This window comes from Sciurus carolinensis, chromosome 3 (genome assembly GCF_902686445.1).
Source record: "Sciurus carolinensis chromosome 3, mSciCar1.2, whole genome shotgun sequence".
Taxonomy (NCBI): Eukaryota; Metazoa; Chordata; class Mammalia; order Rodentia; family Sciuridae; genus Sciurus; species Sciurus carolinensis.
In genome coordinates this window covers 19,801,329-20,050,922 of record NC_062215.1, presented here as the reverse complement: position 1 = coordinate 20,050,922, position 249,594 = coordinate 19,801,329, and the positions used below count along the sequence as shown (strand labels likewise).

Sequence of the window (249,594 nt, the reverse complement as noted above, 5' to 3'; positions counted from 1 at the left end):
TCCTACCACTAGTCTCTGAGCAAGCAAGAGTCAGCCCTAAGTCTCTTTCAGTTTCCTGCCAGCAGAGCAGTACTACAGAGCCAGTCTGGGAGAACCACTGGTTCAGGCAACTGGAGCCCAGAAACATCAAGTCAAGAGACCAAGTCCAGGCCAGGTGCAGTGGCACATGCCTGCAATCCTAGGTACTCAAGAGGCTAAAGTAGAAGATCACAAGTTTGAGTCCAATGCAGACAACTTAGCAAGATCCTGTCCCAGAATTTTTAAAAATGTAAAGGGCTGGCAATGTAGCTCAGTGATAGAACACCCCAGGGTTCCATCCCCAGTCCCACAACAACAAATAAGAGACCAGCCAGGCGCAGTGGCACACGCCTATAATCTCAGTCACTCAGAGGCTGAGGCAGGAGGATTGCCAGTTCAAAGCCAGCCTCAGCAATAGCGAGTCGTGAAGCAACTCAGTGAGACCCTGTCTCTAAATAAAATACAAAATAGGGCTGGGGATGTGGCTCTGCCCCTGAGTTCAATCCCCAGTAGCCCCGCCAAAAAAAAAAAAAAAAAAAATCCAAAGTGTTTACTGTAAGTAGAACCAAAAGTCTTTCCATAAATAAGTTCCATAATTCTGTTCTCACGTGGTTTCCAGTTTTTTTGTTTGTTTTTGGTACCGGAGATTTAACCCAGGGGCACTTAACCCATCGAGCTACATCCCCATCCTTTTTTATTTTATTTATTTATTTTTTATTTTGAGACTGTATCACTGAGTTGCTTAGGGCCTTACTAAGTTGCTGAGACTAGTCTCCAGCTTGAGATCCTCCTGCCTTAGTCTCCCAAGTTTCTGGGATTATGGCATCTGGTTTCTCCAGTTATTTAAAGGACCAGTACTTTCCACTTTTGGTGGAAGATTGCAGGGAAATAGTGAATTAATAGGCACTTCAATTTATCTATCTATCTATCTATCTACTTATTTATTTATTTGGTACTAGGGATGAAACCCTGGGGCACTCAACCACTGGGCCACATCCCCAGCCCTTTTTTGTATCTTATTTAGAGACAGGGTCTCGCCAAGTTGCTAGCACCTCACTAAGTTGCTGAGGCTGGCTTACCTCTCGATCCTCCTGTCTGAGCCTCCCAAACTGCTGGGATTACAGATATGTGTCACCGCACCAAGCGGCACTTGAATCTTGAGAATCAAAAAGGTAAAGCTAGATCTCCCTAGACTGGTGGACTACCAACCCCATTAACTATACACCCCACAGGTGAGGACTGTAGCATAGTCCTCATGAACGAACCATGAATGCATAAGTATTTTGTGTAATCCTCACAATCACCCTATGAAGTGGTAGGTATTATTCTTGATCTCATTTAATAAATAAAACTAGGGTGGTTAATTCATCAAGTCACCCAGCTAGTAAATGGCAAAAATGGATTCAAACCCTACTGGCTTCTTTTTCTCTTTTTAAATTGCAGTACTGGAGATTGAACACAGGGGCGCTCTACCACTGAGCTACACTCCCTGCCCTTTTTATTTATTTATTTTGAGACAGTGTCTCACTAAGTTGTTAAGGCTGGCCTTGAACTTGCAATCTTCCTGAGTCACTTAGTCTCTTGAGTCACTGGGGTTACAGGCGTTTGCCTTGGCGCCCAGTTAGCATCTGTTTCTAACCATTGCATTGTACTACCTTTTGTGGTATCTTACAGGCTGTTGTAGAATTTCTGACGTCTTTTTAAATTTTGTTCAGTACTCAGGATTGAACATAAGAGTGCTTAACCATTGAACCACATCCCAAGCCCCACCTTTTCTTTATTATATTTTATTTTGAGACGGTCTCAGCAAGTTGCTGAGGGCCTTGCTAAGTTACTGAGGCTGGTCTCAAACTTATGATTCTCCTGCCTCAGCCTCTGGAGTCACTGGGATTATAGGCAAGCATCACCACACCCAGCTCAGGTCTTTTGAAGCCACGATGAGCCCATGGTTGTCAGAGGATGTGGGGACCTTGAATGCTTGTACAGAAAGGACAGTTTAATACCTGAAATGGGGAGTATAGGCCTCAATTGCAAAAATATCCATCACCCAGGACAGGGAACTGAACCTGCCTTCAGGATGTCTGGGGCCAAAGCCAGAGAGTTAGATTTCATGGGATCAGAAGGATGGGGGCTGGCAGAGTATAGCATGAGGGTAAAGCACTGGCCTAGTAAATTTTCTTCCATTTTTTAAGACTGAAGAGAACCAAGGAACTTGGGGTAAATTAAGACTCCCCCCACCCCAGTACTAAAAAGGGTGGGGAGGGGCGGGAGGAGATAGAGAAAGCAGGTCTGTGGCCTGGGGACACTTTTCTACCCGTAAGCCTGTTTATCTTTAATAAAGCTCTGCATGGGAACACAGGGAGCAATATAACACCCAGACCCCTATGAACAGGTCTATGCAGGACTGATGGGCAGAGAACAGGCAGTCATAAGCCAGGCCCCAGGCTGTCTCAGGGGAAGCAAGGAGGCCACAAGCCTGTCACCACTACAAAGCAGCCAACTTGTCACTATCAGTTGCCAGGATCATCAGGGGGATGACTCAGGGACAGCCAGACTGAACAGTGTTAGCCAGCTGCCTGTTCTCCCAGTGGGGAGGAAGAGGACTTCAGCGAAAACCAGTGTACACCTGGTCCCTGCTCAGCTCCACCTCCTACTTCTGTAACTGTGGGTGCCTTGCCTCAGTCTGTCCTTTACTGCCCCTGCTCCTGATGACCAACCTTTCCTCACTTGGAACATCTGCACGAGTGGCTGATACTGAGTGCCTGCCAATGTAGCGGGACTGCTGTCAGTGAGTGGCCTGCTGGCTCACCTCCAATCCACAAGGGATCCCACGGCCCTCCTCTACAGGATCCAGTTAAGTCGAGTGTGGAGACTCAGGCAGGAGGAAACACCTAGGTAGCCCAGAGTAAAAAAGTTACCTTTGGATAGCAGTACAGTCACCAGCCCAGGTGGATAAATAAATACCCTGGGAGGAAGACGCCTATCTGCCAAGATGCCTTCTTTTTCTAACTGCTGAGTATCAAGCATTATGAGCACAGACAGCACTTCAACACAGACTCCAGGCCAAGTCCCTCCCCCAAGGCTATTTCCAGATCACCATCACCCCACACCACGACAGCCCCTCCCTGTTCTTGGCCAGCAGTAAACTCCAAAGTATGTCAACCAGAGGGCATCGAGGAGGCCAGGTGGAGAGGGAGGGAGGCCTCTGGGAATCAGGGCAGCAGGTGGAGCTGGTAGTGAAAAGTCCCTGTGGTCAGAGGGATTGCAAGCCACAAAAATAACTGTCTCCCGTTTAGAGACAAGAGTGGCTGCTGTTAAAATGTTGGAAAGAAAGCAGAACATCCAAGCCTAGGACAGGAACAGCTTTTTGACTAACCAAATAAGAGAAAATTAGCCATTTAAAGGTAATGTTCCCAGAACACTTCAGGGTCATGTAACCCCAGGGCATCCTTGAACATGAATCAGATGGAGGTCGAGAGCAGGAAGCACATACCCCAAAAGAGTTGTGAAATGAATTTGAAACTTAGGGACCATAACTTTGAAAGTGTGTTGAAATGAGGTAAAGATAAGCACAAAGAGTATCAGGGAGCTCATGGTGGACACAGGCACTGGACAGAGTTGGTGGGTCTGTTAGGCCTTATCCATAGTCTCACCAGTTGCAAATATTCTAGATGTCATCAGTGGAAAGTCAGTTAAAATCCTACATGCAATACAACCTTCAGTAATGCCTGGCTTCAACACTCTCCCTTCCCATTCTCTTGAGGATCTTAAATAAGGAAGGAACTGCCTTCTAGAAAAGTAACAGAAACATTTTAAACTGACACTCTGGTTTACTAATCCCTCACTTATAAGCTTTAATTAGATTCCCTGGGGCCTGGTCACTGCTGTATGAATAGATTAAGTTTCTTGCAAAGCTACAGACCTCCCCAGTCAGGGACTACTACCTCCAAGAGACCCAGCTGGAAATGCCGTCCTCATATCTCATTCTGGTAGTATCACATTCGTGACCTTAGCTGTGGAAGCCAGAGGCAGGCAACACTTCTTCCAACCTTCAGATCCATCACTGAATTATTAACAGAGTGATCATCCTGGTTTTTAGCACTGAAAATTTGGAATCCCAAGAATTCTCTCCAAGTTTATTTTAAAACTAAACTTCCCACATTCCTTCAGTCCTAAGAGAACTGGGACGGTTGGTCACCATAGATTAATGGACAGCACAGAGAATGACTAGAAAATCTCAAAGCGGTATGTATGAATGATGAGGGCTGAATTAAGGCCTGGTGGACATTTGTTCATGAATTAAGCAAGCATTTATTAAAATGGAGACCAGGTCAGGAGCATGTTCCAGCTGCTCAGGAAACTTAGGGAGGAGGATTGCAAGTTCAAGGTCAGTCTGGGCAATTTAATGAGACTCTGTGTCAAAATAAGAAATTGTAGGGGAAAGAGAGGTACTGGGGTCAGAATTAGAATAAGAAATATTCCGTGCTTGTATAATTATGTCTAAATGAATTCTACAGTCATGCATAAATAAAAAGAACCAACAAAAGAAAATAAATTTTTTTAAAAGAACTGGAGATGTAGCTCACTGGTAAAGTGCCCCTGGGTTCAATCCCCAGAGTTGCCAATAAATAAATTAATAAATAAATAAAACCAAAATCCTGGCACAATGGCATATACCTGTTGTCCCAGCTACTCAAGAGGCTGAGACAGCCAGGCACAGTGACTCAGACCTGTAATCCCAGTAGGTAGGGAGGCTGAGGCAGGAGGATCATAATTGCCAGACTCATCAACTTAGCGAGGCCCTAAGCAACTCAGGGAAACCCTGTCTAAATAAAATACAAAAAAGTGCTGGGAATGTGACTCAGTGGTTAAGTACCCCTGGGTTCAATCCCTGGTACCAAAAAAAAAAAAAAAAGAGGCTGAGGCAGGAAAATCCCTTGAGTCCAGGAATTCCACATCAATCTGGGCAATATATTAAGACCCTATCTTAAAAAAAAAAAGCCCACAGCTGAATGATGACAATAAGCTATAAAAACCATATGCCAATAACAGAAGAGGAACACTAACTCGTTGGAGATGAAGAGCAATATTCTTATTTCCCACAGATTTTTACTCTTTATCTAAAAACTATAGCAGATAAGAAAGTTTAGGTTATTCAAAAACAAGTGGATATATTTGGTTCAAGTTTAGAACTATATAAGAATATCAGCAAGGAAACAAACTTATTAATTTTCATACCACAAAAAACAAAATAGTTAACATTCTAAATTAATTTATATAATATATATAATTTTAATTAATATACAACATATTGATAATGTTTGTAACTAATATATAATGTCATTAATATAGGACATAAATAGATAAAAAAAATATTTTGGGGGACTGGGGTTGTGGATCAGTGGTAGGGCACTTGCCTAACATGTGTGAGGCACTGGGTTTGATTCTCAGCACCACATATGAATAAATAAAATAATTTGGCAACTAAAAATATATTTTTTAAAATTATTTTGGTTCTGGGAATTGAACCCAGGAGTACTTTAATACTGAGCTACATCCCCAGTCCCTTTTTTTTTTTTTAATGTCTCACTGAAGTTGCTTAGGGCCTCACTAAATTGCTGACACTGGCTTCATACTTGTGATCCTCCTACCTCAGTCTCCTGAGTCTCTGGGATTCCAGGCACGTGCCACTGTGCTTGGCAATATGAAATATTTAAACAAAACTCTTAAAATGATGGATAGTTTTTTTTTTTTTCTTTTTGTGGGCCTAGGGATTGAACCCAGGACCTCACACACACTAGGCAAGCACTCTACCTCTGAGCTACATCCCCAACCCTTCTTATATTTTATTTTGAGACAAGGTTTTTGTTTAGTTGCCCAGGCTGACCCCAAACTTGCAATCCTCCTATTTCGGCTTCCTGACAACTGAGTTGCTAGAGGCTACAAGAGTGTGCCATTGTGCAGGCTCTGGGTAGTTAAATCCTTAAAAAACTAGACTGAACTGCTGAACACAAATATAGTTTTTACATGTAATCGTACATTTTGTTCTTGTTTTAAAATTATTATTATTATTTGGTACTGGAGATTGAACCCAGGAACACTCTACCTCTGAACTACATCCCAAACCCTATTTATTTATTTATATATTTATTTCTTAAGAATGGATCTTGCTAAGTTGCAGAGGCTGACCTCAAACTTGCAATTCTACCTGGTCTCCCGAGTTGCTGGGTATACAGGTGTGGGTCACCACACCTAGATTTGTAAAAATTAAGTAAAATGTCTCAAAATGTAAATCATACAATTTTAAATGCTCTATGTAATATATAATACAAATTAATATTAAAATATTACCGAGCATTTAATAAACACCAAGCACTATGAAGCACTTTATGTGCATGAGCTCATTTAATTTCCATAACTATGTAGATAGGAACTATTATATTCCAATTTTTACAGAGAAGAAACCAAAGCTGAGAGGCAAGTGAAGGTCAGGGTCTAACAGTCAGTGCCAAGGTGGATTTTAAAGCCTACCTGGAAAGAGAAAACTCAGGAGAGACAAGATAACTGCCAGATATTTGATGAGTTGTCAATTGCAAGAGGGAGAGGACTTAATCTGTGACACTTGAGGAACAGAACCAGGACCACAGAGGCAGGAGGGCAGATTCTAGCTCTTCAGCAGAATTTCCACCTGATCCGTACTGTCTCCAGGGAGAATGAACAGCCATTCATACATGAGTCTCTCCTCCATTGAACCCAGTCAAGAAAATTCTGCATGATGACTTGCCCAAAATGGATAGATCCATTTATTATTCAACAACTTGGATAGCCAAGTTCACATACTCAAGATTATGTACGTTACTCACAGGTGTGCATGTCAAGTGTGTGTTTGTTTGGTACTAGGGAGTGATCCCAGAGGTACTTGACCACTGAGCTACATCCCCAGTCATTTTTATTTTTTATTTTAAGGTAGACTCTCACTAAGTTGGTTAGGGTCTCCTAAACTGCCGAGGCTGGCCTCAAACTTATTATCCTCCTGCCTCAGCCTTCCGGCACTGGGATTAGAGGAATGCACCACCACATCCAGCACCTGTCAAAGTTTTGACTCATAGTCTGCTTACCCTTTACTTAGACAAAACTCTAACCTGTTTAGATGAGTGAATTCCTAAATGAACCCACATTTGAAAGGAGAAAGGAGAAGGCCTGAAAGTAAAAAGCAGTTAGATTGATACTCTCATCCTGATAAGGAAAGAAGAGATAGAAAAATTACGAAAATCAATAAGGTGGTGGAACTGGAGATGTAACTCAGTGGTAGAGCACTAGAAGGGCATGTGTGAGGTCCTGGGTTCAATCCCCCAAACCGGAAAATGACAATAAGGATCATTTGGTTTAGAGGCAAACATGCCTCCAAAGGAAACTGTGGGCAACCTAGCAAAAAAAAAAAAAAAAGGCTGGTGTTCATGGTACATGCCTTTATTCATCAGGAAAAGAATGGTTTTTATATTGTATTTTCCACTTAAGAAAAGAGAAAATTTGGGAACAGTGGCATGTAATACCAGGTATTCAGGAGGCTAAGGCAGGAGGATCATGAGTTCAAGACCAGACTGGGCAGTATAGCAAGAACCTGTCTCAAAAGTGGGGAGTGGGGCCCAGGGGGATTGGGAGAGGAGAAAAGGAAAAAAGAAAGAGAAGGAAAAGAGATAAGAAGATACTTTGCAAATATTCCCATGGAAAATAATGTTTAAATGTTTGAGAGCATGGGACCTAGACAGATAAGCCTGGTTATCTGGAAAACATTTCAAGTTACTTATCTACATGGAAACCCCCCCCCACATACACACACATAAAAATGAAGGGTTAAAACAATGAGGATTATTGCTTTTCCACCACAAGAAGCAGTGACCCTTCTCAGGGCTACTAGCACCTGTTCACGCACTCAGGACAATTACCCCCTCCATACTGTAATTAATGATTCACTTCCTGAACTTCCCCATTGAGTTTCTTATGGACTCTGACAGTGTCTTTGATTTCTGTTTACTGGTATCTATCACAGGATCTGTACATTGTAACTATTCAACAAACACTTGTTGAACAAATGAAAGTATGATGCCAAGGCCAAACATTTTATTCCTCACCTTTCCTTTAACAAGAAAATATTAGAAGATCCTCTACCCCCATTCCCTCTCTCTCTTTCCTAATCACCATGAGCTGCACAGCTTTCCTCTGCCACATACTTCTGTCATGATCTTCTGTCTCATCAAACCATTAAGTCAGTTGACCATGAGCTGAAACCTCTAAAATTGTGAGCGCAAACTTGAACTGAAATATCAGCTCTTCTTGGGTCTTGAGCTTTTCAGTCTTTGCATGAGAATTATATCATTGGCTTTCCTGGACCTCAGGTCTTCAGAACTGGATTGGAATTAAACCATCAGTTCTTCTGGTTTACAGCTTCCTACCTTACTCTGCAGATCTTGGAACTCACCTGACTCCATAATTGCATGAGCCAGTTCCATAAAATAAATAAATAAATAGGCACACGTAAAAAGAAAACATTTGGGCTGGGAGATAGCTCAGTTGGTAGAGTGCTTGCCCCAGCACCGCAAAAAAAGAAAAAAAAAAAAAAGAAAGAAAGAAAACATTAGAAGATTTGCCACATAATCAAAAAAATGTATGCCCCCTAGGACAAATTCATGGGTTCACCATGTTTGCCTGTAGCTCAGGAGTACTGTGACTGTGCCTGTGTGTGTGTGTGTGTGTGTGTGTGTGTGTGTGTGTGTGTTGCTAGGGATCAAACCCAGGCCTTGAACTCTACACTCCAGCTCTAATCTGACTTTAATACTACACAGTTTCCAGAGAGAAGTTGAAAAAGGAGGAAAAAGATGTAATTTCTGCAACCAGAATTTAAAAAAAAATTCTTCTGTGAAATACATAAGTAAAGTTATCAAGATGGTTACACTGAATAGCTTATTGTATCAGGAACCAAATGGCTTGATATAGTTGAATTTCTGATATTTGATCCTTTGGAAAATTTCCCAATGGATACATTATACAAGATGCTATTATCCAAGTAGAAACAAACCAGTGACTACAAGTATTTTGCTTCCTACGAGATCAAATAATAGTCATGGATCATGAACTGGATCTGTAGACAGCTGCACAGAGTAGATTATCAGCGGAAGGTATGGCACTTCCAAGGCCCGATGATCTGCAGTCGGTTGGGCAAAGGGGGCGGTCAGAACTGGCACAGCTGGAAAGTCACCCACAGAATAAAACAAAGTCGCCAAGGGATGTGTTCCTCTAAGACAACTTTTAAATGGCAAAGGAACACAGCCAAGGTCAAGAGAAGGCCAGAAGGAGGGGACAAGAAGGGAAAGAGATCCTCAGATCACCAACTAACAACTGGACCAGTGAGGAAAACATAGGATCAAACAGCCCCAGATCTTGCCTGAAGACTTAAAAATGATCTGTCTTCCTTCCTGTGACCCAAAGTTATCCCTGAGAACTCCCATTCCCTCTCTGTCTCATCCTTCTTTAGGATTCCTGGACTTTGAGAAAGTAACTTCCTGAAACTTTTCTCTCTTGCCCACTTAAATTTCCAGTTTTGAGCTGGATGGAGTGGCACACACCTGTAATCCCAGTGACTCAGGAGACTGAGGCAGGAGGATTGTAAGTAGAAGGCCAGCCTCAGAAAATTTGCGAGGCCCTAAACAACTTAGTAAGACCTTGTCTTAAAAAATTGAAAGGGCTGGCAATGTCACTCAGTGGCAGAGCACCCCTGAGTTCAATCCCCAGTACTGGAAAAAAAAAATTAAATTCTGGAAAACTTTCTACCCCAGTATCCCATTAGCTTGGACCCCAAGGATGGAAATGAACTTCAGAGCACTGGCCATAGGAATAGTATAATACCGATTCCCCAAGGATCAGGAAAAGGATGAAGTAGAGATGGATAGAATAGATTTAGGTCAAGGGACTAAAGGAGAACAGACTACTGCTTTTGCTTCTAAGGCATTACCATAGGCCATACAACTCAAGAGTGTTCCCCACTCAGAAGCAAGGGACAACCTTAAATTGAAGTCAAATGTAGCCCCTGAAAATCTTTAGAGACCTGACCCTCTTGTGAAATATCTATTGAATCAGGTCTGAGAATAATCTAATACTCTGTTCACCCTGGCATCCAATTGTGTTTCATGATCTCCTTACAGTGACTACTACCACCTATAACCCATATGTGTGTGTATGCCTCCAGGTAACTACAGTCATTGGGTGATGTAGTAGCTGTTAACCCACAGGCCCTGGAATACCAAACTGAGTATTATTACATTCCTTTACTCCATTCATTTATAGTTCTGCCATGTGAACAACAAATTCCTATAAATTTATGTGCTTTCTGCCTTGCCCTACTCCAATAGTTCCTCTCCTCTTCCTCGTCCTCCTCCTCCTCCTTCTTGTTCTTTGTACCAGGGAATGAACCCGGGGCACTTAACCACTGAGCCACATCCCCAGCCTTTTTTGTATTTCACTTAGACACAGGATCTCACTGAGTTGCTGAGAGCTTTGCTAAATTGCTGAGGCTGGTTTTGAACTTGCAGTCTTCCTGCCTCAGCCTCCCAACCTGCTGGGATTATAGGCAAGTGCCACTGTACCCAGCCCCAATAGTTCTTTTTTAAAAATTTCTTTAGTTGTACATGGACACAATACCTTTATTTTATTTATCTATTTTTATGTGGTGCCAAGGATCAAACCCAGTGCTCACACATGCCAGGCAAGCACTCTATCACTGAACCCTAACCCCAGCCCCCACAATAGTTCTTTTTTTTTGGGGGGGGGTGCTGGGGATGGAACCCAGGGCCTTGTGCTTACAAGGCAAGCACTCTACCGACTGAGCTATCTCCCCAGCACCCCCACAATAGTTCTTAACCTTTTCTGAATCATGAACCTTTTTGAGATTCTGCTGTGGACCTTTCCCTAGGAAAAAAAAAATACAGGTGGAAGCCGGGCATGGTGGCGCACACCTGTATTCCCAGCAGCTCAGGAAGCTGAGGCAGGAGGATCAGGAGTTCAAAGCCAACCTCAGCGAAAGCAAGGCATTAAGCAACTCAGTGAGACCCTGTCTCTAAATAAAAATACAAAATAGGGCTGGGGACGTGGCCTAGGGGTCTAGTGCCCTGAAATTCAATCCCTGGTACCCCTGCCACACACACAAAAAAAATACACATGAATTTGTAAGCAATTTCAAGACATTCTTTACTTATAATGTTCTCCTTGGGATCCTGACTCAATGGTAACAATTCCTGATAGTAAAAAATGAAGACACTTTTTTTGGGGGGTGTACCTGGAGTTGAACCCAGGGTACTTTGCCACTGAGCCATGTCCCCAGCCCTTTTTTATTTTGAGACAAGATCTCACTAAGTTGGATAGGACCTCACTAAGTTGCTAAGGTTGTCTTTGAACTTGCAATCCTGCCTCAACCTCCTGTGCTGCTGGCATTACAGGCATGTGCCACTGCACCAAGCAACATTTCTTAACAAAAGATTACAAACTTAATTCTAATCCTTCCTTAGTTGTTCTCCATATGCATAAAAGCCTGCAGAGGATTTTGTTGTTGTTGTTGTTGTTGTTATTGTTTTGGCCCTATCTGGGGAAAAAAATGTTGGCCAACCTAATCCCTGAGGTCCAGGCCAGGTGCCTGGCCACCGAGTTCAAGTAGCAGGCTCATCATGACTCTTTTCTGAGACCAAACCAGGCCCCTCCCACACCCACACACTCCCACTAGCCCAGACCCTACCCTATGGCCCTTGGGGTCAGCCAGATGACTCTAGTGTGCATTTTGTTACCTTAAACCAGTGAGTGAAGGATTTCCTTTAGGTCTGCTGGGTCGCACCTTCTTCTCCCTTGTCATCGTTTTCTCAGTCTCTCTCCCTGTCTCTGTCTTTCTCTCGCACGCCCACATACACCCCACCTAATCTCAGAAAAGCATCTCAAGGACTACTGGAGCAGATTTTCTGGAGCCCATCTTCTGGGAAGATTGTGGAGCTCAGTGATGACTGCCACCTGGTCATTGACCAGATTACATTTCCTGGGTCACTCTGACCTCCTCCAAGGCCACAACCACCTGTATTCTCTCACACTGATATCCTATTCCAACCATCTCCGTCTCAACAAAACAAAAACCTCCTTGATTCTGGCACAAACCTAAGGGTTCTTTACACACACACAAGGTTACCTCCAGCTTCCCCCAACCTGTGCCAAAAAGGATTACGGCGCTGCCCCTTCATCTGAGGTTTCATTTCCATGTTTCAGTTACCTGTGGCCCAAAGTATTGTGTGGAAAATTCCAGAAATAAACAATTCATACATTTTAAACAACTTTTATTGCAGTCTATTGTTACAAATTATTCTATTTTGTGATCAGTTATTATTAATATCTCATGTGCCCAATTTATAAGTTAAATTATTGTAGGTATATATAGGAAAAAAACAGTATATATAGGGTTTGATACCATCTGGGGGTTCTGGGGGGGTATTTCCCATGGACAATCAGTGTCTACTGTAGTTATTTCTCACAAAGTCTTACCTGGAACCACAATCAAGGGCCTATGGACTCCAGAGATGGGGAAAGATCTTTCTTGCAGTAGAACAAAGACTTCTCCCATTCCAACTTTTCCAATCATGGGAAAGTCAATCAAAGTGACTTCTTCCACAAATATGAACCTACCTACCATTCCTACAGGTAGAATATTAAGAAAATATTAAGAAAAGCAAAACTCTAAGGAACAAAAACAAACAGAAAAACAGAAAAACAAAAACTCTTAAGATAGACCCCACAGTCTACTCTTTTTTAAAATATTCTTTTAGTTGTAGATGGACACAATACCTTTATTTCATTTATTTATTTTTATGTGGTGCTGAGGATCACATGTGCTAGGCAAGTGCTCTACCACTGAACTACAACCCCAGCCCCTATGTATTTTCAAAGAACACAATTTAATTAAAATGTTGTCATATCCTACCTCTCAGAATGTTGTTACTAACTAGATTTGGGATCTTGGGCAGGTTACTTCCTGTCCCTGGACCTTGGTTTCATCATTCATTCACTCAACAAATATTTATTGAGGAGCTAGTAAGTTCTAGGAACAGTGCTAAGTGCCGAAGACAACAAAGATGAGCAAGATACAGTCCAGCCGAAGAATTTCTCACTCCTCTGTTTATATGTTAATGTAAATATCTCCTCACATTACTGTGTGATTAGGACTCTGATGGAGGCTGGACAAGACACTAGAGGAAAACTGGGAGGGGAACAACCGCATCTGATTAGGGGCATGGGGTTTGTAAAATAAAGGGTTCGACTTCTAGAAGAGTCTGTCATTATAAGATCGTGATGCACTCCAAAAGGACACAGAGGTCATTTGGACATTCTACTTCAGTGAAACACGGGCAACACCAGCCCTCTGTGAGCACAGATAAGGAGTTTACCGTTGGCAGCGTACTGTTCGGCATTACCACCTCTCTTTCAAGTTGGACAGAAGCCAGAGACTGATTTTCAGACATTTTACATTATTCAATTCTAATGATAACCCAAGGAGCACAAATAACACTGTGTATAATCAAGTCTCTTCCGATTCAAGCTCAATGTCAGAAACATAGTATGAACTTGAACAATGCATATATTTAACCAATGGATAAAACAAACACATCATTTGCAGTGGGGGTAGAGAAGGACCAAACCCAGACACATAAGATGAATCCATCATAAGGTTTTCCTCTAAACAAAACCAGAAATACAGTCTCATCGATCGGTTGTTGCCAGGAACTCAATATTCACCCTGAGATGCTATTGACCTAAGTCTGCTAATTGTGGCTTATGATTAACTCAGGCACCAACTAATACTATTTAAATCCTTCAGCAATGACAGGAACAAAAGTTATGAATTCCTGAAAGGTCACTGTGAATCACCCCAAGTTGTTATTTCATATTTCCACATATTTTTTACTTATATTTTCTTTATTTATTACAATTAATATACTTCAATGTTGTAATATTTAAAAAGTGGTAAAGGTCATTATTTTACCTAGAATAAAATTATATTCCCCTATTAAAACATTAATTATTTTCTTAACTTTTCAAGATAAACACACACACACACATACATATATATATATATATATTTAGTGATCAAAAATTCTATGTGTTAGAAGATAACTCAATGATGGATCACTGTGGCATGTACCTGTAATTCCAGAAACTCAGGAGGCTAAGGCAGGAGGATGGTGAGTTCCAGGCCAACCTCAAAAATTTTGTGAGGCCCTAAGCAACCTAGTGAGCCAGTACCAAAAAAAAAAAAAAAAGATACCTCGATAATTGCACAATCTGAATGTAACTGTATGTAAGTGTACATACAGTTTAACCAAGTGTTGAGGTTGGTCTCAAACTTGAAATCCTCTTGCTTCAGCCTCCCAAGTCGCTGGGATTATAGGCATGTGCCACTGTGCCCAGAAATTACACTTTTTTGATTAAAAAAATTTAGTCTGGTGGCATGGTACACACTGGTAATCTCAGCGACTTGGGAGGCTGAGGCAAAAGGATCGCATGTTTGAGGCCAACCTCAGCAACTTAGCAAGTCCCCAAGCAATTTAGCAAGACCCTGTGTCAAAATGAAAAATAAAAAGGACTGAAAATGTGGCTCAGTAGTCAAGTCTCTCTGGGTTCAATCCCCAGTACCAAGAAATAAAAAAATAAAAAGTACAATTGACTTATACATGTGAACCTTATATCTCATAATCTTTCTAAACTCACTTATTAGCTTTGTAACTTTTTAAATATGCCTTAGGATTTTCTATGTACAATCATGTCTTTTGTAAGTAACAAGTTTTATTTCTTCCTTTCATCTTTACATTAGCAAAGCAAAGGCCATCGGAGTGTAAAGCCTTTTTCTACACCTTCAAACGATTCTAGGTAGGCTCTGAAGGAGGGACCATGTCACACAGATGTCAACTTAGATTAGAGAAGATAAGATTAAAATCACTTTGATTCCAACACTTGAGAACACTTGGCTTCAACATGTGACTAAGAGAAAAACACCCCGAGCCATGTGTCGCTCCTGAGACTTGGAGGAAGAATGGCAGAAGGAAGCAGGAAAGTGCCCACAGGTTTGTTTCCAGGGTTCTTTGATTTATCAACTCCTTCTCTGAGCACAGGGTGATTCAACCAGGGAGCACTGTTTCAACCTGTCTGAAACAGTGGATGGTCTTGGTCCATCCAGAAAAACTCACTAGTGGGCTTGTTTCATCACTAATTTACAGATGGGGTGGACGCAAGCAAAGGAGGGAACCCTAACACTTCTCATTTGGGAATCTTCAGAAAAATCATAGATCCACCCTGGTAACCTCTACAAGAGTCGGTCTGAGACCTGCTGAGCTCCAGTGTCCATAGCCAAAGTCTTAGCCTAGAGAGGTAAGAGGCTAGAGAGGCAAAGAAGGACATGGTTAGGAAACCAGAGCTCCAGAACAAACAAACCAAAGGCATTAATAGAAAGTGCTAAAAGGATTTTAAATGCCCTCAAAGTGTTAAAAAGGCTGAATCTTCCCATTTTCAATTAGATTGCTAAATAACTTAAACTATTCTTGGAACTCTGCAGAATTGATTTTAACAAACCAAACAACAAAGAGCAGGAAACTAAAACCACGGCAAAGTGTTTTTGTTTTTGTTTTTGTTTTTGGCAGTACTTTGGACTGAACCCAGGGGTGCTCTACCACTGAGCCATGTCCCCAGTCCCCAGTCTTTTTTTAAATAAAAACTCTATTTTATTTTATTTTTTATGTGGTGCTGAGGATGAAACCCAGTGCCTCATACGTGCTAGGCAAGCACTCTGCCACTGAGCCACATCCCCAGCCCTCCTCAGCCCCTTTTTAGTTTTCATTTTGAGACAGGGTGTCCCTAACTTGCCCAGGCTAGCTTCAAATTTGCAAGCCTCCTGTCTCAGTCTCCCAATTCGCTAAGATTATAGGCATGTACCACCACGTCCAGCTGGGCTCAAAAACTTTAAATGTACCCCTATTTATTCTCTAGTGGGTATAAAGCTATCAAGACACAATCCTTTATTCAAAAAATATAGAATGATTTCTTTTGCAGAGGCACTGGTGGCAAATACAAATTTACCTTAGCATTCAAGATATTCCCAAAAGAATATTCTCAAATTTATACTTGGGGTAAGATTTTCTTTCTTTCTTTTTTTTTTAATTTTTTTTTTTTAGATGTTGATAGACCTTTATTTTATTCATTTATTTGTATGTGGTGTTGAGAATCTAACCCAGTGCCTCACACATGCTAGGCAAGCGCCCTACCACTGAGCCACAACCCCAGCCCGTGGGGTAAGGTTTTCATTTAAACATCAGTTGGGAGGTACACAGGATATGATTATACTATTCTTCCTACCTTTTTTAAAAAATAAATTTTTATGTTGGGCTTGGTGGCACATGCCTATAATCCCAGCAACTCTGGAGGCTGAGACAGGAGAATCATAAGTTTGAAGCCAGTCTTAGCAACTAGCAAGATCCTATCTCAAAAATAAAAAAAAAATGAAAAAGGCTGGGAATGTGGTTCAGTGTTAAAGTGCTCCTGACCAAAAACAGAAAAAAAAAAAAAAAACAACACAGAAGTTCGAAAGTTCAATGAGGATTATATCTTTTTAAGTTTAAAATGTTTAGATTTTGTTATATGGAATGAAATATATAGCTGAATCCTGGATGTATAATTTCAGCCTGGTCAGTTTTATCTTTCCTGTGCTCTTTTTCAATAAGAGAAATACAAAGACTCCGTTAAATATATTAAGCAGTGATCTTTTAACTATAATGTGCACACAAATAACCTAAGGATCTTCTAAAAATGCAGATTCAGATTCAGTAGGTCTGAGTTGGGACCTGAGATGGGATTTTTTTTTTTTTTTGACACAGTGTCTCCCTAAGTTGTTGAGGGTCTCACTAAATTGCTGATTGCTCTCAACCTTGAGATCCTCCTGCCTTAGCCCCTGGAGTCACTGGAATTACAGGTATGTGCAATGGTACCTGACTCTAAGATGGGATAGTTTCAACAAGCCCCCAGGTGATACTGTTGTGGATCCAGAACCCTAGTGAGGAGCATGGCTATAGAACCGTGGTTCTCCATCTTCAGGAACTTGAGAATCACTTGTGGGGCGCCTTAAACCAGGTTGTTGGCTTCCACCCCTGGTCTTCCTGATTTCAAAGTTCTAGGGTAGCAGTATGAAATTCTACATTTCTAATAAGTTCCCCAGTGAGGCTTATGCTGCCTGCCTGGGGCCACACTTTGAGAATCACTGCTGTCAAGAACAGCATATGAAATTGTGAGAATGAAAACCTGGATTTAGTCTTAGCTCTGTCACTAACTGGCCTTATGACTTGAATAGGTAGGAATGCATTTAGTTGCAATGAGCAGAATATCCATTTAACAGTAGCGTAAACAAATAGCACACTGTAGTTTGTTTTTCTCACGTCACAAGTCCAGACATGGGTAGTTCAAGGCTGAGGTACCTCATAGGAAGTCAGCAAGAACATGGGGTCTGCTATAGTTGAATCTTGAATGCCCCACAAAGGTCCATGTGTTAAAAAGTCCATGTGTTAAAGCTCTATTTGGCCTTATGAAGTGGTGGAGCCATTAAGAGGTGGGGCTTGGTTGGAGGTCCTTAGGTAATTGGGTGCATGTCCTTGAAGGAGATTGTGGAACCCTGGCAGCTTCTTGTCTTGCTTCCTGGGAATGAGTGGTTTTTCTCTACCACCCACTCTTACCATAATGTGCTGCCTCACCACAGGCCCAATGAAATGGGGCCAATTGATCAAAGATTGGAATATCAAAACTGTGAGCCACAATAAGCCTTTTCACTTAATAAGTTAATTATCTCAAGTATTTTATTATATGGACAGAAAACTGGTTCACACATTGTTATTCCGTCCACCATCACTAATGTGACTTGTGATCATGGGCACATGATGACTGTTGAAGAAAGTTCTAGACAGAAAAAAGAGAGCAGATCAAAGAAGGAAAGGCATCCAGCTACACTTGCCCATTTGAAAGAGTTTATCTGGGAGTACCACTCCACGATTTCTGTTTTTATCTCATTGGCTAGAACTGTGGCAACAATAGACCAATCATTAGACGGTGACTAGGGAGAAGGGGTTAGATTGACCAGTGTCATCTGCCACAGTGACCTCAGATATAGACATAGATCTTAATATAATATCAAGATGACAGAAGCTCCCAAAAGTAAGTATAAATCTCAGGTCTCTTAGACCCCAGTCTCCTTTTCTACAAAATGTGTGACATGTGCTACTGGTATTTGGGGCAGGACTATTCATCATTGGGTGGGGCCCTCCTGTACATCACAGGACATTTTATCATCTCTACCCTCTAAGTACCAAATGCCAGTACCACCCACCTTCATCAGCATGATAAAATCAAAAGGCCTCTGCTGATTTGTGAATGCCTCCTCATTGGGGTGGGTTATGAGAAGAACTATCTTCTTGGGTTGGAAACCACTGTGCTGGATCATCTGTGGTCCAAAATTGTGCAATTCTCTATAGCCTCTCAAATAAAGGCTAGTTATTTTTTAAAGCCCTAGGTAAACAAGAAGAGCATAGTTACACTCTTCAGCCCAGAGTGGTAGACATTCTTTATCCCCTTCCCTCCTTTCCCCTCCCCCGCTCCTCCCTTCTTCCCTCGCACCTTTCTTTCTCTCTCCTCTCCCTCTCTACCTCTCTCATACTGGGGATTGAACACAGGAACTTAACTACTGACCCACATCCTCAGCCTTTTTATTTTATTATTTTTTTTTTATTTTGAGACAGGGTCTTACTAAATTTCTTAGAGCCTCACTAAGTTGCTGAGGCTGGCAACTTGGATCCTCCTGTCTCAGCCACCTGAGTCACTGGAATTACAGGTATGTGCCACCACACCTGGCTTCCTAATTGTTATTTTAAAACCATTATTCTTTTACCTTGTCGAAAAGCTCTTCTCCCCCTTTGAAGCATGTGCTGTCCAACTCTACCACTCTGCTACTTGTTTCAGTGGTCTACCTACTTCTAAATATTCTGTATTCCTCCATTTTCACCTTTCTTTTCCACATCAAGTCTCACCTTCATCCTAGGTGGCTTGTACATCCATATGGATGGTTCTGGCTGGACAGGCTGTTTCTTGACCTCACCTTTAATACCCTTTATCTCTTCTCTACTTCAGTAACCCCCAATGACCAGATCCCAGCACTTGCCTTAACCTTATATTTGATGGCTCATTCTTGTACCACCACTTCCTACACCTCCATTTCCTTACTCTGTCTCATTCTTTCCAATGTCGATTTCACTCTCCTAAGCTCTCAGCCCTTTCCTAGCTTTATATTCTTCTCCATGCAGCCTGGATGTCCTGACCCATCTCTCCTTTATTCCTCTGATCTTTACCTCATCCTCTTGGTGAAACCCCAGGCCTGGCTCTAGCTGACTCTCTGCCCTCTAACTCCTACGCTTGGCAGCTGAGCGCCGATCAAGACAGTGCATGCCCAAGCAGACAGTTGCCATGACAACACAGTGGTCTCTAACCTGCATCACCCTGTGGGCTGGGAGACCTTCTGGGCTGGCCCTGTCAGCTCTCTCTTCTCTTTCCTACCTTCATCTACCTCCCCTATCCTTCTCACTCTCCTCAGATAACTTCACTCCTACTTGGTGGTGAAAATAGAAGCCATCAGGCAGAAGCCCCCTCAACTTCCTGCCCTCCCCATTCCCACCCTACTGAAACATTTATTTTTATCCACACTCATCCTTTCCTCCCTTTTATTGTGGGGAAAGTTTCCTTCCTGTGGTTAATCTCTCCACCTGAGCCCTGCATCCCAATAGCTTCAGCCTCCTCAGGAACCTTGGCTCTCAAATTCCCTTCTCCATCCTTGCAGTATTTCAACATGGAAGTCTCTCCTATGTTCTAAAATTTCAGGTTCCTCAGATGCTATATTTCCATTTCTGCTGTACAAGTCTCTCCATCTCTCCTTTCCTTTAGAGTAGGGGTGCTTAACCTTTTCAGACCATGCAAAACCTTTGGCAGTTCAGTGGATAATGTGCTTTTAAATTTTTATTTCATGTCAGGTGTGATGTCTAGAATCCCAGTTACTTGGGAGCCTGAGGAAGGACGATGGCAAGTTTGAGGCCTGGGCAACTTAGTGAGGCCTTTTCTTAAAATAAAAAATGAAAAGGAATGGGGAAGCTGAGCATGGTGGCCCACACTTGTAATCCCAGAGGCTTGGGAGGCAGAGGCAGGATGATTGTGAGTTCAAAGCCAGCCTCAGCAACTTAGTGAGGCCCTAAACAACTTAGTGAGACCCTGCCTCTGAAAAGGGCTGGGGATGTGGCTCGGTGGTTGAGTGTCCTTGGGTTCAATCCCCAGTACCAAAAAAAAAAAAAAAAAAAAAAAAAAAATGGAATGGGGATATAGCTCAGTGGTAAAACTTCTCTGGGTTTAATCCCCAATATTCCCAACCTCAAGAGAAAGTGCAAGATCTTGAAGTGGGTCTAAAAACTTCTGTAACTGCAAAGTAGCAATGATTATAAGCAATATTTTGTAGCATCTACATCAACTGTAATATGATATTAAAATAACTAATTTTTACAGGTGGCAAAGACAGAAGTTAAGACTACTGAAATGTGATGCCTACTTTCATAACTGAAGGAAAGGCTAACTTTTAGTTAAGAGGTGAGTAAAAATCAAGATGTAGCAAGGTGTGATGATGCACATCTGTAATCCCAGCTACTCAGGAGGCTCAGGCAGGAGGATCACAAACTCCAGGCCAGCCTGGACAATTTAGTAAAATTCTGTCTCAAAATAAATAAAAAAGACTGGGTATATAGCCCCCTGAGTTCAATCCCCAGTACTGTTAAAAAAAAAAAAATCAAGATATATTTTTCTACTATGCAAGTTCATGGTCCTCCTCCAAAATTACATTCATAGATCTATTGGAGGGGTTGTTATAAACTCAGGTTGTCCCTCATGTTTTGTCTCTTTTGCATGCATCCCCTGGCCCTCTCACCTTCGACCATGTTATGAGGTCCTTGCTGCTATGCCCTTGGACTATCCAGCCTTTGGAGTTGTTAACCAAAATAAATCTCTATTCATTATCAATAACCCAGTCATAGGTATTTTGTTATAGTAACAGAAAAATGAACTAAGTCACCCTGTGAGTCCATTTCTATAAATCTCCTTTTATATAGATACATCTATATATTATATCATCTATATGTATATCATCTATATCTGTACTCTATTGGTTCTGTTTATCTGGAGAAGACAAATACAAGCAGTTCTAGATGCCATATCCAAATGTGACAACAAGCAGCTGAAGAAGAGTGTGTCTCTTCCCAGAAGTATCTTTATTTTTAACCAGTGAGCCCTTCTCCAAAAGTCTTTCTTCACATCTCACTGGCCTGAATTATATCATATGTCCCTTCCCAAATCAGTCCCTAGCAAGGCAATTGTGATAACATACTGATTGTCCTGGATTAATCAGGATTTACTGCTGAACCATTTGGACGAAGTGTGAAATGCAGAAAAAAACCAGGGCTCTGCCTGGCATGGTGGTACATGTTTGTAAAACCAATAGTTTGAAAGACTGAGGCAGGAGGATCACAAGTTCAAGGCTAGCCTGGGAAATTTAGCAAGATCCTGCCTCAGAATGAAAAATAAAAATGACTGGAGGTATAGCTCAGTGGTAGTGTGCCCCTGGGTTAAGTCCCCAGTACTGCAAACACACACACACACACACAACACACACAAACACACACAAACAAAAAACAAAACAGGAACTGGGGTTGCGGCTCAGTGGTAGAGCACTTGCCTAGCATGTGTGAAGCACTGGGTTCGATTCTCAGCACCACATATAAATAAATAAGTAAAATAAAGGTCCATTAACAACTTAAATATATATTTAAAACAACAAAAACAAAAACAAAACAGGACTCTACTGGAAATGAAAAAGATAAGCTATCGGAACTTACTCACACAAACTAGGTGTTCTGCTCCTTCATTTTTTGTTTTTTGCATAGTTTTCCTTCTTACCCCTTAAGTATTAAGTTCTATCAGGTTCCATTCCAGTTCCCTTCCAATCTAGGACCTTCCCACACCATGCATTCTCCCTGGGAGACCCTATTCACACCTACGATTTTAACCTGGGTACACCTGGCTCTCCACCTATGTCTTACTCTTTAGTTGGACCCTTCTAACTCCATCTGGACATCTCTCATGACTTTCAAAGTCAACTCATGCAAACACTGTCCTCCTAAATCCCCTGTGTCAGTCAACGGTCCTACCTTCATCCAGCTTACCAAAATTGAAATCAGCCCAGACTCCCTATCTCCCTCACTCCTACTACCTGTTCAAACTTGAACAGGTACCTCAAACTCTGCAGATTCTTTCACTCAGTAATTGTAGAATCTCCATCCTCTTTGTCCTGAGGAAGGGCCCTTTTCATTTCATACCTGAATTAGCTAAATGACCCAACTGGTGACCTTACCTTTCCTCTTGTGCTCCTGTTCCACCCAAGCCTGCCTGTCTCAGGGATCTTTCTGAAAAGCAAATCTGATTCTGGCCCCACCCCTGGAAGTTCCTTCAGTGGCTTCTTATTCCACAGGGCATATCCAGGACTGGTCCTTGCCAATTTTTCTAGTTCACTACTTGGAACTTTCCATGTTCACCCTAAACTCAGCATGCCATCTCCCACATTTAGCCTGCACACAGCTCCCCAAAACATAGATACATACACACACATCTTTCTCTTCTACATGCACTCAAATAAAAAAATTCAGTTTTATCATGAAATCATACATATGGCTCTGTAACTTCTTTTTGTCCCCTACAATATGTTGGTTGCCTTTCTATGCCAGTGATAGCTCTATTTTTTCTTTCTTTCTCCTTCCCTTCCTCCCTTCCTTGTTTTCTCCTCCTCCTCCTCCTCTTTCTTCTTTTCTCTCTCTCTCTCTCTCTCTCTCTCTCCCACTCTCTCTCCCCCTCTCATAATTGAACCCAGGGTCATAGGCATGCAGGCAACTGCTCTTATTTTTCTTAACAAATGACTATTTCATATTCCTTCACAGAAATTATGTGATATATTTAACTGCACCTTTACTAATGAGCACATGAACATATAGGTTGTTTTTCATCATTATAAACACCAACTGCAGCAAATATCCCTGTATATATATCTATGTATGTCCTCGCATTTAGGTAGGATGGATTCCTCAAGTGGAATTGCTGAATCAGTACAAAAATTAAAAAGGTCTGGGAGGACTGGGGATATAGTTCAGTTCATAGAGTGCTTGCCTCAAGCACAAGGCCCTGGGTTCAATCCCCAGCACTGAAAAAAAAAGAAAGAGAGAGAGAGAGAGAGAGAGAGAGAGAGGAGGGAGGGAGGGAGGGAGGAAGGAAAGAAGGAAGGAAGGAAGGAAGAGAGAAGAAAGAAAAGGAAAGGATAAAGAAAAGTTCTGGGGATATGATAGAGCTCAGTGGTAGAGCACCCCTGGGATCAATCCCCAGTATCACAAAAAAAGAAAAATAGGGGGCTGGAGTTGTGGTTCAGTGTTAAAGCACTAGCCTGACATGTGTGAGGCACAGGGCTAGATTCTCAGCACTGCATATCAATAAATAAATAAAAATAAAGGTTCATCCAACTAAAAATATATATATATATATATATATTAAAAAAGAAAAATAGTATACAGATGTATCCTCTTCAAACTAGATATTATCAGTTTTTTAAATTTGTGCTCATCTAACTTTTTGCCTTAAAGTTGTATTTTTCTGATTATTAGTGAGACTGAACCTCTTTTTGTATTTTTTGCATTTATCATAAACTGTTTATTTCCCTTACCCATTTTTGTTCTGAGAGTTTTCCCTTTATTTCTGAGTGTTTTCTTCTTGTTGATTTGTACCTCCCTCTATTTTCTACACTTGGTCAATTCCTACCAGACTTTCTAGATCTGGGCCAGGTGCCCCATACCTCCCAAAACATCCCAATTCTTTGGTCTCTCCCTGAATCATCCCTCTCCCCTCACCAAGTTCAGTCCTCTATTCTGCACTTAGTGCTAACCTTAATGCATGTTTATTTTCTCTACAAGACCATGAGCACTTTAGTCTGTTATCTCTACTTTCCCAGCTCAAAATAGTGTGGCCCACATAGTGTAGGTGCATAATAAATGAAAGAGGGGGAGTGGGAAGGTTAAGGGGAGGTAATGGGAATGAATTTGATCAAACTACATTATAAGCATGTATGAATATGCCACAGTGAAACCCACCATTCTGTATAATTAATATGCACTAATTTAAAAAAAGAAAAAAAAATGAGCAAATGAGCCACAAACAAGATTACTTTTAGACTTATTTCCTTTTCCTCATTCTTTGAAAAACAGTACAGAAAAAAACAGCTTATTTTGTTCATTTCCTAACTAAAATATGAATTTAGCACAACTCCATTTACATAGAGAACTTGGGCTCTTTGCCTCCATTGTTTTAATTTTTCCTTTCCTTTAATTTTGGAAGTTAAACTCCCTGGGTCACAGGATTCCAGTCTCAAGACTAGCAGCAACTTTAATTAGCTGCTTTTGGTTGATAAACACATTGTTCTTCCTCCCAGTACCTGAGAAACAACTTCACTTCTTCATTTCCGCAAGATATCTGAGCTCCAGACATATTGCGGGTCAGGCGTATGGGAAAGACCAGAAATGATGTTGCATCCAAAAACATATTTTATTCAACCTGAGATGTCCAATAAAGCCTCCGGACATTTAATACACTGGTTAGTTTACAAATGATACTTTTATTATCAAAGGTAGACCAAATCCTCAGACAAAGGAACACCACATTCCAGAACATTATCATAACCTGGATCAGAAAACCTGGAGCCAAGTAAATTAAAGTCAACACTCAACAATCAAGCCATGGGTTAACGAACTTGAGACTCTGGGTCTGAAACCCATGAGAAGGACCATGAACTGGGGATTTCTGGTCAACCTCAATAGAAGTTAGATCTGAAACCAAGTCTGTAGGATCATAAATACTTGGGTTTCAAATAAAATTTATTTAAAGTAACCCCTCATTTTCTTTTTACCCTAAATAAGATCTTTCATCTAAAGCAGCAGCCAAGCTTTGCTTCAGTTCCAATTGCATCTTGTGACAATAATAACAGCAGCTAATGTTTGTTGAGGGTTTACTAGGAGTCAGGCGTGTGCTAAGTGCTCATACATCATCTCATTTAACTGATATTGATTGGTCAGATCTCAGTAGAAATGGAGAAAGCTTGTCCTGCTAATAATTGGGAGGATTTACGGTCAGTTCTGCTAATTCACATAACCCTCTTAGTTTTCAACCCATTTCTATAAGACTAGGAGAGGAGCCTCCAGTTTGTTGCAGGTAGCTTCTTAGAGGAAACTTACACTACAATTTCTCCAACTCAGTAAGTCCACACGTTCTAACCTGCTTCCCTGTATATGAGGATTTGAGGAAAATTTTCCTAGTTCCGGCAGACTAGAAGTTAGGAGTAAGGAACTGTTATTAATCATAAGAAAGGGTGAAATTTAACTCTACTGTATCCCAAGCCTTTATAAACTGCTTACAGCTTATTATTTTACAGGCAGCAAATTGAGCCCTACCAGACTTGCATGGTGAGGAGACCAGTGTGCTCTCATCTCAGAAGTCACCTGGGCAGAGGAGGAGAGGTCCTGGGAAAGCCTCAGAAGATAGCCTGCCTTTAGGAGCCGTTCAGTGGGGGAAGGGAGCCTCAAGGCTCAGGAAGGAGCTGTGACCCCACCCTTCAACTTCAAAGGGAGCATCCAGTCTCTCCCTGAAAAGGCAGCACTACAGGATCCTCTTGCAGGGATGCTTCAGATCTTCATGGTTAGAGCTGAAGGATGAGTCCGGAGGTTAGGTGGGGTGAGGGGAGGCAAACAGCTGAGGCCTGGGAGGGGGCGACCGTCGGGGGAGCCAGAGCCTTCTAAAGAAGCCTAGACAATTCTGAGCAGCGGGGCCTGGAAGGCGGCCGAGTTCACTCTTAAAAAGAGAGAGAAATGAAAACAAAAAGCCTTGTCTGAGCATGACTCTTGGCCGTAGTGCTTTCACCAGCTCCTCTACAGCGGCTCCCAGAGAAAGCTCACCAGACAAGGACAGCCAGACAGACCCAGGGCAAAGAAGAGAGGCCAGAAGCCGGCCCACGATGGAGCAGGGACATGGAATGTTCCTGGGGGTGGTGGAGGCTGCACTGACTCCTCAATAATTGGTTGGGAGACAATTGGCCATCCATATGGAAAAAATAAAGTAGATCCCTATCTCACAGCAGGCCTCCAAATAAATTCCAGATGAACTAAAGACCTACAGGGAACAAGCAAAGCTATTATGGAGATTTGGGAAGAAAACATAGAAGGATAACTGTATAATATTGAGAGAGGGGAAGGGTTCTTTAGAGAAGCTTTTATGCAAAACATAAAGGCAAAGATGAATAATTTTGTGTACATTAAAATTAATATTAAAATTAAAATTATGGGCTGGCACTAAACCTCCGTGTTAGAGTACTTGCTTTGCATATACAAGGCTGTAAATTTAATCCCCAGCACTGAAAAAAAAAAAAAAAAAGAAAGAAATCTTGTCTATGATGAAAGACACGACATGTAACATGTAAAGACAGGCCGTAGACTGAGATCAAAATAAATTTGTAGATTAGCTTAAAATGTCTAAAATAAAAAAACTCCCTGTCCCCCCCCACCAAAAAACAAAACAAAACAAAAACAAAACAGGCAAAGAATATGTGAACTTTTTTTTTTTTTTTTTTTTTTTTTTTTTTTTTTGTGCAGAGAATTGGAAACAGGGCCTTGAGTGCTTGGGTTTACCAAACACAGGCTTTACCACTGAGCTATTCCCCTAGCTCTGGACCAAGGTTATCAAAAGGCAGTCTATAGGAAGAATCCCTAGATGGTCAGTAATAAAAGAAAAGTGAATCAGTTTCACTTGTGATCAAAACTGGAAATTTCAACCATGAAATCCCATCCAGATCCATGGAATTGAAAAAAAAAATTGTCATCTAGTATCCGAAATGTAGATACAGGCATGGGGAATCAGAAGTCTATTGCTAATAAGAACCCCTAGGAGAAAATGTGCAAAACCTAGTACAGCTGAAGCTCACAATCCCCTGTACAGGTATTCACTATCAGACAATTCCTTTGCTTATGGAGGAAGAATAAATCAATTTTACTCATCCGATAAAATCCTATAAAACAGTTAAAAGGAATGAAGCAGGACCGGGATGTAACTCAGTGGTAAAGCACATGCTTAAGCATGTATGAGGCCCTAGGTTCATCCCCAGAACCACACACAAACAAATTAAAAAAAAAAAAAAATGACTGAGTGTGGTGGCACACACCTGTAATCCTGTGATTTAGGAGGCTGAGGCAGGAGGATTACAAGTTCAAGGTCAGCCTGTGTTATTTTAGCAAGATCCTGTAGCAAAAAATAAAAAGGACCGGGGGTATAGTTCAGTGGTAGAGTGCCCCTGGGTTCAATCCCCAGTGCCACCAAAAAAAAAAAAAAAAAAAAAAAAAAAAAAAGGAATGAAATAAATTTATGTGTTTAAACATAGCTAAATCATGAAAACCCTAATGGAGGATTAAAAAAAAAAAAGCAGGCTGCTTTCTCTGATATTATTCTCCGATAGTATTTATATAAAATTTCAAAACAAAAAATAATAAAAATGCAAAACCATACTCATTTGTTTCAACTTTTCTGTCATTTAAAATAAAGCAGAGGGGGCTGGGGTTGTAGTGCAGTGGTAGAGCGCTTGCCTAGTATGTCTGAGGCACTGGCTTCCATCCTCAGCACCACATAAAAATAAGTAAAGGTAGTGTGTCCATCTACAACTAAAAATAAAAAATAAAATGAAACAGAAACCACTAAGATACTACTTCACCATTGTAAGGATAACCATTATCAAAAATAGAGAAAGCGGCAAGTGTTGGTGGAGATGAAACTAGAACCCTTCTGCATTGCTAGTGGGAATGTAAAATTGTGCAGCTGCTGTGGAAATAGTATGACAAATCCTCAAAAACATTAGAATTATCATATGATCCAGCATTCTACTTCTGGGTACGTAGCCAAAAGGACTGAAAGTAGAGACTTGAGCAGATATTTGTTCACCCATATTTAAAGCATCATTCTTAATAGTGAAAAAGGGGAAAGCAACCCAAGTGTTTACTGAGGGATGAATAGATAAAATATGGTAAATGCATACAATGGAATATTATTCAGCCTTAAAAAGGAAAGAAGTTCTGATACAAACTATAAAATGGAGGAATCTTGAAGCATTTTGCTAAGTGAAAGAAGCCAGACCCAAAAGGACAAATACGGTATGGTTCCTTTTAGGTATGTGGAGGAGTCAGATTCATAGAAAGTAGAATGGTGATTGCCAGGGGCGGCAGGGTGGGTGATTGCCAGGGGCAGCATGGAAAGTACAGAGCTTCAGTTTGGGAAGGTGAAGAAGTGCTGAATGAAAACTGGACGATGGCCATGTTTACGCAACAATGTGAATATACTTAATGCCAAAGAACTGTATACTTACAAATGGTTAAAATGGTGAATTTTATGTTGTGTTTATTGAAACAACATTTAAAAAAAGATTTAAAATAAGAAAGTTGGGCTGGGGTTGTGGTTCAGTGGTACAGCGCTTGCCTCGCACGCATGGGGCACTGGGTTCATTCTCAGAACCACATAAATAAATAAAATAAAGGTACTGTGTACAGCTACAACTAACAAAAATTAAAAGAAGGAAGTTGTCTTGAATTCTGTCCCTCGACCTAGCAGAGCCGGCAGAGTAGTTCACCTGCATATATGTGGGTAGTTAACTCCACACACCTGGACAGCAGCATCTGTCTGGCGCTCCTCCCTTCCCCTCCTCCACACCCAGCTGGCGACCCAGCCGGCCCCCACCCCGCCAAGTCTCGCTGCGCAGGCGCGGAACGGTGGACAGAAGGGGGCGTGGCCTCTGTCTGCGCCTGTGCTGAATTCCAGCTGCGACTGCAAAGGGAGAAAATGATGCCCAGGTTCGGCTCCGCGGCCCGCCGGCTGAAGCGGGGCCCACACTGCACACGCGCAGACCGAGTACCCGCGTCAAAAGACGAGGAGAGCGTGCGCTCCCCACGTCCTGCCCTCCAGGCTGCCAGGCATTCGTCTCAGCGGTGACTCCCGCCGGGCCAGGGCTGGCGCGCCCACGTCTGAACAGCGATGCCCCGGGAGATCATCACTCTGCAGCTGGGCCAGTGCGGCAACCAGAGTGAGCAAGCGAGCGCCGGGCCCCGCCAGTCTCTGGTTCTGCCCCTTCGGGCCACACTCAAATGCCTGGCATCCACCAGTCCCTCTTTCCCTTCCATGAACCCCCTGCCCTACTGCGCATGATGACCTAGATCAAGAACTGCGCCTCCAGCCCTGAGCTGTGATGGCTCCCAGGCCCACCGCCTTGGGTCCACCCGCTGAGTGTGACTGCCTCTGAGCCTAACGCTGGGCTCCTCAGGCCTTACGGCTCTAGCAGACCCGGGCGTCTTCCCCCCTCCCCCAGTTGGGTTCGAGTTCTGGAAACAGCTGTGCGCCGAGCATGGTATCAACCCCGAAGGCATCGTGGAGGAGTTCGCCACCGAGGGCACCGATCGCAAGGACGTCTTTTTCTACCAGGTGCCCCCAGCGACTTGGCCAAGGCCCGCAGTGGCCCAGGGGGCCTGAAGGGAAGGGCAGTGGCCTGGTACTGGGAAACCTGCTGGGCAGAATAGCCAGGGCGGCTGATTGAGGAGGGAGGGTCAGCAGAGCCAGAGATGGGAGAACTTGGTTCACCCTAGCTGATTGAGCTCCTCCTGGATTCCTCTGGACAGGCAGATGATGAGCATTACATCCCGCGGGCAGTGCTGCTGGACCTGGAGCCCCGGGTGATCCATTCCATCCTCAACTCTCCATATGCCAAGCTGTATAATCCAGAGAACATCTACCTGTCAGAACATGGAGGAGGAGCTGGCAACAACTGGGCCAGGGGATTCTCTCAGGTGTCCATCCCTGAGACCCTTGATATTCCCACCCTGGGGCAAGGCAGAATCAAATCATCTGGGAATTTGACCAGACTAGATTGACAGTAAATAAGAGACAAATGGATACCCTGACATGACAGAAACTAGGGAATGACTTCTGCAAATTTTGTGCAAATCATTCACAAAGTGCATTTCTGGGTTATGTACGACCCCCCAGGCTCTACTTCAGGGTGGGAACAATGTCCCAGGGTAGAGTTCTCTGTATTGACAAGAGAACCTTCAGCCTAACCCGCCCTTCCCATGTCTACACAGGGTGAGAAAATCCACGAAGATATCTTTGATATCATAGACCGAGAAGCAGATGGAAGTGACAGTCTAGAGGTGAGGGCCTCCCCACTAAAGAGGGCTGGGGGAAAGGTCAGGAGGTGACCTGAACAGGTTAATACAATGGGGATAATTCAATTCAAGATCATTTGGGGGACTGGTGATGTAGTTCTGTGGTAGAACACTTGCCTAGCCTGTGGTAGGCTGTGGTTTGATCCCCAGCAACTGGGGCAGGGAGGTTGGCATCAGATTAGAAGAAAATAAGGTACAGTCTTTGTTCTCAAGGAAGTCATAACCTGGGTGGCATCAGCTCCTTGTGCATGGAATTGATTCAGCCTTTTCAAGTTCTGAACCTTCCAAAGAGCCTTGTTCTGATGGACACAGAGGAAACCTTTAGACACAGGTGTGTTGGAAGTAGGGAATGAGGCAAGTATAAAGTCGCTCCATCTCTCCCCTTGCAGGGCTTTGTGCTGTGCCATTCCATTGCTGGAGGGACAGGTTCTGGTCTAGGCTCCTATCTCCTGGAGCGACTCAATGACAGGTAAACGTGCATTTGAGAAGACATTAGCCCTAGTTCCCTAGGTAAAATCTTTACATGTTTTCACTTTTTTTCTTGTGAGTTGGTGGGTCTGCCACAACCCCCTCTGCTTTGAGTTCATAGGGACAAACCCACCCAGGGAATACCTTGGAAGCAGTAACTGTCAGAAGAGGAGGTTAAGGGGAGGGGATATACAGGGTTTGATACTTGTGTCTTATTTGGGGGGGACATAGTTCTTCTCTTACTCCTTTTGTATAAGACCTCAGTGGCAAATGAGTGGTCATTATTGTTCCTGGAGAAGACCGAGAGTGGCAGTCATGGGGGTCCGTCCAATTCACTGTGCTACCCTCCCTTTTTTCCTCTTCCTTGTCCCCAGGTACCCCAAGAAGCTGGTACAGACATACTCAGTGTTCCCCAGCCAGGATGAGATGAGTGACGTGGTAGTCCAGCCCTACAACTCACTCCTCACGCTTAAGAGGCTGACCCAGAACGCAGACTGCGTGGTGAGCAAAGGAAGAACAAGTTGGGAGCTTTGGCCTATCTCTGTAGACCTGTCACCTACACTTTGCCTTTTCCAAGTTCCTTTCCTTACAGAGAAAAGAGATCAACAAAGTCACACAGTATGTGGGCCAAACTATGCAGTAAGGTCCCAACTTCCAGGTTGCTTTCAGTTCTTTTAGGCAGCAAGACTCTCAACAAAGTGAATACACCTCCACCCCTACCAGTACCCTCATTTTGCCTACTCAGTTCCTACTTGTGCTTGAACTCTTAACTCAAGGATCACTTCCTTAGCAAAACCTTCAGTGCCAAACGTGGTGGCACACCCCTGTAATCCCAGTGGCTCAGGAGGCTGAGACAGGAGGATCTCAAGTTCAAAGCTAGCTTCAGCAATGGCGAGGCACTAAGCAACTCAGTGAGACCCTGTGTCTAAATAAAAAATACAAAATAGGGCTGGGGATGTGGCACACTGGTCAAGTGTTCCTGAGTTCAATCCCCAGTACCAAAAAAAGCAAAAACAAGCAAACAAACAACAACAAAACTCAGCAACTACCCAGTAAAGGTTAGGTTCCTTTGTGTATATTTCAGGTTGTTAACTATATTTGTTTCATTTATTTATTTGGTGCTAAAGATTGAACCCAGGCCATAAGCATGCTAAGCACACACTCACCGTGCTTACACCCTGAGCTTGTTGTTTTATATTTAATGCTTGTCTAGGCTGGGCATGGTGATGCACACCTGTAGTCCCAGCAACTGGGAGGTTAAAGCGGGAGGGTTGCCATTTCAAGGCCAGCCTCGGCAATTTAGTGAGGTCCTGAGCAATTTAGCAAGAACTTGTCTCAAAAAGTAAAAAAATAAAAAGGGCTGGAGATGTGTTTCAATGGTTAAGCACCTCTGGGTTAAATCCCCACTACAAAAAAAAAAAAAAAAAAAAAAAAAAGCCTGTCCCTTTGGACCAAAATCCCAGTGACATCAAAGACCATGCCTGTTTTATTCTCTGTGGTCTCTCTAGAGCCAGGCACTGTGAGTGGCACATGGGTGTATTCACATATTTATTAACTGTACTGTATGGTTCAAAAGTATATCGTGATGCCACAAACACTATTTTCCTTTTAAATTAGAAAAGGTACTTTCTGGTTTTGGAGTTTAGTAGAGATTGAGTTTTATTTCTATATCCCCTCTGCTCCTCAAAAGGTGCCATGATACCCTTCTACCTTCCAGGTGGTGCTGGACAATACAGCCCTTAATCGGATTGCCACAGACCGCCTTCACATCCAGAACCCATCCTTCTCCCAGATCAACCAGCTGGTGAGCCCCCTTCAGAAACACTACTTGTTGGAAGGCCATCTGGGAAGGGAGGTCCCATATGGGCCAAGACCCATGATACACACACCCGTTTCCAGGTGTCCACCATCATGTCGGCCAGCACCACCACCCTGCGCTACCCCGGCTACATGAACAATGACCTCATCGGCCTCATCGCCTCGCTCATTCCCACACCCCGGCTCCACTTCCTCATGACCGGTTACACCCCCCTCACCACAGACCAGTCAGTAAGAGCAGCCCTCAGTGTCCCGGCCAGGGCTGGCCTGGACCCAGAGACACTGACCTTGCCTCTCTGTTCTCCCCTCTGTCCCAAGAGCTGTCCTTTGCTGCCCCGCAAGGCTTTTGCTCAGGGACTGGCAGGAAGCATGCCACTTGCCTGCTGACTTGTCTCCACCTTCCTTCAGCCTTTGGCTCCCGCAGCAACTGGGTGGGATGGGGTTGCTTCTGCTCCTGCGCTGGAGCATGAATCTGCTTAGCAGAGGAGGGCTAATCCTCCTCCTGCCTCAGAGACTCAGGGTAGACCTGAACCTATAGACATGCCCCAGAGATACCACAGCACCCCAAGTCTGATGGGGACATGTGTTGGCTCCTCTTCTGGACTGGACTGTGCCTTGAGTGCCAGCCTGGTCCCTGTGACCCACCTTGCCCTCAGGTGGCCAGCGTGAGGAAGACCACAGTCCTGGATGTCATGAGGCGGCTGCTGCAGCCTAAGAATGTGATGGTGTCCACAGGCCGGGACCGCCAGACCAACCACTGCTACATCGCCATCCTCAACATCATCCAGGGAGAGGTGGACCCTACCCAGGTAGGTGAGGCCCCTTTACCCTATCCCCTGACCTACAGAGTAGAGGAATGGCCCCCACCAGTGCTCCTGTGCCCGCCCCAGGTGCACAAGAGCCTGCAGAGGATCCGTGAACGGAAGTTGGCCAACTTCATCCCCTGGGGCCCAGCCAGCATCCAGGTGGCCCTGTCGAGGAAGTCCCCCTACCTGCCCTCAGCTCACCGGGTCAGCGGGCTTATGATGGCCAACCACACCAGTATCTCCTCAGTGAGTCCAGTCTTGCTGTTACTACTCTGTTTACTATCTACCTTCATCAAATTCTCCCAGTCCATTCCTTTTTTTTTTTCTTTTGGCAGTACATGGGTTTGAACTAACCTATGCCCCCAGTCTTTTATTTTTGAGATAGGGTCTCACCAAGTTCAAGGCCCAGGCTGGCCTTGAATCTGTGATCCTCCTATGTACAACCTCCCAAGTAGCTGGGATTATAGGCGTGTGACACGGCACCCAACTTCCCCAGTCCATTCCTAATCCCCTGTCCTCTACTAGCTCCCATTCTGATGATTTCCTTCTTTTTCAGCTCTTTGAAAGTTCCTGCCAGCAGTATGACAAGCTGTGGAAGCGGGGGGCCTTCCTGGAGCAGTTCCGCAAAGAGGACATCTTCAAGGACAATTTTGATGAGATGGACAGGTCCAGGGAGGTTGTTCAGGAGCTCATTGATGAGTACCATGCAGCGACACGACCAGACTATATATCCTGGGGCACCCAAGAGCAGTGATTTTCCTCTCTGCTCTTCCCCTTGTATAGGAAGCCCAGCTGTCACCATGACTGGTCCCTATGATCCAACTTTACCCTGCTGGACTCCCCAGGAACTGGCCCAATTTCCTCCCTTCCATTCCTGACCCTTGATATGCTCGTTCAGTTCAAATAAAGTAATAAAGCTTGGCAGTGAATATAGTCAGGGTTTGATCTGTGACTATGGGGGATGATGATGAATCTTCAGTTTCCAAGTGAGTGATGGTAGGGTCGGCTTCATTTCCTCTAACTTCTTCCCATCTAGTCCAGGTCTTAGTGTGTCTATTTCCATTGAAACTGGCCATGAATCAGGCTGAAGTCAGCCCAGCTCTCAAGAGTACAGAGGGTTAATGAGGTTGCTGTCTCCTTAGTGCTTAAGCTCCTGCTTCATAGTGGGTCAGTGTTGCTCCAGCCTCCTCCATTCAGCAAAGAGGATGTGGGATCTATGAAAGTAGGGCCTACTGCATTCTGAGCAGGTCAGAAAAGCTGGAACTCTGGATGCCCAGGGCCATCAGAGTCTCAGGAACTCAACCCAGTTCAACCCAACCTGATCAGCAGGACAGAACTTAGGAGTAGGCTATACTCATCCTGAGTTCTTTTTCTGTACTAGAGAAGTGTTTGGGTCTACATCCTGCCCCAAGCTTCTCTCCATTTCAAATCCAAAACAGTAGGCAGAACAAAGATGAACCCAAACAGGATCAGAAGCTGGACATCAGGGTAGGATATGGGCAGAACCAGTCTTAATGACTCACTGCCCTCCAGCCTCAGGGATACCATGGGGCCACCCCTATGCCACTCAATGGAGAAGAGAGGGTGAGTAATTGCCAGCTTCCAGTTCTGTCTTCTTGCCTGCCCCGCCCATCACCATATGGCAGTAAACTGGCTAAGAGGAGGTTAAATCCAGAAGGTCAAGGAGGGTGGAGCTCTGTGGTGTCCAGACTCCTTTCAGTGTCTGGTAAATCCTGGAGTGTGGGTGTCCCCAGGGGTGGAGCTCTGAGCTATGGTGCTCCAACTTGTCCCACTGAAAACACTCCCACAGGAAGGGTTTGTGCAAATAAAGAATTTTTTTTTTTTTTGCTTCTCTTCTACAAATAAATTAAGAAACAAACTAGAAAATTGTCCACACCCATTGCAGACCTTGGGTATGGGGTCTGTGCCCTGTCCCTGCAGGGCCAAAAGGGTCCATAGTCTCCTCAAATCTCAGAGTAGTCCTGGCCCAGGCTGGAGGGAAGAGGGGAGTCATGACCTCTTGGCAAGCTCAGTCCTGCAGCTGCCCCAAGCAGCCAGACTGTCCCTGGGGCTCATCCAGGCCTTGGTGCTGGCTGGGAGGGGAGGTGTCTGACAGGTCTTGGCATGGAGGAGCAGAGCTGCCGCAGGGCCTCTCGGGGGAGGGGTTGGCCAAGTAGGCATTCACCAGCTGCATGATCTCTTCCACCTAAGAGAGGGCAGAGGTCAGTGCCAGGGGCCACTAGGTTCTCTTCTTTTTCTCTTCTTTCATTCAGGCTCTAAGTCTCCAGCTTCTCTACCAGGGTTCTTCATGCTCTGGCATCAGGCAACCTTTCCATCCTCATCATCCCTCTACTGGGGATTGAGCCCAGGGGAGTTTTACCACTGAGTCACACCCCCAGCCCCTATTTTTTTGAGACAGAGCCTCACTAAATTGCTGAGGCTGGCCTCAAACTTATTCTCCGGCCTCAGGCTCCTGAGTCTCTGGGATTACAGGTGTGCTCCCCTATGCCCAGATCAGTCTTGCTTCTTTCTGCTCCTCTACCATGCCAAGTATACTCTCCTCTCTTGGACTCTGCAAGAGCAATTCCCTCTACCTGGAATGCGTTCCCCTAGATCTTCCTATGGCTAACTTATATGTCATCCTCTTTGAGAATCTGGCTCTGACTACCTAATGCTATGGCCTCTACAGTCAGTTCCTATCACATTACTCTTTCCTTTGTAGCATTTAAGCCTATCTTAAATGATCTTTGATTCTGTCTGATTCCTGTACTCCAAGCTCCTAGGAGCTTATCTTTGATCATAGTTGGCTCTCCAGTGCCTAGAGCTGTACCCATGATTGAGGGTCCATAGATGGTTCTTGATTTCCCTTCCCTTCTTCCACAACCCCTTTTCCCACTCACCTGGGGACTCTGCAGGAGAAGCTGACTCTCGCCCACCCTCAATGCTAGGGTTTGGGGGCCCATTAGCTGGCAGGCGGCCACATGACCATAGCTGACACTGTGGATGGGTTCTGTCTCACCAGGGCGGGAGAGGGACATGGCTTTGGCTCCCAGACCCAGGCATAGCTTCTGTGGAGCACCTCCGCCAGGTTCCTGCAGACAGATGGGCAGAGTCAGGGGGGAAGGAGGGGACTCTACAACATTCTTCTTGGTAGGGGGAAACGGTTGTGAGCAAGGCGTTCCCTGACCCCTCTATGATAAACAGTGAAGTATGGAGGGGGCTAAAATCCAGGAGGAGCAAGCCCCGCAGGACTAGTGTCTCCTGGGGTTTGGAAGTAGTAAATGAAGTGACCCACAGTGGGGGCCTATGGCTCTGGGGCAAAGGTGTGGGGCTTGGGCCTCCAGAGTCCCCTTCTCCCTTCTCCCCCTCACCGTGCTCAGCTCCAGAACGTCATACCGAGCAGCGCCGAACCCCGGACACTGCGCCGCCAGAGCCAGGTAGGCAGCCATGGCCTCAGCTCGGCCCATGCCCCGTAACCGCTTCCAGCCGCCCAGCACAGCAGCAGCGGTGCGGGCGCCGCCTCCTCCCTCCCGGGCTGCGCTTCCCGCTGTACGGCAGGCCCCTCCGCGCCGAGCCCGCTCCGCCCGCCTCTTGGCCAGGCTGGGGCTCCAGAGTGCCCCGGCCAGCAGGGCGGCTGAGGGCGGCGGCCTGGGAGTTGGGCGGGGCGGAACTTCGTGCGGCGGGGTGGGGGGCGGCAGCAGGCGGTCTAGGCGCGGCAGGGGCACCCGCGGGGAGAAGTCCCGGTGCAGGCTCTGCAGGCGCAGCGCCGCCAGGGCGCGCAGCGTGTCGTCGGGCGGCGGTGGCCGGCCGCGCAGCAGCAGAGCATGAGCCTGCAAGGGAGGCACGGGCGTCAGTCATGCATGGCGACTATACTGTCGTTAAAACACCTCGGAGTATAGAGCCAAAGATCTTAGGTAAGGGTTCAGGAATGGTCTCCCGTGGGGTTGCCGTAATGATTCATTGGAATGGCCTAGAAAAAGAGATCCGGCGTAGACCGTGTATTCGAAGACGTGATGGCTGGAGATCCTCACCTGCTCAAAAAGGAAAGGCAGTTCATGACTATCGGGGGACAGTCCCTCAGGGTGCAGAGGTCCGTGAAGACGCAGACACAGTCTCCACCCGGAGTCGGGTGAGTCTTCCAGTCCGGCTTCCTCTGCGGCTAAACTGCAGAAGAAAAAAGAGCGCAAGGCAATGGGGAAGCAGGGCCCAGCGGCTTGGGAAAGGGGCAGGACAAATGTGGGGGCGTGGCCATATGTTTGGGGCTGGGCCCCGGAAGAGTGGCCCACAGAGGTGAGCGTAGAAGTCAGATTGCACATAGTTCGGTCTGCGGGTATGGACTCTGTATGTAAATCACAGAACAAGGGGCAAGTGCTCAATAAATGTTTGCTTAGTGATTTAAGCTGAGGAGATGGATTAATACAGAACAGTTCTGGGGCTGGACATTTACTTCTCAAACCTGGTGAGCACATCTGCCACGAGAGTCCCCCCAGCCAGGGCTCGTTCCTGGGCACCGCGCTGTTCATACAACGCAAATACGTTGCGGCTCCGGGCCAAACCCAGACGTCCCACCAGCTCTCGAGCCACCTAGAGGGAAGAGGGTCTTGCCAATATTCTGGGAAATACGTCTCTTAGTCCTGACACCACCATTAACCCACTTATTGAAATAAGGAATCAGAGACTAGCGGTCAACTCAGGATCAAGGAAAACCAGGTACAAGAACCTAGAAGGAAGGGTTAGGGAAACCGGGGGCCTTTGGCCTCACCTCCCCCGCTGTCGTGTGGGAGTCAATGGCCACAGGGCAGGCACCAGCTCCGGGGCAGTGCACGGTGCACAACAGTTCCTGTCGTTGGCTTAGTGCGGAAATCTCTGCCAGTGATGGCACCAGCTCTCGGCCTCGCGTCCGGCCCAGCGCTTTCCGGATGAAGCGCGCATATTCCGCTAGTTCCGAGTCCGGGAGTGCCTGCTCCGTCCTGTGTTAAGAGGAATCCAAGGATCAGTGCTCCAAGGGCTTTCCTCCTTCCCTTACTTCCCCTTCCATCCCTCCCTCTCCCCTTCTTGTAGTAATGGTTTATTTCTTCTAGTCAATTTTCTCCTCTCCAACTCAAGTTCCTTGAAGGCAGACTGTCTCCGGTGCTTCGCATGGAGTTAAATCACTTTCCATTTTCTGGCAGCTCTCTCCCAACTGTCCCCGCCCACTTCCGAAAGTCTCCTGATGTTCCTCCCCGCTGAAATCCAAAACTGGACCACATTGCTGTGCTTTCCTAAACCATGGTGCTGGCCTGCATAACCGAGGAAAAGCAGCCTTTTTATAATTCCTTTGCCCAAAGGGGGTGCCTTATTGTAATTCCTTTGCTCACAAATGGGATATGATCTTGCAATTCGCACAAAGGCAGGGGATAAATCCCTTCTCTTCATCTAGGTTCCTCATCTGTTAACTCCCTTACAAAAGCCTGTAGTTCTCTCCCAGCCCTGTCACTCCTTTGCCTTAGCCTTACATCTTCTCCTCTCCTCTCACCTCTCCAAATGCCCCAGGAGGTGACCCCGTACAGCTCCCCCAGGCCGGAAGGTGCAGCTCATACAGGTGAGGAGCTGCCAGTACCGCAGGGTTGCAGGGTCTTGGGTAGCAGGGAGCCCAGGAGGACCTGCAGGGCCTGAGGTCTGCTTAGCCAGCTGCAGGAAGAGTTCATCCCGGAGTGCAGGCAGGTCCCGGCAGGTTTGGAGCACACCCTGCATCAGGGGCCCAGGGCGGCGTGCCCCCTCCAATGCCTGGAGCGCAAGGAACAGCCGCACCGCCTCCTCTCGCAAGGGTGCGTAGCCTGGACCTGCGGGAGGGTGGGGGCGGAGGGACGGTTTGGAGAGGGGACACAGAGGTGCACCCTGGGAGAAAGGTGCAAACCAAGGGAAGGTCAGAGGAGTATAATGGGAACAGGGGTGGCAAGAAGGGGAGGGTACGAATGACAGGAAGAGTGAAGGGAAAGCAATGGTCCCACAAAGCCAAACTCTCAACCCCTGCCTCCCAAGAATCCTCTCTCTCTACCCTCCTAAACCTGGACTTTGAGTTAATATGATAGAGAGAAAAACTAAGGAAAGTAGGTTTAAACCCCAAATTCTGTAACTGGGAGAAATCCTCTAGCTTTAGCACCCAGATTAGTCACTACACCCTTTTGGGGAGAGGTATAGCTGAATGAGGCAAGCACATTCTCCCTAAGAGGTGTTTTTTTTTTTTTTTTTCTATTATTTGTAAAGGTAATATAACATGATCTTAAGAGTATAATTTAAAAAATAGAAGAGAAAGGATAAAAATCCCTGAAGGAACATCAATGGTCAGAATGAGATCTTTTAGAGAAATGGTCACACAGGACTTTTTTTTCTGTTCTGAATTCCCTCTCTTCCACCCTGGTCAGCTTATAGTTTCACCTTCATCCTTTAAAAAGCATCGTTCTGGGTAGGTCCCTTGAAGATTCTTAGGTCCCTGCCAATTAAGGCATTCAGATTCTTACCTATGATCTACCCCATCCCATCCAAGGAACCTGGGCCACAGGACTACTCACCAGGGGCACTGACTCCATAGGGCAGGGGCAGAAGTGGGGCATACAAGGCTCCACTGGTGTGCCTCAGAATCGGGTTCCGACGGTAGATGAGGGCCACTGCCTCTGGATCCCCGCAACTCTCCTAGAGGCCAGGAAAAGGGTTACCCTGATGGAGAAGGGAGTTCCCGTGCCCAGAAAGCTTCGGGTTCACCATCCTCTAGGCTCTTAGCGGAGTTCTCTCTCTCACCTGTATGTCCCTGAGCAATAGCTGGGTGGGGGTCTCTAGTGGGGCCTTAGAAGAGATCACTTCTCGCAAGGCCACCCCCCAGCGCTCAGCCTCCGCCTGGCGTGGGGAGCAGAGGCGGACGCTGTGTTTCCGGCCAGACACAGTCACTGACCACAGACCTGGTGGAAAGTGAGACCGCGGAGGGCAATCAGGGCCAGTTGTCACTCCTGCCAGGAAGGTAGGAGGGTTCTCAAGAAGTCTCACCGGTCTCCTTGGGCTTGCGCTCTGGGCCAGTCACTGAGCACAGGCTGGTGAGCACGAGACTCCCGAGGCGCCGAGCGCCCTTCCCGCTGCTGCTGAAGTGGTCCAGAGAATCACGAGTGAGCACAAACCAGGCTCTGCGCGGGGGCAGCCATGGCCGTGCCCCTCCTCCGCGGGGCTCGCGGTACAGCCAACCTGGGATAGAAGGAGGGCAAAGGGATCAGCCCGAGGAGATACTATCCATCCTCTGGAGGGTTGCGACAGGGGGGCCTCCAGAGTGCACTGAGGGAGTCCCCACCTTTCACAACGACGTCAGGGTCCTCCTCCGCCAGACTCTTTTCTGGAATGAGGCTCCAAGTCTCCTCCCAGCTCTGGAGCCTGCGTCAGAAATGAAGAGTTGAGTGAGGCTGCTGGACCTCCACTCCGCCTCCAGGGGGCTCCTCAGTAGGGGCTCCCCAGGCTGTGATGGGTGCTTGCTCCTAAGTTGGGCACCCCTCCTCCAGGCTGTGGGAACCGCAGGGCCATTCTGACCTTGCACCAGAAATAGCTGGAACCCCCCCACCTTCCTCCCCACGCCCCCAGCCGGACCGCCCCCCGGGACCCCAGCCAAACCACAGCGTCCGGTGGCGTTGGGCCTCTCCCTTATTGCACAACCCGGTGAGGGAAGACCACAAGGATGCGGTCCCCGAGAACCGGCTGGGGTCTCAAAACTAAGAATGGGGCTGGGGTTGAGGCTCAGTGGTACAGCACTTGCCTAGCATATGTGAGCACTGGGTTCGATCCTTAGCATCACATAATTAATAACATAAAGTTAAAAAACAAAACAACCTATGAATGAAGAGGGGAGATTCACCTGTCGGAGACTGCCCCGCTCCTCGCAGGTGAGTCAACGTCACGTCCAGGGGACTCTGGAAAGATAGGCAAGGAAACTCTCAGTGTCAGAGCCCTCCCTGCCCAATGTCTGTGACTTCTGCTCTAGGATAGTGCTGCTCAGGGGGTCGAGGAAGAAATAAAAGAGTTGGGTAGTGACTGGGCAGAATGAGCTGGAGCCGCTCCGAGATCGCCCCTATACCTGCTGTCTATGCAAACAAGCTCTACAGAAACAGCTAAGAAGTCAAAGCTCCCACATTTTCCCATTACCCTTTCAAGATGAAATGGGTCAGGTGGGGTGGAAGAGTCCTGGACAGGGAGTCAGGAGACCTGGGGTCTAATACGGGCCAGACCACTAACTCACTGTGCCAACTCCCCTCCCACTTCTGTGCTTTAGTCTTCCCATCTTTGAAACACCAGAGGTGGACCAAGTCCCTTCTCTCTCTGGCAGCCTGGAAGTCACTCCTTCCTCCTCATTTTTCCTTCACCCATTTTGCCTTGCTGGCCAGGGGAAGGCAGGTGGTGGGCACAGAGATGAATGCAGGGAGTTCAGAGCTTGGTACATTCGCCCACAGACACTCCTGAGATTCAGAGGAGAGCAGAGACCCTGCCTCTTTGCTGGGGTTCAGGACAGGCAGGCCAGGCTGAAAATAGCACACACTTTCCAGGCCAGGTGTGGTTTGAGATTTTGCCCCTTCTCTCAATCATCACATCCTTACTGGCTCTCCTGGAACTTCAGCTGCAGACTGGGTCTGAGAGAGGCCTCAAACCCAACCCAAAGCCAAGTCACGCAGGAATTGTGCCATGGTCCCACTGCGCCCAGACGGCTAGAGAGCCAGGAGGGAGGAGGAGGGGAAGGGAGACCAGGGACACCTGTCCCTAAGCTGCGAGGAGGAGGGGGTGGAGGTGGAGTATGAGGGAGGCAATGGCTTGGTTGACAGAGCAGACCCTGCCCAGACTGGAAGCTTGGGGACGCCTGAGTCCTGTGCCTTCCCTGGAATACATTCACCTATTTTCTGGAGGGTCTGGGCAGAGCTTTCATCCGCAGCACCAGAGGGACAGGTACTGATCACCCCCTTAGGTTCACCCGGGTAACGCAGTCCCCTGCTTCCCTCCTCTCCCCCCTCTATATTTATCTGCCCTCTGCCTCGCCAGGTGCTGGCGCAGGCCCCAGTAGCACCCCGCCCCACCCGGGCACTGAGCCACAGAGCCTGCTGGGGACCCCCTGAGGGGGATGGGAATCTGACCCAGGCCACAGCACATGCGAGTTTGATTGCCAGGGTATAGTAGCATGGGAAAAGGGCAGTCAGGGATGGAGGGTCTGCCACATCAGTGTTGCCTCAGTTACACGAAGGGGAGATTTGACAAAAACCCAGCATCCAAGAGTTCCCCACTGTCCCCTCAGGGATTTCCCAGGAGCCTCACCAGGGAAGGCCGAAAGTTCTGTCCTGAGTGGCAGGGTAATGACGAGAGATCCTCAAAGGGCCACAGCCCCCAGCTCACAGTCCGTGGGTCCTCACCGCGGACCCCAATCCTAGGATGCCTTCTCCCCCTCGCCCAGGTCCCGGTGGAGGAGCTCCCGCATCTGGCCCCAGCGCTCAACAACTTGGAGCAGAGGGAACCCAGGAGTTCGAGCAGCTCAGCCGGCCTCGCCACATTCTTTGGCGCTGGCGGAGGCGGAAGGAGACGGGATGGGACGCGAGCCCGGCAGGGAAGGGAGAGGCAGAGGCAGGGCCAGGTCGCGCCGCGCCACGCGTGACGCCTCCCTTGCCTCCAGGGCCCCAGCAGGTGGACAGCGCCCAGTGTGTAGCGCTAGCCCACAGGCACATCCCAAGTAGGACTGCTCCTTGAGCTCCTGGGGGCTCTGGCCTCCAGGCAAGAATCTCTCCCACATCCCCAGTTTGCCAAGAGCGCGGCGTTTGGCTGGAGTCTGGAGTGGGATCAGGCATGACCGCCGGTTGTAGCGAGAGTGATTGAGACAAGGCTACAAATCCCCCAAGGGACTTACCCTCCCGCCGCCCGCTGGACTCGGGGTCCGTAGCTCAAAGGTCTCCTCGTCTTCGTCCTCGTCCCCGTCCCCCGCTAAGCTCGCCGTCACCATAGTCCCGGTGCAGAAGAGTGAAGCCTCGACGGCAGCAGAGGAGCCCCCACAACCCCCCCGGGAGAGGCATCCGGGCGAGCAGACGGGGGATGGGGGCCCGGGCAGCCGAGGCCAAGCAGCAGGGGATCGGAGAAACTGGCGGGGCTCCGACCCAAACGGGAGAAAGATGAGGCGGTTGGAGTGGGGAGAGGGGGTCAGGGAGGAAGCAATGTCCAGGGCTAGGGTGCAAGGGGACGCTAGCTAGAGCCTGCAATGGGCTCAATGTCTGGGCCCCTGTAGGGGAGGGGGGAAGGAGTCCAGGGCCTGGGGGGAACAGGGAGCAATGTCCGGAGCAGGGAAGTAGTGTCCGTTGTAGTGTCCAGCCCTGTGGGGGGCAGTGTCCGGTGCAATGTCGAGGTGGGCAGTTGTCCAAGCTCCAGGGAGGGTCGTGTCCGGTAGGGCGTCCGGTGGCCGGGGCCCCCGGCGGCGCGCGCTGCGCTCCCTTCAGCCCCGGGACTGGCGCGCTGGGGGCGCGAGCACAGCTCCCGACCCCGCCTCCCCAGCCCCCTCCCCCTTGGGCCCCCCCTTCCCTCCTCTTTCTCTCCTCCCTTCTTTACAGGGCAGGGTCCACGTTTCGTCACAGCCTCCTCCGCCCAATCCCCGTGCCTGGAGCCGGGCGCGGTCACCAATCACAAGCTGGAAACTGCGGCGGGTTGCATCATGTGCCTTTGGCTGGGTGACAGCGGGGAGGGGCGGGGGAACAGGGAGGGAGGGGGCGGCACGATGTTTAACCACGCCCCAACCTCTGAGGTCGGCGGCGGGGTGCCAGTGACGTCACGGAAGCCCGCCTTCAAGTTCTTGTTTTAACTCTTGGCTCACCAACCAGCAAAATTAAAAACCCTCGAGCTCTGGAGAACGAAGGGCTAGAGTTGAAGGGAAGCCCGATTGCTGCGCTCTGAAACCCTGTCTCCTCTCAGGGTCCCTGGGAAAGGGAAGAGCTTTAACCACCGCGAGGGTGTCCAGACCTGAACCAGAACCAGCTCTAAAGGCGACCTTGCACCCCTGGAGTTAAGAAGTCCAGTTCCTAGATCTGAGTCACCTCATTTTTTAGGTGAAGCAGCCAAGGCAGGGGAGGGGCAGACCTAGGCCGGAAATAAATCGAATTTAGAGTGAACTGCTCACTGAACTCGAGAGTGGTTGGAATTCTGGGGAGTTCTGTGGTCTCCAAATAGAGCGGGGGGGGGGGGCGGGCTTCCAGGGCAAATATTCTGCAGTTCTGAGCAAGAAGGGGTTAACCGAGTCTCTGAGCTGCCGGGGCGGGGCCCGGGCAACAGCAGAAGACAGCGGACGCGCGCGCGCGCGCGTGCGGGCGCGTTGCTGACTCAGCGGCGATTCCCTCAGTCTCCCGCGGAGGGTTTCGGGTCGGCCCCCACGGGTTAGTGTGTGAGACCCTTTGAGGATTCGCAATGGTCTCCAGGCCTTCCCTGGATCCTGGACCCTTGAGGCCAAGGCTTTCCCATTAAGGCTCTTGGAAGGTCGGCTAGCGAGGGCTTGGCGGGAGAGACAGGGCGGGGACTTCAAACCAGCGCCTCCCTTGAGACCTCCTCCCCACGCCACGCCCTTCTCGCCCCTAGACTCGGTTGGAGCGGTGGGTATAGCTTCGCTGACCGGATATTAAACCTAGAGAATTGTCGCACGTGAACACAATTCTGCCTGTTGTGATCGTGCGAAACAAAGACCAAGAATCAATGCCACCGACTGTAAAGGCCATCCAGGTTGTGACTTCGCCTCAAAAGAGAGTGCTCTGTACTGAATTTTCCTAAGCCTGGAGACAACACAACCATAAATTCTCTTCCCTGTCTGGATCCCAGGCCCTTGCCTGCTGGGAAGTTCTTTGTGTTGTCTAACCTTCCTCCTTCTTGGCAAACTCAGTGCATTCCTTCTGAGCCAGTCCCCAGGGGAGATGGGGAACTGTGAGCACCCCCTGCGCCCCTTACCCCACACCCATGATCACTCTTTTTTGGAAATTTGCAAATTGCAATTCCCTCTTAGGTTTTTCTGCAAGGTGAAAAACTCCAACTCAACTTTTTTTTTTTCCAACTCAACTTTTTAAATTACTTTTACTTTCCATTAGAGAACTTTAGAAGGAAATTATATTATGTTAATCTACTGCAAAAGTCCAGCCAAAACGAGAATCTCCTGTCCCCCAGCCCCTACCTCGGTACCACACACAGGCTCACACACAGTTCGGAACAGCCTCAGTTTACACATTCCAGAGGCCGGGAACTCGGTACTTGCTAAGGCAGCCATTACTGGATAGCGCTCTGGTTGTTAGAAAGCTCTTCCTTACGCTATTTCAAGAGGAACCCCTGCCCCTCCTCTTCTGGCAGCTTTCCCACTTCACCTCTGTTGGCAGAGACTTGGTGAAGGTGGAGGGGGTGTCAGTACCTAGAGCTTTAGCAGACTCGGTAGCCCCCCCACCCCGCTATGCCCCAGGCCCTTAAGCACCTCCCCCTCAGAGCCAAGAGCTGGGTAAGGAGGGTGGGGGTGTAACCCGCCGTCTCTGCCCTGCTACAAATCACTTCCAAGTCGGCGATTCAAAAATAGTAACAGTTGTTGGGTTGCATCTCATTTCCATGTTATCAGTTTAATGTAGCAAGGCACAGAAGCAAGCCCTTTAGATCTCTACCCTCGTTCTCAGTGTTTCCCCACCTACACTCCTTTCCCTTACCCTCCCTGGAATTGTTTCCGCATCCCTCCTCCTTCTCTGGATTCGCAGCCCTAATTGTCCCAAGAGAGACTGTGTGTCTCAGTGGGAGCCGAGCAAGAAGAAAGGCGGGGCCGGCGGGGGCAGCGGCCGCGGGGTTGCAGCCTTGGGCTGCAGCCCCCACCCCGTAGCAGCCTCCTCAGGTCCTGGCGGAAGCGCAGGCCCAGAAAAGCGTAGAGCACAGGATTCAGGCCGCAGCGGGCCAGGGCCAATCCGCCAGTCACGAGCAGTGCCAGATCCTTGCGCTTGCTGGCAGGGCAGCTTCGCTCCCGGGCTGCCAGTAGATCGGCGGTATCCAGCAGCAGGGCGAGGCTGTAGGGCAGTTGCAGCACCACGAAGGCTGCCACCAGGGCCACCACGACGCGCAAAGCGCGCCGGCGCTCGGGCCCCCTGGCGGCCAGCAGCGTGCGGCCCAGCAGAGCGTAGCAGGCTGCCATGACGCCCAGTGGCAGCGCGAAGCCCAGGACCACCTGCGCTACAGCGCTTGCTCCTTTCACAGTCTGCGTGAGGCCCTCGGGGAAGATAAGGCGACAGCGTCGCTGACCTTCGCGTTGCCCATCCCGGCTGAAGAGGAGCGCAGGTAGCGCCAGGAGCAGTGACAGCAACCACACTAAGACTGAGACCAAGTGTGCGCGGCTGGGCGTGGAGGGCCGCTGCCCGGTTGGGAGCGCCCGCGCGATGGCCCACGTAGCGGTCGGCACTGATACAGGCTAGGAAGAGGAAACCGGCATGGAAGGAGGCCGAGTAGAGGCCCGAGATGGCACGGCAGGTGGCACTTCCTAGACTCCAGCCCTGGAGAGCCCCTGCTGCAGCAAAGGGCAGGGTCAGGGCCAACAGGAGATCGGCCAGGGCTAACTGGAGCAGGTGGGCGGAGGTGGGCGAGCGGGCAGTGCGTCGGGCCGCTAGATGAGTGGCCAGGACCAGGCCATTGCCCGCCAGACCTAACGCAGCCACCGTCAGGGAGACACTGGGTTGGAAGGCCCTGCTGAAGGCCTGGACATCCGCCTTGTAGCAGAGCTCAGGCATTGGCTCAGCTGAATATGCCGCCTCATCATCCCCGGAGTAGGGGTCCCAGGAAACCTGGGGAAGTCAAAATGGGAGGAGGGATGGTATGAGATACTTTCCTACACCTCCCCGCCGCCCCCCACCCCCCATCCCGCACACCTTCCACGCTGGAAGCTCCGGTGAGACCAGGAATAACAGTACAGAAACTCTTCTAGACTCTTCCTAGCACAATCTGAACAGGTTCTCGATTCCCTTGCCTTGCATCCCTCTTGCCTCTGCTTCTAGCTTCCTGGGTGACCTTGAACAAGCCTTTTGCTCATTCCGAACCTCAGTACTTAATATGTGATGCAGAGACTAGAAGTCCTGTCTAGCCCATCTGGCAATGTTTTCATTGAAGACTCTTCAAAGTATGGAAGATAATGGATGGAAAGCATCTAGCTCTCCATAGATCAAGCATTTGTATTATTAATAAACATCTTGCCTCATGGTGGCACAAGCCTGTAATCCCAGCTACTCTGAGGCTGAAGGCAGGAGGATGGCAAATTAGAGGCCAGTCTGGGCAATTTATTGAGCCCCTGTCTAGTGCCTGGCTTTAATCCCCAGTACAGGGTGGGTGTGGGGGTAGGAACCTTGCAGTTCCCTTTGCAGCGCCCTCGCCTGGAAGGTCGATCAGATGCAGGCTCTGCCTCAGACCTAGACCCTGAACCCAAAGCTTGGTTTGGAACGGATTTCCATCTCTTTTGCCTTCTCTAGCCTCCTCCCCGCCACTACCTTTAGCATAGGCACACTGAACCACTCACATAAAAGGGGCCTCAAAGGTTGGGGTTCAGATTTTTGGGCTCCAGCACAACTCAGGATGGCAGAGACCTGTTGACAGATGGAGCATCCAATCCCTTCCCCTTCCCCACCCTTGGTGTAACCCTTCTCCCCCTCCCTTCCCCCACTCCCACCTGCTCTGTGGGCTCCGTCCCCATCTCTGGCTACAAAGGTTTCTGAGGTGTAGCTACTGGGGGGTAGAGGTTAAATAACTAGTGAGACAGGAAGGAAGGGGCGGGGAGAGGGACCTAGAGAGAGGTGGGGATTAGGGTCTCACTTTTCCCATTCCATCTCCCCTGAAAGGATTTCTCTCTACCCTGCCAGTGGAAAAAGAATGGGTTTGGGAACATCATTATTTGCTAGGTAGCTGTGTGGTCTTAAGTTTTTGACCTCTTGGGGCATAAGGTTTTTCATCTAAAAAGTGAAATAAGGTCAAAATGCTGAATTCACAGTGTTCAGAGGGTGCCCAACACCACGTCTGAAGAATTCATTGCCTTAGGAAAATGTTGTATTCTTTTACTTATCCTTCATCCCATCTCTAGGCACCTCTCTCCCTCCTCCCTTTTGTTGGATTTTTCAGGATCCTCACGGTCCTTGCCTCCTTTTTACCACGTCCTGTCCCTGGGAGCCTCGGGTTATTCGGGGTATTTCCCAGCGACTGGAGGTTTTCTACCCCGCCCTTTCGCAGCGGGGCTGAGGCGCGCGCTTGCGCGGGGTCGGGGAAAAACGCGCGTGCCAGGAGAGACAGGCTGGGGAGGGGGGGAGGTGAGAGGAGAGAAGGTGGAAAGGAGAGAAGAGCAGAAACCCAGGAACGAGAGAGCGAGAGAGAGAGAGAGAGAGAGAGAGAGAGAGAGAGAGAGAGAGAGAGAGAGAGAGAGAGAGAGAGATTGAGAAAGAGATTGAGAGATTGAGGGAAAAAGGAGCGGAGAGGGGAAGGGGTGGGAAATAAGAGTCAGCGGTTTGCTGCGAATCCCAGGAAGAGAGCTTGGAGCCTGAGCCAGAACTGGAGCCCTAGTCGGAGTCGGGTACAGGGAGGCGACCGCCGGGGGCGGTCAGCCCTACAAGATGCGTCTCCGGCTCTTCTGCATTTTGCTCGCCACCGCGGTCTCCGGAACTCGGGGCTGGGGCTACTGTGAGTGTTGGGGTCGGAGGCAGGTGGGATTGGGCCCAGGAATGCAGAGCCTGCAGGGTGGGTCCCACGCCGCATTGCGGCTGGGTGGTCGTCGGTCTATCCCCGCCAGCGCGCGCCTGCTCCGTTCCCATCTTTTCTTGCATCTCCCCCGCGCTCCGCAATGCAGCTCCGAGGCTGCTGCGCGCTCCCGGGGCTGGGGCTGGGCTCAGAGCCGAAGATGGAGTCAGCCCAAATGGGGATTCGGAGCTGGAATCCAAGCAGGAGCCGGTGCCTGGGTTTGAGGTTAGGGTTGGGCATAAATGTGGTACTGGTGACCCAGGCTAAGGTTAAGGTTTTGCCAAAGACTGGAGCTGGACTTTGGAGCTGGCCCAGGGGCTAGAGTTTGTGGTTGGGGCTGGGTTTTGTGGCTGAGGCTAGGTTTTATGACTGAGATCCAAAAAGGAGTTGGTGACCCTGACTGAAGCTAAAACTGGACAAGGATCTAGTTATGATATTAGGACTGGGGTTGGGATCTGGGGTTGCTAGGTTGGGAGCAAGATCTGGATTTGGGGTTGGTGCAGTTTGGGGGAGCTGATAAATAGAATTGATGCTGAGGATTGGGTTGGGTAAATGTCCTACTGATTTAGATTATGGAAGATGCTGAGATTTGAGATTGTGTTTGAGGGGGTGGTTAGTAAGCCAGGGCAAGTACTGGGCTAGAGAGGGTCTAGCCCTCCCTGTTCCTCCATAAGTGTTTCCCTAGGAAAAGGCAACCTCCCCTGAGCTTGCCTGTCTTTAAGGTAGGGCTGGGTCTGCCACTGGGGGGTGCATAGAAGAGAGAGCTTTGGGCACTCTATGGGCCCAGCCTTTGAAAGGGCTTAAGGGCCATGACTAACTAGCAAGTTCATTTCCCCATTCCAGATGGCTGTGATGAAGAACTCGTGGGTCCCTTGTATGCACGCTCCCTGGGTGCCTCCTCCTACTATGGGCTTTTCACCACAGCACGCTTTGCCAGGTTGCACGGTGAGCTCCTTGCACCTGGAGGGAAGGGGACTCTGGAGGGTTCAGGGGAGAAGGGTGGTAAAAGTCCTTTGCCTCTTCTGTAGGCATAAGTGGATGGTCACCCCGGATTGGGGATCCAAATCCCTGGCTCCAGATAGACTTAATGAAGAAGCACCGGATCCGAGCTGTGGCCACACAAGGCTCTTTTAATTCTTGGGACTGGGTCACACGTTACATGCTGCTCTATGGTGACCGTGTGGACAGCTGGACTCCCTTCTACCAGCAAGGGCACAACTCGGTACTCCAGGGGTCCAGACATGCACACTTGGGGGAGCCTCCTCTGCTCTGGGCCCTGGGTGGGGCACTAACCTGAGAGGGAAAGGAGGCAGACAGCTGTGGGCCCAGATGAGGACCCATGATTCCACTCTTGGGACTAAGTGCAGAGGTACTATCAGCTCACTATGTAGGAAAAACACTTGGCTCACAGGGCTTAGCATACTCTAGGGTAAATCCAGGAGAGCTTCCTAAAGGAGGTGGCATTTTGTTTGAGCTTTAAGGATATAATAGGATGGTGGGAGAGGACACTCTGGGCTAGGGAAACTGCACATCTACAAAAGCAGTGAAGGAATATTTGCTTTCCAAAAGTCGAGATTGGCAAGGTGGGAAAGCCATCGTAGGCTGGGAGGCTATGGAGAAACAAAGCAGAGGGTGGGGACCTGGTTACTACTCTCCCCAACCCCCCGCAGACCTTCTTTGGTAATGTGAATGAGTCCGCAGTGGTGCGCCACGACCTGCACTACCACTTCACCGCACGCTACATCCGCATCGTACCCCTGGCGTGGAACCCACGAGGCAAGATCGGCCTGCGACTGGGTCTCTATGGCTGCCCCTACAGTAAGGGTGCGGAGGTAGTGGAGGGGGCCCGGGAGACAGAGTCTCCCTGGCCTCTGGCCCACCTACTGTACTTCACGCAGAGTCGGACATACTCTACTTCGACGGCGACGATGCCATCTCGTACCGCTTCCCAAGGGGAGTCAGCCGAAGTCTGTGGGACGTGTTCGCTTTCAGTTTCAAAACCGAGGAGAAGGACGGGCTATTGCTGCACGCCGAGGGCGCCCAGGGCGACTACGTGACGCTTGAGCTGCAGGGGGCGCACCTGCTGCTGCACATGAGCCTGGGTGAGCTCGGAACTCCGTTGTGCAGCACTCTGGTCACGCCCACGCCAGATCTGCCCCTTCTTTACTGTCTGGAACAAAAGGCCTTTTTCTTAACATTTGGTGCTAGCAAGACTGGAATCAAAGTCAGCAGAACTGGATTCTAGAGTCACTTTACCTTTTGCCAGCTGTGTGACCTTGGAGAAGTCACTTGCTGGAGCCTCAATTTGCTCACTGTAAACACACACAAACGGTTATTATTTTGTACCTCTTATAGCTTTCATAGTATAGCACATGTGTAATGAAATAGAAAAAGCTATCTTACTCTGAGTTTTACAGACAGGAAGAGACCCAGAGAGGTTACATGGCTTACTCTCAGCCACACACAGGCTCCAGGCTTCCCTTCCCGGTTGTTCTGGGCAGGCCCTCTGCTGCTGCTTTGCCTGGGGGCTTGGGGCTTGCTCAGGTTCTCGAGACTATGGTTCTCACTTTGTCCCGCCCCAACCTCAGGCAGCAGCCCCATCCAACCAAGGCCGGGTCACACCACAGTGAGTGCTGGCGGTGTCCTGAACGACCAGCACTGGCATTATGTGCGTGTGGATCGATATGGGCGAGAAGCAAATCTCACCCTGGATGGCTATGTGCAGCGCTTCGTGCTCAATGGTGACTTCGAGAGGCTGAACCTGGACACGGAGGTGAGTGATGAAGAAGGCAACATTTGGTTGGGTAGGGTCCTGGAAGCGTGGGTAAGGGACAGTACTCTCTCAGAAGTAAGACTTTGTCTCCCGAATATGCTAGCAGCTCTTTGCAAAGTTGCTGCTCACCAGAAAGGTTTGTTTTCCTGTCGATGTTGTTGCTGTTAGCATGCAGACTCCTCAACACTCACCCCAGAACTACAAAGATGGGATCTAGAATCCAGATTTTAGGGATCAGGCAAGGTAGGAAAATTGTCGTTTTGGATCCTCCCACGATTCGATGGAGTTCATAAGACCCTGACTCCAATCTGCAGATAAAGAAGCTCAAACAGGTTAATAGACTTGCCCAAGATGTGCAGCCAGTTTTGTGGAGGATTCAGGGCTCAGACCTAAGGCTTGGAAGATCACCGAATTTTAGTACCGACCCAGTGAATATGCGTGTTTCAAATCTTTATAAAGGTGGTCTGGCACTGGGGGAAGCTTAAAGCAAGGCTGCGTGAGACAGGCATGCGCAGCTCCTGTGCCCTGGTAACTTTTTCTCCCACCCTTTCTGCAGATGTTTATTGGGGGTCTGGTGGGCGCCGCGCAGAAGAACCTAGCGTATCGACATAATTTCCGCGGCTGCATGGAAAACGTCATCTTCAACCGGGTCAACATCGCAGACCTGGCCGTGCGGCGTCATTCGCGGATCACCTTCGAGGCCAGTGGGCAGGGGGATACGGGAGGACGGGACACCAAAGATGCTTTGAAAACAAAGTGGTGGCGCGGGAAGAGATCTTGGGAATCGGATAGAAGCCGAGGACTCCTCTCTCCTCGGCCAGATTCCCAAGTTGTGGGTATATCTCGGACTCACAGGAGGTGCCAACACCATGCACCCCGCCCCTAGACAAGAAGTTGTAGTCCAGTCACCTCCTTAAATTAACAGCTGAGGAAAATGGGGCGCAGAGACAGAGTGACTTTCCCAGGGGTCATACAGTTGTGCAACTACTGAGTAAGGACCCGAACCCAAGGTCCTTTTTAAATACTCTCCCTGCGGGTCTCCAACTCGGCGCATACGCATGCGCGGCTGCCGGGAAGCCAAGAGTCTGGAGCCCGACTTGGGGCGCAAAATTGCCTCTCACACTGGAAGGCAGAGAAGAAGCTGTCGTCTTCCAGACCGGGTAGATCAGCGACGGAGAGCAAGCAAGCGAGCGGAGCGCGGAGCGTCCAGCGGACCGACTTGTTTGGGACCCCCTCCACAGATGGATATATTTGGGAGAAGGGTCATGGTTGGAGGTCTTGCCCTCGCCAACACTGAGAAAGTATCGGGGCAGGGTCTTAGATCAGTGTGAAAATTCAGTTACTAGCAGAGGTACAGGCAGGTGCATGGGCTCACGGGTGCTGATGTGACCTTACTTCTTCTAGGGTAAGGTGGCGTTCCGTTGCCTGGATCCGGTTCCGCACCCCATTAACTTTGGAGGTCCTCACAACTTCGTCCAAGTGCCGGGGTTCCCGCGCCGCGGCCGCCTCGCAGTCTCCTTCCGCTTCCGCACCTGGGATCTCACAGGGCTGCTCCTTTTCTCCCGCCTTGGGGACGGACTGGGTCATGTGGAGCTGATGCTCAGCGAAGGGCAGGTCAACGTGTCCATTGCACAGACCGGCCGCAAGAAGCTTCAGTTTGCCGCTGGTGAGGGAGTCTGGGAGAAGCACAAGCAAACTAGAAAAGGGCAGACGAGGTCCAGGAGGGTCGTAGGCCTGGACTGAGGCCTTGCATAATGGAGAGGGGAGAGGCAGTAAAGGGAGCAGAGCAGGAAGTACTGGAAAAAGTGACTGAAGGCAGAACGAGGGGCTAAAGCTTCTGGAAGAAGCGGAAGGTCGAGGGTTCTGGTCTTCTCCGGTATTAGGGGTGTCTCTGAGATTTTATTACTCATGTCTAACTTTGCAGACTCTATGTCAGTTACTGGGGTTATGGAGAGTGAAGAGAGAGATGTCACTTCTCAGTGTGAGAAGTGTAATAGGCTCATAGACTGCTGTTGGGATGAAGAGTGGGTCTGCTGCTTCCCCACTCTAGGTCTTTTTCTCTTATTCTAGTTACTACTTCCCCCACCCATACCATCCTCCTTTCTTGTCCAGGGTATCGCCTGAATGATGGCTTCTGGCATGAGGTGAATTTTGTGGCACAGGAAAACCATGCAGTCATCAGTATTGATGATGTGGAGGGGGCAGAGGTCAGAGTTTCATACCCACTGCTGATCCGTACAGGGACTTCATACTTCTTTGGGGGTAAGTAGAGGCTAACTTGGCCAGACCCCTGTCTCTGGGAAGGAAGGCCCTGTCTAAGTCCACTCACATGAGGCCACTTGGGGAGTTTTGTAGCAATCAAGCCATTTCACCTCTGGGCCCTTGGGGAGTGGAAGGTCGTTGACATAGTCTACACTTTGATTCTAACCCCCTTGCTTTCTTTATGTCTGGCTCCCTCTTAGTATTTCCCTGGGGGAGGGTCTCTGGGGTCTTCCCTGGGGAGGGCCTCACAGGGGTGGTTGCTCCAGGTTGTCCCAAACCAGCCAGTCGATGGGGCTGCCACTCCAACCAGACGGCATTCCATGGCTGCATGGAGCTGCTGAAGGTGGATGGTCAACTGGTCAACCTGACTCTGGTGGAGGGTCGGCGGCTTGGATACTTTGCTGAGGTCCTCTTTGACACATGTGGCATCACCGATAGGTATCCAGAAGCCCCTCTCCCTAATAAGAGGTGACCCCCTCCAAAGTCCTCTTCCATGGTCTCCCAGTGGGAGTGGTCTTTCTCAATAATCTCCCTTCTCCTTGTCTCAGGTCCTTAGTCCCCCAACCTAGGGAAGATTCCTGCTCGACATCTCACCTCCTGTTTTTCTCTTAAAGTGACACATGCTCAAAATGTAAACTATGCCTCTGTTTTTGGTCCTAGGTTTTTAAAATTATTATTATTATTGGTAGGTGGGGTGGGGTGGGATAAGGCATTTCCACTCTTTTGTGGAAGGGGGAACAGTCATGTTTGAGCCCTGAAGACTGAGTAGTGGCCCTGCATCTGGACATACACCTGACCAGTTAGGTGTGGGATGTGTCACTGGGTCCTGGTTCTCAGGGAACTCAAGCACCCAGTAAGGTCCCTTCCCTTGGTATGCTGATCCATTCTCCAGGTGCAGCCCTAACATGTGTGAGCATGATGGACGCTGCTATCAGTCTTGGGATGACTTCATCTGCTACTGTGAACTGACTGGCTACAAGGGGGAGACCTGTCACCAGCGTAAGCCAGATGGGGTGGGCAGGAGAATGTTGCTGGGGATCACAAGGCTGCCGGAGATGGGATTGCCCCCCACACTTTTTTCTTGGCTGTGTGGGGGATTGAACCCAAGCCCTGTGCATGCTTGGCAAGTGCTCTACCACTGAGCTACAGTCAAAGCTGGGGTTGACTTCTCTAGCACTCTAGCCCTAAATTGTCTTTTCTCCACCACACCACTTACCAGCTTTGTATAAGGAATCCTGTGAGGCTTATCGACTCAGTGGGAAAACTTCTGGAAACTTCACCATTGATCCCGACGGCAGTGGCCCCTGAAGCCTTTTGTAGTGTACTGTGATATCCGAGGTAAATGACTCTGAGAAGTGGTGAGGGGGCAGCTGACCAGGTAATAAGGGGGATTGTGGGGGGAACAGGGAAGTACAAAGGGGGTGGGGGCCAGTAAGATTAAACTGTGATGAGGGTAAAGGAGGATAGAGGAGAAGGGAAGGGAGACAGTGGAATTCATAATCTAGGCTTACAGACAGATTCCTGATCCACTCCAGCTGTCTCCTCTCTGGTCTTCAATGTGAAGGACCCAGGGTCTAGCTGGGGCAGAGCTGCTGGCCATTTATTGACTCTGAGTGGCAGAAGTGGTGGTGGAGGCAGGCAGGGAGATGGGTAGAGAATGCCCACGTCCAGCCAAAGCTCTCTGTCCCCGCCCTCTTCCCAGAGAACCGAGCATGGACAGTTGTGCGGCATGACAGGCTGTGGACAACTCGGGTAACAGGTTCTAGCATGGAGCGGCCCTTCCTGGGGGCTGTCCAGTATTGGAATGCATCATGGGAGGAAGTCAGCGCTCTAGCCAACGCTTCCCAGCACTGTGAACAGTGGATCGAGTTCTCCTGCTATAATTCCCGGCTGCTCAACACTGCAGGTTTGGACTGGGATCAAGGAAGGAGGAGCTGGGTGGAGGAGCTAGAGGAGAGACAGGGTGGAAGGGCTGGGAGAAGGAAGCCTGAAATTTCAACTGGAGGAGTTAAGCAAGGTCTGGGCTGATTGGAAGGGCAACTCAAGGAGGCCAGAGGCTCTTGGAGGGCAGGGCCTGGCAGCTGCCTGCACCTCTTCCCCAGGAGGCTACCCCTACAGCTTTTGGATTGGCCGAAACGAGGAGCAGCACTTCTACTGGGGAGGCTCGCAGCCTGGGATCCAGCGCTGTGCCTGTGGACTAGACCGGAGCTGTGTGGACCCTGCCCTGCATTGCAACTGTGATGCTGACCAGCCCCAGTGGTGAGGGGGCAGAGGGACAGAGGTTTCAGGACTTTAGGGGAAGCCTAGCAGTAAGGCTGATCACCACATTCTGTCCCCACAGGAGAACTGACAAAGGGCTGTTGACTTTTGTGGACCATCTGCCTGTCACTCAGGTGGTGGTGGGGGATACGAACCGCTCCAGTTCTGAGGCCCAGTTCTTCCTGAGGCCTCTGCGCTGCTATGGCGACCGTGAGTGGCAGACCCCTTTTAAGAGTCAGCTTTCCAGTTTCCAAAATCTAGGCCACCTAACCCACTGGGGGTCTCTAGGCCATACTGCCAGACGCTCCTGTTGTGATATGACCCTCTTTTCATTGTCCCTCTGCACCTTACTACTCTTTTTGTTCTATTCTCAGTCTTCCCATGACCACTTCTAATGCTCCCCCTTTTCCCTCCCTCCCTCCTTCTTGAGGCTCATTGCCCCTCCACTCCCCAAACTCCCTGACAAAGCCTCTTCCTTCTGGTTTTATAGGAAACTCCTGGAACACCATTTCCTTCCACACGGGGGCTGCCCTTCGCTTTCCCCCAATTCGTGCCAACCACAGTCTGGACGTCTCCTTCTACTTTAGGACCTCGGCTCCCTCAGGAGTTTTCCTAGAGAACATGGGGGGCCATTATTGTCAGTGGCGCCGACCTTATGTGCGGGTGGAACTCAACAGTGAGCAGCAGAGCTTGGGAGGGATGTGGGGTGGATGAAGGAGATCTCTGGGGAAGCTGGGGTAAGAGACCAGGTCAGATGTCCTTCTGACAGGCAGCAAGGAAAGGGGCTTAAATGACTCTGGGTCCTAGATTTAGCTCTGTCTTGATCCCTGGCTGTATGACCTTGGGAACTGGCTTTGCCTCTCTGGGTTTCATGCCCTTTACTTCTGAAGAAAGAGCTAGACTCCTGAGGGTCTTTCCCACCTCTGACTAGCTATGCTTCAAGCCGGGGAGGTAAGGCCAGAAAGCTGGCTATAGTGATTTGCAATTTTGTGAGCGGTCAGAGGTATGAAGTTTCAAGGTTAAAATCTATGGCTACCCAGGCATAGTGGCATACTCCTGTAATCCCAGCTACTCAGGAGGCTAAGGCAGGAAGATTAAAAATTTGAGGTCAGCCTGGGCAAATTAGTAACATCCTGTCTCAAAATAAAAAAGGCTGGGCTATATAGCTCAGTGATACAGCACCCCTGGGTTCAAGTCCCAATATTGAAAACAAAAACAAAAAACCCATGGACAAATTGGGGTGATATTCAGGAGCTCTGAAGAGGTGAGGAAGAGAGGTTGTACTGAGCAAGCAACTTGTGAGGGATCTTGGAGGTTCCAGCCCTTTTCTCCTCACTACTTCCTGTCACATTGTCTAGCATCCCGGGATGTGGTCTTCGCCTTTGATGTGGGGAACGGGGATGAGAACTTGACAGTACACTCAGATGACTTCGAGTTTAATGACGATGAGTGGCACCTGGTCCGGGCTGAAATCAACGTGAAGCAGGCCCGGCTACGAGTGGATCACCGGCCCTGGGTGCTGCGGCCCATGCCACTGCAGACCTACATCTGGCTGGAATATGACCAACCCCTCTATGTTGGTGAGCAGCAACCCAGAGGTAGGGTGAGAGCCTTCTTGACCTTTCCACCTCTCAAGGCACTCTTTGTGTTTCCAGGAACCCCATGACTTAGGTCTCAATCCCCTCTGCTTCAGAGTAAGCCAAGGTCCCACCTTTCCTTCCAGTCCCTGGTATCCTAGTCCATCTTTTTGCCCCCTTTACTCCCTTCATTTCTCAACCACAATACTTACTTCTGTTTCAAGCTCTGCAGTCTTTTTTTTTTGGGGGGGGGGTGGAACCCAGGGCCTTACACATGCTAAGCACAGGCTCTGCCCCTGAGCTACATCCCCATCCTCTCCACTCATTTCTTGACCAGGATCTGCAGAACTTAAGAGGCGTCCCTTCGTGGGCTGCTTGAGGGCCATGCGTCTGAATGGAGTGACTCTGAACCTGGAGGGCCGTGCCAATGCCTCTGAGGGTACTTCTCCCAACTGCACGGGCCGCTGCGCCCACCCCCGGTTCCCCTGTTTCCATGGAGGCCGCTGCGTGGAGCGCTACAGCTATTATACATGTGACTGTGACCTCACAGCTTTTGATGGGCCATATTGCAACCACGGTCAGTGCTGCTGGTGTGGGGGGCACAGGGAGCAACACAGCATAATGGGATGTAGGGAGGGCAGGGAAGAGGGTGCCAAGTCAGCATCTGGGGAAACTAAAGTTGTCACTGGGTTACTGAGCTGATTTGGGGGAGTCAGGCAGTTGAAGATGCTGAGTGACTTCAGAGTCATAAAGGGGAACAAGGAAGGGATGGTAAAGTTAGAAGGTCCTTAAAGCTCAAAAACACCAGCCTGTAACTTCCCCCATCTTCCCACTATCACCAAGGTAACACAGACTCCTCCTTGCATGCATACTGAATTTGGCTGCAGGATGTCCTTTGCCATTTCCTGTTTGACAATTGCTGAATTCCCAAAACATGTCTACTACATGGTTCTTGGTTAAGGTGAGCCTTGACATTCAGCATAGCAAGATTCTGCTCAGATACCCAGACTATGTCCTCCCTAAGGTTGACCCAGGGGGATATGTAGGTAGGTGGGTTACTGATGTGAGGAGTCTGGTGGACAAGGGAGATGCAGGGACTTAGGATCCAACTGAAAACTTCTGGTCTTGGTTTGGAAGTGTGAGTAGTGGTACATTTACTGACTGGACTCAGGGTATCTCAGTTCTAATCCTGGCTCTCCACTTACTCTGTGTCCTTGGGCAAGTCACTACCCATCTCTGAGCTTCAATTTCTCTGTAACATTCAGGGGTCAGATTAAATAATCTCTCAAAAGTTTTTCATGCCTTTAAGATTCCATTTTATGTCAGAGGGCCTTGAGAGAACTTTAAAGTAAATGGAAGGTTATGATAGTGGCAGAAATTGAAGTGAGTCTTAGGGTGTATGGGGGGGGGTGACATATAAACCTTCTGAATGTGGAGTCTGGGGACCCTAACTTGAATTCACTACCTCTGCCTTTAGATATTGGTGGTTTCTTTGAGCCAGGCACCTGGATGCGTTATAACCTACAGTCAGCACTGCGCTCTGCAGCCCGAGAGTTCTCCCACATGCTGAGCCGGCCAGTACCAGGCTACGAGCCTGGCTATATCCCTGGCTATGACACTCCCGGTTATGTGCCTGGCTACCACGGCCCCGGGTACCGCCTGCCTGACTACCCCAGGCCTGGCCGGCCTGTGCCAGGTTACCGGGGGCCTGTCTACAATGTTACGGGGGAGGAGGTCTCCTTCAGCTTCAGCACTGACTCTGCCCCTGCGGTCCTGCTTTACGTCAGCTCCTTCGTGCGGGACTACATGGCTGTGCTCATCAAGGAAGATGGTAAGCCCCCACAGGATCTCTGCCCAAATCCCAGCTTCCCCAATTATGTGCCATTAATTCACATAACAATTGATTCACTAATACAAGGACAGGGGTTGTGAGATCTGAGAGAAGACCCCATATTTCTCCTCTCACTCCACAGGAACTCTGCAACTGCGATATCAACTGGGCACCAGTCCCTATGTTTACCAGCTAACCACCCGGCCAGTTACTGATGGCCAGCCCCACAGTGTCAATATTACCCGGGTCTACCGCAACCTCTTCATACAGGTATGTGCGCAGGGAGGTAGACCCATCCAGTCAACTTATGATCTCAATGTGGCACCTAAGAAAATGTCAAATCTTAACATGTGTCAAGCACATTTCATTGTACAGAGAATTTTCATGTGTGTCACCACAAATGACCCTCACAGCAGCTCCATGAAGTAGATCAAGTTGCCTGGTGTCCTTACCTTCATTTACAACTCAGTAAACAGGCTCATGAAGTATAAAGTGGTTTTCCCAAAGTCAAACCACTAGTAAGTTGCAAAGATAGAGCTCAAAATCAATTTTTTTTAAACACACTGTGTTAGTCAGCTTTTTGTGGTTGTGACTAAAATACCCAGCAAGAACAATTTGGAGGAGAGAAAGTTTATTTGGGGCTCATGGTTTCAGAGGTCTCAGTCTATAGATGACTGACTCTTTGCTCTGGGCCCAAGATGAGGCAGAACGTCGTGGCAGAAGGGTGAGGTGGATGGAGAAGTACTGCTCCATTCATGGTAGCCAGGAAGCAAAGAGAGGAAGAAGGGGGAAAGGAGCCACAGGGAAGATGAACCATTCCAGGGCACCAGTGACCCCTCCTCCAGTCATGCCCACCTGCCTACAGTTACTACCCAATTGGTACAAAGTAGGATGGATTGATTAGGTTACAGCTCTCAATCATTTCACCTCTGAATTTTGCTGCATTAACATAGGAGCTTATGGGGGACACCTCTTATCCAAACCATAACATTCTGCTCCTGGCCCCCCAAAATTCATTTCCATTTCACAATGAAAAATGCATTTAGTCCATCTCCAAGAGTCCTATGGTCTTATTGGTTCCACCATTGCCCAAAAGTCCAAGTCCAAAGTCTCCACTAAGACACAAAGCAAACTCTTGGCTGTGAGCCTGGTAAAAATCAAAAGCAAGTTACATATGTTCAATATACAGTGGCACAGAGCAAACATTCCCATTTCAAAAAGGAGGAATAGGGGCATCAAAAGAAGGCATAGGACCAAAACCAGACTGAAACCCAGGCAAACAGGTCCTATAACTCTGCTTGTAACTCTTCATATAACATCTGGGACACATGGCAGTTTGGAGATGTTCTCTCCAAAGAACTTGGGCAGTCCCATCCTTCGGCCTTGCCAGTTGCGGCACATGTGGGCTTTCTTTTAGCCTGACTCTCTGCAGCATCTTTTCTTGGCAGACAGTTCACATTACTGGCATCTCTGAATTCCTGGGGTCTTCACTCCAGCTTTAGCTTCACCTTCATGCATCACCCTTTCAGGGGCAGTCCACAGGGACTCTGATCCTGCTACCCTTTGCCTGGTCTCCTAGGCCTTCCTCTGAAATCTCAGTGGAAGCCTTCATGACTCCTTAACTCAAGGATCCTGCATTAATGCAGAACCAGCCCTATATGGATGATGTCAAAGTCTGCTAGCAGCTTGTGCAGTACCTAGGTCCTCTGGAAGAATGGTTGCAGTGACTTCAGAGTGATTGGGCTAAACCCAGTGAAACAAATCCCTAGCTCCTCTTGTGCAAGCAGGGTGCCACAATCTCTTCTCAAGGGAATTTTCCCTTACACATCCTTGAGCCTGCAGTGAGTGTGGTCTTGCAAATCCTTTAGATGTACTCAAGCCATCTTTCCTATTGTCTTTGTGCAAAGTACTTAGCATCTCTTTAGGGGCTATAACCTATTCAACAAGTATAAATTTTTGGCCCCAGTTTTACCTGCACTTTCTGGTCAAGTTGTAAGTTTTAACTCTTTTAGCTCTTCTTTTTACTCCCGATTCTCACAGTAAGCCTGGCTAAAAGCTTCCAGCAATATCCATGCCACTGAATAATGCTCTACTGCCTTGAAATTTTCTTCATCAGACTAATTAGTCCATTTTAAATTCAGTCTCACACAAAGTCTCAGGACATAGGCAAAATGTTGAAAAGTTCTTTGCCAGAATGTAACACATATGGCCTCTAGACCAATTCCCAAGAGCCCTCATTTCCCTCTGAAACCTCATGAGCAGAGTTCACATTCCTATTGGCATTCCAATTGATTTTCTGAGCTCCCACCAGAATCACCATTTAGCCCTGCTCTTCTAACATTCTAAGACTTCTCCAGCCTGTATCTCTAAACTTTTCCCAATGCCTCCCACACACCAGCTTCACAGGCTTCTGAACCACATGGTCACAGCAACAACCCCACTTCTCAGTATCAATTTCTGTTTTAGTCAGGTTTATGTTACAACAAAGAACAGTGAGAACAACTTAGAGGAGGGAAAATTCCAGAGGTTTAGTCCTTGGTGGACTAAATCCATTGCTCTGGGTCTAAGGCAGGGTAGGACATCATGGCAGAAGGGTAAGGAATGCTGCTCCACTCATAGCTGTCCAGGAAGCAGAGAGAGGGGAAGGGGCCATGGGGCAGATGAACCCTTCAAAGGCATGCCCCAGTGACCCACCTTCTCCAGTGGTGCCCCACCTACCTACAGTTACCACCTAGTCAGTTCATTCAAACAAGAATGGACAGATTAGGTTACAGCCATCATAACCAAATCATTTCATATCTGAATAACCCTAGGTCATCACAGGAGCTTTTAGGGAAATGCCTCTATCCAAACCATAACAGGTACCAAATCCTACATTAGGGCCCAGGGGTTGCCCACTTCAGATTGAGCAGGGACTCACCTGGCTAGCAGGTCGGGTTTGGATAGAAGAAGAGTTCCCTTGTTGTCTTGGCTGTGCTTGCATTGTCCTCCCTCCCTCACTGTCCCCATCCCTGCTGCAGGTGGACTACTTCCCGCTGACAGAACAGAAGTTCTCCCTGCTGGTAGATAGCCAGCTGGACTCGCCTAAGGCCTTGTATCTAGGACGTGTGATGGGTAAGCTGTGGGTGAGGATGAACTATGGGGGAAGTCCCTGGCAACTCAAGGAGGGTGAGGATCTGGGAATGACAGTGAGGGTGGAAAGAAGGATAAGAGGGAGATAGATGAGAACAGAAGGATGGATGATAAGAGGCTTTTATGTGATCCAAGCCCTTCTCTCTCTGGGGCTTCTCCCTTAGAGACGGGTGTAATTGACCCAGAGATCCAGCGTTACAACACCCCAGGTTTCTCAGGCTGCCTATCTGGTGTCCGATTCAACAATGTGGCTCCACTCAAGACCCACTTCCGAGCCCCTCGGCCCATGACCGCTGAGCTAGCAGAGGCCCTTCGAGTTCAAGGAGAACTATCTGAATCTAACTGTGGAGCAATGCCACGCCTTGTCTCAGAGGTGCCACCTGAGCTTGATCCCTGGTATCTACCCCCAGGTATGTCTCTTGGGCACAGAAGGGAGGGATGACAGGGAAGAGACACACAGGGAGTATCTTCTAACTGGTGCTTTTTCCTCTTTAGACTTCCCGTACTACCATGATGATGGATGGGTTGCCATACTTTTAGGCTGTAAGTAGCACTGACCACTTAATTGCACCTCCCCAAATCACCCTAACTGCCAGCATTCCCTCCCTGTCCCTTTCTCTAGGCTGAGGGGTGGCAAAGGGGCTAGAGGCATGATGGTACAAAGAAGGATGAAATGGGCCATGCTGCAGGTAGCATATGATTGGGCTGGAGAATTTTTAATATTTGAGAATGTCATAGTTTTTTTTAAGTTGTAGATGAACACATTACCTATTTTATTTATTTTTATGTGGTGCTGTTAGAACCCAGTGCCTCACATGTGCTAGGCAAGTACTCTACCACTGAGCCACAATCCCAGCCCCACCATACAGTTGTGTGTGTGTGTGTGTGTTTTGGTACCAGGGATTGAACCCAGCGGCGCTCTATCCACTAAGACCCCTTTACTTGGGGTGGGGGGGTTCCAGGGATTGAACTTGGGTACTTGACCACTGAACCATATCCTTAGCCGTTTTTTTTTTTTTTTTTTTTTTTTTTTTTGGTGGTGCTGGGGATTGAACCCAGGGCCTTGTGCATGCTAGGCAGCACTCTACCAACTGAGCTATATCCCCAGCACTCCCAGCCCTATTTTGTATTTTATTTAGACAGGGTCTCACTGAGTTGCTTAGCACCTCGCTTTTGCTGAGGCTGGCTTTGAACTCACAATCCTCCTGTCTCAGCCTCCTGAGTTGCTGGGATTACAGGCATGCGCCACTGCACCTGGCCCACCATACAGTTTTAATTGAAATGAAATATTAAAATGCAGCCATAGCTAAAGGAAATAGGGGTATAGTAACATCTAGAGAGATCAGAAATTGGAGTAAATAGCAGGGATGTGAAAAGAGAATATCAGAAATAGAAGTTGGCAGAGGATAAACCAAGAACTCAACCTACCCAGCACAGGAACAGCTTGATGTGGTTGCATAGCTGACACAGTTGTAACTGAATGCTTTTGGCCCAAAGAATGTGTGTACGTGTGATGTATAGCTGAACCCCAAAGGTCTTTCCTGAGTTGTTTCTTTTCTTTCATTCAGTTTTGGTGGCCTTCCTGCTGCTGGGGCTGGTGGGAATGTTGGTGCTCTTCTATCTGCAAAATCATCGCTACAAGGGCTCCTACCACACCAATGAGCCCAAGGCCACCCATGATTACCATCCTGGCAGCAAACCTCCCCTACCTACTTCAGGCCCTGCCCAGGCCCCCACCCCCACACCAGCTCCCACCCAAGTTCCAGCCCCTGCCCCTGCCTCTGCCCCTGCCTCTGGCCCAGGCCCCCGGGACCAGAACCTACCCCAGATCTTGGAAGAGTCCAGGTCTGAATGAATCAGGAGAAGGGCTTCAGGGACCAAGTCCAACTCCTCTGGATTCCCCAATTCCTGCCTCTCCCCCACCCTATCAGGGACATTTGGCTCCTCTTAGCTGGCTCTGCTCATCCAGAGGATACCCCTCCTGCCAAGTTTGGTGGACAGAGCTACAGATGGGACCAAAGGGAGTGGCCAAGCCTCACTGCCTAAACCAATGCCCTGCTCATCTGTTTCTTCAGGCCCCTGGCTGTTTGCTTGCTCCAAAAGAGAAGCCTCATGGGGTTGAGATAGGCCCTTCCTGCCATCTCTGTTTCAGCCCCTGCCAGGGATTAACAGCAGAGTGTAGGGGAGATTAATGGCCTCCCTTCCATGTTCATTATCAGCAGGGACAGATGTGTGGAATTGCAGGGCTGCACAGGGCATGGGGGGAGGAGGCTGCTACAACATCCCCTAGCCTCCCCCCTGCCCTGCAGAACGTCTTCCATCTGCTTCCTCTCAGCTGGGGATGAGGGAGGGCTTCACTGCTGTCCCCCACCCCCCTTTTTGTTTTTACACAGAGACCAAGAGGCCTCAGTTTAGCACCTTAGTACCTCCACTGCTTCACATGCTTTAGCCAAAGCCATAAAACCCCCTGCAATCAATGTAGAGAAAATAATGCAGACACCCTGCCTACCCAGTCCTCTGCTCTTCTATCCTTTTCCAAGATATGCAATAGCCTTGGTGCCTGTCCACAGGCTTGGCCCCCTCTCCAATGCATGAGGAGCCCTCTTTCCTCCGCTCAGAGATGCTGCTTTGTTTGCCCAGGAGGTCATATTCTTTATATATATTTTTTGTTGCAAAGTCTCTCTCTAGAGAAACTATATTATTCTAATTTTTTAAATTATCTGTTTATATATAAAAGAAAAATTCAGTCGGCTGTCCTGTCCTGTGCTGTGCTGTGCCCAGTCTGTAGTGAGCGTCTCCTGTGTCAGATGTCTCAAGAGCACGGCTGGCCTCTCATGGGCTGCTCTCTGGCCTCCACTCTGAAGCAGGGCGGAGCCAGCTGTGCCCCTGACTCCGTGCCAGTCTAATAAAGCAGAGTGGCAGAGCCCCAGTGTGTGTGTGTGTGGTGGCTGGCGTCGTGGTTAGGGGATAAATGGGGGATTGTAAGGGAACTAATCAGAGGGCTCAGGAATTTCTAGGCAGAGTTCTCAGAATCTTCGCACCACCTGCCAGGGGCCTGACTGGCTCTTGCATGATGACCTCCCCCTGCTGCTTCCCCCTGCTTTGATCTCCAGGATAGTGGGGATCAGAATGCTGAAGCTTCTGCCCAACCTGTTCCTGTATCACCATCCCTGGGCCGTTCCAGTTCCCAAAGCACACACTACGCAACTTGCCAAGATGGATTCTAACACTTTATTAGATAAGAGGTCACAAGCCACAGGACTTTAAAGTGCGTGAAATTCACTGGCGATAAAGCCACATGTACACCAGCCTTCTCCCCAGTCTCATCACCTCGCTCATTCCATTCTTAGGTGTGGTGGGGAGAGGCTGAGACCCGTCATTAAAGGTAGGGAACAGCAGGGACAAAGGATGGGAATGCTGGAGGAATATAAGTATTAGTGGTCTGCAGCTGGGGAAGAAGGGGATCGACCAGTGCTTCTGCTCACTGAAGGAAGGGTGGGGTCAGTCTAACTCAAATACTGGAAACAAATTTTTGTCACCTATTCCTCACGACCAGCCCCTGAAATTTCAGACAGATCTGTCTCTGGTTTTCCCCAATAATGAGTAATTCAGAGCCCATAGGACAGCTTGAGGGTATCCCCAATACAATGACTACAACAAACCACAGCAGGTGTAGAATCCGGAAACATGGCGAAGGCTGCCCCAACTAAGGGGGAGAGGCTACCATCAGGAGCTGGCTGGGTGTGTGATAAGTGCAGTGCACGCCATTGTGGTGAGTGAGATTATATGAGTGAATGAGTGAGTGTATGTGTGTGTGTGTGTGTGTGTGTGTGTGTGTGTGTGCACATCCCACACAAATCCCTAAGAGGCAACATGGCCAGGGAGAGCCCCACTTCTTCCGTGGGACAACTACAGGGTGGGAGTAAGGGAGTGGGCAGCACAGACAGGGGGAAGAGCAGCTCAGTTCCCCAGGAAGAAGAGGGGATGTTTCCTTCCCCTTCCAACACTCCCTAGGCCAGTCTGTACCTGCCCACAAGTCCTTTCTACCCAGCACAAAGCTCAGCTGGCTCAGCATGCCAGCCACAGACACAGGGCAGTTCTTGCTAGCTCGTCTTGTAAATTTTCTGTGTCAAGCCAGCGCCTCCTGCACCCTGCCCCCCAGAAGATAAGACTGAATTGGGGATTCTTCTACCCTTTCTTCCCCTCTCTTGAGAAGTGGAATTTGGGCATGGCCCCTAGAGACCTTGGCTCAAACTCCACCCCAATCTATAGAACTTCTAAAGGAATAAAGTGCTTTGCTCTGCATGAATCCCAGAGAGAATGGCACCACAGACTGGGACAGGTGGTCTGCCTGCTTCTCCTCAACACTGCAAATACCCTCTGCCAGTCTGCCCTGCTCTGTGCTGCCATCCTAAACTGTGCAATTGTGCCCCTCACCCACCCGTAAACACATGCTACCAGCCCACTTTTCTCCAAATAGCAGGTGCCACAGACAGGAAGTAAATCACACCAACAATCTTCCCCTCTAGTCTAGCCTGGGCCCCTCTACCCTGAGGAGATAAGCAACTCTGGCCTCTCTGAACACAGAAGGCCTAAAAAGAACTACAAATCCAGCAGACCAGAGTGCTCTCTCTTGCCAGGCATGCCCCCCACGCTTGGTCAGTAGAAACACAATGCCTGCCTGCAGCTGCTGAGCCAGAACTCTGGAAGGAGTTGGAATACTGGCGCCTGCGCCCAGGAATCTGAAAACAGTTACCCATTCACCTCCAGAGGATACAAGGCAGGCTTTCTCAAAGTCTGCTGGACCCAAGCTTGGCAGTTTAACTGCTGTCATCAAGCTGGCTCTCCCTTCGTCCATGGGAGGGTGGCACTTAGCCTTCCCTCCTCTAGCCTAGAATCCCTGTGCTTAGAACCCACACCCTTTTGGTTTGGACCCTGCCAGAGGGAAGAGGTAGGAAGGTGACCCGTCTCCCTCTGAACTGTGTGAGATGCTTGTCAGGTTCACTCTAACCCAGAGCACTTGTGAGCTCCAGGGACCAGACTTCACTCAGATATGCCTGGCACCCCATTACATAAGGACCATTGACAGGGAAAGCTAAAAGACAGAGCCTGTTTCAAACTGCCTAAGTTGATTCCTGAGGCCTGCAGCCTGGGAAGCTGAGGAGAAATTGAGCAGTCACTCGCCCCCACCTGTGCCCTCCTCTGAGGCCTGAGGAGCAGTCTCCCACTTCTGCAACTCTCTCCTAGGAGACCAAGGCCTAGCTGCCCAGCTCCCCTCTCTCTGAGCTGGTTTTGCACCCGTGGGACACAGCTGAGGCCTCACTACAGAGGGAGTGGGTGGGGTTTCTCGGCATGGAAGACACACAGTGCAGGAACTCGAGCAGCAGTGGTGTGTGCATGAAAGCGAAGACAGTGCCGCTACCACAGTGCCAGGAGGGCTAAAGGACGTCGGTCTCCCTCTCGATCCCCACGTACTTGAGGGCATCTGCTTGACTGTACCTATCCCAGAGCAGAGAGGAGGAAAGAAAAGATGATGGAAAAGATGGGATTCCCTCGTTTCACTCCCCCTCCCGCTTCCTAATGGCAGTTTTCAACAATGGCGCTCAGACTCTCTCCTTCATCTGATGTACCCACAGTAAGCCCCCCAAATCAATTCCCACAGCTACCTCTTCCCAAGGATCACTGATGACCCTTCTTACCTATAATCAAAGAAGAGCTCTTCACCAGCCTGAATTGCCCTCTTGGCAAAGATACCAATCCGATGATCTCCATTCACCATGACCACTGCAATAGGATAAACCCAAGTCTAGGTTCCAAGTCAATGCAAGTAAACATCAAGAGGATTCTGGGCTGATTTTCTCTAAATTCTCAGTGGAATCAAATGGAATTAGTGAGTAGTCACTGAAAGTAGTTGTCTCTATGCTTTTGAATCTGTTATTCTGGTTAGAGATACTGTCTTTTTTTTTTTTTCGGTACCAGGGATTGAACCGAGGCACTCAGGTATGGAGTCACATCTCAACCCTTTTTATTTTTTATTTCAAAACAAGGTCTCACTAAGTTGCTGAGATTGGCTTTGAACTCCCAATCCTCCTGCCTCAGTCTCCTGAACTGCTGGGATTACAAACACATACCACACTGCATCCAGCTTTTTTTTTTTTTTTTTTTTTTCAGTGCTGGGGATTGAACCAGGTCTTCGTGAGAAGAACTATCTATAAATCACATTTATGGGAAGTGTTTTTTTTTGTAGTCAGTGTAAAAAGCAGATTATAAAACAGAGAGGAGGTGCCTAAAACGATACCAGATATTAATCATGATTATCTTTGGACAAAAAAGTAGCTATGAAAATTGAACACTGAATAGAAATCAGAGTAAACATATCCACCCTAAGCCTCTCTCCCAGTTCACTGAGAACTCACCTTTGGCATAGCAGTTGGGGTTCACCGAATGGTTTGCAAATCGAATTTTGTTTCCTTTCCGGGTTGCATCCACCACAAAATCTGTAAGATGTAAATCAAAGATCATGAGGGCACCAGGAAACTCCACACTTCTTTAGCCTGAATTTAAAATCACGTAACAGGTAACAGAAACAATTTTGTGCAATGGAAATTTGAAGCCTTGTGTGGTTAACAGGATATGTGAAAAGCACCAAGTCTGAGAATTCTGCTTCATGTGGGCACTCTCCCTTTAGGTTCCCCATCTTGATTTGAATTACTAATCTTCTCTCCTCATCTATTTGGTAGGTCCCTCCCTCCTTCCCTCCTTCTTTCCATCTTTTGGTACTGGGAACTGAAACCAGGACCTCGTACATGCTAGGAAAGCACTGAGCTACATCCCCACCTCTTTCTAAATTTTATTTTGAGGCCGATTTCACTAAGTTGCCCAGGCTCAACTTATGATCCCACTGCCTCAGCTTCCTACGTAGCTGGGATTACAGGTATGCACCACAGTGCCCGGGTGTAGGGTGGTTTCTAGGTGGAAGTGCTCAATGTTCCTATTCCAGACAACTCCAAAATGGAGATGCTCCCAAAGCAAGTGAACCATAGCCTGCAGGGTCTCTGAGTTTGACCTGGCTCAATGCATCTGCTGGAAGATTCAGAGGTGATCTGAACTTGGACTAGACCATAGGCGACTTGACAGAATACCTGCATAAGCCAAGCATGACGACACATGCCTGTAATCCCAGCAGCTCAGAAGACTGAGGCAGGATGATTTCAAGTTTGAGGCTAGCCTCAGCAACCTAGCAACTTAGTGAGACCAAGTCTTAAAAAATAAAAAGGTCTGGGGATGTAGCTCAGTGGTAAAGCACCTCTGGGTTCAATACCCAATTACTCTCCTCCCAAAGAAACACCTATACAAGACTACCTTGGGAGGACAGAGAAAGACACCAAGTCATACCATTGTTGAGGTTGAAGAGGAAGCTGGACATGTATTTGTCATAGACTTTCCCTCGTCGATCAGCCTCATCCTGAGAGATGAGCTGGAGAGACAGACAAGGAATAAATAAGGGATGTCAGGCTGTCTGCTTAGGGCATGGCACCCCTGCCCCTAGAAAGGGCTGAGAAAAGGCAATGTCACCTATAGGTGCTCACTGAATATCGTAAGAATTGTAGGACAGAGAGCCCAGCTCATGTTTTTCCCACTGACACTCAGGCTGAATAGCATTCAGGCCAAAGAGAGCCCCCCCGCTGCCCCCCACTCCCTCGTGTGGTCTGAGATGACAAAAATATTGAAGAACAGTGGTTTGTTTCAGGACTGCAAACAGTTCTGCGGGATCCCCCGAGAGGCCACATGAGAACTCGGCTGAGTTATTTAGAGATGAATTCACAGAAGGCTGGCCCACAGAAAATCAGAGTTTCTCATCAGCATCTCCCCGGCAAGAACGTGGGCCAAACCCATAGCACTCACCTCGCCACAATATTCAGAAATGAATTCGTTCTTCTGCACAGACTCCTTAATGAAGGTGCCCCATCCGGCCACATCAGAGGGGGCCAGCAGCAGGTGCTGGGGAAGAGTCAAAGCTCAGATGACAGGGCATGTGTGAGCAAGTGGGTGTGCATGCTGGATGAGCACGTGTGTTATGGGGGCCAGTGGAAAGAACTAGCAACTGTTAAGGGGATCTGAAAACAGAAAAAGGTCTAAGCTATTCTGTTCTGGTGGGGGGAGAAACAAGGAGGGGAGGTGGTGAAAGGAAACAGGGACATGTCTTCCTCTAAGCTGGGGCATTCACTGCTATGTTGGAGGTAAAAATGGACAACTTGAGGGCTAGGGACATAGCTTAGCATTAGACCATTTGCCTAGCATGTACAGGGCCCTTGTTTTTTTTTTTTTTTATTATTGTTCCATTTATATTGTAAACAAATGGAGTACAACTTGTTTCTATGGTTGTACATGAAGTAGAGGTATACCATTTGTATAATCATACATTTACATAGTGTAATGGTATTTGATTCATTCTGTAATTTTTCCCTTCCCCCACCCCTCCCACCTCTCTTTTCTCTCTATACAGTTCTTCCTTCCTCCATTCTTGCCTCCCTCCCATCCCCATTATGTATCATCGTCCAATTATCAGTGAGATCATTCACCCTTTGGTTTTTTGAGATTGGTTTATCTCACTTGGCATGATATTCTCCAATTTCATCCATTTGCCTGCAAATGCAGGGCCCTGGTTTTGATCCCTAGCACCACAAAAGGAAAAAAGAAAAGAAAAAGGACATTAATGGGGACTCTGTTCCTCTGATCAGTTCAAGGGGTCACTTTTTTTTTTTTTTAAGTTGCTGATGGACCTTTATTTTTATTTATTTGTATGGGGTGCTGAGAATCAAACCCAGTGCCTCACACATGCTAGGTGAGTATTCTACCACTGAGCCACAACCCCAGTCCAAGGGGTCACTTTTCTGATTCTTTACTAGGACAGAAATTTATTAATTTGGCAATGTGTGTACATTAGGACTTATCAAGCACTGTCTAAGGAGCCAGGGAAAAAGACTGCCTAAGACTGCTGTGTCTTTCCTACTCCATCACCTGGATCCGCACGAAGGCCTCACCTTCTTGAGACCACGCTGGATGCTACAGTTCTTGCAGGAGACCACCTTGCAGTCCCAGTGCTCTGAGGCCCCACAGGTGAGGCACAGATCAGGATCACATTCTCGCACTGCCAGATAGCAAGGACACTGCTTGGTATTGCATTGGGTCTTACAGCGACAGCCTGGGAAACGATTCTGACCTGGGTGGTGGGACAGGTAAGGTTAGAGAAGAGCAGATCCATGCTGGAGCATTGGTTGAACTCAGAGACAGCAGAGAAGCACATGTGTTCAAGGGTGTTTGGCAAAAGAAGACAGAGGGTCCCTTCCCAGGGATCATACTTTTTTCCTTAGGAAACAAAGTGCCTCCCAACACTCAAGCCTCTGAGTCAAAAAAAGCAGGTGTGACCACTGAGAAGTATCTCCCCATCCTATCCCCACCCCATCCCTGAATTTGGAAGGAAGGTGAAGAGAGTCCCAGAGAAAATGAAATCAGTGCTTTTCACTGGTAAAATCTCATCATCAAAACAAGCATCATTTTGAGAACAAAATGCATCCGTTTTACACCATCCTCCTCCACCCACAGCCCTCCCAAGCATCAACATCTCTCTGCTGCGGCCAGATCAGTATCTTCCCTTTGTTAGGAGATAGTTATAGCGCAACTGCCTGGGCACTACCTTCTGCAAGCTCTGGGGGCTGCCACCAACTGCTCAGCCCCACGTGAGGAATGGCATGGCAGCATAAGACATGAGAGAACCCCTTTTAGATTTTGCTGACATCCAGGCCTGTATCTCCTACCTGATATTAAAACTTCAGCTAATATACAAAAACAGACATAAACAGAATTGTGACCTAAAAATTTCTGAATCAAAAAAAAATTTTTTTTTGAGACAGGGTCTTACTATATAGCCCAGGCAGGCTTTGAACTCCTGAGCTCAAGAGAGCCTTCTCTCTCAGCCTCCCAAATGCTGGGATCATAGGCATGTGCCACAGCAACCTGGCTAAAACATTTTAAAAATAATATCCTGAGAAAAGGAGACTGTGGCTGCTCTTTGAGGAAAAATATTCACTTGTTTCTTAGTTCTCCCCTGGAGAGTAAAGTTGGGAAATTTTTCCCATTTCTATTTGCTGCTTTTAGAATCATGATCCTAAGGGCTTTTCAAAATAACCTTCCCAGGTAAGAACAGTGGTATGGCCTGTTGTCCCAGCTACTTGAGAAGCTGAGGCAGGAGGGTTGCTTGAGTCCGGGAGTTCTTGGCAAGCCTGGGTAATATAGCAAAAACTGTCCCTCCTTCCCTCCCTCCCTCTTTCCCTTCCTTCCTTCTTTCCTTCCTTCCTTCCTTCCAAGAGGTGGGTGCTGGGCTTTACATGTGCTATACAAGTCCTATATCACTGAGCTATATTCCTAGCCCCAAGTCACTGTCTCTTGAAAAAAAGAAAAAAAAAAATCCTTTCCCAGCTTGAGCATTTTACTTTCCTTCTAGAATGTCTAAAGCACAGCAAAGGGAATACCAGAAGGCAGCAAAGGGGATAGGAGAGGAGTGTATCCTGGGCACCCTAAGGCCGACCATTCTGGTGGACTCTAAGGGAAAGCACAGTGCTCTTACAGTCTGGGTTGCACTGGCAGAACTTCTCACAGAAATTCTGAGTCATGATGCAGGGGCAAGTGCTGTCACAGGGACGGTCTGGGTGGTCACAGGGTTGATAGTTGTACACTTGTGTGGAAGAGTTATCTAGAAGAGAGAAGAATCAAACAGGACTCTGCTGTGACTCAGTTCCCTTGCTGCCTTCCCCTCCCACTGCTCTAAGTCAAAGCAGGCTTGTTCCAACCATCACCTCGCACACACTCACAGCACCTGGAGTGAAAAGGCAACACAGATGACCGTAGTGCATGAACTGCAGTGGGGTGACCTGTTTTGTGGGCAGGGCATGGAGATGGTCTAAGATAACAGGGCAGCTATTCTGAACATTCAAAGAGGTCTGGAACCTGGCAAATGTCACACTAGGAAGCTCAGAGACCACAAGGCCCTTAACTCTACTTCATAAGAGGTCTTCTCAGCTGCAGTAAGAAGCTCAGCTGTTCTTAGCTGCTGCACAAAAATCTGCAATCTGCGGAAGCGGCCAGGGTCAACAACAAGTGCAGCTGTAGGTGGGGCAGGGTGATGACCACAGGCTGAGGCCTCAGACTGAACTATTGAAGAACACCCTGGGGGAAGCAGAAGTCATGTTCCCTGGCCCCGTGCTGGGGATGGAACCCAGGGCCTTCTCCATGCTAGGCATGTGTTCTAGCTACCACCGAGCTATGCCTCCAGCCTGGAACTTACCTTTCTTCAGCTGAATTTTCCTGCAGTGTGCGGCCCACAACCTGAAAGAGAGGGGATGGGTCTGGGTCACAGACCTGGGGAGTTCTGTCAATGCAGGCAAATGACAGTGTGACCTGCTCTGAAGGGCTCTGGTAATACTGAAATATCTTCCCAAAATCCCTTTAACAGGAGGCCCTCTGCTTTGGTACACAGAAGCTAGGACTCATCTTAAATCCACTTGGACTATGCTGTAAGATTTAAATTTAACACAACCCTCTTCCAAACAAAAAGAAAAAAAAAAATATATATGTCTATGATAATGTTACTGTTCCTCTCACTCCACTTTCTCTCCACCCACCTCTTGGTGGAGGTGGAGATGCAGGGGAGTTTCAAGACAGGAGGTGGGAAAGCCTTTCAGGAATCTTCTCTGAGTGAAGAAACTGAAAGGGAGGAGCCACAGGGGCTTCAGTATCTAGAACTGGCATCAGCTCCTTCCTTCAGTAAGTGACAGTCATGAGGAAACTGAGCCAGGTAGAGTGCTGAATTAAAAAAAATTTCCAACCCTAAATAAAGACTGTCTACATGATAGTATTGTTAGATAAACAACACGTGCTGAAAATAAAGAAAAGGAATAAACTCTGGTCAGAGTTAAGAAACAGGGAAGGGGGTAACTAATGACCCAACAAGGAAAAATGGCTTCAGGGGATAGCCATGAGCCCCACAGGCCTGAAGTTTAAATGGAAAACCATTTAAACTATCTCAGGTCCAGTCTGCAGCATGTGGGGTCAGGGGACAGGGTTGGTCCAGGCACAGCACTTAGGTAGCACCGAGAATTCTGGCCCTCAGCCATGTGCTGTTGAGCAGATGGGCACACTCGGCCCTGTTCACTGGCCTACAGGGAGGCAGGTGGGAAGCCCAATGGGAGGTCAGAGCACAGAGAACATCCTGCCCATAAAAGGTCCTTCGTCCAACCCTTGCCTGTGCTTTCTTTTCTTCTTCTGTGAGGGGTTCATGAGCTCATCTGTTGGTAGCTTCAGGATAAGTGATTCTTTCACTGCAAACTGAAAGACCTGGAAGAGAAATCCAACAGGGCTCATCACACCTTCTGGAGCTAGGTGGTCAGGTAAGGGATCCAGTCATATGCTGGGTTTGTGAGAGTTCTCGAGAATTTACATACAGATGATTGGGCATCTTTTCAGTTAGGGACAGACAAGAGTTCCATTGGACATGGAGTCCTGGCTCTGAAGTTAATTCTGAATCACTCACCCTAACTGAAATGGAGAGATACTGAGCACAACACTGCCTTCCCTGATCAGCAGCTTTCCGCCAAGCCACAAGGGGACTGCGTCTTACCATTTGTGTCTGCCTCTTTTAGGAAGGGCAACTGCCTGTGCATTGTGTAACTGAGGGTAAGACCTTGGACTAGGCTTAACACTAGCTCCCTCTGTTGGCAGAAAGATGCCAGAGTCTTGACAATTTCAGCAGAACAGGGTTTGAGGAAGGTTCTCCTTTAACCTTCCTTGCTGATAGCACTCATTTTTAGCTTTTTTCTTCTTTTTCTCGGCTACATGTGAAAATTATAAATATCATCCAAAAAATACAGGATTTTTTTTGCATACAAATTTATAGACTTTAAGGTTAAAAACCTGTGCCTCAAGGAAATAGGTATGAGCTTCAAAATGAAAGCACAGGATCCTTTAACCCATGATTATATTAACTGTTCTAAGTAAAGAAGTATGAAAAAAAGGCCACAGAGATATCTCCAGAAGTTAGGGAGCCATGTAAGCAGAGTTCCAGCTCTAGGATTCCCTTCTTGCTGGACAGACTGGCCTGAACACCTGACTCCTGCCTCTATTCTTCACTGTCTTCTTTCTCACCAGTCTTTTCCTGCCTCCAGAGCATTAGTGGCTGCTGTCAACTGCCTTTCCAGTGATGGCATGAGTGAAAAGGCTGAGGCCTAGGCCCAGTTATTGGAGCTGGTGATTAGAAAATCTAGTGATAGGAAATCTGGAGAAATAAAGGATGTGAGGTGGCTGATGGAAGGAGTAGCAGCAGTAGCAGTAGCAGGAGTGTGCCACTAAGAACACCCACAGGGAGACCAGAAGTCCCTTCTAGGAAGGGCATACATGTTTAGAAAGGAGGCTGGGAAGCAGCTCAAAGAAAATAAGACCACCCAGAAGATTTAAACAGTGGCTAGACACAGAAATAAGAATTTGGCAAAGAAAAGAGTAGATCCCCAAGCATTGTTAGGCCTGGCATTTATAGAAGGGCCAAAATTTGGGACCCAGAAGCATAGGCCCATAAAAGAACTGAACCTAAGATAATTTCTCTACAGAGACATGACCTCAGGTGGCAAAAGGACAACAAAGCAATGGATAAAAGAAAGACCCATATTTGTTCTGCTACTGTCAGACATAGTACCTGCTTGCATGTCTTCGTCCCCAGAAGCCTGGCTATGGAACAGAAGTTGTTGAAGTAGGTCCCATGGAAGACGCGAAAAAGAGACTCTTCAGCCCCAGTCCACTCCACAGGCTCCGATGGGGCTTCCACTACACAGAGCTGAGGTGGGGCTGGACTAGCCTTCTGTTTTGTGGGGGTCTGACAGCGAGAGTTAGCCTCTAAGCAAGGAAAAAAGAGAAACAGAAGTGGAATGCAGTTGTCATTAGAAGCTTGTCATAAACTCAGAAGTATTTCATTCTACTTTAAAAGGCAGAAGTGTTAAGAATAAAAATAGTCCCCATCTCCACTGCTTATAGGCACACCTGTGGAAAGAATTAACAATTTTAAAAAGGTAGAAATATTAAGAGTTGGGGTTGGGAAATAGCTCAGTGGTGAAGTGCTTGCCTGGCACATGCCAGACCTTGGTTTTGAACCCCAGCACCAAAACCAAACCAAAATACAAAACCCCAAAGAAGTTTTAAGAGGCAGACAGTGGCCAGGTTTGGTGAAACACATGTGTAATTCCAGCTACTCCAGAGGCTGAGGCATGAGTATCATAATTTTAAGACCAGCCTCGGCAACTTAGTGAGATCCTGTCTCAAAAATAAAAACATAAAAAAAGCTGGGGATGTGGTTCAGTGATAAAGTACTCTTGGGTTCAATCCCTAGTGCCAAACCCCTTCCAAAAAAAAAAGATTTAGGCAGTGATCCTGGGTTTACCAGAGTCACTGCAATGGAAAGAAAATATCTTCATTTCTTTTCATTGTACCTGATGAACTGGAGGCCCAGTCATTTCCTGTGTCCCTGTCACTGTCCCCTTCTTTAGTCTCAGCCACAGCTGAGGCTGAAGTGTTGGAGCAGGAAGCACTGACCACGTGGTGCCTTCGCCGCCGACGCCCAGAGCACTTGGAGCGAGGGTTATGGAGCATCGCGTACTCCTTTGCTCCTTCCTGCAGTGGATACATTACAGGTAAGAAATAGGAACAGGCCCAGAGTTACCATATTGATGCCATCATCATAAAACTTTATCTTCATCAACATCTATGCAATGATACTGTCTTTTTTTTTTCCATCTGTACCATATAAATGTGACCATATTATAATGAGACAACTGCTTAACAAGCATTTTAAGACTTAAAAACTTACACCTTTTTCACAAAAGGATTGTCCTATAATCCTAAAAAAGATATAACCTATGCACCTATGCACCTTCAACTTTCCAGGAAGTCATATCTGAAATTAATTCACATGTTAACTATTTGGAATCTGAGATCACATTCTACTGATGAGGAAATGAGGTTCAGAGAGGGAAAGACACCTGCTTGAAGGTATACAGCTCATTGCTCCAGAGTAAATACAAGAGATAGAATGGGTATCAGCCACCACTCTTCACACTCTACACACTGCTTCTGTTTCAATAATAAATGTTTAATCCTTCAAGTGTACACTATTACTACTTCATTTTGAAACTTCTCCCCAGAAACTCAGAATACCATTTCACTATCTTTTAACTATGCTTTTTTTTTTTTTTTTTTAAAGGCCAAATAACTCAGTTGGGTCATTTCCAACTGGAAGACTTGTTTTCCAAAGCCTTCTGGTTGTTTCTGAAAACTAAATATACCTGTAAAGATAAAGGTTAATAATCACCAGGGATATTTAGAATAATACATGTAGGTCCTAAAGGAAATTCCAAAAAAGATGTTTTGAAATTAGTTGAATCTGATAGCACAAGTCTATACTACAATTTGAAATCCTCAGAATTATTCTTATTCTTTTTTTTTTTTTTTCTTTTTTGGTGGCACTAGGGATTGAACCCAAGGCCTCCAGGGCCTCCAGGGCCTCACATAAGAGTTATGTCCCCAGACCTCATTTATAAAGTTTTTTTTTAACCAAAATGGTTAACAAATAAAATCAAGCTTCCAGAGAAGCAAGTTAAGTAACACTCTGAGAAAATAACAGACAAATCTAGAATATGAGTCATCCTACAAGACAATCAACCTGAAACTTTCAAAAAGAAGAAAAAAGTGGTGGAATTATTTGAGATCAAAAGAACAAAAATATAGCCGGGCAAGGTGGCACATACCTGTAATCCCAGCAACTCAGGAGGCTGAGGCAGGAGAATCACAAGTTTGAGGCCAGCCTCAGCAACTTAGCAAGACCCTGTCTCAAAATAAAAAAAATAAAAAGGCCTGGGGATGTGGCTCAGTGGTTAAGTGCCCCTGGGTTCAATCCCTGGTATCAAAAAACAAAAAACAAAAACACCAGAAATACATAATAACCATATGTAATGACTGATAGGATGGTTCTAGTTTGAAAATAAAAACCCAAACAGAAATTCTTGGGATAGCTGAAAAAAAGGAAATAGACTGCATAGTAGTTGATATTATAAAATTCTTATTAATCTTCTTAAGTGTAATAGCAGGATTATGTAAGAGAATGCATTTATTTTTAGGAGATGCATTTGGAAATATTTAACAAAGAAGCATCACAATATTGTTTCCAAATGGTTCAGCAAAAAGTACACAAACACAAATGCATGGATGGGGCTGGGGGTGTAGCTCAGTGACAGAGCACAAGATGAGCATGTGCAAGGCCCTGGGTTCCATCCCCAGCATCACCGCCCCAAACAAAGACAAAAACAAAATAAAACCCCCAAATATATGAATAAGGTAAGTATGGAAAGCATATTTCAAATCCAGGAAGAAGATATCTTTCAACTTCTTTGCATAACTGAAAATACTATTAATAAAAAGTTGGAGAATACTCTGATTTCTCTTCACTAAATAAATCTTTACTTTTTACTACGGAGAGGAACAACTCAAGTTTCTAGCTAATTTTCTGAGGCCTTGCTGTGACATGGTCATCTTGTTACAATTAAAGACATTATCCTTCAGAAAAAAAACAAGCTGGGGGAAAGTAGTCCTAAACTGTATTTCATTATGTACTTATATCTAACAAGTAATAAAAGAAAAGCTGTGCATATATATATGTATATCTGTAAGTTATGCACACACACACACACACGTACACACACTAGGGCTACTGGCAACATTATTATAGTACACATATGGGGTTCCAGAGTGACAACTGAGAGAAGGAAAACGCCTTTTTGGGCTACATAAATGCTGGCAAGTTGATGTAACTTAGTGCAATTAAAAAAAAGCAAGGAGTAATTTAAAAAGCATGAAGCGTGGAGTTAGACCAGGGCTTGACTCTCATTGCTGCCACACCACTGACTTAATAACGAACTCTGGGCATAATATGTAACTTCTATAACCCATAGTCCCTTCCACCACAGAGAACTGCTGTAAGGGCCTAGCATGGTACTTGGCACATAGAAAGGAATCAACATGTTAGGAAAAAATAAATAAGATAAAGTCAATTTATTTTCTTTATTCTTCTGGTCTTATACACATAGTCTACTTTTCAGATGAATACCAAATAGTCTATTTGGTAATACAAGTATGTGCCACCACAACAGTTGTATAACTTAACTTCAATCACTGGCAGAAATTTTACCAAGGTATTCTATTCTACCTTTTATGTAGAAAGTCAAACATTTAAACAAATCAACTGTTCTATTTTCTTCTAGCTCTCAGTATACTGTGCCTCCCCCCAAGATAAGCAGGATAATTTACACAGTCACAAAAGGTCTGTCCATCAGAGAGGGTCCATCTGGTTGATACAGTAAGACATCAGTGCCTTAATGTGTTCTTCCCCCTATGGTTACATGCATTTAAAGGAAGACAGAAGGGACTGAGATTGTGGCTCAGTGGTAGAGCACTTGTCTAGCATGTGTGAGGCACTGGGTTTGATCCTCAGCACTGCATATAAATAAATAAATTAAATAAAGGTATTGTGTCCATCTACAACTAAAAATATTTTAAAAATAAATAAAGAATGACAGAAAAGAAAATAAAGTGCATACCACCACTCCCTACTCTTTGCTCCAATTTTTTGTTCTGTTTTATCTGTGGTGCTGGGGATCAAACCCTGGACATTCATTATTCTAGGCAAGTGCTCTAATACTGACCTCATACCCAGCCCTCTGTGCTTCAATTCTAACAATAAATTTTAGACTCTGATAACTAAGTAGATGATACTTAGAGCAAGTAAACCTTTAACATTTTTCAAATTTTACTCCATCAGAACAACTGTTTCTAGTGAGCTCCTTAAGAGCAGAAGCCATGTTTTATGACCCCAGGAATGCTGTGTACTGCCTCACTTGGCTTGTGTTCCCAGAAGCAGAAAGCCCAAGGACCATTTCCTGCTCAATTTTAAACAGACTTAACAATGCCAGAACAGTTTAAGAACCTACCAGCAAAAGGAAGCAGTCTGTGCCACATGGTTCTGGTTCAATCTTGATTTCTTTGTTCTTGCGTTTATATACATTAGGAGTGGCATGAAAAGCTGAAAAAGAAAAATTGTAGTGTTTCCAATGGTCTAACAGAACTGAGTTAGGGAGCTATTGTAGGGGTTGGAATTTAACAGTACCCATCAACGTACACAAAATTTAGACATTTTCTATATCAACACAATTTTTTTCGAAGTTAGGAGGTGCTCGGGGACAAAGAGGTTGCTGATTGGTTTGTCCCTATCATTCAAAGCATGTTGCACTGAAACTGAACAAGTGAAAACAACTGTCCTTTTGTGAAACCCTCATCAGATCAGAGGCCAGGAACTTCATATGACAAAACCAGAGCAAACGGAAGGAAGGGAAGGGAAACAGGAGAGCATGTCAAACAGTAGCCACACTCACGGTGAAGGAAGCAGTCGTATTTAAAGCAGCGCCGGCAAAAAAGTGTGTGGAAGGAGTGCAGAGACTGTTCCCGCTGCACAGACTTGGCATTGGGGCCATCAATGTTGGGTGTGCACTGAGGCGGAAGTGCATTGGGGTCTGACATCTCTGTTAGTTCTCGATACCTATTTAAGAAAAGAGAGAGAAGAGTTCCTCCAAGGGAATGTCTCCACTTCGAAAGTGCAGACTGGGTATCAACAGTCACCCAGGCCTGGTCTGCTAAGGAAGGTTGGGTATTTTTATGGGTCTGGTGGATGAGGGGACAGTGAATAACTAAGTGGGTACACCACTATAATTATGAAGGACCAGACATGTGTCTAAAAGTAAGGGGAGGGAAAGATTTGATCAGCAGTGCTGAAGTAACTCCCCCCAAAAATGGCAGAGGAAAAGTTCTCTGTCCAGACTTACTCAAAGCCAGCACGCAGTGATCCTTAATATGTCAAGGGGGCATTTAGAGGTAAGCAAGAAATAACCAGAAGTGCAGGCAAATCGTAATAAATTTACCATAAACAAGTTTTTTATTAACCTAAAAACAGACTTGAATAAACGTTTTGTCCGAGCACTCTGTGTATGGCCTAAGTGGGACAGCTTTCCCTACCTCTCCTTCATGTCATCCGGGACACCATTCTCAGGGAACATTGAGGCAATGGCACTGAAGATCATGTCATTTGGGAACTGTTTCTTGGAAGTCTTTTTATTGCCTGAATTTGAAATGACAAAAAACTCTTGAGTGCTACTATGAGAGCATGCAACAAAGCTCTTTGACCTCTTCCCCCTTTATCCTAGCATTTTGATTAGAACGGGTTTGTTAACCTTAACCACAGACTACATATTGATAACAAAATCCATAGACACTGTTAGAATCTGGAGGTAAAAAGCAGTTTCCAAGAGGAGACCTGAAAATAGAAGAATCCTATAATAATGTTAATGCTGAAGAACAAGATGGATACCATAACTATTTTATAGTAAGAGAGATACTATATCCCCGAATATATAGTATCATTAAGTAATGTACAGTATAATGAAGCAATTAAATATTGGATTAATTTAAATAAACATGTGACACAGAAAAATGCTGATATAATCAATTAAACGAAAAAGAGTTAAAACTTTATACAGAGTATAATCCAAATATGGCATAACATAAACATGTTGATTTACATGAATACATTTTTAAGTCCAGAAGGAAATATTAATCTGGTTATTTCTACAAAGCAGGATTGTTTCCTTCTTTATTACTTTCTAAATTTTCCAAACACATTACCTGCATATTTAGAAATAAATGATGATTTGTAAGTTCTTCTTTCTTCTTCAGTTAGACTAAGAGCCAACTTAAATTATTTGTTAAAGATCATGTTTAACTTTTTTTTTGGGGGGGGTACTGGGGTTTGAACCCAGGGATGCTTAACTACTGAGTCATATATCCAGCTCCTATTATTTTTTATTTTGAGAAAGGGTCTTGCGAAGTTGCTTAGGGCCTTACTAAGTTGCTGAGGCTAGCCTTCAACTTGAGATCCTCCTGCCTCAGCCTCCTGCGCTGCTGGGATTACAGGCGTATGCCACAACAGCTGCCATGTTTAACTTTTAAGTGGACCAATGAGAAGCACCAACAACCTTTAATAAGCAATACACTTTTTCAGGTTTCCCTTCTGCATCCCTGTCACTTTCAAAATGGAATATGGAAACAATGCTATGCACCTTCAATAGCATGTCGTTTTCTCTTTCTTGTTATTGGCAGATCTTCTTTGCTATCATCTTGCTTTCCATCTGAGGTGTCATTGTGGCCTTCCTCCTCCTCATCTGAGTATTGATTCAGGGCATCTACCAACTCCAAGAAAACAGCATCACTAATCAAGACAGATCCAGGGATCATCTCTGAAACACAAGGATTAGAAGGACAAGCAGTGGTTGCTTCACATTCCATTAGTCCTCCTGGGCAGGTTTTCTTGTACTCACTCCTAAGGCATATATGTTACATAGGTGCATTTTCATATGAACAATCAGGGAACTGCAGTCATCCTACTGACTCTCACAACTGCAACAGTTTAGCTAGCTGCCTGAGTAAGGAAACATCTATAAGCTTCATTTATTTGTTTATCTATTTATTTTTTTGCAGTGCTGGGAATTGAACCTAGGGCCTTATACATGGTGGACAAACACTCTACCACTGAGCTACATCCGCTACCCAGGTTTTATTCTTATTGGGATATTTTACTTCCTCAGTCATAGGTCAATTCTATATTTATGGCTCAAAATCTCAAAAAAGTATACCAACAATCACTAACAGGACAGAGAAAGGATAATAAAATGAAAATTCACTTGTTTTGTTGCTGATAGATGGACAATAACTTCTCCAAATCAAAAGAGCATTTTTTCCTAAAATCATACTTTATGGGGTTATTCTACAACTTGAAAGAAAATCTTTCAACACTAGGGGGTGCTGTGGATAAATAATGTATTTGAAAAGCATCACAAGAGGACCCACAATTGTCAAGAGTAGGTGGGGCTATTGGTTTGCAAATCCCTGGGTAGTTTCTCCAGCTCTTCTTACCTTATATACTGACAACCTTTTCTAGAACTACAACCAAGCCCAATGATTTGCTTTTAGAAAATTAAAGATATCTAAGCCTATTTCTTGGCGATTCAGAGGATACTAGAATCAAAGTAGTATGACACAGAAGTTATGCTCATTGCCATTCTGAGAGAATGGGAAATGACGCACAAAATGGCATTGGCTGGACTTATGGAAAACTTCTAAGAAATTTGCCTAATGAACTTTCTTTCCAGCCACTGAGTACTAATAATCCTTTTGTGTCTCATCCCCTTTTAAAATTTAACTGGGATTTTTTTTTTTTTTTTTTTTTTTTAACTGCGGTTTAAACCCAGGGGCACTTTATGTACCATTGCGCCTCATCCCCAATCTTTTTTATTTTGAGACAGGGTCTCATTAAATTGCTTAGGGACTGGCTTGTTGCTGAGTTGGACTTGAAACTGTGATCATCCTGCCCTAGCCTCCTGAGTCACTGGAATTATAGGCCATGTACCACTGCACCCAGCAGAAGAGGCACTATTCAAAAAAAAGTTTTTTTCTAAAGAACCCAGCACCTTCTTCACCATGGACTTTCCCATCATAGTTATTGATCAGCTCTTCAATGAAAGTTTCATCTTCTTCTTTTACTTCATCTCCCATGTACGGAATATTGCACAAAACTGTCTCATCTTCTACCTGAAATTAAACCAAATGTAATTCATTCCATGAGCCACTATGTATCTCCTCTTTTCTATTTAGTGGAATCTTTGCTGAGATTTTTGTTTGTTTGTTTCTGAGTCTCCTGAAAATTCCTTTGATCACAGAGTTTACTGCATTTTGAAGACTAGTCATTTAATTTTGCCAATGAAAGCTCACAAAGAAGGGGAGACAAAAGCCAGTCTGGTTGATATTGACTATGTAACATTTACTTTAATATCAAGAGTGGTATTTCCACTAAGCCTAGAATTTGACAGCATGTTTATTTTTCAGAGTCCTCCACTCATTATCTCATTGTACCCACTATACTTCTTTGTGAAATAGGTATGAGCAACACCTAAAAAACAGTCAGAAGTCTCCAATTCCAATGTTTTTTAAAAATTTTATTTCTTCTTTCATATTTTTATTTCAATGGCTTTCATGAGTAGAAAGACAGATAAATGAAAAGGAAGATCTCCACAGGTATGATTTACAAAAGAACTAAAAAAGAAACTGAGCAATTAAAATTTGGGGGTATGCTATGAAGCATAATGACTTTAGAATAATAAAAAACATTATGGTTACAACTCATGCCAATCATACTCAATCAGAACCTAAAGGCAAATGCAGAATAGGCTTTGGATATATTCTGGCAATAAATAATACTCAAGGAGTGGGGCAAGGCACTCAGCGAACACAGTCATTCTTTTTTTTTTGCAGGTGGTGCTGGAGATTGAACCCTAGGCTTTACACATGCTAAGCACACTCTACCACTGAGCTACAATTCCAGCCCCAACACACATTCTTAAATCCCCAAGTGTCAAATATAATTACTCTGAAGTTTTATTTAAAGAGATTACTCCCTTTTGTAGACCTATATTCTGTTCCAGTCAGCAGTATGGCTATCTGTCATCAGACAGATGATAAGCAATAGCAGTATTTAAAGAGGACTGATTACCAGAATAATAAATAATCCTAGCAGGGTTAGTATAAAGTCCTGGATGAAAGGAATGTGTAACCATGTGCACCTCTGTTATCTTGGTCGCTTTCAAAGAATCTTGCCTTTAGAGGATTCAGACAGAATTGCTTCATCAGCAGGGAGCTGACAACCTGCTTAAGCCTCAAGAATCTGATTTAGACTAAATTTAACTGAATATAATGTAACAAAATTAGGCCAAAGTAGTAAGAGAAAATTGGAGTCTTTCCCAACCTCATTCATTTAAAGAAAAAAAAAAATCAATTCAGAAGTATATTTTAGAAAGCATCAAACCCAACACATTAGAAAAATTTACAATGTATATTTTTTAGAGTAAGTAAATTACAATAATGTGCCACCTGGTATATCCAAACTTCTCCTAAGAGAAGCTTCAGCATATCAATATGAGAAAATTATATAGCTTAAACAACTGCCATGGTATTTTCAATACATACCATAAAGTTCTGCTGGAGAGGGGACCAGGAATACATGATGGGAACCAATGCAACAGTGTTCAGAGACCTCATTAACATATGTTGGCTTGCAAATCCTGGGAAAATGCTCTCTATGGTACACTAAAATACAAGAAATGACATGAAAAGGAACAGGCAAGAACAAAAACCCAAGAAAGAATTACATAGTTTCCTTCCAAAAAGAGCCCAATGTTCTTAGTGTTCTTGTAATATTCTCTCTCTCATTTATTTTTATTTTTAAAATTTGTGTGTGTGTGTTGATGGGAATTGAACCTAGAGTACTAGGCAAGCACTCTACCACTAAGCTACATCCCCAGCCCTTTTTATTTTGGTTTGAGACAGTGTCTCCCTAAGTCACCCAGGTTGGCCTTAAACTTGTGATCCTCCTGCCTCAGCCTCCCGTGTTACTGGAATTACAGGTGTGTGCCATCACACCTGGCCATCTTCTTATAATTCTTACAAATTAATATGCTGAGGGGTTTTTTGGCATCGGCTCCTGTGGAAAGCAGGAACTGTCTCCTATTCATATTTGTATCCTCTACAAAGTCTGGCCCAACACTTGCCATACTCCACTGACACTTATTTCAATTAAAACAGTTGATCTCCTTGGACTGTACACAATAGTAAAGGGCCTCTGAAAGTTCTAGAGGATGAGATGAAGATAAGGAAGTCTTCCTGAGGGCCTAAACTTTAAGACTTAGTTGTATAGGTAATGGGGACAGTACCCAGGGAAACAAAGTGATACCCTGCTATGGGAAAATAATTGCTCATGTTACACTATGTTTTTCTATTTTAAAATATTATCTAGAGAAACTAGAGTTCTCTTTTTAAATTGATAATTCAACTTAACAAATAAATTTACAATTAGGGATCAATATACTTTTGTCCACTATCCAGAGCACTCCTTTCCCAATATCAAAGTACTTTGGAGTTAATGAAGTCATAGAGGTTGCTCTGGAGCTGGACACAGAGTCCAGGAAAGTAGACAATAAATGTCTTTTAAAGCATTTTTAAAAATTTTTTTAGTTGTAGATGGTCACAATACCTTTATTTTACTTACATATTTTTAATGTGGTACTGAGATCAAACCCAGTGCCTCACATAAGCTAAGTGAGTACTCTACCATTGAGCTACAACCCCAGCCCCTAAATGTCTTTTTTTTAATGAAAAAAATCACAATTATTAATTGAGGAGAAAAAAGGTGAAAAGATTATTCTTTACTGATTTACTATCCTAATTGTTCAAGGCAGACTCCAATAGCTGTGTCTATTTTACTTATTTATTTTCTAACAGAAAAATACAGAAAAAAACTTTATGCCCAAGGAAGAGGTGAAGGCCAGGTTCTGACTCCTGGAAGTACCTTTTTGAGAAAAGGATGCCCACTCACAGGCTTCATTGACTGAACAGGTTGGACACGAAGCTTCTTCCATTCTTCATTGAGAATTTGGGTTTTTTCTTGAACCTTTGCAAAATTTGCCACATATAAAGCCTAGCAAAGCCAAGAAAAAGATTAAGATATAAAAACACAAGTGAAAATATTTCAAATCCTTGACATTGAATAAACATAATTAAATCTGCAATCTTTCGCTTGGGAACTGTTTATTTATTTTACTTACTTATTTATTACTGGGGATTGAACCCAGGGTTTTATACATTCTCAGTCTATCTGCTCACTATCCCTTTCTTTTTGAGCCAGGATCTCCCTAAATTGCCCAACCTTTCCAACCTCCTGTCTCAGCCTCCTGAGTAGCTGGGATTATAGGTATGTGCCACCACACCCACTCTGGAACTATTTTTTACCTTTGCACCCATATTTGCCTGAAGTCGTTTAAGTTGGCGAAGTCGCATATATTCAGATTTCACTTTTCTTTTCCAGTAAGTGATACATTTGGAAGTTGGGGGATTTGGTATGTCCATTTTGCTGTAATCTAAGAGAAAGATGAGAATAGCATTTTATTGCCTGGAAATGAAGCATTCCTTAAATTTGAATAAGCATGGTAAATTATGTTTTCAATTCCACTAAACTTATTCATAAAAATATAACATTTAAGGAACTTAAATATATTAGTATAATAAAAAGTATCAATTTTTAAAAGATTTCATATGAGCAATTCCCTGTCCAATTGTCAAAATGCTTAGATTCTGTCCTCTTAAGTGTGACTCATTTTAAATTAAGCTTTCAAGCTAGAGGGTAGCTCAGTGGCAGAGCTCTGTGCTTAGCACATATGAGTCCCTCGGTCAGATCCCTAATACCACATACACACACATACCACATAGTTGTCCCAGAGATATTAGAAATTTAGATTTCTTGGACAAGGGGAAAGCTATTCACCACTTTGACTAACAGAACAAAGTTCATATCCAAGCGCTTTATGGAAAGACCCACCCACCACAAAACTGTTACCTATCAAATTACCTAAATCTACTACATGTCTAGTAATAAAAGGTGAACTTAACAACAACATAATCTCATCTCCAAGTCAGTAGAAGACATACAGCAATTGGTAACACTGAAAGTCACATTTTTAAATATTGGAATAAAGGTTCAAAATTATAAAGGACACACTGTAATATACTTTACCTACTTTGTGGAATACCAGGGGAACTTCTGGATTTTATGATGTGTCTCTGTTCTTCAAAGGAATGGCCAGTCAAAAAGGCAAAACAAGTGTCCAGCTTCGCAAAAGAAAACACAGTGATTTTATTCAATCAGTGTGTGTATTTAGACCTGATACCCTTAAGTAGGATGTTTCCCCAGACCTAGGAAGTCTTCCAGATCTCTGCTATCACTACTTTTAGTCAGGTCTCAATAATATTGATGCTTTTATTATATCCTTCCATTCACATGTATAAATATATTCTAAATATAATGCTTTTCTGGACTCATTTCTAGGATTAGCCAGCAGGCCCAAAAAACATTAAATACATGTAAAAATTCAATAAGATGTACAAAATGAAGTTTTTACTCTAGATTAACTAGGTAAGTTTCTTAGGAGAACTAGTTTACTCATTTTACCTAACATTTTAAATTCCCCAAAAATATTACAAGAAACTATGAAAAGCCAAAATTTGAAATAGAAACTAAAGTTTCAGACTGTTTTTAAAAATTTCCTAAAAGATACTTTTTTCTTTCAGAGTAGAATATCAGATTTTTTCTAAAGAAATATTTAAAAATGACCTATTAGGGCCTATAAAAAATGATTAGCACAAACAAGAAAACAATAAAAGTTAATCTACCACCACACATATGCCATAATCAGACCATGATTATAATATTTCTGAACATGAATTTTTTTTAAAAAATGTTTTTGTTAAACTTGTGTATGTTGCTGGGGATAGAATTCAGGGCCTTCTGCATTACTGAGCTATACCCCCAGCCCCATGCATATGGATTTTCAGAGTATACCTGAATGTTTTATTTGAAGAATCAAATGGAGTCACCGAATATGATATTAAATTTAGAGGAAACTTATAATTTAAAAAAATATTTATATATATATTTTAGTTGTTGATGGACCTTTATTTTTATTCATTTATTTATATGCGGTGCTGAGAATCAAACCCAGTGCCTCACACAGGCTAGGCAAGCTCTCCACCACTGAGCCACAACCCCAGCCCTGAAGATTGTTTTTTGGATTTTGATTGTTTGTTTTTTGAGATGGGGGTCTTACTATATTTCCCAGGCTGGTCTCAAACTTGTTGACTTAAGCAATTCTCCTGCCTCAGCATCCTGAGTAACTGGGACTTTAGGCAAAGAGGCAAAGGTCACTATGCCCAGTTTGGTTTTTGTTTTGTTTTGTTTTTTGTTTTGGTAGTAGCAGGACAAACCCAAGGCCCTGCAGCCCACTCATATGATCCCAGCAACTCAGGAGGCTGAGGCAGGAGGATCACAAATTAGAGGCTACCCTTCTCAAAATAAAAAATAGAAGGGGTTGGGATGCAGCTCAGTGGTAAACCCCCAGTACTGAAATAATAATTAAATAAATAAATAAAGTTAAAGGAAAAAGGAGGAGGAATAGTAAAGAAGCAGAGAGATTTCTGTTTCCTACTAAACTAGACCAAGTGATTCAAGCCCTTAAAAACAGAATATAGTCAGGTATGGAGGGACACGTCTATAATCCCAGCAACTCAGGAGGCTGAGACAGGAGGATTGCCAAGTTTGCGGCCAGCCTGGGCAACGCAGCAAAACCCTATCTCAAAATAAAAAGGGTTGACGATGTAGTTCAATGGTAGAGAATCCCTGGGTTCATTCCCCAATACCACAAAAAAAGAAAAACAAACAGACCAGAATTCCCTTGAGTTAAATATCTCTTTCTGGGGAAGGGAATGAAAGAACAACAACAAAACCTAAGAATCTGAATCCCGGTCAGTGTAGTCAGTGGTGCATGCCTGTAGTCCCAGCTACTGAGGAGGGTGAGGAGGGTGAGGCAGAGGGATCACTTGAGCTCAGAAGTTCCTAATCAGCCTGGGCAACACAGCAACACCCCATCTCTTTAAAAAAAAAAAAGGAAGAAAGAGACTTTGAATTTCAAAGTGGGTTAAAAAAAACTAAGCAAAGTTCTTTTATCACAATTACATGATCTTCCTCTTAAATCTTTTAAATATTTCTCACTCCTATATGAAATAGGGTCAAAACAGGGACTCTCCTTGAATGATAAAACTTTTTAAGATCATAGATCACAACTGCAATCCCAGCTACTTGGGAGGATGAGGTAGGAGACTCACAAGTTCCAGGCTAGCCTGAAACAGTGACACCTTGTTTCAAAATAAAAGGAAGCCAGGAGAGGAGGCGCGCACCAGTAATCCCAGCAGCTTGGGAGGCTGAGGCAGGGGGAATCATAGTTCAAAGTCAGCCTCAGCAATTTAGTGAGGCCCTAAAGCAACTTAGCAAGATCCCATCTCTAAATAAAAATATTTTAAAAAGGGCTGGGAATGTGGCTTAGAGGTTAAGCATCCCTGGGTTAAATCAACAATAAAATAAAAATAAAATTAGAGGGTTCAGAGATGGTACTCAGTGGTGGAGTCCTTACCTAGCATGTACAAGGCTCGAGTTCAATCCTTGGTACCCATATACACAGAAAAAGGTCATACCTCATAATCACATGTAATATTAAGTGATTTGTCATATAACTTCTGCCCTGAAAAACTTACTAGTAGTCTGCTTCAGGAAATGAAAAAATGATTCAAATTAAAATAAAACTACTTCTGTCAGAAACCTTAGGCTAGCTGGGTGTGGTGGCACAGGTCTATAATCTCAGCAACTTGGGAGGCTGAAGCAGGAGGTTCATAAATTTGAGGCCAGCCTCAGCAGTTTAACGAGATTCTGCCTCAAAATAAAAAATAAAAAGGACTGGAGATACAGCTCAGTGGTAATCCCCATTACTGGGGGAAAGAAAAAAAAAGAAAAGAAAGAAGCCTTAGGCTATTTTTACTAAGACCCAAATGACTCAACTGTTATAAACTGTAACTCAGAGACAACACAACCTCTTTTTAAAAATTTTTTTTTTTTTTTTTTTTTGTGCTGGGGATCGAACCCAGGGCCTTGTGCATGCAAGGCAAGCACTCTACTAACTGAGCTATCTCCCCAGCCCTTAAAAAATGTTTTTGAACTATAATCCCTCTCTCATTCCTTTTGGACTCATTTCTCTTTTTGAAACAGTAAACTTAAAGCAGATTGCTCCATTCATTTAAAACTGGAGATCAAATAAGAAAAGAACTTATTCTATCCATAGCTGCTGGGTGTACATATGGATTTCTTAGAGGAAATGGTCACAGGAAAATATCAATATTTTTATTAAAGGAGTTATAACTTAAATGTAATCTCCTATAATCTGTCAAGTCAGATGACAGTAAGCACATCATAATAATCCAACAATTAATGTCACCATTTCTGATTTTTCTCAAGTGTTCTATTTGACCAGAGGAGTATATGCATACACATGAAAAAGGCATTGAGTTTTAACCAATAACATTGTAAAATAAGTCATACTTCCTCCTTTTGCAATTAAAGTGATATTTGACTCTTTTGTGTCCATGAGTCAATATTTATTTCACTTGGCTTTTTAATGGATCTTCAATGTCTCTAAATGTTTATTTGGCAGTTGGTCAGTTCCCACAGGGTATATGAGGAAGATGAAATATTCTGTAGGGAACAGATAGATGGTGTTTAAAATAAACACCTGAAGCACAGTCATAAGATTTCACAGCAGCTGGATCCCAACCAATGACTACAATATAAAAAAAATTTTAAAAATCAGCATTCACTAGAACATATCTGGAGAGAAATAGGGTCAATAAGGTTATCCATCTTGGGGAAAGGGAGCAGCATACACCTAAAAACACTTCATATTTCTTTTAGATCTAGTTTTTAGTTACTTAAACATGCAAAACCACTTATATTCCAGTTAAGTACTTTTGACCTTTCATTATATTCATTTATACATTGAAGACAAAACAGGAGGCTGGGGTTGTGGCTCAGTGGTGAAGTGCTTGCCTGGCATGTGTGAGGCCCTGGGTTTGATTCTCGGAGCTGCATATAAATAAATAAATTAAATAAAGGTCCATTGACAGTCAAAAAATATTTTTAAAAACCTGCCAGGGGCTGGGGAGATAGCTCAGTTGGTAGAGTGCTTGCCTTGTAAGCACAAGGCTCTGGGTTCGATCCCCAGCACCCAAAAAAAAAAAAAAAATGTTATTACTTAAAAACCTGCCAAAACGTATGCTGTTTAGGGACATAAGTCTTTATATAACTAATTCTAATAATGACAGTAAGATAAATAGCCCAACATGGAAAAATTAAACAGATACTTTTCCAAAAAAGTTAGGAATGTCAAGTGCAGAGGCGCAAGGCTACAATTCTAAGTAGCTGGGATTACAGGAAAGTGACACATTTCAGAATTTTAAAGCTCTGCTTCAGCATCAACTTCCCAAATGGCTCACAAATATTCTGTTAGTGGCAGAACTAGGATCCATTATCTCCTGACTTCTGGTCCCAGAAATGTTCTTACTACTTATTTATTCCATAAATATGTACTGTCCAGGCATTAATTTAGGTGCTTTGGGGTACATCAGTGAATAAAACAGACAAACATCCCTGCTTTTGGAGAACTGATTCACACTGTGATACACCACACATAAATCTTGCCTATATTAGTATTGTAGATGGTCCTTTCTTCTGTCTTTGTTTTTAAGTACTTATCTTCTAACATACTGTCTCTGAGTAAGTCTGTCATCTCTTTCATCAATGCTACACGTGGGAATCCCAGGGCTTTTTAAAAACAGGCAAGCTCTCTTAGAATGAGAGCCTTCTCAGACTGGAAACTTCATTCAATACTGAATTTCCTTATCTTAAAATCTCGGGTGGAGTATTTTTCTATTCAGAGGTATCACAGTAGCAACGTGGAAAAGGACTCACACTTTCAGCTCCATCCTTGTGCACACCCAATTATTCGTATAACTTGGCCCTCTTCTTTCATTTCACCCCCGCCAAGCCCTAGGCTTCAGATCTAAGCTATTCGTTTATAATCCTGTATTTTCACCCATCGAAGGTCCATCCTCAATATTCCACTGGCGGCACAAGTTTCACCCTCCTTCCCCTCCCTGTCCCCGAAACAATTTCTCAGTAGTCATTTTTTTACCGAAATAAAAAGTTTGGCCCATATTTTCTAACAGGTATGTCCCAAATACAACAGCTTTTCTTTGCTCCAAGACACTTGCACTTATATCATTTGATACTCGGGAGAAGACTAGGGGTGGGCATAATTGGCGCCAGCCCAAGTCTGGAGGTAAGGAAGCTTCTTAATTCAGGGTTGGGATTGGGATTAGGTAGACGAGGCCAGAGAGGCTCCTGGAAGGCAAAACGTAAGGAAGGGTTCTCTCTGCACTTGCGCTATGCTGAGAGTCACTGCCCACTTACACTTTGCGCCTTAGCCTCACTCACCTCGCTGTAGTTCCGGCCCTGTTTTTTACTGCCATCCCTTCCTCAACATCCCCCAAAGCCATCGCAGGCTCAGCCTAGGTCTCTGGGCTTTCCCGTGCCCAGCCCCAGATCCCCGGTAGTCCACTTAGCTAGGGCCCCCGCAGATGCCACCGCCCACCCGGGCCCTCTCAGCTCTGGGGCTCCCGCCCACCGGCCCACCCATCCTTCCAACGGGATTCCCCGTCTCGGGGCCCGCCCCCGCCGCTCCTCCTCCGGGACACACAGCCTCCCAGCCTCAGACGCAGTCCTCGTCGGGGGCTCTCTCGCTCCGTCGTCCCCCGTCCCCCAGATCTCGGAGCGGGAAGGGGCACCCTGCTACCCGCGGCCAGGCAGGTAGTGTATCCCCTGGGTTCCTCCCAATTCCCAGATAACTTCGCCTTTCCCTCCCTTCTGCCCCGGCGGCGTTGTGCGGAGGCCCGGCCCCACCGCCCGGCCGGGCTTGTTTACTCACTCACCCTCCATCCCGAGCCGCAGGGACCCGCCGCTAGGACGCTTGCGCGCCGCGGCCCCGCCCCCGCGCCACAGCCCCGCCCCGCGCCCCCTCGGGCGCGTGCGCGTTGAGCCGTCCGCGCCGCTTGGGTGGCCCGCCAGGTCGTCGTTCTTTGATCTTCAGCAAAGGGATCCGGAGAAGGAAAACGTCTGTTTGGCGCCAATTTGCCAGGACTTTGGAGGGCGAAGTGGTGGGTGGTGTAGCCCAAGCCTGACTATTTCTAAGGTGGCGCTGTCAGTGGAGAGGAAGGGCTCTGGGGAAACTTTCCAGAGCCACTGAAACCGTCTCGAAGACCTTGTAGAGCCCTGCACCGTATCCCTCATGCTGGGGACTAGCCACATCTCACCTCAGCGTTTGAAGGCAACCTAGAACCCCCTCAAACGGATGTCTCACACCTTCTAATTCTGCAAACTTATGTACGCTAAATTCTTGCTTTATTTACGCCTGATTTCCCTGTTTCTGTCAGTAGTTCGCCCAGTCACTTAAATTTAAAAGTATGGTCTTGTATCAAAGATACTTACTAGTTACAAAGGGAAAATTTATAACTTTACAGGTAAGAAATCTGTCTCACACTACTTTGACCAAGTGATTAAAATTAATATCACTAGTGATAGGCAATTTCTTAGCAATTCCTCTCAATACAGGGTAATGAGAAAAGTACAAAATCACTCCTGTAGTGTTCTTGACAAAAATGCAAAAGCTGAGTTTAATGCAGAAGCATCAGACAGTGCTGGCGATATAGCCCATCAGGTAGAGTGCCTGTCTCTCAAACTCGAGACCCGAGTTCGATTCCCCAGCACTGGTAGATTGCAGAAATTCGAAACAAACAAAAGAAACCAATTCAGAAGCATCAGACAAATTCAGAATGAGGAATAATCTGCAAAATAATTGACCAGTGTCTTCAAAAGTGCCAAGATCATAAAAGTCAAAGGACAAGGAACTGTCCCAGATTGGAAAAACTGAGAACACATGACAATCAAATATCAGGAAAAACTGAGAACACATGACAATCAAATATCATGTGTGATCCTGGATTGAATCCTGGTTCAGAAAAAGGACACGAGAAGGATAATTTGATGAAAGTAGAATTAGGCCTCTAGATTAATAGTTTTTAAAATTAGTTTTAATTCCTCATTTGGATAATTAAGGAAGTTGGATGAAGAATATACAGGATCGTTGTCCCATTTTTCTACCTATTTTGTAAACATGAAAATAATTTCAAAATATAACGTTAAACTGGGTTCCTTGGTGCATTCTTGAAATCCCAGCTACTAGGGAGGCTGAGACAGGAGGATCACAAGGTCAAGGCCAGCCTGGGCAACTTAGGAGACCCTGTCTCAAAATAAGAAATAAAAAGGGCTGGGGATGTAGCTCAGTGGTAGAACACCACTGGATTCAATCCCCAGTACCACACACAAACACAAAACATGTATTTATGCACTATATACACATATATATGCATATATGAAGTTAAAATTTGAAATTAAGGTGGGCACAGCGGTGCCTGTCTGTGTTCCTAGTTACTCAGGAGGCTGAGATAGGAGGATCCCAAGTTTGAGGTTAGCCTCAGCAATTTAGTAGGACCCTGTCTCAAAATAAAAAATTTAAAAAGAACTGAGGGTATAGCTCAGTGGCAGAGAGTCTCTGGGTTCAATCCTAAATATCGAAAAAATTTTAAATAAAATACAAAACAAAATTACCTTGATTTTTGTCTCAAAGTGTATAATTATAAAAATATAATGTTCATTTTTTTCACATAATTTTCATGATAATCTTATGAAGTAGGTAGGTAGGGCAGATTTCAGTTTTACATACTAAGTTACTCTGGCATAAAGGAGTTAAGTGATGTGCCTTACACAATTGAAAATTTGCTCTGTCAGTTCTTATACTCAGGTCTCTAGATTCCAGATATACTATTCTTTTCTTTATATCAAAACCTTTGATTTTGCTATTGTCCCTCTTGCATCTATTTAACTACCAGTCAAAACAATTATTCCTTTATATTGTACTTGTAATTTTCAAATGATGCTCCTTTCCATTACTGCTGCCTAGATAAGTGTTTCTCAAGCTAGGATCACACTGAAATCTAATAACTACTGAGGCCTGCCTCCCACATCCAGAAAGACTGATTAATTATTAATTGGTCTGGGGCATGGTCTGGGTTTCAAGAATTGTATAAACATTCCAAATGATTATAGCATGTAGCCAAGTTTGAGAACCATTGCGCTGCATTAATAATTGTTAGAAGAATGTGGGTTTTCTAAGGATAGATGTCCAGAAATTCTGAGTCAGGAAAGAGATGAGTGAGAGATTTGGGTACCACCAACATATTAGTAATAACTGAAACCACAGGAGTCCACTACATTACCTTAGGAGACTGTGCCAAGAAAGGAGAGCAGAGATACACAGAGAAATTTTGAGATAACAAAGAAAGTATGGTTACAGAAATTTTTTTTTTAATGGACACAATACCCTCATTTTATTGTTTATTTTTTGTGTGGTGCTGAGGATTGATCCCAGTGCCTCACACGTGCTAGGAAAATGCTCTACCACTGAGCCACAACCCCAGCTCAGTTACAGAAATATTTTGAGGTGGAAGCTGAAGGGATTTATGCCAAAGTCAAGGATGAGGGTGGTGTAGCCTATCTCAGGTCCCAGCTCCTGGTTTAGCATTCTCACCTTCCTGGTCCTTCCTAAGGCTTCGTTCTACTTTACACTCACTGCCATGCTGTGAGTGGATATTTCATATCCACCACAATATTTGGCATAGGATTAAACAGAATTTAGTAATCCTCATTCACTGAAGGATTATGAAAACAACTTTTACATCACAGTGAGTGTGGAAGTTTTGGGGTTTTTTGTTTGTTTTTTTTGAGAGTGGTCTCACTATGTTCTCTAGGCTGGCCTCGTACTCCTCGACTCAAGGAATCCTCCTGCCTCAGCCTCTCAAGTGCTAGAACTACAGGCATGGGCCACCACGCCTGGCTAGGTGTGGGGTTCTTGAGGGAAATTTTGTTTGCCAGTTGGTTTCTTCTCATTTTGCTGGGAGAGTTTTTCCTGAGACCAGGCTCTTTCTCAGCTGACCATGTTCCATGAGGCACTATCAGCCAAACTTTGTTTGGCTAGCTTTTGCGCTGCATCTCTTTTTCTTTTCCAATCCTTCAGGTCTTTGTCCTATAAATTCGGAGAAAAACTGTTGGCAAGTGGTCAGCAACAGGACCTCTAAAAAACAGTACCATTACCCCTGCCCCACTCCTCCCAGCTCCACCCCCAGGCAGTTAATGGAAGAAAGGAATAACTGTGTCACTCTTGGCTTCTCCTTGCTCATCTTGCTCTTAAATTGGAGGCCTCTGGGGCTGCAAGAAACTGGACAAAGTGTGCTGAGTAGTCTAATAGGGCTGATTCCTTTTTTGAAAGTCCTCTATTGCGGAAAAATAAAATTATGTGTTTAATTTCTGAAACTTAATGCCTGATTTGCCTTGGCAGCCCTTCTCTTGGGTTTGGCCAAGAGTCCAGCAACACTAGTACACTGATTAATACCAGCTCAGCTTGCTCCCTGGAGAAGAGCATTATTTACTGGACTATTTTCTTAAATCCTTTTTAATTTGCTTGTATTTTAGCATACTCTTATTGGCTTTAACATGTTGTATCTCTGACCACTGGCTTCAATGAAGCTAGAGGGAAGACTCCCAACTCTGTGCCCTCATAGCCTCATCACAAAGCAAGATTTTGTTCAACCCAGTGATTAAAAATGACACATCACGTGTTCTATTCCTTCTGGGATGGGCGAGTTCTAAGTGTACTTTCGTCCCCTGCTGGTCCTCAAGCCACTGGTAAAAAGGGAAGGAGATGATGTTTCCCAGACTCACACAGGACTTTCTGCACTATTCTTTCCTTCCAACCTGAGCTCCTTCAGATGGTGCCCTCTTGGCACATTCTGCCCCTCCTTGTAAAGCCCACAGGAATATTAAATAGTGATTCTTAGAGGGGACACAGAGGACTGAGGGAAGATTGGGCCCCTGACAGAGAAGTGTAAACACAGCTGTGGGGATGGGAGCAAACCATCCTCCCTCTCCCCAGTTCCCACCCAGAAGCAGGGAAAGGCCACCCTGCGGTGAGGAACCAAACAAGAAAACACAGGAAAGCACAAACCTAAATGTCTGCACAAAGGTCACCAGGAACTGGGGCTGCTGCCCAGGACTTGGTGGGGCCAACTGAAGTGCCAGACCCCTCCCTGAATACTTAGAGGCAGAGGCAACTCCAAAGCAAGTTGAGGTCTGGACATTCTGGAGCCTGGAAACATAGCTGGATTTTTGAAACCTTTCTATTCCTGGACACTTTGTCCTCTGATCTCAGAAAACCCGTTTTCTGCCTTAGGTACTTAGCTCCTGACCCCTAGTTGCTTAGGGATCATAATAACGCATTTGATTCAGCAAGTAAGAACAGGCCCACAATAAACCCTTGTCCGTGGCTTGTTATAAGTTGAAACTCTGAGCCTCCAAGCCAAAATGCTAGATGGGACTCCCTTTGCCTTTGTTAATTACAGAAGAAGTAATTCCAGCAGGAAGGGACTTTCTCTTTGGGGATTACTTGGGTGGGATTCATGTCTTGATTTGTATATATTGTAAAAACTCCAACCCCTCAGCGAGGGTGGTGCTGCCCATTCTTGCTCTCTCAGTTAGGCACAGTTAATGCAAGGCCTTCATCTCTGGGGACACGCCTTTGGCACAGCACTGCCTGGGAAGTAGCCCTGGTCGGGTGGACAACTAATGAGCTGTGCTTCCTTTCTGGCTCTCGGGGTCCTCAAGAAGCAAAAGAGAAATGGCAGAATTAGAAAAATGATAGCAGCCTTCAAATACTGAGTACTTAGGATATGCTGGACACTGTGCTAAGTGCTTTACAGGGATCATCTCATTTCATATGAAATCAGGAATATCCTTAGTCCCATTTTACAACTAAGGAAACCAGGGCTTTCAGAGATTCTAAAGCTTTATTTTCTATTTTCTTTTCTTTTTCTTTTTTTTTTTTTTTTCTTTTGGTACATTATAATTTTTCATAATGATGGTGGGATTTGTTGCTTTTCTTTTTCTTTCTTTTGTGTGTGTGTGTGTCAGTGTGGGGGGATAGAACCCAAGGCTGATAGGCAAGTGCTCTACCCTACCATTGGGTTACATCCTGCTTTTTTTTTTTTTTTTTTTTTTTGGGGGGGGGTACTGAGGATTGAACCCAGGAGCGCTTAATCACTGAGTCACATCCCTAGCCCTTAAAAAAAAATTTTTTTTTCTGAAATTTAAACCAGGTCTCACTAAGTCAGTTAGGGCCTCACAAAGTTGCTGAGGCTGGCCTCAAACTTGCAATCCTCCTACCTCAGCCTCCTGATCCCTGCTTCTTTTTAAAATTTTGTTTTGAGATAGCATCTCATTAAGTAGTTCAGGCTGGTCTTAAATTTGCCATCTTCCTGCCTCAGTCTCCCCAGTAGTTGAGATTACAGATATGTGACACCACACCTTTCCAGATTCCAGAACTTTCCCCAGGTTATGCAGCTAGTAAGTGCTTTGACCAGGACTTGTGCCCAGTCATTCTGACCCTTCAACCCATGCTCTGAACCACTCCACTATACCTCCTCCATTCTCTGAGGTCTTCTAGCTCTGACATCATGATTGTGGATTCTCTCCATGACTTTCTCACCAGTGGCTCCAGAAAGAGAATGTTCTTGGGACTTTCGTCTGAAAGTCCAGAAGAAAACAGCTTCTGAAACTTAAGGGGCCCTTTACTTCCTCTGTACTAGAGATGCCAATCAAAGCTGGACACTCCACAGATTCCCATATCAGCAGGGAACAGTGTATATGGGAAGACAAACAAATCCTAGCCAGGCAGGAAAGGGGAGTTCCCCACGGTTCTGTGATTTCCCCTTCTCTGTTCTCTGGCTTATCAGCAAAGCCTCATGCTACCGATGCTATAGCCCTTTGAACCCCACTGTGGTTATGATGGAACACCGGGCTACAGAGACCCTTTTAGAGCAAGATAAATGACTGCTACTCACAATACATATATGCACAGATTATATCTATGATACTGAATATAAAGGAACAAAAAAAATCATATTTATTTGTACATTTAACAAATTGCCTTTAGCATTCACATAATCACTAGATGGGGCAGTGGATATGAATCCATGTAAGCCTTGCAAAATGCTGAAAGATAAGTATTATTATTCCCATTTTACAGCCAAGGACACTGGGCCCTTTTGTCCATTACTGCCCATGGCCACATGGTGGTAAGAAGGGAGCTGGAATTCAAACCTAGCCTTGATCAATCTGATTCCAAAATCTTCATCTTTTCAATAAAATGATTGCTGTTTAATTAAAAGAACCAAACTGCAAGACTGGAAAGATCCCCAAATATATTGGTAGTGTAGTTTTCAAAGAATATATGTTACAAATTATGATAGTAACTTTTATTTATTGCATGCCTACTAAGTGCCAGGCATTAGGGCCAAAGGCTTCACATGTATTACCTATACTACTCAGTGAGATACATGCTAGTAACCCTATTTCACAGACCAGAAACAAGCTCAAAAGAGTTAGGTAACTGGCACAAAGTCATATACTAGCTAAATGAGCAATGAATCTGGGCTTCAAACCCAAGTCTACTTGATTCCAGAGTGTGTGTCCTTCACAACAAAGGCAATCATAATGATCATGATGTACACTAACTATGAGCCAAATTGTGCTTTAAGTACTTTATATCTTATAACCTAGAGATATATAGACACCACACATTGAATGCTCATGGTCTATTAGAGTTGTATTTGCTTAACATGTGTTGGATTCTTGCTATGATCTAGAAAACAATTTAGTTCACGTTGTAGGTTTTTTCCCCCTTCATTGTCCATCTAATGCACTAAGGTCTTAATTAAAAAGGATGTAACAAGATATTGCCTACAGTGAAGCAAGCACAGTGAGGAGAGGGGCAATTTGTGGGGAAGGTCCTCTATCTGGTGGTATCAGGATCCCTATCTGGTTGTCTTCCTCATTCCTTCCTAATACCTAATTTAATAGATGTATTCGTTTTGAATGAAACAATTTGTATGAAGCATTACATGACTTGGCATGACTTGGTAAATGAACATGGGTACACCATTATACAACAGCTAGCTCCTGGGGTGCTGGGAGAGGGTAGAAGTGTTCTTGGGGATGGTTTTATAGGACATCCTTGAGGAACAGGGGGAAGGATCTGGCATCGGGTCCTGACAGCAACCATGAGTCAGCCCCAGGTGCTGAGGGACTAGCTCTGTTCTCAGCACTGCTGGGTGTGTGCTATGGTCACTTGGCTATGGTCCTCCTCAGTCACGCTGTCTGAGTGTCATTCTTGTAAATTTGGCTGGGTTCTTTTCAGAAAAACAGCCTTTACTGTGTGATGTCAGAGTCCAGCCTGGGTCAGAGAGGGAGGGAGAAGGAGGTTTGTGCCGATGTCTGGGAATCTTCTTATTTCTGGAGAAGTTCATGTGGTTCTGGAAGAAATTATTCTTTCTTCTTCTCAAGATCCAGTAACAGGGCTGAGGGAATAGCTCAATGGTAGAATTCATGTTTAGCATGCCCAGTACTCTGGCTTAATCCTTAGTACCCACTCTCAAAAGATCCAATAAGGAATCAATATTCTGATCTGCAGTGAGAGGGAAGGTGATAAATCATAAAGGTTAAAGCATCAAGCTATCCTAAGTTCAAGTTCTGGTTCTAATAATTACTAGCTTTGGGACCTTAAACTCTTTGCTTATCTGGAAAAGATAATTCTGATGTTATGATGGTGAGGCTTTAAGAATGTGTGCAAAGGGCCTGGGAGTATAGCAGTGTTAGAACACTCACCTAGCATGTGCAAAGCCCTGGGTTTGATCCCCAACATCACACAAACAAGTGTGCAAAGCACTTGGCACATGTGTCAAAGAACACATAATCCAACATATAGTAACTATTCAATAAATCATAGCTACTATTAGCAGCTGATGAATAATATGGCTTAATTTTTTTTCCTTTTTATCAACTTGGGAACCAAAGTTTTCTCCAATTACCATTCTTCCCTCAGAGTTGGTTAGGATCCTCATACTGGGTGTGCCATCATTCTGGAGATGAGGAGGTGGGGAGAGATGGAGGAGTTGTATCTCTATTCCTTTCTCTTCCCTCTCTTAGCTAGCTGGCTCCTTGGCTCAGTTCCTCTGGTTCTCCCTGCTGCTTTCCTTCCCTCTAAAGAAGTCTGTCTCCTCTCTCTGGTTTGGAAGACTCAGTTAGGACTTCTGGCTTCCCTGACCCCGACTCTCCCCCACATCTTCTCTTGTGCTCTGCTCTTTATTTTGCAGACAGCTGGGGAAAAGGCCAGCGTGTGTAAACTAATTGCAAGATGTTCCTCGTAGAATTTCATGGTGTAGGAGGTCCCCAGTACGTTTCACTCCCTCCTGTGTTGTTCTGGATCTGTGGGTGTGTAGGGGACGCTGAAGAGTAGAAATGGCACTCCTTCAAAGGGTTGAGTCATCTCTTCTCCTGTTCCAGGCAGAATGGCCCTTTTCCTGTAACAAAAGAGAAACTTATGTGGCAGTAGGGTCCCTGCTCAGTAGGGTCCTGTAGGGGAATCAATCTACATTGAGGCAAGAAATCTCAGGGCAATGACCAGCTGGACCAGAACCAAATTCCTGTCTTTGAAAGCCCTAGGGGATGAGAAATAGAGTCATGGGATGGACAGAGGAATAAGGGAATATGCAAAAACCTTAACAAATAGACTCCACTGCTGCAGAACAGAGATAGTGTTGGTCGGGATGTGTGGCAGGTGCCTGTTTTGGAGGTGGAGTACCAACCAGGGCCCCTGGGGATGTCAGTGGCCTTCATACCAGACTGGATGAGGGGCAAGGTGGAAGTCAATCAAGAGACTATCAGGGCTCTGGTTGTAGCTCAGTGGTAGAGCATTTGCCTAGCATGTGTGAGGCACTGGGTTTGATTCTCAGCACCACATTTAAATAAATGAATAAAATAAAAGTCTATCAACATCTACAAAGTATTTCAAAAAGAGACTATCCAGTGGTGAGAATAATAAATAATGATAATAAAATATTAAATAAAATGATCTGGGCTGGGGTTGTGGCTCAGTGGCAGAGCACTTGCCTAGCACCTGTGAGGCACTGGGTTCAATTCTCAGCACCACATATAAATAAATAAAATAAAGGTCCATTGCCAATTAAAAATATTTTTTAAAAAGTTTAAAAATAAGTAAAATGATCCATGATACTGTGGAGTATCAGAACAAGGACTGAGCCAACCAATGCTTCTATTACCAGCATGGGTTACATAGAAATCACACTTATTTAACTACCATGACAGATGCTAGTCCAACCAGCACTTCAAAAGCAATCGAATAATCTTTCAGTTGTAAGGAGTAATTGAATGTAATCCATCTCCTATGAAATGGAGACAGAATCTTTACAAACTCAACTTTTGAAAACATGAATGAAATCTCTGTGGTTCTTTTTATAATATGAAAATATGAATAAAGCTACTTAACTGTATTCTCTGTTCTCTCCCTCTTTCTTCCTCTCTCTCTCTCTCTCTCTTTCTCTCTCTCTCTCTCTCTCTTTAATATTTTCAGTTGTAGATGGACACAATATCTTTATTTTGTTTATTTAGTTTTTTTTTTTTTTAAGGTGGTGCTGGGGATCGAACCCAGTGCCTCATACATGCTACACAAGCACCCTACCACTGAGGCACAACCCCAGCCCCTCTGTTCTCACTTAATTATTAATTTTAATAACCAATCAGATGCCCCAATAAGTTGACCCCAGGTTTCCCTGAAATGGAAGTGTATTTGGATAACAAATACATCAAGGACATTTTCAAGACTACTTATTTCAACCTAAGGAGGAAATTAGGCGTTGGAGGATCAGCAAGAATTGGTAACACTTCTGATTGAAACTTTGCCAAATGAATATGCTATCTGTGGGCTGCCTTCTAATTTGTAAATGTGGTGCCCTTGACTGCTCTTTTCTGTTTACTTTAAAATAAAATTTGTTTTCCCACAAAAAGCAGTATGATGGTATAGAAGTTTCCATGTAATAAGTATTCCTCAAAAACTATAAGGACTTAAAAACTGTAAGATATGTAACAATGATGCTATTATCACTGCCAACAAAATTAATAGTGATTCTTTATTAGAATCAACAGCATGTGATAATAAATGATGTGTAATTTTTTAAAATTATCACACAAAAAAGAATAGATGCCATTGAACATATGGAAAAAAAGAGTAAATACTATGCACAGTTAAAAGGAAAGAGGCATATCTATTTGTAATATGAAAAGATACCTAAGACATAATGTTGAGTGTAAAATGTCATTGAATAATAGGGATATTAAATCTCATTTAAAAAAATTTTAGATGTTGATGGGCCTTTATTTTATTCATTTATTTATATGTGGTGCTGAGAATCAAACCTAGTGCTTCACACATGCTAGGCAAGTACCCTACCACTGAGCTACAACCCCAGTTCCCCAAATCTCATTTTTTTCAAATATATTTTTTTAGTTGTAGATAGACACAATACCTTTATTTTATTTATTTATTATGTGGTGCTGAGAATTGAACCCAGTGCCTCACATGTGTTAGGCAAGCACTCTACCACTGAGCTATAACCACAGCCCCCAAATCTCATTTTTTTAATATAAAATTTATGGGCAGGTCAAACAGGAGCAGGGATATAGAGTTTCCTGTATTAAATATTTTGCAATTAGTGTACATTCCTGTATTGTTTGCATTAAAAGTACATTTTATTTTTACTTATTTGTTTTTTTTGGGGGGGGGTACTGGGGATTGAACCTAGGGGTACTTCACTACTGAGCTATATCCTTAGTCTTTTTTATTTTTTTAATTTTAAAACAGGATTTCACTAAGTTATTGAGGCTGGCCTTGAACTTGCAATCCTGCTGCCTCAGACTCCTGAGTTACTGTCAATACAGGCATATGTCACTGGCAAAAAGTATATTTTAGGGCTGGGGTTGTAGCTCAGTGGTAGAGCACTTGCCTAGCAAGTGTGAAGCACTGAGCTACACATCTGCAGCACCACATAAAAAAACTAAATAAGTGTGTCCATCTACAACTAAAAATACATATTTTTCTTTTTTTTTTTTGCAGTGCTAGGGATCGAACCCAGGGCCTTGTGCTTGCAAGGGAAGCACTCTACCAACGGAGCTATCTCCCCAGCCCTAAAAATACATATTTTTAAAAGTATATTTTAAATAGTTAAAGCAGAAGTGAACTTAGAAAGGTTATCAGTCTCAGTCCCAAATGAAACCCTTCCTTTCCCAGCACTGCAGATCATGAGATATCTTCTATGACCTCTTAGAAGAGGAAGATGAGGCCACCAGTCCTTAATCAGCCCCCAAATGATCCTGAAAGTACATCCTCAGTTACCAGGATGCCCTAAGGGATCAATAAAAACACCCACATAAACTGGATGTGACAGCAATTTAGGAGGCTGGGATTAGGAGGCAGGAGAATAGCAAGTTTGAAGCCAGCCTCAGCAACATGACCTGACCCTAAACAACTTAATGAGATCCTGTCTCAAATAAATAAATAAATAAATAAAGGTCTGGGGATGTAGCTCAGTGGTAATCCTCCACCCCATTCAATCCCCACTACCAAAAACAAAAACAAATCCACACATCTAACTGTTGGGAAGAGAAAAATCAAGAGAGGAAATTCACAGATTCTCCCATTTGAGGGTTTGGAATTCCAAGTCCAGGAATGACTTTAATATGCAGTCCTCCACCATGATGCAGACTTAACTCCAATCCCAAACCCAAAATAACACTTCTTATCAAATTGCTCGTATTTCCCTTTTCATTCTAAGGTCATTTTACCTATGAAAATGTTGAACTCCAGAAATGGAAAATGATCTGCCCAAGGTTCCACAGCAAGACGGAGGCAGAACCTGCCTTAAGAATCCTAATCAGTATTTGTCTTTTTATTCAGTGTACCAGATTGCCCTATTCAACCCAACATCTGCTTTCGTCACATTTAATCCTTTTTTTTTTTTTTTTTCTTATTACATTTTTTTGGTACCAGGGATTTAACCCAGGGGCACTTAAACATTGAGCCCCAGTTCCAGCCCTTTTTTATGTTTTATTTAGAGACAGCGTCTTGCTAAGTTGCTTAGGGCCTTGTTAAGTTGCTGAGGCTGGCTTTGAACTCTCACATTTAATCAGGACTGCGACCCCAGTCCTAACCCCACAATGGGCTCATGTGCATCTGGCCCCAGCAGTGGAAATGGCTTGTTTTCCTTGTGCTCCTCCTTGCCCCCTTCTCCCATTTTATCACCCAGAAACCTCCCTTTTAATCATGCTTCCTTCTTGGAAAGGGCAATCCTGGGTGGAAGATAAGGGACAGATTTGGTCCCCAGCCTGAAGTGGGGCTGCCTGGCTTTTTTCTGTATCATTGCAGAAATGATCATTACTGGGAAGGTTTTGGAACATGAATCAAAAGGGCCACCTCCCCTCTCCCACGGATGCGTTGCCAAAACAATCTCCTGAGTCTAGTCATGGAGGAGGATAACATGCCATGTGGCCATGATGCAAGAGCCTGAGATTGAGATGAAGACTTCAAGAAAGATCATAATTTGTGATGGGCAGGAATCAGTAAACTGGGACAACAGCAGCAGCTGAGTCCAAGGGTCAGTATCTGGGAGTAATTAGGAAAGTGTGGTGCCGACAGCTGTGTGTCTGGGAGTTGAACGTCATGGCCAAACCAGCTCCTGGGCTCCTCGTCTGCTTCAAGATTATGAAGCGCTGGCCCAGAACACAGAGGCAGCTGTTCTCTGGCAGAAGGCAGGGCCCCTGGGGGCCCAGGCTCAGCCTTCAGGATTCCCAGCAGTGTGACCTTAGGCCAGTCACTTAGGAAAGGAGGAAAGCAAACTAGCATTTGCAGAGCGATTTAATGCCCTTCCACATATGGCACCCTCACTACAGTTTAAGGAGGAAGGCAATGTCCACATTTTACAACCAGCAGCCCTGAAGGCAAATCTGTCCTGTGTTGCTGGGAAGTAGAAAGATAAATTAGGACCCAGAGGTTCTGAATTCAAGTGTGGGGTTTTTTCCTTGAGCTTTACCTTTCTTCTCTGTAAAATGATGAAAATAATATACCCGCTTTGGGGCTGGAGGGATAACTGAGAGGTAGAACCATATGCAAGGCCTTGGGTTTGGTCCCAGGCAATAATAATAATAATCCCACCTTACACATTAAGTGGCTCAGTCCCCCTTTCTAGAAACCTTGGTCTTCAAAAGTATGGCCACCTTTCTCCTGGGAACGTAGCCATCTTACTTTTGCCCTCCCACCCGCCAATGCAGGTTTGAGAGTCTAGGACCCAGGAGGTGACTTGAAGGGAGAGTAATTGACTGTTTTCTCCGCTAGCCCGCTTCCCAGGCTTTCCTCGCCTTCTACCGATTCTGTAGGGCCGGCTCCCTCTACTCCCGGATTTTGGCAGACCGGCTGACATCAGTGGGTGTTCCCAGGGAAAAGGAACTCTGAGCAGCCGGGCCCAGCTCCAGGCGCCCCTTCCCCCACCGCCCAACCCCCTGCCGTAGAGGCCCTCGGAGCTCCCAGCCCCCTCCCCCTTCTCCAGGTCGGGGAGGGCAGCTCGCCCCTCCTGTCCCGAAAGGGAGGGTGCAACAAGAATCTGCCGGGAGACCGGAGCGAGTCCTGGGCGCCACACGGCCGGGCTCAGGAAATGGATCCCCGTACTAGGGTTACGAGGGGAGCTGTCCAGCCCCGCAGGGTGAGCTGGAAAAGAGCGTGGCCAAAGCCGGCGAGGCGGAGGGAGCCGCGGGCGCCAGGCGCGGGTGCGGCAGCGACTCCCCCTCCAGCTCGCCGGCCCCGGGCGTCGCCCCCGCCCCCCACGTGGCCGCAGCCGTCCCAGCCCCTCCGAGGAAGCGGCGCGGCTTCCTGCGGCTGGGGCCGGGGATATAGGCGCCCCCACTCGGGCCCGGTTCAGCTCCACCGCCCCTCCTCGCCTCCTCGCCGCGCGATGGCTTCGCTCCGAGCGGAGCGCACCGGCGGCAGCCCGCGACTCCCCGAGACCCGCGCGGGGTGGCCGACAGCGCTCCGCCTCCTCCTCCTGCTGGGCGGTGAGCGCAGCGTCCCCGGGCCCGGGCGGGAGGCGCGGGAAGCCCAGGAGAGGAGGGGAGCTGGGTGGCTGAGGCCAGCACCGCCCTAGTACGGGTGCGGAGTGAGGTGCCCGGCAGCGCGGTCCTTCAGGTGGCCCCACCTCGGGGCGGGCGCATGCGAGCTGCTACCCACTTAGGGAAAGCTGGGGTACCAGCGGGGATCCCCGCAGAGAGGTCTTGGGAGGTCCTGGGCTGTCCAGAAGAGATGGGGCTTTGGGCCTGGATGTGAGTGGGAAGCAGCTGGTACCAGCCTGTCCCTTCCCGGCATTAAGACATCTCGTGGGAGGATGGATTATTCCTCTTTCTCTTTCAAGGTAACCCTGACTTCTCAGGGTCTTAGCCCCCAATTCCAAGCAGGCTCTACTGACCAGAACCCACCATTCCACTCTTCTCTCCCATTCTTCCACAGCTGTCCTGAAGCCCCAGGAGTCTCTGGCTCAACTTTTCCCACCCAGGACAGCCTGAAGGCGGAAGGTGGGTACCCAAGGGGTCTGAGGGCAAGAGGAGAGCCTGGTCAGTGGGGAGAGTCTCTTTCCAACAAGGCAGGCCCAATCTCAGTTGGTTGCCCTACTAAACTCCTCTCTTGGGATTCCTTGTGATCTTATTACCTCTCATCCCACAAAAAAACCCTCCCATCCAGACTTGAGCTAGCCCATCTCACAGGTGAGTAAGATTCAGGAAAAAGGTGTATGTGGAGGAGCTTGTCAGGCTGGGATAGGAAGTGCTGTGCACATGGAAGTCATTAAAAGATTCCAGTGCTGGGATTCTCCCCTCAGCCAAAAGTGTCTTGCTAGGGAAACTTTTGGAGGGGTTCCCATGGTTGAAGACAAGGTTAGAGCTCCTGTTGGAAAATACCTTGGCCAGGGGGTTTGAAGGGAGAGCCAGGGGTGTGATAATTGTGCAGCATCTGTATCCACAGGGAAGATGGTGGAAGATTATAAGACCAATGCCCTACTTTGCTGGAATGGTTATAAGATATATATGGACTCCATTGAAAAGGATTGGTGTGACTGGACCATGATTAGCAGGTAGGGAAGTGCTGGAGGGGGACTCGGGCTAGGGGTTTGGACCTTAAGTGAGTGGGAATACTCCTCCTACCTGGGCCCAACCCCTCCCTCACTCCAGTCCTCCACTGCCCTCAGGCCTTATAGCGACCTTCGAGATTGCTTGGAGCACGAGGCAGAGGAGTTTGGACTGGGCTTCCCCAATCCCTGGGCAGAGAGGATCATCTTTGAGACCCACCTGATCCACTTTGCCAACTGCTCCCTGGTGCAGCCCAGCTTCTCCGATCCCCCCGAGATGTGCTCTTGGCCATGATCATAGCCCCCATCTGCCTCATCCCCTTCCTCGTCACTCTTGTGGTATGGAGGAGTAAAGACAGTGAGACCCAGGCCTAGGGTGGCATGAGCTTTGAAACCATGTTACTCGTCTCCCCAGCTGCCACTGGGTCTCTCTCCTCCCCTCCCTACCCACTTCTCTCACTCTCACTCCCACTGCAAATCCTTGGATTGGTGGAAATGGAGGTGAGTCAGGGTCATGCCATAAGTTCTGTAATCTTCAAAATAAAACTTCTTTTTTTTTTGTACAATGTCCCCTACCCCATCCTAGTGGTGCCTGTGTCCTTCCCAGAGTCACTCCAATCCCACAGGCACTCAGCTCTGGGTAGGGGAGCGGGAAGACTCTAGACGACCTCACTATTCTGTTCACTTCACCTGCCCCCACCCTCACATGAAAGTCATACCCTATAGTCCTTCCTCCCCGGGAGGGGCCTTTCCTGCCCCTATCCAAACCCAGCTCCAGGAAACCAGCAGGAAGAGACTCCCTTCCGGTCTGGACAGCAGCTGGGAGCCTGTGATTGGGGATAGGTGGGGGGAGGGGCAAGGGTGGAATCTGCATGAAAGAAGGGAGGCTACCTGGAAGTCCTTACTTCTCCCTTTCTTCATGCCTCAGTTTACTTCCAGAACCTGAGAAACAGAAAACCTATCAAAGGGAATCTATCCCTAAGGACCTCAAGATTGAGGCTAAAGGCAGAGGGGTCTTTCTCCACTAGGCTTACCACTCCCCCCCCAGGTCATTGGCAAACATCCTACAGTGTCCCTGGACAGGGTGTGGCCTACAGACCTGGCCACACACTGCCCCCTGGTGTCCACTAAAGCCAACGACCAGAAGATGTTTTGTGAAGTGGAAAAAGCTCAAGGCAGGAGGAGCATTTGGACCCTGGGTTCAGAGAACTGTCATCTCTAGTAGCCACTGGTTTTTAGCTTGACTTTTTATCAGATTCCTGAGACATATCAATATGATATGCCACCTTAAGATACCTTCCTACTTTCTAGGGACTTACCTAGCCCTTCCATGCAACTCACCATTTCTGTTTTTGTTTGTTTTGGTACTGGGGGGGATTGAATCCAGAGCTACATCCCAAGTCCTTTAATTTATTTTGAGACAGGATCTCACTATATTCCTGAGGCTGGCCTCCAATTTGCCATCTTGCCTCAGTTTCCCCAGTCACTGGGATTACACTGACCTGGCTGACTCACCATTTCTTATATGAACAATGTTCCCTAGTCATTGAGGCCCAGTTCTCACTAGAGAATCCTCATCTCCAGCCCTCCCTTGGACTTACCTATCAGGTCACCAAAACAACTACAAACAATTTTGTTCTCCATGGAGACACTGTTTATTCCTGTGGCACACTTAGCCGCTTTAGAAACTTTCCTTCTTGTTGAAATATCTGCCTCCCTGAGTAATGCATGTCCATTTCCTGGTCACACTCTCTGTGCCATAGAGATGTACATCTTTGTTTCCTGGAAAAAACCTATTCTCAGAGACACACTTCTCTCAGAAAACACTTATGCCTATAGAGACACATCTGTTCCCTGAGACATTTGTTTTTAAAAAGAGTGTTTCTTTTTTAATACCTTTATTTTATTTATTTATTTTATATGATTGCTGAGGATTGAGCCTAATGCCTCACATGTTCTACACTGTGCTACAACCCCAGCACCCTAAGACTATTTGAGGTTTCAACTAAGATAAATATTTACTATATCTCTATGAATACAGCTGTCTTCCCAAGAATATATCTATTCCTTCTTGGCACATATTTGCTTTCACCAAATTTTTTTTTTTTTTTTTTTTTTTTTTGGTGCTGGGGATTGAACCCAGGGCCTTGTGCTTACAAGGCAAGCACTCTACCAACTGAGCTATCTCCCCAGCTCCTCACCAAATTTTATTGATCTATATCTGGGGGCTGTTGATATAAGGACACTGTGTGGTGTGGTATGTTGGAAAGAGGTTAGAGTCTTGGTGTCTGCCCTCAGCGACTTTTATCTAGGGGGAAATTTGACATATGTACAAATAAAAATTATGGAATGTGTGATGAGAGTCATATAAGCAATTCAACCCAAATTTTATTCAAGTGCAAAGGAAGGAGGGATCACATGTAGCCGAGACAATCACAGGTTGTGGTCACAGAAGGATGATTACTGAGTTGGGATATGACAAGACCTTAGATGGAGCACATTCTCCTAGGGAAGAGAGAAGATAGAAGATAAATTAGGAAAGTATTATATAATTCAAACTTGAAAAATGAAGACATGGATCAAAGGAGTCAGGGTAGGGAAATGAAAAGTAATTATAAAACACGTGGTTAAAAATGGGAGCAGGAGGGCTGGGGATATAGCTCAGTTGGTAGAGTGCCTTGCCTTGCAAGCACAAGGCCCTGGGTTCAATCCCCAGCACCGCAAAAAAGAAAAAAAAGGGGCTGAGGTTGTAGCTCAGTGGTAGAGCACTTGTCTTGCATGTGTGAGGCACTGGATTCGAGTCTCAGCACCACATATAAAGAAATAAAGGCCCATCACAACTAAAAAAGATCTTTAAAAAAAAAAAAAAAAAACATGGGAGCAGGGCTGGGGTTGTGGCTTGGTGGTTAGAGCGCTTGCCTTAGCAAGTATGAGGCACTGGGTTTGATCCTCAGCACCACATAAAAATAATAAATAATTTTAAAGGTTAAAAATAGGAAGCAAATCAGCAGACTTCGATATGAGGGAGTGAAGGAAAAAGAAGAAGTTAGGGGCACCTCAAACTTTGAACTTGAGATATTAGGACAATGATAATAGAAAAGGACCATTTGGAAGAGGAACTGGCCAGAAGAAAAGGTTGTACAATATGAGGCAACAGTGGAACAAGCTGTTATGTCCCACAAAGAATTAGAAATTCAGGTGCAGTGGGAAAAGGTTGGGTCTGGAAATAGAGGTTTGAGAGTCTTCAGCACAGAAAGGCACAAGAACCCACAGAAGGGATAAGAGCCCTAAGGGATAAGGTGTATTTGAAAAGAAGAAGGTTGAGGTTTGACACCAAGGAAATACCCACCTTTGAAGAATGAGTGAAAAATGGAAACAAAGATAAGATAGAAGAAGTATCACAGAATAGGTAAAAGTGTCAGGAGGTAAAAAAAAAATTGGTGGGTCTTTGAGGAAGCTGATAAATTAATTCATTCAACAAATATTTGTTGGATGCTCTATGGACCCTAAACTGTGCCTAATGATGGACTTGAGTAAAATAAGGTTAGAGATAGACAGGAAATTGAGGCGCAGGGTCAAGAGTATGCATATATTTATTTGCATATATTTAAATAGGATGGCCTAAGTATGTTTGTGGTCTAAAGGAGAGGAGTCAGGGGAAAAGGGAAAGAGATAAGATTTAAAGAGAAGTGCTCCTGAAAGAAATTGGAAAAATGAGGCAAGAAGACATGTCAAAGGGTTGCCCTGTAAAAGAAGGAGTAAAAGTGGAGAGGAATTTTGACGAATTTGATGAATCAAATATGGTGACAGGGAACGACTAAAGGGTTCACATGCCTGGCATCAAAGTCATAAAACAGGGGAAAAAAGAGGATGGGGATTGGGGGGGCCATGGAGTAATAATTCTGGTTTGGGAACTGACCAATAAGTAGGCAGGCAAGAGGACAGAACTGAGTAGGCTAGGCTGTGTAAGGAGTCAGATAAGATCAAAAGCGGGGGTTGAGGGGCTGGGGAGATAGCTCAGTCGGTAGAGTGCTTGCCTTGTAAGCACAAGGCCCTGGGTTCGATCCCCAGCACCTCCAAAAAAAAAAAAAAAAAAAAAAAAACAAAACAAAAGCGGGGGTTGGGGTTGTGGCTTAGTGGAAGAATGCTTGCCTAGCATGTGTGAGGCACTGGGTTTGATCCTCGGTACCACATATAAATAAATAAAATAAAGGTCCATCGACACTAAAAAAAAATTTAAAAAAGATCAAAAAGGATCTTGGGACTTGAGGTTGAGACTTGGGAGGGGTGAGCGAGATGGTAGCTCTGAGTCTTTGGAAGCAGAACAGTCTCTAGTGATACAACTTACAAAGTGTTCCTACTGGGAGCTACAGGAGACAGAGCAATGGTGGAATCAAAGACAGGAATCGAGGAGACTGTAGAATCGTGGGGAGTTTTAATTAGGTGGTAACTAACATGCATATTAATATTAAACGATGCGTAGTACCTGGAGACCTGCGTTCTACTAACAAACTGTGCAGGGTGGGGAACTCACTTCCCTTTTCTGACATTGAACCAGAAGACTTCCCATGGCTCTTTCAGCTTTAAAAGATAAAAAGTTTTTAAGGATAATAGCAGGGGACTGGCTGACGACAGCAAACTCTTTCATCGGGCCGCCAGCCTACTAAGAGGCGACCGGAACCTTTCTGCTGTGCCTCCTGCCCGGACGTGCTGAAGCGGATGCCGGAAGTCCCCTTTCTGGAGGTTCCGGGTTTCCTGGGTTACTACGATGGCGATGAGTTTCGAGTGGCCGTGGCAGTATCGCTTCCCGCCCTTCTTTACGTGAGGCTGGGACCCCGAGAAGCCCCGCTGTTTCCCTTCCCCTCCCCGGGGTCCTGGGCTCAGCCCTGGTGCATCACTTGGGGAGGGGGAGAAAGGACCCGGCCGCTATCATCCTTAGTCCCCCACTTTCTCCTCCAGACGCGCCCCCGGGCAAGTGCTGCCCCTCGCGTCCTCTAATTCTGCGCCCTACTCCCTTCACTCGGCAGGTTACAGCCGAACGTGGACACTCGGCAGAAGCAGCTGGCTGCCTGGTGCTCGCTGGTCCTGTCTTTCTGTCGCTTGCACAAACAGTCCAGCATGACGGTGATGGAAGCGCAGGAAAGCCCACTCTTCAACAACGTCAAGCTACAGCGTATCCTCCCTCAGGCTCTCCTTCAGCCCACACACATGCACTTCCACACTTTTCCACAACTCCGGACTTCACCTCCCTCTCACATTTTCCCACATTAGGTAGGTTTCTACCCAAACTGGACTTGGAAAACAGCGAGAGACTTCCATTTTAACTTCCAGGTGCAGTACCAAACCCTCTTGCCCTTGACAGTGATTAGTGCTGGAGTCTTAGAATCTCTGCCCTGAAGCCAAATGCCAAGCTTTTCAACCAGAGCCTATTTTGGCAATTGAAATCTCTGATCTTTGTGTGTGAGGCTCAAACTCGGTATTACCTTTAATAATTTTCTCCACCCACCCCATTTCTGGTAAGTGAGGGTCATTTGTTTTGACTGCCTGGTTAATCCCTAAAATATCTGTGGAGAGAGGGTGAAGAAAAATGAGAAGATAGAGGATGAGGAATGGTAGTACCTTTCATTTTCTAAAGCTCCTCTTTCTAATTGGAAGTTTCTTTTTTACCTTACTTCCTTTAATACCTAATTTGTGAGGTTCAATCCCCAGTACTTTAAAAAGAAAAAGTGTCAGAATCTTCAGGATGCCAATTTTTTTTTTTTTTGAGGCAAGCACTCTACCGACTGAGTTATATCCCCAGCCCCCAGCCCCAGCCTTTTATCTTTTTTTAAAATTTATTTTGAGACAGATCTCCCTAAATTATAAGCTGACCACAAACTTGCAGTTCTCCTGCTCAACCTCCTAAATTACTAGCTTATAGGTGTGTACCCAAATCCAGTTTTTATCTTGTGAATAAATTGGAAGCATGTTTGTGGGGAAGGGAAAGGAAGATGGTTCTTAGCATGGGACTGGCTCTGAGAATTATTATCCAATCCAATTCAAATGTATGCCTTTCCCTTAACCTTAAACCAGGGAAACTTCCTGTGGAATCAATCCAGATTGTATTAGAGGAACTAAGGAAGAAAGGTGGGTTCAAGTCCCCAGATTTCTTATTTTTCTTCTTAGTTGGGTTTTCCTGAGGGTAGATTAGGATGTATCTTTTCCCTCTAATAACTTTTCTCTCCCCTGCCTGGAAGCCCAGAGCTTTCTATACAGTAGACAGCCCAGTTCCTGACTTTCCCCCCTCATTTGTGTACAAAATCGAAGTGTCTGAGGTAGGCTAAGAAGAATGGGTGCCTTGTAGATGGTAAAATATTATTCTAAAAGCAGTCTCTTCCCCAACCCACCCTAGTATTCCTTGTCCCTCTTTTAGAGCATGATGCTTTCATAAGTCTGTTTTTACAGGGAATCTCGAGTGGTTGGATAAGAACAAGTCTAGCTTCCTGATCATGTGGCGGAGGCCAGAAGAATGGGGGAAACTCATTTATCAGTGGGTGAGACCATCCTGTTGTCAACTACTAAGCAGTGACCCATGGCAAAGGAAAATTTTACCTGCGCCCAAGCAGATAACCTGGTATTCCCAGATCCAGACTTGGCAAAGTCGGGAGGGGACAGAGAGAGGAAGCGTAGGCCTTCCATGCAAATACCCTCAATGACAATTTCTCTGGCCACATAGAACCTCCCTTTCTTTGCCTGTAGGAGGCCAGAGGGTACATGAGGCCTTGTTTAGAGAATGCAATACTGGGAACCATGAGTGCTATTGTTGGCTGGAGCCTCTGGCCACAGGAGATAAATGGGGAAAGGAAGGGGGGAAGAAAAAGAATCTGAGGCCCTTCCCCCATGCACTCTTATGGCACTGTCCACATGAATGAGACTTTCTGAAGGAGTGTGGGGGTAGGGACAGAATAATTTCTCTCCCAGATTCCTAGCCACCACCAACCCCAAATATTCCCAAGGGAGAAAGGAGGGGAGGAAGCATCAACAACCTAAATATAACAAACACACACCACCCATTCCTGAAACAGGAAAACAACCAGAGTGAGAGGTCACTCTTCAGGCACGTGAAGGCCTGTGGTTTAGTGGTTCTAAATGTGTGTGTACACATATAAATATAGCACCTGTAGGGCTTGTGGGTTTTGGATCACTCTGCAGAGGTGACCATCAGCTCTGGATTGGGAATAAGTACCATTCATGGATGAAAGCAGTAGAGCTGGTGAGTTTACTTTCTCCCAGGAGACTCTTGATTCTTATTTAACATCATTTTCTGTGTCCACAGGTTTCCAGGAGTGGCCAAAATAACTCTGTATTCACCCTGTATGAACTGACCAATGGGGAAGACACAGAGGATGAGGGTAAATGCCTTTTCCTTCTTCCAGTTTTGTCATCAGAAACCTCCTCTCTCCAATTCTTTGACACTCAGACTTCACATTTCTATGCCTTTGAATTCCATAATACAGAAGTTCTTAGCCCACATCCAAAGATTCCATGCAAAAACCCCTAGTTTTGTTTGTGAGGGTATACGTGCTCTTTTTTGAGAGGGGGAGGTTCTAAGGATTGAACCCAGGGGCACTTAACCATTGAACCATATCCTTAGCCCTTTTTTTATATTTTATTTAGAGACAGTGTCTCACAGATTTGCTTAGGGCCTTGCTAAATTGCTGAGGCTGGCTTTACACTTGTGATACTTCTGCCTCAGCCTCCAAAACTGCTGGGATTACAGGCATGTGCCACTGTGCTGGGCTATATTTTCATTTTTCTAGTAATAAAGTTCACATTACAAGATCTCAAGGGCGTGTGTGACCCATGAAAAGTTAAGAATTACTACTGTAGATGCCAGCTGAGGAGCCAGCATGGGGGATTAAGCCCGAAATCTTATTCCTTGCTGACTCAGGCTCTCTTTCACCCTTTATTCTTTTAGAGGGCTCAAGATCTGTGGGTGTCAGCTAAAGGAATTGGGCCAAAACCCCCAGCCCCACCCCCATCCCGTTTAAATACTTTGGGTTTTGGCCAGGCAAGGATTTGTATACTCTTTGATTTTTATATAGCGTAAACACTTTCTTAGCACTTTTCTCTCTGACTCCTTATCCTGATCCCCAGGATCACCAAACATTCCAGTCTTTACTGGGACAACAGGGGATGCCTCCCTTTCTGTTAGTTCCTGGATGCATTGGCAGAGTTTACTACTCTTGGCCGTTCCACTGCCCTACAGGCCTCTGCTTGCTACTCCCACCATCACCCCATGACTTCAGTGCTGTAGCCTGGCCCAGTCCATCATTCAGGCTGAGGAAAGCTAGAGGCTTCTTCTGAATGCAGTTTTCCTGACTTGAGCTGTGCCCCTGCAGGAGGTGAGGTGAGCAAGCCTGTCAGGGCTTGCCTGCTGCCTCTCACATCTCCCTGCAATATCTTGCCATATCTCGATACTCAGCTGGCTTTTGGCTCCTAACTCTGTCCCTTTCAACTACGAATGATACCAGTGCTGGACTTCAACAGTCTCCTAGCTAGGGCCAGTGGCTGTACTTTTTTGTGTTAAGACAGGCCCTAATTTGTACAAATGTGCAGTTAGGGTCAGTGTCCAGTGACAAGGGCCCTGACCTCCGCCCCCTTCTTTGTGACCCAAAAGCAGATGGTGTCACTTATGTGTATTAGACACTGTTGGGGGGCAAGGGGTAGGAGGGCTGTGGGGGCTGAGGTTACAGGAGAACCAGGGAGGGGGAAATAAGCCTGAACTCACTTTATGCTGAGTCAGGCTTTCTTCCTCCCTTACTCTTAAGGAGTGCCCAGTAAATGTGGGTGGCAGCCATAGCAGTGTAGATGGCATATGCATACCCTGGCTCTGGAAGGTTTCAGCTTCCAGCTTGACTGCTCTCCTCAGTCCAAGAAACTGAGCATCCCTAATTGCCCATCTCTTCCTGTCCAGAGTTCCATGGGCTGGATGAGGCAACCCTACTTCGGGCTCTGCAGGCTCTACAGCAGGAGCACAAGGCTGAGATCATCACTGTCAGCGATGGCCGAGGTGTCAAGTTCTTCTAGAAGAGATTTTTCTGTTTACTTGTTACCTCCCACCCTTCCAGGGCTTTCAAAAAGAGACAAACTTAGTATCCCCACAGACTGGATCTGTGACTCCACTAGGCTTAAAAGGGCTCCACTCCTGAAGGCTGAGCCCCAGGGATGAGTATCCTGCTACCCCATGTATGTCTGTCCCTGGGATAGGTTGAGTCCAAGGTGCTGGGGAGAAAAGATGTGCTTCTTTGTGCCCTACCTCCTCTCCCATCCTAGACTTTCCCTGAGCCAGGATCTGTAAACCTGACACTTTACATGTGTCAACACAAGTAAATACATACACATATGCACCTGCACAAGTTTCTGTCTCACCTTCCCACTCTCACTGTTGTTGCCTCCCTTCTCAGGCTGATGCTGGGTTCTTCCTAGGGAATGGGGGAAGCCCTGGCTGCAGGCAGCCTTCCAGACAATATGAAGATAGGAGGCTCCAGAAAGGGCCTGACTGTGAGATGCAGGTCTGACACCAGTTTATGATATTAAAATCTTAAATCCCACTGCCTGCATGTTAAGTTACTGCTGAAATGGGGTTGGAGAGAGCTGTGAGGTGTTCCACCTGAGTGAGTTCCAGCCCAGAGGAGAAGGCCAATGGACTTCATAAAGGAAAAAGGGCCTTTGGGCCCAGCATTCTCCAGTGAGCTTGTGGTTTTACATCTGCTGGGTGGGCTGTTTGGAGGAGTGCTGATGGAACACAGCTTAAGGACAGACTGCTTGATCTCTGAATTGGAGTGACATGATGGCTCCCCCTTCCCTTACCATCTCTGGCATGAAAATCCTGAACTACTCTGAAGCCCCTCCCTCCATCCATCTGTTCTGGGTGGGGTGGTTGTGCCTAAGGGGAGCTGAGGGGGGTAAACCGGATGTGGACTTTGGTTTATTAGAGACTTTGGCAAACAGAAGGAGGAGGAAGGAGAGCCCACAGCAAAAACAGCCACTCTGGCCAAGACCAGGCTGTGGCCAAGGTGGGGTAGAGTGGATGAGTGACCAAGCCCTTGGTTTAGAGGAGGGCCTTGTCCTGGGGTGCACACGCCCATCCTTGTGCAGACCAAAGGGACGCCTGAGTTGAAGAATCATACTTTTCCACTGACCTCTGTGTTCTGTCTGGGGCTACTCCAGTTGATTAGAACGGAGCAGGGCTTCCTTATCTGGGGTGTGCAGGCGGGTAGTGGCCTCCCCCAACCGCCTCCCACACACTAGGGTCCGGGAGCCGTGGTCATGTTTCCACTAGGACCTGGGAGCCTTTCTCTGCCTGCCCCAGTGTCGTCCAATCCTCCCCCGCTTCCCGCAAAACAGGTTTGCGCACGCAGTGCGGGAGGACACACTGCCGCCTCACACTCCACCCTTGCCAGGAATTGAGGCAGGCGGCTAGTGAGCGGGAGGCCTCACGCGGCGGGGACGCGGTGGTGGCTGCTGAGGCAAGCGGCTGCACCGCGGGTTCAGAACTTTAGTGCGGTTCACTGCTGGGAGGGGGCGGCCCTGGGGGGTAAGGGCAGTGGCTAGGCCGGGGGCGGGGCGCGAGGCGGGGCTGGGGGTGGGGCTGCGAGCAGGCAACCCGGGGCTGGGGCCCCTGCCATTCAGCCGGATCGCTGCACACCCAGCTAGGTCAGCCTGTCAGGCTGCCTCCTTGGTCATCTGGCTATCCACCCAGCAGCGTCTGGCCCTTCCCCATGCTGGCACCCCGGACCACGGAGACCGCGGTCCCCATGTCCCAGACCGAGGCTGACCTAGCTTTGCTGCCCCCACCATCTCTCGCCACTGCGGGACCGCCCCGCATCGGGCCCCCTCCTCGCAGAGCGCGCCGCTTCTCTGGGAAGGCTGAGCCCCGACCGCGCTCTTCGCGTCTCAGTCGCCGCAGCTCAGTCGACTTGGGTCTGCTAAGCTCTTGGTGCCAGCCAGCCTCACCCGTTCCGGAACCACCGGATCCTCCCGACTTAGCTCGTCCCGGGCCCCCTAGGAGCCCACCACCATGCTTCAAAGAGCTCCCCGAGGGTACACGGACGGGGGCAGCCCCTGCGAAGACTGTGGATTCGGCGCATCCCGAGCTTAAGGGATCTGCAGGAGTCTCGGGGTCTGGGGAGCCGCTGAGGGTCGCCGATGCTGCAGCCCGGGAACGAAGGCGGGAGCAGGAAGAAAAGGAGGACACAGAGACCCAGGCTGTGGCAACATCCCCAGATGGCCGTTACCTTAAGTTTGACATTGAGATTGGACGTGGCTCCTTCAAGACGGTGTATCGAGGGCTAGACACTGACACTACGGTGGAGGTGGCCTGGTGTGAGCTGCAGGTGCGGCTGGGTGCCCCCACGTTTTGAAAGTCTTAGGATGGGAGACCAGGAAGACATCAAGGGAAGGGTGTATTTTTCCTTCCGAATGTCCAGAACCCCCTGCCCTTGCTGAGATATCTGGCTGACTGGCTGGGCTCAGGAGAAACAGGCAGGTAGTATATAGTGACTCTCCCAGAAGCATGGACATTCTTACTTTAAAATCTCCATGCAAATCCCTGAGAGTTGGAAAATAGGATGAGAAATTGGGTGGGGAAACCAACTAGATCTGGGTAGGGGACACCCTATCAGTTTCCTTCCCTGAATACCCACTCTTTCCCCATTATTTCCCCCTGAGTCCTGAGACTTTCAGTTGTGACCTTGGTCCTCTTACTCCCCCTTATTCCTCTGCTGAACAAGAGACTGGGATGCTGGAGATCAGGAGCTGGGTCAGGGTCCTCTCCACCTTCAGAAGGATTTAGGGCAGTTTTGGCAGAATGGTTCTTTCCCAGGCTGCTTCTGGAGCAGTCAGACTTCTGAACTTCTCCACAGCTGTGGAGAAGGCCTGTGGACAGGAAGCTCCAGCGCTGGCCTGAGTTCAGTCCTGCTTCTCATCTCTCTGCCTACCTGGGTTCTTTCTTACCAGACCCAAAGGCGCTAAGCCCTTGGACTTCAGAAATATGTTGGTTGGCAGGACTTTCTTCCTATTGCTACTATTCTGAATATGCGTGGGTAGAACCCAGTCAAAAAGCTTCAGATTCAGATTGGGGGACAGAGCCTGGGAGAAGATTCCCTTCACTTTGGCCCTGGCACTAGGCTCACCCCTTGCGCCTGCCAGTGCCGCACCCCAGGCTCTAGTCCAGACCAGGAGAGGAGGCCAAACCCGTGTGTCGGGAGGGAGAGGAGATGGGGGCGGGGTAGCCATGGTAGTGGTGGTGGAGGCGGTCTCCTGGCGCCTGGTCTTGGATCTTTTCTTTCTCTATATACCTCCCTCTGCAACCTCCGCCTTCTGTCTGAATCTAGCAGTTCCCAGTTTGTGGGGCCAACCCCTTGCCGGCCCCAATTCCCTGCCTGCTGTCCGCCCGCTGCCCGCCCGCTGCCCGCTCCCAGTGCACCCGCCTCCCGCCTCACGGCCAGACCAGGCGGCCACAAAGGCGCTATTGAGCTCAGGGCTCCCAGACCCGGCTACATAAAGGCGCTTGTGTCCTGCAGGGGGTCCAAGGGACGGCCCCAGGCCTAGGATGGGTGTGTCGTTGGAGCAACCCTAAGGGACGGAAAAGGAGTTCGGGGTCTGCAGTTGGTTGGACGAACTATCCCACCACTTCGATTCCATCTATGGATTCCGACCATCACCCCTCCCCCTGCTCCACTCCAGGTGCCCTATCCTCCTCTGGAGGTCTGGACCTGATGCTACCCTATTCCCCATTCCACAGACTCGGAAACTGTCTCGAGCTGAGCGGCAGCGCTTCTCCGAAGAGGTGGAGATGCTCAAGGGGCTGCAGCACCCCAACATCGTCCGCTTCTATGACTCGTGGAAGTCGGTGCTGAGGGGTCAGGTTTGCATCGTGCTGGTCACGGAACTCATGACCTCGGGCACGCTCAAGACGTGAGCTCTGGCCTGGGTGGGAGGGTCAGGGTGGAACATCTCCCCATGGTTGCCCCACAGCTTCCTGAACTTTCCCAAGCTGCTCAAATTCTCTACATCCAGGTCTAAAACCAGGCTCACTATCTCCCACCCAACCTACCTATGTCCCTGCCTAGATGAATGGCAATGCCCACCCAGGACTCCAGTCAAAATCTTAAGTGTCTTCCCAGACTTTCTCTCTGCCCTCACCTTCATCCCTCCTGTCTCCAAGTTCCTCCTCAATATCTCCATACTGGGCTTTCACCACCCCACCCTTCCTGGCAGCAACAACTAAAGGGACTTACCTGGTTGTCTGCCCTCCCTCCCAGCTCTGCTATCTTCCTGCAACCTGGAGGATCTTTCCTAGCTTTCCCATGGCCCTAGGGATAATGGCCATATTGGCTAAGCTACTCCCAAAGTCCTTAGGATTCAGCCTCATCTGCTTTCAGCCTAAGTTCCAGACTTCCAGAATTCTCAGTCTCATCCTGCCCTGTCACTTGCTTTGTCCTTGCCTTTGAGGGCAGTGTCTTATCTGCCTGGAAAGTCTCCATCCCTTCCCCCTTTCACACCTGAACTTCCTTTCCTTCGAGATACAAAGGTTATTTCCTCTGTGAAGGCTTCCCCCACGCTTGGGACAGTTAGTCATCCCTTCCCACAAACACATTGGCTGTGGCCCCATTTGCAAATTTACCACCAGACCCATTTTGTAATCTCATGACTATCTACCACATCCGACTCAGTTTCTCCCAGGGGCTTAGTGTGGACCTAGGTTAGAAAAATGCTGGCAGAAGACGCAGAGGCAAGGGTGGGATGAAGGGGAACTTCTCAGTGCGAGCCCTTCCCCTGCGGCTCTATCCCGCGACACGACCCTGGTTATGTGCCCTCTCCCAGGTACCTGAGGCGGTTCCGAGAGATGAAACCGCGAGTCCTTCAGCGCTGGAGCCGCCAAATCCTGCGGGGGCTTCACTTCCTACACTCCCGGGTCCCCCCTATCCTGCACCGGGATCTCAAGTGCGACAACGTCTTCATCACAGGCCCTACAGGCTCTGTCAAAATTGGGGACCTGGGCCTGGCCACGCTCAAGCGCGCCTCCTTTGCCAAAAGCGTCATTGGTGCGTCCCTCCAGGAGGGTCCTTGCCATTACTATCTCATCCATGTCAAGAGAGCACCTGGGATCCCCCTGCACCCCACAAGTAGAGCTTTAGAGATCCACGGACTAGGAGACCACGGGGGAGTTGGGGAGACCTATGTCATCCCCCCCACACACATTATAGGCAAGGGTTGGTCACCAGCACTTCAGAACTCTCAGGTTTGCCCCCGGGGCTGCCTAGCCCATTATATACCTATGTGGAGGGATGAGGTCAGAAGGAAGGCTTGACAGCCTGATCCTTGTTATGGATCCTACAGGGACCCCGGAATTCATGGCTCCCGAGATGTACGAGGAAAAGTACGATGAGGCAGTGGATGTGTACGCGTTTGGCATGTGCATGTTGGAGATGGCTACCTCAGAGTATCCCTACTCGGAGTGCCAAAATGCTGCGCAAATCTACCGCAAAGTCACTTCGGTGAGAGGGGTGCAGTTAGCGGGAGAGGGGATTCCAGATGCCACTCCCATTTTCCTGTCCCAGCTAGCCCGTGGTCAATGCCCTTTCCCTTTGCAAAGATAAAGATGCCCAAGTGAACACTTAAGGATATTGGATGCACAATGCCTCCCCCATCCCCGCCACAAACTAATTAGAATAATGATATGCCTAGGGCTTCCAGAAATTTATAAAGGATTATCCAGTCTCTCATCCAATCCTTTTAGCTGCTCCACAAGTTGAGGGAGGCAAATATTTTACCCTGAATCTTACAAATAAAACAGTTAAGGGGAGTCTTGTTCAAGGTCACACTGTCAATACTGGAGGAACTGAGACTTTTTCTTTTTTTTTTTCTTTTTTTTTTTTTTTTTTTTTGGTGCTGGGAATTGAAGCACAAGCAAGCACTCTACCACTGAGCTATATACATAAGCCCAGCCCTAGGGACTAGGATTGGAATTAAAATCTTCCTGTAGTTGTCGACAAGCTTTAGCGGGAGTTCTGGTTTCAAGCGGAAAGCTGGGGTGCCGAGAGACCTGATGCAACCCCTTCTCCTAGGGTACAAAGCCAAACAGTTTCTACAAAGTGAAGATGCCTGAGGTGAAGGAGATCATTGAAGGCTGTATTCGCACCGATAAAAATGAGAGGTGGGGTACGAGGGGCAGAGCTGGGTGGGAAAGAGGTGCAGGCACCATAGGGCTCCGCTCACGCCGAACCGCTCATAGGTTCACCATCCAGGATCTCCTGGCTCACGCCTTCTTCCGCGAGGAGCGCGGTGTGCACGTGGAGCTGGCGGAGGAGGACGACGGTCAGAAACCCGGTCTCAAGCTCTGGTTGCGCATAGAGGACGCGCGGCGTGGGGGGCGCCCACGGGACAACCAGGCCATCGAGTTCCTTTTCCAGTTGGGCCGGGACGCAGCGGAGGAGGTGGCACAGGAGATGGTGAGCAAAGGACAGCCTGAGCATGTAAATGAGCGTGTAAAGAGCGTTTTGGCGTCAACCAGAGGGGCCAGTGAGACAGGGTGGGCCCTGAAGCGGAGGGAGGGGCGTCTCTCCTCACCTGCGTGGCATCTCCTGCGTGTGTCTCCCTGCTTCTCCCATCCTAAAGCACCTGCAAACACATCCAATGTTCCTTTGCAGAACAAGCCCTGGATCCTCCAGTTCCCCTTCTTTAGCTCCTTCAGATACATTTATCTTGGAATGCCCTTTATCTATTTTCCTTTTCCACCTTCCCCCTCCCCCATTTTGTTCTCCCTCCCCCTTTCTTTCTGCATACTCAGAACCATCGGTTTCAGAAAAACTTTCCTTCTAGAATCAAAATTAAATGCTTTTTGGGGCTAGGGTTGTGACTGAGTTGGGGAGAGTATGCCTAGTACATGTGAGGCACAGGGTTTGATCTTCAGCACCACATAAAAATAAATAAATAAAATAAAAGGTATGTGTCCATCTACAACTAAAAAAAAATTTTTTTTTTTAAATTAAATGCTTCTTTTCATGACAGTGGGTCCTTGAGTAGCCCTCAAGCTGTCTGGTTGTATGGATACATTCCAGTCTTTCTCCTAGATTATAAACTAGATTATAAACTCCTTGAGGATAGAGACTGTTCTTTTTCTTCTTCTTTTTTCTTTCTATCCATGGCAGTGTTTGGCATATGATAGGAGCTTATTCATAGCCCACAATCCTATATGGTTTAAAACTCTTTAATATGCATTTGATCATTGCTACCAACCCTGCAGGGAGAGTAATTTTATCCTAACTTGTTGATAAGGAAACAGAAGCTCAAAGAGGTTAAATATCTTGTCCAAGATCCCAAGTAAGTGGCAAATCTGGATTTAAATTCAGGTAGTTTAGAAGTGCAGTCAGATCACTCGGATTTATTACCTTTATTCACCCAGCAAATCTTGCAGTTGAAATTAATGAGGAGGAAAAAAGAGGTGACGAACACGTGCTGGTGGAAGGAGGGGAGGTTCATAAGTGGAGAAGATGCCAGGGCAGAAACATGGGGGCAGGTTTAGGAAGGCCTGAGTAGGGGAAGGACAGAGGAATCCCCAGCAGAGGAATGGCAGTTGCTAGGGTGAGGATCATTGATGGTGGGTCAACAACCTGAGACTGTTTGAATGTGGCATACAAGCAGCTCTCCACAGCACAGCTCAGTCTGATCTGAGATCAAACCCTGCTTGATTATGTACAAGGGATTCTTGACTTTGGCACTACTGACATTTTTGCTTTGTCTTGTGCATTGTAGGATGTTGAAACAATCCCTGGCTTCTACTTACTAAATGCAGTAGCACCTATACTCTAGTTGTGATGATTAAAAATGTTTTACAGCTGGGCCTGGTGGCACATGCCTGTAATCCCAATGACTGGAGAGGTTGAGGCTGGAGAATTACAAGTTTGAGGCCATACTCAGCAACTTAGCAAGACCCGGTCTCAAAATAAAAAGTAAAAAGGACTGGGATGTGGCTCAGTGGTAAAGCGTCCCTGGGTTCAATCCTCAGTACAAAAAAAAAAAAAAAAAAGACTCTAGATTTTGCCAAGCCTTCCCCCCAGTATGATATGAGCCACTGACTTACAGTATAATCATGAACTGGTCGTTCAATTTACTTATCTCTAAAATGGGTTGATGAGATCTATTTCACAATGTTTTTGAAAGGACATAATAATGACAGTGTTAAGGAGTTGCCAGTTAATGGACATAGTGGCTAATCAATAAATGGTTCTCTTCCTCCCTTATCCTCAAGATGACCCAATGGATCTTTGAGGGGGATCCCACACTGTCTTCCTCACTCTCCCAACTCCAGGTAGCGCTGGGGTTGGTTTGTGAAGCTGATTATCAGCCAGTGGCCCGTGCAGTGCGTGAACGGGTTGCTGCCATCCAGCGAAAGCGTGAGAAGCTTCGAAAAGCTAGGGAGTTGGAAGCCCTCCCACCTGAGCCAGGACCTCTGCGAGCAACTGTTCCCATGGCTCCTGGTCCCTCAGTTACCTTCCCTGCTGAACCCGAGGAGCCAGAGGCAGACCAGCACCAGTCTTTCCTCTTCCGCCATGCCAGTTACTCATCTACCACCTGTAAGTCATCTCTGACGGTGGACCTAGGTCCCAGAACCCTGGATCTCTGCACCCCACCCATAAGTCCAACCCAGAAGCACTATCACTTGCCCTGCCTTTCACCTCAGCCATGACACTCCCTCTGGGAAAGAAGTCTCCCGCAGCTCCCTCCTTACTCCAGGCCCCTCTGCCAGACAGGTCCCCTCCTTTGCCACCACTTCCCTTTATTTTTTTGACCCCTTCTCCCTCCCTCACCAGCGGATTGTGAGACTGATGGCTACCTCAGCTCCTCTGGCTTCCTGGATGCCTCAGACCCTGTCCTTCAGCCCCTTGGGGGGGTACCATCCAGCCCCGATGAGTCCCATCTCCGCCTACCCTCGGTGAGAAGGGATCACACGGGGGAGCTCCCAGTCATTCCAAGCCTATGACCTGTCTCCCTCCTTGTAAATCTCAACCCCCTGACTTCTACTTTTGTCCTTATCTTCCCCGATTTCCTCTCCTTCCTATCTTCCCAGCATCCTTGCTGTCATCTCCCTGGATCTCAACAGTTATTTTCCCCTGACCTCATGAACCCTTATCCTATTTCAGGCTTTTGCCTTGTCCATTCCACGTTCTGGCCCTGGCAGTGACTTCTCCCCTGGGGACAGGTATGTTCTGGAATGATTTTGGGTGCCAGGATGAGACATTTGAAACTCTGGGGTCCCAGTGTCCACCCAGACACTTCCATCTTCCTTCCCTTTTCCAGCTATGCCTCAGATGCAGCATCAGGCCTCAGCGACATGGGAGAAGGGATAGGACAGATGAGGAGACCTCCAGGGAAGAATCTCCGGCGCAGACCCAGATCCCGGCTAAGAGTCACTAGCGTAAGAAAGGGGCGAAGAAGATGGAGAATGACCTACGAGGCCAAGAGGGCACTTTCATTGGACTGGGGAGATCAGCCAAGAAAGCAGAATAGCCATGAGGCAGCTAGTCTAGTTTCTAACGCCAGACCTTGGGGGTAGAGTCTACTTCTCTCCAAGTCCAGTCTGGCACTGTCACATGGCTAGAGTGGGAACACATGATGAAAACAGAGGTACTGACCATCTCCCCTCTCCTGACTTTGAATCTGAAGGTCTCAGACCAGAATGACAGAGTGGTCGAGTGCCAGCTACAGACTCACAACAGCAAGATGGTGACCTTCCGATTTGATCTGGATGGGGACAGCCCAGAAGAGATTGCAGCTGCCATGGTGAGGGGGATCACCAGGAGAGAGTGTTTGGATGGGGGACAAGAGTCTCCCTCCTGATGTGTGTTGGTGCTGAAACGCCCTGATCCCACAGCAAGGGGAATGAATATAAAACCCTGGTGAGCCCTCAGGCACAGTGACTCCGAGGACATCTCACCATTTGTTTTGGGGAAGATTTCTGTTTATCAAGTCGGGATTGGCTCCTCAGCTGGAGCAATTTGGGACTACCAGACTGGGTATGCACAAGTGCAGCATGTGAAGAGCATGCTAGATGTGGTGCTGTGGCTTTAGGTGGAGGATGGGTGGGGCAGCAGGGGAACAAGTGGGGCTTACCCAAGGTCTTGACAGATGAGTAAGAAAGGCAGAGAAGGGTGGAAAGGGCATGCCTCACAACAGGTCTGGCACAAGCAAGGCATTGCAAGTAGGGAGTCACTTGGAATATGGGGCTGTGAGGACTTCATGAGGCAACTACTGTCCCTGGAAGCAAATGGTCTTATAGGAAAATTGTGGGATGTAAGGGTGGGTAGTTGGAGTGGGCACAGATCGTAGATGGTCATAAGGGTTAGGCAGGGTGTAATACAATAAGAAAAGGTTTTGAAGAATGAAGACCATTCTGCCATAGAATATGGTAAGGGACTATGGGTTGAGAATCCAGCTAGAAGATAAACACAAGAAGCCAGATGCGACCAGGTGTGGTGGCACATGCCTATAATCCCAGTGACTCAGGAAGCTGAGGCAGGAGGATTGTAAATTCAAGGTCAGCCTCAGCAATTTAGTGAACTCCTGTCTCAAAATAAGAAATAAAAGAGTTGGCATTATAGCTCAGCAGTAGAAAGCCCCTAGGTTCAACCCCTAGTACAAAAAAAAAAAAAAAAAAAAAAAAAAAAAAAAAAAAAAGCTAGATGTGTATGAAGGAGAGGATGTATTATAGGGAAAGGAAAAGAAGGGGTAAATCTGAGGGTTGTTTCAGGAAAATAGTAACCTGTTGACATAGTACAGTGCAGGTAGTAGATGCCCAATAAATATTTGCAGAGTTGATATGATAGAGAGTTAGGGAAGGGGGATGTCAAGGGCGACTTGTAGCTTGGCAAAACTAAGAGGAGTAGGCCACCCAAACAGAAAGTTAAAAGCAGGCTTTTTAAGGGGTTATATTGAGCTTGAGTGACAGTCAATACAAGGTCCTCCATAGCAACAGGATATGGGTTGGGCGGAGCAAGAGAAAGGTGGGTTTAGGAGTCATCAGTATAGAGTTGAGATTGAAGAAAGATGGGCCTGCAAAATCAGAGACATAGAGGACTTGAGTGCATCTCAGTGGGTACTACTTGTTCTAGAATGGGAAGGGGGAAACTAAGTTACTGAAGGACATAAAGATGGAACCAAAGACGTAGGAAGATGTTAGTAAAAACTGAGCAAGGAGAGTTTTGAGTGGCATAGGGTGAAGCCTGAGGCAAGACCACACTAGCTTTTGTTAGGAGGTCTTTGTGGGAGACTATTTTCAATAGAATGGGGTTGGTGGATACTAGCTTCTGGGATGGTGGAGGGAATGGAATAAGAGAAATGTCAGGCTTCAGAAACTATAAATCATCTCCATCATGTCATTCACCTGTGTCCAGGACAAAGAAAAATGTCACCCTGTATATAGGCCTGTCTTCTTCCATCAGGCCACTTGACCCTTCTGGAGTCTTTTCTCCAGCCACACTGATTTCTTTTCTTTTTTTCCCCTCCCTCCCTTCTCTCTCTCTCTCTCTCTCTCTCTCTCTCTCTCTCTCTCTCTCTCTCTCTCTCTTTCCCATGCTACCAGGGTAAATCCAGGGGGACTATACCACTGAGCTTTTTAAAATTTTATTTTGAGACAGTGTCTTGCTAAGTTGCCCAAGCTGGCCTCAAACTTTCACTCTTCTTACCTCAGCCTCCTGAGTCACTAGGATTAGTATACATCACAGTATACAGCAAGCCACACTGACACATGGTCCTCTGAAGAGGCTGGGCACCTTCCTGCATCTGCTTCATCTGCTCAGGGGTCTGTCACCATAAGAGCCTTCTCTACTAGGCTCTCATGCCCGCTCAGACCACACATAACTAAAATGACCTTGCCCCTGAACCCAGGGTCATTCTCCTCTGTTTTCTTCACCAGTCCACTCCTCTGTGGTAGAATTCTCTTGAGATTTGGGTTTGATCTTGTTGCTTTTCACCCTAAAATCTTTAGTGGCTGCTTTGGTTGTAAAGTCCAAATGACAAAGCATAGCCTTTAAAATCCACAGCCTGCTCAGCTACGCTTGAGTCCTCACTATTTGAAGAATGTGCCATGCTTATCATGCCTCAAAGTTGTTCCACAGCTCTCTGCCTAAACTGTGGAACAGAGGAAAGGGTGGGTTTCTCCCCTTTTCCCCTCCCAGCCCCCACCCTGGGCACTGGGGATTGAACCCAGGAGTGTTCTACCACTGAGCAACACCCCAGTCTTTTTATTTTTTGAGACAAGATCTCACTAAGTTGCCCAGACTGGCTTCAAATTTGCAATCTTTCTGCCTCAGCCTCCTGAGTTTCTGAGTTCTGGGATTACAGGTGTGTGCCCCCATGCCTGGCAAAGGGTGGGCTTTCGTGTAATACCGAGTTTAAATTTCATCTCTGTTGAAATTTGGTGAACTTGGGCAAGTTTTTTTCTCTTTCTCTCTCTTTCTCTAACCCAGGGCTTCGTGCATGCTAGGCAAGTGCTCTACCACTGAGTTAACACCACCAGTTCTTTGGGCAAGTTTCTTAACCTCTCTGAATTTTAATTGCTTATTAGGTGGTAATATTCATTTTGCTAAGATTTTCTATATAATATGGTATACAGCATAAGAAGTGACAATTATGGTGGGTGCTCAAAAAATGGTTGTTTTTCTTACTCTAAAGTAGTAAGGTCCAGCTCCAAAGACTTACTGTGTAAAGTTGTCCCAGGTTCTCCCATTCCCACGGTTGTATGACCTGTTCCCTTATGGGAATAACATTTGGGGGAGGGTGATAAATAACAGACCTTTAGCATCTTTTTATTGTGGTAAAAAATTATAACATGAAACTTACCATCTTAACCATTTTGTGTGTGTGTGTGTGGTGCTGGGGATCGAATCCAGGGTCTTGTACTTGCAAGGCAAGCACTCTACCAACTGAGCTATCTCCCCAGCCCCCATTTTAACCATTTTAAGTGTACAGTTCAGTAATGTTGTATGTGTACTTTGTTGTGGAACATTCATGAAACAACAGCTCTCCTCGGTCCCAGAATAGTATTTCTATCTATTCTCATCTAGGAAAGGCTCATAAGCAGCTTACCTGTGAGCACCTTACCTACGAGGCTAACTTGCAGTAGCCTTTGTTTGTCTTCTCCACTAGATTTTGGGCTTAAGACTAGGATCTTGCTTCATGTTTCCCTATATTCCATGGTACCTAGCGCAATGCTTGGCATGTAATAGGTACTCAGTACATGTGGAGTTGAATGTGGCATTTACCATTTATGACTTTATTTCCTACTTCCCTTTGCCACGTGTGTGTATGTGAGCCTGAGTGGTATAGTTTATAAATCCTATTAGGGCAGGAGTTGGGTCCAACAGTATCAGGCAACAGAACAAAGAACTCAGACTCTGGTTTTCAGTAGACTGGGTTCAAATCCTATGACCCTGGGCAACCTGAATTTAACCTCTTTGAGCTTTGGTTATCTTTAAACTGAGGATGTTAATACAGAGCTCAGAAAGTCACTGGTGCTAATGTGATGATATATGTAGATGATATATGTAAGGCATCTTGTATATATAGTACATGCACCCTTTGAGTGTTAGCCTGTCACATAATAGATATTCATAAATACCTATTTTAGGTTGGTGGTTAGCAGAAATGACAGTGTGAATGGTTGGTTTTTAGGATCAAGGGCGAGGGCCAGAGATGAGTGAGATAACTGAGCATCCTCCCCATCCTATTAACCCTTGCCAGGTGTATAATGAGTTCATTCTGCCCTCGGAGAGAGATGGGTTTCTGAGCCGGATTCGGGAGATTATCCAGCGAGTGGAGACCCTGTTGAAGAGAGATACTGGCCCTTCAGAGGCTGCTGAAGATGCCCTAAGCCCCCAGGTCAGGCCCTTCTGGACATCTTCAGGAAGAATGGATTCTCTGCCAGAGTTCACTATTGTCTTCAACAGTCCCCTTGGGTTAACTCCTGTTTACCTCTGGGACCTTAAAACAGTGGCTCTTACCCCATTTTAGATATGATGAAAGTCATGGACTCTTGTTCTAGAAAAATGTGTTGAATGCATACTTTTCTTTTAACTCATTATTTTGAAATAATTTCAGACTTTCGAAGTTGCAAGAATTATACAGAGAACTTGTAGATACCCTTTGCCCAGATTTGCAAATTTTTTGTTTCGTGACATCAGCATTATCATTCTTCCTTCCTCTCTCCCCTCCCTGTAGTTTGTATGTATGTGTATACACACACACACACACACACACACACACACATACATACATACATCTCATTGTCTTCTGAGCCACTTGCACAGCTCATGCCCCTTGACCCCTAAATATTTCAGCACATACTTTTGAATCCTTGAAACTCATGTCTGGACTCTAGAGGCTCCTAGATCCTTGCTTAAAAATCCCAGTATGAAACGGTCCATCTGAGACTCAGCTTTCTGCACTGTGACTGTGCCACCCCACCTTTTTTTCTCCTCAGGAGGAGTCAGCACCACTGCCTGCCCTCCCAGGCCCCTTCCCCAACCCATCTATTGGTATGTACTGAGTTCTGTCCCTGTGTATCCCAACTCTTAGGGTTGCTTCTGGGAAGGACATAGGGCATGGGGGACTGGAGTCTCAACACTCACTCCTCCCCAGCAGAGCCCCAGAGCAGCACCTCCCTGGAACAGAGGAGTTGGGCAACCTTCTCCACTTCTCCATCTTCTCCTGGAACACCCTTGTCTCCTGGAAACCCATTTTCCCCTGGAACCCCCATCCTTCCAAGTCCCATTTTCCCCATCATTTCTCCCCCATGTCACCCTAACCCTTTCCCGCTTTCCCAGGTCTCCTCAAATCCCTCTCTATACTCCCCAAGCTCTCCACTTCCATTCTCCTCCTGTGCATCCCAGTTTCCAATCCCATCCTCTCCATTTCCTCTGAATTCTCTTTCTACCAGTTCTCCACCCCCATTCTCTCCTAGTTATTCCCAGATCACTCTTAATCCCCCTTCTTTTCCTCTCTGCCCCTCTCCTCCTCCCCTCCCCTCCACCACAGCATCCCCTCTCCTCTCTCTGGCTAGTGCCTTCTCTCTGGCTGTGATGACTGTGGCCCAGTCCCTGCTGTCCCCCTCCCCGGGGCTCCTTTCCCAGGCTCCTCCAGCCCCTCCTGATCCCCTGCCTAGCCTGCCTGCTCCCCTTGTTCCTTGTGACCAGGAGAGCCTTTCACCTCAAGCAGCCGAGATGGAGGGTGAGGTAAGTAGGAAATCAAGGGGGGATTATGGGATTCTGTTCTGGAGAATTTCCCTCCTCATGAACCCACACTTTGCAGGCCTCCCCAAATCCTGCTTGGCCACTCCTGGGTGAAGCCAGACTGGCACCCATCTCTGAAGGTGAGGCCTCTGATGACTGACCTTTGTCTGCCCATTATTCCCAACCTGCTTTATATCCTACCAGATTTCTCTCCTTCTCTTCATGCCTTCCTCCTTGTCTCCCTGCAGAGGGAAAGCCACAGCTTGTTGGGCGTTTCCAAGTGACTTCATCTAAGGAACCAACTGAGCCTCTTCCCTTGCAACCAACATCCCCAACTCTCTCCAGTTCTGTAAAGTTTCCAACTCCTCAGTTGACCTCAGAGAGCTCAGACACAGAGGATGGTGACAGAAGTGGGCCAGAGACCATGGAAGCTCTGGCAGAGAGCGACCGGGCAGCAGAGGGCCTGGGGGATGGAGTTGAGGAGGAAGGGAATGATGGGAAGGAACCTCAAGTTGGCAGCCCCCCACCCCTGAGCCATCCCAGTCCAGTGTGGATGAACTACTCCTACAGCAGCGTGTGTCTAAGCAGTGAGGAGTCAGAGAGCAGTGGGGAAGACGAGGAATTCTGGGCTGAGCTGCAGAGTCTTCGGCAGAAGTGAGTCTGGGGAGGATGGTGGAGCAAGAGGTGAACTTGGGAAAGCAAAATGTGGGAGAGCTCTCTCATGCCCTTGGTGCATCTTCAGGCACTTGTCGGAGGTGGAGGCATTACAGACACTACAGAAAAAGGAAATTGAGGACTTGTATAGCCGACTTGGGAAGCAGCCTCCACCTGGCATTGTGGCCCCTGCGGCTATGCTGTCCAGTCGCCAGCGCCGCCTCTCCAAGGGCAGTTTCCCTACCTCCCGCCGCAACAGCCTGCAGCGCTCAGAACCCCCAGGCCCTGGTGAGACTGCAGCTGCCCTGCTTCCATCTTTCCCGAGACCCCTTCCTTAGCAATTCAGTTTTCTTCCAGGCCCTGGGGTCTGCCTCTTGGTTTGAGGGAACTATACTCCCTCTCCTTACTGCCCCTTCCCTCACTGCTCTCCCTTCCCCGTCCTGCTCCCAGGCATCATGCGAAGGAATTCCCTGAGTGGCAGCAGCACCGGCTCCCAGGAGCAGCGGGCAAGCAAGGGGGTGACATTCGCCGGGGATGTTGGCAGGATGGTGAGGGCAGGCCCAAGGGAGGGAGAGCCCAGGGAATGGTAACTGGCAGCAGCTTTGCCTTCCTTCCACCTTGGAGGTTTCTTCAGTGCTTTTCTTTTTTCCTTTCAGTGAATTCAGAACAGAAGCCATTTGTCTCCCACACACCATGGCCCAACATGGTGCTTGTGCTCTCTGAACCTGATGCTTCTCTGACCAATTCAACTCAGCAAGAAAGACCCCAGTACTGAGGGGTAAACAGCCAGGGGGGCATGAAGAGTGCAGCTGTTTTATGGTGAAGAGTGAAACATGGGAACTCTTTGCTTTGTGGAGGTGTCAGTTCTGCAGCCTGCCATCTTCATCTCCAACCCCTACCCAGCCAATGGTCAACCACTAAGCAATCCCACCCAAGCCCAGATGCTTCTAGAGGGTTCACTCCTGGATGGAAGAGTGTAGGGGGTATGCTCACATCAGAATTAGCTGCAGTCAATAAAAAATGCTGAAAATAAGGACTGTGAATCTCTTGTTATTTTTAGAGCTGGGAGTAAAGCCTTGTGCACTAAGGCAGGGGAGAGTTTAGAAGGGACTCTCTTTTTACAACAGGAGGCAGGGTGGAAGCTGCCCAGCTGTCTTCATGCCACCAGGTCATGAGGAAACTGCAAGGTCAGTGATCCACTAGACCAAGCAATATCCCCTTCAGACCCCACCCCACGCCTGTAAAGGCAAATATAAGTGAAAGTTAAAAGACAAGGCTTCTTGTCTCTCATCCTTCATCCATTTACCTAAGGATGGGAAAAGGCAGTAAAGTTTGAGTAAGTTTGTTCTTGAGGGCAGAGGACAGAAGAGTGACCTTCCTTCCCCTAAGACCTGGTTCAGCCTCAAACAGACCAGTGATCTCTCCCTTAAATCAGGTGGAAAGATCTTACAGAAACAGTAATTCTAGTTAAACATTTACAGCTCCCTGGGGCAATGCCACTGTTGTAGCTACTGCCCATGGAGCTTTCCAGCATTAAGTACCATGCATCGCTCAGCCCCCCATACCAGTTTGGCTCCAGGAGAAATGACTGTTTATTATTCTTAACTTGACCTTACCTTTCCCATTTCAGGCTCTAACACTGCACAGAACTGCCACCCCCACCCCATAAGTTGGTCCTCTGGAAGATGAAGGAGGCTAAACCACAAAGTTTGAGAAAAGCCAAGGTTGTATACTCTCAAGCAAGGAAACAAATAAAAAGGATTCACTGTACACAGTGCATAGGATAGGGACAAGATTCCACTGACAGTGGCCAAATGCACAGTCTCTGCTTTCTTGGGTTTAATCACGATCCAAAGTCAGTTAAGTAGGCCAGTGATGCTGTGCACAAGCAATTTCTACAGGGTCATGGAGTATGATCCATCATGTAAAGGGACTCCACCAGACTGGAGATAGGCAATGCCCATCCAATTCAGGGTTCTGATGCCCTCGCAAGAGCTCGGGCTCTGGCAGCTTTGGCCTCGTCTTCCAGCTCGTCAAGGAAACGCTCCTGGGACACCGAGTAGAAGGTGTAGCCATCTGGAGAGGTGGGTTCAGGAAGTTACTTGCAATATAGACATTCCCTTCTCCTATCACCCGTTATTCCTATCACCCTATCACCCAAATGAGTGATTCCAGAGTCCCAAACTCTGCTTTTTTTGAACCCTGACCTCAACAACTCCCTCATTATTCCCAAATCACATTTAAAGAGCACCTGAGAAATAGAAAGGCTGGTATTAACCCTATTTCACCCAAACATTAAATGCCTGGTTCGGTCCTCCCACACGCTTTTATTCCCCTGCCTGTATCCCTATCTGCGGTGCAGCCAGGACGGATACAAATTGCTAACACCAGGGCCCCGATGCCCAGGCCGGTCACGATGTTCCGGGTCCGCCGCTGTGGCAGCGTCTTCTGCCACTGGGCAAGCTGCACCTGCTGCATGAAGTGCAGTTGCGCGGGAGTCAGTTTTTCCCGAGTCGGGTCGATGCGCTGAGCGAAGGGGGCCTTTCCATTCTTGGAATCGAGAGGATCACCAGCCCCCGGCGCCGCCATGTTGCCGCTCCGCCCTTCGCAGTCCCGAGGCGCGGGGCTCACTGGGAAAGTAGTCCTTGCCCACCGCCGGGAATGCTGGGAGTTGTAGTCCTTATTCACTTTCCTGTGCAGAGTAGCGGCGGTGACCCTAGAGGAAGGGCCGGAATGGCGGGAAGGGGCCGTGCTTCCTGATTGGCTGAGGGTCCCGCGGCCGTTGGAGCGGGAAAAGCTGTGGAGAGCTCGAGACTGTGGTGGGAAGTGGGTTTTCCTCAGACTTGAGGCAGGGACAAACATTACAAGGGGACGGGGAACCTGGGGCGTGCTGAAGGCTTCCGAGAGAAGCTAAGTTTATGGATCCAGAGAACTGTCCCAGGGCCCCCAAAGGCTTCTGAATATGGACAGACCTGTGAGGCCAAGATTGAACTCCCTCAGTGACTTTCAGTTTGGGGCTGTTGCCACAGAAACCATTGAAGACGCCCTGCTTCACTTGGCCCAGCAGAATGAACAAGCAGTGCAGGAGGCTGGGGGACGGATGGGCAGCTTCAGGAAGACCCGGATCGTGGGTGTGGATGCAGGGCCGGGGAGCGGGGTTGATGGGCGTCTTTGAGGCACTAACCTTGAGATTCGTTTTATTTTATTTATTCAGTTTTTTTTTTTTTTTTTTTTTTTTTTTTTTTTTTACTTTGTACCTGCTTTATTGCCAGGTGCTAGGGCTGTAGTGATGAACAAGATGTACCCGCACCCCACCCTTTACTTCTTCAACATATATAGAGTACTTAGAAACTGCCTGCCATAGAAAGAGGAAATAGGTGGCCCTTGCTCACAAATTATGTGCAATCTTCGGAGGGATATTTGGACAAATAAATAACTAGGTACAAGTTTGGTTAGATAAGTGACATAAGAGATAAACAAGCTTTTACAGATATTGAAAGGATGGGGTAATAGAAGGAATTAAGAGGTGGTCTAGGCATTGTGACATTTGAAGTAGACCTTAAAGGAAGGTTGGTTGATGAAGGTGGAGAAGGGGGACAGCCTTTCTACCAAAATGGGATAGCGGGAATAAAGTGAGGGAAGCTTAGGATGTGTGGGGATACAGAGTAGCCCACCAGTCAGAGCTCTTGGAAGAGTAGTTGGATTTAAGACAGGTGGTTTGGTGACATTCCATGTAGAAGTTTGAAGGTCAAGGGAAAGAAGTTTATACTTGATTTAACAGGAAAACGAGAAAATGTTGAAGGTTTTGAAATAAGGTAGTGGTATGACTGTAACTTTTGCCTTGGCAAAAATTATTTTGGATGTGATGTAAAGGATGGATTTGACTAGAGAAAGATGGGAAGTAGGCAGATCAGAGGCGCCTCTGTCAGTAATCTAGGCAAAGGATGGAGAAAATGACAAGGGAGGATGAGTTAAAAACATTTCAGAAGCAAAATCTAGGGTTCTTCCCTAGGTAAATTTAAAAAGTGAAGAAGGAAAAGATGACCATATGAAAGGGTTGTGTCTCAGAGACTGGGAGTACAGTGGTGCCATTAAAAGAAACACACACACACACACACACACACACACGTGCACGCGCCACAACCCAAAACCAAAAGAGGAGGAACTGACTTTGAGAAAAATAATTGTTTTGGTTTTGGATCTATTGAGTTTACGGTACTTGAAGAACATCTAGAGGAAAGTTTCTTGCAGGTAGTTTTAAAAAGCAGGTCAGGGGCTGGGGTTGGAGCTCAGTGGTAGAGCACTTGCCTAGCATGTGTGGGGCACTGGGTTCAATTCTCAGCACCACATATAAATAAATACAAAATAGAGGTCTATCAACATCTAAAATTTATTTTAAAAATAAAACATGCACAAAGTAGGTCAGAACTAGAAATAAAGGTTTGCAAGTTATCTTCAATGATATTGTTGAAACAGGCAGAGCATCAACGTGTAGGAGAAAAGAAAAGCAGGTCAAGGACATTTCCTTGGGAAACATTTTGTGTTCAGGAAATTAGAATAATATGAAGAGTTGTGAAGGAAATGGAGAGGTTGGGGATATAGGAGCAAAAGTTCCAAGGGACTTTTGGAAGCCAAGAGGAGAGTTTCCAGAAGGATGATATTCTGCAGGTTCAGATGTCTTAGGAATATCAACAGGAATGAAGGTTGCAAAAAGGCCATCCTATTTAACAATTTGGACATATAATTATTTCAGCAAGTTGGGAAAAGTAGAAGCCAAATTGCAGAAAGTTAGCGAGTGAGTGATGAAGTGGAAGCAGTGGGTGTGTAAGAAATTCAGCAGTGATGGGAAGAAGAGAGATAGAGACTGAGCTTGTGATCATGGAAGAGGAGCTTCTTTTTATTTAATAGACCTGAGTGTGTTTGTAATCAGAGTAGATGGATCCAGTATTGAGGGAGAAATGTAACCATCATCCATTCCTCCTGAGCCAAGCCGTTTTCTTGGAAAATTAAAATGGAAACCAGAAACAAATGCTCAGATGATTCAGACCAAAACCAAAACAAATGAAACAGCTGAGTGTAAACATACACACACGTGGGTACACATGTGCACGCGCACACACACACACACACACACACACACACATCCCAAAACTAAAACTAGCTAGTAATACACAAAAGTTTTTTTCTGAATTGCTCAAACTAATTCTGTTCTTCATTGGACATTGCTAGCAAAGCTGTAGTCGCTATAACTATAAGATTTTGTACATGTATGTATGTAATGTCTGTTGAGTAGATTGATAAACTGTTCTTGTGTCTTTTTAAAAAAATATTTTTTCTTTTAAGAGAGTCAGATTTTTCTCTAAAGACAATTGATAATCCAACTACATGTATACAGATTGAGCATCCCTTATCCAAAAATACGAAACTCTTTGAGTGCCAACATAATGCTCAAAAAGTTTTGGAGCATTTCAGATTTCAGATTTTCAAATTAGGGATGCAAATATTCCAAAATCCAAAAAGCTCTGATGTCTGAAACCTTTCTGGTACCAAGCATTTCAGATAAGGGAGACTCAACCTGTACTCTTTGGTCATCAATGTTAACAGTTCTTAGGTCTATAGATTTCTTTGCTGAAAATGGAAATTTACCCTTTTTTCTACCTTCTAATGATATTGCAAGCTAAATAGAATTCTATTGGGGATATTCTTTTAAAGAGTGATAGGAGGACTAAAATCTTGCCAAGTGTCTTGGTCTTCTCACCTTCCTAGTGATTCCTTCCCCCTAAATTGAACTATGTGCCTGATTTAGGGAATGTCTCTTTAAGACAAGTCATTACACAGTAATAAATTTGCTCCTGGGGAGAGGTTCAGCCACCATAGATTTACCCAACAAACTGATGGTGGAGAGGTAGTGTCCAGCTGTAAGGTGAATCGTGTTTGTAAAGCAATGGGAGTCCTCCAGAGGGTGGTTACTAAACAAACAGTTTTATAAAGACTATTGAAGCTCCAGGAGGGACCTTTCTCTTCCCTGCCAACATTCCACCGAAAACAGAATATAGGGGTTAGGGTTTTTATCCATCCGAGAATCTTCCTTGAAGCTGAAGGTTCCCAGCATGATGTAGCTGGTATGTTTGTGTATAACTGGGTGAGGCCTTTATCAGCTGAGACCCACAAGAATGCTTTTGGGCCACTGAGGGGGCTTGTGAAGCCCATGACTGAGTCAGCCTCCATTTTATGCCTCTGATCTGCCTTATGGCAGCAAAGAAAACCAAGCTCAGCTTTGGTTGTTTCTGTCTCATTTTTCTCACCTCTTGACCCTCTTTCGCTTAGCCCCCTCATGGCCTTTACATAACACCAAGAGTTTACAAAGTGGTTTGGGTTGCATTTTGTAAATTAGGCTCTTCTTTCCTGTTTTGGCAGAGTTTATTTTTCTCCTGTCTGAACAATGGTGTTTGGAGAAATCTGTGAGCTATCAAGCTGTAGAAATCCTAGAAAGGTAAAACCCTGAGCCTTTTTGAGTGGTATTTCTCAGAATGGCTAATGTACCTATATCTTAAAAAAAAAAAAAATACTAGTTGCCAGGCAGAGTGAGGGTGCATGCCTGTAATCTCAGAAACTCGGGAGTTTGAGGCAGGAGGATGGCAAGTTTGAGGCCAACCTCAGCAACTTCAGATTGTCTCAAAAAGTACCTCAGTGGTAGAGCACTCCTGGGTTCAATCCTCAGTACTAGAAAACAAAACAAAAATACTAGTTGCCTTACTCTGAGGCCTCTGAGTACTCTGCCCCTTACTCTTACACCCTTTCTCTTTTACTTGCAAGTATAAATTTTTTATCCAGCACTTGATACCTGAGAGGATAAAATGAAGCATAGTTAGAATCACAGTGCGGATTCTTTCCTCTCCCTTTCCATTCCTTGCAGGTTTATGGTTAAGCAGGCAGAGAACATCTGCAGGCAAGCCGCAATCCAGCTGAGAGGCAATGAGAAGATAGAATCTCAGAATTGGAAGGCTCTGAAAGAGCAGCTTTTCAATAAGTTTATCCTTCGTTTGGTGTCATGTGTTCAGCTGGCCAGCAAACTTTCCTTCCACTACAAAGTAAGGAGCTGGGGTAGCTTGTGGGCACCTGAGTGGTAGAAAGAAACCAGCTCATTGAGGTGGCTGAGAAACCAACTCCTAGGCTAGGTGGTACTACTCATGTGGAAATTCCAGAGTATAATTATGTTTCCTAAGCATACCTCCTAAACACACACACACACACAGTCACACCGAGGTAGTTATTAAATAACCTGAGGTTCTGTTCCTGAAGTATAATTGCTGAACAGATGCCATCATTCACACAGGTCACCTTTCCTCCCCTTGGATTCAAGGACAGTTTGCATAAGATGCCTGATTTGCCAACACATCTATCACCATTTAAGGAAAAGTATTACATTTTAGGAGGATAAAATGTTACCACATTACTACCCAATGTCTGTGCAGCCAAATACATTTGTTCAGCAAATATTTATTGAGTTTCTTCTATGGCAGATGTTGCACTAGGTACCATAGCTACAACAATAAAAATATTACTTGTGCTTTCAAGGAATGTATTATCTAATGAGAAAAGACAAATATACACATAGGGTAAAAAGGTGCTATGATTAGTATAAATAACAGAGGGTTGAGACTGTACCTGATCGGCCTTGAGAGTTAAGGAAGTATATTTAGAGAAAATGATTTCTTGAAGTGGGGATGGGTGGCAGATGAGTGAGTCCCAAGAAAAGAGGGTACACAGTTTGGGAGGGCAGTAGGAAGAAAGGGAGGGAAGGGAGGGAGATCTAGGTCCAGGAAGCAGCATGGTGGGTTTGGGAACTGCAAGCAATCTGCACAATAAGCATAGAATTTAAGGGACAAATACCAAGAGGGAAGACTGGCAATGAAGGCATGGGTTGGGCTGTGAAGAACTTAGTACATTCTGCCAAAATATATGACCTGTATCCTGACATCCTTCTCTCCCTCCCTGTTTTGTTTTTCTTTACTCAGATAATCAGCAACATTACGGTCTTGAATTTCCTCCAGGCTTTGGGGTATCTATACACTAAAGAAGAACTGCTAGAGTCAGAACTTGATGTTTTGAAGTCCCTGAACTTCCAAATAAATCTGCCCACTCCTCTGGCATATGTAGAGATGCTTCTTGAGGTTTTAGGTACTTCATTGTGTCAAGAAATGTGGGTTGGAGATTTCCATAGAAGGCAATAAAAATAAGTGCTCCGGGGTGTGGGAACAGCAGGCAGAACTTGCCAATGAAGTGCGGTAGGAAGTCTGACTGAAAAAGGTGCTCCCTCCAGCACCTGATAGGGGAAGTAGTCAGAGGTCTCAGAAACTGGTTTCTGTTTGGACTCACTAGGTACTTTTTTTGTGTGTGGGGGGGTGGGGGGTGCCCAGGCCCTCATCCTTTCGAGGCAAGCACTCTACCACCTGAGCTACATCCCCAGCCCAGTATTTTCTTATTGCAGGAGTAAACGGTTGATTTTATGGAGACAGAAGATAAGATAGGAACAAATATACTGTAATTGTATATATACTGTAGATGGAGGTTTCTCTACCTTTGTCCTTTGCAACTGACCTGCTTATAGAACGTAGGAACCAGGAAGCACAATAGTAGCTAAACAGCTCTATGTCATAAGACAATGGTCATTATAATTAGAGAACATCCACTTAATGCTTCCTGATCTGCTCACACTCCATCTAGGATACAATGGTTGTTTGGTCCCAGCCACACAGCTGCATGCAACCTGCCTGACCCTGCTTGACCTGGTCTATCTTCTGCATGAACCCATATATGAAAGTCTGCTGAGGGCTTCAATTGAGAACTCCACACCTAGTCAACTCCAAGGGTAAGTAACTCCTCTAGGGTAGGTTCCTTCCAGGAACAAGGAATAGGGGACAGATCACAAGAATGTGAGAATGTGAGGAATGGAATTACTCTAGTAAGGCCCACTGAAAACCTACACAGGTTACCTGGTTCTCATTAACTTCTTATATCTTGCTTGGATGCAGATGACTGAGCCCAATCAGGAAAACTCTAAAAGCTTTTACTTCTGGATTTAAATTACTTCAAGTAATTAACTTTCTTTCCTATGTCTTTCTTTATAACTGCTTATAATTTTAGGTTAGGGGACTGACTGCTTTTATAGTTACTTGGGGGAAAAACAGTCATAAGGTTGTAACTTGGACAAAAGTTTTTGATTACTGTAAAGTCAGACTGGTTAAAGGCCTTACAGATACATTTGTTAGGGAGACAGATGGAACAACAAAAGGCCTATAAACCACTCAGACACGAGGGCATGTTTTAATCCCAGTTGAGTTGGGGGAGAATAGGGGAGCAGGTCAATTAGCTACTACTTGACCATTTCCTTCTATGTTTTAAAACATCCAAGATGGTCAACATAAGCAAATTGTAGTTTAAGTTGGAAGATCAAGTTTCTTTCTAGCTCCAAAATTAATATGGTTTTAATCACTCAGGGAAAAGTTTATTTCAGTGAAGGAAGACTTCATGCTGTTGGCAGTAGGAATCATTGCAGCAAGTGCTTTCATCCAAAACCATGAGTGCTGGAGCCAGGTATGCATCACCAAGCAGGACCAGCATGGTCAGAATTAATTTAATAGAAAGCATTTCTCCATCGGTTAAACAGAAGTTAACCTACAAAAGATAGGTGCCAAGACCCAGAACTAGGGTGACTGAACAGGATCTGGGAGGGAAAAAACTAAGGCAGGATTGAAATATTTTCTCCTGTTTTCCCTCTTTAAAATTGGAAATAGATGCTCAAATTCAGCATGTTCATTTCACTTTATAATTCTGACCTGCATGTTTAAAGTCTAGTAGTACACCTTCCCTCAAAAAGAAAATGTCAAAGCCCAAATATTTATATTTCACAAAATTTATCTCCAGCAGAGGGCTATGCCCAGCAGAAATTTTCCATGCCCAACACTTATCAGGGCGCATCCTAATGTAATTTGGCCATTGGCAAGCATTGGAATCTGGATTTACTTTTCCCTGTAGGTTCAGAGAAATGAAAAACTTTTTATATTTGGCTTAAGAGATCATCCCAAGCAGTGTGTGTGTTTGTATATGTGCACTTAACACATTATTTAGTAATACAAAATCTGTCTCTATTTGTGAAGGTCGTGGAACATTTGCAGAGCATCACTGGCATTGCCTCGGAGAGCATTGCTGAGTTCTCTTATGCAATCCTGACTCACAGCGTGGGAGCCAACACTCCAGGGCGACAGCAGCCTGTTCCTCCCCACCTGGCAGCCAGAGCTCTGAAGGCTCCTGCTTCCTCTAACACATGAGGCAGGCCGAATTCACCAAATATAAACAGCCTTCGGTCACTGTACTCATCCCTCCCTTTGTTTACTTTCATACTCAGAGTACAAAAGTTCCAAGTCTCTTTTGATCTGTATTTTGTATTCTTTTTTTTTTTTTTGGCATAATAGGGCTTCCACACAGGGCCTTGTGCATGCTAGGCAAATGCTCTACCACTGGGCTACCTTCCCAAGCCTTTTTATTTTTCCATTTTGAAACAGGGTCTTTCTAAGTTGCCTAGGCTGGCCTCAAATTTGGCAGTCTTCCTGCTTCAGCCTTCCAAGTAGCTGGATTATTGGTGAGTGCCACCACACCTGGCTGTTATCCCAATTTCACGCACATTTTTCAGTGTCAGAGTCAGGGTGCATAAGAACGTCCTTTTTGTCATATAAGCCTAAAAGTGTCAAAGAGCTTGGAGGAGATAGATTAGTGAAGTTGGTTTATTTTTGTTTAAGAATATATTCATGGCTTTTTACTTAATTTCATTAATCGGGACTATAAGACAGAGAGATTAGCATAACCAGAGTCTCAAAACAGACTATCTGGGTGACCTTGACTGAGTATCAAGGAGATAGTATTTATTTCCCCTTAGTTTAATGTCTCTGGTCTGTTATTGAGGTCTACACAAACAGGGCTTTCTCTACAGCTATTTTCACTATTGTTTTTAAAATCTAAAATCAAACCCTCTCTAAGCATGTTTCAAAAGAATTTCCACATACCCGAACTTGAATTCAGTTCTCAAAGAATACAAAGTACTCTATTTCAGTTAAACAAAAATCCAACAGTACACCTCTGGACAGTTATTAGACTATAGCAAATATTTTATTACAAATAATTAAATTTCTCCATAATGTCTCAAGCAGTATTAAACACCGTTTTATAACTCTAACACAGAGCAAAATAGGCATTCAGTACTTGAACCGAGTGAGAAGTGTTAAATTTCAAGCTTCTGATCATATCACATGGTGACCAGGCAAAGCTTAGATGTCGTTTTCCAACTGTGCATTTCAAACATCTCATCGTCTCGGTGGAGACAAAAGCTTATATTTCATATTTTAAGTGCAGGAAGCTGAGAGATGAAATCCAGTGAAAACACATCAATCTCAGTTCAACTCAAAAATAAAATCCAACTTAAATTAGTTGTTTTTCAGGGGTAGAGGGAAGAGAAGGCATGGGGTTAGGAGCAAACTGTGACAAGGGCTGGTAAGTATACATGGCATGTTGTAGCTCTGGAAACTATCTGTCATATGATATTTTAAAATAAAGTGGCTTTTGTCTCTTTTGGTATTGTAAACGTGCTGTTTAATATTTTCCAAATTTAAAACTTTTTTTTTTTTTTTTTTTTGCAAACAAAACAGAATTTAAAGCCTTTAAGACAAATATTCCCTTAAGAAAAAAGGAAAGTCATTTGTTATAAAATTGTGAGGATACCCAAGCAAGACCCCACTTAAGATTCGTCAGCATGAATTTGAGAGCTTTTGTCCACTGTTCCTCAGAGTTAAACTGGGTTTTGATGGAATAGGAGCCGCCACTGCCTCCTGTGTCTTCAATCTTGCCTTTTTCCACATCCATCCTGCAGTTGGACACAGCAGAACTCATTAGTAACTGAGATCCAAGTTAAGTCAGTTCAAGCAAATGGACAGGGACTTGATCATGGGACCATTCACGTCATCTTATCTAATAAAGAACTCCTGGCAAGAAACGGTAGTGTATTTTGGATTTGCTTGAAAGCCAAAAATCAAGAAGGCTGTCACAAGAGCCTCATTGTCACTGTGGAGTACAGAGACAGGACACACACCCAAACACATGAGAAGCCAGAAGCAGGGGTAAGTGAGGGTTACAGTACTGTTTTCCTAGGCAATTCCTGAACTCATGGAAGGCAAAGGAAGGCAAAAGAAAAAAAATACTTGGTTTTAGGGTGATAGCAGTGGTTCAACTTTCCTCTCTTGAACTAGCATTTTCCCTATTACCCGGCTCCTCCAAATCTGACCCAAAGCATTCCTGTATATTTCCAGAGGTTTCAGGGAAAAACCTTCCTGAAATCAGGCTTGAGGTTTCTGCCAAGAAAATCTCCAACACCAACAAAGACGACATTCTGTTACTACCAGGATAAGGGGGTCACACTCTCCTGCTTGCAGTGTTAGATCAGTCTTGCCCATCAGTGTCATGTGACTCTGCACCATGTTTTGCTTTCCCCACATTTGTATGTTTTTCCCTGTCCCTCAATTCTGTTTAACTGGGTCCTACTACAAGTTCATTCAATACTGGGGGACACTCACCTGTAAGGAAGACAAAACCGTGTTTCGCCTTTCTCCACCTCTTCTTTGAATTGCTGCACACAGTCCAGGAAAGCCACCATTGCATGGTCAAACTTGTTGTCCCAGAAAAACCGCAACCCCCCAGAACAATATAATGGCAGCTCCTGTCCAGGAAAAGAAAACTGGCTGGAAGCCAAGAAAGTCCAACCAGAGATTGTTCCAAGTCCTATCAACCTCTCAAGTCATGTTCTGTCTGTATCCACTGGCAACGAGTTTGGGGCTAGGCTATATCTTCCATAACCTTGAATGAATACAATTAATAATGCACCTAAAACTACTTCCCCATAGGGGAAATGTACTTAACCTCTACCTCATAGTGATTTCTTCTCCATCCTAATGCATACATACTCCTCTGATATGCCCACATCCCTTCTCAACAGGTTTTAAAAACCTAATTTTTCTCTAAAAGCCCCAAAGAACTAAGCCTGAACAAGACACTGACTCTTGGATTACCTCAGTGTTAGAAAGAAACTGAATAATACCAATATCAAACTAAACCATTTTGTTAGGAGGAACAAGAACTCTGTTCCAGTGAAAAAGGAGGCCTCCCATAGTACCTTAGATTTGTCTGTCAGAGACTCCAGATATGAATGATTTCCATAGGGAACAAGTCGATACCTAAAATCAAGATGCAGACAGAGATGGACACAGGACTCCTAAAGAGTAATGGGAAGTTGCAGATTTTCAATCTGCATCCTACCCAAGGACTCCTTTTATTATTCCCAACCCTCTCTCTGACCTCCCCATAGATCCATGTTTAAAAGACTTTGTTTACTGAAAAAATTACATTTATTATATACTAGCTGGGTGCTTTTCATGGACTAATATATGTTTTGGTTTAGAATTAAAAAACAAAAACTGAGGTGGGTGCAGTGGCACATGCTTATAACCCATGCTATTCAGGAGCTGAGGCAGGATGATTGCAAGTTAGTGAGATTCTGCCTCAAATTAAAAATAAAAAGGGGTGGAGATGCAGCTCAGTGGTAGAGCACTTGCCTAGCATGCATAAGACCCTGGGTTCAATCCCCAGTACTGCAAAACAAAAACAACAAAAAACTGAAACTCTTGAGGGACACTAAGTTTCTGGAGACTGTAGGTTGGGGACCACTGCTATAGTCCTGTAGCTTGATGATTGCTTTATCAATTGAAAGAGCCCTGTGATAAAGGAAGAACTACATGCAGACAGAGCCTCCACCCACAGAAAATTCTGTCTGCTGGCAGCAAAGACTCCTGCTACAGTAGAGAGGAGTAGCAGGTGGGAGACACAGATTATATCAAAGACACTCCACACCCAAGGAAGGACTGTGTTTCTTACCTCTGAAATTTCAGACCCATCTTATTGGCCAGGGCATGAAGCAGCAACACTGTCTGACCCCAAGCAGCATTAATCTCATTCCATTCCACAGGAACACTCGGCAGGCGACCCAGTCTGAAGTTATTAATTGTGCCAAATTGTCCACTGTGCCTGTAGAGGAAGGCAAAAAGGTGGAAGGAAAATACAGGGATTAATAAAACTGAGATTTCCCACTCTCACCCCCAAATCAGCATAAATCTCTCTCCTTATCTTCAGATTCATATATCCAACCACTAACTGGCATTTTAAATACATGCCCAAAACTTGAGTCATCACCTTTCTCCCAGGTGCTCAGATGCCAAAGCAGAACCGAGTGTCATGCTTGAATGCTCTCTCGGTTCCCTCCCAGCAAAACCCATCAAGCTCTCTTGATTCTACCTCCTCAGTCTCTTAAATCTGTCCCTTTATCTCTAACTGCTCTTATGTCTACTTCTCTCCAGCCACTCTTTTCCTGTCTAGATTCCTACTGACAAATTTCCTTAACCTACTTCTCCCAATCATTTCTCACGTTGTAGGTAAAGCTCTCATTACAAATAAAAATGCTATTATGTCACTTCCTCACCTAAAATGCTTCAATTGCTCCCTCTGCCTTTTGGATCAAGTGGAAACCCCTTAGTGAGGTCTACAAAATCCTTTAGGAAATGGTAACTGTCCAGTTTCATATCCGGATACTCACCCCTTTACACTCAATCTTTAGTCACAATAAACTCCTTTCATTTCTCTGAACTTACACGCCCTGGTTTCTGTTTTTTTTGCACATGATGTTCTGTCTGCCAGGAACAACGCCCCCTCTGCAGACATCTACTTCACCTCTCAGCAAAACCATCAACCTCTAGGGGAAATTTTCCATGCTGCCTCCCTGAATTGGATTTAGTTCCCTCAACATCCTGGGTTTACCCTTTTCATACTGTACTACCCTTGCCTACTATTTATCCAGCCCTTGCAACAGATTATAAGTAACCCGGAGGTAGACTGAATATTGTCTGCTGTGGTCTTTCTGGAATAGCCCCTACACACAATAGACACGTCAACGGTTACTAGCTAAGTGGATAAAACATGAAATGAATACATGACAGACCCTGGGGTAAGAAATTATCAGGAAGCTGACCAGGTTCTCACTTGGTGGCTAGAGAACTCAGACTCCTCCCTTTCCTTGGATGAGTGAGTACCACCAAGATCTAGAATTCTAAGCCCTTGATTGTGTGTATCCTATCACAAGGAATGACAGAAACCTAGCTGGGGTGAAGAGGACCTACAGTTCCTCTTTTGGGGGAGATGGACACCATGACTTCGCCATCAACAGCTAAAGTCCATGGTGGCAGTGCTGCCCAGACATGCCTCAGTCTCAAGCCTCATTACCAGATATGGAAGGTTGCATTAAAGACGTTGGTTTTCTTCAGCTTGTCCAGCTGCATCTGGGCATACCGCATCTGATTTTCTACACTCTTCAGCTCATCATCCAGCTCTAGCTGTTGCCGTTTAAATTCACTGTATTCCCTCTGATACCTGTGAGCAGCCAAGGGGGCCATTGAAGACTGTTAGTTTGGGAACTGGTTTCTCTCCCATCATAACTCTGAACAATTTACTCTCGTGATTAAAATTACATTTAGTTACAGCATTTTCTATATTTGGCATAGATTCCTCTCAAAGAAACATACATGCCTTAGCTATTTTACCCAGGAGGGAAAAAAATGTCTGAAATTCCAGCTGCCCATATGTGTAGGTGGAAGAAAAAGACTCTTTTTAACTAGATCAAAAAAACCTCTATTATTTCTGATCTTTTTCAGAAGTGAGGTGAATGGGTTAAGACTGGCTTCCCTCATGAATTGGCATTAATTGGCCTCTATAACTTCCCTTATACATTTGATTATCCTTTAAGTAGTTAGTATACACCATTTCCAGTGAAACTTGTTATATCACTGTGAAAAATTGACCTTTTTTCTCTTTCCTTTGCTTCCCCAACACTGTATGTCCTGCACCTGACAAAGGGTTCTCTCAGGTCAAGAATATCCATGAGCCAGGCATGGTAGCATATGCCTGTAATCCCAGCTACTTGGAGGCTTAGACAGGAAGAGCTCAAGTTTGAGGCCAGCCTCAGCAATTTAGCAAGACCCTGTCTTAAAACAGAATTCAAAGGTCTGGGGGTATAGCTCAGTGGCAGAGCACCCCTGGGTTCAATCCCCAGTACCACCAAAAAAAAAAAAGAAAGAAAGAAAGAACATCCATGAAATTTTTGATGTGGGAGGGAACAAATGTAGCCAGATGATGGCTGCAAAGTGTTATTATCCAACTAGGTTCATTCCCTCCAGGAGAGAGCCAAACAGTGTTCTGGTGCTGGTACTCTCTAGCCAACACCCTTTTCCCACTTGATCATGCTGACTCTTCATATGTAACTTTCCAAACAATTCTCTAGAAACTGGGCCTGGAAACAACATGCAGGATCTGCAGCAGACATGCTGCCAAATGACAGCCTGACTATAGTTTACAAAACTAATCAGACATATTCAGCTGGGAACCCTTCCCTCTCCTGGTGCCTGGAGGGCAGGAAGACAGAACAGGGTGAGCACTCACTGAGCTTCCTCCTGATCCAGTCTCTCAGCCTCAGCCTGGACCTTCTCCAGATTTTCTGCAACTACCTTGCGGTTCTTTTCTACATCTTCCAGCTCCTGGATCAGCCTTTCCTCCTCTAATGCCAGCTCCTTCAGTTCTCTCTGTAGTTGCTCACTGTCATCTTCATTCATTTGCTCTAGGATCTCCAGACAGCATCTACCGAGGATGCAGGCAGAATATACTTACCAAAGGAACCTGTTGTTCGGTGTGTCCAAGTGCAGGAGGGGTCTTGGGTAAGGGTTAAATAGTCTTCCAGACCCGGGTCTTAGTTTCTGGGCCCTGGCTCTGGAGGCACTCACTTGTAGTTCTGACACTCATTTTCAGTGACATTAAGCTGAGTATCCAGCTGGTCTAAAAGAGTATCTGTGCATTCTTCACACAGCGGGTGATCCACATCTGTCTGGCCCGACATGATGTCAAAAAGGTCCCCAGTGACCTGGAAGTGCCAGAGAGTTGGGGTAGGTCCTCCTCTATAATATCTGCCCAATCAAACCCTCCACCAATTGGCTCAACTGCTTGACATTGGAATGAGGCCAACTTGCCTTCAGTCTTCGGCTGAGATTCTCCATAGTGCCGCCATCAGATGCCTCCCCGATCAGAGTGAAGCTGTTAGCACTTTCTGTAGACATCATCCTGCAGACAGCCCCCCGCCCATGGGCCACATGAGGGAGCAGAGAGGTCTCCTCCACCTACTGTGCTGCCAGTGGCAGAGACTCTCAAGCACCAGCTGAGGGGCCTCAAGGTGCACACCCATCCCTAACCTCACTTCCCAAGGGTACCCCTCTCACAAGGGAAGGTCATGCTGGTCTTCCACAGCAAAAGGTTGGCCTGGATGGACTAAGGAAGGAGAGGGAACACCAAGAACTGATATACGGCCAGGTGTGGTGGTGCATACTTGTAATCCCAGTGACTCAGGAGGCGGAGGCAGGAGGATCACAAGTTTGAGGCCAGCCTCAGAAACTTAGCAAGACCCTAAGCAACTTAGCAAGACCCTATCTCAAAAAATAAATAAATAAAAATAAAATAAAAAGAGCAGCTCGGTGGGAAAGTGCCCCTGGGTTAAACACCCAGTACCAAAAACAAACAAATGAACAAAAAACAAAAACGCAACAAAAAAAAAACTGATATGTGACTATAGTAAAAAAGGAAGGAGAATCAAGAATGACTATTTTTTAATATTACACTCCTTGCCAGCAACCTTTACTTGCTGCATTAATGAGAACTAAGGACCTGAACACCTAACAACATTTGCTATTTTAAATCTTCTCAAAAGCCCATCTCTTAAGTAAATCACTTCTTTAATATTTCTCAATTCTTCATATTTAAGCTACTATCCCTTCCCACTGTGTGAATGGCTACATGAAACACTCCATACTGAGCTAGGTATGAGGGAATACATTCTTTCTAGAAAAGCCAAAGGCTAGGTGATGATTCATTTCCATCACCTAGCCCCAGGTCTCAAGTTCTGCCTTCAATTAAAATTTGACTAGCAAGGACCGAGGGACCAAAGAGTGGTAGGCACCTGGCTGGGGGGATGAATCTGCGAGAGACACCATCCTGGCGAGTTTCAATAAATGGCTCCTGGGAAAGAAATAGGTGGGCATTAGAATTCTGGAAGCTTAGAGGTGGAGTCTATTTCCCAAATAGCCTCAGAACTATTTGGTTTCACCCTTGATTGATAACCACAAGACTTGATAAACTACTAAGACTTAAGAAATGGGTATTATCCAGTTAATCCTTATATTTATGGACTAAGAAAGGACCTATGGTACAGGTAAGCCCCATGTCCATTTGACTGCTTTTTTGGGGGGGTTGGGGTAGGGAACAGCATTTTCTAATGATTAATTTTGCATTTTCTCAACACTTACCAATCAGGGGTAGGGGAGAAAATACCCTAAATCATGGTACAAGGAAAAAGTCAGATCAGACTGCAATGAAGTTTCTCAGCAAAGACAAATGGATAATTTATATATTCAGTATTTCCATACCATTTATGTGATCATCTTATGACAAACTACTGACTTCAACTGCCAGTTCCACTTGCTTCTTTGCTGAAGGCTTTCTCTAGCCCCTGGCCCCTGCACTGCCTGTAAAGGGTCCTAGCCAGAATTAGAAGCCTTCATCCCACCTAAGGTCAGCCTGCCCTCAGAGACTGGTAACAGTGGGTGGACACTCCAGCCCTCTTGTTACTCAGGCAGGATAAGTCTCCGGTATGTGTTCAATTCCATCTCACAGGATGGAGTTCCAGGTACCCACAGATGTTACTGGCTTGACCATATCCTCCTTCCTTGTTTTCTTTTGCTTTCACATTTTGCATCCTTGCTTCCTACTGGAATTTCCTGGAATATGTTTCCAAATAAATGACTTGTACTTAAAAAAAAAAAAAAAAAAAAATCTCAAGACACCTGTCTTTGACAATGCAAATTATCACCAGCATTATCAGAATTAAAAAATTAAATATTCTATAACACTGACAATCATTTCTGTCTAGGGTAATCATACTCTCATGAACGGGGAAGAGTAGATGTGAAAAACTAACTAGAACAACAGATACAAACCAGGAATGCCCTGGAATGACCTACATATCACCTCAGTAACTTTTAATCATACTTCTTAATGGATGCTTTATTCACTAACCCTATAACCTTAGGAGTACTTCGGTACCTTCAATGATTCAAAGTGGACTAATCACACAGATTGTCTCTTGTTAACCAGACTCTGTGGTAACCCTCAAAGACTGGGAGCTCTTTGAGCACAAGTACCCTGCAGAAACCCAGCCTGTGCTTTCATATCAAATCTCCCACTTAGTATATTTATTGTATGAGGAAGATAGGGGAGAAGGCACATCTGTTACCTCTCCTGAGTTAGCCTCTTCCTCCTGGGTGTCTCCTGGTTTTGCCTGGGCTGTGGCAAGTAATGGAGCTAAGGGCAAGGAAAATACTGAGTCAGAAACAGTCTTGTTAAAGCAGGAGGGTTTAGGGAAATATGGCAAAAGAATCTCCTCATCATTACCCCCACTCCTAATTTTTTCTTAAAGTACTATTTACACACAGAAGGATGTCTTTCCCACTTTCCTCATTAAAGCAGACCACAGAAATGTTAAAATTTTAAAGGCATAATGAGTATCATGATTATTTTTTGGAGTCCTTATTTTTCAAAAATACAGAAATATGTGTAACTTTTGTATGTTAGGAATATGCTTCAAGATAATTCAAGGTGGGGAGGAATGGATGGGGCTGTAGATGAAACATGATTAAACATGTGTTGACAATTGTTGAAACTAGGTGATGGGTACATAGCAATTCACTATATACTTTGAAATTTTCTATCATAAGTTAACATCCTTGCTGCCTGCAGTGGCACACATCTATAATCCCAGGAGGATTATAAGTTTGAGGCCAGCCTCAGCAACTTATCAAGGCCCTAAGCAACTAAGTGAGACCCTGTCTCAAAATAAAAAATAAAAAGAGTTAGGGATGTAGTTCAGTGGTAGAAGTGATAGAGCACCCCTGGGTTCAATCTCCTTACCGCAAAAAAAAAAAAAAAAAAAAAAAAAAAAAAAAAAGTAATATTCCCTTCCCCCTAGAATAACTGGGAAAGAACATGTGGGAACTTTCTGAAAGATAAAATTTTTCCACATTGTAATGATTAAAATTACCCAAGCATATCCATTTGTCAAAAATGTACAGCTAATATATACACAACAGAATCCTATTAAGTCATAAAAAAAGAATGAAATCCTATCACTTGTGACAACATGAATGTAACTGAAGGACATGATGTTAAATGAAATAAACCAGATACAGAAAGACAAATACTGCATGTTCTCACTCATGTGGAATCTAAAAAATTTGATTCCATAGAAGTTGAGAGAAGAATAGTGTTTACTAGAGGCTGGAGAAGAGTAGAGGGAGGCAGTTAGAGAGATGAGGAAAGGTTAGTCAACAGGTACTAAGTTACAGCAAGATAGGAGAAAAAAATTCTAGGGTTCTATCACAGTATAGTAACTACAGATAACAATAATGTACTGTATATCTCAAAACATTAGAAGAAAGGATCTTGAATATTTTTGCCACAGAAAATGATAAATGTTGATAAAGATAGATGTGCTTATCCTGATTTGAACATGGTACCACATAAATATGTCAATTAAAAAAAAATGTAGATAAAGGGTTGGGGGTGTAGCTCAGTGGTAGAGTGCTTGCCGAATATTGTGTGAGGCTTGCCTAGTACTGGGCTCAATCCTTAGCACATAAAAATAAATAAAATAAAGGTACTGTGTCTCTCTACAACTAAAAAAAAAAGAAATTTTTTTTTAAAGTAGATAAAAAAAAATGTAGATGTTGGAGGTGTAGCTTAGTGGTAAAAAATGTACAGCTAAACCAGGCTTGGTGGTCCATGCTTGTAAATCCAGCTACCTAGGAGGCAGGACAGCAAGACCAAGGCTAGCCTGTGCAACTTAATGAGTCTGTCTCAAAATAAAATATTAAAAGGGGCTGGGAAAGGGCAGGGGTTGTAGCTTAGTGACAGAGCACCTGCCTAACATGTGAGGCACTGGGTTCGATCCTCAGCACCACACAAAAATAAATAAATAAAATAAGGCTTTTTAAAAAGTGCTTAAAAAAAAGATTAAAAAAAGGGGGAAAGGGGCTGGGAAGCCAGGTGTGGTGGCACATGCCTGTAAACCCAATGATTTAGGGGAGTTTAGGCAGGAGGATTGCAAATTCAAGGCCAGCTCAGCAACCTAGTGAGACCCTCAACAACTTAGTAAGAATTTGACTCAAAATAAAAAATAAAAAGGACTGGGAATGTAGCTTAGTGGTCAATTGTCTCTGGATTCAATCCCCAGTACCAAATTTTTTAAAAGTTGGGGGTGGGCAGGGGCTGAGGGTGCATCTCAGTGGTAGAACACTTGCCTAGCATGCTAGAGGCTTTCAGTGGAATCCTTAAGATCCCACACCTTCTCACACACACATGGAGCTAAAATTTGTACATTTTAATGCACGATTAACCTTTTAAAAAGTGTAAAAAACATATTAAAAGAGAGATGAGAGGTGAGAGGAGGTATAGATCTGGGTCCAGAGTCTCAAGCCTGTAGATGCTGCTACTTGGGAGGCTGAGGTAGGAGGATCACAAGTTTGAGCCCAGTTGGGAAAACTTAGCAAGACCTGTTCTCAAAATAGAAAAATGAGGTAATAATAATATCTAACATTTACTGAGTACTACTTGCCCAGCATATTCCTAAGTATTTATGTGCTGTGTCACGTATGATCTTTACAACTATCTTAAATGTAAAATTTTTTACATTTAAAAAATTTTAAAAATCCAAGGTTTAGAGAGGCAAAATAACTTGCAAAGTCAGGCATGGTGACATACGCCAGTAATCCCAGATTCAGGAGGCTGAAGATCGCAAGTTCCAGGCCATGCTGGACAATTTATGGAGACCCTCTTAAAATAAAAAGGGATGGAGATGCAGCTCAGTGATAATATGCCTCTGGGTTCAATCTCCAGTACTGGGGGAAAAAAGTTGTAAAAAAGTCATTCAGTGCATGACAGGATTGAAACACAAGTCATCTGACTCCAGACTCATGAGCTTAAACTGCCTATTCAATCTTCTCTAACTTCACCTTGCTTTTTTGGACGTTTGAGTCTCTATTTGTCCACTTACCAGGTGTTGGACCTCAGGGACGTCACTTAACCTCTCTAGGCCTCTCTAAGTTCCTCACCTGTAAAATGATGCAACGATGGTACTTCTCCATAGGGTTGAAGAAGGGAACAAGTGAAGTAATACATGTAATGCACTTGATGTAGAGCAAGTACTCAACAAATGCCATTTATTATTATATATACATATTCACTTACTCTGAGACAGCAGGAGCAGAAAAATAAGGACCTTTGTTTTGTTTCAGAAAGCACATGTCAGAACTCTTTTATGTTCCCGATGAGAAAACAGGGAGCCAGAGAGATGAGAGATGATGTGACTTTCCTAGATTCACATGGCGAGACTAAGGCAGTCTACACAGACTGTCACTACAAGACCTGTCTCGAAAGCTGCCCACTTTTCACGTTCTTGACCACCCTCTTTCCACGGGTCTTGCTGACCTGTGAGCTCTTGGATGGTAACACGGTCCAGGATCTTGAAGCTTGTGTCCAGTTTCAGAGGCTGGCTGCAGCGCTGGCACACGAAGCTCACCTGCATGGTGCTGCTGGACGTCTTAGACCCCTCCATCCCTGCGGCGGTGGAGAGATGTTGTTAGGCAGAATCTCCGCCCTTGAATCTCCAGCCCCGGGTTACCCCCAGTCTTGGTGATCGTGGTGAAAGGGGTAAATCCTGGTCCGCGCCGTTCTCTAAGGAGCGGTCTATCAAGAGGACCTGCTTCCGGGGCAGCCCCGGCAATGGCAATTTAGGGTCAGGGAAGAGGCTGCAATAGAGGCCGTTCGGGTTCTCAGGCTCCTTTCTAAGGTCCCAGGTTAGGCCCCAAAGCTCTTCACCTCGGGACCCGGAGCCTGCCGCCCAGGTCTGCTCTACCGCGGGGGCACAGTAGCATCGGGTCTGTCCCGGAGCGAGGCCTCCCCAACTGCCATCGCCTAGCCTTCAGCTACTTCCTGGTCCGCCAGCAGGGGACTTCCGCTAGAGAACGGATGTGACGCCAGAACCGTGGTCGGTCCTGGTCCACAGACTTACACTCTCGGCTGCGGCCCCCAGAGTCTGAACCCGGAAGAGCAGCAGGCGTAAGCAGGTGTGACTAGCATGCAGGGGAAGGGGGAACCCTGGGCTGAAAAGAATGTGGAGGGTCCACTCTTCTCTCATTCTATTCTGTCAAGATTTGTCACTCCCACGTTCATTCAAAAACAAAACAAAGATTAAAACATTTTTTATCTTGGTGCAGAAATAGACGGATCAATGAAACTCAAAAATAGATCAAACAGTGGGTTGGGGCTGGGGCTCAGTAGTGGAGCGCTGCCCCTAATGCATGAGGCCCTGGGTTCGATTCTCATCACCACATAAAAATAAATAAATAAATAAAATAAAGATATTGTGTCCATCTACAACTAAAAAAATTTTTTTTTAAATAGATCAAACATACGGGAAAGTATGTGATAAAAGTGGTATTTAGAATCAGTGGGAAATGAACTATTTAATAAATGAGTAGAGTTGTACCAGTAGTCAAGCCAGGGAATGTACCTGGATCCAGGGTGGCTGAAAAGCGTTGCCTGCCGGCGCAAGAAATAAGCGTTTGATAAGTTTGATAAGTTTGATCGAACTGCATAAAATTCATTTTTCCTTTTCACATCGTTAGTTTATTTCTTATGCAGGCCAGTGGCCAAGTCTGACCCGTTGGGATACAGGTAGGATCTCTGGTTTGACTGCTGGTTACAAAGTCACAGAGCCATGTAGGTAGTGTGAACTGAATCTTCTATTTCACCAAAATAAATTCCAAGTTGACTACAAATTTAAGCATGAAGAATAAATACGTGGGGTTGCCGAGTAGCTCAGTGGCACAGTGTGTGCTTTATAGAATGCAGGAGGCCCTGGGTTCAATCCCAGCACCACTTGAAATTAAAAAAGAAAAAGAAGGAAAAAAAGAAAAGAAAAAGTTTAAAGGTATCAGGTGAAAGCATGAGTGAAAAAAATGTATATAGTTATATGTATAATTATATATGCATATATATAATTATATATATAATTATATATATATATATATATATATATATATATATTCTTGGAATAGGAAAGGTCTGTTTAAGCATGGCATGAAATCAGAATCCAAAAAGGAAAATATTGATTTCACTCCTTGAAAATTAAAAGTCGATAAACTAGCAAAGACATTGTAAACAAAATTTATACAAGAAAAATATGAAGAATAGTTAGAGCTTATAATAGATTTTCCCTAATACACAGAACTCTTCTCTATCAATAAAAATACCAATAGACTCATAATTACATGAACAAGAAACCTCAAACGCAACTCAGAAATACAAATGTTTGATTAAAAATGTCTCATTTTGGGCTGGGGATGTAGCTCAGTCGGTAGAGTGCTTGCCTTGCAAGCCCAAGGCCCTGGGTTCCAATCCCCAGCACCCCAAAAAAAAAAAAGTCTCATTTCACTTTTAACTAAGTTGATGAAAATTAAATCATAACTAACATTTCTCATGAGATTAGTGAAGACTAAACCAGTTGGTAACATCTAGTGTGGATGAGAGGTTGAGGAACTCTTGAATACTATTGACTAGGCGTGTAAATTAGTGTAATCTTTTTGGAGATCAACTTGGGAATATTTATCGAAGTTTTGTTGATGGTCTTTGACTCACAAAATCTCTTCCTAGGAATTTTTTGTAATGGATAGATGAGAGCTCAAATATATGCAGTTGTCCTTCAGTGTTGCAGGGGATTGATTCCAAAACCTGCTTTGCATACCAAAATCTATGGATGCTCAAGTCCTTTATATAAAATGGCATAGTATTTGCATATAATTTGGATATAATCTATGCATATCCTCCTGTACTTGTTAAATCACCTCTAGATTATGTATAATACCTAATACAAGTGTCACATAAACAGTTGTTATACTAGATAGTGAATGTATATATTCAGTATAGGTGCAATTACAAAATATTTTATATCGGTGGTTGGTTGACTCCTAAGATGAAGGGCTGACTGATTATATAAGAAGGTTCCAGGCACATTCCCTGGCTTGGCTACTGGTACAAGGGATTGTTCAAATAAATTAGGAGATTATTCATTCAGTAGAAACTATGCAGCCATTAAGAAGAATGAAGTAAACTTATATGGAAAGAAGTCTATGATATATTGTTTATTCATTCAATAATTTATTGAGGACTTACTATGTGCTAAGAACTGTTCCAGGCATTGAAGATATAACAACAAACAACAGACAAATATCAATACATTCAGAGCTTTGTCCTAGTGGGAAAGAAGGACTACAAATAAAATAAATATAGTGTATTGTCACATAATGAAAATAACTAAGGAGAAAAATAAACTAGGGAAAGGAGATTTTAAAATTTGTGTAGGTTAGGGACAGGTGTGTGATTTTAGGAGGTGTCCAGGGAAAGTCTCATGAAGAAAGAGATATTTAAATGAAGACTCAAATACAGTGAGGAAGGAATTCTTCTATATCTGAGGGAGGAGCATTCTAGGCCAAGGGAACAGCAAGAGCAAAGGGCCTGAGGACAGAGGGTGTCTGACTGAGGAATAGTAAGGAGAGACTGATGTGGCTAGAGGATGAACAAGGAGAGGAGAGAAAGGATATGGGATAAGAGAGGAAGGACATCAGCTCAGTGTGCTCTTCAGGCCCTAGAGTGACTATAATACTGGCTTTCTTTGTGAATGAGATGGTAAGTCTGGGTCTCAATGAAAGGAACTTATTGAAGTTACCCACTTTAAGTGTACAGTTCAATGATCTTTAATAACTTTACCAAGTTGTGCAACTATTAGTAAAATCCAATATTAGAATACGTCCTGTCACTCCTGAGCCCTTTTACAGGTAATCCTCATTCTCACCCCAGCCTGGTGCCACCTCTAATTTACTTTCTGTCCCTAAAAATTTGCCTTTTTCAAACATTTCATTGTAATGAAATCAAATGATATGTGGTCTGTCCTTTTTCACTTATGTTTTTATGTGACACATATTTATCGAAATAAATTTCCTTTTGACTTCCTCTGAATAGCTTTACTGAGATATTATTCACATACCAGACAATTCACCCATTCAGAGCATATATCTCAATGTTGTTTTTGTTTTTACAGTACTAGGGATTGAACCCATGGTGCTTTACCCCTGAGCTATATCCCCAATCCTTTTTGTTTTTTTGAGATAGGATCTCCTTAAGTTGCCAAGGCTGGCCTTGAATATGTGATCTTCCTGCCTCAGCCTCCCACATCGCTGGGACTATAAGCCTGCACCACTGCACCTGACTTGAAAGGTTGTTAGTACATTCATAGAGCTGTGCAACCATCATAACAATCAGTGTTAGAACATTTTTATTTTCCTCTCAAAAGATCTCAAACACCTTAATAGTTACTCCCCATTTTGTTCCAGCTCACTCAGTTCTATGCAACTTCTACTCTACTTTCTGTTTCTATTGATTTTGTCTTTTTCTGGACATTCCATAAAAACGAAATCCTACAATAAATAGTGTCTTGTGACTAGTTTCTTTAATTTAGACTATTTTCAAAATTCATCAATGTTGTAGCATTCATCAGCACTCTATTCATTTTTTTATGTCCAAATAATGTTCAATTGTGCGGGCAGACCATATTTTATTTATCCATTCCTTAGTTGATGGATATTTGGGTTGTTTCCACTTTGGGGCTATTACGAATAATGCTGCTGTGAACAGTTGTGTACAAATTTTTGTATGGACGTATGTTTTCATTTCTATTGGGTATATACCTATGAGTGGAATTGCTGGGAATTTTGGTAGTTCTATGTTTAACCTTTTGAGGAACTGCCAGACTATTTTCCAAAATGACTGCACCCTCTTATATCTCCACCAAGCAGTGTATGAGGGTTCCATTTATCTACATCTTTGTTATCACTTGTTCTTTTTCTTTTTGATTATAGTCATTGTTTTTTGCATGTTTATTTATGGCTCTGTTGTTGTTTTGGTTTTTATGATGCTGGGGATTGAATCCAGGATGTTTACATGCTATACCTCTAGCCCATATCTTGCTTTTTTAAAATTTAACATTTTTTCATGTGGCATCACAGCTTTTATCATTAACATTCTCATGGCTGCATTACATTACTTCACATATGCAACCCTCATGTATATCTTTATTGCTGAAAATTTCTATTGCTTCAAATTTTGGTGATTACAATAATACCACAATGAAGAGATGAACACTTCCTTATTAAAGAGCTTCAAAATTGGGAATACTGAATTAAAATGTGGCTATTTCATGTCTTTTGGTTAATGTTGGCAATTGTCTTCAAAGTTATTGCACATAATTACATTCTGCCTCCAGAAATGCATGAGGGATTCTATTTCATGATGCTTTGACAGTATTGGGCATCATATTTTGGGAAACAATAGCAAAAAATTATATTTCCCTGTTATTTTAATTGGCATTGTTGATTATTGGTAAGGCTGAAAATTTTGCCATATATTTGTAGTTTTTCTTTTACTAATTGTCTGCATTCTTTGCTAATTTATCTACTGGATGTGTGTGTATGTGAGTGTGTTGCTGGGTATGGAATCCAGGACTTCACACATGCTAGGCAATCACTCTACCAACTGAGCTACATTCCAAGTCCATCTATTGGATTCCTAACATTTTTCTCAAAAATTTTTGGCAAACGTAAATACTTTAGCTAATAGCTAATTATGGCATTTCCAAGATGGAGAAAAAGTTTAAAATTTTTATAAAAAAAATTAAATCTGCCTATTTTTCTTAGTGACTTAAATTGCTTAGAAAGTTATTCCCACTTCAAGAAGTGACTTTCCTATTATTTTAAAAGTTGTATATTGTTCTATTATTGGTATTAGATATTACATGTGAAATGAGGTTATAATCTTCTCCTGGTCTTGCTAACTAGTCCTTACAATCCATCTGCTTCTTGGATCTTACAGCACAAGAACCCCTCTAGAGGAAGTGAGTGGAATTGTAAGAATTTTCACCTAGGTCTGATGCGGCTGATTTAGTAGATTTTTTCTTGCATGGCTGCCACTAACACCATCTCAGAAAGGCTTAGAGAATTATTGGACTTCTGCTATATACCAACACTGACTTTGAGCAAGTTATTCAAGTGCTCCAGGACTGGGGGTGTGGCTCAGTGGTAGAGTGCTTGCCTAGCTTGCATGAGTCACTGGGTGCAACCCCCAAAACCAGAAAAAAAGAAAAAAACTGCTCTGTGCTATGTTTTATAATTTACAAGATAAGAATATTACAGTAGTTTACATTACATGGTGTAGTGTGTTAATGAAATGAACTGATACACATATGAAGCACAGAGAGCAATACACAGCACATAGTTAATGCCCTGTGTACACGGCTGTTTGGAAAGCATATGATAGTTGCTATATATAGTGCTTATGGGATTGTGAATAGTCAACAACATAACCTAGCTCATTGATTCATCAAATATTTACTGTGGACCCACTATGTGCCAGTCACTATCCTAGACCTTGGAGGACACACTAGTAAACTGCTATTAATAGTTTACATTTTAGAGAGAGAGTAAGATCATTTCAGATAATGGTAGGTGCTATGGGTTGAATTGTGTTCCCTCCACAGAATGTGGAATATGACCTTATTTGGAAATAGGGTCTTTGCAGTTGATCAAGTTCATGAGTTCATCAGGGTAAGTAAGCCCTAGGTATCCTTATTAAAATGGGCAACCTAGATGGACACAGACACATACAGAGTGAAGATGATGTGAAGAGACACGGGATTTTCTTGAACCAAGGAACATCTGAAGCTACCAGAAGCTAGTAGACAAGTGTGGAAGAGAATATTCCCTAGTGGCACTAACATATTAATATAGTAGCTAGGATGTAAATAAAAGAAAATGATATGACAGAACAAACAAAGAAAAGGGAGAGTGGAACTACTTAAACTGGAAAATTGAGAATGGCCTCTGTTGTCTGGGAAACCCATTTCAGGTAATAAGTAGGGAGGAGACATATCTGGCTGGCTTCTTTAAAAACTGTTTACTCAAGGATAAAATCCATTGAGAAAAGTACACAAATTGTTAAGTGTATAACACAATGGATTTTCACAAAATAAACTCTCTAGTACTCAACTCCCTTCTCCCACACCCTTTCTAGTTGGTATCCACCCCAAGGGTAAATAACACCCTCAATTCTGAGAGCAGATTCATTTAAACTTCATGTAAATGGAATCATACGTTATGTACTCTTTCATTTCTGATTTCTTTCACTCAGTATTATGCTCATGAGATTCTCCAGGAAGATAATTTTAGTTCATCCTTTCTCAATACTTCACAGTGGGGCTGGGGTTGTGGCTCAATGGTAGAGCACTTGTCTAGCATGTGTGAGGTACTGGTTTTGATTCTCAACACCACGTACAAATAAATGAAAAATAAAGGTTCATTGACAACTAAAAAATATTTTAAAGATACTTTGTAGTATTCTGCTGTGTAACTATATTAAAAGGTATTTATCCTCCTATTGAGGAGCATTTGCATAACTTCCAGCTGGGGCACTGTGAACAGTGTTGCTATGAACATTCTTGTTTGTGTGCCTTGGTGAATACGTTTCTAACGGGTATATTCTCCTAGAGTTGAGATTTCTGGGTCACAGACATTTAATTTTAGCTTGAACAGATACTGCCATATCTGTGACTGACATATTAAAAAATAATTTGAGGTGCTGACTAGATAACAGAATGTGGTAGCTGGAGAGAAGGCAAGAGTGGAAATGGAAAGGCCAGATAGAAGCCTATTGTAATAGTCCTGGCAAACAGTCACAATAGCTCTGATTGGGATAACAAGTGAGGAGAAAAAGAAAAGTATACTGATACAAGATATATTATACAGGTATACAAGTCCTAAAAGGACCTGCTAATGAATTGATTGTTGGAAGATAAGGGAAACACAGCAATCAAGTTGACTGCTAGGATTTTGGTTTAAACAATTAGGGAAAAATAGGAAAATAACATGTGTAGGTGAATAAAGAATTCTGGTTTGCTCATGTTAATTCTGAAATACCTATTAAGTATTCAAGTAGAGATGTCAAATAGACAGTTGGGAGTTCAGACTGATGATATAAATTCAGGACCATTAGCATACCAAATACTGTTAAGGAGAAAGTGTGTGCAGAGAAGAATAAAGAACATAAGGCTTGAGTCCTGGAGCATGCCATTGCTAAGAAGTAGAGGAGCTGGGTACAATGGCACATGCCTATAATTCCAGTCACTTGGGAGGCTGAGGCAGAAGGAATACAAGTTTGAGGTCCTGCCTCAAAATTTAAAAAAGAACTAGGGGATGTAGCTCAGTGGTAAAGTGCCCCTGGGCTCAATCCCTAACATCCCCTACCTCCAAAACATTTCTTATCTTGAAGAATAGGAATGTCAGCTACAAAGGAACCTGGGTTCGGGGTTTTCTCAAGATGGGCACTATTAGGTCATTTGGAAATGATAAAATAAAAAAGGCAAATGTGATATAGAAAGGGGGGGCAATCACTGGAGTATAGTCCTAGAAAAGTAAAAAGGGATAAGATAAAAAGCACAAATGGAAGGAGGGTTTTGATGGGCAAGATATTTCCCATCAATGAAAAAAGAGGAAAAGCAGAAAGTATTTACAGGTTGATAGATATGATGGGGAGACAATAAGAAACTTCTCCTTTATGTTTGTCTTCTCAACAAAGAATGAGCCAAGGCCATAAATTAAAGGCAAATGGGAAGGAATACTGGAAGTTTTGGGAGATGAGAAAGTATGATGAGCATTTGAAGTATGGGACAGGAAATGTCAGGAGCATAGAGTAGGAGGTCAGGCAGTATTGTGCACTCACTTGAGATTTGCGGACATGAATTTAAAAAGAAACCAGTCATCAGTGATTACAAGAGACTTATAAGCACTGTCATGAGTAGTGCTTGTTAAATAAAATGACACCCTCCAATTGTTCACTCATTGAATAAGCACACTGGTGGGATATTACATAAAACATTTGGACAGGGAAGGAAGAAGGGAAATAAAAAATATGTATATCTTGTTACAACCTACCTGAAGGAGACAAAACATAATTATTTGAGCACAAACATGTTAATTTTGCAAATTGAAGTTATGAATTCTAAAAGGAATGTAGAATAATGGTACATATTTAAAGCCGGGTGAAGTTAATTTGTGAAAGAATTCCCAATGTTAAGTTTCAGATCAGATCCAAAAATGACTATGAGCATGTTAACAAAAAAGCAAAGGTAAAGGGGCAAAATTGTTAAATGTTAATAAGCCAGATGGATAGCAAGGAATATGACCAGGAATAAATGGAAAAGGACTTTAAGCTTGAAAGCAGGAATTAAAAAACTATTATAGTTTAATAAACAACCTCTTCATGTTGAGCATTTATCTAATAATGGCTGGTGCCTGCACTGTGTCTAGGCAATGTGCTAGTTGTTTTACATATGTAATTTCTAATATCCACAACAACACTACAAAATTACATATTATTATTAATAATTATTAAAATTCTACTTTACAGATGAAAAGTCTCAGCATTTCAGTAATTTGCCCAAGATTCCAGTTGGTAAGGAGCTGACATGGGATTTGAAGCCAGGTCACTCTGATTCCAAAGGCCATAGTCAGTCTTCTAATGCTTTTCTTCACTTCACTGAATATTCTTTCCTTTTCCCTAACCTTTAGTACGATACCAGCCCAGGATAAATGTTCAGCAGCAAGAATGACCCCAAAATGTAAATCTAATGATCAATCTTTGCACTTCATCCAAATTGTTTCCTAATAACCCTCCCCAACACCCCCAGCTCACCAATTTACTTTCTTCAACTTCTTCCTTTCCCTATAGCATTTGCCTAAGCAGGTGAAGACTCTTTTCACTCTTCCCAAGCTAATCTTTTTATATCCTTTAGCTCTCAGCTTGTCACTTCATCAGAGGCCTTCCTTGGCCATTTTATCTAAAATAGATCCCTGGTATTGTCTGTTAGCCATTTGTTTCCTAACATTTATCAAAATTTCCAATTATGCTGTTAGTTTAATTTCTGGAGTCTGGAAGTATTAAAATATTAAGCCCCATGAAATCAGAGACCTTGAGAATCTTGTTTATCTTCAATTTCTTCTGTTCAATACGGGAACCACTAAACACATGTGGCTCTTGAGTATCAGTGGCATCTCTATATTGAGATGTAAAATATACAGCAGATTTCAAAGACTTGTATGAGAAAACAATGTATAAGATTGCATTATTTTTTTCATGTTGGTTACATGTTGAAATGATAATATAGTCCTCCCTTAGTATCTCCAGGGGATTAGTTCCAGGACCCCTGCAGACAGCAAAATCTGATGTGTAAGTCCTTTTTAGAAATGCACAAGAGGGGCTGGGGAGATAGCTCAGTCGGTAGAGTGCTTGCCTTGTAAGCACTTAAGGCCCTGAGTTCGATCCCCAGCACCCAAAAAAAAAAAAAAAAAGAAAGAAATGCGCAAGTATACAACATATAACCTACCCACATCCTCCTTTGTTTTAAATCACCGGTAGATTATTTATAATGCTTAATACAATATAAATGTTATGTAAATAATGGTTAAACTGTATTACTTAGGGAATAACAAGAAAAAAGTCTGTACACGTGTCACTTTTTTTCTGAATATTTTCCATCCTGTTAGTTGAACCCTGTGGTTTGAAACCCACAGATCCAGAAGGCTGACTTATGTGTGATTAAACATATAGCTAAAATTAATTTCACCTTCATTTTTGAAATGTGGCTACTAGAAGCCTTTAACCTACATATAGGACTCATAAATTTCTGAGCTCTGGGACAGCGCTATTCCAGAACTTAGAACAGAATTCTGGCCCATTTTATTGAGCAAAATAACCAGTCTTTAAGATATATACTGGCTGGGCGCAGTGGCACACGCCTGTAATCCCAGCAGCTCCGGAAGCTGAGACAGGAGGATCACGAGTTCAAAGCCGGCTTCAGCAACTTAGCGAGGCCCTTAGCAACTCAGCAAGGCCCAGTCTCTAAATAAAATATAAAAAGGGCTGGGGATGTGGCTCAGTGCTTAAGCACCCCTGGTACAATCCCGGTACCAAAAGGAAAAAAAAAAAAAAAAAAAAGATATATACGGAATGATTGGTGAACGAAGAGATACAGTTTTCTGCTAGAAAAATGGACACCGCTTTGTACTAGGAGTCAGGAGATCTAGGTCGTGGCCCAGCATATACTGGAAACGCTGTGCTGCCTTGGACAAGCCCTACCCTGTTCTGGGCATCAATTTGCCCATCAGTTTGTGTTGAGGTCTGGAAGTCTGTGATAATAACTAGCGCAGAATTATACCACGAAACCTAAAAAACAGAACTTAGCTCTAGCCTAAACACTTGAGCATTGGCCCAAGGGATCAGGGAGCGGGAATCGCACACTACCCCTGAACTCAGGACCCAGGCGGCCGGCTTCCTCGGGTCTACGTCACTGGGGCGCGACAATATAGTCCTCCGGAAGGCAGCGGCTCAGAAGGTCCCTTTGGTGAAGGCGATTTCCGGGCCAACGAAGGGTCAAACATTCCTAAGTCTCTTGGAGGCTCGGTACTCAGCAACTTCCCGCACCTCACACCCGCCTTTTTACTTCAATACTACTCCGCGTAGGAGTCGGGGTGAGGCCGACAGTCCCAAGAGCACACAGAGCTAAGCCTCAGAGAGGCTGCGCGGAGCACGTGCACATCCTCGCAGGAGTCTCGGCGATTGGCTGTGACGTAACTTCCGGCGTGAGCGGCGAAAGCCGGGAGGGCGAGCGAGAGAGCGAGCAGGCAGCAGGCAGCAGGCGGGCGGCCGGACGTACGGCCGGCACGGAGGGAGGGAACGAGCGAGTAGTGAGAAAGCCAGAGAGGGCGGCGGGGTCCCGAGGGCAGCCGAGATTCCTCAGGTCCCTCTGGCCCCCTCCCCGGAGCCCACAGCGCCTCCGGTCTCCAGCGGAGCGGACACGGCCCGGCCCGGCCATGGCCTCGTTGCTGAAAGTGGATCAGGAAGTGAAGCTCAAGGTAGCGGCACCGGTCCGGCACTTCTTACCCCTCGCTTCGAATCCCCAGCAGCCTGAACAGCTCCCCACTCTCCATGGCGTCTTTGTCTCCCTGGGGACACCAGCTCTGAGCTTCCGCTCTGTTCAGCCCAGCCCCCCACTCCCGGAGATGGCATCGGGGGAAAGGATAACATTGGGGGGCTTTCTGAACTGCGTATTGTAGTGGAGAGTCCCGAGGAGACCTCCGCGGACGCGAGTTGGACTCAGTGCTTTAGGCCAGTGACAGCTGGAAGTCCCCCAGTCCAGCAACGTCCCCGCCCCCAGACGCTGCCGCTGACCCTGTCCTTGGAGGCCCGCCTGGCTCGTATATAGGCCAGGCCTGGGTGGGAGTTGGCACGTTTGTGAGCTCACATCCCCCTATCTACCTGTCTTTTGTCTGCTTATCAAATTCAGACAGCTTCAGACACAGGGAGGAGGGAGGGAGGACGGGGAGAGGTGAGGACACAAACGGGTGCTGCCCTCAAGCCCCGACTTTCCCTCTCCTGAGATGGAAAAATGGATCCTCAAAAAAATAAAGTATCTGCAGTCTGGGGGCCTCTCACCTTCTCATTACAATTTCAAGGTGAGGGAAAGATGGCTGGGTTTGGGATTTCCCATCCTGCCTTACCTCTTTTGCCAGGTACTGAATTGCTCCTACTGAATAACTCTCTTTGTTAATTTTAGGTTGATTCTTTCAGGGAGCGGATCACAAGTGAGGTGAGTGAAATAAATAGAAAAATGAATGTTGATTAATAGTTGGGAGTTTCCCAAAAAGGAGATATCTGTAGAGAGAAGCCTTCCCACAGTTATTAATTCAGTTGTGTTTCCCCTCATCTAGGCAGAAGACTTGGTGGCAAATTTTTTCCCAAAGAAGTTGTTAGAACTTGATAGTTTTTTGAAGGTGAGAGACCCTTTTCTTTCTTAAGTTCCCCATTTTTGGGATCCTGATCTTTCCGATTAGTGTGACAGATTGTGTGATTCTGTTTTGTTTTGTACTGTAAAGCTCTTCATTTCTTGACCTTCAAATGAAATATTTCTTTGTTCAGCTTGAAAAAACTAATGTTTTGGGGGTTGGTGTCTCTCTTTTAGGAACCAATCCTAAACATCCATGACCTAACTCAGATCCACTCGGACATGAATCTCCCAGTCCCTGATCCCATTCTTCTCACCAATAGCCATGATGGACTGGATGGTGTGAGTGTCTTAATATTTATCTTTGTGTTCTTAAGCAGTAGTTTCTTGGTCCTCAATTTCCTGGTAAGTTGAATATGTACAGAGAAGACAATGAGATTTAGATGTGGGGAGAGGACTCTGAGTGTTATAGACATGATGGCTCAGAATATTCCTTTTAACCCATGATATTCATTAATAACATGAGGTGAATATGTTAATGCTACTGTCTGAGCAAGTTTCAAGTAGGACTAAACCTCAGGTTGCCTGATTTTTCCCATGACTCTGAACAAGACTTCTTACCCTCTTTTGCAATGTCTTGAGTCTTGTTACGGAATGAGAAATTCTTCTTGCCCTGTCTTTGCTGTGCATCTTTAGCACCTGGTCCTCATCAGTTATATGTCCACATTCTGTTATAGCACCAGTGAAACTGTATTGTTCTTTGCTTGCATCACTATCTCATTAATAGACCTTGCACATCTGGAATGCAGGAACTGTCTTGTCTTTGTATTCTCAGCTCCTAGTATTGTTCCTGGTACGTAGCAGGTGCTAATTACTTGTTTGTTGATTGAATATTGTGTTTATTTGTAGTACCAGCAGATTTGTGCATTTTTCCTTAATTATTCTCACTGTGTCTTGATTAGTTTTTTTTTCCTGTACTTTATAATCTTCTCCCCTCTCCCTTGATTACTTTTAATGTGTTATGTTTCTTAAAGTTTGTGTTATGTTTTTTCTCAACTAGAGTGTAAGTTGCTTTGTGGCAAGAACCTTTTCTGAAATCTTTATGTATTCTTGGGAAATTGTGCAGAGATTAAGACAATCTAAGGGGTTGAGAATGGACATAAACTTGCTTGAAGGATATCTGGATGGGCATGTAGGTGTTGAAAGCAGGCTAATTCCTGCCTCTTTATATCCTCAGCCTACTTACAAGAAGCGAAGGTTAGATGAGTGTGAAGAGGCATTCCAAGGTAAGAGCTACCTCTACCTCAGCTCACCTTGCCCCACCTGCTGACCAGCGACCCTGAGAAATAGAATGGATCTGGTCTTCTTCAGGCCAGGAAGCAAGATCTGATTTTATTTCCCAGGGTAGTCACAAATCCTCCAAACATGGCCCTTATTTAGTGCTCTAAACCTGATTTTCCAATAAACAGAGTGTTTGATTTAGCATGGATTGCCAAGAGAGAACAATTGGAGGTTGAAATTCCACATCTCAGATTTTAAGTGGAAATCTCAGTTCCACGGGTTCTTTTGTTTTCTCATTTAATCATAGTTGCTGCTGCAGATATATGTATATTTTTTTTTCTTTTTTTTCTTTCTTTTTTTTTAGTTGTAGGTGGACACAGTACCTTTATTTATGTGGTGCTGAGAATTGAATCCAGTGCCTCACTAGATTCTAGGCAAGCACTCTACCACTGAACCACAACCCCAGCCCTCTTTTTTTTCTTAATGTCCTTATTCTGAAAAGCTTTTGGCATACTTTAGCTGTTCATCTTTTGATGCATGCATCTCTCTTATTTTGATAGTGGTGTCTTGGTAGGATTGTGACAGATAAAAAGCAGCAGTTATAGCATCTCATGAGTCCAGGGCAGAAGAGATAAAGGTAGAGGATGCTGTGGCCTTCCTCCCCCTCTAATCATTTGACCTTCCTATCTCTACCAGGAACCAAGGTGTTTGTGATGCCCAATGGGATGCTAAAAAGCAACCAGCAGCTGGTGGACATTATTGAGAAAGTGAAACCTGAGATCCGGCTGCTGATTGAGAAATGTAACACGGTAAGACAGGGGCTAGTGACCTAGGGGCTGGACGTAAATAATTCTTCTAGAACTATGAAAATTGATGAATGAGGAGCTAGAGGCATGTGTGGAGGTTGGCATTCCTAGGTATCCTGAGTCCCGTGAACCTAGAAGCTAGCTCCAACAACATGAATCATGGGCTTCAGGGCTTTAGCTGAAAAGGCCAAAGTCTATATATGTTTGTTTGGATCTTTTCAATCTCCAGGTCAAAATGTGGGTACAGCTCCTGATTCCCAGGATAGAAGATGGGAACAACTTTGGGGTGTCTATTCAGGTAATATACTTGTACTGCAAGGTTTGGGAGACAGGTCATCTTCCCTGCTTTGTCTGTTTTCCTTTTTTCTTTGGGGCAGCTGTACAGTGACATGCAGTATAGTGACTCAACTATTTTTGTTTTCTTTTCCCCAGGAGGAGACAGTTGCAGAATTAAGAACTGTTGAGAGTGAAGCTGCATCTTATCTGGACCAGATTTCTAGGTAGGGCTGCTTGTTCTTGGCCCAATAACTGGGGGCAGTGAGGTGGTAGGCACTAACCAGAGTTTCCTGCAGCTTCCTCCTTTTCTCTTTCCTTCCAGATATTATATTACAAGAGCCAAATTGGTTTCTAAAATAGCTAAATATCCCCATGTGGTAAGTAAGGGTTTTGTGGCCTAAGGGTGGAGGTGGCAGGATGAGGAGTGACATTACTGGGAATGAGCTGTCTTAACAGTCAGATCTTGGGGAGTAGCCTTTTCCTCTGCCCCTCCTCATAGGAGGACTATCGCCGCACCGTGACAGAGATTGATGAGAAAGAATACATCAGCCTTCGGCTCATCATATCAGAGCTGAGGAATCAATATGTAAGTAATTTTAGTTCTTGCCCACAGTAGCCTTGGCTGCTTCTTTTGATAATTTTCTTAAAATCTTCTGGAGGTTGGCGGGAAAATGAGTAAAACAATCAGATGCATTAGCATGTGCATATAATCCCAGCCACTCAGGACTCTTGAGGCAGGAGAATGGTGAGTTCAAGACCAGCCTAAGTAACAGCAAGACCCCCATCTCAAAACAAAAAACCATAGAACAAATTCTGCTCATCAAGGGGTGCTGAGAATGTGAAATCATTGAGAGGGTCTATCTGGGTATCTCCTTTCTATCTGGGTGGGTGTATGTATGAATATAGTGTAATGGGTAGATATGAGTCTTAGAGTCAGAAAGAAGTAGGTTTAGGACCAAATTTGTGATATGTGACTTCGGCCCTATTCAAGCTTTACTTCAGGTTTTTCATCTCTAAAATGGGAATTATAGTACTACCTACTGCACAAAAAAGGGTTGTTAAAACTGAGATCGTACATTAGAGACACTTGGGGCAATATCCAGTCGCCCAGTTTAGTGGTATAGGAGAGTTAGTACATCCACCCTGAATACACATTCAGTGAGTGGGGCTGGGATGACATGAATGGTTGCTTGGGGATTTGTGGCAGTATCTTGTTTTCTTGGTGAGGGAAGGGTTGAACAGATGTGTGATTCCCTTATCCCTCTTCTCCCAGGTCACTCTACATGACATGATCCTGAAAAATATTGAGAAGATAAAACGGCCCCGGAGCAGCAATGCAGAGACACTGTACTGAGGCCAGGGCCAGGGCCAGGGGACTCTGTGAGTCTGGCTCAAGACCGACATTGCCTTGGTTTGTTACATGACTATCGTGATGGGGAAACTGGCTGGAAATAGTAATCACACCTCTCTGTTTTTAGTTAGAGTCTAATGAAACTCTCATCTAGTTCCGTGATGTGTTTACCTCTTTTTTCAGGCCTCAGGAACTCTTCTGTCTCCTTCCCTAGTACCCTACACCCAGCCTGCCCTAATTTCTGGAGAACTCCCAGGTTTGTGCATACAGAATATTGGCACAAGAACACTTGTGTTTTCTCTCTCCCCTTTCTCACTCTACTTGTCAGACTTTGTGTTCTCTACCTTTTGAATGCTTGGTTAGAAGCTGAGGGAACTATAGGGAAAATACTAGGTGTTTTTTAGGAACTGAGGTGTGTGTGTGTGTGTGTGTGGTGGGGGACCATCTCCTCTTCCTGTTGTAAGACTAGTGTGTCTTGTATCTTGGGACATTGGATCTTCCCTGCGACAGCTGTCCTGGTGATAACTTAGGGTTTCCCGTTTATTTACATCCCACCTTGAACCCAATCATGACAAAGAACATCTTAGGCCTTCAATAGAGTTCTTAACACCCTCAGATGTTTTATAACTGGGGTTTTCACATACATATGTGTATGCGTGTTGAACACACACATGGATTTGCACACACACCTTCTTACTCCAGTACCTTGCATACCTTCCTCTTCCTTTCACACATACCCCTTTCAGGAGGTGTTAGTTGTCTTAGTTGTCATATATACCCAGGGAAAAGTCCTGGGCCCATCCTCCCTCCTGATACTGTAGCCACTTGGTGCCCAGGGTGAGTTGGAGAACTGAGAGTGAAGATCAGAGGGCTGGTCTAGGCCTGTTCCTCTCTGACTTGATCCTTTCTGGTGTTATGCAATGGCTGGTCCTCTGACTCCTAATTGCCTTTTCCCAGGCCAGTTGTACATTGGGGTCAGGTGTCTGCAACTGTGAGGTCCAGATGCTGCTGCTCCTTTGGGAAATATTTCTCTTATTTATAGTATTGTGCTTCCGGGGAAAGCAGTCAATTGTGTGTATATGTGTGTGCGTGTGGAAGTACGCCAGGCAAGTCAAAACCATGGAAGAGTCACCTCTCTCTTGAACCTTCCAGAGATATCATTTATTGTTACAGCTTTTTTGTTAACCCCCATCTTCCCCCAGCTTTTTATTCTCCCACTAATGAGAGTTGATATTTGTGGTCAGTCTGCCAGTGACTCTCAGTGTCTGTTTCTGACTTTTATTCTTCCCTGTCTCTGTCTTCCAACCCCCAATCATACTTCCACCTGGGAGGCATCATTTTTATTCCCAGTATTCTGTAGAAAAGGAGTTGGGATGCTGTCTTCCCATGAATAGTGTTCAGTAACAAACCAATTGCATTTTAGTTGGGCAGTGCCCCTACCTACCCCTACCCCCCATCCTTTCCAGCTAAAACCCTTCCCTCCTCCTACCATGTGTTTCTCAGTTTCCCTTTTTGTTCAATTGTTCTGCCTCCTCACCTTACCTCCCTTGGATTGTAATGTAAAATTCTTTTACCATGTCAAGAAATTATTAAAAATACAGGTACTTTGACCTCTTTCTAAAGCTGGAGACCCTCGTGCCATGCTCTAGTGGCAAGGGACATACTGGTACGTGCATGCACATTTGGACACCCACCTCCACAGACACCTCCAGCCACTCTATTGTGTGTACTTTTGCCAACTGAGCTGCCTCTTTCCTCTAGGTTAGTGGAAAGACTGGGACTTCTGCCTACCATGAGGGAAGGGTGGATCCTTTGTTTGTATTCAGTCTGAAATTATGTGAAAGTTAGCTCCTCCCAAACCTTAGCTGCCTTCTGTCCTACCTGCACAAGATCCCAGTTCCTTCCTTCCCATGAGCTGCCAGTAGAGGCTGCTATAGTTTCATGTGGGGAATGATCTGGTCAAGGAGTATCCTACTCAGTCATTTTCTTTACCTTATATTAATTCTCCTCTCTGAATAATGTCTTAAATTTCTTGAGGAGACTCGGGTCTTGGTTTTTAAATTACTTGGAGGGCTGCTTAGGACTCTTACCTCCCTCTGAAATAAAGTTTCCTCATCTTGCAAGTAGTTTCCTGGTTTCCAGTGATCCCCTCATTGTCTCTGCAAAGAGTTTTCAGGTCTTAAACAATGAAGGTACATCTATTCTATTCTCTATCACAGATTAGTACCAGTAGCTACCAGTTTTTTGACTGCCTACCCTGTTTTGGGTTGGTAAGCACTTAATGTGCATGATCACATTTAATCTTCAAGAATCTATTGGATAGTTTTATGCCTTCTGTGTAGGTGAGGACTCAATTTTTGTGTCTCCTAAGGTCACATAACTTAGGAAGCTGGAATCAGTGAACAAAACTGAATACTAAGCCCAGGCCCTCAACCACTCCTCCTTTCTCACTGACCAGATAGACGAGACATGAGACTAAGTCAGGGGATTGCCATTAGGTCACAGGCAGAACTGAATGCTTACTGCTGCACTGGGCAGTGGATCCTGGAGCTACTGGGGTATAGTACAACATACGTATAGTGCCTGGTGGGAATTAAAAAAAAAAAAAAAGTAGTTTAGTGCCTGTGTGTGGTATGCAGGACTGAAGCATCAGAGATTTGCATTCTTATACCTATTTTGGGTGGAAGGTGAAATTTCAGTGTCTTTAGTTCAGGTGCCCTCTCAACTGGTCTAAGTGATGGAAATCACTGGTTGTTCAGGGACAAGGAAGAAGCCAAATGACAGGACAAAAATTGGAACAGAATTATGTAAATTAAGGTTAGAAATTTCCTGTCCAACCCACAGGGTGGAGTTTTCTCCATTCCTATCCATCCTACTAAATATAAACACTGACTTTGGTGTCAGGAACTGGAAGGAACTGCTCGTAGGATTCTGGTTTCAGTTCTGAACATTCACCATGAATCTCAAGGTGGTCCTGGTATTCCTGGTGCTGTCCCTTGTTACCATTTTTGCTCTGGCCTACGTCTTGCTAACCAGGCAAGGTGGTTCCAGCCAGGGTCCTCGCTGTCCCTTCGTATCTCCGAGTGCCCAGCCTTGGACACACCCTGCCCAGAGCCAGCTGTTTGCAGACCTGAGCCCAGAGGAGCTGACAGCTGTGATGAGTTTTCTGACCCAGAAGCTGGGGCCAGGGCTGGTGGATGCAGCCCAGGCTCGCCCCTCAGACAACTGTGTCTTCTCAGTGGAGCTGCAGCTGCCCCCCAAGGCTGCAGCCCTGGCCCACTTGGACAGAGGGGGCCCTCCACCTGCCCGGGAAGCTGTGGCCATCATCATCTTTGGTGGACAACCCCAGCCCAACGTGAGTGAACTGGTGGTGGGGCCGCTGCCTCACCCCTCCTACATGCGGGACGTGACCCTGGAGCGTCATGGGGGCCCCCTGCCCTATCACCTGCGCCCTGTGCTGAAATTTGAATTAGTACAGATGTGGAAGCATTTCAAACAGGTGGAGCTACCCAAGGCTCCCACCTTCCTGGCTTCTGTCCTGAACTACAATGGCTCCACTTTGACACCTCTACATGCCTCCCCTAGAGGTTTGCGATCAGGGGACCGAGCTACCTGGATGGCCCTCTACCATAATGTCTCAGGTCTTGGTATTTTCCTTCACCCCGTGGGGCTGGAATTACTGTTGGATCACAGTGCCCTGGACCCTGCCCGCTGGACTGTCCAACAGGTCTTCTACCTTGGGCACTACTATGCAGACTTGAGCCAATTAGAATGGGAATTTAAAACTGGTCAGCTAGAAGTGGTTAGAGTGCCTATACCCACACCAAATGGGCCTTCGACCCTCAGGTCCCGAATCACTGTGGGCCCTCTTCCCCCTCTTCATTTTTCACACCAGGGTTCTCAGTACAATGTACAAGGGAACTTGGTGGTTTCCCCCCTCTGGACATTTACCTTTGGCCATGGGGTGTTTAGTGGCATAAGGATTTTTGATGTTCAGTTCAAGGGTGAGCGAGTGGCCTATGAAGTCAGTGTCCAGGAGTGTCTGACTGTCTATGGTGCCGACTCACCCAAGACTATGATGACCCGATATTTGGATGGCAGCTATGGACTTGGCCTTAACAGCCGAGGCTTAGTGCGGGGTGTCGACTGCCCCTATCAAGCCACAATGGTGGACATCCACATATTAGCCGGGAAAGGGACAGTCCGGCTGCTCCCAGGGGCAGTGTGTGTATTTGAGGAGGTCCAGGGACTACCTCTTCGAAGGCACCACAATTACATTGAGAGTCATTTCTATGGTGGTTTGGCCAGCTCAGCCCTTGTGGTCAGGTCTGTGTCATCTGTGGGCAACTATGACTACATTTGGGACTTTGTGTTGTACCCAAATGGGGCGCTTGAAGGACGAGTCCATTCCACGGGCTATGTCAACACAGCTTTCCTAAGTGGAACAGAGAGCCTTCTCTTTGGGAACCGTATAGGGGAACGGGTGCTAGGGGCAGTGCACACGCACGCCTTCCACTTCAAGCTGGACCTGGATGTGGCAGGTGAGTATTCAGGGTATGAGAATCGAGGGATGGGGTTGGGGGAGGGGAGGGAATCCCTCAGGTCAAGCTGAAGTCTCTGAAAGGCAAGGGGGTTGTGCTGACTCCATAGTGATTATGGAGGGGACAACCCAGACTGTTGGTGTAGTCAGCTAGTCAACTTCAGGGCTTCTGGGTATCTGGCCAAAGGTGTAAAGGGTTTTTCCACCCAGCCCAGCCTGTAGCCCCAGCAGCGGTTGTGAAACTAGCTTAAATGTAATGTCTGTGCCTGGCTGCCTTAGCCTTGAATGACACCATGGGAAAGTGAATTGGCTCTGCCACTTGGGGTGGGACTGGAGTTATGCTACTTGCTCACTTATCCTGAGGGTGAGTGCTGGTGGGGAGGGCAGTCTTAAGAGGCAGAAAGCACCCTTGGGGATTGGGGGACAGGGTTTCATGCTGGGCGAGGCTCTACAGTGCCATTGTCTTTGTGGGGAGGGCTACCCCATGCCTGTCATCACAATGAACTCTCCAGTGATGTGACAGATATGTGATAAGCTTGCTACAAGTGTAGAAAGGAATTTCTCCAGTAGGGCTCAAAGCTTAAAGGACTCGCTGCTCCTGACAGATCTTTCAAGGACAGAAAGCAAACTTGCCAAGTCACAGACTTAGACCCAGAAAGAAAATTAGAAGTACACCAGCCCTCCTTACTTAATAGTTGGGGAAATTAAGGAGGATGGGGCGGGATTAGGACTGTTGAAGTATGATGTAATGTAACTAAGTATTTCTTGTGAAACATTAACCTCATAAGTACAAAAACTGTACCCTGCATGCATACAGGCTCGTGTTTGAGTGTGGTGGGGTGGAGGGGAGGAAAAATTCAAACCAGAACACAGCTGAAATAGTCATGTTAGCTAGATTACTCTGACTTGATTGGACTATGACTTTTCCAATTGGAAGCTTCTCTTCAGTATTTTTGGCATTAAAGAGCCTTGTTTTGGGAAGTCAAGTCAGGTGATTTTGCTAGTGTGTTCAGCCCAGGCTGGTGTGTGGGATCAGAAGTTGGTAGTTAAGTGCCAGCACGGAAATAAAACCGGCAGAGGTGCTAGTCCCAGTGGATTGCCTCACTATCGGGTGCCTTCCCATAGGTCACATTAAAAGGAACAGTTCCAACCAGCAGAGTGATCAAATACTGCGTTGGGCCATGCAGGCTAGGGTACAATATAATTCCAAGAAGCTCCCAAACAAAAGACAAAATCTAGCTGGGCATGGTGGCTCATGTCTGTAATCCCAGTACCTTGGGAGGCTGAGGCAGGAGGATCACAAGTTCAAGCTAGCCCAGGCAACTGAGTGAGACCCTGTCTCAAAAAATAAAAAGGCTAGGGATGTAGCTTGGTGATAGAGCACCCCTAAATTCCATCCCCCGCACTGCAAAGAGAAAGATACAAATGTGCTCATTCTGAAAATGGAAGCCTACCTGGCCTTGCTGGTAGAAAGTAGCCACAGTGCTTGGGAGATCTGGGTCTGTAGAAGGGGATTGAGTTTTCCTAGCTAGTTTCCCCAAGACAAATTCCATTCATAGTTAAAAGAATGTTACTAGTCAGTTGCATGTGCTTTTCCATTTGTTGGAAAAATAGCTTTAATTATGTCTAAGGTAGAGATTCAGAAAGAATGAGAAGCAAATTTTGGTCCAATGTCTACTGGTGGGCAAATACTAATGGAACTTTCTACAGTGCTGGGAATATTTGTATCTGTGCTGTGGTATACAAGAGCCACTAGCCATATTCGGCTAACAAACAATTTAAATGCAACTACTGTGTCCAAGGAACTGAATTTTCAGTTTAAATAGCCACATGAGAGTAGTGGTTATCCTACTAAACAGGGCAAGTTAGAAGAAGGTGGGTAGCACTGTGCTAGCACAGGGTGCTGCTCTCTGATGTCAGACTAGTGCAGTGGGCATCATGGGGAAGAGGGGCCTGTCCAAACAACCTTACTTGGTGTAGAACTCCTCTCCCTTCCCTCACCCTGGCAGGGCTGAAAAACTGGGTGGTAGCAGAAGACGTGGTGTTTAAACCTGTTGCAGTCCCCTGGAACCCAGAGTACCAGCTGCAGCGGCCACAGCTGACCCGGCAGGTCCTGAGAAGGGAGGATTTGGCAGCATTTTCTTGGGGAAGCCCCCTTCCCCGCTACCTTTACCTGACCAGCAACCAGACTAATGCCTGGGGTCACCAGCGTGGATACCGAATTCAGATCCACAGTCCCCCTGGCATACATGTGCCCCTGGAGAGCAGCATGGAGAGGGCCCTCAGCTGGGGGAGGTGAGGAGGGTCCTGGGCAGTGGGTGGTAGGGAAGGACTGACCCTAACTCACTACCCATGGCTTACCATTTATCCCTGAACTTGTCCTCAGATCCAAGTAGAAATGGGGTGGGAAATGGTCTCTCAGAATGTGATCCAAAGGACTTCTGATCTAGTAATGGCTCTTGATATTTTCCAACACTGCTTTCCTATGACAATTCCTGGTCAGATACCAGCTTGTGGTGACCCAGAGGAAGGAGACGGAGTCACAGAGCAGCAGCATCTTTTTCAGTGCTGACATGTGGACACCCACTGTTGTCTTCGCTGACTTCATCAACAATGAAACGCTCTTAGGAGAGGTTGGTAGCTCTAGGGACAGGAGGGCGCCTCCTCTATGCCTGCATCTTGGCTGCCCAGTCTCTGGCCATAGGTTAGAAGGAGTGGTTTCCAGTTCTGATTTAGGGGCCAAGGAGTTCTGTGATGACCAACATGGATCATCCCCCGCCCCACACGAGATTAGCCTTGGGACACTGACCCCTGCCCACCTCCCAACTGCTGGGCATAGGCGGAAACAACCTGAGGGAGTTGTGACTGAGGGGTGGTTCTTTGGGTTTTGCCTCCAAAGTCCTTCAGCTCTTCCTTTTTCCTGCAGGATCTGGTGGCTTGGGTTACAGCCAGCTTCCTGCACATTCCCCATGCTGAGGATGTCCCCAATACGGTGACTGTGGGGAACAGAGTTGGCTTCTTGCTCCAACCTCATAACTTCTTTGATGAGGACCCCTCCATTTTCTCCCCTGGCAGCATCTTCTTTGAGAGGGACCAGGATGCTGGGCTCTGCAGTGTCAACCCAATGGCCTGCATCCCCAATCTGGCAGCCTGTGTCCCGGACCTTCCCCTTTTTTCTTATCAAGGCTTCTAGGTCTGAGAGTAGGGTAGAACATTGTGGGTGGGGGCACCTCAGATGAGACCCATCTTCCTCTCTGCTCCCCCTTAGGGTTCCCTGTGTTTTTGTCATATTGCTCCCCAGACTCTTACCCTCAGTGCTCCGTAGAAAATAGCCTCCTCCCACACTATAAAATCTCCGTGTGTCCCTTTGGTTAATTCTTACCTTCTGCTCTTTTTATAAATAACACATTTATAAAGATGATTTGGAAATATTCAAGCAAAAATACCATAAATCCCACCACTCAGAACTACCTGGTGTTCTCATCATACCAGCCATTCCCTTATGTATGTGTATTAAAGAGGAATGGTTGTTATGTGTAATTGGCAATAAAAAATCTTATAAGAATTTCACTTGAGTTTGTTCTATTTGATTTTTCAAGTGTCTAGAGTCCTCTAGGGAATACTGAGGACTCATGCCAATGAAATTAGCAATGAAGGAGAGTGCAAGGGGGGTAGACCTGGCCAAGGAATGTTGCTTGGGAAGCTGAGGGGGCTGGAGACAAGGGTTTCCCTAGGAGAAGAACAATAGTTCCTAGTTACAGGAAAGAGAACATCTGGCCTGGAGAAGGTGGGGCTTGTAGAAGAAGCTGGGCCGAGGGGCCCAGGGACTGCTGAGCAGACCCACCTCTTTGCTAGTGGTGGATTTTTCTGCACGGCTCTTTCTCCCCCTTCCACCAGCTCAGCTTTCCCCAACTCCAACCCTGACCTAGAGAGCAGAGTCTGATTTGGAGCCTGAAAAACAAAGCCATGTAAGGTCTGTGGAAATTGCGGCAGCCTGCTGAGACCGCCCCCCAACTCTGGTGTGCCCCTCCCCCCGGCCCCACCCTGCCTGCCTCCTTCTCATCGGCAGCCTTCAGCCTAAGCGTCTGACTACCAGGAAACGCAGCCAGAGTCCCGGAGCCCCCTGGTCCAGCAGCCAAGAGAGCCCCTCTCATGCTTGCCTGAGAATATACAGCCTCACATTGGTAGAATCCTGTCCCATCTCAAGAGACAATGAACCAGAAGACCACCCTGGTGCTCCTCGCTCTGGCCATCATCACCATCTTTGCCTTGGTTTGTGTTCTCCTAGCTGGCAGGGGTGGAGATGGGGCTGAACCTAGCCAACTTTCCCATTGCCCCTCTGTATCTCCCAGTGCCCAGCCTTGGACACTCCCTGCCCAGAGCCAGCTGTTTGCAGACCTGAGCCCAGAGGAGCTGACAGCTGTGATGAGTTTTCTGACCCAGAAGCTGGGGCCAGGGCTGGTGGATGCAGCCCAGGCTCGCCCCTCAGACAACTGTGTCTTCTCAGTGGAGCTGCAGCTGCCCCCCAAGGCTGCAGCCCTGGCCCACTTGGACAGAGGGGGCCCTCCACCTGCCCGGGAAGCTGTGGCCATCATCTTCTTTGGTGGACAACCCCAGCCCAACGTGAGTGAACTGGTGGTGGGGCCGCTGCCTCACCCCTCCTACATGCGGGACGTGACCCTGGAGCGTCATGGGGGCCCCCTGCCCTATCACCGGCGCCCCGTGCTGTTCCGAGAATACCTGGACATAGACCAGATGATCTTCAGCAGAGAGCTGCCCCAGGCTGCGGGGCTTCTCCACCACTGCTGCTTCTACAAACACCAGGGAAGAAACTTGGTAACAATGACCACTGCCCCCCGTGGTCTGCAATCAGGGGACAGGGCCACCTGGTTTGGCCTCTACTATAACCTCTCAGGGGCTGGGTTTTTCCTGCACCCGGTGGGGTTGGAACTGCTGGTAGACCACAAGGCCCTGGACCCTGCCCACTGGACCATCCAGAAGGTATTCTATCAAGGCCGCTACTATGAGAGTCTGGCCCAACTGGAGGACCAGTTTGAGGCTGGCCTGGTGAATGTGGTGCTAATCCCAGACAATGGCACAGGTGGGTCCTGGTCCCTGAAGTCCCCGGTGCCCCCGGGTCCGGCTCCCCCTCTGCAGTTCCATCCCCAGGGTCCCCGCTTCAGTGTCCAGGGGAGTCGAGTGGCCTCCTCATTGTGGACTTTCTCTTTTGGCCTTGGAGCTTTCAGTGGCCCAAGGATCTTTGACATCCGCTTCCAAGGGGAGAGGGTGGCCTATGAAGTCAGCGTCCAGGAAGCCTTGACCATCTATGGAGGAAATTCCCCAGCAGCAATGTTGACCTGCTATCTGGATGGTAGTTTTGGCATTGGCAAGTACTCCTCACCACTGACCCGTGGGGTGGACTGCCCCTACCTGGCCACCTATGTGGACTGGCACTTCCTTTTGGAGTCTCAGACACCCAAGACAATACGTGATGCCTTTTGTGTGTTTGAACAGAATCAGGGCCTCCCCTTGCGGCGACACCACTCCGATTTCTACTCCCATTATTTTGGGGGCCTTGCAGAAACAGTGCTGGTCATCAGATCTGTGTCTACTTTGCTTAACTATGACTATGTGTGGGATATGGTCTTCCACCCCAATGGGGCCATAGAAGTCAAAGTCCATGCCACGGGCTACATCAGCTCTTCATTCCTCTTTGGTGCTGCCCGAAGGTACGGGAACCAAGTTGGGGAGCACACACTGGGCACGGTCCACACCCACAGTGCTCACTTCAAGGTGGATCTGGATGTGGCAGGTAAGACATCCTGATGGGGACAAGGATTGTGCAAGAAGGACTGAAGAGTTCTATTTGTTTGGGATATTTTGTAGATTATGCAGGAAAGAAAGGTTTTGGTTGTCATGGTTCCTGTTTGGCTGTATGGGAGAAAGCTGGCTGTTGAATTTTATTTGGATCTTAGCTGGTTGGCTGGGAACACAACTGCCAGCCTTCCTCCACGTGACCCCATTAGAAAATCTTGGGAAGTAACTTCATGCTATGCCACATGCTTATGATCTCAGAGGCTTGGAGGACTGAGGTAGGAAGATAGGAAGTTCAAGGACAGCCTGAACAACTTAGACCCTGTCTGTCTTAAAATAAAAAAATAAACAGCTGAGCTCTGTAGCATATGCCACAAAGGCTGAGGCAGGAGTTTCTCAAGTTCAAGGTCAGCAAGATCCTCAATAATTTTTTTTTTGTTTTTGTTTTTTAATGACCCTCAGTAATTTAATAAAATAAAATTTAAAAAAATAAAAAGTAAAAAGGGCTGGTGATGTAGCTCAGTGGTAAAGTGCCCTAGGTTCAATCCCCCAGTATTGCAGTAAAAGAAAAAAAAGACAGAAAATCTTGAGAAATGGCTAAGTTTAGGGTGGAGGCAGGGTCTGTTCCCTATTACCTCCCTTGCACTTATGCAGGCCCCACTTTAAGGAGTCAGCCATGTCTCTGTGTCTGGCCTGTGGTGCTGATATGTTTGAGGATCTGCATTCTGCCAAGTCGCTGGCACATGGAGACCAGTCATGGAATAATCTAGGTTGTACATTTCCTGGGAGATGTGTCCTCCTCCCCCCTGATTTTCCATCCCTCTCTTTGGTACCATTAACTTCAGTGTGAGCGGTAGAATGAATACTGTGGAGAAGTCCAGATATTTCCTGGAGTTGGTCAGAGTCAAGGCCCCATTATGTCTTGAAATTTCTGTCTTTGTATTTTCACTTTCTTGCCCTCATTTAGTTCATTATCAGATTTTTTTTTCCTGCTCTACCTCTGCAATATCTCAGAACCCTCACCAGTAACCCTTATAGATGTCAGCCTTCTCTCTGCTGCCACCACTCTTGATGCCTCCACTCTGTGCCTACAGGGCCTCCCACTCAGGCCAGCCTGCTACTTACACAGCTCCCAACTTCTCTAGTCCTGCAGGACATCAGCTACAGAACAACTTACAAAGCTCATCCCTCTGTGAAGGAACTCTAACCTGCCCTGCGCTGCCAGAGCCACAGCCACACCCACATCCTCCCTGTGCTGAGCACACAGGTTATAGTTAGGCTTTGTCCCTGACTAGAATGACTCTCCATCTCATCTTTTTGGGTGACATACCTTTAGTCTAGGCTGAAAACTTGCCACAGAGAAGCCCTATCCCTGCCTGCACCTATATTCCTGTAACCCTGACTCTGCCTCACCTGTGCCCCTCTCCCACTGCAGGGTAGGCAGTGGTTTTCTGTCTATGCCACCCACCCCACCAGGAAGAACAGTAGGGTAAGGAAAGTTTCATTAACCTCTGGCCCCAGGGGTAAGCACAGTTCTCTCTGTTAAATGAAAGGAAAATGAATGAAATCCTTGAAGAAATATTTTAGTTAAAGATCAACAGCTTTGGCTGACAGGTTGGGGTCATCTCGGAGAGAGGGAAGGGAAGCAGGGGCCACACTCTATCCTGGGATGTTCTTTGGACCCCTTCTGATGCCAGGTGTGGGAGGACTCCAGAGGGGCCAGGGCAGCTGTATGATCAGCCTTCCACCCTCATCCCACCCCACACAGGACTGGAGAACTGGGTCTGGGCTGAGGACATGACCTTTGTCCCCACAACTGTGCCCTGGCGCCCTGAGCACCAGGTGCCAAGGCTGCAGATGACCCGGAAGCTGCTGGAGACAGAGGAGCAGGCTGCCTTCCCCCTGGGAGGGGCCACTCCCCGCTACCTGTACCTGGCCAGCAACCACAGCAACAAGTGGGGTCACCCACGAGGCTACCGCATCCAGACACTTAGTTTTGCTGGGGAGCCACTGCCCCAGAACAGCTCCATGGAGAGAGCCTTCAGCTGGGGGAGGTGAGTGGTGGGCTGTCAGAGAGGACTATGGGAGATGAGAGTGGGGGGAGAGCATAAGAGGGACACTGGTAACAGTTGGAACTGTTCTCAAGGTGAGGTGAGATCTCAGGGAGCACTTCTTGCTGTAAGTGTGCACAATGGGGCACAATTTCTCTTTGTGAGCTAAAACTGAGGAGTGAGGACTTATTTCTGTTTTGGATGAGGGAGGGACCATGCAGTAAAATGGCAGAGTTATCAATAGGAAGATGCGACCCTCTAGGATGATATCAGGGTTCTGCTGTCCTGAGTTGGTATGTGAATGGAATGGAGAAGCTGAGGTCTCGGCACTCTGCTCCCTTCTATCATGATCAGGCAGCAGAATCCTCCAGGTTAGTGACCATGGAGGCCTGAGCAGTCCCCCTGTAGGTACCAGCTGGCTGTGACCCAGCGGAAGGAGGAGGAGCCCAGTAGCAGCAGCATCTTTAATCAAATGACCCTTGGACCCCCACTGTGGATTTCAACGATTTCATCAACAACGAGACCATTGCTGGAGAGGTGAGCTGATTGCGGGAGGGCTGAGGGATGGAGATGAGCCCCACTCTGTCTTGGGAGGGTCCCTGAAAACCCAGAGTTAGAACTGACACCTGCTTTCTGCACTTTAGTGAACCTGATCATTATCTCTTGAGAATCTTCCTGAACTGGGAAGTCATGTGCAGAAGTTGGGTGAGGAGCAGGGCCTGTCCTCCAGACCCTACAGCCCTTGAATTCATGGACTGAGTCCTTTTCAAGACCTGAGACTCAAGCAGGGCTGGAAGGTACCAGGGAGGACCACAGCTCTGCACCTAGAGCTTCTTCCTTTCCTTCCTTGACTATCAAAAAGTGCTTGTCAGCCTGCTTCTGCTTCTCAAGCTCTGATATTTCCTCCTCCATCCTTTTGGCTTGAGTTACAATTTGGGAACCCTCAGAGAGTTGAGGGGAGAGAAGCTGAAGTAGCAGGTGTCGCCTTTGGGGTTGGGAGGCAGAGGGGAATGTGATAAGAAGCGTCAGAGATGGAGGGTGCAGGCCAGGTACAGTCCCTGAAATGAACTCTTCATGCTTTGACTTTTGAATCAGAAGGGAAAATATTTAAAGATTCAAAAACCATAGGCTGGTGAGCGGAAGCCTTCCCTGAGAGGCCACTAGGGAAATCAGGGCACATCCCTAGCTAAGCCTGACCTCATGATCCTCTTTCTTCTCCCCCTGCTAGGACTTGGTGGCCTGGGTGACAGCTGGTTTTCTGCACATCCCACATGCAGAGGACATTCCCAACACGGTGACTGTGGGGAATGGGGTGGGCTTCTTCCTCCGACCCTACAACTTCTTTGACGAGGACCCCTCCTTCTACTCTGCTGACTCTGTCTACTTCCGGGAGGACCAGGATGCTGGGGCCTGTGAGATCAACCCCCAGGCTTGCCTATCCCAGGCTGCTGCCTGTGCCCCCGACCTCCCTGCCTTCTCCCATGGGGGCTTCTCTCACAACTAGTTGATCCCTGGGATGGCCAGTCTGACCAGGGGTCCCGGGGTCAGGGTAAGAGGGATGGGCAGCAACTGGACACTGGGCAGGGCATGCTGTTTTCCTCTTCTCCCTCTTTATACCCTGATGTCTCTGCCAAGGTCCTCTCTCTTCTACTGTTCTCCTTTGCCTCCTCCTCCCTGGCTGGAGCATCCTGACCCTGAGATGCCTGACACAGGAACACTGGGCTTGGTGGATCCCAGCTGTGCTGAGTTCCTACCCTAGGGAGGGGAGGAATGACCCAGTCAGGGGGCCGGAGAGATAGCTATGCTTTTCTTCAAATGCTTCCTTTTTTTTTTTTTAATTTCTGCCTTTCCAAATATTTTTAGGCCATTTCTGAGGACTCTGCAATGGAAATAATTCCCTAGAGATCCCAGGGCAGGGTTCCCGTCAGTCCTGCATATTCACAGATGAACTAGAAGGACCCCTTCTGCTCATGTTCCCTCTCATCCAAGTCCCTTCCTTCTCTGCTTCTTCCTCCCTCTTACCTACTGCTTTCTTCTTGAGTTCCTACCTGCTTTTGTATTCTGGGATTTTCCCTCAAATCCTGAGTGGTTGCCCTGTCCTAGTCCTCGATGTTTCCCAGTCCTCATTTCTCAATTACAGTCTCTTCTGAGCCTATAGAAGTCTCAAAGATGCAATGGAGTAGGAGTTGCCCCCACTTCTGATTTGGAGCAGGGTGGTGTGTTTCTGGCAAGTTCTCTCTGCCCACTTGCCCACTTCATCTGCCAGCCTTGCGCTCTCTTGAAGAGAATGGTCTTAGTATCAGCAACACTCAATCTAACATTGCAGGTGTTTTGGGGGGGGTTCCCTGATAATGAAGAATGGGTCATCTCGTCCCAGGGTTGTGTGTGACCAATGGCCTCTGTAACTCTGCAGCACCCAGCCAGTTTGGGAAGCTGTGGTGGGAACCAGGTGTGGACACTACAGGGGAGATGCAGAAAACCCTGGGAACTCCACCCTCAGGTCAGGTCTGTCCAATCATGTCCCCACATGTAAATGAGCTGGGGCCTCGGGTGGGGAGGAACCTGGCCTGGAGGGACCTGTTCCAGGGCCACCCATTACTATTTCTTCCTACTGGGGTCTGAACTGGGGATGGGTACAAAGTAATATCAAGAGATTGGAAACAACAGAAACATTCCTCCCTAGGTAATTGGTCAAATTGATTCTGATGCAGTCTTTTTTTTTTTTTTTTTTTTTTTTTTTTTTTTTTTACCAGGGATTGAACCCAGGGTTGCTTAACCACTGAGCCACATTCCCAGCCCTTTATTTTTATTTTTATTATTTTTAAAGACAGGATCTCACTATGTTGCTTAGGGTCTCATTAAATTGCTGAGGCTGGCTTTGAACTCATGATCCTCCTGCCTCAGACTCCCAGCTGCTGGGATTGCAGGTGTGTGCCCTGGCACCTGGCATTTGATGCAATATTACAGTGCAGTACTATGCAGCTAAAAATACCATCTGTCTTTACGTACTCATAGTAAATAATTTTCAAGTTAAAAAGGCAAGGTGCAAGAATGTGTATAGTGTACACTTCCCATTTGTTTTAGAAAGGATAAGAATATAAATACATATTTGCATATTTAGGAGAAATGGGTAACACTGATTACCTCTGGGGAGGGGGCAGACTTGGGAGGGGACTTAGCACTGTATATCCTTCTGTACATTTTTAATTTCAAACCATGTAACTGTATTATGTAGGAAAAATAAGTAATAAATTGGCTCAAATGGAAGCTGACTTCTTTTTTCTTTACTGACTTGCTTTTTGGGAACAGATGGGTAGAAAGGGGAAGAATAAAGCAGAGGAGTAGGCCCAGTTTTCAAGTGTTTGCAAACCAGAGAAGTGAGTGTAACATCTAGTACCTTCTTTGCCGAAATGTTAAATTTCAGTCAACTACACACCCCTATCTGCCTTTGAGAGAAGATGGCAATGAGAAGCAATGGGGAAGGGGGACTTCTGTTTACTGGAAGCCCAGGGAGGGTCAGGAGACCGAGTGCAAGCAACAGTTTTGGATGCTACTCAGCTTCTGACCAGAGGAAGATCATGTTCTGGGAGTTTGGACATCACCAAAGCTTCTTGGATCTGTCCTGCCCCAAGCCCAGATCATCAGTCAGCTGGAGAGAAAGTAGTTTCCAAAGAACATGGAGAAAGACTTCAGTCAGGAGCAGGAGGCCAGTAATTGTTGGCTTCATTTATCATCTGGCCTGGGTGGGGACAGGGAAGGATGGAGGACAAGTAGACACTGAGATGACATGGAGGAGAAAAGGGATATGTGGCCAGTTGTTACTTTGCTGACTTCATTACTCCCTGTTCCTCTGACCTGGAGAATCTAACTTCTCCTTTAAATGAATAGCCTTTTGTTTCCACACACTCTTTCCTTCTTATGGCTAATTGTACCATGGTCAATGCTGGAGGGTCCAGGAACAAAGGAATGCTGTCTGCCACCATCTTGTCCACTTGAGACTCGATTCCTTAAAACCCATCTCTATACCAAAGAGTAGGGGTAGTGGTGCATGGTGGTGTGTGTGTGTGTGTGTGTGTGTGTGTGTGTGTGTGTGTGAATGTGTGTGAGTGCTCGTGACATGACTGGTTGTGTCCCTATACATCTCAACACAGGAATGATACCACCTGCCCCACGAACCCAATGAGAGGAGGCGGAATGAACCTCTCCATCATTAGAACATCAGCCCAGTTCTGGTCAGGAAGAGGCTTCAAGGTGGACCTCCAGTCCCCTATCCCAATCCGGGCTCTTCCATAGACCATCCAAGTTGTCTGGAGCTTTGTCCTCAGGATTGTAAATTGTGTTTAGCAGTGAGAAGTGAATGAGGATTGATGTCATGAGGGTTTGAAGGCACTCATGCCACCAAGCCTCAGAACCTTAGGATGTGGGGCCTATTGTCCTAGGAATAAGGAGCTGGACAAGGGGTCCTCTGAGGCTTGGATCAAAGGGCATGACTGGGACTTCTCCAGGAATGTCGACACAGGCAGCCCCGGTGAGGAAAACAAGATGGGCCCACCAGCCCCTGGGATGAAAAGATATTAGAGGAAACTGTGAAAGTAATAAACAGGGGACAGGGTCAGGGTGACTCCTTTGTAGATGCCGTTTCCCCATGAGCCACAGCAAAGGTCTCTGTCCTAGACATTCCACCTCCTCACATGAGACCCTGGTGAGCCCCCACTAGAGTGAACATCCTTGACCTCTCCTTGGTAACACGGTTCAGGATAAAGACACATGGGCCATCATATAAAGCTGTGTTTATTTATTTACTGACTTACTTTTGTGATACTGAGGAATCAAACTCAGGTTTTTACACATACTAGGCAAATGCGCTACTACTGAGCTACATTCCCAGCCCTTTTTTATTTATTCATTTTATTTTTGAGACAGGGTCTCAGTATGTTGCCCAGGCTGACCTCAAACTTGTGATCTTTCTTCCTCAGCCTTCTGAGTCACTGGGATTATAGGCATGTCTCACTGTACCTGGCCAATGCTGTGTGTGTGTGTGTGTGTGTGTGTGTGTGTGTGTGTATGTTTAATATTTTTAAATTGTACATGGACACAATACCTTTATTTTTATTTATTTATTTTTATGTGGTGCTGAGGATTGAACCCAGTGCCTCACATGTGCTAGGCAAGCGCTCTACCACTGAGTCCCAGCCTCAGCCCAATGCTGTGTTCTTAACTGACAGCTGAACACACCTTTTCCAGTACTGACTTATAACTTATCAAAGGGCCCAGACTCATATTCCCTGATTGGGATGGCTTGCCTTTTGGCAGGGCTGGACCTTGAAATTGAATCATTCCTTCATATTCCAAAGGGCACACGATCTTTTCCCAGTGATCTTTGCTGCTTTAGTTATTGTAGTTCTATTGCTTCTGTCTTCATTGTAAGAAGCTCTTACAGTGAGTCCCTTTTGTTTTCATCTTTTGCTCAGTTGATGGAAGTTGGTGGTAAATATTTTTCCCCAACATTTGGGATAAGTATTAAATGTCACATTACTTTATTTTTCTATACCAGATAACCAACTCTGGACCCTCATCCCACATGATTGGCAGGAAATTCAATTTTAGGCATATTTGTTGGGTGCGCATCTTTAGGTTTAGGTGAGACTCAGGAATCTGGGAATTTTGTGAATGGTCAGCCAGTCTTCAGTTGATAGTGGTGACTGCTATGATGTTCACCTTCTGCTGGCCTGAGGTGAGCCTGGCCAAGGTGGTGATAGAGGAGAGGACAGGGTACCAGTTCCTCTATCACTTCCTCAGGTCCTAGTGGGAAGGGTGAGTTAGTTCCTCCTACCCACCACAACATGCACACAAACACACATGAGCTCACTCACACCCATGTTCTACTTGTGAACCCCACATAATTCCACAGAGACCTGCCCCTCCTGTGGTACAAAGTTCTCTGAAGCCTTTCAGCAGAGGGGTGGGCAGGTGAGTTTCACTGGCAGCCTTATAGCCAAGAGAAGGGTTTCATCCCTAGACTAGAGAAAGAAGAGTCCCAGGACACAGTTGCTTCTCCTTCCTCTTGCCTCCTGCCATCTGTTTTCTCCAAAAGCCACCCTGCCACCCACGTGGCTCCCCCTCCCTGACCCTGAGTGTGCTGTTTGATTTGGAACAGGACAAAGGCTGATGTGGGTTATACAAAGTCCAGGGTCCTCCCTCAGCCCCACCTCCTACACCTGACCTGAGCCCTGGTCCCCTCTAGCTCCACCCCTCTGCTCTGGGTTGCTTGTCATTCCCGTTACTATCATGCCTCTTACTGGGCAGCACCAACCAGAGACCAATACCCTCCAGAGGTGAGAGGCATCCTACTCTCGGGTCCCGTCTCTCTATCTTCTGTTCTGCATTCAGAACCAGAGCCTGAAGAGGCCCTCAGCTTTAGGAATGGCGGTCCTTATTATTTTTTACCTATTTAGTGTTCTGGTGACAGGTATGTGTGAAGATGGGTCTAGGAGTGACAGGGAATGTGAACCAGGCCTGGGTCCCCATTGCCCCTCTGTATCTCCGAGTGCCCAGCCTTGGACACACCCTGCCCAGAGCCAGCTGTTTGCAGACCTGAGCCCAGAGGAGCTGACAGCTGTGATGAGTTTTCTGACCCAGAAGCTGGGGCCAGGGCTGGTGGATGCAGCCCAGGCTCGCCCCTCAGACAACTGTGTCTTCTCAGTGGAGCTGCAGCTACCCCCCAAGGCTGCAGCCCTGGCCCACTTGGACAGAGGGGGCCCTCCACCTGCCCGGGAAGCTGTGGCCATCATCTTCTTTGGTGGACAACCCCAGCCCAACGTGAGTGAACTGGTGGTGGGGCCGCTGCCTCACCCCTCCTACATGCGGGACGTGACCCTGGAGCGTCATGGGGGCCCCCTGCCCTATCACCGGCGCCCCGTGCTGTTCCGAGAATACCTGGACATAGACCAGATGATCTTCAGCAGAGAGCTGCCCCAGGCTGCGGGGCTTCTCCACCACTGCTGCTTCTACAAACGCCAGGGAAGAAACTTGGTAACAATGAACACAGCCCCCCGTGGTCTGCAATCAGGGGACAGGGCCACCTGGTTTGGCCTCTACTATAACCTCTCAGGGGCTGGGTTTTTCCTGCACCCGGTGGGGTTGGAACTGCTGGTAGACCACAAGGCCCTGGACCCTGCCCACTGGACCATCCAGAAGGTATTCTATCAAGGCCGCTACTATGAGAGTCTGGCCCAACTGGAGGACCAGTTTGAGGCTGGCCTGGTGAATGTGGTGCTAATCCCAGACAATGGCACAGGTGGGTCCTGGTCCCTGAAGTCCCCGTTGCCCCCGGGTCCAGCTCCCCCTCTGCAGTTCCATCCCCAGGGTCCCCGCTTCAGTGTCCAGGGGAGTCGAGTGGCCTCCTCATTGTGGACTTTCTCCTTTGGCCTTGGAGCTTTCAGTGGCCCAAGGATCTTTGACATCCGCTTCCAAGGGGAGAGGGTGGCCTATGAAGTCAGCGTCCAGGAAGCCTTGACCATCTATGGAGGAAATTCTCCTGCTGCTCTGCGAAGCCGCTACACAGATGGTGGTTTTGGCCTGGGTCATTTCTCTTCCCCATTGACTCGTGGGGTGGACTGCCCCTACCTGGCCACCTATGTGGACTGGCACTTCCTTTTGGAGTCTCAGACCCCCAAGACAATACGTGATGCCTTTTGTGTGTTTGAACAGAATCAGGGCCTCCCCTTGCGGCGACACCACTCAGATATCCACTCCCATTATTTCGGGGGCCTTGCAGAGACAGTGCTGGTCGTCAGATCTGTGTCCACCATGCTCAACTATGACTATGTGTGGGATATGGTCTTCCACCCCAATGGGGCCATAGAAGTCAAAGTCCATGCCACGGGCTACATCAGCTCTTCATTCCTCTTTGGTGCTGCCCGAAGGTACGGGAACCGAGTTGGGGAGCACACACTGGGCACGGTCCACACCCACAGTGCTCACTTCAAGGTGGATCTGGATGTGGCAGGTAAGACACCCTGATGGGGACAAGGGTGCCAGAAGAGTGGCCTGAAGTCTCCATGACCAGTTTTAAAATTTTTCTTTGAAATAATAAAATATAAAAGGATATGTGATAAATGCAAAAGTCATCCTGCTCAGAAGTTTTCATTCTTAGTAGGTTGGTATTCTCCCATACTTAAAAAAAATTCTTCTGAACTTGAAAAATTGTTTCTGTAGTTAAATAATTTGTCATACTATAAATATGATATATTGATGTACATAGTCAGATTTCTATATCAAAATGGGATTATGATGTACATGCATTTTGCCACTTCTTTTCTCATCATAAGATCATTCAAACAAACAATGCATGTTTATTAAATATACCCTGGTGCCAAGCACTACACTGTGCAAGTTAACTAAAGAAACACATCCTTGTTCCCAGAAGGCCTACGTTCTAAAGGAGGAATAGAGCATGCTTACAGAGCTCCTGGGAAGATGTGTACGATGGAAACTCTTTAAGCTTAACATCTCTTTGCCTCAGTTTACTTAAGCATCAAAATAATAGTGCCTTCTTTGTAGGATGAATAACTAGTTTTTTTTTTTTGACTTTTAAATAATTTTAGATGTACCAAGAAGTTGCCAACATTGTACAAAGTATTCCCATCTACCCTTCACTCAACTTCCTCTAATGTTGATGTCTTACATTAATCATAATTAAGGATCAAAACCAGGAGACCAAATTATTACAATCCCATTAACTAATTTAGAGAGTTTATTTGTTCCTATACTAACGTTCTCTTTCTGTTCTAGAATCTAATCCAGGTCTCTGCATTACATTTCTTTTTTTTTTTAATGTTTTTATTAATTGTTGATGGACCTTTATTTTATTTACTTATGTATATGTGGTGCTGAGAATCGAACCGAGGGCCTCACCCATGCTAGGCAAGCGCTCCATCACTGAGCCACAACCGCAGCCTCTGCATTACATTTCGATGTTGTATGTCTTAGTCTCCTCAAACCTGCGATGGTTAGTTAGATTTCTCTTTCTTTCATGACCTTGGCACTTTGTAAAACTGCTGGCCAATTATTTTTGTAAACTCTCTCTCAATCTGGGTTTCTCTGATGTTTTGTCATGGTTAGATTGCAACTACATTTTGAGAGGCAAGAAAATCACAAAACTGATATGTGTCCTTCTCAGGGTATCTATCATATCAAGGGGTACATGATATTGATATGTCTTATTATTAATGATGTTGACCTCATGCACTTGGTTAAAGTGTATCTTTTGACTTTCTCCCTCAGAAAAGTTAATATTTTACATTTTCAATTAATAAATATCTTGGGGAAAATACTTTGATGTTACACAAATATCCTATTTTTTTCCCCTCAAACTTTTACCCACTAATTTTAGCATCTGTTGGTGGATTTTGCCTACAACTATTATTACTATGATGTTTTCCTAGTACTAGTCATTTAGACTTTTTTCCTTTTTAAAATATTTCTAATGGACAACTAAAAATATATGCATTTACCAGGTACAACCTGTTGTTTTGAAATATGTGTATATTGTGGAATAGCTATGTGGAGTTAATTAACATGCATTACCTCACATACTTTTTCTGTGATAACAGTTAAAATCTACTCTCTTAGCAATTTTCAATAATACAATATAAGATTTTTAACAATAGTCACCAGTTACAATGAGCCTCTTGAATTTATTCCTCCTAGCCAAGATTCTATATCCTTTGACCAACATTTCCCTAACCCCCACCCCAAACCATAGTCCCCTGGTAACCAACATTCTTTCTTCTTCTATGAGTTCAACTGCTTTAGAGTCTATATATGAATGAGACCTTGCAGGATTGTCTTTCTGTTCCTGGCTTATTTCACTCAATACAGTATCTTTCAGATTCATCTATTTTATTATAAATGAATGTCCTTTTTAATGGTTGTTTATGTACTATATTGTCTATATTGTCTTTATCCATCAATTTTTTCCCTATTCCTTACATCTTGTTAATTGAAATTCTGCATAAGGAAGAGTCATTCTCCCTTTTTATTTATTTATATATTTAATTGTTTATTCATAATTTTGTGAACTCCTGCTTATTTTATTGTATTTGAATCCAGTGCTATCATTTATTTTGTTCTTTACATTGCTCCAACTTTGGCCATCAGGTAGTCCTTCAGGTTGGTTTCTAAGTCCTTTTTAAAAAATTTTATTTATTTATTTATTTTTTTTAGATGTCAATTCTAAGTCCTTTTGATATGCCTCCATCCTTTTTTTTTTTTAGTAGTTCCTTACTTTCCAGCACCACAAGATATTCCAATTTCATATGGTATTTTCCTGCTCTAATCCTGCAACCAATCACTTCTCTAAAGAGTTCTGATTCCTTTTATTGCAGAATGGTATTTAGAAACCATGATCTGGACACCAGGTGTGCTCATTATTACTGGTATGGCATTGCTTTCAGGCCCTGCAAGAGGGCTTAGAAGATTTAGGTACATTCGGCTGGGGAAGTAGGTCAGTGCTGGAGTGCTTGCTTAGCATGTGCGAGAGAGACCCTGGGTTCATTCCCTAGGAGGGTAGGGGGAGAGAGAGAGAAAAAAAAAAAAAGAAGGAGGAGGAGGAGGAGGAAAAGAGGAGGAGGAGGAGGAGGGAAAATAAAATTTAAGTATATGTTCAAGCCAACATAGACACACATTTCTCCTTGTATCTCTGTAGTTAAGTGATAATACTTTTAAAGCACTTGGAATAGTGCTTACACATGGTGAATCCCTTAGAAATACCAGCTATTGTTATGAACCCTCTTCTGTAGTTGGACAACAAAGAACTCTTAGTTTTTGTTCTCTAAGGGTAAAAATGCTGGACTGTGGTTTAGGGGCAGTGGATCCATAGAAGGAAACTAAGGTTTGCTAAATCAGTTTCTGTTCTCTTCTGGTCCCTAGAAAAGTATGGAGCATGTTTTGATTTATTGCTCTTTGATCTCAGATCATATAAGATGATTCCTAATATGGGACCTAGTTAGGCTCCAACAAAATAATTCAAAATTCCAAATGTTCAAGGAAAAAATTGTAATTTTGGACCCACTCCCAGATCCCTGTCATGTTCCAAACTATAGGAGATGCCTCCAAGTCCCAGCAGTGTGAGGCCCAGGGTATGGTTTCCCTTCACTTTGGCCCACATGTCTGCAGACCACATGTTGTGGGATTGCTCTATGCTGGTTTCCTCTGTGTGGCAGTGTAAAAACCACACTAAAACCCTGGTCCCCAGGACTGCCACAATACTGTGTATCCTTTTGACCAACCAAGACACATTATTCAAATTCTCTATGCATTAATTGTTCCATCTATAAGTGGAGACAATTATATGTCCTCCTTCATAAGGTTGTCATAAAGATAAATATATATATATATATATATATATATATATAAAGCACTTAGCACAGTGCATGCACAGAACTTCAGCTTCCATAAGGGTGAGCCTTATTTCCATGATAAGGCAGTTCAGGTGATGCCATAGGGCTTGAGGGCTTGAGTTGTGAGAAGCAGTTCCTCTTTCCAAGTCAGAAGGAATCTCACCCTGAGCAATGCCCACTGGGTAAACTACCTTCTTGTAACTCCTCAAAGGGCAAAGGTAGGTGGAGGATCAGTCACAAGGCATCTGGAATAACTACTAGAAATGACATAGTGAGAAGGAACTTCTCAAAATCTGTGCATTGGGGATATCTTGGAGAGAGGGAAGGGAAGCAGGGGCCACACTATCCTGGGATGTTCTTTGGACCCCTTCTGATGCCAGGTGCGGGAGGACTCCAGAGGGACCAGGGCAGCTGTATTCAGCCTTCCACCCTCATCCCACCCCACACAGGACTGGAGAACTGGGTCTGGGCTGAGGACATGACCTTTGTCCCCATGAGTGTGCCCTGGCACCCTGAGTACCAAGTGCAGAGGCTGCAAGTGACCCGGAGGTTGCTGGAGACAGAGGAGCAGGCTGCCTTCCCCCTGGGAGGGGCCACTCCCCGCTACCTGTACCTGGCCAGCAACCACAGCAACAAGTGGGGTCACCCCCGAGGCTACCGCATCCAGACACTCAGCTTTGCTGGAGAGCCACTGCCCCAGAACAGCTCCATGGAGAGAGCCTTCAGCTGGGGGAGGTGAGTGGTGGGCTGTCAGAGAGGGTTGGGGGAACTGAAATGGAAGGGCCTCACATTGCTCTATTTTTTATGGGTGCAGATGCACCTCCTTTCTGTGGAGCTTTAGCTGCTCAAAATGAAGACCTGTGGATGGATGGATGAGTGGATGGGTGGATGGATGGATGACAGGCAAGATACAGTGCATTGAAGCAAATACAGTAAAATGTTAATGGTAGAATCTAGACTGTGGATATTATGGGTGTTTACTATACAGTTCTCCCAACTTTTCCATATGTTTAAAATGTTTGCAATAAGGATTGAAGGAAAAAACAAAGAGTTAAAGGAACAGGGGTTGGAGGAAGTAATCCCTAAAATCCAGGCATTTGAGATAGTGAACTTGACCTAGGTTTGGAATCAAGACATGTCCATACATATGGATCCAAGCTCAAAGCTCAACATCAGGCTCTGATCTGCAAGGATAGATGAATGACATTCCTACCCGAATGATATTTGAGGTACAGAATATTGAACAAATGCAGAACTCTGCAGGGTTGGGGAAGAATGAGAACTGCAGGAGAATGATAAAGAGACTCAATACAAAGACCTTTGTGTTTATTTCCCTTTTCTGTTCCCTCTTCTGTGTAGCTTTGGGCAGTAGTTGGGATTGATGATCTTGTAGGTCTAAACAAGATTGCCTTTAGGTACCAGCTGGCTGTGACACAGCGGAAGGAGGGGGAACCCAGTAGCACCAGCATCTACAATTTGAATGACCCCTGGACACCTACGGTGGACTTCACTGACTTCATCAATAATGAGACTATTGTAGGGCAGGTGAGTTGAATGGGAAGTGAGAAAAGAGGTGGAAATGAGAGGGGAAGGCAGGAACAAGACACTTCTCTCTTTCCCAGCCAGATTCCTCAGGAGTCTTAACCCACTTAGGAAAAAAAAAAAAAAAACAACTTTATAATTTCACATTTTTCCTGAGAAATGAAGGGAGTATGGGCTGGTGAGCGGAAGCCTTCCCTGAAAGGCCACTAGGGAAATCAGGGCACATCCCTTGCTAAGCCTGATCTCATGATCCTCTTTCTTCTCCCCCTGCTAGGACTTGGTGGCCTGGGTGACAGCTGGTTTTCTGCACATCCCACATGCAGAGGACATTCCCAACACGGTGACTGTGGGGAATGGGGTGGGCTTCTTCCTCCGACCCTACAACTTCTTTGACGAGGACCCCTCCTTCTACTCTGCTGACTCTGTCTATTTCCGGGAGGACCAGGATGCTGGGGCCTGTGAGATCAACCCCCAGGCTTGCCTATCCCAGGCTGCTGCCTGTGCCCCCAACCTCCCTGCCTTCTCCCATGGGGGCTTCTCTCACAACTAGTTGATCCCTGGGATGGCCAGTCTGACCAGGGGTCCTGGGGTCAGGGTAAGAAGGATGGGCAGCAACTGGACACTGGGCAGGGCATGCTGTTTTCCTCTTCTCCCTCCTTATACCCTGATGTCTCTGCCAAGGTCCTCTCTCTTCCACTGTTCTCCTTTGCCTCCTCCTCCCTGGCTGGAGCATCCTGACCCTGAGACAGAGGAACACTGGGCTTGGTGGATCCCAGCTGTGCTGAGTTCCTACCCTAGGGAGGGGAGGAATGACCCAGCCAGAGGGCTAGAGCAATGACCAAGCTTGTCCTCAGGTGACTCCTGTGTCTTCTAAGCTTTTTTCCTCTTATATTTATAAATGAGACATGATTCATAAAACTTAAAATTTATTATTTTAAGTATATTATTTAGTGGCTTTTCATATAGTCACAATGTTGCGCAACCATTGCCTCTAATTCCAGATCATTTTCATCACTCCAGAAAGAAACCCCATCCCTAGTCAGGCACCATGGCCCACACCTGTAATCCCAGTGACCGGGGAGGCTGAAACAACAGAATCACAAGTTCAAAGCCAGTCTCAGCGACTTAGCAAGGCCCTAAGCAACTTAGTGTGAGACCTTCTATCTAAATAAAAAATAAAAAAGGGCTGGGGATGTGGCTCAGTGGTCAAGCACCCCTGGGTTCAATCCTGGGTACCCTCAAAAAAGGAACCCCATACCTATTAGCAGTCACTCCCCATTCCTCCCCTACCCCTTCCCAGATCTGGATAATCATTAATCTACTTTCTGCCACTATGGATTTGTCTATATCTGAACATGTTATATCAGTGGATTCATTCAGTATATGGTCTTTCATGATTGGCTTCTTTCATTTAGCATGCTTTGAAGTGCATTAATTTTATAGTGTCTATCACTGCTTCATTCCTTTATTGCTAAATAATATTCCATTGTATGGTGTTAGAATTTGGATCTTGAACGTCCCCTAAAGGCTCAAGTATTAAATGCTTGGTGGTCCTATTGGGAGATGGTGGAATCTCTGGAAGGTGGGGACTTGTGGGAGGTCCTTAGGTTATTGGCTGTGTATCCTTGAAGGGAATTGTGAAATTCCCATCCCTTTCTCTCTCTCTCTCTCTTTTGCTCCCTGGCTCCTGACATAGTGATTTTGCTCTGCCTCTCACTTCTGCCATGATATACTGCTTGCCTTAGGCCCAAAGCAACATAACCAGTCAGTCATGGACTGGAACTTCCCACACTGTAAGTCAAAATAAATATTTTCTCTTCATAAGTAAATTGCTTCAAGTATTTTGTTATAGTAATAGAAAGATGATTAACACATATGAATAAACCATATTTTGTTTACTTGTTTATTAGTTAATGGGCATTTGAGTTGTTTCCATTTTTGGTTATTATGGATCATGTTAGGAACATTCATGTTTTTGTACAGACTTATGTTTTCCCTTCTGTTGGGTATACAGCTCAGAGTGGAATTTATGGGTGATATGGTAATTTTGTGTTTAACCTTTAGAGTCACTACCCAAATGTTTTCCAAAGTGACTTGTATTTTATTTTTCTTTTTTATCATATAAAATATACATGACATAAAATTTCTATTTTTAACAATTTTTAAATAGTCAGAAGCTTGCTTGGACCACCCTAGCCTTTCTTCTGCTCTGGGTCTTAGATATAAGGATGGAACTTCTTCTAGAGACCTATTGCTCTGTCAAGCTCCAGGGCAAGATCTCACTAGGCTCAGTGGCCCTTCCTTCTTCCTCTTCCCCACTCCTCTGCTATTTCCCTCCAAGGTTCTGGAGGTATGTCCCTGCTGCCTCAATTCTTATATCCCTCCATCTCTCACTGGGTTGGGGAAACTTGGACCTGAAAAAGCTATCCTGTTTGAGAGGACAATCCCTAGTTATCTCTTGTGAGAGACATATGTCTCTGTACAGCTTTCTTCTTGTCTCTCTGCTTCTCTGCCTGAATGAAAATCTTCCTCCTATTATCCTGTTATCTGTCTACATTGCCAAGTAATCCCCTTCCAAGTCCCCATCATTTACACAGGACACATGGCATGTGCTCTTATGAGGGGAAAGGATGGTCAAGTGGCAGTCGTAGCTCAGGGGGGGTTGCGGGTAGAATAATGAAGGGTCTTCTGTTCCCAAAGCCATGGTGGCAGTGACCTCTATTACTTTGAAACAGCAAGCATAGATGACAAGAATGTCACTGGGGGTGAGAACCAAAAGGTTTCAGGAGCTCAGGCCACTAGCCTGGGAGCTGCCCAGTTAGGGGTGGGCCTGCAAATAAGGCAGGTATCTCCCAATGGGGACCTTCTTTGACAGTTCAGCACAACAGCCTCCAGGGCTACCAGTTCTGTGGTGTGGACTTTAGAAGGGCATAAAGAAGAACTGGGATCTTTTCCAGGAAGGGATTTGTGGGCAGAGTAAAGTGAGGAGGAAATAGGGCTCAAAGACCAAGTTTTATGCGGTACATGGAGTCTAAACCTCTGCTTCTGTGGCTTGCCCACTTCTGTCAATGTCATTTCTGTGGGTCATGAGATCAAGAAAAAATGGGGTTCCTTTCCCAGGAGCAAGCCCAGGCTACCCACTCATATTTTGAGACTTTAAAAGGATATGGCAAGGGACTGGGTTGTGGCACAGTGGCAGAGCACTTGCCTAGTGTGTACGAGGCACTGGGTTCGATCCTCAGCACTGCATATAAATAAATTAAATAAATAAATAAAAGTCCATTGACAACTAAAAAAGTCATTTTTTTTTTAAAGGATATGACAAGAGGAGAACTCAGGACATAGAGATTTGGGTCCAATTCAGCTTGTGACCAGAAGGGTCACAAACGTGGAGTTTAGACCATATAGAATTCTGGGGCTCCCTTGACAAATGGACCCCTGTTAACCATGTGAGTTGGAAAAGAACTAAGTTTTGATTAGGGGACTTCCCTACAAATACTAAATGTGTTCTGGGTATGATGGCACAAGCCTGTAATCCCAGCTACTTGGGATGCTGAGACAAAATTAAAATGTAAAAAGGGTTGGGGATATAGCTCAGTGGTAGAACTCTTGCCTAAGATGTGTGAAGCCGTGGGGGTTCAATTCCAACTATTTCCCCCAACAAAATTAATAATAATAATAAAAAGAACAGCCTAGGAGTCACATTTACATGTGGTGACTCTCAGCAGGATGTGGTGAACAGTGCTTAGGTGGCGAAGGGGTGAAGGCAGAGCCTGTTTGCTTAAGTTGCTTATTCTTTCCATTTGCACCTCAGCTCGATGATTCAGTCTCTCTTTACTCTCTCAACCCAGATAAATACCTTGTATTGAATTCTTCCATTTTCTCATTTAAAGAAATTTGGGCCATGATGGGTGGAGATACTGTCTTGCTCTCAAAATAAACACTGTGGGGAAAAAAGATTGTTCCTCCAGAGGCAGAGATGGGGTCTGACTGAGGTCTGCTTGGAAGGCATGCTGCTGTGACCTAGGAGTGCGCAATAGGGCTACCTGCAGAGGTCAAAGGGCACAGTCCAGGCACACAGGGTGTGCACGGGGAATGCTAAGGAAAAAACAGGAAGGTTCTTCTAAGAACACATCTTTCTGGCCTCAAGAACCAACCAGACCCTGAGAAATGCAACCCAGAAAGATCCAAGAAGTTTCAAAGTTCTGGGGCAAATCTGGAGGGAAGAAGCTTTGGGAATTGTGGGCCTTCTAGGGACCCGTAGACCTGTAGACCTCACTGGAAGAGCCTGTGTGTGTGCTCTCCGAGGGTTGTACAGGTTCATTTCTACCCTGCTAGGGGGTCTGGCTTAGCCTCCTCATGGAGCCTGTCTGTGCCCACTCTGAGGCTTGGCCTGTGGCTGATGACTGACCATGTTTGCTCCCCTCAGGCTCTGCAGGTGGAAGTACACAGTGTCTGTGGCATTCCTCCTCCACACCTGCAGGTCCTCTGACTGCAACAATCTCATTCAGCTGCCCAAGAGACTCATGTGCCCTTTACTCATTCAGCTTGGATTTTCCAGTCCCTGCTAATTCCATAGTAATAATCATGTTAGTCAATACAAGTGCCTTCATAGTAATGTCACAGTGGAGTGAAGGACACCCAAATAAAGAGTCAAAACTCCTACTGCTGGTTCCAAGAGGACTGCTGTGTTTCTACATTCCAAAAACTGGGTCTGTCCAAGAAAGAGATGGACATAGAGCAAAATGGAGATGGGTTTGGAGAAGGAGTTGGGGAGGGGTTGGGGGTTAGGATGGGAGTGAGGTAGAGAGGGAGTGGGGAGAGGATTAGCAATGTGGGATGATGGATGAGGTGGAGATGAGATGAGGTGGGGGGGCAGAGATGCCAATGGAGGACCATGTGCCCCTCTGGCCTCCCCAGATTACAAACCTGTGCTTCTTACCTTACTCCATGAATCTAGAAGCAGAGAAGACTTGATCCATTCATTTATCAAACATTTCTTGGACTCTTCTTGAATGCCAGGCTTGCACTGGTGCGCGTGCACGTGTACACACACACACACACACACACACACACACAATGAGTGTCTTCCATCATTTCCCTCAAAAAGCTCAAAGTCTAAGCTAGGGAGAAGTCCTTTCGTAAGCAAAACATTGGGATAAGAGCTGACAGACAAGTGGATCAAGAACAGGGTGTCTGTAGGAGTCTGGGAGGGCTTCATGGAGAAGATGATGACTATTTGTGTTTGTGAACATTTACTTCTTAAAGGCATAAAACATTTACAGGTTGAAAATTCTAAAAAGCTTAAAAGGACATGTGTCTAGTGATGATTGCACAGCAATTTGGAAAATTACTACAATCTATTGAATGACACACTTTAAATGGGTAAACGATATAGTATGTGACTTCAATCTCAGTAAAGTTTTATTTTAAAAAAAGGGTACATGTCTCTATCCCAACTCTGCTCTTGGTCTCTCCCTGCATTCAACAAATATTGGAAACTTGGATGTCATGCAGAACAGTCTGGTCTTTCTCAATGATGAGTCAAACCACAAACAAGAGCACAAAAAACAACACAACAATAACAGAAAAACATATCCCAAGTATCCCTCCAACATGTTTTCTCACTCATCTAAATTTTGCTGCAGTTTTTGCCTCTGTCTGCTAGTGTTTTTACATAGGTAAGGACAGTCTAAATACTCTTTTGTATTCTTTTTCTTTTAAGGGTATCATAAGCATTTTGGCAGCTTACCATGTAACACCCAAAAGGATGGTTTTTAAAGGATCAGATACTTTATCAAGTTGATGGTAAACTAATCTTTCCTCATCAGGGGATTTGGTTGGTTCTAGTTTGCTATGAAGTGGAAGAATGATCCGCCAGACCTTGACTTTGGACAATGGCTTTTACATGGCAGATTCAGTCTTAGAGCTAAAAGGGATCTGGGTAGGTTTTTCTAACACTGGAAAGGTTTCAATACCCTCACCTACTAGGCACTAAGGAACTATTGGAAGACAATGAGATCCAGATGTATTCTCCCTATCTTCTGGTCTACCAAATTCCCCCTCACCCTCTGGCCTTCCTTGGTCAGATGGCAAAAGTATGTCTGGGTCAGGCGAGCTCTGGAGACCTAAGAGAGGATGTTTGGGACTTGTCTAGTTCAATCCTGAGGTTGCCATTTCACTTTCTTCAACATTATGAATGAATTTGTCCACTGGGCACTGTGCTAGGGGCTGGGAAACAGTGGGATGCAGATAGTCATGGTCCACTTCCTGGCTTGAACCAGTGAAGATGCTGCTTATTATGGTTTGGATGTGAGGTGTCCCCAAAAGCTCACGTGTGAGACAATTGCAAGAATGTCAGAGGAGAGTGATTGGGTTATAAGAGTCTTAACACATTCAGTGATAGGGATTGATAGGGATTAACAGTGGTAACTGAAGTGGTTAGGGTGTGTTTGGAGGAGGAGGGACTTGGGGTGTGGCTTTGAGTATATATTTTGTATCTGGAGAGTAGAAACTCTCTGCTTTCTGATCATGATGTGAGCTGCTGCCCTTTTATACACTCTTCAGCCATGATGTTCATCCTTACCTGAGACCCAAGAATTGGAGCTGGCCTTCTATGGGCTAAGACCTCTGAAAACCAAGAGCCCTCAAATGAACTTTTCCCTCTGCTACAATTGTTCTTGTCAGATCCTTTAGTCACAACAGCAAAATAGCTGACTAAAACACTGCTAGAACAAGAAAACTTCTGTGATGATTCTTGAAAGTGAGAGCCAGCCCTACGTCCCCCACCTGCCCTTTATCTCCCTCTCTTAAAGCTGATTCTTCTTCACCCAGACTGTCTGGCCCCAGCTTCCCTGTATGCTGGAGAGACCTTATCAAATGAAGGGAAATTGATTGAAGCATGCTCCGTTGGACTTAGTCTCAAACCTTCCCACTGCATGTCTCTCGTGGCTTCTGGATTTTACATGCATGGGTCAGAATATGATGGGGAAACTTCCCTTTTTTGAAGTTCCCTCAAGGAATGTGATATCTCAGTCTCTCTTAGTTCTCCTCATAGAAAAAGGAAAGCCAGTATAATCTAGACAACTCTGAGCGAGAGTGATTTCCATCTATTGCTTGTTCATTCTCACAACAACTTTGAGAGATAGATCTTATTCCCATTTACAGGTGAGGAAACCAACATTCAGAGAGGTGAAGTCACTTGCCCAAAGTCACCTGACTGTAAGGTGGAGCTTGGATTGAACCCAGATCTTCGTAGAAAATCATACCTCATTGCCTTCCCCTGGGCCACTGCTCTTTTTTATTGCCTGGTGGAACTGTTTTTAGAATTCAAACAAAGTAATGGTTGAGAAGTATTCAGCATCTGATTCATATTAAGGAACCCTCTAAGAGCAAAATGAATACACAGTGGACCAAGAGCAGAAATAATGCACAGTTGCCTTTCCCACAGGTCCTCAACCTTGATTGCACGTGAAATCACCAGGGAGATTGTAAACCTCAACATGCCCATACTGCCCCTCAAATTAATCAATTAGGATCCCATGAGGTGACGTTCAGACATCAGCAGCAATTAACTTGCCCCAGTCGATTGCAACTATGTAGCCAAGATGTAGAAATTCTTGGAGATGGTTGTTCAGTTTCAAGCCTGCAAAGGAGACTGATCAGAAAGGCTAAGCTATATAAAAGAATGGTGGAGAAATGGCAGCTTCAGGAGAGAGCGGGGCTTCAGCCAGCAGAGGTAGCACAGAGGAAGTGAGGTGAAACAAATAGAGAAGAGAGATTCGGTTCTGACATCCAAAAATCAGATTGAAAGATTGACCCGTCCTGGTTCCTCTTATTTTCAATTTGAACCCATTTGAGGTTCTTCAGATACACCCTGAAGTGACAGATGAAGAAATAAAAGAGGTTTTGGCAGTTGTCCACATTGGTGCATCCTGACAAAAATCAAGATGATGCTGATAGAGCACAAAAGGTTTTTGAAGCTGTGGACAAAGCTTACAAGTTGCTACTGGATCAGGAACAAAAGAAGAGGGCCCTGGATGTAATTCAGGCAGGAAAACAATACGTGGAACACACTGTGAAAGAGCGGAAAAAGCAATTAAAGAAGGAAGGAAAACCTACAAATGTAGAGGTTTATGTACAAGCAGTACATAAACAGACCATGAAACTCTGCTGAGATGGAAATTAAAAGAAAAGAGAGAGAAGCCAAAGAGATGCATGAAAGGAAACGACAAAGGGAAGAGAAGATTGACGCTCAAGAAAAAGTCAAACGAGAAAGGCAGAAAAATTTTGAGGAAAGCCTAGATGGTCGGGTGGACAGCTGGCGAAACTTCCAAGCAAATACAAAGGGGAAGAAAGAGAAGAAAAATCGGATCTTCCAGAGACCACCCAAAGTAAAAATGGATCGGCAGGTCACTCACAGTCACAGAACCTTCTCCCAGCTCGCCTTCCTGCTCTGAAGGACTCATTCTTTTCCTCCTACCTCCTCCCCAACATAGAGTAGTTTTGCTTTTTAATCCATTTTGTTTTCAATACAATTTATTATCGATCAGAGTAATTCTTTTGTACATCGAATGAGGGGCTCTGTTTAAAAAAAACTCCCCCCACCCTTTAACCCTTAGAACAACCAGGATTGGAAGGTGCCACCGTTGGTGCTGCCTTCTCTCCCACAGCCTGTAACTTAATGTTTTGTACTTCACTGAATTGCAGTGGTAAACTCCATGTATAGTTTATGGAAATCATCCAATTAAACATATTGCTTACAGTGGTGTTGCTGTGACTTCAGAGACAAGGCTGGGCTGCTTTAGGGAGCCCCTTTGCCTCAGTTCTTGTTTCTGGGGTGTGCCATCTTTTGAAGCCCTAGATCAGAAAAGGAAGGCAGTTGGGTATACAGAGCAGTTGGTTGATTGCCCTGAAGTTCTCTTGTATTTAGCATGTGCCCTTCTGTCTGACTGACAATCAGTGTGGCATGAGGCGCTGAGCCACCCCCATCAACCTGTTCCAAAGAGCTAACCACCTTCCATCCAGTACCATTGTGTCCTAGCCTGTCTGCATTCTTTAGTGGTAATATTCTTTATGTATAATAAATTCTTACACTCCCCCCAAAAAAATGGGATCCAGTAGGAGTCACAAGAAAAAGAGTGTTACAGAGAGCCCCAGAGTGACAACCCAGCCATGTAAGGAAGCCTAACCCAAGTCAGACCATGTCCAGTTCCCGGAGGCACCCGAAGCAGGACAGGAGCACCAGTTCTTATCAAACACACTTCATGATCAACTGCTGATTCTAACGCCCAGTTCAACAGGCCAGGATGCCCTGCCACATCCTGGAAGACTTAATGTCACTTGTCTTGTAAATGAACTAATGGGCATTCTGATAATAGTTGCTTTTGCTTTGACAGCTACTGTAAGTCAATAGATTGGTCTGCAGGTGTTTGGTAAATCCAGATCTTCCCTAGAAGACAATCTCCCTTGATGAATAGATGAATCTGGTTTCTGATTTAGTTCCTCCCTTGGACTTCGGTGAATTCATCAAGAAACCATCTGGAAGTATCCTGAAAAATGTCAGGGGCTCTCTTGATGCACCCCAGCCTGGCCATGGACTTCACATCTAACTTCCAGAGCAGAGGTATAATGTAAGCAAATTCCCACCTTCCTTGCCTTCCATATTTTTCCTTTGCTAATTGCCCCTTATAAACCTTCAGAGCTTTCCACTTGCTGCAGGGTGTATTGGGTAGTTCATAAACAGGATTCAGCCCTCATCCCTCACCCCACCACACCCAGACACCTACCCTTCCTCAAATAGGCCCTTCTATTCATGTGCTCCCCTCCATTCATTTTCTGACTCCTTCTTCCTCTTTCTCCCGTCTTCATCTGTTGACACCAATTCAATATCATTCCCTCCACCTTTCTCTAAACAAAATGATTTTCTTGGTTTTCCCTGCTCCCTGCCTACCTTGGTCAGAACTCCACTCCATGAAGGAGGTGCACACACCAAACTCCTGTTCATTGCCTGTGTGTGTCCTTATTTCATTCCCCATCAAAGAACTAGAGCTCTTTGGAGTAAGAACCTGTCCCATTGGCCTGGTGGCCTGGTGCCCGGCCTTGTTTTATGTCTGTTTATGGGTGCTCAAATATATCTGTAGTGAAATTTGAATAAACAATAATAATTGTTATATTCAAGGAATTTTTTGTCTTTTTAAAAGCTATTGTAGAGTTGGGTATGCAGTAGTGCATACCTGTGGTCCCGGCCACTGCAGAGGCTGAGACAGAGGATTGCTGAAGTCCAGGAGTTTGGGGGTCAGTCTGGGTAAATAGTAAGGCCCTGCCTCAACAACAATAAAAAGCCACCTCACACTCATTTTCTTATTTGGCTACCTCGAGGAGGGAAAAATCTTAGAAAGTCCAAAATTTTGAGTAAAAAAATCACCCTTGCTGCACAGGTCACACTGGGACACGAGGCCAAAGGACAATATTGACATGTGGAGACCAAACATTTCCTTTCCAGATGAGACCTACTCTACCTGAGCCAGCAACTGGCAAAGGTTGCAGGAAGGAGGAGTTAAGGCCCAAGGGTTTCTGGGTAGGTGGAGATTGGCAGGTCTGTAAATCAGTTCCTCACAATGCATAGGAGGAGCCCAGAGCCTCAAGGTAGACCCCAGAGGGCATGGAGACTTAGAAGCGCAGACTGGGAAACTGGACCACAAATAACATATATGACATATATGTAAGGAGAGGTGTTTTGGAGGCAGTCAGTCAATAAGTTAATGTTTTCTTCATTGCAGATAGCATAGTGGTTTATAGTGTGACTTTTGGAGCAAGATTGCTAGGGTTTAGATCCAGTAAAAGTGACCTTGGGTAAGTTTAGCATCTCTGTACCTTATTTTCCTCACTTGCAAAATGGGAAGAGTAATATAATCTATTAAGGACTTTTATGAGAATTAGATGAGTTAATCCATGTAATTTCCCTAAACTAGTTCCTGACATATCATAAATGTTCAGTGAATGCTAGCTATTACTTTTTTATTAACCAGCATCTACTGGGTGTTTATGTTTATGAAACCGTTTATGTTTAAGAAACCATTCTGAAATTTGGTGACTTCAAACAACAAACCAATTTACCTTGCTCATGATTCTATAGGGGGGCAATCTAGGCTGGGTTCAGTTGATTAGTTATTCTGCCTAATTCTCCTGGGATCACTATGTCACTGAGGATCTCTGGCAGATAGACTGGGGCTGGGTAGTCCAAGATGACCTCACTCATGTGTCTGGCGGCTGGGGATGGCTGTCAGTGATAGCAATATATATCGCCAGTAGGCTTCCCGTTGTGGTCCAGGGTTCCAAATGTAGCCCCAAGAAGGCAAGCTCTAGTGAACAAATAAATGCCTTTCCAGCCTCTACTTAATCATATTTGCTAGCGTTCCATTAGCCAAGACAAGTCACAAAATCAAGCTGAGATTCTAAGGATAGAGACATAAGCTTCACAACTTGATGGGAAGAGAGGCAAAATCACAATGCAAAGGGACATGTGTCAGGATGGTAGTATTTTCTCAGTCATCTAATCATCTACCACACTGATATGTAAACAGAGCTCTGTTTTAGAGCTAGAAGGGTTGAGTTCAGGACAGAAGGAAAAGAATTAAAACATAAGCAAAAAAACAACTCTAATGCAAGATTTGAATATGACAAGTAAGTGCCTTATAAGAAGAACAGTTAAGTGCGAGGGGAGTACAGATCAGAGAGATCCTTTATTGGCAATGAGAGGTGAGTCAGTGAGTTGCGAAGGCTTTATTAGCTTGACCCTGGAAATATGGCTAGTATCTAGATATGTAGAGATGGAGAAAATTCTATTCCAGGCAGAGAGAGTTAGGACAACCAAGGTATGTTTAGGACATCCAAACACATCTAGTCAATCTGGGGTGTGAGGGTCAAGAAGAAGGGTCGTAGGGCACTAGATCGAAGAGATAAACTGTGGCCCAGCTGTGGATGAATTTGAGCTTCATTCTGTAGGCAATGGGAAACCACTGAATACTTTTCAGGTGACAAATGAAGACTCTTGCCAATAGTCATTAGGATGGTTTGCGGTGAGGAGTGAAAAGAGATTAGGTACTGATTAGGTAATGGAAGGAGCTAGGGGTCTAGGCAGAGGGATTGGCCAGGAGCATCAGGAGTAGGAAATATATGGAGAGATCCTAAAGTGTGGCTGCAGCCAGGCAGGAAGAGGTGTCAAGGATGATTCTAAGGTTGCCAGGCTCAATGCCTATATGGTGGCAGCCGGGTAGAGGATTCATTTACAAAGTAGGAAGTCTGTGGGAAGAACAGGTCTGGAAGGAACTCATGGATGTGGGAAATGTACAGGACATGCAGGCGATGCTCAACTGGAGTCTAACATCACAATGACTACGGAAGGAGAAAGAAAGGCAAGGAGAGTAGAAGTTGCTGGAACGACCCTGCACAGAATGTTTTTAGGTGCTTAACAGTTAAAAATGTCAGATGTGGGGCTGGGGTTGTGACTCAGTGGTAGAGCACTTGCCTAGCACTTGTGAGACCCTGGGTTCGATCCTCAGCACCACATAAAAATAAAATAAGGGTATTGTATCCACCTACAGCTAAATCTATATATATATGTATAAAAATATAAATATATTATAAATAAATAAATATATATTATATATAAATAAATAAGTAAATAAAATATAAATAAATTTATATATAAATTATATAAATATTTTAAAAGTAAAAAAAATATATATATATATATACATATACATATATGCATAAAAAATGTCAGATGTGGTCCGATGCTTGAGGAGGAAGCATGAGGAAAGGGTATTCAGCAGATTTCAGGGCAACTTCCCAGTAGATCAGAGGAGACTGAAATTTCATAAAATTTGATGAAGAAAAAATAGGCATCCTGATCTCTGGAATTCATGGTTGGAGAGAGCCCCCATTTTTACATAACCCAACACGACCCTCACTTTCCACTTCAAAACTACTAAAGTGAAAATCTTAAAAATAAAACAAACGCTACTGTTCCTTTCCACCCTCGAGGAGGGAGATAGCTGGACTGTCCCTGATCTGTCCCCCTTTCTCCTGCCAGAGACCAGACACTGGCTGACTGTTTACCTCCCAGTGGAACCCTGCTGTGTTTTCATAGCTAAAAATAGTCACACGCACACACACCCACACATACTCACACGCACCTCTCACAGGTTTGGCAGGAGAGGAAGCTAACTTCACTGTTCATTTTCATCATGGTTCTGGCTTCATCTCTTTCCTCCCCTGCATCAGGGCCCTTGTTTGGAAACTCTCAAAAGGGGTAATGTGTGGGTTGAAAGGTTCCCAAACTACTAATTTCCTTATTAGCACACCTAGCTGGGCTCTGGGAAAAGGGAAGAAATAACAACCTACTGTACAGCATGGGTGTTTGGATTGGGATGAAATCGTCCCAGCTATTAAAGAAACAGTTGATGAAAGGATCAGAGCTGGAGGTGAAGCGGGCTGAGTTCCATCTGGAAGGCAGCCAGGTTCATTGTGCGGAGCTGACTTTTGCTATAGGACTGTGGGGTCATCTCTGACTCATCTCACCAGTGTTAGCAAGCTTTTCGTGACTGTGACCAACATATCTGAAAAGAACAATTTAGAGGAGGAAACGTGTTTTTTGTTTTCTTGCAGTACCCGGGGATTAAACCCAGGACAAGTGCTCTACTACTGAGCTAAATCCTTGGCCCTTTTTATTTTGAAATAAGCTCTCACTAAATTGCCCAGGCTGACCTTGAACTTGCAATCTTCCTGTCTCAGCTTCCTGAGTAACTGGGATTACAAGCGTGTGCCGCTGTGCCCAGAAGAAGAGTTTGTTTTGGTTCGTGGTTTCAGAGATATCAGTTCTTGTTGGGCTAACTCCGTTACTCTGGGCCAGATTGAGGCGGACATCATGGCGGAAGGGTATGGTGTAGAAAAGTTTCTCAGCTCGTGGCACCCAGAAAGCAGAGAGAGGACAGGAGAGGGGAGGAGAGGGGAGGAAAGGGAGTGGGGCTAGGGAGATGATAAACCAGGGTATGCCCCTAGTGACCTACTTCCTCCAACTAGGACCCACCTCCCAGTAGTCCATTCAACTATCAATGGATCAGTCTATCAAATGGACCACTGATGAGGTCAGAGCCCTCAGGATCCAATCATTGCTTAAAAGCCCCACCTCTGAACTTTGCTGCATTGGGGACCATGCTTTCAACACACAAGATTTTTGGGGAATATTCCAGAAACAAATCATAATAGTACCCCTTGGATTTGTGTTCTGATAGCCTTGGTATTTAGATGCCCAAGGGTAAAAGGAAGACTGACTTCACTGGGTATTCTTTTAAACTCTTAACATTTTTAAAAATCAGGTGAATGTATTATTTTTGAAAAAAAAATTTTTTTTTTCTTGAGAGATGATGCCTCACTATGAAACCCAAACTGGCCCCATACTCATGGGTTCAAGTGATCCTCCTGCTTCAGCCTTCCAAGTAGCTAGGGCTACAGGCAAATAGTACTCACCCAGCTGACAATATTTTAATTTAAAAAACAGTGTTCCCAGCCCGGTGCGGTGGTATACATCTGTAATCCCAGCAGCTCAGGAGGCTGAGGGAGGGGGATCACCAAATTCAAAGCCAGCCTCAGCAAAAGCAAGGCGCTAAGCAACTCAGTGAGACCCTGTATCTAGATAAAATACAAAATAGGGCTGGGGATGTGGCTCAGTGGTCGAGTGCCCCTGAGTTCAATTTCTGGTACCAAAAAAAAAAAAAAAAAAAGTCCTCCGCAGCCATGTACTGTGGTGCACCCCTGTAATCCCAGGGATTTGAGGTGAAACTGGGGACAGGAGATAGGCGTGGACCGCAGGACATCTTACCTGCCTTTAGAAGACCCCCATACACATTCTCAAGCTCCAGCCCAGGAGCCTCCCCCTCCCCCACTGCCATCACCAGGATTTCAAAAATAAAATAAAATCAATAAGATTTTGGAGAGGCTGAAGTGGGAGGATCTCAAGTTCGAGGTCAGCCTGGGTAACATAGGTAGGCCCTATCTCAAAAAATAAAATAAAATAAAAACGATTTTGAGGATGTGGCTCAGGGGTAGAGCACTCCTGGGATTCAATCCTCAGTACCACAAAAAACAAAGAAGAAAAAACAGGACCTATTCTTTTCCTTTTGGCAATGATTAATCATTTACTTCTGTTAGAAAATAAAAAAATCAGACACTACCTCATTGGAGCTACAAAGGACCTCCACAGACTCATAGAATGTGAAGGCTGAAAGAAGGGCAAGGGTCCCCAATCTTATTTTACCATTGACAAAATTAAAACCCACAGAATGCTGGTGACTTGGCCAAGGTTACACAACTCTTTACTCTCCTTATTGATTTTATTTATTTTGAAATCCTGGTGATGGCAGTGGCGGGGGGGGGGGGGGGGGGTTCCTGGGCTGGAGTTTGAGAATGCGTATGAGGGTCTTCTAAAGGCAGGTAAGATGTCCTGCGGTCCACACCTATCTCCTGTCCCCAGTTCCACCTCAATCCCACCCCTACCAGGCTGAGCATTTGTTGAGCAACTGGTCACTTGATTTCCTATCTATTAGCACAAAAAGACCAGGTAGGATGCAAATCTCACGCATCATCTCAACTCTTTATTCAGGGGGATGAAATGGTGCCCGTGGGCCCACTCTCCTGGTGGAAAAGGAGCCGCTGAACAAAGAAAGGGACTGGGTTTATATAGGGTATTTTGAGGGGTGGGCGAGTGAACATGTATATTTGCTTGGACACTCAGGAATGTGGGCCTTTTGGGTCAAGGTCTGCAGACAGCGCCTGAAGAGGATTTGCTTTGAAAGAGATGAACGAACGCCTCCCAGAGACTCTTTCCTTTAAGGTGATAAAACACCTCCTCCCTGTCTGCAGCTGGCTGTCACCTGGAAATCATTGGTCCTGGGAGATGAAGGCTGTCAGTGCATGGCCTTCATTTTTACTTCAGTTTTCTCAGGCCTCATTATTTTGGGAATTTCTTATTCTCCATATCCATTACCATCCCTCCTTCTTTACTTGCTCTCAATTTTTCCAGAGAATCTAGGAGTTAGTTGAAGCAAGGAGGGACAGCAATTAGGGCTAGATCCTTAGCTCGAGGCTTATGTCCCTTCCCTCCTCAAACAGTCTTTCTTTACTGCTGAGACAGGACAAAAGAAAAATGAACCTTTTCTAATTATTTCAACCACATTATTTTATAGTTTATTTTATTCTCTTTTTTATGAACATACATATATATATATATATATATATAGAAAAAAAACTAAAAAATACACCGAGTGGATAAAACTGATAAATTTGGTAAAGTTGCAGGTTACTAAATCAACAAACAAAAATCAGTAACATATTTATACACCAATAACAAGACTGCTAAGAAAGAAATCATGAAAGCAATTCCAGCCACATTTTGAAAGCTTCCTTCTCTTGCGTCTGCCACTGCTACACCCCATCAACCAAGATTAACTCCTTACAGGAAGGATCTACATTTGACAGAAAGAACAGTTCCTAACTGCAAGAATGGTTTTGGCACCATCAAAGGATAGCTTGGTCAGGGTAAAAGAGTCTACCATCTGTTCATGTGGAAACAGGATATTTCCTGGTGGGGACAACTTCTTTGTGGATGGGGGCTTAAGGAAGAGGGAGGAGAGGAAGAGGCTGGGATTCTCATAAAGATTCTAGAGCTTCTTTTGATTTTGGTAGGAGGTAGGCCCTGGGGTGGCAGAAGGCAGGGAGTGAGTGGGAATCTCTTAGCTCTTTGCAGTGAAGCAAATACCTTCAGGTGTTTTTCTGTGGACAAAATGTCCAACCTTTCCTGAGAACCAGGCTCCCGCCGCCTGGTCAACAGATGCACAGTTCAAGGTCCTGAAGCTGAACTTTCTCACTGCACAGAGATAAGTCAGCCATTTTCAATGGCTAACAATGATTAATCCACCTGTTTTCCCCAACATGTTTTTCTAGCACATGAGCTGGGTCACTCACTCTGAAGGTGACAGCAGTTGAACTGGCCAGTTTCTACCATCCACCACTACACACCTCCCCCGTTGATTACTTAATTGGAAATCAAAAAAAAACATTCAAAAGATACAAAAAAAATTTTTTTAAGTGACGCAGTACATCTTACTATTTGAGACATAACCCTTCAGAGAATCTACTCTGCTGCTCAGATGAAGTCATGGATTGAAGCTGGGTTTCATACTCTGACTAATATGTTGATAAGACCCATTCTAGTGTGCTAATAACTAGCCAAAAGAATCCAGAGCTCCAGCCAGAAGAGAAGATGCAGCTGTAGATAAAATCAGACTTTCTCTTTTATAATGAATGCAATTGGGGGATGGTAAATGCAGTACATTATGGCTCCTTCCCCTCTCTGCTTTCCTGTCGGTAAATAAACATGAGTGAATGAGTCAACCGTGTTCTGAGAGAAGGTGTTGGCCAGGACCCTGGAACCTGCTGTCCTTATTTAACAGAAAACCAGACTATACTTTTTGGCACCTTTCTTTCATGTTCTTCCCAAACCAAAACCTCAATGCCTCTGAATTTCTATTTGTGGAGAAAATGCTCAGGGAGCACCCTACTTGTATACCTAACAGAGGATCCCAAGTAATTTTCCCTTCTTGTTGCTTCCCAAATTTAGCTGATATTTTCTCAGAGGACATTAATAAGTCTAGAGTGTTCCCCAACGAGGACAAGTAATAGGGAACACTTTGATTTTTTGTACAAATGAATTTGTTTTTGTTTTTGTTTTTTGTTTTTTTTGGTACCAGGGATTGAGCTCAGGGGCACTGAACCACCGAGCCATATCCCCAGTCCTTTTTTATTTTGGGTCGGGGTCTCACTAGGTTACTTACAGCCTCACTAAGTTGCTGAGGCTGGCTTGGAACCTGTGATTCTCCTGCCTCAGCCTCTGGGATTACAGGCGTGGGCCACTGTGCCTGGGTGAGATTCATTTTCAATATAGAGCTCCCCCAGTTTACATGGTTGTATAAATGTCTGGCTTCCCTGCCCAACTAGACTATCAAAGTCCCAGAGGACAACCAGGATTTAACTTTGAATTCCTGAGAGGGAGGCACAATGTTTTACTTGGGAAATGTTGGTAAAATTAAACTGGAGAATTTCTTGAAGGCGAGGGTGACAGGGATTTTCTCTCTGGAGATAGCTTTTGTTTGTTTTTGCAATGCTGGGGGTTGAACCTAGGGCCTCACAAATGCTAGGCAAGTGCTCCACTACTGAGCTACACCCCCAGCCCTGAAATAGTTCTTTTAATGAGTAGATTCTTAGGAAAATCCCCAGCAACCCAAATGCTTTGTCCACCTTATTCACCTCACATATCCGCAAGATCTTTGAAGATCCACAGTTTCTCTCTTCATCGGTTTCCCAGCAGGCTCAGGTTCTATGGGGCCTCAACCTCTTTGTTCACATGATTATTAAAAAAAAAAAAAAAAAAAAAAAAAAAAAATGCTGGTGAAAGCAAAATAAAAAGGCTAGAAGGTCAAAAGGAGGGGGTCTAAGCAAATAGTCCCATGATGTAATCCACCACTGTTCCTGCCGGGTGGGAAGCCTGCCACAGATTTTCCCACTGTCTCTGCATGCCCAGAATGGGTTATCAGGCCCCATTAGGACTCCTTATCAGCTTGCGCATTCTCCCTGAGGTTCCTCAGAAGACAGGGCTCTCCCCTTGCTCCCCATATGCTAGGCACATGACAGAATCCCTCCTGACCTAGAGGTCCTGGCTCAACAGCTTTACAGAGACCCAGACAGTGGCCTTTGGATATTTTATCAGAAGATCTGCCCTATTTGCCCTCAACTTACCTCAGACTGCAGAAATTCCAGTCCCAGGGAGGACAATTATAGTCACTCAATACTTTCTAGGAAGACGTATCTAGCAGAAGGAAGGGGCTCTGCCGAGGCCCACTACCTGTAGCCCCACAGCTCTAACAATGCAGGGTGCCATGCCCACCCCCCACACTGCCAAGCACAGGCTTCCTTTGCAGCCTACTCAAGACCACCACCATTTTCACCTGCTCTCCAGGTTAGATTGTGGCAAGATAAGTTTGCTTGGACCAGCAGAGACAATATGGTCAAGGACAATTGAAGTCTGCTTGAGCTAGTGGGGTACCCCAGGGGTGGCAATGAGGCACCAGATTATACCTCCAGGACGATGATTACATAATTTCCAACGTGGAGTGCTGTCAGTCTTTGCTACAGACTAATGAGCTCTGAGTTTGTTTTCATTGTCCCCAGCTTACCCCTTACTTGTCAGTATGAATTTACTGATGGGAAATTCAGGTGAGTTTTAAAAGTTTTATTACTACTGGCTCTTATCATTGAAAATGCATGAATCCATCACCCAATTCACTCCTCAGCTCCTTTCTGAGTCCTAAGTTGCACAGTGCAAGTTTTGGGGGCCTTTTGTATGCTCATTATATAAACAGATAAAAAGAAGCTTAAGATACTGGAGCCCAGTCTCAAAAAATAGCTAAACATTCTAACTTTTTCTCCAGAATCCCTAGCTACCAATTTGCTGGTGTTCTTATTTAGGGTCATGTACTTACCTTGTTGTTACATGAACATACATTCATTCTATTGTTTCAACTTGTGTGTTAAACCAAAATAAGAACAACAACAAAAAACCCTGAAATAACCAATCAATAAATGTGCTAAGGAACTGAATAGGCACTTCACAGAAGAAGAAATATGAATGGTCAACATTTACATGAAAAAATGTTCAACATCACTAGCAGTTAGATAAATGCAAATTAAAACTACATTGAGATTTCATCTCACTCCAGTCAGAATGGCAATTATCAAGAATACAAGTAACAATAAATGTTGCCAAGGGGGTGGAGAAAAAGATACATACGGGGCTGGGGATATAGCTTAGTTGGTAGAGTGCTTGCCTCACAAGCACAAGGCCCTGGGTTCAAATCCCCAGCACAGCAAAAAAAAAAAAAAAAAAAAATACACTGCAAATTGGTACAACCACTCTGGAAAGCAGTATGGAGATTTCTCAGAAAACTTGGAAAGGAACCAGTTATCCCACTCCTCAGCATATACCCAAAGGACTTAAAATCAGCATACTAAAGTGATACAGCCACATCAATGTTTAAAGCTCAATTCATAATAGCTAAGCTATGAATAAAAGAAAACATAGTACATATATAAATAGTACATATATAAAATGGAATATTACTCAACAAGAAAGAATAATGAAATTATGGCATTTGCCAGTAAATGGATGGAACTGGAGACCATCATGCTAAAAAAACAAAGGTGGATGCTGACCCATAATAGTCAAGGGGGTCAGGGGAGGGAGGAGTAGAGGTTCATCAGCTTGGACAAGGGAGAGTCGGGGGTAGGGAGGTGGGTTGGGAATGGGAAAGACAGCAGAATGAATCAGACATCACTTTGCTATATTCATATATGAATACACAACCAGTGTAATTCTACCATGTACATATGCTCCATGCATGTGTGATATGTCAAAATACATTCTTCTGTCAGGCATAACTAAAAATAACAAATTAAAAACTCCAAAAGGTCTTAACTTTAAGTTCATTCAATGAATTAATGACTACATTTTTTTAAAATTGTTCGTTTCTGACTCTAAGAGATATAGAACTGATACTGGAAAGAGCTGATCTCCCAAACTGGAGGCAAACCCAGACCCTAAGGAAGTCAAGGAAGGACCAACAAAGTCACAGTTCCCAGGACAACAGAACTTACTACTATATATTTTTATATTAACAACTTGAAACTTGAGTAACTGGAGCACCAAAACTTTTATTTGTCCCTAAATAAGTACAGTTGCAGACTTAGAAAATCAGACTCCTTTGCAAGAACCATGGTGGAGTTAGACTCTGTCCTGAGTCTCTGGCCTGGTTTCAGGAACCAGGAGGGCAGCACCTTGCACCGTCAAGCAGCATGCCCAAGTTAATAATTGGCCTTGCCAATGGCCGATCAGGCTGCTTTTGTGTGCTTGTTTTGCTATTTTACGTAAATCACCCTGAACATGTTTGTATCAACCTACATGCACCTTTGGTGGTGATGCACCTTTGATCAATAGATTTTAGACAAAAGTGGTTTTTAAGTCCAAAGATCAGGGCTGGGTTGACTGCAGACTGGATACAGGGCATATAAAACTAGGGCAAGGCGCAGACTGATAGCAGAGCAATCACCACCAAGCCTGAGCTAACTGCACCGGCTCTGCTGACAGCTTCCTAAGGAGCCAGGGGAATGAGGATGGAGGAAGGAATGAATGTTCTCCATGACTTTGGGATCCAGTCAACTCGCTACCTCCAGGTGAATTACCAAGACTCCCAGGACTGGTTCATCTTAGTGTCTGTGATTGCTGACCTCCGGAATGCCTTCTATGTCCTTTTCCCCATCTGGTTCCATCTTCGAGAAAACGTGGGCATCAAACTCCTCTGGGTTGCTGTGATTGGAGACTGGCTCAACCTCGTCTTTAAGTGGTAAGGACCATGAGGAGAGATGGGCAAAGACAGAGGCTGGCATTCTCTCTGGAAATATCTCCATCAGATTTGCATTCCCCATGCTATTCAGGAAGCCACACGCTTCTCCCCTCTTGACTTGGGATTCTCTGCATAGAGAAGGAAGACAGAAAATCTTGCCAGGGAGTTGGAAATACTGGAAAGCCTATTTCATAGGAATTGAAGGTGTTGATGGACAGTTGAATTTCATGAAAATTCTGAGTTACAGGCTTTAAAAAGCAAAGAAGCACAGTTTCATTACTTCAAGTCAAAATAGATAAGATAGATGTAGGAAAGAGGACAGATGATGTATAGAAAAAGGAAACAAATGCTTTTTGTATGGAGTAGTGAAAAGTAATCCAGGGAACTGAGCTCCAACCTTGTTCTGCCACCTACCAGCTATATGTCCTTAGCAACTTCTATCAATTCTCTGAGCTTCTGTTTTGTAACCTATACACTTAAGTTATCTCCAGAATCTTAATAATAATAGACATAGTTAACATTTTTTAAACAGTGTGTCCTGGGCCATGTGCTGGTCTGTGCAATAGTTACTACTATGTTACAGAAGAGACTGAGGCACTGAGTTTACTGGTAGGACCAAGTGGTTAGTGAATGTCAAAACCAGGACTGAAGCCCAAAGCAGGCTGGTTCAGAGGCAACGTTCTTAAAAACTGTGTATTATCCAAAGCTGATATACTGACTCTCAGGGGTCAGGGGGAGTCCCAATTTTAACATTTGCCAGAATTTACCAGTGAGCTACACCCACAGCCCCTAGTGATTCTTAAGATCTATTTCAGCTCTGATATTCTTTTTTACTTAAAAATTTTTTAGTTGTAAATGGACACAGTACATTTATTTCTATGTGATGCTGAGGATCAAACCCAGTGCCTCACATGTATCAATGGAGTGCTTGACCCCTGAGCCCCAACCTGAGGCCAAATAATTGTTTTGTTTATTTATTTTTAATGCAGTGCTAAGAATCGAACCCAGGACCTCACACATACTAGGCAAGTGCTCTGCCACTGAGCCACAGCCCCAGCTCCTCAGCTCTGATATTCTTTGACCTACTCAATTAAAGTCCTTTAGAGAAGGAAAAAAATATTAGGTTCCCGTGCCCAAGCATATTAATGAGATTCTTGAAACCTGTATTAGAAGCTACTAAATTTTATCTGTAACTTCCATAATTCAGCAGCATGACCCTTAAAAATATAAAGATTAAGATTTATCTCAACATCTGATCTCATGATTCTTTCCTTGTCAGTAGAGGTAAAAGTTATTGATGAACCCTAATTTCAGTAAGAAATCACTGTTCCACCATCACCAGGAAAGGGAAGCATTCTGAGGACCTTTGACTTTTGTTTCCACAGTGAAAACCATATGCGGTCCTTTTAAAGAGGAAGTGTTTTGTCTAAAATATTCTGTTTCAAACCAGAGAGGATACAGAGCAACCTTACAGAGACCAATTCTGATGGGAATGAAGTCCAGGTCTCTGGCCTCATGGAGGGGCTTGTCCTTGAGGCTGAGGCGCATTCTCAGATGTCAAAGGAAATGCAAGACTCGCTAAGGCCTGAAGAAAAACAGGGAGTCTGCAGTATAGATTCAAGTCCAAGTTGTAAAACATAGTTCTGTATGCATCCTTCCAAATAAACGTCTTCTGAAGGTTTAAAAGAAAGAAAGAAAAATAATGTTCACTTTAATTAATTGCAATTAATATGGATTTCCAGATCTTGGGTTTGCTTGTTTGTTTATTTATTTATTTAAGAAACAGTCTTGCTATATTGTTCAGACTATCCTGAACTCCTGTACTTAAACCATGTTTCTGCCTCCTGAGTACTAGGACATAGGCATGCCACCAGGACCAATCTCTATATTCACTTATGTTTGAATAGACAATATATTAAAATGGCTCAAATTTCAAATTATCCAAAGGATGTGTCAAAAAAACTCTCTGCCTCTGGGCCTCTCCCCAGTCACCCGGGGTCCCCTTTCTGGAGGTAACTCACGGATGTCCTCAAACCTCTTTCTCTTCTTGAAAGTGTAGATTTTGAGCTGGGCACAAGCCCATAATCCCAGCTACTTGGGAGGCTGAAGCAGGAAGATCACAAGTTTGAGACCAGCCTCAGCAACTTAGCCAGGCCCTACACAACTGACACCCTGTCTCAAAATAAATAAATAAATAAATAATAAATAAACAAAATAAAAAAGAAAGAAAGGAAAAGGAAAGTGCAGACTTTGGTTAAAAGCATGCACTGAGTAACTCCAGATGCTGGTTTTGCTTTTCCACAGGATTCTCTTTGGACAGCGTCCATACTGGTGGGTCCTGGACACCGACTACTACAGCAACACTTCCGTACCACTGATAAAGCAGTTCCCAGTCACCTGTGAGACTGGACCAGGTGAGAGTCCCAGGCACTATAGAGACAGCAAATGGGTAAATCTTGTTCACCATAGACACCTATCAGCAGCCCTCCTGAATGAAGCTGACCTTGAAGGTTCACAGGGAGAGTTATTACTTTACGCTTTGGTCACAGTCTTCAATATGGTACAACTCCATTTTAATTCACTTCAGGAAGGCCTTCCTGAATAACATGATACTGTCACTTTAGAAATCTGTGTGATGTTTCCAGGACCCGAGTTTCTAGTCCAAGAGAGGCACAGGAACTCCCATGGGAAAAGAACTTGTAAGAGTAACTGTGCCATGCCCCTTTGTCCAGAGAGGGGAATGTGATAGAAGCCTGAGTCCTTGCCTGTCTTTCCCAACAGCCTGGCCCAGTCAACACGTTTCCCTGAGCTGACCATCTAATCTCAACCTCCCACTCTGCTTGCCTGCATTTTATTGGTTACAGACATGAATTTTTTTTTTTTTCAGAGCTGGGGACTGAACATTTTAGGCAAGTGCTCTGCCACTAAGCTACACTCCACTCCAGCCCCAGACATGAATTATTATTATTATTATTTTTTTTTTTTTTGGGTGCTGGGGAGCGAACCCAGGGCCTTGTGCTTACAAGGCAAGCACTCTACCGACTGAGCTCTCTCCCCAGCCCCAGACATGAATTATTAAATCAAATGATAGATTTAATTTTTTAGTTTATAGTAGGAATATCCAACTCTATCCCTGCCCTCAGAGACCCTTTCCCTGGCCCCATACTGGGAAATGACCCTAGGTTATTTGCTCTCACAGACCATTAATCCACTTTAGAGCATATTCACTCATTCAGCTGTGATTTACTGAGCACCTATTATGTTCCAGACACTGTTCTAGGTGCCAGGGGCACCTTTGTTAGTGAACAAAACAGAAACAAGATCCCTGCCCTTATAAGGTTGAAATTTGAATGGGGGGGTGCAACATACAAAAATCATAATAAATACTTAAAGTATATAGGATATTAGAAGGTGATCATTTACATGAAAATTAAAAAAGACCGCTTAACCCATAAGATTCCCTGCAAAGCTGACTCACATGGAGACAAGCAAGCAGGAGTTTAGGGACTTTATGGAGCAATACTTGTAGAGGGGAAGGGACAGGCCAACCTGGCAAATGGAAAATTCCAGTGATTCAGTCTCAACCAACCCCACACGAAGCTGTGGGGTGGCTCTTCAGGGTTGCCCTGAGTGGGTTAAGGGGGCCAGGACTTCATGACTTGATATAGGCCAGTTGTTGGGTACAGGTTGCCCCTAGGGAAGGGGTTGATCAAGGTGACTCTCTTCACCTTTGCCTCTAGAAAGGTGAGAGATAAGGACCATGTGCAACTACACTCTCCTCAGCCAGGACATAAGCCCTTCGGTCACATCTGGATAGCACATCTCAGGGCCCTTTATTCCTCATGGTAGGAGAATCATGAATAGGAACTGGTTGCAGTGTTAAATAGAGTGGCCAGAGTAGGACTCATCAAAAGGAGAGATCTGACTCAAGACTTGAAGGAGGCAGGGGAGTTGGATGGGGAAAGTTCTGGAGGAAAAGCTGTCTGGTCAGAGGGGATAGCAAGGCCAAGGGCCTCTTGTGGGAGCACATCTAGTCTGTTTAAAGGACAGTCACGAGGCCAGCATGACCAGAGCAGAGGGGGCAAGGAACAGGTAGAAGAGGAGTGGCAGGCAGAGCAGTGTGTAATTGCACACCTGGTGTGCTGATTCCTTGTGTAATCTCCAGACATACACAGCCACAAAAGAAGGGAACGTCTCTGGAGAGCCGTGCACAATGCTAGGTATATGGTAGGAGTTCAACAGATATTTGTTAAATAAATGAATTGTAGATAAGTGAGTGGACGGTTGGATGCATGGACAGACGGGTAGATGAATGGAAGGATGGACGGGAAGATGTCTGGGGTGTTGGGGAGATCATGTCTCTGGCAGTCTCTCGGTTGGAGACATTTTCATCATTAGTATATTTGTCTCTTTCCTGCCCTTTAGGAAGTCCTTCTGGTCATGCCATGGGTACAGCAGGTGTGTACTATGTGATGGTCACATCTACCCTCTCTATCTTTCGGGGAAAGGAAAAGCCAACATACAGATTTAGGTAAGAACTCACTACCCTGGCCTGAGTGGCAGAAGGCAGGAGGTGGCTCTCTCTGTAGCGGAGACACCATTTACTTTACCTCACATTCCCCCAAGCCCATTCGCACACCTTGGGTTGGCACTGAGAAAAACTGTGGTGCTTCTGCTAAGGGTGAACAACAGAGTCACAGACTGTTAGGTATGGAAGGAACCCACCAGTGCAACCTTTGCTTTGCAGACAAGCCCATGAAGCCTAACATCAATGAAGGCGCTTCTAAAAATCAGGTAGTAGAGCTGGGCACAGTGGTGCATGCCTGTAATCCCAGGGGCTCGGGAGGCTGAGGCAGGAGGATTGCCTTAAGCAATTTAGTGAGATGCTGTCTCAAAATAAAAAATAAAACGGACTGGGGATGTGGCTTAGTGGTGAAGCATCCTTGGGTTCAAGCCCTGACCACCACCCCACCCGAAAAAAAGATCAGACAGTGGGACTGGTGTGTAGCTCAGTGATATAGCAAGTGTTTAACATGTGCGAGGCTCTAGGTTTGATCCCCAGAACCCCAAAAAATCAAGTAATGAGTTAACAGAAGGGATTAACTAAAAATCCATTTCTGTACTAACCATAGAGTTGCTCCATCTGGGTTAAACAAACAGATATAAAAACAGTCAAACTGTGCAAATCCTTATTTATGAAACAAATCAAATTGGTTGGTTAAAATTCATTAAAGCAAAGTTTCACCTCTTACCACAAACATCTTTGCGCCTTTGAGAAGGGGCTGCAACCTACAAAAATTCCACTGATGGAATTTGTCGGCTCCACCATTCGCCCGGGGGTTGTTTTCTTTGCTGAAGGATCCACGTCTGGGTTCTATTATGGCTCCCCCTTCCGTTGCAGGTGCCTGAACGTCATTTTGTGGTTGGGATTCTGGGCTGTGCAACTGAATGTCTGTCTGTCACGAATCTACCTTGCTGCTCATTTCCCCCACCAGGTTGTGGCAGGAGTCTTATCAGGTATCAGCTGCTCCAACTTCCTCCTTCCCTTCTACCCATCCCATCCCGTATTCCCTAATCGGTTCAAATTCCCAGCATTGCAACCAGATTCTTTGTATTCTCATTGCTGTTAGCATTTCAGTAGTTTGAAAGTCAAGAGTGGCTAGCCTAGTATGATGGCATATGCCTATAATCCCAGCAACTCAGGAGGTTGAGGCAAGAGGATTGCAAGTTTGAGGCCAACCTGGGTAACTTAGTGAGACCTTGTCTTAAAAAATAGAAAGGGTTGGGGGACTGGAGGGATAGCTCAGTTCATAGAGTGCTTGCCTGTCAAGCACAAGGCCCTGGGTTCAATCCCCAGCAATGCAAAAATAAATAAATAAATAAATAAATAAATAATAGAAAGGGTTGTGGTGTAGCTCAGTGATAGAGTACTCCCAAGTTCAATCTCCAATTTGGGGAGAGGTGGAGGGGAAGAAAGAAAACCAAGTGTGGCTATTTGAAATAATTTCTATAGTTCTCCCACATCTACACAAGTATGTTCCAGAAAGGTTGCAAAACATCAAGTTAACCCACCCAATTGAATTAGCTTGAAATTTCTTAGCTTTTTACATTCTTTATTTCTTACTGAGCTTCAATTGGAAAGGGCTCCTAATTTTGTTTTCAGGGCATCTATCAAATTTAGCAAATAAATACAGTGTCCTAGGCTAATTCTTTATTTAAATACATTCATTTGCAAACCCTAACAGATACCTTCATCTGATCTCATAGGTTCAGGGTTTTGTATATCCACATTTTTCTTAGATCAAATTAATAAGAGGCAGAAAAAAATTAGGGTAGCTGTAAGGAAGAATTTCTTCATTTCTGTGGCTGATACAGAATATAAGACCTTAAGGAAATTAAGGAATTTCCCCTAAGAGCAGAACATAGTAGCCAATAAAAATACTGAGGAGGGACATAATAGTTTCATGGTAACCTTAAAAGCAACACAGTAATTAGCAGTGGATCCTGTGCCTGATGAAGAATCTGGAAACCATGTCACATGAAAAATCTGGGGATTGGGATGCAGCTCAGTGGTAGAGAACTTGCCTGGCATGTGCAAGGCCCTGAGTTCAATCCCCAGTACTATGAATAGAAATGATAAGTCAAGACAAGACCTGGGAATGTTTAGGTTAGAGAGGGAAATAACTGTCTTCAAATGTGTGACAGAGTGACTAGATTCACAATTTACTAACTCCTGTGGAAAGACTTGAGACGAACAGGTAGAATTAGAGGGAGATAGATGTCAGCTGAGCACAAGGAAGAACTATGTAGCAATTAAATACATTCAAAGACCAAATGAGCTGTTTTAGTAAAAGTGAGTTGTCCATCGTGAGAGTGTCCCAGGAGAACCCTCTGATCTGGAATCAATGATTTAATTCCACAATGCTAGGATGGATGGCATGCTACCCATTGCTCCTGATCCATGTCTAGTGAAAGTCCAGAATCTTCTCCATTTCTCACAGTCATTCTTTGTCCTGCTCAGGCATTGCTGTTGCTGAAACTTTCCGCCACATCCGGAGCATCTACAATGCCAGTCTCAAGAAATATTTTCTCATTACCTTCTTCCTGTTCAGCTTCGCCATTGGATTTTACTTGGTGCTAAAGGGGCTGGGGGTGGACCTCCTGTGGACTCTGGAGAAAGCCAAAAGATGGTGTGAGAGGCCAGAATGGGTCCACATTGACACTACGCCTTTTGCCAGCCTCCTCAAGAACCTGGGGACCCTCTTCGGCCTGGGGCTGGCTCTCAACTCCAGCATGTACAGGGAGAGCTGCAGAGGGAGTCTCAGCAAGTGGCTCCCGTTCCGCCTCAGCTGCATCGTGACCTCCCTCTTTCTCCTGCACTTCTTTGACTCTCTGAAACCCCCATCCCAAATTGAGCTGATCTTCTATGCATTGTCCTTCTGCAAGAGTATGACAGTGCCCTTGGCATCTGTCAGTCTCATTCCCTACTGTATTGCCCGTGTCCTGGGCCAACCGCACAAGAAGTCCTTGTAAAGCATGTGGAGGAGTCTTCAGTATTTAAATTCAGTGACTTGTGCCAAGGTGGAACTAAGGTCTTCTACCAGCCCATTTTGAGGCTGGAGGTGTTAAAGTCAGCTCAGGTGACCCTCTTCCCCTTTCTCAATCCTGATTGTATTGGATGGTGTTTTTTGAAAAGCTAATGAGGCCATTTGAGAAAGCCTTGACTGTTAGAAGTTGGGTCATTCTGGATTTCTCTGTTCTTCTGTAAGAAATACAAAAGCAAGATTTCCAGTAGGGAAGTTCACAAGCCCAGGCCAAAATCCCAACTGAGCATTTTCTACCTGTGTTCATCCCTCCCATGAAAAGGAGAAAGGACCACATGGATTTGATAGAGGAAAAGGGATGAATCAAGGAGGATTTCTTAGTATCTTACATATTGTGCAAACTACATGCCAAGCAATGTCTAAATGACTTCAAATATGTTTGAATATTTTTAGATATGGCCCTCTCAATAGTGGTAGACCAACTCAAAGTATACTTAACAGGTGATGAGTGGGAGAACTGTTTTGGGTATTTTTCTATTCCAAATACATGGTCATTGTATTGACTTAGATTTCTAAATGACTGCAATGACTAAGATGTTGTCCCAGGTCAGAACATTCAGGCAGAGTTGATTTCTCTTTATCACATTACATCTTCTTCCTTATTAGCCCAACTTTACTTTCCCCAGAATTTTCCACTCACTCCCCATCCTCACATGCCTAAAGGGTGACTCTTTGATAGTATTTTGTATGTTGCAGGTAAGCTCTAAGATCTTGGGTGAAATGGCAAGGAAAGGGCCAGAATTCCTCTCTCCAGAAGGTCACTCCGATGTTACTTTCGATTCCTGGAGAGTAAATATGACTCCTTTCTATGTCCCAAGCCAACCAAGAGCACTTTCTTAGAGGAAAAGTCAACTCCTTCATGCCTATTCTCCAGTCTCTGCTGACTTAAAGGGTATGTCCTCAAAAACAAACAAACAAACAAAACAACAACAACAACAAAACCCTGAAGCCTATTTATTTGAGACTCTTTGTTTTTGCTACTACTTATTTAGAGTACCATATGTTATCATTCATGCCAACCATCCTGCTCTTAACATCTTTGAAAAGAAAAAAAATATGTATGTGCAGTATTTTATTAAAATGACATTTTATTTAAGAATGAAGTCCTCTTGAAGCTGGGTGGGGTGGCGCACACACCTATAATCCCAACTACTCAGAAGGTTGAGGCAGGAGGATCATGAGTTCAAGGCCAGCCTGGGCAACTTAGCAAAACTGTGCCTCAAAATGAAAAGGGCTGGGGATGTGGCTCAGTGGTAGAGAGACCCTGGGTTCAATCCCCAGTAATGTTAAAAAAAAAAAAAAAATCTTGTTGATTACTATATTGTAGATGCAATGTGATCTGAAGGATCTAATTCTGACCCAGTTAAATTTCTAGAGCTTTCTGTTTTCTAATCAAATAATTTGGTTTCTCTGTGCCTGTGCTTTCACTTTAGAGATAGAAGGTGCTCTGTCTTGAGTTGCCCAGGACTCCCAGCCGGGATAGGGAGACTTATAAGGCATACACAGGTAGAGTGGAGCACATTAGCATGGACACCATATTGACACAGAACACTTACTGAGCACAGGCCCAGTCTGCGGGTCACACAATGGAAGCCAATCAGTGGAGAGGCAAGACAATGGTAGAGAAAGAAATTTATTACAATCAGCTAGCTGATCAGAGGATATCAGCCTAATGGTCCATCTTCCCAGGAAGCTGATTTAGGGAAGGTTTATATAAGAGATGGTTGATTTCAGACTGGTAGGAGCCTTCTTTGTTTAATTTTTTTTTCAGTTGTCAATAGATCTTTTGTTTAATTTTATTTATTTACATGTGGTGCTGAGTATCAAACCCAGGGCCTCACACATGCCAGGCAAGTGCTCTATCACTCAGCCACAACCCCAACCCCTGGTAGGAACCTTCTTACTGGTGGAAGTTTGTGGCCAAATAATGCACATCTAATTGCCTAGTTATGAGAAATTTCAAAAAAAAAAAGATCATTATTTCCTCAGGCTATTCTTGGCACTGATTAGTTTACCCACAGGCAGATTCTGACATATTATTCAATGGACAAGTTAGATGGAGTAGCTGGGTAGCTTCCCTAAGACCTTCTTGCTGATCACCAAATTTATGGTAATTAAAGAACACATACTTCACCTGATTATTGTGGAAGACAAAGGTCAGGTGAGGTTAAATAGGAAGTGGAGCAGGAGATCTGGTCTCCATGCTTGACTTCAGAACCAGAAAGAGATGATATTGGCCAAGACTTAACATCAGTTTCCCAGACTACAGGTCAGTATGAGTTGCTCTATAGGATCAAATTGTAACTTTAGGGCAGACAGGCAGGGTCACTACCAAACTAAGAAATCAGGTCATGCAAATAACCCAGAGTCAGCAAAGTTTGAGGTTATAGACAAAATCCAAACAGAAGAAGTCACAACACCAAGGGATGCTCCCAGAAAGCTGTAGCAGGTTTTTCTGTCAAGCAATTTATTTAATACTGTGTACAGAGTCCCACCTCAAAGGCCTCTCTCTACTCATCCCCATAACCTTGGGTCACCTGAAAATGCGGTTGGCTAAATTCACCCCAGAACATTGGAATTTTCATATTTAGGGAAGGTTGAGTCCCACTATTTGATGTGGGTTCTTCAGTGGTGGGGATTAAGCCCACAGAGACCCTAATGGTTCTATCAAGGGAGAAAGGAAATGGTCTCTATCTGTATGAATTGAATCCCACAGCTTGAGCATGGCCCCTCCAATTGCTCTCAAGAACCAAGTCCAGGTTCCTTGCAAGAAGATTCTGGCAGAAAGTGAATAGTACCTCCAGCCCTGGCAATTCATGAAGTTAAGAACACATAATATCATAGAATTAGTGTGTACTTACTGTGTGACAGGTTCTGTTCTATGTATCTTATTTCCACAATTAATTCTCCCAATATCTCTGTGAGGTGAGTACTATCACTTGTCCTCACATTATGAGGTACAGATGGATTAGGTAGCTCGTCCAGAATGGTAGGGCCAATTCTAAAATCAGGCAGTCTGACTTCAGAGTCTATGCTCTGCCCTCTACCTCTTCTGGTACCCCATTGATGCCAGTAAGACTGACAGCTGTCTAAATCCCCTATAAATACCAGATAGATGTAACCATTTTTCTTCTTTCTTTCTTCCTTCCTTTTCTCCCCCTCCTCTTCTTCCTCCTCCTCCTCCTTTTTTTCAGTGCCGGGGCTAGAAACCAGGACCTGGCATATGCTAGGCAAGTGCTCTACCACTGAGTCATTCCTCAGCCCCAGATACAATCCTCAGAGAGGATTTGATTTTATTTGGCTGAAGGCCATTAAAAAACTTACAATGGTCCTCCCAGTAGGTTAGCATTAGCTTCTTATGTTTCAACTCCTCCGTTTATACCCCAAAGACTTAAAATCAGCATACTGCAGTGACTCAACCACATCAATGTTTATAGCAGTTCAACTCACAATAGCTAAACTATGAAGCCAACCTAGGTGCCCTTCAATAGATGAATGAATAAAGAAAATATGATATACACACATACACACACAATGGAATATTACTCAGTCTTAAAGAAGAATGAAATGATGACATTTGCTGGTAAATTGATGGAGCTGGAGAATATCATGATAAGTGGAATAAGCCAATCCCAAAAAACCAAAGGTCAAATATTTTCTCTGATATGTGGATGCTTAATTCACAATAAAGGGGGTGGGGTTAGGGAAGAATAGAGTTACTTTGGATTAAGCAGAAGGGGGTGAAGGGAGGGAAGAGGGTATAGGGGTAAGAAGGATAAGAGAATAAATTGGACATTATTACCCTATGTGCATATATGACTACATGACCAGTGTGATTCTACATCATGTACAACCAGAAGAATGAGAAGTTGTACTCCATTATGTATGATATGTCAAAATGCATTCTATTGTCATGTACAACTATTAGAACAAATTAAAAAAAGGTAATTTCCTAAAGTAACTATTAGGACAAGTATCACCAAGTGTTCAACAGCAGTGTCTAAAGCAACTTTAGCTGTTCTTTGCTTTCAAGAGTTTAAAAATAAAGGGCTAGGATTGTAACTCAGTGGTAGAACACTTGCCTAGCATGAGTGAGGCACTGGGTTTGATCCTTAGCACCACATTAAAAAACAAATAAATAAAAAAAAAAAACTTAAATTTTTTTTAAAAAGTTTAAAAATAAAGTTCTGACTATCTGGGTAAGACAGTAAGTAACTTTAATATTTCTAGAATCAAGATAGAGTGAGAAGATAGAATTATCACAAAGAATTTTTATATAGCTAAATATATAAGAATGGACAATAGACACACTGTGAAATGTTGTTTAAATCAGAGACTCTACAAACATGGGTTGGCTGTCTTTCTTTAGGACCAGAAATGTCTGTAAGTGGACACAGACAGAGGTCGAGAATTTATGATATGTAAAGCTGAGCAGAGTGTCAACACGTGATCAATTTGTAACATAGCCAACTTATTAAACACATTGATCAGTGATCTACTCTCCAAGTTACAAATCTGTGACTACTTTAGAAATGGCTTATGAATGCTCAGACTGGAAGCAGTTTCAAGTAACCAACAACAATTTTATAGCAAAGTCCGTGTCATGTTAGAGCATAATTTGATAAATGTTCTAGCAGTGTATCAGTTTTTAGGTGATAGGCTTGGGGATCACACACACACACACACACACACACACACACACACGAAGCATAACTATATTTTTGTGTTTTAATTTTTTTATTTTTGGGAGCGGGGATTAAACCCAGGGGTGCTTAGTCACATCCACAGTCCTTTTTAGTTTTTAGTTTGAGACAGGGTCTCACTAAGTTCCTGAGGCTGGCTTTGAACTTGTGATCCTATTGCCTCAGCCTCCTGAGGTGCTGGGATTACAGGTGTGTACCACCACACCAGCTGTACTTGTATTACAGACCAAGGAAAACAGGCCTATTAAGAAAGTGCAGAGAAAGGGATTAGGGATATGGCTCAGTGGTAGACTGCTTGCCTAACTTGTGAGACCCTGAGTTCTATCCCTGACACTGCAAAAAAAAAAAAAAAAAAAAAAGCAGGTGTAGTTCAGTGATAGAGGGCTTATGGGTGAGGCCCTGGATTCAGTTCCCAGAACTGCAAAAAAAAAAAAAAAAAAAAAGGAAAGACAAATTCTGCTACCTCAGTCAACTGCCATGCCATAGATAGACCAAAGTCTTAGGGCTTTTTGTTTTTTTAGCAAAATTTTAAGAGCTTTAGAATTTTTTTAACCATACTTGTATTGATATACAATTCACATAGCATACAAAACACTCAACACTCATTTAAAGTGTACAGTAGGGCCTGGTGGGACATGCCTGTAATCCCAGCAGGAGGATCTCAGGTTCAAAGCCAGTCTCAGCAACTTAGTGAGGCCCTAAGCAGTTTAGTGAGACCCTATCTCAAAATAAAAAATAAAAAGGGCTCGGGGGCTGGGGTTGTGGCTCAGTGGTAGAGTGCTTGCCTAGCATGTGTGAGGCACTGGGTTCAATTCTCAGCACCACATATAAATAAATAAATAAATAAAGGTCCCTTGACAACTAAAAAGGGGGTAGGGATATGACTTGGTGGTAGAGCATCCCTGGGTTCAATCCCCAGGACCAAATAGGTAAATGAAATGTGCCGCGGCTTTTAGTCTGTTCATAGTTATTCAACCATCATCATGAATCAGTTTTAGAACTTATTTTTTTGCTGCTCCACAAAGAAACACTGTATCCTTTACAGTTACCTAGACTGTTTGCCCAAAGGCTTAGTAAGGAATAGTTTTACAGTGTTTTTGGTTTTTCCATCTCTTGTAATTTTCTAGAATCACTCCCTGTAACATAATTTTGTCTACTTCTTTGCTTTGGAAGAATTTTAAAGCAAGATTAATCAAGTAATCAGATTTTACATGATGAAACATTTGTGAGCTCCTCCTACTTTCATTGGCAATGACTTTCTTGTTCCAATATGAGTTCCAGGGGCGTCTCATTTGAGGACATGTCTGGATATTTGAAGTTCCAGCCCTAGTCAATAGACGGTTTGTTTGTAACCTGTCAGAAGTTGCTGACTTAATTTCTGAAAACCATTACTTTAGCTACTGAATTATTAATATTTATTGATTTTGTTCTATAGTAATTGCTGATCTAGGACAGATGTCTTTAAGCCTTATGTGTGTAAATAAAACAGGACAGTATCATTTGTATGCAAGACTTTTCCAGGAGACTCTTAAGAATGGAAGATTCACCAAATAGCCTTCTTGTGATATTTCTAAGAAAAGAACTGAATAGAAATCATATGAAGAGCAGTCAACAAAAGCTACTTCTATCAGAAAACCAAAAACCTAATTCATATGTAGGGCAAACTAACAGTAGTCTAGTCTAGCAATGGGCCATCGGAAGCCCTACGTCTAATTTCAGGATGAAAAATTAGAAAGCTGTTATTGCTTCTCAATTTAAAAAAACAGACTACAAATGTTTATTTTCCCTGAATTGATATTTATTCAAAAAAGTTGCTATTGATTGTATTGGGGGAAAAATTGTTTTCATTTAATAGAGAAATTAAGACCAAGAGAGGGAGGCATAATTCTGACCTAAGTCGCAAATATAACTTGTCCCCAGGTCTCTGGATTCTTAGCAGAGCAATCTCCTCTGCCAGTCTCCTGCACATATTTAGGCTGCTATGTCAACATGCAGCTTTTGCAACGGAAGTAAAGGACATATTTCAACAGTAGAGCCAGCTTATTTGAAACAGAACCAGGCCACAGCTAGAATATCTGTGTGCAAGGTGGCCTTCTCCTAATTAAGTTATGTGCTTCTCTCTTCTTTTGCTTCCCAGGACAGATATATAACTAAATACAGGAGGGAACAGCTTGGTGTTTTATGGAACTTTTTGCTTTGGGTTGTTTTTGGTTTTGTTTTTTAAGCATGAGGCTGGTTTTCCAGCCAGCAAATTTTCAGTACTTTCCTTGGTGCCATCTTCTCAGTTTCTTCCTTCGTTCTTCTCATCCCACAGGCATTGACTTCAGGTCAACTCCGCTCAATTCCTGCATTTGAGGACAGGTAGTTCTCCTCTCATTCTGCTGCATCACAGAATTGGGGATTCCAATCCTTTACTATCTGCCCTCCTTTCCTCTCCAGAGACAAAGAGAACAAAATCCCCTCTGTTGTGAACTGATTTGGGACTTAACTGAGACAGGTCGTGAAGGTGTGAATTTCATCTTTTCATCTCCGTCTTTCCCTCTGACCTCCTCCTTCAGCCCCAGCCAGTTGGCAAGACTGCAGCAAGTCCCAACTAGATTCACCCTGGTCATGGAGTCAGGTGAGCCTTGGAGAGATGTGATTGACTTAATTGATTTAATAACCCAAGTGGTGTAAATCTGTATATCCTTTATTTGGATTATATCTCTAAACTGCCAAGGTCTTCCTTACCAGTCCATTTTTACCCCACCCAGTGACTGCAATGGAATGACATGGCATTATCTCTCCCTGTAGACTGTTATAAAACCACTATGGACATCACTGCCCAATATGGACATCCCAAAGGCCTTGGTTCAGGAGGCTCAGGTGGGGCCCTGACAGGTATCTGAGTGGCAGGTATCTGAGTGGATTCAGGAAAAGCCGATGCTCAGCCTTAGTCTTTGATCTGGCTCTCCAAGCTGTCAGTAGGCTCATTAGTTATAGTAACCACTAAACTCATCTCCAGAATTATGTCCTTTCTCATTTCTACCTGCACAGCTACAAGATAAGCTTCTAGAACCTTACAAAGAACAAATGATTCCACCCCAACCTAATGACTCCATCAAGGAGTCCAAGGTGCAGGGTGGCTGAACTCAATCTATTTTTTAAATATTTTTTTAGTTGTCAATGGACATTTATTTCATTTACTTATAGGTGGTGCTGAGAATTGAATCCAGTACCAAGTACACAGTACTTGCCTATACTAGGCAAGAGCTCTGCCACTAAGCCACAAGCTCAGCCCCAAATCAACCTATTTTAAGAAAAATCAAATACCTAGGGAATTTTATGCTCCTTTTGGCCTCTTTTCATCTGAAAGAGTTTAAGTTTCCCTCTCAGTTCTAGGTTTTATTTGGGGGTACCTACAATGTTCAATCTTTGGGGAACGATTAATTGGGAGAAATGAATTTGAGAAAGGATAAGAGAGTACAGGAGAAGAGCTTGGTGAGGGCTGGAAATGGAAAAAGTTTCTCTCTCAAGCTGTTTTTTGTTTGTTTTGGTGCTGGGCATTAAACCCAGGGTCCTGTTCACATGAGGCAAGTGCTGTGCTGCTGAGCTATACCTCCAGTCCCTCTTATGTTTTATTTTGGGCTGAGCCTGCTGGGAAGCCTAAGGTAGAGAAGACCAAGAATGTTCCATTCTCTTTACAGCTAAGGAAAGTCCCACACTATTAGTCAGGTAGCATTATTTCCACACAAAATATCTAAAAAAACCAGTGGTTGTCTGGCAACATTTGTCTCCTGGGTAACATGTGACAATGTCTGGAGGCATTTTGGATTGTCAACTGGAAAGGGTGTTACTGAAATCCAGGAGTTAGAGGCCAGGAATGCTGGTAAAGCTCTTGGAATGCACATTCCCCCACAGTAAAGAGTTCTGGGGCCTAACACGCTCATTGTGCCAGGGTTGAGGAGAATGAGTCATAGTTTACCTGAATAATTTTTCAACTCAGAACACTGCTTGTGCAAAGGGGTCCTTCTAGTTTACCAAGTAGCCCTCTTCCACGTCTGTCTTAAGTGGAAATTTTATTGCTCTGAATTCCAAGGTCTTTCCCTCAAACCAGGTCTACTTGTTTTTTGTTTTTGTTTTTGTTTGGTGTTTTTTGTTTTGTTTTGTTTTGTTTGTGGTACTGGAGATGGAACCCAGGCTCTCAAGCACATTAGGCAAGTATTCTACCACTGAGCCCCAGATCTGCTTATTAAAGCAACAGGAGTCACCACATATGGAATCATGTAAGTTAGCCACTCTTGTTGTAGAGTTCCTGATGCTGAATGTGTTACCAGTTATCCACAGATGTAAACATCATTAAATACTAGATAAAATATGCAGACAGATTCAAAATTTTAGCCAAAGCATTAGGCAGGATGGACAGGACCTAGAAGAGAGTCACCTATTGTAAGAGTTAGTAGATAAACTGTCTCCCCTTGAAGGCTCTGGAAGTACTGAACATTGTGAAATCATCAGGGAGAAGAGTAAATAAAACAAAACACATTCTTACATGAACAAACAAAGAACTTAGTTAAGACAAACTGTGCATAATTACATCAGAAGGAAGAGATAAGTCTGGGAGGAAAGGGAAGTGGGCCCTTGGGTAACTTCCTGGGCAGTTGAAGACAGACAGTACCTGCAGATATTTTCTAATAAGCTTACAAAAAGGCTATTTTTATATCAGGACTTATATGACTGGGGTCAATGCATCTCCAAAGGAGGAAAATGCCTGACCAATATTTTTAATTTTTTTTTTTTTAGTTGTAGAGGGACACAATACCTTTATTTATACTTATTTATTTTTATGGTGGTGCTGAGGATGGAACCCAGTGCCTTGCACATGCCAGGCAGGTGCTCTACCATTGAGCTACAACTCCAGCCCCCTGATTGATTTTTGATTGGACTAAAACCTGCATGAATAACTCATGGACATTGAATGCTTTGCCTAGGATTGGGCAGGGGCTGACTTCCTTAAGCCTATAGATTTATATAAAACCCTAGACATCAGCCACTCTTTAATATCCCTCTCTTGGGACCCTTCCCTCTTGGGAGCTCTGCTTTCTTTCTATTACTCTAATAAATCCTGTTACTGTGCTCTCACCTTTGTGTCCATGGATCTTATTCTTCAAATTCATAAGACAGAGAACCCAACACCATGCTCTGTGCTACATTTGTGGGGCCTTGTCTGGAATCTATGGAAGGGTGAGAAAAATGGATCAATGGCTTATTATTCTAGGAGCCCTAAGCTCCAGTCAAATGTTTAATCCTCTCTGTCTGAAACAAACAAGACAAAAAAAAAAAAAAAAAATGGGCATCTGTCAGTCACTTAAGGGAGAATACTGCCTCTGCCAGTCTACAAGACTCAGATGATAGGCTTGCTAGACAGGCAGGGCCAAACCCCCTTCACCCAGGTGTTGGGGATTTTGGTCCTGACTTGATTTTGGATCCTGAGAGAAAATCTTAGTCTGATCTGAGGTCTTTAGGGGAAAAGTGACCTGTTAATCCCCAGAGCATGAGCTGAGCAGTCTCTCTCTTTCTCTGCAGAAATGCCTCTTCCCCATGTGTGCCCTGGAATACAGGCTATTCACAACAGCTCTCATGTCCAACCAACCCTGAATTCATATTCATTCTCTCTCTCTCTCTCTCTCTCTCTCTCTCTCTCCCCAAATAAAGACTCTAGGACCTCCAGTCTTCTGAATGCTTTCTGGGAGTCAAATCCAAGTCTGTCCCTAGTGTCTACCTCTTAAACAGGACCCCACTGTGGGAGATTACCAAAATAGAGCTCCCCTAGATTTACAATCAAACGGTTTTCTCTAGACTCTCACAAGGCACCTTTTTTTCTTTTTCTGTATTCCCCCTCATCCAGCAGGAAAAGACCAGAAGTTCTGCTTCTCTTGATTAAAATAAACTACCACTTATTTCTCCTAGTGTAGGGAGCCAAATTATATACTTTCTTGTTTAAGAGTATCACCCAGAGCACTAACAGGCTTGCATCCCACTTTTGGGAAATATATGAAACCATGGTTCTATGAGTATGAGGACCCAAAAGGAATGCCCCAAAGCAGCAGCTTGCTTTTGCTGCCCTCCTGGGAATCCTACAACATGAGGTGTGTAAATCAGCAATTCCTAGCAAAATCTTTACCATTTACACAGACTGCTCAGACTTTACTTAACAGGAGAATTCTTACTAGCTAGGCTCACTAATTACACAAACACACAAAGCAGAGGAATACATTTTACTGTGGGCCATCTTTTTATCATTGGGCACTGCATTTGGAAACTTGATAGTGGCAGGGGAGGCCAATAAAGGCCACGAATTCTGGATCCCCTGGTCTTTGGCATGTTGCAAACGAAGACCTATGCATCCTCGCTGATAAGGCAGCAATAAATCCTGTAGGACATACAAGTTAGAGAGGTGGGATTGTTGACCACCAGAAGCTCATTAGGGAGATGTCCCTATAAGAGTGGGCAATTTGTGGGCACCTGAGTTCTGTTTTCTCTTATTCAGATGGGAACATTAATCTCAACAGTAATACTAGCTTCACCACTAACCTGAATACTGAAAAACTGGGAAAAGTTTGACCCACAGATGCTCAAGAAGAAGCACTCATTTTCTTCTGCAATCAAGAATGGCCTCAATACAAACTCTCTGAAGGAGAATCATAACCATCAAAGGGAAGTATACAGTTTAATACCATTCTGCAGTTTAGCCTGTTTTGTAAAAAGGAAGGAAAATGGTCTGAGGTTCCCTAGGTGCAAACCTTCTTTGCCTTAAGGGAAAGGCCCAAATCATGCCAACAGTGTAAATTAGGTTCAGCTATGATTTCTTCCCTAATGGAAGAAGCCCCAACTAAGGAGAAAGAAAAATCCCCCAAATCTCCATTTCCTATTACCCCCTATCAATGGTCCACATGCCCACCTTACATCAAATACTTATCAAGAAGTTAGTATCCTCCATTCTGAGTGAGGGCCAGTTTCCCCCTGACCAAAGCTTTTAACTAAAAAGCTCAGCACAAATAGACCAGGATTTATTACAAGAGATAAGAAAGGCATCTAAGGGCTTCATGTTCTCCCAGGTTTACCAAGTCACTCCAGTACATGTGAATAAATCTAGAGACTTGCACCTTTTTCATGATTACCCATGAAAAAGGAAAGAATACCGGGGAACACCCTAATCATAATTGAAACAAGGAGCAGCAGGGGAGGGGACTGGTAAGGCCCATCTAGTCCAGTCCTCCACCAGTCTCCAGCATGTTGGAAACAGAGACTCATCATAGGTCATGACCACACTGGTAAGGCAGCAGTTAAATGTAGTAGGTAAAATGGGAGGAAGGGCTAGAACTGCTGACCCCTAGAAGCCCCCAAATCAGGGAAACATCCCCTAGTCAAAGAGACAGCTTTCTTGGTGCAGGTGCCCACTATCTGTTCTCTTTCATTCATCTTCCAATGAAGTGGGAGCCTTGGTCTCAAAAATAAAATGTGCCACTAGCCTACATTTTAAAAATTGGGTTCAATTTGATCCTCACACACTTTTATTTGATTCCTGGAATTGAGAAAGATTTGTTTGATGTACATGGATGTACCATTGTTTGGGGCATAAATATTTATCTTCATTATGTCTTCCTGATTTATGGTTCCCTTAAGCAGTATGAAATGTCCGTCTTTATCCCTTCTAACTTTGGCTTGAAGTCCACTTTATCTGAAATAAGGATGGAAATCCCCGCTTTTTTACTGAGTCCATGGGTATGGTAGGTTTTTTCCCCATCCTTTCACTTTTAGACTGTGGATGTCCTTATCTATGAGATGAGTCTCTTGAAGGCAACATATTGTTGGGTCTTTCTTTTTAATCCAGTCTGCCAGTCTATGTCTTTTGATTGATGAGTTTAGGCCATTAATGTTTCAGGGTTATTATGATTTGTATTCCCAGTCATTTGGGCTTAATTTTGTTTTTTAACTTGACTTGGATTCTCCTTTGATTGGCTTTTCCTTTAACGTAGTTCCTCCCTTTGCTGACCTACAATGTTGTTTTTCATTTCCTCCTTGTGGAATATTTTGCTGAGAATATTCTGTAGTGCAGGCTTTCTATTTGTAAATTCTTTTAACTTTTGTTTCTCATGGAAGGATTTTATTTTGTCTTCAAATCTGAAGGTTAGTTTTGCTGGGTATAAAATTCTTGGTTGGCAACCATGTTCTTTCAGAGCTTGAAATATGTTCCAGGCCCTTCTAGCATTTAGGGTTTGGGCTGAGAAATCTGCTGATATCCGTATTGGTCTCCCCCTATATGTAATCTGATGCTTTTCTCTTGCAACCTTCAAAATCCTATCTTTATTTTGTATGTTAGGCCTTTTCATTATAATGTGCCTTGGTGTAGATCTGTTGTGATTTTGTGCATTTGGTGTTCTGTAAGCCTCTTGTATTTGATTTTCAATTTTCTTCTATTATTTCATTGAATAGGTTGTTCATTCCTTTGGTTTGTATCTCTGTGCCTTCCTCTATCCCAATAATTCTTAAATTTGGTCTTTTTGTGATGACCTATAGTTTTTGTGTGTGTGTGTGTGTGGTGCTGGGGATTTGAACCCAGGGCCTTGTGCTTGCAAGGTAAGCACTCTGCCAGGTGAGCTATATCCCCAGCCCTGTCCTATAGTTCTTGGAGGTTCTGTTCATGATTTCTTATCATCCTCTCTGTTTGGGCAGCTTTATTTTCAAGATTAAATATTTTGTCTTCGGGCTGGGGATATAGCTCAGTTGGTAGAGTGCTTGCCTTGCAAGCACAAGGCCCTGGGTTCGATCCCCAGCACCGAAAAAAAAAAAATTTTTTTTGTCTTCATTGTCTGAGTGATCTAGTCTGTTGGTGATGCTTTCCTATTTGGTTTATTGTTTCCTTCATTTCAAGGATTTTCATTTGGGTTTTTTTTTTTTTTTTTTTTTTTTTTTTTTTTTGAGAATCTCTATCTCTTTGTTGAAATGATCTTTTCTTCCTGCAGTTGCTCTTTCAACTGCTTATTTGTGTGATCATTCTTTGCCTGCATTTGCTCTCTTATCTCATCCTTTGCTTCACAAATCATTTTAATTATGTATATTCTGAACTCCTTTTCTGACATTTTTTCTACCATGCTGTCACTGGATTCTATTAATATAGAATCTAGTTTGTTTGGATCATTTTCTTCCCTTGTTTTTTCATGTTGTTCACATATCTTCCCCTCTAGCAGTGCAGATCTGGGGTATTGCAGTTTCCCCTATATAGTCTTACAGTGACCCTATAGGTTTCCAAAACCTTTTCTTTAAGGGGAAAGTCAATATTAGCAGTGCCCAGTACAGACAATATGCAACCCTAAACCAAATAGCCCCTATGAAGATGTTAGCAATATTGTCATAATAAACAGAATGAGTTCAATTATTATCTACAGTATAACAAATATATTTGCAATAAGGTCTGCAGTTTCTAGTCCACCATCTTAGATCTGGTCCTCACACACTTAAAAAAAAAAAAAACCTGATAATTTTCTGCACCTAAGCCTGGTCTGATTACCAGCTGGGGAATTAAAAAATGGCCTCTGAAGGAAAACTTAAACTTTAACACCATCTGACTGCTAGACTGGTTTTACAAAAGGAAAACATTGTCAAAAGTGGCCTATGTAAAAGTTTTTGCCTCTTGTGCTCAAAATGACAGCTTTCCTTGCTCTTTAGTGGCCTGTCTGAAGTTCATCTAAAATGTAAGCTATGTGAACAAGTGCCCAAATCAGTTTGAAACCAGAGAAAGAACAAGTGTCACTTTTAAATCCAAGCTGCTATGGGACATAAAAGACCGTTTTCCCCTTTTCTTGCATTCTGGGATTCTGCTCTTTCAGTAAGTTCCTCCCTAAATGACTTTCTCATCTCTCCAGATAGGCACAAAAAAATTAAAAGATCCCATAGGTACAAGTTTCCTTTTTCCTAAAAAACTTTTTCTTGGGGTTAGAGTTGTGGCTCAGTAGTAGAGTGTTTACCTGGCAAGTGTGAGGCCCTGGGTTCAATACTCAGCACCACATATAAATAAATAAAATTAAAGATCCATTGACAACTAAAAAAAATATTTTTAAAAAACTGGCAGTTTTTTTTTTTTTTTAATCCTTTTTCTGAAAACTTCATGGGCTTCCAAATTCTTTAAATATCTGAGCTGACTTTAATCTGATCCAAAAGTGCTCTCTGGTCTGATAAACATGTTCCATGTGCTCATTTAATGTAGTAATTACAGCTGTGTCATTTTTTTTCAGTCTTTTTCTTATTCTAAACTCAAGGTTTTCTGATGAATTCATCTTTGGTCCTGCACCAATTAGTCTGGCTTTGTGTAACTGGAGTTTCTAACCCTCTGTCTTTCTTTCTGTTGTTTTTTTCAGAGGCCAGTTGTTCAGGGGTTAACTCTCAAAAACACTGGAAAAGGAAAGAGATCATCTCCTTTGAAGAGTATTAAGCAGGAAAAATAAACAGTGGTGCTGGTGGGAGTGGATCTACCCCCACGGAGGACAAGTGGCCACCGGAATCTTTCATTTCAGCATCCACCATAGATGACAGACTATACTACTAACAACCCCAACAGGCCTGCCTTATATCTGAGTCATACTACAAGAATCTGTGATAGACTTTATTTTAATTTCTAAAGGGTTAAATCTGACAGTCTGTATAAACATCTATAACTTTTGCTTCCTGTTGGTTTTTTGTGTACATGTGTACATACCTGAGTAGTGTATGTTGTGTACTTGTGCATATAAATCATGTCTACGGTACCAAAGTTGGCATATAGATAAATGAACACTCATAAATTTTTTTAAAAAAATGGATCCAAATGTCTTTCAGGTCACATGACTTAAATTGGTTAAAAGATAAGAGTAAAGATGTCTTTAAAATTGCTAACTTTGGGCTGGAGCTGAAGCTCAGCGGTGGAGCACTCGCCTCACATTTGTGAGGCACTGGGCTCGATCCTACAAATAAATAAATAAAATAAAAGTATTATGTCCATCTACAACTAAAAATAAATAAATAAGTAAAATAAAGGTATTGTGTCCATCTACAACTAAAAAAAATTCAAAAAATAAGAAAAAATTAAATTACTAACGTTGCCAGGCAAGGTGATGCACACCTGTAATCCCAGCAACTCGGGAGGCTGAGGCAGGAGACTCCAGAATCCAAAGCCAACCTCAGCAAAAAACGAGGTGCTGAGCAACTCAGTGACATCCTGTCTCTAAATAAAATACCAAAAGGGCTGGGGATGTGGCTCAGTGGTCAAGTGCCACTAAGTTCTATCCTCAGTACCAAAAACATAATAATAAAAATAAACAAAAAACATAAAACTAACCTACATGTGTTTCTAAGTGGTCAGCCAATCAAACATACATTAGTGGACTCAGTCCCCCAGGCGGAGGCAGCGGAGGCTGCAGTGGCAGCAGCTACTCCCAGTGGCGACAAGGCCAGGGCAGGGTTGAGTGGCAGCGGCGGTGGTCCACACCAGCCATGCCAAATAAAACCAAGAAGGAGAAACACCACCAAAACCAGGGAAAGTGGAAGAAGTTCAAAAGAAGGACAAGACACGGAATCAGAGTGCTACCGTCCAGGAACTGGAACCACAGAGTTGAAATTACCACTGAAAAACACTGAAATATTGGGCCCTTCGCTACTTCCTCATAAGGAGACCAGAGGCAGCATGGTACAGTAAGCATGACGCTGTGTCCTTATCTTGCAGGAATACAAACTGAAGCTCTTCAGTTCACGAGAACTTTGACTCTCACTCTGTTGTTTTCCTCCCCTCATCTCAGCTCACTGCTTCCCTTCTAGTTCCATCCACTTACCATTTCTGCATATTTTTCCTCTTAGGTCTCTCAGTGATACTCTGGATTTGAATATTTTAACCTGAACAATTTAAATAGGTTTGATATTCCCAGGTTGCTTTTCAAGCCTTGCTGACTTCATATCACCTTCACTGTAATACAAAACCGATACTCTGCACTTCCAGGTGCAGCCATTTCTCCCCGCCTCCCAATCACTTGTCAATCTGTGCTCCCACCGCCTCTTATGCTACAGGTATTTCTGGCCTAGCTATAGCCATTTTCCTGCTTCCCACAGTTATGTCCTAACATGCTAGCTAGCTATTGGTTCATCAGCCAGCTTGCAAGTATTCTCCTCTGCTGTTGGTTCCTTCCAACCCGGGAGATTCCAATATCTGGGAGAAGCTCCAGCCATCTTTCTCTTTTCCTTTCTTTTCACCCCGAGCGGATGCGCTAGTTGTCCGCATAATAAAGTCTCTTGCGTGAGGCCTCGTGTCCTGCGTGGATTTTTCTGGTAGCTATTGTCAAGCCGCAACTGGGACAGGCGTCTGTAGTGGCAGCTCCACGGGAGGGGCTGGAACTGCCTAGCCCAAGCTGAGCTGCATTTTTCCTTACATTCACAAGCAGCAGTTGTTCACGTTAGGTGACCTCCCCTCTGAGGTGGACAATTACCACACTCCTGTAGGCACACGCAGGGTAGGTCCCCTTCCAGGGCAGAGCAGCCAGGTTTGGGAAATATTCCCAGCAGAGAAAATATTCAAGACCTTGGCCTGTGACTGATTCAACACGCTTGCTCTAGTGTGTGAAGGGTCCTGGTAATGAAATCCTGGCTGGCTGTCTTCTAGCCTTACAGCAGACAAGGCAGCACCTGGCTTATGTTACAGAACGCTTTGTGGTTAGGACAAGAGAACGTTAGATGGTGTGGGTGTTTTGTAAGATAAATAGCTGGAGAGAAGGATAGAGTAGTACAGTCAGAGTATTTTGGGGGGCAGGGCTAGAAAATAAGAAACAAAAATGTCATAAGTGACACTGCTTAACTTGTGTGACTGGTAGTAGGTTGTGCTTTACTTCAACAATTCCCACGACAAGATGTACAGCAGGATGTATCTTTCAGGGTAACAAAATATTCAAGGTCATAACTGTACTGTGAAACTTGCTCATTCTAGAAACTTCTACGAGTGACACTAGTACATTTCTCTCTCTCTCTCTCTCTCTCTCTTTTTTTTTTCCTCTTTCAAATAGAATGTTTAAATTTGACCTGTTACTTATCCATTATTCCTGGAAATAAAAGCTTCTGTCTAAAAAAAAAAAAAAAAAAATTAGTATCTATAAAATGTTTAAAGTACAACATCCATTGCTTTTAAGGATTTTTCTTTGGCAGGAGTAATTTACTTAAAGTTTTAACTAAACTCATACCTTGGTTTTCATGGGGGACATAATGTTAACAACTAGAATAAATAAATTAGATTTAATATAAATGGGATTAATTTTCATGAACATGTTTGTTAGAAGAGACATCTGATTAATTTACAAAGTTAAAATACTGAAACATTAACTGATAAATACAAACCCAAGTACTTTTGGCTTCTTAAGTTCTTAAGACGACATATTTTGGGGTTTATTAAATGTGTTTTTATAAATTGTTGGTACATGAAAAGTCAGTTTAAGATGGTTTGTTTCTGGGTCTTCACCAAAAACAAGATGAGTAAGGGTTAAAAGTCTACTTACATGTGTTGTTCTACATGCAAGGAACAAAAACTAGTTTTTTTTTCTTAGTTGTAGATGAACACAATACCTTTATTTTATTTATTTATTTTTACATGGTACTGAGGATCGAATCCAGTGCCTCACACATGCTAGGCAAGTACTCTACCACTGAGCCACAACCCCATCCCCCCAAAACTAGTTTTGATGAAAAAAAAGTTGCTATATCATCTCATGTCAGAAGATGAAAGGACAAAAGCAAACTGCACAAGAAAGTTCTGCTTGAGATTTCAAGAATCTTGAATAGTGGGTTAGATATGGAAAGTCTATTTGTATACAGTTTCGTGAATAATGAATTAACCCAGAAGTTTTAAGATCAGTTCATAATGAACTGTGCAAGGGTATGACAAGATGACTTTTTGGAGAAATCCTAATGATATAGTCAAGCTCCTTGAGAGGATTCGAATATTGCATTGTAGTCCAGTGAAATTACTGCATGAAACAATGTAAAAACTTGTGGTTTTTGATTTTTGATTTTTGAACTGTGGATTGAACCCAAGGGAGCTTAACCACTAAGCCACATCCCCAGCCATTTTTATTTTTTATTTTGAGACAGGGCCTCACTAAGTTGCTGAGGCTGGCTTTGAACTTGCAATCCTTCTGCCTCAGCCTCCAGAGCCGCTGGGATTACAGGCGTGCACCACAGCCAGTTGAAGTTATTTAAGGAGTTTTCTAAGGTCAACTTTTTTTTTTTGAGGGGGGAGGAATATCATGGATTGAACTCAGGGGGACTCAACTATTGAGCCACATCCCCAACCCTTTTTTGTATTTTATTTAGAGACAGAGTCTCACTGAGTAGCTTATGCCTCACTTTTGCTGAGGCTGGCTTTGAACTTGAGATCTTCCTGCCTCAGCCTCCTGAGCCGCTGGGATTACAGGTGTGCACCACTGCGCCCAGCTCTAAGGTCAACTTTTAATGTACTGATATAAAACAAAGTCTTATTCTCTATGCTTAAAAAATGACAAGATTTTTCTTAAAACATTGATCTGATCTTATTTATCAAGATAACTTCTTGTGTCTATTAGGTTTCATTAATTAAGATCCATACCTGCCAATCTCAAAAAACCAATGGACAAATGATATCGCTAATAAGTGGATGATGACACATAATGGGGGGTGGGAGGGGTTAGTGTTAGGGTTAGAGTTAGGGTTAGGGAGGGGGGCAAGAATGGAGGAAGGAAGGACTGTATAGAGGGAAAAGAGGGGTGGGAGGGGTGGGGGGAAGGGAAAAAAATAACAGAATGAATCAAACAACATTACCCTATGTAAATTTATGATTACACAAATGGTATGCCTTTACGCCATGTACAAACAGAGAAACATCATGTATCCCATTTGTTTACAATAAAAAAAAGGACAAAAAAAAAAAAAGATCCATACCTATTGTAAAGTTTTTTTTAATGATTTTTTATAACTCTGGTTAATAAAAAAACTGTTATTTTAGAATATTACAATAGAATTGACACCCTAAATTTATGTGACTAGAGATATAGATACAAATGAAAACTATGTTTGTCTGAGTTTTGTCCATGTGTTATGTAAAAGCTTGTAAAATAAAAGCTATGTAGGTTTGATAGAGGCATGGCAACCAGTGAAGACTCTCTTTTATACATTCTATCTGACATAAAAGGGCCCCACGGCCATTTAAAAACCTGGCTTACATCTGTTTGCTTTAGCTACATAAATGTTTTATTGTTACATAAATGAGATGCATTTATATATCAGATAAAACGTCTATTTCTGATACCTTACCTGAGTTAAGGCTCTCCCTCTCACCTTACTCCACGTTAAGATGGAGCCAAAGTAGACCAGAATTAAGCACATTTAAAGTTGTGTTCAAAAAATAGATTTTTGTTATAAATATTACTGTGATCTCAAAAACAAACAAGGGATATAATGCAAAACTAAAAAAAAAAGTTCGGGTGAATTATAAAAGTTATTTAAGGTTGTAAGAGAGCTGCAGAAGAAAACAAAATTTGTAAAGGATTTCATAGGTGATGAGTTAATAAATTAATGGGTCTTTAATGGGTCTTTGTAGAGGCTAAATAAATATCAAAATACCTTAGTACTATTATAGATACTGTCTCTCTTGGTTCGAAGCTATTACATAAACTAAATCCTCATACAACTTTATAACTGTTGCCTGTTAGTATTTTACAAATTACTACTGAAAAAAACAACTTGAACTAATTTAAGACAGTAAACCATCAACTACAGGGGCTGGGATTGTGACTCAGTAGTAGAAATGAAATATATATATATATATATTTATATGGGTTTTTTGTTTTGTTTTTTTTTCCTTTTTTTGCAGTGCTAGGAATTGAACCCATGACCTCTGCATGCTAAGCAAGTGTTCTACCCTGAGTTTCACCCCCAGCCCAATATGGACTTCCTTGAGATCTCAGACTACAGCTGATGCAGATTTTTGTTTTAATTTCTATTAGTTACTAATGAAAAGATCCTAATTTAATTGTGTTTTAGTGTTCAAGTTAAAGTTGAGAAAGGGAAAAAGGAAAAAAAATCACAAGCCAAATACCCTCTGATGACATTGTCAGGGTAAGAATTCTCTAGAACAGTGGATTTTAAGTGATGTGTAAAGTCTAAGTACTAATAGTTTATTCCAATGAACTTGTCTTTGCTTTCTAGTTGTTAAATATTGACTCATACCTAAGATACATTATTTTAAAAAATACTCCATATGCCCTTGAAGCTTGCCACAAATATTTAACTATCTCCTTCCGTTTTTTTTTTAAGTGTCTTGATTTGATGTCCTCTTAGTTTCTTGATCAAACTGTCAGCTTCCTGCTATGAACCAATGAGTTACTAGTTTAAAAAAAAAGAAGTGTGAAACCCAGTGCCGAGGTGCACACCTGTAATCCCAGCTACTCAGGAAGGTGAAGCAGGAGGATCAAAAGTTCCAGAACCGCCTG

The 249,594-nt window shown here is 45.0% G+C and overlaps 16 protein-coding genes, 1 non-coding gene and 2 pseudogenes across 33 annotated transcripts; 13 read left to right on the top strand and 6 right to left on the bottom strand.

Moving 5' to 3' along the window:
- Positions 1-29,072: 29,072 nt before the first annotated feature.
- Tubg2 (tubulin gamma 2) lies at positions 29,073-34,551 on the top strand. The gene is made up of 11 exons (XM_047545923.1): positions 29,073-29,359; positions 29,642-29,754; positions 29,949-30,116; positions 30,411-30,479; positions 30,884-30,963; positions 31,337-31,463; positions 32,680-32,766; positions 32,862-33,011; positions 33,437-33,589; positions 33,671-33,832; positions 34,143-34,551. Exons 1-11 carry the CDS (start codon positions 29,311-29,313, stop codon positions 34,338-34,340), a joined length of 1,356 nt encoding a protein of 451 aa, XP_047401879.1. The 5' UTR covers positions 29,073-29,310; the 3' UTR covers positions 34,341-34,551.
- Positions 32,460-44,086, bottom strand: Plekhh3 (pleckstrin homology, MyTH4 and FERM domain containing H3). The gene is given in 15 exon segments (XM_047545922.1): positions 32,460-35,792; positions 36,487-36,678; positions 36,958-37,416; positions 37,618-37,750; positions 38,034-38,170; positions 38,349-38,556; positions 39,102-39,408; positions 40,138-40,258; positions 40,364-40,521; positions 40,607-40,798; positions 40,902-40,981; positions 41,457-41,487; positions 41,490-41,511; positions 43,482-43,553; positions 43,555-44,086. Coding segments are annotated over 15 exon segments (2,379 nt in total). The 5' UTR covers positions 43,645-44,086; the 3' UTR covers positions 32,460-35,615.
- Positions 44,087-46,085: 1,999 nt separating this feature from the next.
- On the bottom strand, positions 46,086-48,300 carry Ccr10 (C-C motif chemokine receptor 10). The gene is given in 3 exon segments (XM_047543506.1): positions 46,086-47,003; positions 47,005-47,400; positions 48,276-48,300. Coding segments are annotated over 3 exon segments (1,089 nt in total). The 5' UTR covers position 48,300; the 3' UTR covers positions 46,086-46,334.
- A 735-nt stretch (positions 48,301-49,035) lies between these two features.
- Positions 49,036-65,916, top strand: Cntnap1 (contactin associated protein 1). Its single transcript, XM_047543498.1, is given in 25 exon segments — positions 49,036-49,273; positions 50,174-50,275; positions 50,359-50,552; positions 51,001-51,148; positions 51,229-51,432; positions 51,919-52,103; positions 52,660-52,803; positions 53,508-53,769; positions 54,216-54,365; positions 54,632-54,803; positions 55,258-55,364; positions 55,585-55,668; positions 55,671-55,703; positions 56,068-56,271; positions 56,468-56,624; positions 56,707-56,834; positions 57,115-57,300; positions 57,983-58,204; positions 58,539-58,778; positions 59,679-60,032; positions 60,175-60,302; positions 63,053-63,146; positions 63,329-63,574; positions 63,660-63,707; positions 64,733-65,916. Coding segments are annotated over 25 exon segments (4,146 nt in total). The 5' UTR covers positions 49,036-49,206; the 3' UTR covers positions 65,020-65,916.
- Positions 64,199-64,270, bottom strand: Trnaa-agc (transfer RNA alanine (anticodon AGC)). The gene has a single exon. It is a non-coding gene; the product is annotated as a tRNA-Ala (tRNA).
- A 469-nt stretch (positions 65,917-66,385) lies between the features above and the next one.
- Ezh1 (enhancer of zeste 1 polycomb repressive complex 2 subunit) lies at positions 66,386-94,885 on the bottom strand. 6 transcript variants are annotated; one of them, XM_047543505.1, is made up of 21 exons: positions 94,833-94,885; positions 88,985-89,075; positions 88,200-88,327; positions 87,760-87,888; positions 86,382-86,501; positions 84,830-84,950; positions 83,423-83,599; positions 82,323-82,425; positions 81,686-81,849; positions 81,245-81,336; positions 77,696-77,876; positions 76,909-77,105; positions 75,466-75,557; positions 74,509-74,549; positions 73,792-73,917; positions 72,209-72,387; positions 71,070-71,165; positions 70,560-70,641; positions 69,581-69,661; positions 68,864-68,948; positions 66,386-68,663 (listed from the first exon to the last, which is right to left on the bottom strand). In XM_047543505.1, exons 3-21 carry the CDS (start codon positions 88,314-88,316, stop codon positions 68,603-68,605), a joined length of 2,244 nt encoding a protein of 747 aa, XP_047399461.1. In that variant the 5' UTR covers positions 88,317-88,327; positions 88,985-89,075; positions 94,833-94,885; the 3' UTR covers positions 66,386-68,602. The 6 variants fall into 6 exon arrangements, with proteins under 6 accessions (XP_047399461.1, XP_047399460.1, XP_047399457.1 ...); XM_047543504.1 differs by having other exon boundaries at positions 72,209-72,315; positions 94,833-94,875; XM_047543501.1 differs by lacking the exon at positions 94,833-94,885 and adding an exon at positions 94,339-94,449 and having other exon boundaries at positions 88,981-89,075.
- An 8,841-nt stretch (positions 94,886-103,726) lies between these two features.
- LOC124979153 (SS18-like protein 2) lies at positions 103,727-104,270 on the top strand (annotated as a pseudogene).
- Positions 104,271-108,582: 4,312 nt separating this feature from the next.
- Positions 108,583-110,652, top strand: Ramp2 (receptor activity modifying protein 2). Its single transcript, XM_047546708.1, is given in 6 exon segments — positions 108,583-109,023; positions 109,472-109,501; positions 109,504-109,536; positions 109,982-110,090; positions 110,205-110,356; positions 110,359-110,652. Coding segments are annotated over 6 exon segments (822 nt in total). The 5' UTR covers positions 108,583-108,626; the 3' UTR covers positions 110,460-110,652.
- A 3,658-nt stretch (positions 110,653-114,310) lies between these two features.
- On the top strand, positions 114,311-119,691 carry Vps25 (vacuolar protein sorting 25 homolog). Of its 2 annotated transcripts, none has more exons than XM_047546710.1 (6): positions 114,311-114,905; positions 115,112-115,257; positions 116,157-116,210; positions 116,529-116,617; positions 117,400-117,475; positions 118,333-118,487. In XM_047546710.1, the coding sequence occupies exons 1-6, from the start codon at positions 114,853-114,855 to the stop codon at positions 118,428-118,430; spliced, it is 516 nt and encodes a 171-aa protein (XP_047402666.1). In that variant the 5' UTR covers positions 114,311-114,852; the 3' UTR covers positions 118,431-118,487. The 2 variants fall into 2 exon arrangements, with proteins under 2 accessions (XP_047402666.1, XP_047402665.1); XM_047546709.1 differs by lacking the exon at positions 118,333-118,487 and adding an exon at positions 119,041-119,691 and having other exon boundaries at positions 114,344-114,905.
- Positions 119,692-120,787: 1,096 nt separating this feature from the next.
- On the top strand, positions 120,788-136,015 carry Wnk4 (WNK lysine deficient protein kinase 4). Of its 5 annotated transcripts, none has more exons than XM_047543560.1 (19): positions 120,788-121,462; positions 122,872-123,044; positions 123,954-124,174; positions 124,470-124,627; positions 125,198-125,286; positions 125,365-125,581; positions 127,441-127,705; positions 127,943-128,064; positions 128,273-128,331; positions 128,430-128,547; positions 128,796-128,912; positions 132,870-133,007; positions 133,609-133,663; positions 133,770-134,359; positions 134,436-134,496; positions 134,605-135,010; positions 135,099-135,298; positions 135,461-135,558; positions 135,667-135,809. In XM_047543560.1, the coding sequence occupies exons 1-19, from the start codon at positions 120,848-120,850 to the stop codon at positions 135,667-135,669; spliced, it is 3,705 nt and encodes a 1,234-aa protein (XP_047399516.1). In that variant the 5' UTR covers positions 120,788-120,847; the 3' UTR covers positions 135,670-135,809. The 5 variants fall into 5 exon arrangements, with proteins under 5 accessions (XP_047399516.1, XP_047399515.1, XP_047399517.1 ...); XM_047543559.1 differs by having other exon boundaries at positions 133,767-134,359; XM_047543561.1 differs by lacking the exon at positions 135,461-135,558 and having other exon boundaries at positions 134,163-134,359; positions 135,667-136,015.
- Positions 136,016-136,584: 569 nt separating this feature from the next.
- On the bottom strand, positions 136,585-137,619 carry LOC124979192 (cytochrome c oxidase assembly factor 3 homolog, mitochondrial). Its single transcript, XM_047543621.1, has 2 exons — positions 137,386-137,619; positions 136,585-137,086 (listed from the first exon to the last, which is right to left on the bottom strand). The coding sequence occupies exons 1-2, from the start codon at positions 137,597-137,599 to the stop codon at positions 136,980-136,982; spliced, it is 321 nt and encodes a 106-aa protein (XP_047399577.1). The 5' UTR covers positions 137,600-137,619; the 3' UTR covers positions 136,585-136,979.
- Positions 137,620-137,761: 142 nt separating this feature from the next.
- Positions 137,762-145,341, top strand: Cntd1 (cyclin N-terminal domain containing 1). Of its 2 annotated transcripts, none has more exons than XM_047543597.1 (7): positions 137,762-137,829; positions 141,428-141,503; positions 141,927-142,101; positions 143,029-143,191; positions 143,738-143,882; positions 144,511-144,607; positions 145,171-145,341. In XM_047543597.1, the coding sequence occupies exons 3-7, from the start codon at positions 141,931-141,933 to the stop codon at positions 145,339-145,341; spliced, it is 747 nt and encodes a 248-aa protein (XP_047399553.1). In that variant the 5' UTR covers positions 137,762-137,829; positions 141,428-141,503; positions 141,927-141,930. The 2 variants fall into 2 exon arrangements, with proteins under 2 accessions (XP_047399553.1, XP_047399552.1); XM_047543596.1 differs by lacking the exon at positions 137,762-137,829 and adding an exon at positions 137,903-138,141.
- Positions 145,342-146,149: 808 nt separating this feature from the next.
- On the bottom strand, positions 146,150-158,252 carry Becn1 (beclin 1). 3 transcript variants are annotated; one of them, XM_047543590.1, is made up of 12 exons: positions 158,129-158,252; positions 157,739-157,867; positions 154,491-154,558; positions 153,159-153,217; positions 152,179-152,269; positions 151,936-152,072; positions 151,598-151,792; positions 150,386-150,532; positions 148,988-149,137; positions 148,230-148,290; positions 147,634-147,776; positions 146,150-146,927 (listed from the first exon to the last, which is right to left on the bottom strand). In XM_047543590.1, exons 2-12 carry the CDS (start codon positions 157,863-157,865, stop codon positions 146,759-146,761), a joined length of 1,347 nt encoding a protein of 448 aa, XP_047399546.1. In that variant the 5' UTR covers positions 157,866-157,867; positions 158,129-158,252; the 3' UTR covers positions 146,150-146,758. The 3 variants fall into 3 exon arrangements, 2 of the variants coding, with proteins under 2 accessions (XP_047399546.1, XP_047399547.1); XR_007107637.1 differs by having other exon boundaries at positions 146,791-146,927; positions 147,634-147,798; XM_047543591.1 differs by lacking the exons at positions 154,491-154,558; positions 158,129-158,252 and having other exon boundaries at positions 157,739-157,818.
- A 10,785-nt stretch (positions 158,253-169,037) lies between these two features.
- Positions 169,038-174,069, top strand: Psme3 (proteasome activator subunit 3). 4 transcript variants are annotated; one of them, XM_047543607.1, is made up of 11 exons: positions 169,041-169,326; positions 170,028-170,060; positions 170,182-170,244; positions 170,433-170,537; positions 171,433-171,481; positions 172,173-172,285; positions 172,512-172,580; positions 172,715-172,782; positions 172,881-172,935; positions 173,058-173,144; positions 173,832-174,069. In XM_047543607.1, the coding sequence occupies exons 1-11, from the start codon at positions 169,285-169,287 to the stop codon at positions 173,910-173,912; spliced, it is 765 nt and encodes a 254-aa protein (XP_047399563.1). In that variant the 5' UTR covers positions 169,041-169,284; the 3' UTR covers positions 173,913-174,069. The 4 variants fall into 4 exon arrangements, with proteins under 4 accessions (XP_047399565.1, XP_047399563.1, XP_047399564.1 ...); XM_047543606.1 differs by lacking the exon at positions 169,041-169,326 and adding an exon at positions 169,804-169,926; XM_047543609.1 differs by lacking the exon at positions 170,433-170,537 and having other exon boundaries at positions 169,038-169,326.
- Positions 174,070-175,685: 1,616 nt separating this feature from the next.
- Positions 175,686-182,014, top strand: Aoc2 (amine oxidase copper containing 2). Its single transcript, XM_047543580.1, has 4 exons — positions 175,686-178,450; positions 180,459-180,744; positions 180,953-181,082; positions 181,376-182,014. The coding sequence occupies exons 1-4, from the start codon at positions 176,866-176,868 to the stop codon at positions 181,640-181,642; spliced, it is 2,268 nt and encodes a 755-aa protein (XP_047399536.1). The 5' UTR covers positions 175,686-176,865; the 3' UTR covers positions 181,643-182,014.
- Positions 182,015-182,651: 637 nt separating this feature from the next.
- Positions 182,652-189,062, top strand: LOC124979169 (membrane primary amine oxidase-like). Its single transcript, XM_047543578.1, is given in 5 exon segments — positions 182,652-184,261; positions 186,032-186,317; positions 186,723-186,781; positions 186,784-186,851; positions 187,543-189,062. Coding segments are annotated over 5 exon segments (2,289 nt in total). The 5' UTR covers positions 182,652-182,661; the 3' UTR covers positions 187,819-189,062.
- A 3,545-nt stretch (positions 189,063-192,607) lies between these two features.
- LOC124979170 (membrane primary amine oxidase-like) lies at positions 192,608-201,168 on the top strand. Its single transcript, XM_047543579.1, has 4 exons — positions 192,608-194,322; positions 198,166-198,451; positions 199,132-199,261; positions 199,533-201,168. Exons 1-4 carry the CDS (start codon positions 192,738-192,740, stop codon positions 199,806-199,808), a joined length of 2,277 nt encoding a protein of 758 aa, XP_047399535.1. The 5' UTR covers positions 192,608-192,737; the 3' UTR covers positions 199,809-201,168.
- Positions 201,169-206,956: 5,788 nt separating this feature from the next.
- Positions 206,957-207,834, top strand: LOC124979184 (dnaJ homolog subfamily C member 8-like; annotated as a pseudogene).
- A 12,609-nt stretch (positions 207,835-220,443) lies between these two features.
- On the top strand, positions 220,444-229,313 carry G6pc1 (glucose-6-phosphatase catalytic subunit 1). The gene is made up of 5 exons (XM_047543595.1): positions 220,444-220,773; positions 223,078-223,187; positions 225,199-225,304; positions 226,175-226,290; positions 227,795-229,313. The coding sequence occupies exons 1-5, from the start codon at positions 220,538-220,540 to the stop codon at positions 228,304-228,306; spliced, it is 1,080 nt and encodes a 359-aa protein (XP_047399551.1). The 5' UTR covers positions 220,444-220,537; the 3' UTR covers positions 228,307-229,313.
- Positions 229,314-249,594: the final 20,281 nt, after the last annotated feature.

Coding starts and splice junctions, on each gene's coding strand:
- Tubg2 (XM_047545923.1), top strand. CDS start 29,311: ATGCCCCGGGAGATCATCACTCTGCAGCTGGGCCAGTGCGGCAACCAG. Junction 32,767..32,861: donor TCTCCCAGATCAACCAGCTG/GTGAGCCCCCTT, acceptor ACCCGTTTCCAG/GTGTCCACCATCATGTCGGC. Junction 33,590..33,670: donor GAGAGGTGGACCCTACCCAG/GTAGGTGAGGCC, acceptor TGCCCGCCCCAG/GTGCACAAGAGCCTGCAGAG.
- Vps25 (XM_047546709.1), top strand. CDS start 114,853: ATGGCGATGAGTTTCGAGTGGCCGTGGCAGTATCGCTTCCCGCCCTTC. Junction 114,906..115,111: donor CGCTTCCCGCCCTTCTTTAC/GTGAGGCTGGGA, acceptor TTCACTCGGCAG/GTTACAGCCGAACGTGGACA. Junction 116,618..117,399: donor GGAAACTCATTTATCAGTGG/GTGAGACCATCC, acceptor CTGTGTCCACAG/GTTTCCAGGAGTGGCCAAAA.
- Wnk4 (XM_047543557.1), top strand. CDS start 120,848: ATGCTGGCACCCCGGACCACGGAGACCGCGGTCCCCATGTCCCAGACC. Junction 128,548..128,795: donor CCCGGCTAAGAGTCACTAGC/GTAAGAAAGGGG, acceptor TTGAATCTGAAG/GTCTCAGACCAGAATGACAG. Junction 128,913..132,869: donor AAGAGATTGCAGCTGCCATG/GTGAGGGGGATC, acceptor AACCCTTGCCAG/GTGTATAATGAGTTCATTCT.
- Ezh1 (XM_047543505.1), bottom strand. CDS start 88,316: ATGGACATACCAAATCCCCCAACTTCCAAATGTATCACTTACTGGAAA. Junction 83,600..84,829: donor GAAAGTCCATGGTGAAGAAG/GTGCTGGGTTCT, acceptor CTTGTGTTTCAG/AGATGATCCCTGGATCTGTC. Junction 77,877..81,244: donor CAGACTGCTTCCTTTTGCTG/GTAGGTTCTTAA, acceptor TATCCACTGCAG/GAAGGAGCAAAGGAGTACGC.
- Aoc2 (XM_047543580.1), top strand. CDS start 176,866: ATGAATCTCAAGGTGGTCCTGGTATTCCTGGTGCTGTCCCTTGTTACC. Junction 178,451..180,458: donor GCTGGACCTGGATGTGGCAG/GTGAGTATTCAG, acceptor TCACCCTGGCAG/GGCTGAAAAACTGGGTGGTA. Junction 180,745..180,952: donor AGGGCCCTCAGCTGGGGGAG/GTGAGGAGGGTC, acceptor ATTCCTGGTCAG/ATACCAGCTTGTGGTGACCC.
- Psme3 (XM_047543606.1), top strand. CDS start 169,852: ATGGAAAAATGGATCCTCAAAAAAATAAAGTATCTGCAGTCTGGGGGC. Junction 170,245..170,432: donor AACTTGATAGTTTTTTGAAG/GTGAGAGACCCT, acceptor TCTCTCTTTTAG/GAACCAATCCTAAACATCCA. Junction 170,538..171,432: donor GCCATGATGGACTGGATGGT/GTGAGTGTCTTA, acceptor TTATATCCTCAG/CCTACTTACAAGAAGCGAAG.
- G6pc1 (XM_047543595.1), top strand. CDS start 220,538: ATGAGGATGGAGGAAGGAATGAATGTTCTCCATGACTTTGGGATCCAG. Junction 220,774..223,077: donor CTCAACCTCGTCTTTAAGTG/GTAAGGACCATG, acceptor GCTTTTCCACAG/GATTCTCTTTGGACAGCGTC. Junction 225,305..226,174: donor AAGCCAACATACAGATTTAG/GTAAGAACTCAC, acceptor CTTCCGTTGCAG/GTGCCTGAACGTCATTTTGT.
- LOC124979170 (XM_047543579.1), top strand. CDS start 192,738: ATGGCGGTCCTTATTATTTTTTACCTATTTAGTGTTCTGGTGACAGGT. Junction 198,452..199,131: donor AGAGCCTTCAGCTGGGGGAG/GTGAGTGGTGGG, acceptor GATTGCCTTTAG/GTACCAGCTGGCTGTGACAC. Junction 199,262..199,532: donor ATGAGACTATTGTAGGGCAG/GTGAGTTGAATG, acceptor TCCCCCTGCTAG/GACTTGGTGGCCTGGGTGAC.
- LOC124979192 (XM_047543621.1), bottom strand. CDS start 137,599: ATGGCGGCGCCGGGGGCTGGTGATCCTCTCGATTCCAAGAATGGAAAG. Junction 137,087..137,385: donor GGCCCTGGTGTTAGCAATTT/GTATCCGTCCTG, acceptor CCACCTCTCCAG/ATGGCTACACCTTCTACTCG.
- Becn1 (XM_047543590.1), bottom strand. CDS start 157,865: ATGGAGGGGTCTAAGACGTCCAGCAGCACCATGCAGGTGAGCTTCGTG. Junction 151,793..151,935: donor AATGAGTGTCAGAACTACAA/GTGAGTGCCTCC, acceptor CATCCTCGGTAG/ATGCTGTCTGGAGATCCTAG. Junction 150,533..151,597: donor CTGGATCAGGAGGAAGCTCA/GTGAGTGCTCAC, acceptor GGCTGCTCACAG/GTATCAGAGGGAATACAGTG.
- Cntd1 (XM_047543596.1), top strand. CDS start 137,973: ATGGACAGACCTGTGAGGCCAAGATTGAACTCCCTCAGTGACTTTCAG. Junction 141,504..141,926: donor GCTGTAGAAATCCTAGAAAG/GTAAAACCCTGA, acceptor CATTCCTTGCAG/GTTTATGGTTAAGCAGGCAG. Junction 142,102..143,028: donor AACTTTCCTTCCACTACAAA/GTAAGGAGCTGG, acceptor TTCTTTACTCAG/ATAATCAGCAACATTACGGT.